This window comes from Emys orbicularis, chromosome 3 (genome assembly GCF_028017835.1).
Source record: "Emys orbicularis isolate rEmyOrb1 chromosome 3, rEmyOrb1.hap1, whole genome shotgun sequence".
NCBI lineage: Eukaryota > Metazoa > Chordata > Testudines > Emydidae > Emys > Emys orbicularis.
In genome coordinates, this window is record NC_088685.1 from 88,359,595 (window position 1) to 88,647,952 (window position 288,358).

The following is a 288,358-nucleotide window of genomic DNA, read 5'->3' on the forward strand; positions in this document are numbered from 1 at the left end:
GCTTATTAAATTAATACGTGAATATTCAGAATATGACTATACAACCTAAGATAAAATATTAAACAATAAAAATTGCATTTAGACCATCAAAATGTATTACTTGACTAAACATGGTTTCAACATTCTTATGCAGTAATAAGACTAACGTTGATCAATTTGTCTATGCATAAAACAATCTTTTCCTGTGACACTTACATGCCCAAATATAAATTATGACATCAAGAGAGCTATTCTAGAATAAATAGCTCTTCCGAACACAGAACTGTGAAATACTCTACATGTTCACCCATCCTTGACATTGAACTCCAGCTGTTTTGAATCATATTAGCTTTGTAGTTTGGACAATGATACCAACAAACAAATGGCCAAGTACACCCCCTATTAAAGGTGATGCCAAAATGGTATTTTTCCCTTCTTCTCTCCATGATTTAAACAAAAGAACAAATATCCAAAGGTAAAATGCTCTCTTTTAATTACTAAATTAAGAAAGTTAAACAGTTTTAAAATGTAAACTTGCAAATAAATCATAACAAAATGTAATTAAGACTTTAAAATTTGCAACTCAGTATTAAAAACTCAATAGAAATAGAAAGGAATTGTTTTTTGGTTAAATGTAAGTCATTCAAGGCTGGTACAAATAGACAGCTGAAAAAGTAATACTTTGTTCTGTGCATCTCCCATGAAATGTAAAGAAGTGCATAGTAATTCCACTGGAGAACTCGCAGACATATAGAAAGTAATTTCATTAGCAGTACAGGACATTTAACACACTTATTTTACAATGGGCAATGTTACACATAAAACAGAAAATCCTAGTTGCATGATAAACAGTTTAGTAGGTGGACATGACTAAAATGTTATGGTTTTAGGATCATTTGAATGGGGTTACAATGTTTATTAAATAAAAGTTTTTGAAACATTTCAGTATACATGTTTTGATACAAGAACTTGCAGTTTCGGTCTTCCAGTTCAAAAGGTGATGGTGTGGTTTTTCTTAATTTAAATATGTTCATTTTAATTTGAAGAACAAATCATAACACGCTTGTCAAAGATTGGAAACATTACTGTAAATATAGCACATGATTCCTGAAAGAGCAAAGTTACAACCATCTACAGGTACATAGTCATAAACAAAAAGTGCAATCCAATTGAAAAAATTCATGCTTGGCAAATGCCAAAAATTAGATCACTGGCTTTCAGAATCTCACCAGTGTTTACATGTTTGCAGTAAAATTATCATGTTCTGGGTACTACTGCATCAGCCTGGCTCATTCAATCTGAAATGAGTTTCCTCTGCAACAGAACCCATATACTGTATGTACAGGTATGTATATATATTATATATATATTATATATATATAAAAAAGCAAAAAACAAACACCTGTCCTGATTTTTTTTGTTAAAACATAAAAAAAAAATGTTTTAGACAAAGAGGCCACTTTTGGAAAATAATACTTTGAATTGAATTGGGAGGAGACTAGTTAAAATCACATAGGTTTCGCATTTTTTAAAAAGGAAAGCACAAGGATCAGTTATTGGCACTAAGTTACTATTTACACTGAACAGAGGTTTTGCAGTTTACATAACATCAATACAATGCAGTTTCTGAGTCTCTGATTAAGAAAAAACAAATGTTTTTCTCCTTGTCATAGAGGACATTCAGATTATTAGGACAAGTGGTCATGGACAAGTTCTGTAGAAGTTCTCAACTTCAGACTCATGTGCATTCTGGTGCTGGAAGATGCTGCACTTTGGCGAAGCCGGTCACTGAGTTGGAAACTAATGGGGGGCGGGGTGACACCTGATAATGACAGTCTGTGTAGACCAGGAATTTACAGGTTGTCACCAGGCTGGTACTGGGGTTCTGTTGCAGTAAAGTAGTCTTCAAGGAAACCCTGCAAATATTCAAAAGTTGGACGTTCTTCTGGGTCTTTTTTCCAGCAGTGGATCATAAGCTCATGCAGGGAGCTGGGACAGTCCTGAGGACATGGCATCCTATAACCACGTTCTACCTGTTCCAAGACTTCACGGTTATTCATACCTACAAAGAGGCAATGTGAAATGGTCTCTGTTAAAATACACAGACTTCTCCATGTATAATACATACACTTTTCTCAAGCTTTTTCAGTCCTTTTGTAAAACAAAAACAAAAACAAACCAACAGTTCCAGCTTTATAACTACTCCAGTATAAACTGGATCCATTTTCTTCCTAAGCAATGAACTCATCTAAACCACAGATCAGTAAAACGCTGCTCTCAGGAATACCCCTATATCCACTCCATTGACTTCAAATGAATTGTCATGAGTGTAACAAAGGGCAGACTGTGGTGATGTGTCAATAGATAGTTGTGCAATCGTCTGTGAAAAGGTTTGTTTAGAGTTATTACAGCCTTTTGGTATGCAGAGCTTTTTTTTCCTAATCAGAATCCTAAAAGTTTTTAAAAAATATGAAAATTGACTTTTATAAAGGCTCAATTTGAGCTTGCTGAATTTTAAAAAAGTATTTTTAGTACTTGCTGGGAATGATGTGGGCAGAATTCAAGAAGAATACCAACAACACTGCTTTTAGACTATCAGATATCACTGACAGCATCTCTAATATTTGTACAGAAGTTTATTGTTATTGGTGACCGATAGTCCCTTGTTCTGCATCTGACTTTGTTCATCCTGTGCTAGATATTAACTGCAGAATTTGCTTTGATAGAAAACTGTAACGGTTACATATGGGAGTGCAGTTTTAAGGGTATGGGTTAGTGCCAGTGTAGTTTCGAAAACACACCAATGTTCCTTCTATTACTTCCTATCCAAAAGAGAACAAGTTTGTTCTGATGGAAGAGATGGGTAAAATATAAAAAACAACCCTGCTCGCAAGGAGACCAACTCTCCCTGTAGAGAGACACCTCCTCCATGATCCCGCTCTCGGGCTACGAGATATACTCCCCACTATGTGTTCCACTGCCAGACATCTGCCTTCCTATTCTATGCCTTGGCTTTCCATCCCCCCCGGCCCCCCCAAACAACAGATCATTCAGTTGAATTTTTTTCACCCTAAGTAGCTAAAACATATTAGCAACCTTCACTTCAGCTTAACTAAATTCTTTGATTTTTTCTTGGTTTTTTAATAATTTAAAGGAAAAATTCCAGTACCTCTGCCATATGGAAGTATTTACCAGAAAATATATACATTAATTACACCTTAAATGGCAGCTTGGATTCCAGCTTGCTAGTACTGTAACAAGTTTTCTGCCAAGCTATACCTGCAGACTTAGTATCCTTAACCCTGTGGGTCCTGCTGAGAAACTCTGTAGGCATCTTAGACTCTAAACACACTAGGCCAGCCAGACCTTTGGCATATCTTAAAAGTCTGCCACATACCAAATGGCCCTACACATCCAGATGGGCCTCATTTGTCAACATTAACTTCCAAAATACATCCCACCAGTTTTTGAAAATGGCAAAAAACCCAGTGCTCTGCAAGCCCTTCACCAGAAACAAAAGGTGAAGTTTCTAGGTCTCACTGTTTTTGAGACACACCATCAGAGCAGTGAAAATCTGTCATGCAGGCAAAATGTCCGTAAGTATTTGTTTCATGCCACCAATGTACAATGTACATAATACACAAAAGCATAAAGGCAGCTTTTGCCCCAAAGAGATTACAATTGAAAAGACAGGCACATAAAAGGTGGTATGCCCTGGGAAATACAGAAGCTGGATGACAAGGTTTTGTGTTTTGAATTACAAACGCCTCTAATTTTTCAAACTCTCATCTTTGAATCAGCTGGGTCAAGTCACCTCACATGTTAGTGTAAAAATCTCTTCAGTGCTTCTTGTCCCTCACAGGCTAAATTATAATTCTTTCAACCTTGAATAAATAAAGTGCCACACATAGGTAAAAAATATTGTTTGTTTACATTCTAGAATTTTTATGTTGGCTGGGTCCCTTCACGTGCAAGGGAAGTACAACACAGATGGCAGCAGCCCCATCACCACTAACTTTCCTCCCAAATGTGAATTAATTAGCATTTTGTTATTCTGGGATATTTGTTCAGTATTTTTATCCAGTGTATTATTTCATGCAGGCCAGTACATGGTGAAACTTGATAGTAGACTGTATGCTGTAAGGAAAAGCCTAAGGAGAGAGTGAGGGAGGCGAAGGAGAAACAGTTCTCAACCTCTCTCTCTCTCTTTTTTTTTTTTTAAACACGTGGGAAAGATTAACAAATTCCATGTACTGTGCTAACTGGAAACATATTGACATTCTCCCTCCACCCCAGAAAATCCAGCTATAAAACAATGAATCTGGCTATTGCTTGTCATCCTAGTGTTATCCAGAAGAATTCTTCTCACAAAGTCAGACTCAATCAAGCTACCACTGGCATTCATTTCGGAAATTCATATCTCCGCCAATAGCTACAGAATCCATACTTATCCAATCAACTTTACTGTGTTTCAAATGAAATGAGCTATCAATTTAAAAGGGACAGTGCCAAGATAAAAAAAAATCATCTTTGAATCCATCTGTATTACTAGTCAGATATTTGATTTATTGGAATCACTTAAATCATTATGTTTATTTTGTACTTCTTATGCTGTTTGTTTACTTTCCTACAAACTTTTTAATAGGATAAGTGAATCTAGATAGGCCAGTTTCACTGTTTCTTCTACATTAGCACAAGGCTGTTGTATTTCCATTTCTAACAAAGCAGAATATTTAAATGGTTTGTAGAGTTCACTTCTCGTCTAAAAAAATCCAACCTTTTAATTTACTTAAACAAATACATACAGTCAGTTGTATTTGTAGTAGGTTTCTAAACCCTTTACAAGTTTTCGCTTACAAAACGTATGTCTGAGAAATAAACTGCTCAATAACATCCTATTTTAGGCAGCAGAAATTTCACTGTCCTGGATTTCAGCTGCATTCAAACTTTTTCTAGAACAAGCATTTGGGCCAGGGAAAACATTTGCACTTAAGTTCTAAAAGGCAATTTTTCTATTAGCTCCTGATTCCACCATAGGAGTGAGAAAACACATTGCTTTATTGGTGAAGGATGTTGCCATTTTAAGACCACACACCTCTTTCCTGTCTCAGGTTATTAGAGATTTGCATGTGAATCACTAAAGCTGCTGGGAAGCTATACAAATCTGCTGCCCAAAGCTATACAGATCAAAAACAGAGACGCTCTCTCACCTGGTTTACCTAGAAAAGCTCCGACAGAGTTTCTCACTCCCGATCACTTTTCTTTATTTTGGGGGAAAGGGACGGAGTGTCATAAATGGGATTTAAAAGCTCAGTTCTGGCCTGTAAAGAAGTCCCGCTAGCAAACAAAGGGCTTGTCTACACTGGCACTTGACAGCGCTGCAACTTTCTCGCTCAGGAGTGTGAACCCCCCCCCCCCCCCCCCAGCATTGGTAGCTACGCCCCTCGTGGAGGTGTTTTTTTGTTTTTTTAAGTGCTGGGAGAGAGCTCTCTGCCGCAACTACACAAGCCATGTTAAAGCGCTGCAGCAGCGCTTTAACGTTGCCAGTGAAGACGTTGCCAGTGAAGACGTGCCCAAACTGAGGAAGAGTGCTGCAGGCTGTCTTCCGAGGACTCCCTTGTCAGCCCTGGAGCAGAAGGCAGAATCGAGGGGGAGGGGCATGCATGCTACAGAGATTGTGGGCAGCACTCAGGGAACAGGTTTCTGTAATTTAGCCCCTTAGGGCTGTCTAAATTACAGCAGCAGCCTCTTTAGCCCTAAATCAGGAGGGTGCAGTGATGGCTTTATGCTAGTTTACTCCCCTACTCCTTTTCCCTGGGCTGAGTTTTGTGCTGCATCTTTTAAAGGCACAGCACATACTCGCACTCTAAATTAAACTGGGATATTTCAGGACACCCATGATTTGTCATATCTTTTCCACAGGTTAATTTAGGTTTCTCTTCCTATGTAGCTCTTACTATGCTGATCCAAAGGGTATCTCCCTTAAATAAAAGCTTTCCCAATTCTTGCAGTATACAGCCACGCTGCCTCCTCTGCATGAATTACTTCCCTGTCCCATACAGCCACCCTCTCCGCCTTCACATTCCTTCACTATACGTTTCTTCTGAGCTACCCATAGAAAGTGAGTTCTATGTATAGCTGTAACACAACCAACCCCACAGCTAATTTCTCACAATACCTTTTGCGTCTTTTAGACTGTGTCTCACTACTTGTTTAGCATCAATGCGCTTGGTACTGTACAATACACAAAGTAAAACTATCCCTACCTTGACAATTTTAGTCTAAGGCTATGTCTTCACTACCATGGGATAACTAACCCACATAAGCTCACTGCTGTAAAACCTTGTGGAAACAAGGCACTTGAGTTCTACTGTGTGGTACAGTAGGTGAGGTCAACCACAGATGTGAGGAAAAGTGCTGCCCTTACCTAGCTACCTAATGGTAAAGACTACGGTGCCTTGTCTCCACTAGGGTTTTACAGCAGGATAGCTAATACACGTTAGTAAAAAAGAACCTTTTTTGCAGTGAAGCCACAGCCGTGCCCTAAAATCATGAGGGTAGGAACAGTTTAATTTGGGTATTGTACAGTACCCACCTTATTATTGACTCTACATAAACAATAAGGATCCCTCTCTGCTTCATTCGAGGTGCTGCAGGTTTGTAGGCTGAACTGGGTGTTGAACTCCAGTGGTAGACATTGGTGAAGCCAGCTCCTGAGTCCCTTGCATCAATATTGCTTTTTCTCTAGGTGCTCAAAAAACAACCGAACTAGAGAAGCACATCCGGATTGTGTGTCTCTCATACCCTTGTTTACTATACCAAAAATATATACTGAAGTACCTCTGCAAGAGAAATGCAAATACCAGATCAAACAACTGTATGCTTCAAAGCCGATGTTCTTAGTCAAGGAATTGTGTATATTTATCTCTAAAACGTGATGCCACAGTCACTAAGTAGCATTTGTTAGCTAAAGATGAAGTACAGTAAATTGCATCATGATGTTGTAATCCTTCACATATCTTTTTCCCAAGTGTGTTATTAAAGGGTTTGAGCAATATGTTTAAATTGCATTTAACTCTGTACAACATAGAAATAAATTTGGCCAACAGCTAAGAAAAACTGACTATTCCCTCAAATGGCTTTGAAACCCTTACTTATGCTATGGGTCAGATTTTAAGAAAATGTCCTCTAATAGGCAGAGACATCCGCATGTGCTGATAGCATTCAGCACAAAAACTGAGTAGCTATCAACTTTGGGTGTGTGAATGAGGGTGCAAATTTGGAGGCAATTTTGAAAGAGGCCCATCAAAAAGGCCAACTTTCAGTTTTACAGAAACAAAAGCAGTTGTCGTCTTTGGAAGATGAAACTCAGGCTGAGTCAGCAAAGTTGACAGGCGGACTGGATAGAAGTTCCAGCTCTGGCCCATCTCTGGGCCTCATTCTTCACTCTGTTACACCAGCATAAAAACCAGGGTAACTCCACAGCAGTCAGTGGAGCTGCACCAGAGTAAAACCAGTGTCAGAGTGAAGGATCAGGCTACTTTTATACTCACATGCCCAAGCTAATATACTGATCTAGCCACACCCCAAGGGGGACAACCACTGGAAAGGCCAAGAAAGAGGCAGCACCACACTTTCAAACCCTCAAGAGGGAAGAAAATGATCTGTTTTTTAAAATGGTTTATGTTATCATTTCCTATGTATTTTTTTCCTAAAGCAGGAATAATCCTCATGGCATTAGCCAATATTTCCAAGAACCACCTTGGACATTTTGAGCTAACAGCCAAATGACTGACTCTTCCTCATAGTGAACAGTATCTTATGACGCAAACAGTCCCACTGAAATCCATGGGAGAGTGCCTGTGGATATGTAATTGGTACTATTTGCCGTGAGACATGGTTGCACAATTGGGCCCTTAGCCTTTGTAAACAGAGCTTTGCTATTTTCCAAAGGCCACACTCCGATGGAATTCTGTACAGGGTTTGATGGCACTGTGGCAGATACTTCTCCAAGTAGAGCATGTACATATGCTGCCATTCCGTGCATGAACATACTAATAGCAATTTTAACACCAGAAGCAGGACAGGCAAGGCAGATGTGCTTGATCAGTGTAGTTGGAATGTGTGGCTGCACTGCCTGATAAGCAACATTTTAGACAATAATCCTGCTGTACAACAGCCAAAGAATTGTAGCCTCCTACTTCTCAACTGTGGTAAAGAGAAGATTAAGATCCAAGGGGAATCTGGGTAAAGCAAAAACAGTAAAACTAAAAATAAGTTGACATTCATTTTGGCTTTGGTTCTCTCATACCCCATGTAGTTTTTATCCCCCCCCCCCCATCATGTACTAATAGTGACTAATATTGTTGAAGTTGCTTACTTTAAGCCCCTGTCTTCTAAAGGGTTAAAGAGAGCACCAATAAATGAACTGAACATTGCAGCCCATCTGTTAAGAAATCACGCTACTGCTGGCAGGGACTGCTAGGGCTGGGCTATAAGGTTTAATTGTGAGCCTTGACATCCCTTTAATCTCTGCCTCCTTTTCATCAGTGTCTGAGGCTCACAGCTTCGCCTCCTTCGCACCCAAAATGGAGCACCGGGGTGCTTGATTTGCAGACTGAGGGAGAGAGAATGCCGTACTTCCCATTCATATCCACAATATTTCCCCTTCCTCTGTCTGTCTTCCCTTTTCTGCTCTATGTTGTGCCTCCCCCCTTTTACTCAAACAAAACAAGATGTTTTGCCAGGTATTCAATGGCATGGTATCTCTGCATGCAGACCTGTAGGTGCATGCCTGGCAAACAATCCACAGACATTCTATCATCTCTTGTAGCACATTTCAAGTGAGGGTGTTTTCTTTTTTCCAGCCCCCAAGACTATAAGCAGCAGTGTCTGTAGACTGTATCCTTCACTCTCTTCAGAAGCTAGTATTTGATATACGTCTCTGACTGCTTTGATAATTACGCAGAAATTGACTCTGCGGCATCACACAGACTGGTTTAGCATCCTTTCAATTATAACCTACCAGCAGTCTGTTATATCATACAAAACCCATGCAGTGATAAGCTTTACCAGTGCTTAACTATTTGGACAAGTCTTAAGGAAAAATACAAAGGGTCTAGACATTCTAGTTTTCTCATTTCACAGACTGTATTCACAATGTTAAGGAAAGAAGAGATTTATTCTCCAGGAAGTGCACTATTGTCACCATTCCCTTCCCCCAACATGAACACCTCTGTCCTTTAGAACAGGAGTGGGCAAACTATGGCCTGTGGGCTGAATCCGGCCCGTCAGGGCTTTGGATCCGGCCCGCAGGATTGCCACCCCTGTGATGATGCGGGCTCCACGCCGCTCCCGGAAGCGGCCGGCACCACATCCCTAGGGAAGTGGGGGGGAGGGGGAGGAGGACAGAGGGCTCCGGAGCTTCCTTTGGCCGGGAACGGGGAATCTTTGGCCGGGAACAGGGAACCACAGCCAATGGGAGCTTCGGGGGAGGTACCGCAGGCGAGGGCAGTGCGCGGAGCCCTCTGTCAACCCCAGGGGCCGCAGAGACGTGATGCCGGCCACTTCCGGGAACGGAGTGGCATGGGGCCAGGGCAGGCAGGGAGCCTGTCTTAGCCCCACTGCGCACTACTGCCACCCCGGAGCTGCTCTAGGTAAGTGGCGCCGGGCCGGAGAATGCACCCCAAACCCCTCCTGCATCCTGCACCCCAACCCCCTGCCCTGAGCCCCCTCCTGCAACCCGCACCCCTCCTGTGCCCCAACCTCGTGCCTTGAACCCCTTCCTGCACACCGCACCCCCTCCCACAGCCCTGCACTCCCTCCCGCACCCCAAACCCCAGCCACAGCCCTATGTTCATGGCCCTGCATGCAATTTCCCCACCCAGATGTGGCCCTCGGGCCAAAAAGTTTGCCCACCCCTGCTCTAGAAGCTGTTAGAGTGAAACTGTCCCTTCTGAAAACATGCACAAGCACGTCCATTCATCTCTAATGTAAGTGTCACTCCATGGCAGGGTTTCAAAAAGAAAGTAACAGGCCCTCACTTTCCCCTCCCTAGAGAATTTAACCCATTTGTCAACCTGCACTGGACTGATAGCTACATGTTACATGAATAATTTCTTTCACTTCCATCGTTTTTTATACCCAGGATTGAGATTTAGAAGTATTTTAAAAGAGATTTGGCAATGTCAGGTGTCAAAGCTAGTACAACTAGACTGATGTATAAATGGATAAATCCATTCTGTATCTTAACTACTAATGTTAAAAAAAAAATTGAATGCAAATGCTACTGTGACTTATTTGGGCTAAAATACAGTATTTTACATTGTCTTTATTATTTTGCTGGAAAAATGATCAATTTAATTGATATTAGTAAAAATAAATCAGAATGAAGATAGATTAGATTTACTGTCCGGACACCACCCTTATAATGGCATGGACACATTAGGGCCCCAAATTAGGAAAGTATTTAGGCATATGCACAACTTCAAGCATGTGAGTATAATCCCATCTGAATTCAGTGGAACTACTCACGTGTAAAGTTATGAAAGTACTTAAGAACCTTCCTGAATTGAGACCTAGATTAGTATTGTCGACTGCTTTTCTTACCTGGGTATGGCACTCTCCCTTTTGTTACAAGCTCTGTGAGTAATATTCCAAAAGACCATACGTCTGATTTTATTGTGAACCTTCCATACAATGCTGCTTCTGGCGCAGTCCATTTAATGGGGAACTTTGCACCTAACGAAAGAAACAAACAAGTTACGATCAAGATGTGGGCAGTACAGAAGTAACAAATGACGGTTTCATTCTGTGGGTGCTGCAACAGTCAAAGTACTGCATACAGACATTAGCAAATAACTCAGTGGAATATGGTCAAGGCTGTAATGTGTGATTCACGGGAAGTAGGGTGGGTAGAATTTGTGAAGGGAAGGGAAGCCTTAAGAGGGGCTTGTGGGATCATAGAATCATAGAAGATTAGGGTTGGAAGAGACCTCAGGAGGTCATCTAGTCCAACCCCCTCCTCAAAGCAGGACCAACCCCAACTAAATCATCCCAGCCAGGGCTTTATCAAGCCGGGCCTTAAAAACCTCTAAGGATGGAGATCCCACCACCTCCCTAGGTAACCAATTCCAGTGCTTCACCACCCTCCTAGTGAAATAGTGTTTCCTAATATCCAACCTAGACCTCTCCCACTGCAACTTGAGACCATTACTCCTTGTTCTGTCATCTGCCACCACTGAGAACAGCCGAGCTCAATCCTCTTTGGAACCCCCCTTCAGGTAGTTGAAGGCTGCTATCAAATCCCCCCCCCTCACTCTTCTCTTCTGCAGACTAAATAAGCCCAGATCCCTCAGCCTCTCCTCGTAAGTCATGTGCCCCAGCCCCCTGATCATTTTCACTGCCCTCCGCTGGACTCTCTCCAATTTGTCCACATCCTTTCTGTAGTGGGGGGCCCAAAACCGGATGCAATACTCCAGATGTGGCCTCACCAGTGCCGAATAGAGGGGAATAATCACTTCCCTTGGTCTGCTGGCAATGCTCCTACTAATGCAGCCCAATATGCTGTTAGCCTTCTTGGCAACAAGGGCACACTGCTGACTCATATCCAGCTTCTCATCCACTGTAATCCCCAGGTCCTTTTCTGCAGAACAGCTGCTTAGCCAGTCGGTCTCCAGCCTATAGCAGTGCATGGGATTCTTCAGTCCTAAGTGCAGGACTCTGCACTTGTCCTTGTTGAACCTCATCAGATTTCTTTTGGCCCAATCCTCCAATTTGTCTAGGTCACTCTGGACCCTATCCCTACCCTCCAGTGTATCTACCTCTCCCCCCAGCTTAGTGTCATCTGCGAACTTGCTGAGGTGCAATCCATGCCATCCTCCAGGTCATTAATAAAGATGTTGAACAAAACCGGCCCCAGGACCGACCCCTGGGGCACTCTGCTTGATACCGGCTACCAACTAGATATCGAGCCGTTGATCACTACCCGTTGAGCCCGATAATCTAGCCAGCTTTCTATCCACTTTATATTCCATTCATCCAATCCATACTTTTTTAACTTGCTGGCAATACTGTGGGAAACAGTATCAAAAGCTTTGCTAAAGTCAAGGTATATCACATCCACCACTTTCCCCATATCCACGGAGCCAGTTATCTCATCATAGAAGGCAATCAGGATGGTCAGGCATGACTTGCCCTTGGTGAATCCATATCGACTGTTCCTGATCACCTTCCTCTCCTCCCAGTGCTTCAAAATAGTTTCCTTGAGGACATGCTCCATGATTTTTCTAGGACTGAGGTGAGGCTGTCTCTCTCTCCCAGAGTCCCTGTTAGCATGTTTCTCTCAGAGAAACATTGTCAAAAATTTAAACTCAACATTGAGGTTTTATAAAAAAGAAATTTAAAAACCCAACAGAAACTTTTGTGCATGTTTTCTCCCAATAAAAATGTTTTCAATTAACATTTCCCTGCAGCATTCACAACCCAAACATTGCTACGCCATGCTAGTGCATGAGAATAGAAGTGAAATTTATTAGAAAAACACCTTTTTAGCCTCACTGTCCAAAGGGAGCAAAAATATAAACAAACAGTAAACCATATATTAAAAAAAATCTAATATGTTACTAGTAACATGCCAGGATTAAAAAAAAATACTGCAAATGAAGTTTCTTTGGATGTGATGTCAGGGCAGAATTTTGACCTGTGATTTATATCTTGACAGTGTCCTTTTACGTTTTCTGAACTGAAAAGTCTGTAGTGATGTGCAGTTCTAATGTGTTCATCCATCATCATAGCATGTAGGAGCCAATGGTGGCAGCAGGGTTGATTTTTCCCTTTATCAGTGAGTAAAATAATAGGTCTTTAAACATTGATTTATTTGCTTTTCCAATCATTAAAACATTTTTCTACAAAAATGGTAAAGTGTTACTTTAAAATAAATCTTGCAGTAATAATTAAGTGGCATTACCTTCTTCTGATTCCTAGTGGCAAACACCCTCAAATTGTGAAACATATTGAATTAGTGAGAATTGTTAGTGTTTGCTCATAGAAGTTGTTTATAATATATAAAATATAACAACAACAACAACAACATCATAATATATGGAGATATACCTATCTCATAGAACTGGAAGGGACCTTGAAAGGTCATCAAGTCCAGTCCCCTGCCTTCACTAGCAGGACCAATTTTTTTGCCCCAGATCCCTGAATGGCCCCCTCAAGGATTGACCTCACAACCCTGGGTTTAGCGGGCCAATGCGAAATCACAACTTTGACAAATGACTTCTAGGTAATTAATTTACTGCACTGCTTACAGTAATTTGCTTATACTGTTTTGCTATCTCATTCAGTGATCAGTGCCTTGAATTTTCTCCTGTTCTAAGCAATATGACTTGGGCTCAGAATACAAAGTAGACAAAGTAAATCTTGACTTCCCTTAATTGGTAAAATGCCAGACATTATTTAAATATATTGTAGGAATAATTTTAAACTCAAGAACTGAATTATTAACAAATTAATACATATTGTTGAAGCAAATGGAACACAGGTTGAGTTGCTTAGGTAAGTCTTGCCAAACTTAAAGACACAGGCCAACATTTTCAAATATGGGTGCCTAAAGTTAGGAACCCTTTTAGCTACCCGTATAAACATAGCCTGACTCCACAGTGCTGTGCGCCTGCAGCTTCCATTGACTTCAGTGGGACTTGCAGATGCTCAGCATGTCTGAAAGTCAGGCCGTTTCATACTTATGTGGGTAAACACAGATCTTGGAGCCTAATTTTAGGCATTCAGGTTTGAAAATTTTGGCCATGAGCACGTTCTCTTATGTTATTTCCTTAAGGGACTGGTCTGAGATTACAGAACTTCCAGTCAAAATTTGCAGCGAATCACCTTATCCTCTTCTAAATTATTCCTTAAACTCTCTCTTAGTGGTGGTGTCTACAAATCACTGCTGTGTGCAACAGATCGGAATGGCTGTCTGGACTCCTCATCCTCATCCTCGGCTGTAGGAGGCTGGCACCTACCTGGCTTCCCCAATTACTGGCAATGCTGAGGAGTGAGGACTACGAGCCTTGCACAGCTCCCTAGAGAAAGCGTGAAATGCGTATATATATGGTTTACATTTTGTATATGTTTGGATTGCTGCTCCAGATGGCCCTGAACTGCTTGAAGATCCACACGTCATGAAGGGCAGGGACTACATCCCATGGTGCTCACGTACATGCAGATGCCAAGGCAGAGGGTCACCACCCTCTGCTAAGTAGTCTTTAGGTCTGGAGGCCTGGACTTCGGGGTGTTATTTATTTCACATATTTAGTTTGTTGATTTTCCTTTTCCTGTTTCACTCTGTAGCTGAACAGTTTCCTGCTCTCGTGCGTCCTGCTAGGATCCAGAGATGGGAATTGTCTGGGTACAGCCCTGGAGGATGGACACCCCACCTGGCTCCTCCACGCAGCCCACTTCATCCTCCTCTTCCCCACCTAATACAGTGCTTCCCCAAGGGATGTACTGGTAGTGGGTGCTGGAGCACCATGGGCAGGTAAGAGGTGGGGAGGGGTTACCTTTCCTGTGTATCCTTTAAAATGTCCCCTCTCCTGACATCCGAGTCAGAGAAAGCCAAGTGTAGGGAAATGCTGTTGAGACAACAAATGGACTGTGCCAGGATAACCCCCCAATATCTGGGGGTGGGGTGAGGCTGGATGTCTGTCTGTAGTGGCTGCTGACTGAATACCTTTACTATTTTGTAAATAGGTGGAACATTTATTGTGTTAATAATAATAATAATACTTTTTTAATGTTGTGTATTTTGCTTTATTTTTTTTTGTACCATTTGATGCTGTCAGGGCTGGAGATGAAGACAACGGCTGAGTCCTACCTCGGGTGCTCTTGGGCCTGCAAGGAAGTGGGCAGATGAGTATCCTGACAGATGCTGTGCTCTGAGCTGCAGAGCCATCACTGAGTGGTGGGGCAGGAGCACTGTGGGATTGCACCGAGAGGCCCAACTATGCTGCTGCAGTTGCAATGCTTGCATTTCCTGTTCACACCAGCACTGCAGTAGTGTAGAGGGCCATGTTGCAGTGTACGACAATGTCTAGCCTGCAATCACAGTGATGGTGTGAAGTGTTTGCTGTACATCACCTTTGTAAGAAGCCGTAGGTGGATAATGTGTTTTTATAGGAGGCTAAGGGGTTGCAACATCAAAATGGTGTAGTGTAGACAAGGCTTCTGAGAGCAAAGGGGTGGTTGATCAGCAGTACTGGCAACCTTGAAGGGGATATGGCCAAGGCCTGGCCTCCCTTTTACAGTGAAAACCAGACATAACTGCCACTGCTAAATGCACTCCTCCCAATGCCTGCCTATGCCTCACATGGGTACAATGCCTCAAGACACTACAGTTCAGATGCCACCCCAGCACAGCTTTTGATCTACAAACTGTAACTGAGCCCACAGATTGCAATACATTATTTAAAGTCACAGGCAGGGCTAAGACAGTACATTAAACTAGCCACATCCAAGCTGTGAACAAACGTCAGATAAAATATATATTACTGACAAATGTGCTGAGTCGTCTCATGGGCCAGATCCTCATCTGGCATAATTTGGTTTATTTCCACTGGTGTGAATGGAACTATGCAGATTTATATCAGAGGGGGATCTGCCTCAGTGGTTTCTGCTGGAACTGTAAGTACTGTGTTTATTAAAAGCTAACAGATCTGTAACGTGACTGACAAACCAATCACTATCTAAATATATTAGGTCAGCACAGTCTGTCCTTACCCAGAAGTCAAGTCTGAATTGATTGCTTTTATCCCCACTTATCAAATAGTTTCTGAATTAATTCTGTGTGAGAGCAGCAATTCTTGTCTGGCTGTGCTGCTTACATTGTGGCCTTCAGACAAACAGCTAGTTCACTGGAGTCAGTGCAAGGAAATAAAGTCCATCAGACACATGGATTCTCAGGCCAGTGACTCTACTAAAGAAGGATATTAATAAGAATCACAGGCCTGCAGGGCCATCCCTAGCCATTGGGTGCCCTACGCCTCCCTCCCCCAGGGTCTGGGAGGCAGGAGCTGTGGGGAGCCACTTTTGGGGGCCCCACAGGCCCAGAGTGGCCCAGGGGATTAGTGGGGGGCCAGGAGCAGCCCGCTCCGCTTCCCTCGCCCTGGCCCCAGCTTCCCGCCGGAGTGGTCCTTTCCCCAACCCGAGCGACATGGCTGGGGCCGGGGCAAGGGAAGTGGAGCAGGCTGGGGCTGAGTCTCTCCACTTCCTGCCACCGGTGAGTGCGGGGGGCGATCCTTTCTCCGCACTCCCCGGCGGTGGGAAGTGGAGCGCCACGGCTGGGAGCTGGCGGAGTAGAGCAGGCTGGGGCCGGGTTGCTCCGCTTCCCGCCGCTGCCAGTGAGTGGAGGGTCACTGGGGGAAGAGGCGGAATGGGGGCGAGCTGGGGGCGGAGTAGGGGGGAAGGGTAAGAGGCAGGGTGGAGGGAGTTGTCTGCCCCCCCCCCCAAGGACAGCCCTGCCCCTTGCGGGGGGGGGGGGGGGAGGGGGCGGCCGAGGGATAGGGCTGGTCGCCGGGGCTGGTGCTGCCACGTATGCAGCATGCGGCTGCCTAGGGCACCATGAAATTTGGTGCAATTTGGTGCCCCAAATTTTCATGGTGCCCCAAATTTCATGGTGCCCTACGCAGCTGCGTATGCTTGGTATGCCTAAGGACGGCCCTGCAGGCCTGTTACTAAACTCCCTGGATTTCTGGGCAGGATGAGGGAGAACAGGGTGTCTCCAAACTAGACTGTGTCAGGATCAGAAGGACAGTAAGCCCAATTTAATTCTCCTTTTCCCCAAGCTGCTTTTTATGACAGGAGTATGGGGAGGAGCTGGGTGGAACTCCCAGAATGTATTTTCTCATGTTAAGGAAATCCCTCCAGGCTTTGTTTTGTATTTTTAAATTTAAAACCATAAGAAAAACAAACAAAATCCGACAATTGAAACTGTGTCCCCACTGTCCCAAAGCTGCTGCATCACTGCACCCTATGCTGAAACAAACTTGTTACTACATGTCACCAACAACAAGCACTGGGCTTGGCAGAGGACACTACCTTTCTTGAGAAAACAAGACTCTGAGAGTATACTTTTTTTTTTTTAAAGAAGCTAAAACGATAAACCCTGGAAACTATTAGGTCAACTATTAGAGAATTTAGTTCAATGTTAAGTAGCATTTGGGGCTGGAAAGGGAAAGCCACAGAGATAAAAAATGCTGAAGCAAGCACGTAACAGGAAACAAGTCAGTTTTGGTAGACGACTTTGAGTGACAAATGCTGTGTGGGAGGACTTGAGCCAAAAATGTACTATTAAATCTTGTTTGCTGAGACAAGTAATATGAAATTATGAGCCTGGTAAAACATTAAAAACGAGAACAAGGTCCTTACCCCATCTCACCTGGGGAAATGGGTCACGGGGGAACTCCAAGTTCTTAACAGAGCTCTGTCTCCCCTACTCTGAACCCCACAGCCTCTTGAACTGGTCACTCTCCTGTCAGTTGAGGACAATTGGATGGGGTTTCCTTTGAAACCCATCAGTGTTTTTTTCTCAAACACTCAGGGTTTGCTGTTGAGAAAAACGAGTCATTACTCCTTTCCTTCCATGCTACTACTGGCCCTGGAAATAGGAGATGAAGAACAGGAACCAAATCTTGGATATTCTGTACTGTGGTACAGTCAATTGCAAACAATGTAGTCTGGTTAGTTGGAGAACCAGGTGCCAGTTCTCTACAAAGGACTGACAGAGCACAAAGAAAACTCCCATTTCAAGAAAAATCAGATACACCAGAGTATTGAGACAAAAATGTATCGGAGAGTTCACAAACAGACATACACGAGCTACAAAAATAGCTCTAGGTGGTCTGGAAGGCATCAGAAAAATCCTTATTGTTTCATCAGTGTTGGAGTAGCATTACCACAAGTGCTGCCAATATATGCAATAGACACATGGACTGGAAAATAAATCCCATTTTACAAAGGACATTTTAAATTTGTTTCAGCTGCTCCTGCTTGTAATAGGAAACACTCCTTCCCAGCAGCTTTCCCAAGCAGTCATGCCATGTGCTGGCTAAGGCTCTACATCACTGATCTGGTTCAAAGTTCAATGGGAACAATGCCCTATGGGAAGTCTCGGGTAGGAAGTGATGTAAGGACTCTGACTCACTGGTCTGCAGGAGAGAAGGAGGCAGTAGGGAGACAATTAACTCTGAAGCTTGCCTTACAAGGCTGACACAAGCAGTGCCATTTAAGACAACTATGCAGAAAAATTAGACTGTGACCCGGAGGAAAGTGATACAATGGCAACTAGCAAAGAGGAGGCAATAGCCTTTCAAATGAGTGTCATTTTAATATACAATTTCTTTCCTTTGATTATTTACTTACGTACTAGAAAAAGCAAGATTTATTTTTTTGACAACAAAGCAAGACAAGAGAAGCCAAATGTTCACTAGAAGCCAAATGATCTTTTCCATATATTCAATGGCAGTACATAGTTTCTAGACACACCCTTTAAATCACACCGGGTGTGACCATCTGTTTCTTTCTTGATGATTGCTGAGAAATGGTGGATGCATGGACCTAACCGCTTGCTATTTACCTTTCATAAATCATGAGCAGTCAGGCCTCTCTGCTTAAATCCCAAATAAAAATAAACTTTCTGGTCAACAAAATGTTACCACCAGCTGAGAAAGGTTCATCTGGACCAAGAATCCCACATGCTAAACCACTGGGGCTTAGATCGTCCCCATCTGTTTCCTCTCAAAATATTTACATGGATCTAAAAGTAACATTTTTTGGGGAGAGGGCAAAGAAATACCCCCCACCCCGCAAAAAAAAACCCAAACAAAATTAGCTCCCAGAGAAAAGTGGAGAGGAGAGTGTGACCTAAGCTACTTTATTTTAAACGTTAATCTTCGGATTTCACATGGCCCAGCATTTCCTTTCTCCAAAAGGAACTGACAATCTGACCCCCCCCCCCCCGCTTTTCCACTTCTGTGTGTAAAAATCACCACAGAGGCAGTAGCCGTCAAGATAAACAGAGCAGTCCCCAGATACATGCCCTTAGAGGATTAGACTGATAGGTCATGGGAAACATGCAAAGGCAGCACAACTTCTTTGTGCTACTATGGCCCCCACCATATTAGTGCTCAAAACTGAGTTAAGAAGCCATGATTAAATTAAATTTAAATCAGATTCCAGGCAAAAGTGTTAGCTTATGAAGGGATTTTAAACCTGTTTCTAAATCCCTATGTTCATACTGGTTACTCAAATTGTATTAGAAACCAGGGTAATTGGAACTGAGCGAAACTGAGTCTATACCAGGCATGGCCAAATGGCGGCTCGCGAGCAGCTTGTGGCTCTTTGACAGGTCAACTGCGGCTCTCAGAGCTTGGGGCTTCACTCTGCAGGGGTGGGGGATTTGAACTGGTGCTTGCAGCTTCAGCTCCACTGGGGGAATGGGGTGGGGGTGGTGTGAAGGTTCAGGGTTTCACCCTGCAGCGGGGTGAGCTAGAGCTCACGGCTTCAGCTCCATGGGGGTGGGGCGCTGATGCTCAGGGCTTCGGCCCTGCAGGAGGAGGCGAGCCGGTGCTGGGGGTTTCAGCCCTGCATGTGGCACCTAGGCTCCGGCTTCAGCTGCACATGCTCATTATAACAGGAAATTGCATTACTGTATTGCTGTGCAGACCTCCAGTGCTGTGATCTCTCTGCATGCTGCACACTGCAGGCTGTGTTTACTGTTCATAAGTCGCATTTGAATAGTTTTAGATTTAAGTGTTAACCCTACGTTAATTTTGTGGAGAACAACGACATCTTCAAACTGTAAGAAATGCAAGTATGAAGAAGAAAACCGAATTTTCAGCCAGAATGGGAGGAAGATTTTGCATTCACTAGTTAAGTTGGCAAACCCCGTGCCTTATCTGCAATGCATCGCGCTCTCTCTACAAAGCAAGCAACTTGAAATGTCACTATGAAATGACTCACAATAACTTTTCATCTAAGTACCCTCCTGGATCAGAATTAAGGAAAAACAAGCTAACCATATTGAAATTACACCTCAACAGTCAACAGACACTACTTTCTGCATTCAGTAAGAAAGCTGACAACGACTGAAGCTAGTTTCGTTATGGCATGGAATATCGCTCTTGAGAAACGTCCGTATTGTGATGGAGAATTTGTTAAGAAAAATATCGCAGAAGTGGTTGCAATTTTAGATCCAAGTAATACAAAACCTCAACAACTAATACAGCAAATTCCAATTTCACGCCACACTACGGAGAGGTGGATATCTCCCAGATCAGTGCAGATGTTGCAAGCTACATGCAAAATGATCTAAAGAATTCTCTAGCATTCAGCCTAGTTGTCGATGAATCCACAGATATTCAAGATAAATCAAACTAGTGATATTTGTTTGCTATGTTTCCGCAGATGTAATTGTGCAAGAAGAAATGTTGGACTTAGTGGCACTAAAAGAAACAACCCGTGATGTTGACATAAAGAATGCACTTGACAAAGCATTGACAAATGCTGATGTACCACTGGATAAACTGGCCAGTGTTGCAACGGATGGAACAACTGCAATGGTGGGAAAAAAAGTAGGCCTTATTGGAATCTTGAAAACTGATCCCAAATTTCTGGAGTTTCTCCCTGTTCATTGCATCATCATTCATGAACATCTCACCGGCAGACACTTCAAGTACGAAAATGTTACGAAAATAGTCTTAGAAACTCAATTTCATCTGCTCAAATGGGAAGACTCATCAACAGTTCAAAAATTTCATTGAAGAACTGGATCTTGAAGACAAACCTAACAATGTCTCTTTCTACTGTATTGTGAGGTATCAACCAGCAATTTCTTAAATAGATTTGTGGAACTGTTGGAACCTATCAGTGCTTTCCTTGAAGAAAAGGAAAAGACCTATCCACAACTGAAAGATGAGCAATGGATGCAGGATCTGATGTTTTTCACTGATATTATGGACCATCTGCAAACTCTCAACTTGGCACTCCAAGGGAAGGATAAGATTATTTCTGACCTTACTCAGACAGGCTTCAGCTTCCAGAATAAGTTAAAGCTTCTGCAAAGAGACATAGTGTCAAGAGGCTTCAACCACTTTCCCCATCTCAAGAGTAGGTTAAACACATTTCCTGAAATCATAGAAGATCACAAACTTGAGGAATATAGAGGTAAATTACAAGGACTGCTTGATGATTTTCAGGTCAGGTTTGAAGACTTGCAGAAGCTGAGATCCTGCTTCGCCTTTCTTGTAAACCCATTCACGGTTGATGTGATCAATGACGGCTGTCCGATTCCCAAAACCATGATTACAGAAACATCTACTGTAGAAAAGGAACTACCGGAACGCCAGGAAGACCAGGCTCTAAAGCCGATGCATAAATCACAGTCTACAATTGAGTTCTGGAAGCAAGTTCCAGGAACTAAGTATCCTCCACTCAAGAATACTAGTGTGCGACTCATTTCAATTTTTGGCACAAGATACTGCCGTGAATCGCTGTACTCTGTGTGATGAAGTTCATAAAAATCGAAACATTGTGCAGTCCTTACAAATCAACATCTGACTGAGCGTCTCCGTACCATGTTGACAACATATCAACCAGATTTCCAAAGACTTAGGACCAGGATGGAGACCCACAAGGCCTCTAGCTCTAGCAGTAATTAGCCATGATACAGTAAGTAGGATGTTAATATTTTTTAAAATGCATGTGTAAAGGTTGTGCGTGTCTTGCGGCTCTCGAACTTCTGAAGATTATTGTATACGGCTCAGAGGGTCAGTAAGTTTGGCCACCCCTGGTATATACGGTTGCCAAGCTCAGCCAAAATTTACTTTAGAGCAGGATATAGAAGCATTAGCAAAACTAGGAAACCCTTTATACAAGATATATCTAGAAACCTTCAGCACAGTGCTACCTGGAGTGATCCTGGGACAGTGCAGTTCATGCATCTTCTCTTGCTCAGGGCTCTGCTCTAAGGCACAATCTATATACAAGTATGGCAAAGGAGAGGAAGCTGCGGCATCGAAAGGGTAGGCGACTTGCACACTATCACACAATAAGTTTGTGCTGGACACACAGAACACAGGCATGTATCCTAACCACAGTCCATTCTCTCTCCCCAACTTAAAACAGTTGCTTGTCTTCACCAGTCCAAACAATCTTTACTCTCGTTGAGTCCAAACTTTTCCCATCCTAACTTTCATCACTTTTTATTATCCTTTAAAAATTGAAGATTATCCACAACATAAATAAAACGAGGGCACGTGGGGCTTCCAGGGATTTCTAATATATGAAAAGAGCTAAGCTCTTCTAGGAGATGTAACCCAGAAAGGAAACAAGACATCCAAGGATTTCCTATGAATTCTAAGCTCAGAAAATGTTGTCCAGCAACGTTGCCTACTAAAACAAATAGTTAGTCATGTCAAAATATACACTGGGGGCTTTCCAAAGAGAGAAAAACGTGGTAGTGAAACAAAAAGGAGATCATACTTTTTTTCTACTGTGCATTTTTTCCCAAGCTATTTTATGGGCTGGATCCTACTGCCTTTACTCAAGCACACCTCTCACACTTCACATATGGGACAGGCTGGAGGGAGTGGACCCTGTATACTGGAATGTGCACTTACCGTTCAAATCAGCATTAGTTAACTCTCTGCATCGGTACTTATCACAGTTTCTTTAAGAGCTCAGACAGAAAAAAAAGAGGCTCTACCTGTAAGCTGATCTCTCATACCGCTCTCAAATAAGTGGAAAGACACAGTAAGCAACTGTTAGCACTAGTGTGAGTGTAGGCTGGTTAGGGTGCCACATTTCTGCAAACAAGTACAGCTGAAAGAAATTTATAGGGATCTGAATAGCATGATGGCTTTTGCCCTCACTGAAATATGCAGCACTCTGTGAAGTCTTTGGCTCATTTGGTGAACATTTCAGAGCCAGAAAGCAAAAGAAAACTCTTTGCTAAAACAGAGAGATTCCATACTAGAACAGGGACATTTGGTTAAGATAAAAGCTCTTAATGGGTTATGAAGTATTTAAACCTCCCTACTTTTTGATGACATATAATATGGTTTAACAAAAGGCCCAAGGGTTAATGGAGTTCAAATATCTGGAGTGGTATTTATTGACATATATTGGGCAAGTACTGCCATTGGACAGACCAAAACTTGCAAACTTGAACACACACTGAAAAATTAGGAATGACTAGTAAAGAATTACTGAGTACTGAGTGTGTGTGTGTGTGTGTGTGTGTGTGTGTGTGTGTGTGTGTGTGTGTGTGTGTGTGTGTGTGTGTGTGTCATGGCTCAGCATGAACATAGGATTTTTAAAAAGGTGCCTTTAAAGGAAGTGCAATAAGGGTTGCTATAAAAACTTACCATCTCAAAGGGTATTGTATATCAGTGGTTGCTCATGCCCAGCAATGTGTGGCAGTGGAGAATGGTTTTCATATTAAAAAAAACTCCTAAAAGTTCCCAAAGAAAATATTGTTCCCAGACACACAGCTGTATTAAAGAACGAGTACTTGATTAAAGTAACTTACTCCAATGGACTAAAATGGATTAAAAATCAAGAAAAATGAAGTCCAACACAGCAATATTTACCATGGTTAGTGCACACAGGAAGAAAAAATTATTTCATTAGAATATGTATATGAACGTATGCCGCAGCTTACACACATATATGTTGCTTAGTGCTGTAGGTTTTTTGTTGTTGTTCTTCAGCTTTCCTTGTGAAGATGGGGGACTGGGGGTGGGGAGGGGAGGAGTTCTCGGTCTGACAGGGCACATGGATGATATTGTTTTCAGTTGAGGGATGGCCAGAATTAGCTAGAGAAATCACAGTTAAGCAATTATTCATTCCTCCTCTCCTGGGCTTTATGTACTACCTCAGCAAAGCTCCCAGCCCTCTATCAGGATTAGGAATTAAAACATGGGTTAATATTTGTTTTATAGAAGGTCAAATCTTGAACTTGAAGCAACCTCTTGGTATTTTAGCATGTTTTTTTCTTCATCTGTTTCAAAAACCATATTCAAGGTTACATTTGCTACTGCTCCCACCTTGTCTCGCTGTGTATTCGTTGTCTTCAATCAATCTTGCTAATCCAAAGTCAGCAATCTTGCATATTAGGCCATTCCCCACCAGGATATTTGCAGATCGCAGGTCTCTGTGTATATAATTCATTCGCTCAATGTACGCCATCCCTCCAGCAACCTGTTAGAAGTACAGCTCTCAATAGGCGTGATTTAAAAATGAAGCCCTACACAGTTGCGGTACAAAACACACGCAACTAATTGCTTATAAATTAAGACATACCTGTGCTGCCATGTCCACTAAATTCGGTAACTTTAAGGCTCTTCCTTCTCCATCTTTTAAGAAGTCTAGCAAACTCCCTGCAAATGCAAAAGTTAACACTTTAAGAAAACAAGGTTATTAATGAGGAGGGAGGGATTCAGTTTAGTACACAGTATTTAATAGCAATATTTTTGGTTGAAATGACACTGTCAAGTTTCCAGAATTAAGGGAATATTTCAAAAACAGGGCAACTCCCACTTACAGATACATATTAATTGCAAATCAATTCTTGATAAGATGCTACTACTGCTTCACTATATTCTCCTATATATTTGTGGAACATTATGTAACTAGACCAAAAAAAAAAAAAAGGAAAAAAACCCCAGTTGTCATGGGTGGCAGGTATCAAAAGTCGGAGTAGGCTGAGCCTCCCCAAACAGCTCTGTGTGGCCCCGCCCATGCTCCACCCCCAGACTCCTTCCTGCTTCTCGCGGCGGTATGCTGCGGCTTTTCCCCCATGGCCCGGGCCCTGGGGGAAGACTCTGGGTGGCTGGAGTTGGTGCTAGTGCCGCCTGCTTGGCGCTCCAGGGTGGAGGCACTTGGGCGGTGTGTGTGTGTGTGTGTGTGTGTGTGTGTGTGTGTGTGTGTGAGAGAGAGAGAGAGAGAGAGAGCGTGTGCTGGTGGCCGGAGATGAGGTGGGGTGGTGGGCTCTGGTGGGGAAAGGGGGCAGGATGGGTGGGGCCTCGGGCAGAAGGGGCAGGCCAGGCGATAGCCTCCCTGAGCCCCCGGTTCACCCGTGCCAGTTGTTTTAAATTTTCCTTAATGTTACTGACAAAATACATATGTCTAACTTTTCATGTATGTGCTAAAATTCTTTGGAACAACATACCCACTGCTCTGTAAAGACCTGATATAGCTGAAAACATCCACACAATTCCAAGATAAGATGAATAGTAAGAGGCCAATATGGCTCTCTTAGGAGCTCTTTAGTGACCTGAAAATCAAAAAGGAGTCCCAGAGGCATGGACATGAGCATCCTGGAGATGAATACAATGGCTGCAAATATGGTGTCAACAGGAGAGCTACTGCTTTCTTGGCCATAGGATGCTGTTCCAGGAGAGAGGACTGTTGGGAAGCAATGGGGTCCACCTGAGAGCACCTGCGCACACTGACTCGGCAACAGAATGAGGAGGGCTTTACATCACGTTCAAAGGGGGCAAGTTGACAAAAGCCCCCAGAAAGGTTTTAAAAAAGGTGAGCATAACAGAGGGCTAAACATTGGGAGAGAAATTGAAACGTCAATAGGGGTCATCAGAGCAACCCTGAGAAATTGAAGAATTGGTCTGAAATCAAAAAGATGAAATTCAATAAAGACAAATGCAAAGTATTACACTTAAAAAGAAAAAAATATCAAATGCACAAATATAAAATGAGGAATAATTGGCTAGGCAGTAGTACTGCTGAAAAAGATCTGGGGTGTTTTGTGGATAACAAATTGAATGAGAGTCAACAACATCATGCAGTTGTGAAATAGGCTAATATCCTGAGGTGTATTAACAGGAGTGTCATATGTAAAACACAGCAGGTAATTGTCTCACTCTACTAGGCACTAGTGAGGCCTCACCTGGAGTACTGTCTCCTGATCTGGGCTTCACATTTTAAGAAAGTTGTGGACAAACTAGAGAATGTCCAGAGGAGAGCAAACATGATAAAAGGTTTAGACCTATGAAGAAAGGTTAAATTTTTTTGGCATGGTTAGTCTTGAGAAAAGAAGTCTGACAGGGGGACCTGATAACAGTTTTCAAACATGTTAAGGGCTGTTACAAACAGGACAGTGATCAGTTGTTCTCTGTGTCCACTGGAGATAAGACAAGAAGTAATCAGCTTAAATTTGCAGCAAGGGAGAGTTAGGTTAGATATTGGGGAAAACTTTCTAACTATGAGGATAGTTAAGTTCTGGAATAGGCTTCCAAGGGAGGTTGTGGAATCCTTGCAATTGAAGTTTTTTAAGAACAGGTTACACAAATACCTGTCAGGGATGCTCTGGGTATACTTGGCCCTGCCTCAGTGTGGGGGGGCCGTACTACATGACCTCTCAAGATCCCTTCCAACTTTACATTTCTATTCTAAGCCATCAATCCCTGGAAAGTCTCAGATCCTAGTTCAGCCTATTCCAAGGAAAAGGTCAGGCTGCAGCCTAAGAGGCCTACAAACCTAGCATTCACAGAGGCTAATTTTCCTTAGAAGATAGAAATCAACAGCACATCTTTTTAAAGTAATATATAATAAGACATTACATTTAAAAGACTGAATTATGCACTTGTTGAAGACAAAGTGGGGTTGAACAGAGGAATGACTAGAGGCAGTGGTTAAAGCAGATTGAAACAGGAGAGGGAGCTCACACCACACCTGCTAAATTGTCTGGGAGTGCTGCTTACTCAAGCTAGGGGAGAAAGTGGGAGTGTGACACAGAGGCCTATTGGTGCCAACTGGCAAAGGGATCACTGTTCTTTACAAGCTACTCCTTTCTCAGGCCTGATAAACTCACTACACCAAATACACTTTCATGGTGTTTATCTATAAAGGGTGGCATGTGAGGTCTCTACTGAGAGCTTGTAAATTATGGATCATGATTGAGTGATAATATGTATGGGTAATATTTATTGAATAATATAACTATACTGAAAATTATGCCCCTATGGTCTTGGAGTGAAAGTGAGTCATCAAAGAATCATATGTCTCAGTGATGGCCCATTCATGTCATCCCTCTCTGGCTGGCCAATAATGTAATGTATTGCTTGGTTTTCTACCTTTGCAACCAACACAGAAAAGTCAATGGAAAACCATCAAAGATAAACTATAAACATTGAAACCACTTGGCAGTGAAAAGGAATGATGAGACACCGAGGGGAATGAATACAGATAAAAAACTGATTCAGTGCATCACAGGGGAAGAAAGACACTCTGAATCCATTCACTGAGGAGATACTTTGATGAGCGGAGGTGCTTCATGAAAGACTGTTAGCCCCATGGAGCTAGGACCCAAATGCTGCAGAAGACTGAACTACAGAGTGAGAATCTACTTTATTAGTTATTTATTTTTCCTATTAATAAGTGTAGGCCCTAGTTCATGTTTTATGATTTTGTTTCATATGTAACCGGTTGTTTCCATCACTCACACTTGTGTCTATTTGAATCTCCATTCTCTCAAATAAATTGCCTTTTGTTTTACTATAATTGAACTCAAGTGCTGCATGTGACACAGAATGGTGGGCTAAGGCAAAACTGGTAAACTGGGGTACATTGTTCCATTGGGAACAGAAGTCCTGGGATCTCTGTGTGTATCCAGTGATTAGAGGCTGAATACCCCAGGGGGACACTTTGAAGGGATCCTGGGCAGGGGCAAAGGGCTGGTACAGCCCAGAGGAGAGTGCTTGTGTAGCTGACAGGCTGGTTGTGTTAGGGAGCTGACATCCAGCTGGCACAGGCAAGACTCCCTTGCACTGACGGGATGTGGCAACAAGGTGACTCTCAGCCCTGGGTGCCCCAAGAAGCATATCAGGGAGTTCCCTTTTGCTTTCAGCAGAGTAGGGAGAACCATGCCTCCCTGCTCCCTCACCTTAACCCTGAATAGGGATGGGAAACCGTCTTTGTTTAAAAGCATTTAAGTAAAGAAATTGATTTAACAAATATAGGGAGAGGACAGAAGATTAGGAGTTTCCCCCTGGTTAAATCTTCAACCAAAGCCCCGAACCAAAGGTCCAAAATGGTACAGTCAAAACTGATGGAAAGTCTGAGCCAAAACAGGCTTCATCTTTCAGAAACATTTCTAGAACAGAGAGTTTTCAAGAAAAGCACGTGCTTAGCACTGAGCCTTTAATCATAATAACCTGCCAGGAAAATAAAAATCAACTCCAAATAGATTAAAAGAAACCACTAAAAACTGTAAAAAGTATCCTCCATTGTACAATGCAACTCCCTTTAGAACTTGTTCCTTTATTTGGTTCATTTACTTTCCCAAAACAAACGCATCTTTTGGTCTTCCCCTCAGCACTGGTGCAACATTTGACTGACAAGCTAGCTAAAAGTTTTCCTTAGTTCATTTTACTAGATTGTTACCATAGTTAAGTAGCTAAAAGTGTATGTCCATATAATTTACAATGGAGCAGCCTGAAAATTAAGCTGTCTTCTGAGGGCAGTGTCCCCCCTACAAGGCTCAGCACTGCCACAGGAAAAAAAAAAAAAATCTCAGACTGACAACATGAACACCGACAAGAGATTCAATATGAACACTCTGGTGCCAGGTAGAGTTAGGATATCCTGAAGCAATATAAAGCATAGTTCAACGGTAGAACTTTTGAAACTCCTGTTATCAAGGAGGATAAGATGATATTTTAACTGGAACACTTATGCTGTACCTGCCTGTTTAATTTTTTTTCAAGCTGTGTGTGACTTGTACAGAAACCATATAAACATTTTCAATTCTTGGGGCCCAATTCAGACCTGGGGTAATAATCTGTGCCTACTTATGCCTAGGACTGAATTTGGCCCAACATTCTTTACACTGTGCACGCACACCCACCCACCCACGGGTGCTTGAACATACAAAAAGACTTGTTACTGATAAGGACCAAGGTCAGAAGCACTGTTTCACCTTTATTCATGTACTCGGTGACAATATAGATGGGCTCTTCAGACACCACAGCATAAAGCTGGACTAGCTTGTCATGCTTTAGCTTCTTCATGATCTGAGCTTCCTCTAGGAAGGATTCTGGGGACATTGTGCCAGGCTTCAGAGTCTTTATTGCCACTTTAGTATTTCCGTTCCATGTACCTACAACCAATCCATAGATATTTTGTTAAGTTAAACATCCTTCTGTCTGGATAAGAAAACTAACATCTAATTTAAGTGCAGAGTAATTTACAAGGACACCAATATTATTTTTATTTTTAAAACTGCTTTACTCATTTTTGCTCTTTGTTGTTTACATTTCTTCCTATCAATTTAGTCCTTGTTCGTTATGGCAAAGTATTATTTTTCATTACCAATACAGGGACTGATCTCCCCATCCTTACTCAGGCTCTGACATCAGTGCAAGTTTTGCTTGAGTAAGGAATTCAGGATTGAGCTCCTGATGTTGAAATTTACACTTATTTTCCTGCTCATATATGATAGTGTCAGTGATGTCAGTACAGCTTCAGGAATAGGGCTGGCTAGTTCATTACTGCTACATACATTGTCAGAAATAGATACCGACAGAAACTAGTCTGTTACACAGAATCCTTGTAATTACAGGAGTCAGCAAGGAAGGAAACAAAGGCAAATGCTTAATTTTTTTTAAACACAGAAATTAGTGGTGCAGGCTCTCCAGACTCGTTCTGCACTGAACACTGACTGTGAAAGTGGCACCATGGGGTTCCATGATCGTCTCTCAATAATTTCACATAAAATTTGATCCCTTTATAGAGTTGTTTTTGTGCCTTATTGAACACCACCAAATGACTTAGGTAGACAATTATACTGGGTGAAATTCACTCTGTGTGTGTGGGCAGCAAAAGACCTACATGCTATTTAAGTCCCACTTTAACCTTCAAAATAGGGCAAAAGTAGGACTGATGTGGTGCTGGTACTTTGTTAGGGGTGAATTTTACCCACAATCAGTAAGTAGCAGTGATCAGTCCGAGTAGTATGAATAACCCAAAGGCGAAAATGTTTGCACATAGTGTTTGCAGAATTATGACTAAATTAGTAAAAATCAAAGCCAGCTTATGTTCAATTTGAAAAAAAACAAAACGCGTGTGTGGGGGAAGACTGCTGAGTTTTTTAAATAAATTGTTCTCTCAGACTACTTGAGTAAACTCTTCTTATTAGTAATCCTGGCTCAGCAGAGTAGCACGTCTCAGTTACACCTTAGCTGCACTTGTAATGCAACCCAGATAAGGTAGTGAAATGCAAGCTGGAAAGAACACTGCTGGACTTAGATTTCAGGAAGAATGTTGCAGGGTTGGCAGAAAACGTTACCATCTGTAAAACGGAGTACATTTTATATGGAGTCATTGAGAAACAGACAGAACCACACAGTGCCATTTACAGAGTCACTTCGCGGAATAACAGCACATTTTAAAACGCCATGAACATGTACACTAAAGATGGAATCCTAGCCCCATGAAAGTCAATGGAAGTTTTGCCATTGATATCAATGAAGCCAGAATTTTATTCCAACTTCATGCAAAATTAATTGCATGTTATCTATTTACTCTTGACTTATTAAACTATCCCAAGACTCATTCTATCAACCTTTAGGATGTGCATGGTTTGTGATTCCATTGTAAAAATACTTTATCTTCTGTAAATTTCTCCATTTTTAAAAAATCAAAATAAAAAGGTTGTTTAAAAATCCCTAAAACCTTACTAAAATTTTCATTGAAATAGTTATAATTTTTTTTTTTTTTTACTATGATTCGGTATTTTTATCTGCTATTGAGACCACCACTAGCAGTAACTTCCATTACTGGAGATCTGCTTATGTACAGTATTTTGTCTATAGCTGGCTGGCTACTATTAAAATACATTATTAATAGCAAAACCTGAGTAATTTGTTTTAGTATTTAACCAGCTCTAATTTTATGCTGCTTCAGGGTCTATCATAGATTATTAACACACATTACTTCCTCGTTATTATAGACATATTATTTTTCTTAATTGTGCTTGCATTTCTGTCTGTCTGATAGCTGCATTGTTCAAAACTATGACTACAGTATATTTAAGTACACCTCTACCCCGATATAACGCTGTCCTCGGGAGCCAAAAAATCTTACCGCGTTATAGGTGAAACCACATTATATCGAACTTGCTTTGATCCGCCGGAGCGTGCAGCCCCGCCCCCCCCCGGAGTGCTGCTTTACCGTGTTATATCCAAATTCGTGTTATATCGGGTCGCGTTATATGGGGGTAGAGGTGTACTTGTATTTGGGACACTTTTTATTATATTTGCTGCTAGGGTGACCAGACAGCAAATGTGAAAAATCAGGACAGGGTGTGGGGGGTAATAGGAGCCTATTTAAGAAAAAGACCCAAAAATCGGGACTGTCCCTATAAAATCGGGACATCTGGTCACCCTATTTGCTGCTGAAGTTAATTCTAACTATTTAAATCTATGACATACAGAGCCATTCACTGAGAAGTAGCAGAAGTTTGCAGGAAAGTTTCCCCTTACAAATTTTCCTATTTATTTTCAGTCATAGATTGATGTAAGTTCCTATGGACATTAATGTAAAATACAGATGGTTTCCTTTGTATCATGTGTCATTAGTAATTTTGTTACCCAGAGCATTTAAACAAAGGATCAGATTCACTGGTCCACTCTGGCTGTTTTGCACCATTCCCACAATCAAAGCAGCTGCAAAGTCCCAGTTTAACCAACTAGTTGAGCTGGATTTACAGCTGCTTTGTGTCACTGCAGCAGTACAAAATAGCTAGCCCACACTGGTCCTACTGGCCCATGAGTCTTAGGTAATATCATTGCTAATGATGATGTCGTCTTAACATACTGGAAATCTTTTTTATTGATTTTGATAGGGCTGTGTAGAGTATAATTTAGTGCAGAAACTAACTCGCTACTTATAAAATAGCTGTGGTGCTGTATTTTGCTGCTGCTAAGATTTAAAAGTGTACAAATATTTTTTTAAATTATTAGTTTATAATCAATAAAAATTGAAGACCAGGTAGAAGGGATTAACTGGGCAAGTGGCAGGAGCAGGGGCATGGCCACTGAATTTACAACTTGCAAAAATCCCTTGGTTTCAAAGCAGCTGTGCAGGTCATGACTTTGTCCTCCCAATCCCCAGATTTCTTTACTCAGGGGTTATGAACTGCAAACTAAACTAGCGAAGTCAACGACTGGGAAAGCTATCTTGGCAAAATCAGCTATCCCCATATTCACGCTTATTTTTAAAACAGGGAAAGTGGCTGTTTTAGGGCCTGATCCTGTAAACACTTCCCTGTGTGAGGAACTTTACACATGTGTGTGTTTTCAGGGTCAGCTGCTTAATTAACAGTTGTGCTTTACACATTCAGTATTACTTCTATTTCATTATCTTAGTTATTTAGTCATATGAGTAAATTTAAAGCAATTAATAAAATTTAAAGTAATAAATCCCTTATACCAGTAAATGTGAAGGGAAAAAAGTGAACACAATGTTTGACATAGGGTGATCATAACAGTCAGTCTGATCACATCAACAGACATAAGGTAATACTTCAAACAATTTGATTGTTTTGCTTAAAAATATCTATTCAAAAGGTTTATTTCTTTTAAGATGGCCTTAAAAGATCCATCCAAAACAAAACATATTCTCTGCCTTACCACGCCACACTTCAGCGAAACACCCCTGACCAAGCTTCTGTTCCAGAAATAATGAATCACGTGCAACTTCCCATGCATCTTTAGCCAATCCGACGGTTTGTGGAGTATGATTCGAAGCAATCACAGTTAAGTTAAAACACAAACCATCAGCTTTCTCTATAGGAAAGGAAATTAATAAAAATACTTATAATCCAAAATTATGCATGCATTCAGAAAGATGGAAGGTGATTTGTCCTTCAGTGCCATGTTAAGTTTTTGCAAACACTCATATTTGAAACTGAAGGTAGGGAGTTTATGCCAGCTTGCTAAAAGACCCTTTTTATAATTAAGATTAGAACGTGAGCTTTGATGTATTAGTAAGGCTAGGGTAATTTGTCAAAACTGAAACCTTTCAAAATAACATATGATATCAGTTTTCTTTTGCCATAAATTACTTCAGATGTTTGAAACTAAAAATGTTCAAAGTCAAAGACATGTCTAAGACATTTTTCCAAATTAAAAAACAATTTTTTTTCTCTGGCTACTTAACATTTTGACTTCCACCTTCCACCTTGTAATTCCCAAACAGGAAGACTATTTTAAAATAATAGTTTCACTCCATACCCATCCATACTTCCCCAAACTGCCCATTTCCCAGTCTCTTGATCAACTGTAGGGATTCTCGTGGAATTTCCCAGACATCTTTGGTTTTGACAGATAGATCAGTAAGCCTTGGCATTCCTTTATGACAGGGGACTACTAAGCGGCAGCAAAGACCCGCAGCTCTCTCTGACGAAGCAGAAATGCAGCAAACAGCAAAGAGGAAAGAAAAAAGTTTGACACATGAAACAAAAATAGTAAGCATAAAAACAATGCTACTCACAACAGCTGTTAGTAGCATAACAAAGCATCTTTGAAGATTAGAAATTGAACACTGGAACATATTCACTTGAGACAGAACAGGAAATATTTTAGTACCTGCTTCTACACTCTTGAACTGAAGCTGATTGCCAATTGTTTTCTTACTTGAGGTAATGCCCTGGTATACTAACTCAGGATTTGTTCCCAATACTGCAATAATGCATGTTCATAATTAATTGGTGCAGTATAGATAAATATATTAATTTAAAAATACCGAATGGTAACCCATAAACTGGTTTATTTATACACTTCACGTGAAATTGAATTACAAAAAAATTAGTAAAGAGTGTTTCCGTTTTTCTGAAAACCATTGAATGACAAAAAATTGGCAGGCACTTTATGGCATTGTAGGTTTTTGTATTGCATTCAGCTCTGTGTGATGGCCACCATATTGGCATGCACAACAGGGAAAGAACTGTGAACCTCTAGACCTACAAGCACGAGCTAACAGACGTATTGGAGCATAAGTTTTTGTGGGTGAAGACCCACTTCGGAAGTGGGTCTTCACCCACGAAAGCTTATGCTCCAATACGTCTGTTAGTTTATACGGTGCCACAGGACTCTTTGTTGCTTTTTACAGATCCAGACTAACACGGCTACCCCTCTGATACTTAAGCATGAGCTGTTATAGCTTCAACTATAGTTCTGTAGACAGAGGCTGTAACAACCCATGTGCTCTGTAGATCAACCTACCCACTGGTAGGTAACATCTGCTCCTTTTTGGACAGATTAACACTACTCCTCATTGTAACCTCACTGAAAACTGACTAGCAGCAGACAGGATTGGAACAGGAATGACTCCAATTCATACAATTTTAGGCTCCCTATTCTATTATTAATAATCATTATGATTTTTATATATTGCTGTAAAGGCACATTGCACTTCCCAAAACAGATCGGACAAGAAGGATCCCTGCCCAGATTACATTTACACTTTAACACAGAGACAACAGAACAGGGCAAGGTAGCAGATCACTATTAAACTTAAATTTTCATTCACTTTTGCAACATTCCCTTCTAGGCAGATGAGAAGTTTGTGCACCAGAATGAAATGGGAGGGGTAGAGGCAAAACAAAGCTCTGCCTTCTCAGCTGAAACATCATGGGATAGCAGGAGCTCTCTTTAGGTAGCTGAAGTGGTTTTGCAGAAAACGAAAGGAGAAAGTTTGTACCTCTTTTAGCAAACCATCAAAGACTGCAAATCAGGGAACCTGAGCCAGCAAGTCAGCCTGTTCGTTTGGAAGCACCTCCACTGGGAAGGTTAGAATAATGGCTACTCAATAAGTGTTTCTTTAGATGTTTGGAAGCCTCTGCATGAGCTTGGGTGGCTGCAACAGGGAATTTAGGGATCTCATGGTCTTCTGCTCTCCTTTAATAGAGAGGAACCTGTCAGTGCCAGCATCAAAGACATATTTGCTGCTCCAAGGAAACGGACATCGAATGCCTAAGAATAGACCAGACCCACTTTTTCATGAATAGCCCGTCACTCCAAATGTTATGGCATGGGTGACTGGAATTCAAGTGCCCGGTTAGTGGAAAGTCCGGCTGACTTGAGGCCATCCTGAGTAAGAGCTGGTATTATCTTAGTACCTTTGATCCCTTAGGTTTATCCATGAAACTCAAGATATTGTACCAGGGATGAGAAGAAATGCCTTGGACCTAAGTATTTATCGTTGTTTAGTGTAAAATCACCTTGAGCATAAGTTATAACCACTCTCTCAGGTAGGCCCATCAGGAAGAAGGAAGAAGAGAAAGCAGGGCAGGGCAGGAATATGGCACACAGAAAACAGAGCACGGATATAACATACAGAAAAAAACCATGAAAGCTTTTCTTAAAACATGCACTGTTCAAAAATCTTTCATAAAATACATTTGAGTCACTTATTATGAAAAGCTAATACAAGAATTTTCTTAAAAATACATGCTTCTACTTTAAAATATGCCTATTGAAAGGTATGTTGACCTTTTACATAAATATTAGTCAGCATGTTCAGAGCTTAGGCCTTTAAGTAATAAGTATTGGATATACAATTTGAAGCTAATCATGGAAGATGAAACAATGCATCTTGCACTGCTGGCTAGAGGAAAAAGATACAATTTCATTAATTATTATGCAATGAAAAGATGTTGAAGGACAGATGAAATATAACCTCCCTCCCAAATGAAGTACTGCAGGAGTCGTCATCTTCATTTTTTTTTTTTGAATCAGCCATTAGTATTTTATATAAATAAAATATGGAGAGTGCTGTATATGTAACACTCAGTGGAAAAATATAGGCAATATAGTATACATAAATGTATACGGAAGTATGAGTACACATTTCAGGTAAATTATTTCTCTCTCTGTCTTTAATGACACTTTCAAGCAGTCAAAAATTAACATGGAGCACTCCTTGCTCCATACTTTGCAGTAACATGCTATACGTCAGCACTTGCTAATGCATAGTAAATTCAGGCACTAAAATGTGAGAATTAAATTCAGCAGCTCTGTTGGCTTACAAATGTAACTTTGGCAAAAACTTTTACCACAATAAAATATTACCTTTAATAAGCTCTGCATCAATCCCATGTAACATTTTTGGCCAAATCAACTCAGAGTGCTTTAAACTCGTTTCTTCAGTTGCTTGTTAGTACTAAGCAACAGAGGGTCCTGTGGCACCTTTAAGACTAACAGAAGTATTGGGAGCATAAGCTTTCGTGGGTAAGAACCTCACTTCTTCAGATGCGGCATCTGAAGAAGTGAGGTTCTTACCCACGAAAGCTTATGCTCCCAATACTTCTGTTAGTCTTAAAGGTGCCACAGGAACCTCTGTTGCTTTTTACAGATTCAGACTAACACGGCTACCCCTCTGATACTTGTTAGTACTAGTGACCAATTGGTACAAATTAATGTTGTCAATGTCAAAAGGTTGTGCAGGGTGTGGAATGATTACATGCTTTTTAATTAAAGTGCATGGTGCTGAAACAAGCCAATTAAGAGTAATTTAGAGAAGTATGCGGCTCACTTTTGTGCCTTGTGCCAGCTAGGGGGTGGCCCTTCACAATTATTGCCCATCCTGCCATGCCTGAGGGTCACATTTAATATTGGTGATCACAAACCTTAGGGGAAACAGATTCTTTCTGTATTAAAAGCATGGCACAGCCTGAGAGGGATAGATAATGAGATAGGAGAGCCTTTCACCTTGCTGAATTAAATCCAGTCTAGGAAGGTGGTGCCAGAAAGTTGTTACTATTTAACATCTGTCAGATGGCCTGTGTAAAATGAGTTTGTGGTCTCAATCCACTTTCCATTAAAAAGTGGTGACAACACAACGCATCACCACAACAATTAATTAGCAGAGGCATGTTGGTAGTTTTGCATGGGGGTCAAGGACTGAATGGGCATGAAGACTGTACTATTTTCCCACCCCAGCGTTCAGGCAGAGTGGCAGGGTTGTGTGGGGAAGGCTACACTACAGCTGTTCATGAGCTACCCTGCAGCTAAACAGAGGACTTGTGCCCTAAATACACACAAACATCTAGAGTATGATATTCAAAAGGACTCCATGTTGGCTCCACTCTGCTTCTAAGGGCCCATCTACCCAAACCATTAGTTTGCAGCAAGCTGGGGAATTAATCTACACCACACTAGCCTGCCAAGGACTAACTGTCCACCTGCACGCTGCTGACATGCATTAACAGCTCATCAGTTCCCTTTGATCTAGTCCTCTTAGAAATGGGACTAGATCAAAGTGCACTAACAAACTTGTTAATGTGCATCAGCCCTGGACAGACAGTTTGCAGCATGTGGGGTGGATTCACATCCCACTTTGCTATGAACTAAATGTTTGTGTAGACAAGCCCTCAGCCAGTGGGAATTTTAACACTGATTTCAATAAGAGAAGAGCTAGGCCAATGCTGAGTACTTCTGAAAAAAGTGCACCCTTATTAATTTTTTCTACAAAAAGAAAAGTATTTACCTTTAAAAAAACTGAATTGGCATTATGTGCAGTAGCAACACTGGTTAAAGCCAATCAGAAAATAAAGCAAAAGTGATGAAATGGGAAGCGGCTAAATTACAAAGGGAGTCAAAACGTCAGATCTGAATGACCCCGTGCTCTTATAGATTCTGAATCAAAATACTGATCTGAATTTTGCTGTTGACCACTAACTCAGTTATGGATATGAATTTTGTTGTTCAAGCTTATCTGTAGTCGAAACCCTGGTAATTACAAAATTCTTTTGTTCAGAGAACAAGATGTATCCAGTGCAAATAAGTGAGTTTAAAAAATGATTGAAATGCCATGTACCAAGCAGGAATTATTTGGATAATTGTATCACTAGGAAGTTCCCCATAGCCCTGTCCCATAGTCATGCAGTTCACAAAGTATGTAGCTTAGATGAGTGCACAAATGCGCTTTGGGGATTTTAGAAAGTAAAAATAACAGGAGAACAGATGAAATTTCACTGCCTATGTACCTTATGAATGGTGTGTAAAACTGCTTATAAATAATGGGAAAGGGATAATAAAGATGCACTGCAGTGAATGAGTCACTTAATAAAAAGACTCCTTAGGACATCTTACAGAGAGAGGCGAGGTCAACAGCAAACATTTTTGTTTTGCAACAGCTGAGAGAATCAGATATTTATCTGCAAAGTTACCTGAATAATGCTGAACTAGCTGCTGAAGAGTTTCAAACTGTGCCCTAGTTGTGATATAATATCCGCCACTGTCAAGTTTACGAATCTTATAATGTTTGACATGGTCTCCTTTCATATCATCCCAATCACGAATAGACAGGGAATAGGCACCTGTTCAAAGTCAGGAGAAAAAAAAAAAGTATAAGCAGTCGTTTTTAAGCAATTTAAAAAAAAAGTGTCAGTCACTTATTATTAGACAAAAAAGACACTGCACAGAAATAGCAAATATTGTACACCTCTACCCCTATATAACGCTGTCCTCAGGAGCCAAAAAATCTTACCGAGTTATAGGTGAAACCGCGTTATATCGAACTTGCTTTGATCTGCCAGAGCGTGTAGCCGGCCCCCCTGGAGCGCTGCTTTACCGCGTTCTATCCGAATTTGTGTTATATCGGGTCGCGTTATATCGGGGTAGAGGTGTACTTTAAATAAGAACTGGTGAGCCTAACAAATTTACAGTGAGTGCCATTAATATCTTAGGCCCAGATTATCATTTACACAAAGTCCCCTTTACACTGGTCTAGCAGAAATGAGGGGCCTTTGTGTAAATGAGAATTTATGTCTTAACATTTACTCGTTGAGGTTGTTAAATTTACTTTCCCAATTTTAAGTGTCAGGTTACACTGCAAATACTGTGGTTTAGGTAAATGGCAAAATATGGTAAATGTCGAGATTTTCATGGCACCTGCTGGAGAAAGTGCTTTTCATCCAGAAGAATCTCAAATTGCTTTTCAAACATTAACAACCAATTAATAAACTTTAAATGCAGCAATCACTTTGTCCACTACTGCAGTGCAGACATCTTGGAGAGAGAAAACATGGCAACATGAAGCAGGAACACAGACATGCAAGAATGATGCCCATTGAACATGTCTCTCCAAATCCACAGTAGGACTCTAGGCATTAGACAGAATGGAAAGCAGACATACAAATCTGTCCTCTCCCTTATCAGAGGTGACAACATATCCTACAGCATGAACCAGTTTTCTGACTAAAAGATTAGTGACTTCAGAACTGAAGGAGCTGAGATGATGCATCTTTATTGAAAGCTTAAAGGAGACTGTGTCCGCACAGAATGGATTCAAGCTCATGAGAACCTGCACTGTCATAAACTCTATTGTTCTGGTGCCATTTTCCCTCCTCATAAATGAAGAGGCAATCAGGAATACGCTGGTGGAAGTTGCCCTTTTTTATAGTTTCAGTCTGCCCAATACATGGGATGGGTCACTACAGCCTCCAGGCTTGATGAATAACAATACTGATTGGCTGTCCATTAGAACTAATTGTACCTTTTGGGACAACCTATAGATTAACTCCTTTCAGCAGTATCACTGGCAAAACGGTGCTTAAAAGCAGCAATGCAACCAGCTTTTCTGCTGGAAAGTATCTCCCCAGCTCCAACCTGGAGATAAGTGCAAGGAGGAGTCAGATATAGAATTTAAAAATTCCTTTGGTCATATTGGATTGCAACAGACTTCCTGTGAGCTGTTCACCACAGATTTGAGCTCCAGTTAGCAAGACCCTCATAGGGCACGTCTGCACTGCAAAGAAAAACTTGCGGTGCCGAGTCTCAGAGCCCAGATCAATTGGCTTAGGCTGAGGGGCTAAAAGTAGCAGTGTAGACATTCCTGCTCAGGCTGGAGCCTGGCCTCAGAGACTCTCACTATCACTGAGTTTTGAGAATGTCAACATTGCTATTTTTAGCTCTGCAGCCCGAGCTAATTGACTTGGGCTCTGGGACTTGGTACAGCAGGCTTTTCTTTGCAGTGTAGACACACCCCCAGCCTGCTGCAAGAGCTCTCAAACTCCTGTTATTCATCCTTTAGGATTAGGAAAAACACCACCCGGAAAACTGCCGATGTTTATATATATTTGTTTCTGTTTTGTAAGAGAAGGAGACATACTCAGGAGGAGAAAAAGATTTTTGTTAGCATGGAGCAAAAATTGCACATTTAGGAGCTTATTTTTCTGAAGAGTTTTCCCTATTGAGATAAATACATCTCTACAAGTTGAGTTCAGAGATTCTTTTTTAAAACAGTTTGGGGGCCAGGGGAATAAACCTGCTCTCAAGCTATGCTTTGTAATGACATTTTTACCTCAGAGTCCTACTCATGCAAGCTTTCCAGGCATAGTTCTTTACCTAGATATTAGGCTTTTGTAAGACTTGCACCACTGGCAACATCTGTATTCTCCTTAGTCACACTCACTATCTGATTAGTATTTTAGATTCTTTAGAAAAATGTAAACATAGTCTTAGGCTCCAGTCCTGCAATCGGATCTGTGTGTACAGCCCCTTGTGGAGTCCCACTGACCTCAGATCCAATGGAAGGACTGGAGAATCTTCCTGTATTTCATTGTTCAATAACCTACAGTGTACTTACTAACTGGGCAATAAGGCACAAATACACACATAGATGTATGGATAAATATTACATATACACAAGCATACAACATTTATGAACTTTAAAAAAAACCCCAAAACACATAAAACAAACAGCCTGGAGGAGGGGAGAATGATCATACAGACAAGTAGTGATGACATGTCTGGGGAGTCAGGCATTGAAAGGATGAGATGACAGGTTTGATTTATTTATTTTCAAAGTGGGGGGAGTGGGAAAGCTTGACCAAAGAGGGTTAAACTCACTGCTGAAGTCATCAAGCTTAATACTTTTAACGTGATCCTGGCTGATTCATAGATTTTAAGACCAGAAGAGACCATTATGATCATTTTGTCTGACCATTATAACACAGGCCATAGATTTTCAGTGATTCCTACATCAAGTCCATAACTTCTCGTTGAGATAGAGTGCATGAAAGTCTTGATTTAAAGACTCCAAGAGATGGAGAATCCACCACTCCATCCTCCAATATGTTTTATTCTTTGATCTGAATGGCAAGTTGGCTATATGTTCTCTTTCACCATCTTCCCTGAGATGCTCCATGGATGAGTCGGGAAATAGCAATGTTGACAATGGACATGAAATTAAATAAAACAACACAAAACCCCTCCATTTTCAACAGAAGCCTGTCCTGCTGCTGTAGAAAGCCTCAGCAAAGTCATGCAGCAAAGAAAATGACGTTGATGTTATAAGCACATCTCTGACGGTTTACCCCCATGTTAAGGTGTTTTTGTTTCTCCTAGAAAGCTCTAAGAGAAAAAACAGATTCAGCTAAAGGAAATAGTGTGGATGTTCTGAAAAACGATCACTCTGCAAACAAGGTCAAATAACTGTTGTTCAGAACTATACATAAATCTACTCCTGAAGGGTAGAAGCATGCTTATAACAGTCAAGTTTTCAAACTGTAGCCTAGGGTGTCATGCTCTCCATATTTTAATCAGGAGTCAGTGACATGGAACGTCTAGAAGCTATACGGCTATAGAGACTATGAAGACTGTGCCTTGACTCTGGTTGCTACACTACGGGCACTTGTATCTGGCTGCTACACTAAGGGCAAGCTGCAGGGTAATAGCATGGAAAGCTATCCTTTTGAAGCAACAGAATATCAACTCTGACATTCCATTTGGAATTAGGGGCTCTGAAGGAATGATTTGGCACTTGCACCTGAATTATTAAACAGGATGTATCATATAATGAGAGGTCAGCTTGAAAGATATAAATGGTGCTTCTCTTCTAAGTCCTGTCAACAATCTTAGCTGTACCCACTCATGATGCCAACTCTCCACACAATGCTCCTTCTTTTCACATGCTTCTGAAATACTTGAATTTAAAATTGTTAAAAAATTTCTGTGAAATTAAAATTCTAAGGAGATGAGGAAAGTATGGAGAAACACTACCCCCCCAAAACCCCTTACTTATATCCATATGAGAAGGTGAAATTTGAACATTTTAATTATACAGAAATAAATAATGGTTTTCACTGAATTGAGTTGTAGTGATTACTGCAGTCTGACTAGGTGATATCTTTCTATCTCGGTGTCATTCACAAGAGAATCTTGCTGACTTGTCATAACCATGAGCTACAATTTCTGTCTTACACTTACCATTAATATTCATAGAACTGGCCATCTTACCTTTGGTGGTTTCACTTTCACGGATAAGGAAGGTACCTCGTGGGTTTCCAAATGACAACAGCTGTCTCTCAGCATCTTTTCGGCCAAGTTTGCCAAAGTACCACCTTAAAAACATAAGAGGAGGTAAGAAAAATGCTAGATAGGATGCTCAGTAGGGTCACTCGACTTGCAAAGCTCCAAAATAGTAGATCCTTGAAGAAAATTACAGATCCCTCTATTCGGTCCACTGTGGTCCTCATACTTTAGGCTTTACCCTGGAACACAAGTGACAGGTAGTGCCATAGAAAGTCTGAAAGAAGTAGCCTCTCTGAGTTTGGAAGGGTGATCCACATCAAGCCTCTGGTAATTGCTGATATACAGTGCTTGCCAGAATTTAGACCATTGCATATAGTGGATAGAATGAATGAAAAAAAGGTTGAACACATTTTAAAATGTGCTGCCACTGGAAAGAGAGCTGCAATCAGACTAACTTCTGAGTCAACAGTATATTTTACATTTTGTTTTAAATTGCAGTATAACAGTTTATTGACCTGTGGCTTCTTGATTATACACCCATTTTATCAAAGGCCAATTTTTCCTCTTGCACCAGAGCTAAGAAAACTGAATAGAAAGACCAGATACAACCTAAGAGCGTACAAATTTTTTCATGATTCTGTAGGTACTTATGCTCTAAATGCCATTGTGCTAGATTAATTTCTTTTTTCTTAGCACCCAATAATTTAAATTTGTTTGAAATCAACCAACTCATTAAAATAAGGCAATTTCGCAATATAACTTTTGTGCTTGGTGTTTCAAATACTGATTGCTCTAACGGCACAACATGCTGATTATGAAATAAATATAGGTCTAAAATGAAGTTCATGGGTTCTTAGAGTGTCAGTCCACAGAGGCTATAGACCCAGCAAACCATGCTTTATTGCCTGCTGTAGACTCTGTGGGCCATCATCCCACATTAAAAATTATGGTTGATACAATCTGCCCTGTTTTATGTAAATTACTTGTTCCTGGGGCACTGGCAAGTTAGTTTGGGCAACTCTGGTCTGAAGCAAGAAACTGGTTAGAACAACAGAACAAGGTCTGCTTCATTTGCTGTGATTTCTTCCTTTTTGTTTTGACATTGAAAAATGGCTGAGTTTGTGCTCCCTTTGTTACTAATTACCTAATTATTTATCAGTGCAGCTGAAAACTGAAATAAAAATGATGTAAGTCTCTTGAAAATCACTACAATCAATCAACTCAAATTCTTAAATCTCCTTCAATTACAGTGTTAATATCTCTTTAAAATGAAAAGGAAACATACTCCTCTGCTTGGATGGAGTCGACTGGAGCCACATAATTACTGGGAATGTAACCAGTTTCTCCTGTTGTCAAGGAACGTGCCTCCCACCAGTCTCCTTCACTGAAGAAATAGAGGTGAGAAAGTCAGAGTGAAAAATACAGTTGCAAAGAAAATTATTTGACTGTTAAAGCATGAAGCTGTAGGTAATGCTAAGAATTAATAACAACTCACACTTTTATCATATAGGCATTTTGGAGAGAGAAAAATGTGGTACCATTCTAAGCCAAATTAAGACACTTACCCCTATGCACCTATTTACATTTTTTTTTAATTAGTGTTCAGAAGTATAGTTTTTCAAATTCAGCACAGTGGCATAAATGGCTGTTTATTTCCACTCCAATCACCCTCAGTAAGGGCTGAGTTTGACTTGGAGTGTGGAATAATTGGTGTGGGGCCAATTTTCAAATATAGGCTCTTGTGAGGGCCCTGAAACAAAATATCAGATCCAAACTTTTGGGAAAGTCTGAGTCGCGTCCATCTCTAACCTTAATAGGAACATCCACACCTTAAGTGGGATGCATCTGATGGATACTCAAGAATGTAACAAGGCCATTTACTTGCCTTGTTACCCAATCTGCAGCTTGGGATAGCCTCTGAAAATTGAGCTCTGTGTTGCTTCTCCTGGTCACCAACAAAGCTATTTTAAATTATAAATGAGTTGGCTACATTTTCAAATCATTGTGCAAGCCACTTCTCCCAAACCGTTCAAAAGAAAGAAAAACAGGGCCATCTCAGTGCAGTGACTGCCCCCTCCCACACAACTTCAGTTTATATCAATAATAGGCAGATGTATAGAATGAAGACAAGAGATGGCCCTTAGAAGAAAATCTGCTGTAATGAAATGCAATAGCTTTAGAAAATGTTTATTTCTCAGCTTTTTACAGGATGGGATGATTCATGGTTTAGTGGTCTGAACACAACATTGGGATCCAGATACTCCTGACTTCTAATTCCATCCCGAACAAAGGCTACCTCTACCCTGCGCCAGAGTGTGGACTACAGGGGATTGAATCGCAGAGCTCACCAAAGCACTGTAATTGTCCTGTGTGGACACCGCTGGTTCGATCTAAAAGGTACCTAGTTTGCATTAAAATGGCCCTCTTTCAAATAGGACAATGTTATCACAAAGTAGGTATCTTTTCGTTAGCATCAGCAATGTCCACTCAGGGCAGTTAGATCTCAACACTTTGGTGCACTCTACAATTCTCATTCCTGTAGTCCACACTCTGGCACAGTGTAGCCAAGCTAAAGATTTCTCTTTGTGGCTTTGGACAGTTTATAAACTCTGTCTCTATTTCCAAATTTGTAAAATGGAGATTTAATTAAATTATACAGAATCAACAACTGTGAACTAAAAACCTTAAAGCTTCCAATAAGCAAACAGGAACTACAGAAATCAAATATGGGCAATGCTGTTTTGAACAAGCATTTAAATTATATGAAGATGAACTATTTTAAAACTATTTCTCTGTGAACTAGTTTCTGAGAGAACTTGTAAAATGCTTCATAAGACAGCTCAGAAAACAGCTGAACTTAGTCAAACAGGAGATGTTCTTTTTCATCTTTTGAGCTATTAATTTGTAATCCTAAAAAAAAAAATCCATATTCTGTTATTCATTTTATGAGTGTGATTCCCGCCCCCCGTCTGTTTTCAGTAGGTTGCAGGCAATCTCATCCATAACACAATCTTTATTCTAGAAATTTTGGTTAACACTATCTAACTTGGGTACCTAAAATAATGCACCTAAATAGAAGTACCTGGTTTTCAGGAGTTGTTGAGCACACACAGATATCACTGACTTTACAGAAGCTGTGGATGTTCAGCAACTCTGAAAATTGGGCCACTTCTGTTTATGTGCCTAACTTTAGGCAGTCAAAGTTTGAAAATCTTGTCCTGTGTCTCCATATAAAATATTTTTGGGAGATGACAAAAAGCTTTTATTAATAAATACAATTAAAATCCTCTCTGAAATCGTTGTTTCTATTATTGCACAACAGAGATGTATTAGTTATTTTTTATTTCCAATGTATTATTGCATGTAAATTCCACTAGATGGAGGTATTTTATCGTATCCATAAATATTACATACTGTATGTCATAAAATGTTCCAAAAGAGAAAAACATAAATCTTTCTCAATGTGCTGGTGAGGAGGGGAATTAAATTACATTTTATCTCAACCTACATCAAATCCAACATTAATTTTAGGGATCCATGAAATAGCTCAGATAAAGTTTATTACTGATCTGAACTTTCACCCAGAAGATTAACCAAACCTGAACCTCTTTTAGATTGAGAAAGAAATCTGTTCAATTGAAAACAAAACCAACTCCTTTTTGTGCACCTGTGTGCTTCATGATTCCAAGCAGCAGCAGAAGAGCACAAAAGAGGCTTATCTTGCATTATATCCAGCCTGAACAGGAACATAACAAAAGTATGAATTCTCACAACAAAGCCTGTTCTTGTAAGATTTCCATCCTGATTTTCAACATTCCAGGAGTGCTGTTAGATATTGAAGGTTCTGAGCATGTAGGGCCTAATCCTGATGGTTACTGAGCACCCACAACTCCTAAGGCAGTCAACGGGTAGCTGATTTTCTCTCTAGAAAACCTTCCTCCACACAATATGTACCAACATCATAATGCATGCATTGCTACCATTCATGAGTGGGTGGAATCTGTTCTTTTACTCTGTACTACAATGACTCCAAATAATATAGCTTACTGTGAGCTCCCATTGACTTCATTAAGTGGAATGTTTAAGGAATTTATAATAGACTGATTTTTTTGTGAGTTTCAAGCCATGATATAGCTTGCGGCAAGGCTTCAAGGCTAGGATAGCACCAGGCAATGTGAAAAAAGGGGATAATATAAAATCTTTTGTCAGATTTTTTTTGCAATTGCTAATTTAGAAGTGGAGATGTTTTTAAACTGCTGCTCTCTTTACAAGTCTTAACTGAGGCTTCTGTACTTTCATCTACATCAAAGCTCTCCAGCTGCACAGTTTCATAAAATATTCCACAGAACTACCTGACTCTTTTCATTTTAATGGACACTGGGCCAAACTGAGCCCTGAAGTTATTCTATTAAAGTTGGAGTTACATCAGGGATGAATTTGCCCCGCTGTCATAAAACAGAACGGGATACTGCTTTTGTTCCTTACTGTATACTTTTGGATATTAATCCATTTTTATTTCATTATGACAGCAACATTGCCCACAACAGGTAAAGCTTTCTACAAGTTATTCCAATATAGGATTCACAGTAAACTGCCAGCACAGTAATCTTTTAGAAGCAGATTTTAACCCCCAAATGAGTATCTTTTCATGGACAATAGGTAAAATTCATTTTAAGAAATTGGCTTAAAGTGCAGTCCTACAAACATGACTGTAGAAATGGTGCATTATTACTCAACAGATCTGCTCCCTGTGCATATTCAGAGTTTTAGCATCTTACTGTAGTAACAAAAATGTTATTGCTTTTTACTCCCGTTGGCATACAGAGCTGGACTGTATTCCTTCTTGTGAATCAAGGTTTTTTTTTTTCCTTTCAAATTAAACTCTCATGTAAAATATTGAAGATAATGGAATTGCAGAGGTGTGAACATGGCCTAATTTGGCTTGCAGCACTTTTATTACTGGTGGTGATGCACAGAAGCTTGTGCTCTCAGTTCCAAGATTGAATTTGCTGTGAATTCTAAATTCCATTAGCTATGGAAATCACTGAAAGAGGCTCTCACCATGGAACCTCACGATGCCACTTGTCAAAGAAAAATTGCAGTTTTGGAAATTTCCCCCCATAATAAAGTCTGTAAAAAGCAGTGGAAGACAAGCACAAGACCTAAAAAGCATATTTCTTGAATATATGACATCTTTTCTTTTACTGATTATATAAGTTGATAAACAGAACTGTTGACATTATGTTATCTTTAATTATAAAATAGTAACTGACAAGCATGACACCCCGTTAAAACTCACGAGCTGTTAAGTATCTGAAATTTTTCTCCTTTCTGAAAACTTAAGTCATCTTCTGTTCTTGCTTCATAGTCATAAAGCGCCACAAAAAGAGTTACACCTGAAAAAGGAGAAGATATCTGAACACTTTCATTGTGATACCATGCAATTATGTGTGTGCAAAAGGGCTCAGTTTGGTTTGTTATTACTATAGGTAGTTAGGTTACCCCCACTGCTTACAACTAGTAACTACTATAAGTTAGTACACCTCTACCTCGATAGAACGCTGTCCTCGGGAGCCAAAAAATCTTACCGCGTTATAGGTGAAACCGTGTTATGTTGAACTTGCTTTGATCCACCAGAGTGCGCAGCCCCGCTCCCCCGGAGCACTGCTTTACCACATTATATCCAAATTCGTGTTATATCGGGTGGTGTTATATCGAGGTAGCGGTGTAGTTATATGGTTGAAATTATGGTTATTTTACTCAGTAACTTCAATGCTTAGTGCAGTTTATTTCAATGATTAAATGTCAGAGGTGAATTTTTCCAAAGTCTTTTCCCTAAGTCAATAGGCTCCTTTAGAGCTCAGAGACTACTCTGAAATTAGTTCTACTTTATACTACATAGATACATTTTTAAACAATGTGCTAAAATATACCATGAAATAAGCTTGTATCGGTACCTACCTGTTCCTCCTCTTGTACGCAAAGTCCCAGTATGAGAAGAGGAATTGACACCCCCAAAGACAGTCAGTCCCTGGCCTCCTGTTGCATGGAAGTTGTTGTAGTTTGGAATTGAAGTCACACCGAAACTAGGGTAGTGCTGTGGAGTGGGATCTGTGCCATAGCGATATCCTGAACTCTGAGTTAAACTGCCATCCCTCTCGTCTGTCAGTTTTGTTGCTTCTTTATCCTTGCATTGCACACAGCCCATTATCTAAAATCCTACAACAAAGAAAGAAGAAAAGAAAAGTGTTTTTACAGTGATGCTTGCTGGATCATAGGCACTACTAGGAACTAAGTTAGGCTGACCAGCTCGCCACTAGTGAGCAAAAGTTCAATTTTTGCCAATAAATGTAGATTTGTTTGAGGAAGCTCCTGGGGCACTCTTCTCTTAAATCCATATTTAGGCATCTAAAAAGTGGTTTAATTTTCAAAAGTGCTGAGCACCCAATAACTCCCGACTTCACATGGAGGTAACGCAATGCTGATGCCATTATGTGACAGACAGATATGACGAAGCAGGGTAAGAATGACAGAGGGGACATTAAGCCACCAAACCCTAGAGCTATGGAAGAGAGAACTGGCAACAGAAGAGGCTGAAAAACAAAGCTTTCTTGAGTTCAAATCTGTCCAGACTCCCTTAGTCCATATTATGGCAGCTAGCCCAAGCTGCAGCCCAGCTAGCCCTGACTACACTGCTATTTTTAACATACTAGCTTGAGCAGAGCCAGCGGGTCTGCCTGCTTGCACTGGGAAGTATGCTTCTAGCTGCAGTGTAGACATACCCAACAGAGTGGAGAGGGGGCTGCAGAGAACTGGTTATGATTCCCTGATTTAGGGCTGCTTATGGAGTGTTAATTGGCCTTATCAGACTTGAGAATCCCATCCGTATTTCAAACTAGTGTTATATTGTTCTTTGATACCCTGGAAATACTTCTTCTTTTAAAAAGATGTCCTTACACAGCTGTAAGTGCTACCAAGTCATTTCATTTATTTCTCTCTCAAACACTACTTTTGCAGACAGAACCATCATTATTCAAATATAAATCTCATTAAAAGCTTGACATTTCAGTGGGAAATTACATTTCCTTAATTGTTTGGAAATTCTCTCCACAATTTTCATTAAATGATAATAAAGTAGGTTTTATTGAAAAGATGCTCTTGTGGACACTCTATAAACATGCTGCCATTACTGCAACTTTGAACAGTGCAAAGTATTAAGAAACTGGAGAATCTCTCAAGACGTAAAAGTTACAGCAGAACAACATTTTTCATTTGAAAACATCTGTGGTCATGCAGAGTTTACTACTTTATAATAAGTGACATTTTCAGTGACATTTTTCATTTTTTAAAAATTTCCCCTTTGACAAAAAGGTTGTTGTCCTCCTTCCTTTCTCTCCCCTGTTTTCCTTTTCCCACTTTGGCATGGAGAAAGGTAGGAAGGCGGAGGAGAAGGAAAAAAGAGAAAGGGTTAACCCAAAAAACGTAAAAAAAAGTTTTTAACTGAAAAAAAAAAAAAAGTATTTTCTCCCAGCAAATTAAAAAAAAAAAAATCTATGAAGATAATGACTGTTTTTCTCCCAGCTTTACTAAATACACACAGATCGTAAGCTGGTATAAATTGAAATAGCTCTATTGAAGTTTGAGAGTTTGTGCATTGATTTATAGCAGCTGATGATCTAGCCCTACCTATTTGATTGGCATGTTTAGTTAGTCAAAGAGAGGAAGTTAAAATTACAAATGCCTTAAAAGTAAAATTATTCATGTGAATAATTCTGAAAGAGTGAATAAATTAGAAAATCATACCACCAATGAATACATGTACAGATCTTCAAGACAAATACTTTTGCATGTTAATCATAAACAAATATTAACAGAGGACCACTGAACTGTGAGTTCTTTCTCCTGTCCCACTCCAGTGGCTTTTTAGCCTATTTACCCCATTATCTTTTCTTGTTAGTGTGCAGCTTGTGAGTCAGAATTGGGTGCAGAATGAAAAAAGGTCTGATGGAGAGGGCTTTTTCTTTCATTTGTCCTTTTCAGCTCAGTTACAATGTCTAGACAGCTCAAGTATAAAGACTGCCTGATTGTAGTACCTTGTAAAGCGTGACAGAGGGTGTAACATACATGCATCTTTTCAAGCCAAGACTTTGAAAAGTTGTCCATTCCTGGCTCAAAGAAACGAACTAGGCAACAAATTATATCATGCATAGTTACATCTGGGAGAATGCACAAACACATTACTGGAAATGATTCAAGATTACTCCTGGGTTTTCACAGATAATAAATATCTCCATTCAACATCACTACTCTAGTTATATCAATGACTGGACTGCAAGAACTAATCTCCTTCGTTACCACAGAACAGACCCACCAAATGTCAGGATTTTCAGTTTTGTAAGGTTGGAAACATGTTCACTAACGAAAGACCAAACAAAATCTGGAATGTATTGACACCAAATTCTCATGAGATCAACATACCACATTGTTCATCCAACACGCTGTGCAACTTTTGGTAAATGAACAAGTTTCCATTAGGAAATGAAGTATTTCTCGCACATATAATTTACTGGGTCATGTGGCGATTTCATAATTTGTCATTGGTGTTGTTACAAAAGCAAATAAATGGCTTAATAATGGTGAACTTTTCAAATGCAAACAAGCTGCATATGTTTCTGGTTTGTTTCGAAATATACAATTTCATGAGCAATATAAAAAGTTGATATGTTTTATGAGACATTTTAGTGACAATTGAAAATATCTACTGTTGGACTTGCCTCTTTCTTGTCCATGTTAACTATCTAGTAACTCCATTGAAGGATACTTAGTGTTAGCCTAGCCAAAGAAATTGGTTTTTTTCAAGTGGCAGAAACATTCTTGTTGAATAAAAAACACAAAATGAATTCTGTCATTATTATTTATACTATTGTAGCACGTTAAACTTCATTATTTTTGATTAATATCTAATTAGTCTCAATCTTCTTTTATCTACTAAAATAACACTACTGCACTTTTTCTTGAAGATTATTGATTCTGAAAACTATTCTAGAGAGAAGCCAAGATTAAAGAACAACAAAAGCCACCTACCACTAGGGCAACATTAAAAATAAAATGATCTATTCACAAATTCTGGTTTTACTACGTGGGGTTTTGTTTCAATATTGAGCTCTTCCTCACAGCTCTTTCCCTGACACCCCTCAGATTATTTTTATGGAATGTGGTAAAGATGTAATAATTAAGATGCATTATAATTTTAGAACTTTAGCAAGCAAAGCATTTTCGGGGGGGGGGGGGAGAGGATTAATCACACACTTTGCTAGAACTATTTCATTTTTATTGAAAAAGAAAAATAGTTTAACAAATGGGCTAGAAACATTGAAAACGTTAATGATAACAAAAATACTTGTGTAAGTTCTTGTGCTTGCTTTCCTCCCACTCTCTGCAGCCATACTAATTGTTTCCTGTTAGAAGAGAAGAGCAGCCAAATGAGCTGAATCAGACTTAAGCTGTCTCCTTGCCATGCTACAAAGTTTTGACCAGAAGAGTCAAGAAGCAGGTCAGCGTTATACACAATTACATATCTCAGTTAATGTCTGCACAGCAGCCCCTGCTTCATGTACATTAAACTAAGGAATATATTTAGGCTTGGAAGCATTCGATTATTCGGTAAATGTCGATAAACACTGATTTCACTGTACCCATACAAACTGACTAAAAAATATTTCCAATCAATAATTGTTGAAATTTACAGATAGGCAAAGAAAAATGCTGCTTGAGAACTTAGAGTTTGACTGAGGCTAAAATTTTGACATATGATGACAGTGTGTTTTAACAGTTATAAAGCTTTAATTTTTTGAATCTCAGTGTCTACTGTCATTAAATAATTATCTCACCTAGATTTTTAAATTTTCACAGTTGCAGGAAAAAATGAATAAAAATTGAAAACATGCTTAAAATAAACATTGATATTATCAATTTAAATAATAATAATAATAATAAATAATAAAATAATAATGATAATAATTGAATTCTGCCAAGACTAAATATGTTTCATATGTAAGTAAAACACTATGGGATATTTGTTTATACCAGAAGTATTCTGACCACGTGGGGTTGAGGCATGAGGTTGAAGTGCTGCTTATCACACAGTACCTCCGATTTAGGAAAACATCCCTATTCAGGACATCACTTACGCATGTATTTAAGTCTCAATGAAGTCACTGAAACTGAAGTATATACCAAAAGTGAAGCACATGCATTCCACTATGGAAATGACTTGCCTCAGTGCTTATGTTCTGGGGCCTCATCATGGAGAGCTTCCACTATTTTAGTGGTGGTAGCAGTTATTACTATACCCTAACTGAATTTGATTCATTAGGAACACAGACTGAGATGTACATGTTAGGTTCCACAGTAGATGCAGAAGCCCCATTTCTTCAAGGGACAGCTAATAGCCAACTCCTTACTAGGAAGGGATGGGGCTTTAGGATGTGATCATACAGTTCAATACTGCAATGGTTTCATTGTTCCCTATTCAGTGGAGCTTTTCCTTTAGTTTCTGAAGTCCAAAGGAAAGGGAGCACCAGAGAAATTTCTGTAGTATCTTTCACTAAGGCACAAAGGGGTCTTAAAGAAGAAGTTTAATACTTCTTGTTTCTCAAACTACACCAAAGCTGACAAACCATAGCCTACTCTAGTTCTCGTACCTAAAAATCATCAGGAAGAAGTGGCTGGGACCAGGTCTGGAGTGGACATTTACCATGAATGTATTTCTTCAGGCTATTAAAATCTTTATGAAGAGTCTTACAGCCCTCTACTGCAATTCTAAATTCTGGAGACTATACCACAATCTGCTACTCTTAAAATAATGTTCTAGTTGCAAATGCAGCTTTCATTAGAACTGAAGAAGTACTAGATGAAGGAAGATAAGGAGCAGCTCATAGGTCTATTGATGCCATGCCCCTAGGGTGACCAGACAGCAAGTGTGACAAATCGGGACGGCGGTGTGTGTGTGTGTGGGGGGGGTAATAGGAGCCTATATAAGAAAAGACCCAAAAATTGGGACTGTCCCTATAAAATCGGGACATCTGGTCACCCTGCATGCCCCTTACACTCAAATCTATTGCCATGGTGACAGACCCCTACAGCTCAAAACTGAAGCTATTCACTGGGACAAAGACACTGAGATGCAGCAGGGACACATTCTTCCTCTCTCCTGTTTGGTTTTTTATTTTGGCAACTAGAGTTGACCACAAAATAAATTCCTTGGAGAATTTCTTTCAATGGAGAAGGTGAAGAGGCATGAGGGAGTAAATGATTAACATAACTGCTTATTTTAATTAACTTTTAGAGGCTGATTGGAAATTACGAACAGGGAAACTGGAGAAAGGGCTCTCGGGTTCTAGTGAAGGCCAACTACATAGGAAAAATGAAAATCTGGGCTTTTACTCAGTTTATATAAACGTCCTCATTAACCCAGCCAAAGGCAGCATACAAACACAGAAGTTTAAAAATTTTCCCTCGAGGATATCCTCTTGATATTTGCAGTTTTGCTGAAAGTATCCCAGAATGCATCATTCTGTGACATCAAAGATACCAAGTTGAATGAGTTATAGTAGACTTCTCATATACAGAAGGTCACATTCTGGGTTATTGTCCTTCCTGGTTTACTGACAAAGTAGGATTTTTGTCAAGAAGAATTAAGTAATTTTTAAAAAGTAACCTCAATCTTTTTGTGTGTGGCATACCACATTCAATCTGGTTCAAGGGGATAAACAAACATTGACATTTGCACTTCATTTAATTCATTCTGCCTTAATTCATCTTTTGGGCCCATTGCAGACTAAAAGTAATGGCCTCAATTTTTAAGAGCAATAAATGATTGTGTGCCTCAATTTTCGGGAATCCAGCTTGATGTGATTTTCAGAAAGTCCTGAGCATCAACTCTGACAATCTTTAAACAGCTGATTCAAGTTGGACACCAAACACAAGGTGTTCAAAGTTAGCCACTTTTGAAGATTCAGACCAATACTTGTAGTACATAAGAACGGCCATACTCGGTCAGACCAAAGGTCCATCTAGCCCAATATCCTGTCTTCTGACAGTGGCCAATGCCAGGTGCCCCAGAGACAATGAACAGAACAAGTAATCATCAAGTGATCCATCCTCTGCCGCCCATTCCCAGCTTCTGGCAAACAGAGATTATGGCCACAATCCCTGCCGATCCTAGCTAATGGCCATTGATGGACCTATCCTCCAGGAACTTATCTAGTTCTTTTTTGAACTGTGTTATAGCCTTGGCCTTCACAACATCCCTGGCAAGGAGTTCCACAGGTTGACAATGCATTGTGTGAAAAAATACTTCCTTTTGTTTGTTTTAAACCTGCTGCCTATTAATTTCATTTGGTGACCCCTAATTCTTGTGTTATGAGAAGGAGTAAATAACACTTCCTTATCTACTTTCTCCACACCAGTCATGATTTTATAGACCTCGATCATATCCCCCCTTAGGTGTCTTATCCAAGCTGAAAAGTCCCAGTCTTATTAATCTCTCTTTATACGGCAGCCGTTCCATACCCCTAATCATTGTTGTTGCCCTTTTCTGAACCTTTTCCAAGTTCAATATATCTTTTTTGAGATGGGGTGACCACATCTGCACGCGGTATTCAAGATGTAGATGTACCATGGATTTATATAGAGGCAATATGATATTTTCTGTCTTATTATCTAACCCTTTCTTAATGATTCCCAACATTCGCTTTTTTGACTATTGCTGCACATTAAGTGGATGTTTTCAGAGAACTACCCACAATGATTCCAAGATCTCTTTCTTGAGTGGTAGCAGCTAATTTAGACCTCATCATTTTGTATGTATAGTTGGGATTATGTTTTTCCATGTGCATTACTTTGCATTTATCTATACTGAATTTCATCTGCCATTTTGTTGCCCAGTCACCCAGTTTTGAGAGATCCTTTTGTAGCTCTTCACAGTCTGCCTGGGACTTAAATATCGTGAGAAGTTTTGTATCATCTGCAAATTTTGCCACCTCACTGTTTACACCTTTTTCCAGATCCTTTATGAATATGTTGAATAGGATGGGCCCAGTACAGACCCCTGGGGGACACCACTATTTACCTCTCTCCATTCTGAAAACTGACCATTTATTCCAACCCTTTGTTTACTATCTTTTAACCAGTTACCAATCCGTGAGAACCTTCCCTCTTATCCCATGACAGCTTCCTTTGCTTAAGAGCCTTTGGTGAGGGACCTTGTCAAAGGCTTTCTGAAAATCTAAAAACACTATGTCCACTGGATCCCCCTCGTCCACATGCTTGCTGATCCCCTCAAAGAATTCTAGTAGATTGGTAGTATCCTTAGCTTGCTCCACTCATTCAGTTTTCTTAGATTTACTCTGGTATTCACAGTAGTAACTTTTTTTTTTTAATCTTGAACGTTTTTTTTTTTTTTTAAAGTTCTAAACCAGCATAATATATGCAACATAATGGGTCAACTCTCACTACTTTTTTTTTTAATTCTCCAAAGTTTATTGAAGCCCACCTTCATTTTGGTTCTATCAGTGATTCTACAGTTTGCAGGAATTAGAGAATACATCATGAAGATGCCCTGCAAATATTAAAATTTAACACTTTTGAACACCATCTATTGTTTCTCAATCTTTTAGAAGGCGTTTTATTATCCATTTATTTTTATACCTGACAGGATCATTGGCAAGCGCCCAATCTTCTGTGATTTTTTTTAAAGTGTCTGTGACTTGATAATGAGATTTTTAAAGGATACATAGAAAATTAAACAGATATATTGATATTTCTGAGCAAAAGGCCATACATGCCATGGTCAAAACCTTACTGTGTAACAATGAAAAATCAGTGAAGGTGTTTAAACAACAGATTCATGAGAGAAACAGGAACAATAAAAGATCTAGCTGCATGAATTTGATTTTTAAAAGAGCTGTCCTTTAAAGCTCCATCCCCAGGATTTACTGAGTTGTATGAGCACAAAGTTTCAGCATTTTATAATTACCTACTTGCCCGAAGCAACTATGAGTCTCAGTAGCATGAATAAGCTGATAACAAGTGACAATTCACATCTATTGGAGGTACTGCTGGAAGATGTGTCCTAAATGAATTCCTACAGCTGCAGTATGCTGGCCCAAAGCAAAGGTCATTTGACGAGCTGAGTGCTCCTATTATTCTCAGTTGTCTATAAGGAACTCCTGAAAGTTTAATATGAAGGAATTTTCTAAAATGAAGCCAAGGAACATTTTAGGAGAATGAGAAGCTCCTACTACCCCCAACCAGCAGAACTGGTTTCTGAGCTTCAGGGTGCCAAATCCATTGTCATTCTTTGACACTTGAACGATGGCAAAAGTGGAAGCCCCCAGAGAAAACATGGTAAACTGTTGGTATATACATAATACAAGCTAATAATACTTAGTCAAGCAAGGCCATAGTCCTCTACAGGGCATATGATGCAAACTGCTTACCTTCTTCCTTTAATGGCATTTTCTCTGTCTCTCATGCCTGACTTTAGTTGTGCCATGTATTTCTGTCCCTGGTCAGCCAGCACTGGAGCCCAGAGATTGGAGAGGATGCATGTATATAAGATAGGTCATGGGACAAAATGCTACCTGACTGGCCCTCTCTGCCAGAGTGATCAATAGCAGAGATGTCCATGAATACAGATTGGTGGCAACTGAATCAAAGGAGGAACGATTTAGATGATGGTCTGAGAAATATATGTATCTTCCTAATGTTGTATTCAGTGGTGCACCTCTCAGATTCCTGTATTGTTTTAATGTAAGAATCTAAGGCTATATTCACTATCAGCAAGAGAGGAACAGGAAAGTCAGTGTTCCATCTGGACAGTAGTGGCAAAAACTGACTTCACTTGCTGTGCTTGTTTAAGGAACAGTTGTTGTGGTGGAACTGGCCTGTTGCCGAAGGGTTGGAGGTCACCTGGCAAATCCACAAGAAAACACATTAGCACAAAGCGTCTGTTTGAGCAGGCGTAATCAAAAACTCCCCAATGCAACAAATGAAAGAAGAGGAGGCTCACCCTCCAAAACTCCAACAAAAGACCACTTTGCCACTTTTTCTAGTTTCTATAGCGTTTCCTTGCCAGATGAGTTTGTGAATGTTATGGTCTCATCTTTTTTAGAAACAGTGAATTCTTTTTCATTCTCTATAGCATGCCAGTTTCAGTCAAAACTGCAGAGTCTTAAAGGAACAGTAACTGGAGTCAAACCTTGTAGATTGTTCTGGGTAGTTGTAGTTTTACTTGATTTATTAAAAGGAAGCACCATTGAAATCCACAGCTCAGAAGGTCTGTAAGTTAGACATGTTCTGCTGCATTGTTCAAAATCCAAGCTTATAAATTGTAATTTTTTTCTTAAAGAAAAGAGGATTTACGTATAGCTACCCTGGCAAAGAATGCCTTCAGTCTTTAAATGAGTGCACTACTTCAGTACGAGGCAGACTTAGTCTAGAGATGAGAATTTCTTTCCTTTATTCTAATGAGTTTTAAAGCCTTATTTAAGGGTTAACACCAATAACGAAGCAAAGTAAACACACTGCTTATTGTATGACATTTTAATTTAAATAATGAATAGAACTCTGGGTGAAATGTTGGTTTAGAGTGTGAAGACACATGTAACAAAAATATCCAAGTTACATTCTAACTATACCCAGCTGTCTGTGCCACTCAGTACGCTGGGCTTAAGAAGGTGGGTGGACAGTGTACAGGAACATTTTGAGCCACTGATTCTAAGGGCTTGTCTACACTTGAAATGCTACAGCAGCACAGCTGCACCGCTGTAACACTTTGGCATAGACTCTACCTATGCCGATGAGAGGGTTTTCCCATCAACATAGATAATCCACCTCCCTGAAAGGTGGTAGCTAGGTTGAGGGAAGAATTCTTCCATCAACCTAGCTCTGTCTATGCTGGGGTTAGGTTGGTTTAATTATGTCTTTCAGGGGTGTGGATTTTTCACACCTCTGTGGTAGGTAACTGGATTGACCTACCTTTTTAGTGTAGGCCAGGCCTAACTTTAATGTACATTTTAAAAATACTCCTCTTTCCCACTCAACATGCATAGTTGACCTGCAAAAGAACAACCATTAAAAAGGGCAGAATCATTTAATCTCAGAAATAAGTGAAATTGAGGTTCCTACTGATCATTCTCCCCCCCATCAGGAAACAGAAAGATGATTGGAGGTATTTGCCCCTTTGATTTTTTTTCTTTGCAGATTCACCCTGTTCTGAATTTTTCTCTGTTCTTATTTTTTAGAAACTTTTCGGGATTAATAAGAGTTTAATTCAATTCATGTGAACTAGTTTGTTTCTTTATGATTTACAAGAGGCAGACAGAAAGATTTTCTTCCCCTCAATGTTTTTTTCTGATTGCCTTTTTTACATGAGAAATTCAGGTGTCCCCTATCCTGTTTCTCATGGAAGGCTCTTTGATTGAAGCATTAATAGGATATGACATCAAGGAAACCATGCAAGCTGACACCTGACAGAGAGGAGGTGATTTATATTCAGATAATTTAAAACTCTTATTGTTTTTGTTCACACCTATTTGGCTCAAATGCCTGAATAGTTAGCATAAAAACTCTTTTGTTAGGGATTCAGCACCTATCCCCTTTCACCTTGAGATCGAGAGCTCAGTCTATGTATTTAGGTCCTTCAAGGGTAAGCCCTACAAAATATCATGTGAAGACCAGATATGACATTCTTTGGGGAAAAAACATCAGTACAGAGCTTTTAAGCTTTTTAATTATAAATACTCTCTCTTTCTCCTACCCACCCAATCATGAAGCAGCCAAAGAACATAGTAGACAGTGCAGATCACAGGAATGATGTGCTCTCTATGCCCAGTTGCATTCTGCACTAACTACAATTTCAAGATTGATTAAAGGTGCAGCCCTATGACCTCAAGGTAATAAAGGCCTGCATTAACCATAGCAAGGTCTGTATCTGAAAAAAAAGTTTACAGTACATACCAGTAACACACAGAAACTATGACTTTGTCTACACTGAAATGCAGAAACAGTTTAGTACTTCTCTAGCAATAATTATATTTAAAACTCAGCTATTACTCTTGTGGTTTCAAGTCTCCAAAAAACAGTTTTTGTGTCTTTATAGTAACAATTACATTTAAAGATTTGAGCCTGGCCTGGTGTTTTAACCATACCACCAAACTATTGTCAAACATTTAATTTGCAAAAGTTTTCAGGTAACATGGGTTAAACCCTGTTTCCTTGATCACTGGCTTAAGATGGATATGCATAGTTCATGGAGATGAGACACAGAGTTCAAGCCATTTTAATTGACATTTTCAGAACTGGAAAAACAGTGAAAAAAGAAGAGTTTAAGGCTTACAGTGAAAGACTACTGCCCGTCGATTCAAAGCGTGATCAGTGGTTGGATGTGGAAATGACAGATTGTATCTTATGCAGTGTAGTTGTAGCCATGCGGCGTCCAGGAAATTAGAGACAAGTCAGGTGAGGGGTAGTATCTTTTATGGGATTGGGACCAACTTCTGTTGGTGAGAGACAAGCTTTTGAGCCACACAGAGCTCCGTGTGGCTTGAAAGCTTCTCTCTCCCACCAACAGAAGTTGATCAAATAAAATATATTATCTCATCCACCTTGTCTCTCTAGCAGGGGCGGCTCTATGTATTTTGCCGCCCCAAGCACAGCAGTCAGGCAGCTTTCGGCGGCACGCCTGCGGGAGGTCCGCCGGTCCCGCGGCTTTGGCGTACCCGCTGCCGAATTGCCGCCGAAGCCGCGGGACTGGCGGACCTCCCGCAGGCATGCCGCCAAAGGCTCCCTGACTGCCGCCCCCACAGCGACCGGCAGGCCGCCCCCCACAGCTTGCCGCCCCAGGCACGCACTTGGTGCGCTGGTGCCTGGAGCCACCCCTGCTCTCTAGAATCTTAGTCTACACTGAACTTTTTCTTGAGATCTGCCTCCAGCCCACTATTACCTGCACAGTTCCACTAGGAGGACTGCAACAGTGGGAGTGCAAGTATACACGATCTGCTTGTGCTTCCAGTCCTGTCTCAGTTAGACTAGTGGTTCTCAATCCTCTTTTGGTGTGAGACCTGCAAAATGGCCAAGAAGTCATCCCACAAAAAATGATGTATTTCACCTGAACATTTTCAGCCATTTTGTGCAGGGGGAGGGTGTGTGCTACTAGGTGTGGGAGCCAGTGGATGGGGCTGCTTCTCCTTCACTTCTCTCCTGCACAGTGCTCAGCTCCAAAGGCTGGCAAGTACCACTAAGCCTGACCCACAACTCCTTGAAGCACCGATTCCCCTTCACTAGAGTTGAGAAAGAAGCTGTTCTGGGATTGGGTGATAGGCAGGAGGGGCACAGCAGGGACGGAGGCAGTAGCCACAGCAGCAGGAGGAAATAAGAAACTGCTTCCCCTTCCAGGTTTCTACTGAGCTCTAGTGACCCAGGGATTTTGACGCTTGGGTTTCCTGTGTTGTGACCCCCATTATCTGAGCAATACCAGCCTAAATCGGCACAGGATGCTGCAGCATGAAAGCTGACCATGCTTATTTAGTTTTCACTGTTGCTACTAGGAACCTGAGGGGCAGCATCGGAACTGACAAGAAATCAGATCCATTTAACTCTCCTGAAACTTCGGAAAGCATGAGCAGCAACAGGGGAAGGCTCACATAGGCACAAGTGCTGGTGGTGACAGAACAGTCCCCATGTTCACATCCTACGCACTATGGTAATAATGTTTGTACAAGGTAGGCCTTGTGAGGTATCATTTAAAAAACTCAATTTTCTGATTAACAATATCACGGCAAAATGCATGTGGCAGCATTATATGTCAAGTTATAAACATAAGCTGAGAACATGACTAAAAGTATGTTTTCCAGATAAGTGTGAAGTGACCAAACGGTTCCTCAGAGACAAAGGGTAAGCTCAGCCAGGTGTAACTAAGGCTGATGGACCATTACCTGCTAAGTGGCCATTTTGGGGCAGGAAAAGGGGCCAGGGGTTAAAAAAAAAAAAAGTCTACATTTTAGCAAAGAAAAAGGATGGAGTTCCCTTCTACACAGCGTGCTCGTCACCTTGCTCCCAGCTGGAAATGCTTCTCAAAGGGGGAGGACAGGACTACAAAAAGGAAGGGGCAGAAACCCCAAGACATCTCTTCCTGCCCATCCCATTGACTGCACCTGAAGAGACTCTCGAGGAGGGGTCCTGACCTGAGAGTTTGGTCAGTAATATGCTGCAGCATGTGGTAAGAAAACTTTGTTTTGAATCTAATATAGTTTGCTAAATTAGGCACCTGTACGCATTTTATCTTTATTTTTCTTGTAACCATTTCTGGCTTTTATGTCTCATTCCTTGTACTCACTTAAAAAAAATCTCTCTTAGTAGTGAAAAAACTTGTTTTATTGTTTTATCTAATCCAGTGTGTTTAAGTCGAAGTGTCTGGGTAACTCCATTTGGGGTACCAAGTTGTGTGCATATTATTCCCTTCAAGGAATAACCGACTTAATATATTTGTACTGTCCAGGACATACATTTCTGGGGAAAATCTGGGACTGGGACTGTGTTGGGGTCACCCTGTGGTAAATTTTAAGGCTGGTAAGAGCCAAAGTGTGGCTGGCTGGCTGCAGCATACACACAGACATAGCTGGGAGTGACTTACATGCTGGAGGCTGTTTCTGAGCAGTCCAGGTTGGAGGCTACAGCAGCAAAGCATTGTAAAGGGCACCCCAACAGGGGTGACACAGCTATTCAGTCTGGACTGAACCCTAGTATGTCACAGTGGTGGGGGAGGCAAGTGTATCCCCCTCCTCAGTTTATTATCCAGTCAGCATTCCCACCCCACATGACTGCAGGACTCCCACATTCTCATTTCTGGCTCTTAATCTCACAATCTTCCCTGTTGTTTAGGTGCTTGTGTTTCTGGGGGAGTGGAGAGTTCCATGAGGGAGGAGCATGACCCACCAATAAGAAGCAGGAAAAAGACCCCATCAGTCACCTCGCAGCAGCTGGTTGGCTCTGGGTTGAGGAGCATAGACAGAGGATATGGGCCATCAAATTGATCAGGTACTAGTTAGAGGGTGTGAAAAATGGATGCCCTGCTATCCCCACAAGCAAGATCTATGGTCAGCAGCCTGACCGGAAGCCCAGCACCTTCCTTTTCCAGATGGTTAGAAGGGGATTTTGTCTTTTCACTCATGCATTGCTCCTCCCTCCATTTTAGTCCTCAGTTTATTAGGTATTTGGTAAATTGTTTTAAAGCCCTGTGTGCGAGCCTTTGGGCAAATGTGGGAGAGGTTCATGGGGTTAGTTAGTTTCAGGAGCCCAAAATGAGTTTGTGTATTTCACGGATCAGTGGGAGCTGTGTGTTCCACACTGCGCTAATTAGAGGATGTGAGTGTTACAGCCCCCAACTACAGAGCCAGGCTCTTTAAATGGTAAAGATTTAGGCTTTTAGCTCTGGCAGTCCCCACTTCAATCCCTGATGTGTCAGCCAAGATAGTGTCTGCCACATTTGCAGGGATGGCAGTTAAACAACAACACGAAAACCTGAGGCAATGTGATCTGGAGTCATTTTAAGACCGTATACTGGGTCTCCTCCCTGACATAGGTTTGATATAAGTGCCTAGAAACTGCACTTTAGATGTCTGCACCCACAAGGTTACACCACTATCAAACTGATGAAAATATCTCTGAAGATCCAGATAACTGAATGGAATGGAGGATGGCTGCTTAGCCCAACCTGCGAGATTATCAAGCTTGGCCACAAAGAGCTCTCCAACTGTCCAAAGACGATCCTTGTTGGGGACTGTACGCTAATAAGATTGTAAAAAAACATTCTGCAAGGGACAAGTGGACAATAGGAAGGTGTGCTGTCCTCCCAGAGCCAAGACACAAGATCCGGCTGCAAGACTGGATAGGCTTCTGAAGCTGTCAAACAAGGCTTCACTGGTGATGATGTACATCAGTACTAATGACTGCTTCACAGGATTATAGGCTAGTTCAGGCAACTTGGAAGGCTCCTGAAGGAGAAGAATGTCCAAGTGATCTTCTCAAAGATCCTTTCTGCCCTGCAATGGACAACAGAAGATTCTGGAAGTGAACTGCTGGCTCGGTAAGTGGTGGAGGGTAGAGGGTTTTGATTCACTGGAATACTGGTCCACCTTCTATGGGGAGAGAGGTCTGTACAGTTTGGAAGGCCTCAGACTCAGTAGAATGGGAACCAATCTTCTAGGGGACAGGTACTAGATTAGTCAGGAGGCCATTAAAGTAAAAACCAAAAGGGGAGGGTGAAAAAAAGAGAACAAATGAGTGTTCATTTAGCACAAAATCAAGATGTCAAGCACAAAATGAATAAAAGCACCAAGGGATGTAACAAGAAGAAATTCTTTAATTGCCTGTACACTAATGCTAGGAGCCTGGGTAACAAACAAGAGAAATTGTAATAGCTCATTTATGAGCATAAATCCAGCCTAACTGGTTACTGAAACCTGGTGGGAAGACTCACTGATTATAATATATTTTGAAAAGAGAAAGTAGGCAAAAGGGGAGGAAAAGTGGCGCACTGTCAAAAATGGCAGAGGCAAGTTGGAAGCAAATGATCTTTTGCACTTGGAAAAAAGCCAGATGAATGTATTTAACATCACTCTGAGTTACCATTGGAACGGAAACAGCAGCTACTCAAATTAGACATTTTAAAATCAGCAGACCGGGATACTTTGCATCCAAGAGTTACAGGAGAGTTGGCTGAAGAGCTCTCTGGATTGTAAATGTTAATTTTCAGTAAGTGTTGGAACACTGGGGAAGTTCCAGAGGATTGGAAGAAAGCTAATGTGCCATTTTAAAAAAGGATCAGTGGGATACCTCAAGTAATTATAGGCCTGTCAGCCTGACTCCCATCCTCGGCAAAATAATGGGATGGGTAATATGGGACTCAGTTAATAAAGAATTAAAGAAGGGCAATATAATTTAGGGGAAAAATGGAAAATAGATCCTGTCAAACTAACTTGATTTTTTTTTTAAATGAAATTACAAGCTTGAAGGCATTTGACCTGGTGTTGCACGGCATTTTGATTAAAATATTAAATTACAAAATCAACATGGCACACATTAAATGGATTACAACAGGCTAACTGATAGGCCTCAAAATGTAACTGTAAACAAGGAATCATTATCAAGCAGGTGGCTTTCTGGTGGGGTCCTGCAGTGACTGGTTCTGGCTATATGCTATTTAACATTTTTATCAATGACCTAGAAGAAGATATAAAATTGTTACTTATAAAATTTGCGGATGACAAAGTTTGGGGAGCGATAAATAATGAAGAGGACAGGTAACTAATAGAGCAATCTGGATTGTTTGGTAAGCTAGAAACAATTCAAGAATTTGCATTTCAATATGGCCAAATATAAGGTCATACATCTAAGAACAAAGAATGCAGGCCATACTTACAGAATGGGGGATTATTTCCTGGGAAGTAGTAACTTTTTGGCATCACGTGGATAAATCATCTGAACATGAGTGACTGGATGTATAGACAGGGGAATATTACCTTTGTATTTGGCACTGGTGTGACTTCTGGAATACTGTGTCCAGTTCTGGTGTCAACAATTCAAGAAGGATGTTGATAAATTGGAGGGAATTCAGAAAAGAGCCATAACAGTGACTAAAGGATTGGAAAACATGATTGCCAATGAAAGTCTCACAGAGCTGAATCTGTTAAGGGGTGACTTGATCACAGGCTACAAAGTAACGACCTGGGGTTAATCAATCTAGTAGACTAAGCTATTGTAAGTTGAAGCTAGACAAATGCACACTTGAAATAAAAGGTGCACATTTTTAAACAGAAAGGGTAATTAACTGTTGGAACAATTTACTAAAGATCGTGGTGTATTTGCCATCACTAGAAATTTTAAAATTGAAATTGAATATTTTCCTAAAGATATGTTCTAGTTCAGCCACAACTATTGAACTTGAAGGAGCAAGAATTATTTCAGGGAAGTCCAGTGGCCTGTGTTATACAGGAAGTCAACTTAAGGGATCATAATGGTTCTTTGTGGCTTTAAAAATCTTGCACCACCAGAGTTAGTGTTCCACTAAAGCCCTCTCTTGGACAACTGTGAATACCTGTCATCTCTCCTGCTCACTGTGTATGAAAGCCCACTAAGGCAGTGGTTTTCAACCTGTTTTCATTTGTGGACCCCTACAAAATTTCGAATGGAGGTGCGGACCCCTTTGGAAATCTTAGGCAGTCATATATCACTTTTCTCTACACCCTGTAGAGGCAGTTAAGTGATGCCAAAAAAGCTCTCAGCTGTAAAGTCCCAGGGTTGAATTCTAGCAGGTGGGCTGTAAGTCTTAGGGTGGAATTCTCAGTGGAGGGCCCTTGGCTATTGAATTTGTTCCCTCATGCAGTCTGCCAATACTTAAATTTGGTGATTTTTAAGGACAAAGTACAAGCTCCTGTTCACTTTGTCTTTCTGAATTTGGGCTCACAGCCAGAGGGTCTTAATCCCATCAATGAGCAGGGGTGGTAAGGGCTGGGGGCAGGGACTGTTGATTGATCTGTGCCAATTGTTGACACCAGATCGTTTTAAATTTCTGGAATGAACCTACTTATCACAATTGATTGCTTCAATACAAAAATTCTGTAAATAAAACAAATGGAATAATCTAATTTACTTGAGCTAAAATTTGATTCACACGTTCTATTCCAGAGATTCAAAAAGCATTATTTCATATAAACATTTCATTATATTTAGTCAGTCTCAATTTGTCAGGTTCATTAAAAGGGGAGAATGTGTTTGACACTTTCAGTCACTTTGGTAAAAAGATGTCTGCTAAAATACAGCGTGTGTCAATTAATAAAAAATACCACTGTACTGTTGCAGAAACACCAAAGTAGTATCCCAATTAAACACAAAATTATTGTCATGGAAAGTTTCTGCTACAAAAAGTAAAACTCTGCACACTAGCTAAGCTACAGCAGTAAATGTGGTCACAGTTTTAGGAAGAATGGAAAAACTGTGTAAGCGTGATGACGGTAAACAATCTCTCCTATATCTTGAACAACTGTCAACAAGTTTCTTGAGACACAAATTGTGCCATTGGTGATTCTTTTTCAAAACTTTTGTTAAGCTTATGTCAGTTTCAGCAGACTGTAAAATGGATCAGATCACAGCCTCAGAACTACTGACAGAATTGTGCTGTATAACAATGGCACAGTGACTATGTTGTATTTAGGTGTGTGTCAAGAGGATGCTTTTCTGATTGTTGGATCCCAGCACTGTGCATTTTTATCTCAGTGATCTTTGTTCACCCAGGATCTCTCCCTTTTCCTGGGTGACTCCCACTCCCTCAGTATAGCTCAGGTGATTCAATGTCCTGTTATACTGGAGTATAATTCTGTGTTCTACAGGTTTGTTATTCATGTTAAATGATGTATTATTTGCACCTAGATACCACAGAATAGGTAGGATAGAAAAATTGAATTTACTGCAAGAGACCACGTGGTCCTGGTAAATTTCCTAATCATACATGCATGAGATCTGCACAGAAACACTATTTTAAAAGAGCTCTAAAATACCATAGAAATTATAAATTCCGTATAATAAAAAATAACCCCTGCCTTAAGATAATTCTTGAATCCCAGACACAGACAGAAAGGAAATTAAATGGAGCATGCAAGACTAACCTTTGTAATACAATCAGACTAGACTGAGAATAACTATGGAAGCTAATGCAATGAAGCCCAAAAGTTGCTATTCTGCAAATCTCAAGAGGCAACACTGACCTTAGGCTGGCTGCAGTTTCTGCCCCAATTCTAGTTTAGCATATTCCAGTCTGACCCTCAAGTGACAATGCTGCTGAAGACCATACTAAGATCCAAATACAAGCAATTGTTTTGACATAATTCTTTCCGATGCAAGCAGATCCAATCTGTTGATGTAACAGAAGGACTAAAAGGCTTTATCTACACCCAATTAAAAACATGTCTTAGCAGGGCTAGAACGACAATGTTAATTCAGTTGTTTAAGAAAGGGAGAACTAACACTATGTTGCATATCAGTACATAATCATAAAACCACATTCCCACACAAAACAAAAAGTATCTTATATATAAATAGTATTCGTTTTGTACCTTGGATTTATGAATCTCATGAACTACTATGAAAGTGGCCCTTTCCCCATATTATACTAGAAAGAGTTATTAATTATGACCCTCCGCCTGCCCTTCCAAAAATCCCTCTGTCCTTGTTAGGTTCAAGGGACTGCAAGAATGAGCCAAAGCCACTTTCATTAGTATGATCAGTATCAAACACTGTGTCAACACTGGTTTATATAAATGGGCTTTAAATACCTCTTAAGGCCATGTAGATAGTATGCCAACTCACAGCATGTCAGAGCAATGCAGGCAACTCTACTATTGTGATGGGATTACTGAATCTAAGATGTAAATCTTTACATATCTAACTGAAATATAGTAAATGAATAATTCAAGGAAGCTAATATGAAAAACATGATCCTTGCATTTATCTATTGTTTCATTTGCTCCAGCTTCAATTTCCATAAACAAACCAATGGCATATATATTCAGATGTGTGTATTATGGTGGGATATCGATAGCCCAACTCTGAACTTTGCTACTTCTGTAGTTATCTGCACAAATTCTCAAAGTTAAACTTGTGAAGTTATCTGTACCACTTCCACCTAGGGTTGCCAACTTTCTAATCGCATAAAACCAAACACCCTTACCCAACCCCTTCTCCAAGTCCCTCTCGCTCACTCCATTTCCTCCTCCATCTGTTGCTTGCTCTCCCCCCCCCCACTCACTCATTTCTACGGGGCTGGGTCAGGGGGACGGGGCTGGGTCAGGGGGTAGGGGTGCAGGAGGGGGTAAGGGCTCTGGTTGGGGGTGTGGGCTCCAGGCTGGGGCCAGAAAAGAGGAGTTTAGGGTGGGGGAGGGAGCTCCGGGCTGGGGGAGGGGGTTGGGGTATGGGCTCTGGGATGGGGCCAGGGATGAGGGGTTTGGAGTGCAGGAGGGAGCTCTAGACTGGGGGGGTGGGGGAAGTGGAACCGAGAGGTTCGGAGTGTGGGAGGGGGCTCCTGGCTGAGGCAGGGAGTTGGGGTGTAGGTTCTGGGGTGAGGCCAGAAATGAGGGGTTCAGGAGGGGGCTCTGGGCAGGGGCAGAAGTGCAGGGGGGTTGTGGGGGTGCAGGCTCTGGGAGGGAGTTTGGGTGAGGGAGGGGGCTCAGTGCTGGGGCAAGGGTTTGGGAGAGGGTGCAGGCTCCGAGTGGGAGTTTGGGTGTGGGAGGGGGCTCCAGGCTGGGGCTGGGGCATAGGAAAGGGTGAGGGCTCCAGGCGGTGATTACTTCGGGGGGCTCCCTGGAAGCTATCAGCATATCAGAATACACACACACACACAAAATCAAATCCAGCCATCTCTTGTTTCTTGAACTTCTCAAATTGCCTCCTTATAATAAAGGAAATTTCCAGTGCATCTTGTACACTTGTTCAAAATGTTATAATTGATTCAGAGACATGGTTAAAACATGATTTAGTTTAATCTATATTGTGAACCAGAACCAGGTTTTACCAATGTTAGGGGACAATGGAATTAACATGGGTCCCTCAACATGGTCAACTTTTCAGTACAGTCAGGAACAGCAATAGCATCTTTAGTGTAGACAGGACATAACTGTTATAACAATGGTTTATGGAACATTGTTATAGGCCAATCTTACTGAAAATGGGCCAAAATAAAGTATCCACCACCATAAAACTAACACAAGAAAAATAAAAGATGGCAGTTTATTTCAGGTAAATTTTTAGATGCTAAAATCCAAAAGCAAAGGAAGATAAAATCTCCGAACTAGAGCTGTGCAAGTATTACATTTCTATGAAGACACTTTTGTGTGAGATAGGTTTTTTTTTAGCATTCTTGTTCCTTGCCCCAACATTAATAGTTATGATAGCCACAGCTGATGTGTCATTAGGCTATTCATACACACTGTTATTTCATACCAGCACTAGCACTTGAGGTTTGAGGTGTATGGAAGTGTTTTTCACACGCTTTAAACTCTCCCAACTAAATATTAATCTGCTATGACTTTCAATTTGCAAGTGACACCTTAGTATCCATTGGATAGCAAAGATTACTGCAGCACTTTTACAACAGGAAATGTTATACTTACAGGAAATAATGCAGGAAAGAAAAGTGATCTAATTTCTATTCTATTCCGCGATTGTAACTTCCTTCTGTAATGTGTAGTGTTGAGAATTTTGTTCCAGAACACAGATATTGTTCCAGGCCAAGATTTTATACACTTAGCCTAAAAATCGTGTCTGCAGCTAAACAGTATACTAAACATCCTTTTGTGTCACATTCCCATTTGGGTAAGGAATTTGGATAAGTGACTAAAACTTCTCATATAAGGCATTACAATTTTGAGTGGTAGCTGTTGGTGTCAAATGGATAAACATTTAACAATGAACATATACTCTTAATTCACAGGTATTTGTTGTAATGTTCAAAGCAGAAATAATTTTAAAAGCCTTCTAGATGATCCTAGAATTCTAGATAGTAAGAAAAATTCAATCATTCTCCCAATTCCCAATGCTTTTATACAGGATTGGACCCACCTACTGTGTCTACAAAACTATCATTACTATAATGATTGTACTACTTTGTTTTTGTTTCTGTACAACCATTTTTTGTACAGGAAACCAGATGCATTTTTAAGTCAACTTTCCACTTAGGTTTTGTTTTTATTCTTAGCCCATTTTGTTATTGTGACAGACAATATTAGTAGATGATAAATGATAAATGGTAAGTGAGCACATGCAACGGCCTACGTCTCTCTCTCTCTCTCTCTCTCTCTCCTGTCTACAAGTTAATTGTCAAAGATGGTTTCCACTCTACTTCTGGGCAAAAATAAGCATATGCCAGGTTGCTTTAACTTGGAATTTTGAGCTACAAATGAATTTTGCAAGCTGATCAACCAATGTTTTAAGTCCTTGAAATATCACAACACACACAAAGATACAATATTTTGCAAAATGAGCTGGTGAAAGATTTTGTACAAAACTAAGTGAAAAATGTTTTAATCAACTGTTCAGCTGGAGGCATTACACAGACCTTTCAGGTACTCCTCATTTGAAATGTAAAATGAAACATTCACACTCTATTGGGGGGCTGACTGCAGCTTGCACCTGTCCACTGGTTCAGTGTACAGGCTCCTCCTTCAGAAGCGAAGTGGGTAGGATTATGGGAGAACCCTAGGGCACAGATTTCCCCTCTCCCATTAAGAAGAGGAATCACCCATCTAATTTCCTGAAATACTAAAACCATTTATACCATCACATAATAGCTCACCTTAATTTACACACCTGAAGTGCTTAAATGGCATTTTAAGATGCCTATAAACCAACACAGGATTTGACCCATTAAACATAGGAGGGGGGGAGAACCTTGCAATTTTAAGTATATCATGATGGCTTCTGTAAGTGAGATGAATTGGACAGAATGCAATTACAGGATGTGAATTAGTGCTTTTGGATATTTAAACTTCAATTCAACAAGCTGTTTAAACACACAGGTAACTTTAAGATTGCGAATAGTCCCAACTGCTTCACTAGCTTGCTGAATTGGGACTTTGGAGGAAAAAGGCAGAATGTGGCTTTGACTATGCTGCGAGAGTGCATCGCTTTCACAAAATCAGTTTCAAAATAGATTTAGTTAAACCAGTGCACATCCCTAATATAGCCACACTAAACCAGTCAAGTCCTTGCTTTTATTGATTTAGCTTGTGCTGTAAGTTACTAACTTAAGTTAAATTGATATAAACAATAATTCAAGTGCATCTACATTAGATGTTTGCACTGGTTTAAACAGATTGATTTAAAAACTGATTTAGTTAACACAGCACACTTTTCTAGTATAGACAAGGTCTGTGCTAATTTTTTTAGGAGCATCAAGTGCCTCATGATTCTGTTAAGTCTCCTACCACTGAGCTTTAAAAAAAAAAATCTTCCATCTAAAGGATGGAATGAGTTTCTGCCTTTTGTCAATACCTGTGTATGTCTTTACATTACAAAATTGTATGGTCTTCAGTGTAGTTTTCTTGAACCATGAAAAATGACACTATATTTTTCTTCATGGTTATTCTGCAGAGTACAGTTTAAAATGCCATCATGAGAAAAGTTAAACAGAACAGTTCCTGACTTTCCTCAGGTTCCCACTAGTACATTTTGTACTTTTGTGCTCTTGTTCTTGTGTAAGTTCAGCATTGCTTCTAACTATGCTACTGGTTTTTTAAAGTGATACATATTAGTTAATCTGTTTTCTCTGTAAAGTCTTTTTGAATTCTTTGAAGGGGACAGGAAGGATGTGGGCTCCTTTTCATATTCAAATCAGGCAAATTAGTCTTTGCTTAGTTCCTACAATGCACGGCTTATTTTACACTTAAACACGAGAAAGGTGGAGGAAAAACTACATTCTAGGTAGGCTAAATATCTCATTTGGCCTGCTCTCATAATCTTATTTCAGAAGGAGATAACTTGGGGAGAGTAATGTTATAATTCATTATGTAAAATATGATTAAATAGTTTGCATAAATGGAAAGCGTCCAAGTGGTTTTGGATATATTACACTTGATAAATGGTTTGAAGACTCCAAGCTGAATATGGAAACCATATTTACACCCGCTGAAATGAATCATCAACCTCCCACCCACTCCCTCCAACCACCATTTTATAAATACACCAGCATAACAGAAACATGGTAGGCACTTCACAGGCAAGTAGAACAGTTAAGTCCCTGCCCTTTCAGAATATAAACTCTGAGTAGACACTATGCAGCCAAGAGATAAGACACAACAAAAAGCAGGTGAGTGAGTAGTGAAATATAGCTAGTTTTGTTAACATTTGCTTCAAGGGAGGGCTAGGGTTTACATGTTTCATGGAAGAAGCATGTTTTAAGGAGGGAGCTAACCTCAGGACGAAATGCAGAGACAAAATTTCTCGATACTTTAAATGACTGTTTGTCAGAGGGTGGAGATGGATGGCAGGAGAGAGATCACTTGATCATTACCTGTTAGGTTCACTCCCTCTGGGACACCTGGCATTGGTCACTGTCGGTGGACAGGATACTGGGCTGGATGGACCTTTGGTCTGACCCAGTATGGCCGTGCTTATGTTCTTATGAGCTGGAGGAGGAAAGGGCATTTTTGCCAATATGTGAAAGTGTTGCCCTAAGCACAGTTAATCAGCTGGGGTTCTGTGGGTCGTCAGCCTTGCAACCACTGAAGAGACATGCATTTACTGGGAAACTTCACACTATTTTTTTTTCTTAGAAGGTTTCAAAGAAGAAGAAAAAACAATGTAAAATTCCAAAGCATGCAGCTTTCCCGTGGACTCCCCTGAATGTGTTGAAATCCTTCAAAGATGTTTCTCCTTATTCTGCTTTTCCTTTCCCCCCAATTCTGACCTCACAGCTTACAGAATGACTGCTTTCCTCTTTGCCTGCTTTCTCACTGTTGATGCCTCTGAGGCTCATGGCTGGAGCTGGGAGGCTGCTAAAGAGAAGAAAGCAGTCAGAGCACACAGCAGCACTCCAGCCACCTTCCTGTCCAAAGCGCACACACTTGTACTGGCTCCTTGTGCTCTGTTGCTACCTCTCTGTCCGCCAATGTCAATGGCATTTAATTTATTAAAATTCATTATTAGCCACATATACAAAGCCCCTTGCTCATTTGGATCATGGCAAACATCCAACACAAATTTCTACTAAAATTCTGGGGTTTGCAGTTTGCTGAAGCAAACAGTTAGCAAGACTCTGTCATTGTTGATGTCAGGGCAATGCCAGGGCTCCATTCCCTCACCGGCTCTACGCTTGAATTGGAGCTAGTGTTGCCCTCAGAGGCAATAGGGCCAGGCTTTCTGGCCAGAAAAGATGCGCTCCAAGCTTCAAAGTTTGGGGTTGTGTGATCTGGGCTGTACTGAAGCTATGGGAGAGAAGAGGCTGCTAGATTAGAGCAGGACATGGTAGGGGTGGCATCTTGAATGGTGATTTGCTCTTCAGTTGGTTGCTAGGTCATAATAGAACAACTGCCACTGAGTATCCTGCAGCATTTGAACCCACTTACAGGGGTGAATGAAGGGGCCTGAAAAGCCATGTTGTAGAGCTGTCTGGAAAGTTCCTGAATAATAAAATGCAGATGAAAACCTGCTGGCCTGACCTTATTTCTAGGGGCAACAACTGCTTTGTGATAATCAGCTTTCCTTTCTGTTTCTGGCATGAGCTTGGTGGCAGATCAGTTCTCCTCACTGAGGCAGCAGTGGGTTTGGAAGGGATGAGGGAAGATGGCAGCCTGTTTCTTCTATTGCAGGGGTGGACAAACTTACTGACCCTCCAAGCCCTGTACGACAATCTTCAGAAGTTCGAGAGCTGGGGCACGCCTGCTTGGGCTCCCATCCCCACTGGGCAGAAGCCCCTACCCCACCACCCCACTGCAAGACAGAGGTCTCGAGCTCCCCCCAGTCTGGTAGGCAGAAAATGGAAGGGTGGGCCTCCATGAGCCACACTTTAATGGTAAAAGAGCCACATGTGGCTCACCAGCCACAGTTTGACCAACCCTGCTCTATTACTGTGGATGTTTCCCTAGTTTTCATTGCAGTCTGCTAGAAAAAATGGTTTTGAAGGTGCCACAGAGTTCTAGGAGCCCTGAGTACTATGCAAGGAAGTGTACTTACTGCTAGATTTATTACTTCTGTCATTTGCTCTTTCAGATGATGCTGAAGGGAGGACGGGCTATAAATAAAAAAGAATCACCTTTTTCCCAACAGCAGATTAAACACTCAGGAGTTATCACAACACACTAATGTGCCAATAGTTCAAAGCAGTTTCCCTGTCCCTTTGTTGGATGATAAATTCTTCCTCGTGTTCTACTGCTCTTGTTCCATTGCTACACTCAGTCACCATCTGCCCATGACAGACAGTTGCTGCTGCTGTAAGCATTACTAGCCCATGGCAAGAGTAACTGTAAGAGAGGTGGTGACAGAGGAAAACTGACAACTAGCAGCAGGTAAGCAGTTTTGGTATTCTCAGATTATTTCTTTTATTTCTGGAACTGTATTCAGACACCATCCCATCTGTACCAGAATCCCAGAGTGAAATGCCTGAGCTGGAAGGACAATGAGGAGTCCTTGTGGCACCTTAGAGACTAACACATTTATTTGGGCATAAACTTTCATATAACCCACTTCATCAGATGAAAACTTATGCCCAAATAAATTTGTTAGTCTCTAAGGTGCCACAAGGACTCCTTGTTGTTTTTGCTGATACAGACTAACACGGCTACCGCTCTGAAACCTGAGCTGGAAGAATGACTGGTTACCGAACAGAAGGGAGAATAAGAGCAGAGTAGATCTGTACAACATGGAGCAAAACCACCCATTTACACAAATTACAAATAGTTGAAAAATACAACTTGAGAAGAAGCTAGCTGTGACATTTTGGGGATCACCCAGACCGGTAAGGGGCTCTGTCACTGCCGCCCTGTAATTTTGGGTGTCTTTATGCTGTGCAGCTTTGGTTCAGATCAATGACATCAGTACCATCCCGCAACCACAAGGTCTCACCCTGGCATCCACCAGCCTAGTTACTCCTTGCAGGGAGACACCAACAGTCCTGGGTCTCCCCAAATAAGTCCTCCCCGAGGTCTTAATTACCAGAAACTTGGGACCATTCCCCTCTGGTTTGTCACCCCTCTCCCCAAGTTATCAGCTTCACTTTGGTACACACACTCCCCACACAGTTTGCACAACAGAGAGCTGCTTGGGGTAAAAACAAACAAAGATTTATTTAACAGAAAAATCACAGATTCAAGGATAAAGCAGTAAGGAATAGCAGATCTACACGTTATACAGAAAACAAACAAAGATGCATTCTCAGGCTTTACACTTTCAAATTAGATCTACTCCCTTTTCTAATATAAGCTACCTATTGCCTCTGAACAGTTTCTCAGCGTACTGTATACCCATAGGGAGGGCCTGGCATTTCACAGACAGCACCTGCCAAGTGATTGTCACTCAGTTTCTGGATAGATTTCATTTCAAGTCATTTCCCTTTAATAGGGTTTGCAGGATTTCTCCCCTCCATAAGACTATGGTGATTCATGGTTATTCAAAGCAGAGAAAGTTCCTCCTAGACTTGATAGCCGGGATGTCTCAATGTCTTGACTAATTATAATGGCCCATCATTTGTCGTTTCTCGGGTTGTACGATCCTAGGTGCTTGGAGCTAGTCTCATCTGGCTAGGGAGGCAGCCCCTCTCTGCCCGACTGCCCACTGTCATATTGTGAGGTGGAGCTGAATGTTGCAGCACAAATTATGAGCACAGCTCTACACATACACAAATACATGAACTCATAACCTCAGTCTGTATACCTCTCTCATCAGGACCATCAAGCTCAGAACATTCCAATCTTTCATAAAATACCTTACTTGACATTTTTATACACAATACTACTATACAACCAGCTGATTCTACTGCTTATTCTTTGGGGTTCAGATCTCCTGTTCTCCCCTTGGGGTGTCTAGAATCTGAGTGTCATATTAGTGTGCTGAGAACTTGGCAATAAAACCTTAAATTAAAACCAACCCACACCCCAATGTTTGTAGACAAAAACCCTTTGATTGCCTCCACAGTGCTCCATCTTCCTTGCTAGTTTTGCTTGCATTTTAGAAATCAACAACCATTGAGCTTCTTCTCACTCCAAAGTGGAAAGTATACTCATAGTTCCTGAATGTTCTGGGCAATAAAAAATACAAAATCTACTGTTTTACATGCCAGGCTAAACCTCGAGGGGATTTTTCCCCCCAGGAATGGAAGAGAGTGGGGATTCAGGGGTGGGAGTGAAAAGATGGAATGGGGAGAACAGAGTAAGTGGAGATGGAATGGCTTTGGTGAAGACCAAGGGAAGCTGAAGCAGCAAGGTGTCAAAGTCATGTTGGGAATTTAGGGGGGGTAGAGGGGAGAACAGATACAAACTGCCAGCAGTTTGCACACTTATGAACTGCTGCTGTGCCAGTCAGCAGCTATGTGCTACTCGTTGTGTGTGAGGGGGTATGTGTATGGTAGAAGAGGTAAGCCTGCAAGGGGAGGGGCTGCTGAGGTAAACCAATAATGAGTGCAAATGCTAAGAAAGCTTTCTGCACATGGCACAGTATTGTCTAGTAGTTAGAACAGTGGACTGGGAGTCAGGAGACACTGGGTCCTATTCAGAACTCATCTACTGATTTGCTGGGTGATTTGCAATGTGACCACCCTGTCTCTGTGCCTCAGTTTACCCATTTACAAAATTGGGATACACACCCATCTCTGCACAAAACATTTGGTGAAAGGCACTGTATACTGAGGCTATGTCTTCACTGCCCAAAGGGTGGCTTTTTACAGTGAGATAACTAGGGTTTATAGAGGGATAGCTAATGCATATTAGAGGAGATAAGGCACAGGTAGTTCTTACTCTAATACAGCTGGACGAGGTCAACTCTAAACCCACCACCTGTGGTTGACCTCACCTAGCTATATCATGGTAAAAACTACCTGTGCCTCATCTCCTCTAGGAATTCACAGCGAGGTAACTAACCTGCAGTAGCCACGTCGCTGTAAAAATACATCTTTTTTGGTAGTGAAAACATTCACTGATAATGCTTTGCACTTTCAGGGTGAGTGGCCTATAAGTACATTTCCTTAAAAAGTAAAAAAAAAAAAAAATCAAAATTTCATGAGTGTGTTTTTTTAAATGGAAAAATAAGGATAATTTTGGAACAAAGCCATGCTACAGTAAAAAGTTACAATGTACAGTATCGGGTGTGCAAAAGAGAAGAGACAGTGAATGCAGCTTTTAGAAAGGCTGTAACTATCTTCAAATGAATAGCTTTCACTAAACCATTTGGATTATCAAAGCACTAACAAAACTTGGTATGACCTTTTGGCAATGCCAATGACATTTAATTTTAATTGATTGTTGCTGTGTGTATACAGCTAATCATACTAATTACCCACGGGTTTTTAAATGATCAGACTACTGATGGGAAACCAGAGTGTGTGTTCATGTATGCACATGTCTGCAGTGTTTCTACTGTGATCTCTGAAGAAAAGATCTCTAGACATGATTTGAGTGGAACATTTCTGTTCCTAACCATCACTCCAGGGGTACCAAGCAAGCTCAGTCAGCTTTCAAATTGGGATTTCAGGGAAATGGTGAAGGGTTAGTAATGTTTATATTATAGTGTGACATGTTGCACAGCAGAAAATCAATGCTGACCTTGCATGAAAGAGAGTAGTTACAAACCATGTACACATCTAAAATTTATTTGGAAAGATAGCCATGAAGATATGTCCAGATTTTTTGTGTGAAACCTTTTCAAGACAGATAGAGGAAGGAAAGGGATTAAAAACCCGAACATGTTATTGTACCCTATTTAAGGGTCAAAAAGTTTTTCACTACATGCATAAAAAGAGGTTGTAAAATAAACATGAATCAAAACATCAATGTGTCCAGTACAGTGTCACTAATTCAATTAACACTACAGATAGTTATATTACTCCTAGTGCATTTGTCAAATACAGACTTACTATCTTCAAAAATAAGAAATTTAGCTATGAATTGCAATGGAAATCAGACACAGAAGAGATTTAGGCCCAATCCTGAAAACACGTACACATGCTTAACTAAGTCCCACTGAGTTCAACTGCATATATATTTGCAGGACTGAGGTCCTACTGGATTATTTATTCCATTTCCCAGTGGGGCAACACAAGATTATTCCCCATTTACAATATGACTTTAAAAAGGTGAATTAACTGTCTACACTAATTGAAAAGAGATGTTTCAAATCACATTAGCTATCTAAAATAAAATCCCCTTTTCCCCCAGTCTACTCAGACCCACTGAGTTATGCAGGTTATCACTGAGAAGCAATATCCCAGACAATTTTAGAAGCCTCAAGATGCTACCTAATTTTTTTTTTCTACAAGTCATAATGTCAATTTTAAGAAGAGCTTTCTTGGAAGCTTCAGGCTAGAAGGAAAATGTTACATCCCATTAGGGGATATAATAGAATGCAGGTGAAGTGTTTTAAGGTTTGTAGTAATACAATTTATCACATACATTGTATGTCCACTTTTTTGATAATCATAGTAGACTATAACTACACTACGAGCTAGGGTGTGATTCATCTGCTTGTGTACGCATACTCACACTTGCTCTCCTTGAGCTAGCAGGCGTATAAACAGCAGAGTAGCCATGGTAGCATAGGCTCAGCCATGCTGAGTACATATCCACTGCAGGTTTGCACTCATCACTGCTCAGCTACACTTCCACTGCCAATACCAGTGCTACTATAGCTCCATTGCTACTTATAGTCGCGGTAGCTCAATGACAGCTAGCGTGGGTATGTGTACACAAGCAGGGGAATCACACCCCGAGCTTGTAGTTAGCCATAGCCTCAGATACATGTATACAGATATTCCTTCCCTGGGGACTGCACCTTGATGTGGTGGGAATACTTGTGTGTTCCAATGACCCTGAGAGCTATGCTGGTGGGACTGTAATACCTGATAGAGCCACCTGATCAAAGGGTAGAACTAGATGAAAAGCAGCCCACTGGTTCTCCAGGTTGGTGGCTGAGCGATAGGCCAATAACCTATCCTTGTAAAAAAGTTAAATCATAGAAACACAACAACATAGCCATATCATACTATTTGCTGGAAGACAGGGAGAGGGGAGCCTTGTTTGTGTACTAAGCAATATCTGATAGTGCAGGAAGGATTCAGATTAAGTTATTACATAATAAACATTCACTACTAGCAGCTACTGGAGCCAGCATACACGGACCACTTCCTCCTACAATCTGACAGGGGTATAATCTCTTATAATCCTGACGTATGCCATTTGAACAGGCCAGGAAATACAGATCAGTTTTATCAGTACTCCCATGTGTCACATCCTTATTCCTCCCCCCACAGAAAAGTACTAGTGTGCAAGAACATGTCTACCATCATTCATACTGACAATTCTGTGAAACTCTTGCATAAAAATAGCAGGAGGGGACTGGAAAACATGGGATTTCCACCAGTTTAAACTGTTATGCACTGATGAAGTCACACAGATTTAAATATACCATGATCTACAGCCGCCAGGCTCGGCTGTTCATATGTTACATCTTGAACTGCCACCTTAAAAGCCTTTGCAAAGGACATTTTTATCATGCTCCTTTGAAGAATTCTATAGTTTCCCAACAGTTCCTAAAATAATAAACATAAGATGTGTAACATCCACAAAATTTTTAAGAAAGAATTGTGATGACTTTAATATTTCCAGTTCATCATAGAAAAACAGCTGGTTAGGTCAGAAGTAATTTATTCTTGGGTAAAATACAGAATGCTACTCTGGAGACTACAGCACAATCTAGGTTCCAATAGCGGTGCCCATCACCATAATATTTGAGCACCTCCTCAATAACCAAAAAACCCACTAGCTTAGTTTGATAAGTGTCTAGTTTTTGACCCTACTTCCCTTGAGATTGGGAATAGATTTAATCCAACAGCATTGCAGCTAGTTACTGCAACACAGCATATGAATCAAGAAAAAATGTTCACGGCCATAGGCTAGTCTAGAATAGATAATCCTGGAACAAAACTCAATCACAAAATGATCAAACATAATGAAGAGGAGAAAACTATAAAAGAGAAAAGATAGTCAAAGCACACTCCAAGGGGACTGGTCCCAGACTCTCCAGAATTTTCTGGTTGGTTAGTCACATCAGCCTTACAAAGGCATATGAAGTTTGTTGCTGGCATACCAGTGTCACTGGGGAACTGTCCATTAAAGAACCTTAGAAAACTCTACTATTAAACATTTGCTATGGCGCTGGCATCTGCTGCATTCACACCACAAATTAAGAGATTGAGAAAGGATTTGATACAGACTACAAGATCTAAACAATTTGCAAGATAGAGTAGAAGAGCAGAAACAATTTCAAGGGGACCGTGAAGCCTTATCAGAAACTCCCAGGATTTATCCCTGACATATTGGGAAACTGACTATGCTGATAGGCAGCCCCAAAAGGGAAAAAATTAAATGAAAAATGAAAAAAATATAGGGAGTTGTGATGCTGGTCATATTGAAAGTGATACGGCACTCACTATTTATTAGGTAAAGAAGCTTTACACAGCAACCATCTCTAAAGCTTTTGTTGAAACAAGATAGTGGTCTGAGGTATGGAATGCTTGGAATGGCATCAGTCTGCCTCTGACAATGTTTTTCCATGTGAGAGTTAAGGGAGGAGATGGTGGTGAGAAATTATGAAGACCTTTTACTAGATTCTCTTTATTTATTAAATTAGAAGCAGAATTACACAGAAATATTATTTAATTTGAAAAAAATAGAAGTCACACACATACAATTTTAATGATGGCAACCATTGCTAGATTGCGTACCAAAGGAAAAATATACCTCTTATAATTTTACAGCCCCCGTAGATATTCAGTGAAGTGCCTAGCAACAAAAGGCAATTGGACACTTCTCCATAGAACCTAAGGCCCTGATCCAGCAAACATTTATGTGCAAGTAGTCTAGGACAATTCACATGAATACAAATAAGCATGTGTATAAGTGTTTGCAGGTTTGGGACCTAAATGATGGATTTATCTGACAAATGAGAACATAAAAATGTGCCAGAAAAGAAGATGGCAAGGAAGGACAAAAATAGGATTACAACGTTATTCTGTTTAAGTACACATGAGCACACAAAACAATATGGAATTGATGGCACACGTGTCCATCAGTACCATCTCTTGGCTTGAATATTACATCCTTTCCCCTCTGAGCTTGGTCTATTTTTCACCTTTTGAGATTGTAAGGTTGTTGGGCAGAAACTGTTTTTCTATGCATCAGTACCACACACAGAACACTTCAGCCACTACTGTAATGTAGCATAAATAATAATATAGTTTTTTGTTTCAAGCATGAGTCTATGCTAAACTTTCTGTTTTTGTTTAAGGATTGAGGTAGGTTTCTCTCTCATTTCAGATGAAAAGATTTCTGAAACTCTGGCTTAATATAGTATAGTCTGAAGAGGAAAAAAAAAGACTGAATCACAGTCTATCATTTACATCTGTGCATGCTTATCTCCCAACATCATCTAATGACATGCAGAACTGGTAGCTTGATCCAAACCAAACCTCTCTATATAATTAGAAGCTAGTTAGAGGGCAAAACTTAAGACAGTGATTAAAGCAAACCTTAAAAAAAGTAAATGTAAATCAATGTTTGGCATTTGTAAGGGTATTTAGCAGATACTAAAATGGGTTTAATTGAATTCTTAAAAGTAGAGTTATGATGTTGCATATTTCTCCCAGAGAAAAAGTAGTTTAGCTCATTTTTAAAGTATCACATTTTATCCACTCAACCATTGTTTCTGTGTTCTGATACAGTCAGCCAAACTAACTGCTTATAGCAAGCTATGACAGAGAACTATGAGAAGCAAACAGTATCTACCATCTGTCAGTCCACATGGAATAAATTCAGAGAGATCATTCTGCTTCAGTGACATAGCTTGTCAAGGCTGCTTCCCCACTTTGAACTTTAGGGTACAAATGTGGGGGCCTGCATGAAGACTTCTAAGCTTAACTACCAGCTTAGATCTGGTCCGCTGCCACCATCCCAAAGCTAATTCCCTTCCCTGGGTAGCCTCGAGAGACCTTCACCAATTCCCTGGTGAATACAGATCCAAACCCCTTGGATCGTAAAACAAGGAGAAATTAACCATCCCCCCTCTTTCCTTTCACCAACTCCTGGTGAATACAGATCCAACCCCCTTGGATGTAAAAACAAGGAAAAATCAATCAGGTTCTTAAAAAGAAGGCTTTTAATTAAAGAAAAAGGTAAAAATCATCTCTGTAAAATCAGGATGGAAAATAACTTTACAGGGTAATCAAACTTAAAGAGCTCAGAGGACCCCCCTCTAGTCTCAGGTTCAAAGTACAGCAAACAAAGATAAACACTCTAGTAAAAGGTACATTTACAAGTTGAGAAAACAAAGATAAAAACTAACACGCCTTGCCTGGCTGTTTACTTACAAGTTTGAAATATGAGAGACTTGTTTAGAAAGATGTGGAGAACCTGGATTGATGTCTGGTCCCTCTCAGTCCCAAGAGCGAACAACCCCCAAAACAAAGAGCACAAACAAAAGCCTTCCCCCCCCCCAAGATTTGAAAGTATCTTGTCCCCTTATTGGTCCTTTGGGTCAGGTGTCAGCCAGGTTACCCGAGCTTCTTAACCCTTTACAGGTAAAAGGATTTTGGAGTCTCTGGCCAGGAGGGATTTTATGGCACTGTACACAGGAGAGCTGTTACCCTTCCCTTTATAGTTATGACATAGCTGAATTGCAATTATTGGATCTTCTAGCAGCCCCTCTTATTGCAAGTAAAGTTTACGGATTTCAATATTTATTTGGGGGTGGGTTACATGAGAGGAAAGTGAAAAACAATGGGACTATGCATGATAGTAATCAGAATGCTTGTTAGAAAGAGAGTGCAGATTGTGTCCTAAGACTGCAGAACTAGGTGAAGGAAGGAAGGAAGGAAGAATGACTTTAATAAAATACTGCATAAAATAGCAAAACAGGACCGAGTAAGGCTTTGTCTATGCTGGGGATTTGCCCCCATTACAGCAATCGGTATAGCTGTACTGGTGCAACCTTGACTATAAACTTCATTTTACTGTAGTTTTGGTCTTGAGGTAGTCAGTGGGGTTATACTAAAAGACAGGAAATAAACTTCAAACTTGTGGTGAGATGCGAAAGGAACAAAAAGCACTTGACAGGCGTACTCCGTCCAAGGTGTAGGGCAGTCTGTCTGCTTCAGAGACATGTTATTTTCAATTGGCATTTTGGCCAGGTCCACCAGAAAGCTGGGTAACCAGGAACAGGCATGAAAGGAAGAGTGAACCAAACAGTAACAATATTTTACATTTCAGAATACATCCAAGATCTTTATGTATTATAAAGTAAGCAATTTTAGAAAATTGTTAGAGAGGCTTTTACAATTTTTTTCTGTCCCTCTCACTGTAAAACCTCATGAATGAAACAGAGTAACTGAAGCAAAACAGTAAAAGGTATAATAAAATGAGAAAACACAAGCACATAAATGTTTAAAGCCTCTAAAATTTTACTAAATGAAGTCTTCTCTACGTCAGCATGTTGTGAAACACCTTCTCTGGCTAGATACGAACGCTTTACTATTGGAAAAGCGGGATTCCCAATCCTCTAATGGTGCTTAAAGCTCTAAAAAACTGAGTTATTACACTATATACCACTCATTGTTTCTTTGGTTTAGTTATTTTTGGCATCAGTCCAGGATTGCATACAGTAAATTCAAGCCTTGGACTAGTATAATTTTAAAACCAGGCTCTTCCTTTACCCAGTCTGCCACATTTGGTGAGAAACAATGACATTTATACGGTCGGTTCTTTTTTATGTAAGTTTAGGTTTTTTTTGTTTTTGTTTTTAAAAAGGTGGCAGTGGGAAAACCTGGATAACAGATTACAAGGTTAGATGTCCACCTGCAAATGGGCAAAGGGCAGGTAAGAAGATCAGCAGGACAAGATAATACCATTTACTGTATGACTATCTAAATATTGCAGTTAATTCCAGGGCTTTCGTGATGATACATACACCATTCACCAATATAGACTAAACTTACTGAGTAAGGATTTGAAACCTTGATTAAATTCATTACTTATAATCTTAGACTCCACTTCAGGACATGGCATCAGAGTGATATTCCTTGCCTTACCGAGTTTGTATGGGACAACTCCTTCATAGTCCACAAATGTTAGGGTGGATTGATTTAAATCACCAAGCAAGAAACTTTGATTTAAATATTGATATTGTCTTTTGCAATTGTACTTTAATTATTTTCTTAAGGAAAGATTGATTCTCATTAGTGGGAGACCACTGACACTTGTTGATTTGAAACGAAATACAACCTTTACACTAAATTCGGTGTTTCTCATTGTTAACTAGGATATACTATATATATACATATTTATATTAAGCAATTATATAGTTTAACTTCTCTATATTCAGAGTCGTAATTTTTACATTTTTATATTAGAAAATAGTGAATGATGCATTTCCAATTTACTAGATTAATTTTTCACTTGTGATTTCTGCCAAATTCTATTTAGATGTAAATTCTAATTAAAATTTGCACAAAGACCGTATTTTTTTATTAAATAAAACTACCTTAAAAGTGCTAGAGACATGAGAAAAAGTTTATCAAAATATGTTTTGCATTTAAACCAAACTGATTTATTATCTATAGATAGTGAATTGAACTGATTGTTTTCAGTCACCATGTCCTTCAAAATTTTAGAACTAATAAACCTCATACCTAGTTTTTATTTATAGATTGGAAGTTGAAAAAACAGGAAAGCTCATTTTCAACTTCCAACTGGTTTCTTAACTTTGAATGAACTAGTCATTGCACTGAACAAGTTGAAGAAGATGAAATGAAGAAAATATGCTCTCTCTGCACCTGCAGAAGAGTCTACTGCTTTCAAAGGCTGGTTTAGCACTTCTATACAGGCAGATGACTTCCACCAGTTCAGTAGTTTGACCTTCTTTAAACCTTGGTAGCAAACATGTACTGCTTATTTTTTTTTTATTTAATTTAAAAGATTTTAATAGATTATAATAAATTTAGACCTTAACATAGGTTAAAAATTTCAAATTTTAAAAATTTAAATAGATGTAAAAATTAGTTTCTTTAAAAATAAACCTATTTGATTTAAACACCAAAATCTGATTATCTTAAACATCAGGATTATTTAAAAAAAAATTAAAATAATCAATTTTTATCCATCCTGATAAATGGTTGCTACTTGTTTAGTCACAAGGGTTGCTGCAGAATAATGCAGGATGCTCTAGGCAATATTCCCAGTCCCAGCTGGCCCAAGGAATGAGAGACCAGGCAGGAATCTCATCTTGCTGAAAGTGCAGCCCCATTTGGTTTTTTTTGTTATGTTTTTTAAATGGATACTATGACACAGCTTTTCAGACATACTGAAAATTCTCACTAACATATGATTTTCACAATCTTTTTCAGTCTCTGTTCCTGGTCATTCTGGATGCCTTCCCAGGTTTTCATTTATCTTTGAGCTCAGCAAACTGATTAATATAAACTTCATGTCCAAAAATACTCAGTCTTGGTCATCTGTAATGAGATCTCTCTCCCTTATCATCATCTTCTCCTGAATAAATTTTCACAATTCTCATTTCTCACGCCAAAGAAGAGATTACAAACAAACAGAAAAAAAAAAAGAAGAAGAGGAAAAAAGGAAGGATAGTAAGAAAGCTGAAGTAATATAATAGCGGTGTGTTTAGAATGTGGTACGGTGAAAAATATTTGTGCCCACAAATATTACCACGCCCTTCTTGCAGAGATATTATGGGACCAAACGCAAGGTCTGTGAATCCCAACATACATTTCACAAAAGGCACTACTAATCTCTTAAAATAAATCCCATAATTAAGTAAACTTTTTTTGGAAACCTTACATCACAAACTTCTGTGTCTTTCATCTGGTTTCATGGACCTCAACTATGCTGGACTGAAAAAAAAACCCGCTAAAAGATGCTGAGGCTGATTGTCTTTAAGTGGTCAAGAATTCATATGCTGTATTGAGTGGAATTAATACCGACATAAATTAGAGTAGTTCAGACAAAAACAAACACCTAAATTAAACTGATGCATTGCTGCAATACTATGAAGTGTGATGCTAAGTTGTCAGAAAGTGACCAATTTTTGGTCGCCTGTACAACATTAACTCTAACCTCATGTGTGGTCTTATTATATGATCACATCTCTTTTCTACAGAAGTATGCCTGATTCAGTACATTAGAGGGATGACGGTCAGTGAAGGGGAAGCTGTTTACAGGGCCAGCTCCAGGGTTTTTGCCACCCACGCAGCAAAACAAAAAAACAAACAAACAAAAAAAGGCTGCAATCGTGATCTGCGGCACTTTGGCGGCAGCTCTACCGCTGCTGCTTCATTCTTTGGCGGCAGGTCCTTCGAGAGGGAGTGAGGGACCCGCCGCTGAATTGCCTTCGAAGAGCCGGACTTGCCACCCCTCTCCATTGGCCGCCCCAAGCACCTGCTTGCTGAGCTGGTGCCTGGAGCCAGCCCTGGCTGTTTAATATTTCTTTTTAAGCTCAGTGTATAGCCTGTACCTCATTTATAGCATACCACCAAACCTCTAACGAATAAAGACTTCTGCCTCTATCCCCTTTTATAGCAGGCTGTTCTATGGCCTTCATCACCATAGCATATAAACACCTTTTTTATAGGCAGGGCTCGTAGCCCTGCCTACTAAGGTTGTGTGATATTTCCCATTATAAAATCCAGTTTTCAGTTGCTTATATTTGTGACAAACTTTAGCCACTTGGGCTGATATTTCCTATGCCGGGTCTCAGCCTCAGGCTGAATTTTGTTTTAAAAATTTTCAGCCAAAATAGTTAAGCTGTTTCTGCGAGCAGGGGCGGCTCCAGGCACCAGCGCAACAAGCGTGTGCCTGGGGCAGCAAGTCGCAGGGGGCGGCCTGCCAGTCGCTGTGAGGGCGGCAGGTAAGCGGCTTTAGGCAGCATGCCTGCGGGAGGTCCGCCAGTCCCGCGGCTTCAGCGGCAATTTGGCGACGGGGATGCCGATGGCGTGGCACTGGCGGACCTCCCGCAGCCATGCCACCGAATCCGCGTGACCAGCGGACTGCCCGCAGGCATGCCGCCAAAAGCTGCCTGCCTGCCGTGCTTGGGGCGGCAAAAAACAGAGCCGCCCCTGTCTGCGAGTGACGGTAGGGAAAGTAAGTTTTGCCCATGTTAAAGAATTCTGGCCTTCTTTTCTTTGAGAAGCCTTAGCACCTCCATGCTTTGGAGCAGGGACTGAAAATTTGGCAGACGGGTGACCTTTGTGTCAGGGAAGGGCCTTCTGCTGTCTCTGTGAAAATGCGCAAAAATTTGGCCAAGTTATAACTTTTCAGTTTCAATGTGCTCAGTAGTGGTTTGCTAGAGCTTTGATGCTAAATTTGCCAAAGATTTTGTCCACACTGGGCATGCTCCATCCTAGGGCTGAGGAGGACTTTCCCTGCAATTGCAGCACTGGGCTATGCCACTGTGGAACTGATAGCAAGGAGCCTATCTGTCCCGTGCTCTCAGTGCTTCCCCATGCCCCTCACTCTGTGTTGGCCCCAAATGCACATAGGACAAGGACTAGGCCTTGTGGGGACAGGGAAGGAGGAGGAGGGAAACTAGAACTGGGAACCAGTGGCATGAGGGGAGAAAAAGGAGACTGGAGGGGCAGGGAGACAGATACAAAAGGCAGCCAGGGTGCAGGGGAGAAGTAAATCTGGGTGCTCAAAGAGACTATGAAAAAGAATCATGGGTGGGATAATGAGATTAGATGAGAAGCCCAGGGAACTGCAGGGGGAGAGAGAGAGAGAGAGAGAGAGAGAGAGAGATACCAATCAGATGAGGAACACGGATCCTGGAAGGGTGAGACAGGGACTGGAGCTGGGATGAGAAGCCTGAAGAGCAAAGACCTGGACTAGTTTATATGAGAACGGGACTGGTATGCGGAGCCAGAGATGGTGAAGAGACAGCAACAGATTGGAGGGGATTGGGCCAAAGGGATCAAGATTTGGGAGGGGGGGGGGAGGTAAACAGGCAGAAAAGTCTGTGCCCTCAAGGGCACATTCCCCTCCTTCTCTCCCAATTTTCACAGTGAAGAAAGGTAAATGGCAAGAATCTGTACTGGGACCTGTGGTGTACAACATAATCTTAAATGATCTGGGAAAGGGGGTAATCAGTGAGGTGGCAAAGTTTGCAGACAATACAAAATTACTCAAGATAAGTCCAAGGCTAACTGTGAAGAGTTACAAAGGGATCTCACTACACTGGGTGACTGGACAACAAAATGGCAGATGAAATTTAAAATTGATAAATGCAAAATAATGCACATTGGAAAACATAATCCCAACTATAAATACAAACTGATGGAGTCTAAATTACTTGTTACCACTCAAAAAAGATCTTGGCGTCCTTGTGGATGGTTCTCTGAAAACATGCTCTCAATGTGCAGCTGCAGTCAAAAAAGCTAACCAAATGTTAGGAACCATTAGAAAAGGAAGAAATAATAAGACAGAAAATATAATGCCACTACATTAAATACATGGTACGCTCACACCTGGAATATTGAGTTCAATTCTGGTCGCCCTATCTCAAAAATTATATATTGGAATTGGAAAAGGTACAGAAAAGGGCAACAAAAATGATTAGGGGTATGGAACAGCTTCCATCTGAGGACAGATTAATAAGCCTGGGACTTTTCAGCATGGAAAAGAGATGATTAAGGGGATATGATGGGGGCTATAAAATCATGACTGGTGTGGGGAAAGTAAATAAGGAAGTGTTATTTACTCTCTCATAACACAAGAACTAGGGGCTACCAAATGAAATTAATAGGCAGCAGGTTTAAAACAAACAAAAGGAAGTATTTCTTTACACAACGCACAGTCAACCTGTGGAACTCTGCCAGATGATTTTGTGAAGGCCAAGACTATATAATAGGGTTCAAAAAAGAACTAGGTAAATTCATGGAGGATAGGTCCATTAATAGCTATTAGCCAGGATGGGCAGGGATGCAAAACCATGCTGTGAAGTGTCCCTAGCCTCTGTTTGCCAGAAACTGGGAATGGGCGACAGGGGATGGATCACTTGATAATTACTTCTTTTGTTCATTACCTCTGAAGCACCCAGCATTGGCCACTGTTGGAAAACAGGATACTGGGCTAGCTAGACCTTTGGTCTGACCCAGTATGGCTATTCTTATGGACTACTACTAATCTACTCCAGAGCAGTAGATCTAAAGGTTCCAAGCCTGCTGATGAACGATGTGAGTATCAATAAGATGGCAAAATTTGGGGTTTTTTGTTTCTGTTTAAAAAAAAAAAAAACATAGGAAGTTACTTTTACTTACACACAGACACACAGAAACACACACGTTAGAAAAAAGCTAAATTTAAAGTTGCTTATGCAAACTGTCCTTGTCCTCTTCTCCCATTAAAAGAACCAAATGGAAACACTTATACTACTAACAACTATGGGTGTGTGTGAGCTGTCTCTTTAAACTTGGACGCAGGGCAGATTTGGAGCTGGTTTCAAGTCAACACATTCAGCCAGGACAATTAATACAAAAGAGTATAGCAGGTAGTCTGGAGCTAAGAAAAACAAGGAAACAGCAACCTAAATGTCATTACTCAAGGGCAGTGATTACTCTAGAAAAGGACAGAGAAAAACAACAATGAATGAAAACCAGATTAAAACTAAAGAAATGGCATGCATAACATATCTAGCCTTACAACAACTCAGGTTGGTTTAGACCGCAAGAGACTTTCACACACAGATCTTCCTGGAGAGGTGAAAAAACCTTTAGCCTCCAGAAGGAGATAGCAAAGTGAAGGTTCCTGGAGCACAAATATGAAAAATTTCAGCCCCCAAATTAATTGCTTTCTAAAGTTAAAAGCCAGTAAAAATAGGGTTGAAAAGTACCAGGTCGGCCATAATTATAAAAATAGCTAATGATTAGTGTATTCTGGCAAGAATAACTTATTACAAAGCTTGTTGGGAAAACTGCAAAATATAGATGACAAGTCAAAAGTTAGAGGGTTATTTTTGCAGGAAAAGCATTGAAACAGCATCCATTCCCAGTTCTTTACAGGGGATATAAACTTGCTCTCTAATACCGAGCAAGATCTTCATATCTGAAGTACTGTCAAAACTAAGTCACAGCTCTTGGGACATTCACTGCAATTATTTGCAGCTATGAAAGCTATCCTATAAATCAAGTATCTTTACCTGTGAACATCCAGAGTATCACAGCTTTTCAGAAAGTAAAAAGACAACAAATATACACTATATGTTCGGTGTCTTTTTCAATAACTTGTTGAAAGCCAATCAGGCACTACACATACATTACACTAGACTTTTTTTTAATTAGAGCAAAGGAATTTGAGCTTCCTATATGGAAAACACATCTGAAGAGTGTGAAATAGGTGAAGACACACATTTTCCATACATCCGTTTCTAGCTATAGTACCTTAAACAGAAGAATATACTATGACACATTCAGGAAACGTTTGTTTCTTGGGCAAGACCAAGAAATTGCATTTTTTCTTATTGCTCAATTTTCTTTCATCCTGTGAGAGCTTCTGTACCAATCCCTGTGTGTGCTTATAGTTCCTTACGACCAGCATTTGGTCCACCCTCTTCTCATCTCCCCTTCACAAACGAGGCTTATTGTCCCACATGGCATGTCTACACTTGGAGTTGGAAAGCATATTTCCAGCTCAAGAAGACATACCCACGCTAGCTCTAATTGAGCTAGCATGATAAAAATATATTGTAGCCGTGGCTGTGCAAGTTGCAGAAGGGGCTAGCTAACCTGATTACATACCTGTCCAAGACACTAGGTATGTACTTGGGGCAGCTAGCTGCTTGTGCCACCACAGTTACGCTTCTATTTTTAGGGCACTAGCTCTGATCAAATCAGAAATTACACCTCCAGTGCAAAGTGTAGACATACCTGCAGGTCTGTTGTAATAATTAGACTTAAACTTTTACCCTAATTGTGAGCTCAACTGTAAAAAGTATGTGAAAGGTCATGAAGTGTCACAATAACCAATAATAATAAATGGTGATGGGAGAAGGTATGAAAGGAAGATAGAAATACTAAATTAGTATAAACAAAAAGGGCCTATTGACATGGTTTAAGGACTATGTTAAATCATTCTTGGTAAAAAAACAGAAGATGTTGAACTGGAAATTAATGAACCAGAATTAGCGTGTTGGATATTAGGCCTAATTGGTGGACAGAATAACGAGGGGACGACCTATGACTCATTTCCCCCCCTTTTTGGGTTCTTAAAGAGACTCTGGAAAAAAAAATATCTCAGCAGTGCTCAACGCATCGCAACTCATCTCGACCTCGGGCGGAAGGGGCAGGGGCTAGCCTCCCTGAATGGGGGGTGCACGCGCCAGTCATGCATCTCACCTTCCCTGACCCCAAGACCGAGGGAGCAGAGCAGACTGAAGGATTTTCTTCTTGAGAATGAAGCCTGATGGCCTTGCTCCTGTTTAAGAATTTTGTTTTCCACCTGCAAGTCCTGAAAGTCATCATATCATCATGACATCCCATCCTCAGCGGCAATTCCTGATTGCCAGCAACACAGAGACACGTAAAATCCGTTCCCTTTTGTATTACTTTCTGCCCCCCTTCTTTCCTCTTATCCCCCCCCCACCACACACACACACACACACACACACACACTCTCAGCTTTTCATTGAATCCTGCAATCAACTGCATTGCTTCAGCACAGTGAGAGGAGACGGCCACAGTCTTGCCCTGTCTAAGCAGAAAAGACGCAGCCAGATGATATCCCTGACTGGAATGTGAAACAGGGTCCAAGCAACAGGAGTTCTGGTCGGCCTGCCAGGCAACGCATCCATTCGTAACTGACCAGCCATTCAGTGTTCCAAAAACCATGATTGAAAGCTATGTCCCCCATCCTTGTTATATTTTCTCTCTTATACCTTGTGTGTGTGTCTATCTGCTAAAAACAGGAGCGTCTGAGTAAATTAACCCTTTTGTTTTCATCAAAATGGAAATAAGAGATTGATATTTTTCCTCTAAAAGGTCAGAGACTTTAATAGGTTTTGATTAAATTTGTTTTGCATAATCACTCAATTTCAGTTTCAGTATAAACTGGTTTTGATTTCTTGTGTTTGATCACGAAACTTTCAACTTCAGAATAAGCACTTTCGGGTCTTGGCAAAGAAACCAAGTAAACCATCAGCTCTGTAGAAATCTCCCCCCCTAAACGTTGTATCACTAAACTTTAACTCTTTTGACCCTTGAGGTCAATACAACAGACCTCAACTGAAACTTCAACAGCAGCACGATGTAATGTGATAACTCTTGATGGGTTGTTTGCAGTGACTGAACATCAGGTGCTCTATATCTGAAAGCATGAGTCTCTACTGCTTGAGCTAAAAAGACATGTCTTTTAAGCCAAGGGCTCCAGTGAACTCATAAACCTCTCTATGGTCCAGACAGCGGTGGACAGAGGCACACACTGTGTAAGCATGGATTACACTTGGAAAAATTAAGTGGGTAAGTACAAAAGGAAGATAACTAATTTTACGCAAGGATGTTGTGCTAATAGTTTAAAGGAGAGGTCTGGACTGGTATGAAAGAGACTTAAAACAGAAAATTAATATGCAAAAAGTATTTCCTTCTTCTGTACCAGTCCAGATAGTTGGGCCTTCCCATAGTAGTAAATCTACTTGGGAGGGACTAGCATCTGAGGACAGTTTGCAGCACTTTTCTGCTGAAGGCTGCACTAAAGGACACAGGTCAAACCTGTAAATGCCTGGCAGATATCTGTACTAACATCCAGGAAGCAGCTTTACAGAATTCTTATCAAAAGAGGCCACTATTCACCCTGCCCAGAAAGATACCATCAATCTGTTTGAATGGGTTTTAAATTCATCGGTGACATCCCTCCCAGCATTAAAGTACACTTCTCTAATCAACTCCTTAATCCATTATGAAATTTTTGATTTGGAGACCAGATGACCTTTTCTAGGACCTTGATGCAAGATGACTAACCTCTGAGCCTCTTAGCTCCGCTGCTATGTCAAGATAAATTCAGAGTGCTCTCTTGATGGCCAGCAATGTAGCCTACCCTTCTTGTAATTCAGTGAATTAGAGTGTAGGAGTGGGCAAGGTTATTTCTTTGTTCAAACAAAATGTAGAAACTGTTCATGGTCTAAATTCAGGCAGAGCCCCACAGACAAACCTATCTTGAGGGAAATATCATATATGGTCTCTTACAAGATACGACCTGAAGTTCCGTGACGTTTTTGCCTGAACAAGTGGCCACAAGAAACACTATAAGGTAAAATGATATGCATCCGAAGAAGTGGGTTGTAGCCCACGAAAGCTTATGCTCTAATAAATTTGTTAGTCTCTAAGGTGCCACAAGTACTCCTGTTATTTTTGAGGATACAGACTAACACGGCTGCTACTCTGAAAACTATAAGGTAAAGCAGATGGAATTTAAGTGAGGGGCTGTGAGAACAACAGAACCCCAGACTTCAGACAGTAGTAGCAACAGAATGGAACTGGCACGCACTCACATCCGGATGGGCTTGCAGAAATTCCAGGATGTCTACAACTGTAGACTGCTAGTCGTCTATTTTCATTCTCCTACACCTCTAAATAGGTCAGGGAAGTAGATTGTTTTCAAAAGTATAGCATACTAGACTTCGCTAGTGGACAGTCCCCTAAAATTTGAGACTCAGCTACTTAGCAGCCATGCCATAGAAGTCCAAAGTGAGCTGGGGCTGAGGCAAGTTGCCTAAGCAGATGCTCTGTGACCAGCAGTCTGATGGGTCTTTCCATGGACAGGTTTACTAGATCTGCGTACCACACTTCCTTGACCAATTTGAGGCAATAAGGAGGAGTTTTCCTGGGGATCTGGCAATCCCAAGGGCCAGGGAAAAAATAAATGAACTCCAAGTTGAAGCTCCAGTTGATTGCTAATATGCCTGTACTGTTTGATAAGGGGTTTTTAACCTTCTGTAAAAGCTCCTTGTCCTTTTGTTTGGACTCTGAGTTGAGCTAACAAGCTCATGACTGACCCCCATTTTCAAGGCATCTGTTCAAAACACCCTGGGATTGATTTCTCATTCTCCAGGCTTATCAGCACCCTGCACCGCCAGGCTAGAAAGGCCGTGCTCTCTCCATGACAACAGGGGACATACTTCAGCTATCTTGTTGCTCCTGGTGCCCCTTTTCTACAGGCCAATCATGCTCTTTGACTGGACTTAGACTGCTGCATTCTTGTTCTTTGAATGGAAATTTACCAGAGCAGTCCAACCACCTAAGTCTGCCGATGGACCATTTCTTTAAAGTCAAGGACCACTGCCCTTAGACTATGGCTTTGCCCAGATGTACTCCCTAGCTCTTGAGGCATGACATACATCAAACATTAGCATCTTCCAATCCAGGAAGCCCATGGGCACTCCTTGGCTTCTTATAGTTTAGCCAACACTTGACATAAAGCTGGACTTTTATTGGGATCACTAGCTGCTTGTGTTATCCCTCAATTCTGTCTTCCATTGTGGTAACAAACCACTGCAGAAGTCTCTTGGAGTAGTGAGCTCACGTTACTGCTCTGAGGCTCACTACTCTACATTCTGGGTTAGGCCTCTCCTAGAGGCAGCTGCAGGGCTGAGGCCTGGTCTACACTAGCCTGTTATTTCAGAATTAGCCGAGTTATTTAAAAAAAAAAAAATTCCGTCCACATGACCAAACGTTTTTTTTCGATGTAAAGGGCTCTTTAACTCGATTTCTGTATTCCACCTCGGCAAGTGGAGTAGTGCTTAAATCGAGATCGCAATCCCGGGTTAAAGGTATTGTGGACGCAATTCGACATTATTGGCCTCCGGGAGCTATCCCAGGATGCTCCCTTGTGACCACTCTGGTCAACACTCTCAACTCCAATGCACTAGCCAGGTGGGCAGGAAAAGCCCCGGGAACTTTTGGATTTCATTTCCTGTTTGGTCACCAGCAGCACAGGTGACCATCAGCACAGTCCACCATCACAGGCGACCATGCAGAGTCCACCATCACAGGAGATCACGCAGTCCTGGATTTACAGATGAGCTCCAGCATGGTCCGAACGGGAGGTACTGGATCTCATCGCGTGCTGGGTAGACGAGTCTGTTATGGCAGAACTACATTCCAAAAAAAGGAACGCAAATATCTATGCTAAAGTCTCCAGGGCCGTGACGGAAAGAGGCTACTCCAGGGACACAGAGCAGTGTTGTACAAAAATCAAGGAGCTCAGGCAAGCATACCAAAAAGCCAGGGAGGCAAACGGGCGCTCAGGGTCACAGCCCCATACATTCCGCTTTTACCATGAGCTCCATGCGATTACGGGGGGTGATGCCACCACTACCCCACCACTGTCCGTGGACACCTGCAAGGTGGGAGTTGCACAGAGCGAGGAGGAAGAGACATTGGAGGACAAAGAGGAGGAGGAGGACAGTGCACAGGCGGCAAGTGGGGAATCCGTTTTCCCCCCTAGCCAGGAACTAATCTTAACACTAGATCCAATAGCCTCCCCTCACTCCCAAGGTGGGCTCCTGTTCCATGACCCTGGAGAAGGTACTTCTGGTGAGTGAGAGCCTGATCGGAGCCACGCGGTGGGGGGTGGAGGAACCCAGCCGCGCTGGGTTGTTCGCGTTTAGAGTAAATGGCTCAGCTCATCCCTGCTCTGAGCCTGATCGGAGCCACGCGGTGGGGGGGCGAGGAGGGGGAGTTGTTGTGTGCAGTGATCATCCCAGAGAGCCCACAGGCCCTCCTTTTATATGGCAAACCCACCAGGCGTTGCTTGCTGTGGGAAAGGGGGCCCAGCAGTTTGAAAGCATTGAAATTAATGTAGAAGAAGCAGAACCCTGCATGCCCCTAGGGGCTGCCTGCAAGCTGAATTCTGTTGCCCGGCCGTGTGTGATGGCTTACTCATACCAAAGTGCCCCCTTTGTTCTCTGCAATGTATTTTTTAAAATACTACCCTCCCCTTTTCTCCTCCCGCAGGTGCAAATGTTTCAACGCAGTCCCCATCTACTCCATCCCAGAGGCTGGTCCAGATTAGAAGGCGGAAAAAACGAACACGGGATGACATGTTCGCCGAGCTCATGCAGTCCTCCCGCACTGATAGGGCCCAGCTGAATGCATGGAGGCAAACAATTGCGGAGTCCCGTAAAGCATTACAGGAACATGAAGAGAGGAGGGAGGCGCGCGATGAGAGCAGGCAGAATGCTATGGGCAAGCTCATGGGGGAGCAAACTGACATGCTCCGCTGTACGGTGGATCTAATGCGGGAAAGGCAGCAAGACCACAGACTTCCGCTGCAGCCCCTGTATAATCAAACTCCCTCTTCCCCAAGTTCCATAGCCTCCTCACCCAGATGCCCAAGAACACGAGGGGGGAGGCTACGGGGACCCACACACTCAACCCCAGAGGATCGCCCAAGCACCAAAAAGCTGGCATATGCGAACTTTTAATTTGGTTTCTGGACTTGTCCTTCCCTCCTCCACCCCCCTAACCCAACCCCCCCCCCCAGTCTACCTTCTAATTTCTCTCAATGCATTGTGCATCAAATAATAAAGAACAGTTTTTAAACAATTTTGACTTTATTTCCTTTCATATATATAGGGTGTGGGTAACTTCAAGAGAAACAAACAGAACTGTCACACCGTACACTGGCCAGTCATGAAACTGGCCTTCAAAACTTCTCTGATGCGCAACGCGCCCCGCTGCGCTCTTCTAGTTGCCCTGTTGTCTGACTGTGCGAAATTGGCAGCCAGGCGAGTTGCCTCAACCTCCCACCCTGCCATAAACGTCTCCCCCTTACTCTCACAGATATTGTGGAGCACACAACAAGCTGCAATTACAATTGGAATATTGGTTGTGCTGAGATCTAACCGAGTCAGTAAACTGCGCCAGCGCCCTTTCAAACATCCAAAAGCACATTCTACTACCATTCTGCACTTGCTCAGCCTATAATTGAACTGCTCCTTACTACTGTCCAGGGTGCCTGTGTACGGCTTCATGAGCCATGGCATTAAGGGGTAGGCTGGGTCCCCGAGGATAACTATAGGCATTTCAACATCCCCAATAGTAATTTTCTGGTCTGGGAAGTAAGTCCCTTCCTGCAGCTGTTCAAACAAACCAGAGTTCCTGAAGATGCACGCGTCATGCACCTTTCCCGGCCATCCCACGTTGATGTTGGTGAAATGTCCCTTGTGATCCACCAGTGCTTGCAGCACCATGGAAAAGTACCCCTTGCTGTTTATGTACTGGCCGCCACGGTGTGCCGAGCCAAGATGGGGATATGCGTTCCGTCTATCGCCCCGCCGCAGTTAGGGAATCCCAGCGCATTGAAGCCATCCACAGTGGTCTGCACATTTCCCAAAGTCACTACCCTTGATAGCAGCTGGTCAATGACTGCGCTGGCTACTTGAAGCACAGCAGCCCCTACGGTAGATTTGCCCACTCCAAACTGATTCCCGACTGACCGGTAGCTGTCGGGCGTTGCAAGCTTCCACAGTGCTATGGCCACTTGCTTCTCAACAGTGAGGGCTGCTCTCATTTTGGTGTCTTTGCGCTTCAGGGCAAGGGACAGCAAGTCACCAAGTTCCATGAAAGTGGCCCTACGCATACGAAAGTTTCGCAGCCACTGGGAATCATCCCAGACCTGCAACACTATGCGCTCCCACCAGTCTGTGCTTGTTTCCTGGGCCCAAAATCGGCGTTCCACGGCATGAACCTGGCCCAATGCCACCATGATCTCCCAATCGCCACATGCCGTGCATCTAGGAATGTCTGTGTCCATGTCCTCATCAGTATAGTAATCGCATTGTCGTCGCTTCCTCGCCCGGTTTTGCAGGTACTGAACATACTGCTGGATAATGCGCAAAGTATTTACAATTGACAAAACTGCAGCAGAGATCTGAGCGGGCTCCATGTTTGCCGCGCAATGGTGCCTGCAGGGCTAATCCTTGAAAAAGGGTGCGAAATGAGCTGTTCGGTTCAAGATGGCCGATAAAAGGCGGTAAATGGTTGTCTTCTGTAGCTTCCACGGGAGCCCAGGACAGCTTCCACTGCTTTCTCCAGATTATCTGTGTGCCTCTGTTCACGATGGGCAAGAAACAGCAGGGAATTGTTGCCTTCTGTAGCTTCCATGGGAGCCCAGGACTGACAACATGGAAAAAGCGGCGAGAACAGAGTTTGCGGTGGAAGCTGTGCGTCTCTGTTCACGATGGCCGAGAAACGGCGGGGAACTGTTGCCTTCTGTAGCTTCCACGGGAGCCCAGCACAGACAATCTGGAGAAAGCAGCGGAAGCTGTGCGGCTCTGTTCACGATGGCCGAGGACATTCGAAGTGGATTCAACATACCAGGAGACAGGCGGTGCACCGTGCTGCACCGTCTGCTGGCAGCACGGCGTCTGCCGTAGCTTTCACAGAGGGAAGAGCGAGTGATGGCACACACCCAGAAAAACCCGCGAGAATGTTTTTGCCCCATCATGCACTGGGAGCTTAACCCACAATTCCAATGGGCGGCAGAGACTGCGGGAACTGTGGGATAACTCCCACAGTGCACTGCTCCGACATTCGATGCTAGCCTCGGTAATGTGGATGCACTCCACCGAATTCACGCGCTTTAGTGGGGACACAACATCGAATGTATGAACTCGATTCTGGAAATTCGAATAAAATAACTTCGAATTCATTTTGTACTGTAGACGTACCCTGAGTCTACTGCTTTGCTGCAGAGCTTCTGAACTTGGGCTGGAGCGAGAGTATTGTAGAAAGACTACATAATGGGCCTGAGGCGAACAAGAAGACTGGGAGAAGAGAAAGCTTTCAGGGCTTTTCTCATGAGCATTTCATTCCCTGGGGGTTTGGGGCATTCAACTAGTGTTACTTCCTCCTACCCTCACAACACCCTGTCTTGTGGCTGATATATAGTTTGGCAGCTCATGGACCTGGGGTCCTTGCAAGCTGTCAGCCAAACTGCACTCCCACAAGACTGGCATGTGGGATCAAAAACCTGTAGGTAGTTGGTGCCTCACGTGGTGTTGCCGATAGGATGACTAGATTTTGAAAATGACCTGTCTTGTGAGCATGGGGAGGAGAGGGAGGGTGGGCACAGCACAAAAGGGGGTTAATCATCTCATTGTTACTTTGTGCTCTCCCGTTTGTCAGATCCACCTGTTGTCTCTTGTCTCATGAAAAAATTGTCAGCTCTTGTGGGATGGGATCGTCTTTTTACGATTTGTCTGTATAGTGCCTAGCTTCTTGGTACTATCGCAATACAAATAATACATAGATAACACTTAGTATTTATGTTTCATGGCAAACTGTTGGCTGTGGTGAGGGAGTTTCATGTGAAAGAGCTCTGAAAATTGGAGGTGGTAATGGTGACCATTCCTTCCTCTTCCAGCTCCTTATTTCTCTTCATCTTCCCTCCTTTCTAAATAGGATCTAGCACAAGTTACAGAAAAGGGAGGGAGAGAACAATTTAACTCTTCATTGGTCTTCTTGCTGTTTTCTCCCAGTCCCTTTATTTTCCACAGGTCACATTCCTTTTAAATTAATCTTTTTCAATCTCATCTTATCCATGTCCTACCATATTTTTGCCATTTATTCTCCTCTTCCATTGTTTTTATGCTTGTTTTCTTTTTCCCCTTTCTCACTTTATTCTGTCATTTTACATCCCTCTCCCATTTACTTTACCCTCTTCTTTCTTCCCTCACTTTCACGTGCATTTTCCTTTCATTCCTCTCGCACCCACCAATCACACCCACATCTGATGCCAAAACACATTAATTCCTGGAAGGTGGGTGGTTAGGCAGCTGGCTGAATAAAAGGATTAAATGTCCCTAACCACAAACAGGGAGGTGCACGTGGTAAATGGTGGCAATAAATGATTTACTCCAGGGCAGCACGAGCAGGTATAGATGAGAGGGAGGAAAGAGCCTCTAGGCTTTGGTGGGTGAAGTGCCTGGGGGAAGGCAGGAGGGAGCTGTTCAGCATGGAGGTTTCTGTGGAAGGGACAGCTGCTTGCCTAAGGCGGTGTGCGGTCCTAAAAGCCCTGTTCTGAGTACAGTTGAGAGCAAAGGTTATGTCCCTTGCACCGTGGAGAAGTGAATGGGGGTGCTAGTGGAGATGAAGCAGGTAACGCCAGATGGTGCTTCTGAATGATAAGCTAAACTATTGTTAGGCAATGCCACCTATGGCCTAAAGTCAGCAGTACCACTTAAGGTGCTCACAGGTCACATGCAGCTGATGGAAGAAACAGGAAAAACCCTGGTTTTAGTAAACCCAATTGAAACAGAGAGCCCTTCCTCCACCCAAAACAGCACATGATCACCCTAGCTGCCTACTCCCATCTCTCCTTTTTGTTTAGTCTAGCCAGCAAACATACTGATGCTCTACTTGCTGGGAGACAAACAAATGAGATATAGGAGCTGACAAGGCCATTATGTAATGGTGCCCCTGGCTGGGTCACCTGTGACTGACAACTGAACCTAGGACCTGAACTCAAAGAAATGCAACAGCTCTGTCTCCTTCTGCTGGGCGGGGAGCAACTGTCCCAACAGTTAACTCCCAGGAGTGACTGAGAGATTTCAGTCCAAAGAGTTCTCTGTGATTGAAAACACTGTTGCAAAGGCTTTTAACTACTCAATAACTCTACCTGAACTATAACTTTAGTTTTCTACACTATTACTGTGATGGATATTGCAACCCCATGCAATATCTTTGGGGATCATACTGTATTAAGTTACTGAATGGCTTATGTATCATTGTGGGCCAGACATCATATGCAACTCCAGGGAGGAAGGTTACCACAGTGTCTCTAGGAACCAAAAACAGTGGGGGTGATTAAGGTAAATCACTTAGGTTGTAAATACCTCCATAGAGGTACCAACTCCTGGGGAGGCTTACATATATTGGTTTAAACTGGGGTTTCCAGAGACTAGCAAAGACATAAAAAGGCTGGGTTTAAATGGACTCAGCCATTTTTCTGAACCAGCAAAATGGACAGGACCTTCTGTCCAAGGAGGGCCCCCAAATATTGCAGAAAGGTTGGAAAGACTTTGGCCTACTAGGTATCCATAAGACTGATTCCCGGTATGTTTAACATTTTTTTAAATCTTTGTTTTTATTATGTTTTTTTTGTAATGTTTTTACCTTAAAAATAAATGTGCTAGCTTAGAAAGAGATGTGTGGTAACATGCAGCTGCGAGCAATACACTGCTTTTTCTCTAACAGCTATGAACAAAGTGCAGGCGCTGGCAGTCAGGCTGGCTGGCGATATCACAGGGTAAGGCAAGGGTGTATGCAGGCTTAAAACCCCCCTCCCCCCGATCAAAAGGCAGTTGGACAAGGGTTCCCTGTTCAGAAACAGGGATGGCTGGAGAACTGACTGGGCACTCTGGCAGTGGACAACAGAGGTGCGTGACACAGGTGTTATCCTGAAACTGTGACAGTTACCATGCACTTTTTTGTGTGTGTGGACATTATGTCTTTATGATTCCCCTGCTTTAGGTTTTAGCTTAGAGGCTTTTAAGTACTCTATAACAGCTGCAGCACTAAGCAGAAGCCATTTAGCAATTAAACTGTCAAGGGCATTCCTTGCCTTAAGGCCCAGCATGTTTTTTTTTAAACGTATCTCATTATCCCCTGAAAGTCTCCATAACAATAAATAAATAAAAAGAATAGAATAGAATAGAATAGAATCAGCATTAATGACTGTATCTTTGTAAAGTTCGATTTTCCCCAAGCAAGATAAGTTTTCAAACTGGAAATGAAAAAGGTTCAAACAGTTTCCCTCCACAATCATCACTGTAAAACAAAAGCAATAAAGGCAGCACCACTTACCAGAATGTCCCCCCGCAACTAAAGTAAGTTGATATTCACCACATTTCTTCTAAAACAGGTCCTGCAAAGAAAGAGAGAGAGAGAAAGCTTAGTGACTGACTTATTTTCACAACTAAAGCAATGTGAATTATATTACAGTACTTTTTCCCACTTGTACCTTCCCCCCCTCCATTTTTAGGCAAGAGATAATTGGATTTGATCTTTCACAACTCATTTCTGAAATCCATCAGTTCATCACACAAAACATTAAAATGATTACAGAATCCCTTCAGACCTGCTCAGACAGATCACCGTTACTGACTACTGCTTATTCAAGTTTCAGCAATGTAAGGGCAATAATATGCAACAGGTAGCAGCAGCAATGAAAATCTGCCAAATATTTTAATCGCAAAGGTAAAGCAAAGGAATTGATACATTGGTTTTATAATACTGCAGTCTGTCCTAAACTTTTAGTAGATTTGAAATCCACATGTAAGAAAAGAAATATATGTCTAGAAAATCAATCTTTAGATTTTGTTTGTATGTACAATGGAGTGCAATTAGCAAAAGGTTAAAAAAACTAGACGGACATGTATCAAGACAGACTTCAGGGACAGTTTGAGAAGCATGGCGAGTAAACTGACAATCGCCACTATTTTGCCAAGACTGAGTAAATTTCAGATGACAGCTATTTTTTCTTCAGATGACAGCTATTTTTTCTTCTGGCTAAATCGTTTGAATGACTCTGAGTGTCCACTAGCAGCAATGTCAAAACAATTTTTTTGAAAAAAAAATCGCTGGAGGAGAGAGAAACTGCATTTTTGTTAGTATACAAATTTGGGGGAGAGAGCACAAGCACGGACTCAAAACTGAGGGGAGGGAAAGGACTCTGCCAACAGTACCTGATAGTTTAGTAAGTGGAAATAGACATGTATGTAACTACATGTCAAAAGTTAGTTTCAGGTTTTCCCCCCTACATCAACACAGTAATGATATAAAGCAGTTTTTAAAAATAACTTTTCAATGTCTTTGTATTAAGAGTGGGGCTAAATATGGAAAAGAGCGAGTTTTCTAGCTCCTTCATTAGGCAGAAAGGCTTCAGAAGTACAAGCACTGACTCCATGTGCATGCATTCTGATAACAGCTGCTTTGTTAGAAGAATTAGACTAAATACCCAAAACATATGGGAAAATGTTTCATCAGAACCAAAAGAGAAGGGAGAAAATATGCTGAGTTTGCAGCCCAAATAGAAAATTTTCTAAGAAATAGAGAGTACGGGTCCAGATTTTCCAGGATAGAGGTGGCTACGGAGTTAAAGCTGACTGAGTAATTTTACAACTTTGCACGAAAGATTTAAAGGCCTGAATTATTGATGCAACAGCATTGCAGAGGTTACACTGTTGATTATTACACCAGTAACCTTCCCAAAATCATGGCATGCACATGTGTAAGAGGGGAAGCAGAGATGATTTTCTGGGTTGGATTACCTTTTTCAGATCAGATTATATGATTATCTTTACACAGAAGTAGCTGAAGGAATCTATAGTATGGGAAAATCCTGATTAAAAAAATGAGCCTCCAAATCTAAAACTCTATCTCTAAATCACAGGGGCTGGACCTACAATGCTCTGGACCAGAATGGGAAGCAGGTCTACAATACCTTAAGTCTAACTGCTCAGAGTTTGATGTTGTACATAAAGATTTGGCATAAAGGACTCTATCAGGAAAACTGAAAATAAAAGTGGAAAATATTTCCTCTGAAGTATTAGGGTCACAAACACTTGTTATGGATCTTGAAAATAAGACAGGGGGGCAAGAGCCCATTTCTGTTAGTTTGGTGGTTGAGAGTAAAATGATCACCAAGTTTATAGCTGGGTGGAATTCCTGACGACACTAGAAAAGATTGCATTGAAATCATTTTCTGAGACTTGGTTAAGACACTTCTAATTCCAGTACAGTCCATTTCCCTCTTAGCTGCTAGGCATTTGGGTTGGGGAAAAAAAGCAATTAAAAAAATCGACTTCTACCGCAAAACAATTTGGGTAACGTAAGTACCGAGGCAGTTAAAGTTTTAAGAGGAGAAAGGCTTTTGGATGCTCTTGAATAGCGAGTGTCCCAAATTGGGATGTATGGTATAGTTATCTTTAAAGACACGTGAGAGAACAAGATGGTTATTTCAGTTCCTTGCTGACTTTACATTGTTGCCTCAAAATTATCAGTCAAAGTTTGTTTGAATTTCTTTACATCTATCTTGTATTTTGTCTGAATGAAGCAATTTTATACTTTGTTCTGCTAGAAGTTAAAGCAATCAAGCATTTTTAAAACCTCAGAAGGCAGAAATTGGGGCCTTACAACCAAAACCATGAACTTCTCCCTGCAGTAGTTTGGGCTTCTAAGTCTTTCAAGAATTGGCCTTCTTGTCCTAAAGAGAGATGGAGAAGAGATGGCCAAAACCCAGGACATCTCTCATATACCAATCCAGTGAACCAACAGTGGCCAGAAACAGAAGTGCAGGATTCCCCTTATTTGCTAATAGTCAAACAGTAAAGGAAACTAAAATATTACCTCCTATGGTTTGTTATAACGTGAATACTACAGAATTCTCACTATAGCCTTGGATACACTTGGCAGCTTGCACACTGCAGGAACTCGATACACTAAGCCCCCCCTCCCTCCTTCAGTGGAACTGGACAGCAGGGTGGGAAAACATTTGAGACACAGGCTTGATAGGTATTTTTGTTTGACCACAGGTAGGGAATCCTATTTAAGGACCATTTGGGCAGAGTATCTTGTTAAAGGTTCACGAAATGAGACATTTTAGCATGCCTCAAAAAGTTCAGGGATTTTGTCAAGTTTTGTTATTTTGGCCTCATTTTGGAAAGTAATGTAATATGCGGCCTGTCTGTCTCTTTATTTACAGAGGAAACCTGGTGTTTGGGGAGAAGAAACAAAAGAGATGTGTTTCCTATAAAGGGAAGCAACAGTTCTGGTTACACGGACTTTGGAACCAAATGACAGTGCTGTATAGGTGGTTGAACAGTGGCAGGCTGAGCGCACAAAAGGCTTCTCCAATGATAGAAGTAAAATTTCAAGTTTCTGTAATTTAAGCTTAGAACCTACTTAGAGGACCTGTTTGTAGTGTCTGTACAGATAGACACACACAGAGTTCATAATTCTTTATTCTACTTCAATACCACCAAAACAACAATCCTTTTAATTGAAGACAATCTGAAATAGGATTCTGATATTGTTAATAGTCTCCAATCACTGACAGGCACCTTTGAGAGGAACTAAACAGAGGCAGGGACAGAAAAAGGCAATAACTTGAATACAAGGTCTAAGCCATAGATATTTTGGTCTTCTTCCCCGAACAGTGCTATAAGTAGAGCTGGTCAGGAAATGTTGTTTGGTCCTATTACAAGTTTCCAAAAAAAAAAAAAAAAAAAAAAAAAATGGTTTTCATTAATTGTTTTTCAGAAGTTTTTGGGTTTGTTGAAAATAAAATTCAGCCCCTCTCCCCCCGACACTGAAATTTCAGTTTTGTGATTTTCAATGAAAACTGAAAAAAAAAATATAGAAAATAATGGACATTTCCCTTGGAAGTGTCTTCTTCTGTGTGACAAAAATAAAGGGTTTTTTTGTTTGAAAAAAAGGTTCAAATGACAACTTTTGATCAGCTCTAGCCACAAGGAGGCTAGCAAGGGTCAGTGCATACACAGGAAAAGCATAATGTCCAAAGGGGTACTATCACTACTTGTAGGTATGTAATATGGGGAACCCCAAAAAACTTTAGATCCATTCCCTTCGTCACATTGGGAGAAAAGACTAAGGAGGAGATAGGGCATTGTGAACGACAACACACTATTTGAAAGGTAGAGATCCTCTCTTTAATTCACTCATTTTGATTTTTAATGTATCTAAAAATGTACATATGTTAGTGTGCCTTAAAACAACCTTCTTTATATAAAATTTTAATTGGAATTATTCCTGACCCACGTCAGTCTCCTCAAAAAAGCAGCAATAAAAAACGTTAGCGCAATCCACACCATCACATTTTGTTTATTCCATCTATTTTTATTTATTTTTTGCCTTTAGGTGTCCCATAGCTTTTCCACCATTAAAGTAAAGTAGCAAAAGCTGGATACTAATATAAGAACATGAAAGTATAAAATATAAATAATGAAAGTTACATACACAACAACAATTTATTTAGCAATGGCATCCGATATAGCTTTTATACATCATTTATATTACCAAACAGTGGAAGCTATTGTATGGATGGAGCTTAGAGACATGTAGAAGTCTGGTATAAAAATCATTTTTGAAATTATAACATGTTTTGTAAAAGACAAAACCTTTTTATGGGTATAGCCACTGTGATGGTTACAGCCCACATTAGTGATATTTCCTGTTTCATGAGACCACCTTTACTTATCCACACTCAATGTTCAACTAGACCTCTGTCATAGAATCACAGAATATCAGAGTAGGAAGGGACCTCAGGAAGTCATCTGTCCAACCCCCCTGCTCAAAGCAGGACCAATCCCCAGACAGATTTTTACCCCAGTTCCTTAAATGGCCCCCTCAAGGATTAAAATCACAATCCTGGGTTTAGCAGGCCAATGCTCAAACCACTAAGCTATCCCCCCAGGGGGATAGTGTGTCATCAATACCAGACACAGAGTTAACTCCAGTATTAACAATGGAGGAAGACGGCTCACTGTCTGACATTAAAATCATGCATCTTTTTAGCACGTGGAAAGGCTCCCATCAACTATGAGCTTTGAATCAAGCCCAAAGACAGCAAGCTTAACTTTACTCAAATAAATAATAAACCAGAGAAATTAATGAAAGCACTCCAGACAAACTCTGAATGTTCCAACTGAAATATTTATTTTTGTTTTAATGAAAATCACCACCAGTTGTCGGTTAAGGTAGTGATGCCAATATGATTTCTGTCACTACTGATAATACAGAGACAAGTGGGTGAGGTAATGTCATTTATTGGACCACCTTCTGTTGAGAGACAAAAGCTTTCAAACCACACAGACCAAGGGAAGGTGGTCCAATAAAAGAGATCACCTCACCCATCTTGTGTCTCTAACATCCTGGGACCGACATGGCTACAATACACTGCATGCTACTGATAATGGTAGCTGGTTCTTATTAGTGAGAAAAGACTTTTGATGCAAAAACTTTAGAGAGATCCCTCTGGCTTATCTACTGGAGCGGAAGGATGACCTTGTTAACCACTGGACTGGGCCTCTGAGGTCTCGGTTCTGGGACAAGTTTCATGTGGGAAGTCACTTAATCCACCTATGCCTCAGCTCCCCATCTGTAAGAGGGGGATTTAGGAGGGCAGATTTACTCATGTTTGCTCAGATATTACAGTGAGGAGAGCCATAGAAAAGTCTCCAAATAAATATTGACAAAATACTGCCAGTTTCAATGGCTGGGTTGGATCCGGTTAATAAATAGGCATTATTTAGCCTGTCTGCCCAAAACAACCCAGTCAGAATCTCATATATTTTGGTTCTTATCCTGCTACTTCACATGATTACAATTAGGAGGAAAAAAGATGAAAACAGGTACAAGTTTAAAAGTTTCGCTAGCACTGAGAAACCTGGATAAGTATCTGCAGTTAGTGAAGGTTCTATTGTAAGATTTGGATCTACTGTATAAAGAAAGGTGGTGTTTACTACTGTGCTAAATACTGACCCTAGTGTATTATAGATTTTAGCATTATAGTTTAGATTTATTATACCTCTCCATAAACTTACATTCTCTATTTTAAATGAATATATGATCCAGAAAAACCCACTCATCTATTAAGTATTACCCTCTCTTCAATAGATTGTAATTGCAGGATGTTAGTACAAATTTTGCTCCACCTTTCCTAGTCACACTGGGGTCTCCGTGCTATGCTAGTGACATTGGTATCCCCTATGATTTGTACATTGGCCTTCACATGGCATGCCCAATTTTATTCAGAATTGAGTGATTTTCTGTTCATTGCTTTTCCAAAGCCCACCTACTTTATATTTTTAATCCTATTAAACAACAACAAAAGACACTTCTGAAAAAATACATAATTGAACACAGAAAACACACACAGGGAAATTATACCTAATTCATACAGAAACTGTACAGCTTAAATTCTGCCAACATAAAGCAATCTAGTACCATACAATGCCAAACTATACATAAAGGACTCTTGTCCTGTGAACATCTGAAAGGTTTCCAACAATAAAACCTTTTTATTTTATTTTTTTAAATCAAGGAAACGTTTAGGTTACACAGAGAAACAGAGGCATCCCTGTTAGCTTGAAGCCATTCTTTGATAAATGAAGGTTCCAGATGGCAGGCACATAATATGAAAAAGCCCAGTCATCAGGAGGAGGAATCCAGAGGCAGCAAACAGGGAGCTCCTAAGGGAATTGACTCCCCCATTCTTCCCCCGCTGTGACTGACAAAACCCTGGACATCACCAGCCAAATCCATTAAGACTACCCATTGACTTTTGATGACTCTCCTCTCAGTGGGGATGAAATCCAGAAAGAAAGAGGGCAGTGTCTATAAAGCGGGATAAGTAGGGTACCAGCTTCTTTCAGAAATCCAGTGGTTTTCATAGAATCATTTTGCATCAGCAAACTTCAAGGCATGAGCAAGGGCAACTGGTGCATACCATGCCCCAAAGAAAATGGAGAGACATGAATAGTATGTTTATCTCCAGCACCATCTCCATAGTATCTAAGCTCTGAATGAGCATTCTCATGGTGCAGGCTACATCTTGGAGAAACAGATCTCAAAGTCCCAATTGCAGTTGTAAGGATCCATCACTCTCGCAATAGCAGCAAGCGTTTATGTAGAAAAAAAACTTTAGGAAAATACTTAGGTATTTTTAGATGTGTTTAATTCAATGTTTTGTCATTTTAAAGAGTGTAAATCACTTTTTTGTTCTTTAATCTTCTGTCACATCTGATCTATTCCTTTATCGACCAGCATATGCTTCTTTATCACCTGGTGCTATATCCAGCATTCCCCTCTCCCTGGCCTGCCACTCCCCCTGCATATGCCTCCCTGTATGGAGCTCCTTTCTCCTCCCACACATGCTGCTTGGCTCTCTCCTCCCCTGGATGCTTCCCTCACACTGATGGCTCCAGCCCCATTGGCATTCCTGCTAGTGCTTCAACTGATGGCGCGCACATCTCCAGTTCACCTGGTTGTCCAGTCCCTGGCTCTTTTTACTTCTCCACCTACGTGGCAGGAGCTAAGCAGAATCCTTCTTGTGTTCACCTACTTTTACCGTCATCCATTCTCTTTGCAAGGGAGACCCTTGACATGGGCTGAAGCAGCTGGAAGCATGAAAAAACTGTGTCACTGCCCACTCTCTAGAGACCACTATTTGAGGACTGCTGATCAAGGTGATGTGTGGATACGTGGCAGAGAAGGCTGAAATATGTACAAACATAATGAAAAACAAAACAAAAATGAATAGATTGGAATGCCTCAGTGTGAATGAAATTGAAGATATTGTAGATTATACAGTACAGAGAAACTGCAATCACAGCCTGTTTCTAACTTCTGCTTTTTGAAGTATGATTAAAAAGGTCTCATACTCTTAAAATCCCCCTGCTATTCATTTTTCCTTGCTTTTTCTAAATGAAAACATATTTTAGCTGTCTTCTTTTTAAAATGATTGATAAGCAATGTAAAGCATACATGGCTCATGCCATCAGACATCTGGCGTGGCAATAAGTTTAGGCTATCTCAAGCAATCAAGGGGCTTAAACAGTCTTTAGAAAAAACTATTGGGGGGTTCAATAATATATGCATTTAGACTGGGATATCCTATAGTTTCCAGCTGTTTCTCCCCTTACTTAGTTGCATACTCATAAAAATTGTGTACTCCTCAAATAGTAGGAAAAAGATTTTTATTAACTATGGGAAGAGTGCTTATATTTTTACACCCAGGAAATAAGAGTATTATGCAAAACCAGCCAGCCAAATACTTTTTATGAATGGGGCCCACAGTTCTCAAAATAGATCAGAGTATAACTCTCATAGCTGTCTCTTTGGAATGTTGCTGGGATACTGTAGATGCTCACTGAAAAGGACAATACCCTACCACAGTCATCAGGGCATGAAAATAAAGGGCATTATACCAGTGGTGCATAACTGAGTTGAGCAGTGTTATAAGTATGGTCATTTATTATTGGTATTAAAAAAGCACCTAGGGCCCTCTTATTAACAGTGTGTGAGGCACTGTACAAACACAGAGCAAAAGATATTCCCTGCCCTGAACAAGTTATAGTCTAAGGCCTTGATCCGTCAACGAGTTCTGCATGCATGGGACCCTGGTATTCACGCAGAGCTCACTGCAGGATAAATCCCCAATTATGCATTGCTTCCTGCATCCTTCGGATAATTGTTGGGTGCCAGAATTACTAAGAATTTCCAGTAGTCAGGTATGTTCATAATCACTCCAATTTTTAATATTTAATTTATTACAATTTATATTTGAGCATTTATTTGGTAAAAAATTCTATCTTACCACAGTAGAATCTCAAAGCACTCTACAAAATATCAAATAATTTTCATAATGCCAAAGGGGAGGTAAGGCAACACGGTCAGTTCCATATGGTTAAACTAAAGCAAAGACGTTAAGGGGCTTGCCTGAAGTCAGAGTAAGTGTGTGTCAGAACTGGAAATAAAATCCAGGAGGCTTAGCTTCTAGTCGCATGCTCAAATACACTAAGCAATCTTGTCTTTCCCTGCTATAATCCTAACAATGCAAACGCTTACGTTTCACAGCATACAAACAGAGAAGTTAGACAGATACATCAGATGCATTGCAACCTTCCAACAATAGTAACACTATTTCTTAGAATTCAGAACACACATGAAACAGAAAGAAACAAAACAGGCTGCTCCCAAAGGCAGAGCGGCACAACTCACCCCACCTTACTTAAAGGTGGCTGTTTGGAAAACGGACACCAATCGCAGGCTTGGCTACAGGGACTCCCAACCCTGCAAGCAAACACAGGTAAGATCCCTGTTCTTAAAGCAACAGCTTGCAATGCCAACACAGTCCTCAATATACCACAAACTGTTTTTCAAAAATTCTTTTAACTAATTCATGCCTCCCATCATGGGTTTCATGATACTGTCCCCCTAGACTCTCTGTCCTGGGGGAAGTAGAACATTTCCCTTATTCAGTGGTGCCAACAACCATATGCAAGTTGCACACTGTTCGTACCATTGGCAGGGGCAGACCTAGGGAGGGCACCAGGTTCAGCTGCTCCTGGGCAAGCTCGCCCCATCAGGCATGCTCAGTGGCTGCAGCTATCTTATGTTGTATTGGGAGTGACACTGCATCTGTGTGGGCTGGACTGGAAGGTGGGGGATGTGCATGGCATAGACTCAGTTGGTGAGGCACTGGGTCCAGCGACACCACATGGATTGGCGGTGACCAACTACATCCCACGTTACCCACAAGAAGTGTTGGAAGTATGGTACTGTAATTCAAAAGTTACATGGACTGCAACAGAATAGGTATGACACATACTTTAAAAAAACAAAACAAAACAAAAACAAAAACTTTTCCCATGAAGTCTAAGGAAAAATTAAAAAAAAAAGAAGAAGATTATTCTTTTTCTATAAACAACCACCTACACATGCTCATGTTCCATGATGTGGCATATCAGGCACAGTAAGACTCTTGTGGAAATTTAATTTTGTAAAAATGCATAATTTGCAAATTCATTTCTCTGTTAAGGTGCATTCAGCAGAAGAATGTTAGTGTAACAAAAAATACAGCAACATGACTAGACCACATAAAAAACCAAATTGTATGCCAGAAACAAGTTAAAAATACGTCAGAGTTCATTTTTACTTAATTGAATTGTTATATCACAGTCTGCTTACGATCTGGCAATATGGGAAAAAGAGTGCTATTAAGCAGGTGGAACTGAACTTGTCAAGATCAAATGAAGATTATTGAACAAAGCACTTAAAAAAAATCACAAAAAGAAAGCATGACATTAATAGTGGCTTCACTGCAATCTGGAACTTGAGTTAGTTACTCTTTAAAGGGACACTAAAATCATTTTGTCTACATTTGTTTTACCTATTATTGTTTCAAGTACAGCCAAGGACTACTATAACTGAAAGATCAGAAAAATCATCTATGTTTCAGTTTTACTTTGTCCATTAGACCAGTGGCTCTCAACCAAGGACAGATGTTTTCCAGTGGGTACTCAGCATTTCTCAACCTGGGGGTTGTGATTCATTAGGGGTCACGGGATGGGTATAGAGGGGTTGCAAATGCAGGGCCAGTGTTACGGGGGTAAGCAGACCAGTTGCTTCTGGCCTCACGCAAAGGTAAGTTACATGCTTCAACCCCAGATAGCAGTAGCGGGCTTCAGCCTTGACACCCAACGCTCCGGCTTCAGACAAGGCTCGCAAGTGAAAAACAGCAAGACAAATCAGCCTCCTGAAAGGGGTACAGTAGTCTGGAAAGGTTGAGAACCACTGCATCAGACAGTAATTTGTGTATAGCAAGTATCCCTATTTGTCATACAGCAATAGAAGAGAGAAAACAGCTTTAAACTAGAAAAATGTTGTTGTAAAAACTACTGTATCTGGTGTGGTGTGGGGGAAGGACCAGAGGTAGATGTAGTTCTTTAAACTACTTTAAACTTAATTTAAAAAAAATTGTCTGGATTTTTAATTCACCATCATCTTTTAGAGGGAAAAAAAAACATTCACAGCTTTTTGAGAGTTTTCATTCCCAAACACAAACCAAAACCCCTATACAAATGCTTCCAAAATACTCAAACAAAATGAAGAAAACAGGAAATTAATTTTTCAGGACAACACACGAAGTACAAATGAAAAGATTTTGCAGTGACATAATGCTTCAGTACAGAATACATGAATGAGACTGTACATTTAGTTTTTCATTATATCAAAAAAATACAGCAGTTCTTCCCTTAAAGAGAGTCCCAGCATGAATTAGAATAATGCAGTCGTACATGTAATCCTAGGATTGTGCTATATTAGTGTAAACATCTGGATGTCAAAGACATCATTTTGCTGGCAACTGAACTACAGAATTCTATGGGTTAAAATGTCATACTATTTCCCTAATAATCTGCTCTAAAACAACAAACAACAACAACAGCAGCAGCAGCTCCTCCCTCACTTTTAGTCCATTACATTAAACAGTGAAAAAACAAAAAGTGGCATCATTAGCACATAAAAATAAGGTTTAAGGGCAGTACTTTACCCTCTAGTAACCCAGAGCAGAATTTGGCCTATTGTTTTCTGCACATTTCAGATGTGTCCTTGGTTTCCTGCTTAACATTCTTTTATTATTACTACATAACTGTATAAAGCAAGTCTTGTCTCTAAGGGCAATACGTTGCTCACATCCTCATAATGGATTTTTGACTCCGGAATTCTGCTCTCCCTATGTTCATATAATTCTTCTCACTGACGTCAATAGGAGATTCTGCTGTCTTGATATGTGCCAAAGTCAGTCAAAATCTATTAGAGTAATTAAGACCTTGTCTCAATTAGACAATATTTCATAAAATTTCCTATTGTTGCTACCACTGTTTCATCATGTAGCAGCGGGGACTGGCATGTTAGCCACCCTGTCATCTAGACCTGCTCTGAGCATGGTTAGACAGTAGTGATTAAAATGCTGATAGGTATTCGACACTAGCGCACCCATCACCATCTACGTAACTGCACCAGTGTAGAACAAAAGTGGAAAGTTTTAAAGCACAACTGGTGAAGATGAGAAAGCAATGTTTTGCCCTTAGTTTTGTCCCCTTTTCTACATGCTGTGAATTGCAACACTTTTTAAGTCACCTAACTTAAATAGTTTAAAAAAAAAAAAAAAACATTGTTATAAGGGCTAACTCCTTTTGTGTCCTCAGTTACTGAACTGACCCAGAACACTGGTAAGTTTCCGCTACTTTCAGTTTTGCAGGTTTAATCAAGTTTACAATGAAAGCCATTATTTTTGAAGCATGGCAAAAAACTCTATAATGTACTGTCAATGATTTACGGTGCAAGGCAAGGCAAAAACAACTGTGCAAAACGTTTATAAGTCCCCTTTGTATTGCTGAAAATATCTAGTTTGGACTTAAACAGGAAATGTCACATTTGATTTTGACCTAGAACCAAATATGCTCAGCTTCTGAATACAACACACACCATTCATACAGTGTACTGAACATGAATTCCAACTGCAGAATGTGGGATACCAGAAGCAGAAGACATTTGAGAAAGAACATTCAGAATAGAGAAAATGCATTATTTGCAGCAGTGAAGACTTTTTTTTAAATGGAGTCTGAAAGTCTACACACTGTAGAATGTGTCAGTAAAAATCGGTGGAAGTACACACTCACACGTGCACACAAAATCTATGAAGAAAACAGCATAAGCCACTCAAAGTCACATAATGAGGCAAGAATAATTCGTGTGTGAGAGAGAGAGAGAGAGAGAGAGAGAGAGAGAGAGAGAGAGAGAGAGAGAGAGAGAGAGAGAGAGAGAGAACATACATGTAAAATAAAAAGTTCCCCTAAAAATTCTCACGTGCTCTGGAAAATTCTACAGGACACTGAGTGAAATCTGCACTCAGTCATGTCATCAGCACAAACTGACTGGATCTTTTAAATTGTTGTTTTTAAAAAACAAAATACAATATCTGAAAGTTATTTCTTGAACACTTAGGGTCTGACCTAGCAGAAAGATTGTCTACAGCTTCCCGGGCTATACAAGTCCCTATAGGCTCCAGAAGCTGGCTCTGCAACAAGCCAGACTATACAGCAGAACAGCCCTTCACAGCAGGCTGAACTATAAAACAAAACCATACCTATATGCTAGAAAGCTATTAAACAGAAGAAAGAGCTCATTTACTGAGCTTTGTTTTCTGTGATCCCTGCATTCCCATTCATGACCTGTTCCACTTCCCCTCACCTGTATGGGTGTGCAGTTAACAATTCCTGTACTACTACTAGTAGGATGTGGTCCCCCAAAAAAGGAAAAACAAGATCAGGTTAGCCTATTTGACATCTACACAAAAAGCACTTGGTACGTGGGTGGATGAGTGTCGCTCCTATTACCACCAGTTTCTTGAGCCACCCACTTAACATTTGTTTGGAGTGGGGGGCCTGGTTAATCTCCATCCAAGAATACTGAAGGAACTAGCATATGAAATTGCAAGTCCAATAGCAAGGATTCTTAATTAATTGTAAATTTGGGGGTCATGCCCTATGAGTGGAGAATTGCTAATATAGTACTTATTTTTAAGAAGGGGGGGGGGGGGAAGTGATCCAGGAAACAATATGCTGGTTAGTTTGACCCCAATTATATGCAAGGTCTTGGAACAAATTTTGAAACAGAAAGTAGTTAAGGACATCCCAGGAAGTTTTTGGAAAGTGTAGGGGACAATTTCCTGGTGCAAGTGCTGGAGGAACCAACTAGGGGCAGAGCTTTTCTTGACCTGCTGCTCACAAACAGGGAAGAATTAGTAGGGGAAGCAAAAGTGGATGGGAACCATGAGATGGTCGAGTTCAGGATCCTGACACAAGGAAGAAAGGAGAGCAGCAGAATACGGACCCTGGACTTCAGAAAAGCAGACTTTGACTCCCTCAGGGAACAGATGGGCAGGATCCACTGGGAGAATAACATGAAGGGCAAAGGGGTCCAGGACAGCTGGCTGTATTTTAAAGAATCCTTATTGTGGTTGCAGGAACAAACCATCCTGATGTGTAGAAAGAATAGTAAATATGGCAGGCGACCAGCTTGGCTAAACAGTGAAATCCTTACGGACATTAAACGCAAAAAATAAGCTTACAAGAAGTGGAAGATTGGACAAATGGACAAGATTGGAGGAGTATAAAAATATTGCTCAGGCATGCAGGAGTGAAATCAGGAAGGCCAAATCACACTTGGAGTTGCAGCTAGCAAGAGATGTTAAGAGTAACAAGAAGGGTTTCTTCAGGTATGTTAGCAACAAGAAGAAAGTCAAGGAAAGTGTGGGCCCCTTACTGAATGAGGGATGCAACCTAGTGACCGAGGATGTGGAAAAAGCTAATGTACTCAATGATTTTTTTGCCTCTGTCTTCACGAACAAGGTCAGCTCCCAGACTGCTGCACTGGGCAGCACAGTATGGGGAGAAGGTGACCAGCCCTCTGTGGAGAAAGAAGTGGTTCGGGACTATTTAGAAAAACTGGACGTGCACAAGTCCATGGGGCCGGATGCGCTGCATCTGAGGGTGCTAAAGGAGTTGGCGGATGAGATTGCAGAGCCATTGGCCATTATTTTTGAAAACTCATGGCGACTGGGGGAGGTCCCGGATGACTGGAAAAAGGCTACTGTAGTGCCCATCTTTAAAAAAGGGAAGAAGGAGGATCTGGGGAACTACAGGCCAGTCAGCCTCACCTCAGTCCCTGGAAAAATCATGGAGCAGGTCCTCAAGGAATCAATTATGAAACACTTGGAGGAGAGGAAAGTGATCAGGAACAGTCAGCATGGATTCACCAAGGGGAAGTCGTGCCTGACTAACCTAATTGCCTTCTATGATGAGATAACTGGCTCTGTGGATGAGGGGAAAGCAGTGGATGTGTTATTCCTTGACTTTAGCAAAGCTTTTGATACGGTCTCCCATAGTATTCTTGCCGCCAAGTTAAAGAAGTATGGGCTGGATGAATGTACTGTAAGGTGGATAGAAAGCTGGCTAGATCGTCGGGCTCAACGGGTAGTAATCAATGGCTCCATGTCTAGTTGGCAGCCGGTTTCAAGCGGAGTGCCCCAAGGGTCGGTCCTGGGGCCGGTTTTGTTTAATATCTTTATTAATGATCTGGAGGATGGTGTGGACTGCACTCTCAGCAAGTTGCAGATGACACTAAACTGGGAGGCGTAGTAGATACACTGGAGGGTAGGGATCGGATACAGAGGGACCTAGACAAAATTAGAGGATTGGGCCAAAAAATACCTGATGAGGTTCAACAAGGACAAGTGCAGAGTCCTGCACTTAGGACGGAAGAATCCTATGCACTGCTACAGACTAGGGACCGAATGATGAGGTAGCAGTTCTGCAGAGAAGGACCTAGGGGTCACAGTGGACGAGAAGCTGGATATGAGTCAACAGTGTGCTCTTGTTGCTAAGAAGTCTAACGGCATTTTGGGCTGTATAAGTAGGGGCATTGCCAGCAGATCGAGGAACGTGATCGAGGGACGTGATCGTTCCCCTTTATTCGACATTGGTGAGGCCTCATCTGGAGTACTGTGTCCAGTTTTGGGCCCCACACTACAAGAAGGATGTGGAAAAATTGGAAAGAGTCCAGTGGAGGGCAACAAAAATGATTAGGGGTCTGGAGCACATGACTTATGAGGAGAGGCTGAGGGAACTGGGATTGTTTAGTCTCCAGAAGAGAAGAATGAGGGGGGATTTGATAGCTGCTTTCAACTACCTGAAGGGGGGTTCCAAAGAGGATGGAGCTCGGTTGTTCTCAGTGGTGGCAGATGACAGAACAAGGAGCAACGGTCTCAAGTTGCAGTGGGGGAGGTCTAGGTTGGATATTAGGAAACACTGTTTCACTAGGAGGGTGGTGAAGCACTGGAATGCGTTACATAGGGAGGTGGTGGAATCTCCTTCCTTGGAGGTTTTTAAGGCCCGGCTTGACAAAGCCCTGGCTGGGATGATTTAGTTGGGAATTGGTCCTGCTTTGAGCAGGGGGTTGGACTAGATGACCTCCTGAGGTCCCTTCCAACCCTGATATTCTATGATTCTATGACATAGAGATAAATGGTAATTGAGATAAAATACAACATGGTTTTACAAAAGGTAGATTGTGCCAGACCAACCTGAGCTCTTTCTTGGAGAAGATAAATGATTTTCTAGACTAGGGTGGCCAAACCACGGCTTGGGAGCCACATGCGACTCTTTTACAGTTAAAGTGCTGCTCTCTGGCCCCCCATACTCCTCTCATTCTTCACCTACTACACTGTTTGGGGAAGTTTGAGACTTATGCCCTATGGCAGGGTGGTTGCCTGAGGCCCAGCAGGTGAGCCCCCTGGGGCCGAAGCCCCAAGACTCCCTGACCCCACATGGCAGAAGCCCTGAGCCACTACCACACCGCAGGGCTGAAGCCCCAAGCCCCAGCAGGCACACCCCAGCTCTCCAACTTCTGAAGATTGTCGTATGCGTCTCAGAGGGTGAGCAAGTTTGGCCACCCCTGTTCTAGACAAAGGAAATGCAGTAGATCGAATCTACCTGGTTTTCAGTAAGGCATTTGATAGTTCCACATGGGAAATTATTAGTTAAATTGAAGAAGATGGGGATTAATATGGGAGCTGAAAAGTGGATAAGGAACTGGTTAAAGGGAAGACTATAGCTGGTCATACTGAAAGGTGAACTGTTAATCTGAGGTAGGTTACTAGAGGATTCCTCAGGTAACTGTCTCGGGACCAATCTCACTTAACGTTTTTGTTAACAACCTTGGCACAAAAAGTGGCAGTGTGCTAATCAAATTTGCTGATACAGGCGAGTCTCATCTTACGCTGGGGTTACGTTCTGCTGTCAGCGCGTAAAGCGAAAATCGCGTATAGTCAAAATTACATTGAGTGTAATGGCGGGCAGAATCTCCCGCACTACAGGTACAGTATTTAAATTGTTATTTTTCTCTTTTTTTGTTTTTGCCGACTGCGCAAAGCTGAATTCGCGCATGTTAAATGCGTGTAAGATGAGACTCGCCTATAACAAAGTTGGGAGGTATTGCCAGTATGGAGGAGGACCATACAAAAAGATCTGGACAGCCTTGAAAATTGGAGTAATAGAAATGGAATGAAATTTAATAGTGCAAAGTCATGCACTTAGGAAGTAACAATAAGAATTGTTGCTATAAGCTGGGGACATATCATATGGAAGCAACAGAGGAGGAGAAAGAGCAGGGCGTACTGGTTGATCACAGGATGACTGAGCCACCACTATGATGCGGCCATGAAAAAGGCTAAGCCAAGACTAGGGTGCATCAAATGAGGTATTTCTAGTAGAGACAGGGAAGTGTCATTATACCAGGCACTGCTGAGACCTCATCTGGAGTACTGTGTGCAATTCTGGTTTCCTGTGTTTAAGAAAAAGGAATTCAAACTGGAAGAGATGCAGAGAAGGGCTTCTAGGAGAATCAGAGGAACTGAAAACCCACCTTACAAGAGGAGACTCAAAGAGCTTTACTTTTGTTTAGCCTAATGAAACAAAGGCTGAGGGGAGATAGGATTGCTCTCTATAAATACATCAAAGGGATAAATACCAGGGAGGGAGAGGAGTTATTTAAGTTAAGCACCAATGTGTACACAAGAACAAATGGATATAAACTGGCCATCAACATGTTTAGGCTTGAAATTAGATGACGGTTTCTAACCATCAGAGGAATGAAGTTCTGGAGCAGCCTCCCAAAGGGAATAGTGGGGACTAAAACCTAACTGGCTTCAAGACAGACCTTGATACGTTTATGGAGAGAACGGTATGATGAGACTGCCTACAATGGCATGTAGCCCATCTGCGACTGCTAATAGCAAATATCCACAACATCCAGAGACAGGACACTAGATGGGGAGGGCTCTGAGTTATAACAAAGAATTCTTTCCCAGGTGTCTGGCTGGAGGGTCTTGCCCACATGCTCAGGGTCCAACTGATCACCATATTTGGGGTTGGAAAGGAATTTTCCCCCACGTCAGACTGGCAAGAGACCCTGGGTTTGTTTGGGTTTTTTTGCCCTCTGAATCACTTGAGGTTTAAACTAGAGTAAATGGTGGATTCTCTGTAACTTGAAGTCTTTAAACCATGATTTGAGGACTTCAGTAACTCAGCCAGAGGTTCTAGGGTTATTATAGGACTGGGTGGGTGAGTTTCTGTGGCCTACAATGGGCTGGAGGTCAGACTAGATGACCAAGATGGTCTCTTCTGGCCTTAAAGTTTATGAGTCTAGGAGGAGATCTCCTTTACCATCTGTATGAGCTCCAAAACATTTCAGTTAGCCAGAAAGTGCCTTTTTGCCCTGTTAAAAATTCTATATAGTTGACTGACTGGCAGAATGTGGATGGGAAATGCACTGAGCGTGCTCAGTACATCTCTCAAAATAAACACATGCATCAGGATTGTCCAATGCAGGAATATGTTTAAATGGAATCTAATTTCATTTCTGAAAAGAGAGAGTTTAAGGTGATTTCTTAGTGCCTGAACAGGCATTGTGCAGCTACTGGTGGTGAGGTGTATAGGGCTATGTCTGCACTGCAATGTAAGCCCAGAGTGAGTGGGACTGGAGTCAGCTGATCCAGGTTAGAGAACCCAGGACTTGAGCATCTACACTGATGATTAGCCCTACATTAAGCATCTTCTAACTTGGGCTCAAACCGGGGGCTCTGGTGTCCACACGGCAACGTTCAGACCTGAGGCAAACTAACCATATCACAGATTCCTTTGTGCCCTCCTGACATGTGGCGGTTCTAGCCCTTTGGTGCAATGTGGGAAAACCTGACTGCCCATTCTGCATGTTCTGGGAAGTTTGAACAGCACACCAACACAGCCTGCTGATCAACATGGAGGAGACCCCTTTTCAAGAGCTTCTCTTGCTTGCACTTTCACTCTTGTGTCAGGGATTGGGCAGAGCTTCTGCGAGGTGCTGGTGGACGTTTTGGTGGTGTTTTCTGACCCACCAAAGGCACCCGACAGAGCTTATGACAGAGGAGTACCACCACCCAGGCATGACAGACTTGCACTGGCTGATGCTTCTCAGTACCCTTGGTATAGCTGCCAACGCCCCCTACGTAGGCTGGTGCTTCCGGCGCAAGGCCACAAGAACAGGGTGGGGGGATCACAATGTCATGCAGATGTCAGATGACCAGCAGTGGGTCCAGAACTTTCACATGAAGACATCTACATTTCTGGAGCTTTGTGAGCAGCTTGACCCAACCCTCCAGCATAAAGACACATGCATGCAGCCACCATTGCTGGTCCAAAAGTGGGTTGCTATAGCTGTCTGGAAGCTGGCTACACCAAACTGCTATTGTCTGCTGCCAATCAGTTTGATGTAAGAAAGTCGACTGTGGATAAAGTGATGGTGGCGGAGGTTTCTGAGGCAATCAGGTGGGTGGTTTTCACAACATGGCAGGCATAAAAGGTATTCCTGAGATGACTGCTGGCTTGGACAGAGTAGGGTTTCCAAACTGCACTGGGGACACTGATGAGACTCAAGTGCCCACAGATTGCCCTCCTTTGTACTAATCCATTTTTATGCAGTGCATCACAGAGGTTGATTTCTGAATGTCAATGTAGGCTGCCTGGGAAAGTTCACAATGCCAGGGTTTTTCACCTATCAGGAGTCTACATTCATGGACAGTCTGGGATACTATTCCCACCAAATGTCACTGTCATAAAGTTACAGTTACTGTCGCCGCCAATATTCTGGGGGACCCCGCATAGTCCCTTTTGCCTTGGTTTATAAAACCACACCCTGACTTCAGAGGCTGGCAAAAAAAAGTTTAATTACACTCAGCTGGTGTAGAATGATTGTGAATGTGTTTTGGAAAACTGAAATCCTGTTGGAGGTGTTGACAGATCCATTTGGATTCCAGTGTGATTAATGCTTCCACATCACTGCGGCTTGCTGCGCTCTTTGTAATCTTTGTGAAGCCAGAGGTGAGCCATTTCCTCCTGAGGACCTATGACAGCGAGGGGCTACTGAATCGGTATGCTCAACTAGAAAGTGCCCGTACCACAGCTGGAGCTGGATGCACCCGAGCAAGAAAAATCAGGGATTTTTTGTGCTCTCACATTATGGACTTCCATAGTCCAATGGAAGAGGTGGAATAGTACCTTTATGAATGTGCTTGTGGGGGGGATGGGGCTTGATTGCCATGCAATCTGCTTGTGAGTGATCTGATTATTTATGAAATGGGGGTTGGGTGGGGGATGTTTCACATTATGAATTTATATAAGAAAGTGACTCAAATGTGGATTGCTGTACCCAACTGTATAGAGGAATAGTGTTCACATACTAATTCCCAATTGTTCCTGATCATGTGCTTAGCTTTATTTCAAATACAGATTGTATGATGAGATTCAGTGATAGCAACAAACTTTGCTGATGACATAAAAAGCTTTATTTATAAACATGTATTAAAACAGCACAACATTCACTCACTGCCAGGCAGACCTGCTGCCATTAACTCATCAAAACACCAGTACCTTTCCTAAGCAAAACAAAAAACAAAATGCATGAAGTGCAAGCTGTGAAACCATGTACACAACAGAAATTCCCTACCATTGCATGTCCCCCATTCTCCTTTCCCTTCTTCCCCCATTTTCCTTGCAGTTGGTGCTAGGGGCGAGAGGGGAAGACATCCACAAGAGAGGGAGTCAAGGTGGAGGACTGCATGGGACTAAGTGACCCTGCCCAGCCACTTATGAGGCATGGTTGCATGGGCCACCCAGACATGGAGTTTTCTAAGCTGTTTGTGGTCTGAGGTACATTGCAGGGGACTCAGGCTGTGCTGTGGGAGAGGGCGCAGGAGCCCGTACTCTTGCAGCCGTGATTGATATGAGTCGCTCCAACAGTTCTCTTTGTTGAGCTCTGTGTTTTTCCCTTAGCTGCCGTTCCTGTTCCAGGAACTGTGAAATAAGTGACTGCTCATGTGCTGAAACCCTGTCCTCAAGCTGTGCAGCCTGAGCCTTTCCTCTTGCCGTAAATCCCTCCACTTCTGGTACTGGACCTGCTTGTTGGCCCTGTCAAGAACTTCAACCATATCTTCATCATGGAAATGCTTTCTCTTGGAATGGTCCATGAAGGTACATTGGGCCAGGTTTGTACTGCACTGTGGAGATATTAGGGCCAGCAGAGGTTGAGAGGCCTGGAACAGGACAAGGCACACTGGGTTGTTGTCTCAAATAGCTCAGTGAAGGAGCACAGAAATAATTCTTGTGGAATTTCAAGGACATAAAATGTTACTTTACAAAACTGAATTTCAATATATTGTGACAGGGATGTTTCAGTCCACAGAAGCTGCCTGCACACAGCCTGGTTAGTCACAGTGAAAGAAGTGCAGAGATAATGGTAAATTAAAAACTCAAAGCTGTTTGTTTTCTAAAAATTGCAGAACTATTGGGGGTGGGGTGGGAGGGGGTGGCCAGTGGACTTACTACAAGCTCTTTTCCCATCATTTCCGGCCTTTCACACTTTGAAGGACATAACTGTTCTTGTGGTGCCTGATTGGCAAAGGGAGAGGTTATTCAGGGAAATTATGGGAAACCTGCAGTATATGCAGCTGAAGTATTCAAATGTATAGTGACTGAACAGCACATATATGAGTGGAGTGGGCTGGTCAGCTACCAACGTGAACCTGGAAAATATAGAATATCAGGGTTGGAAGGGACCTTAGGAGGTCATCTAGTCCAACCCCCTGCTCAAAGCAGGACCAATCCCCAGACAGATTTTTGCCCCAGATCCCTAAATGGGTCCCTCAAGGATTGAACTCACACCCCTAGGTTTAGCAGACTAATGCTCAAACCACTGAGCTATGCCCTTCCCTGAAATGTGACTACCTAGCTATCTGGAGTTCCTGCTTCAGTAATAGTTTGCAGCTATCAGCACCCAGCATTGAATCAGAATTAATGAAGGAATCAACAGGATGCTGTGTTAGCTTCTATATGGCTTAGCTGGTTATGGCTGCATGCAAACATGCAGAACTGAGTAGCCTTCCTCCTCTCCGCCCTCAACACATTTCTGGACAAAAATTCAAACCCCTGTTGTACTTGGGACAAATGATTTTTTTAATTTATGGACTGCATCTAACTGAAATGGACTAGATTTATAAATTGAACACATTTCTCTATCCCCTCTCCTTTCTGCCCCTGAATTCACTGTTTCCAACCAGCTTGATAGACGGTTGAGTGGTTACAGAGCAGCGACCTTAAAAGTAATGCCAATGTAAGGTTATTTTTAAAAAGTAGGAATGACCCTAGTAAAAATCTGTCTCTCTCCAATAACACCACACCTTAAAGGTGGTCTTTACGATTTGCATTTCCTGGCTGCCATTGTACTCCATGTGGTGGGGGGAATGGAGAGGAGGGACTCTAAGGCTCTGCCATTAGCGGATACATGCTGTTAGTCATCGCTTCTCATAACTTTTGCTTTGGTTCATAGAGTGGAAATCCCTCCTGTTACTGTAACAACAAAACTTTATAATGGTTCCAGAAACTTACTGGGCTCAGGGGTGGTTTCTGTGTCTGCTGCAGGCACCACAGCAGGCTGTTTCTAAGGAGGCCCATCAAACAGCTCCTCTAAGTATGGACCCAGAATGTGCTGCTGCTCCTCCTGTTCCAAAGCCTGCTCTGGGGCTGGTTTCATCAACAGAACGACTTCATGAGCCTTACTCGGCACCTGCTGCTGGCTCCTATGAGACCCCATGCTGGATTCTGGAGCCAGCAGAGCACCATCCCTGACCAGGTCATCATGTACCATGATTGGGTGCAGTGCCCAGCGCCCGGTCAAACTCCAAAAAAAATGGGCATGATGTTGGCAAATTGCATGAGGTGTGGTTCTGGTCCCTGTTTTTTCTGTACTTGCTCTTGAGCAGCTTAATTGCTCCCTGTGCTGGTCACCAGTCCAGTAAATATGAAAAGATGCCAGTTTCTTCGCTATTTGCTGGTATGTGCAGTCATTGCTGAAACTTTTGCTAAAATGCACAGTTTAAAAAAAGGCATATTCTGGTTAGTCTCCATTGCAAACACAGAAGGCTCTTTGGTGGGGTGTTTGCAACTTGGTGGTCAGAAGACAATGGAAGGGTTAATGCTGACTCTCTGAGCTGCTGCTGTACGCCAAGGGGAGGTTGCTTCTGTTTTCACTGGAGCTGACTGAAGATTCTTAGGAGAGAAGAAGTTGGCCCGTGGAACTGGGACTGGACTCCCAGGATCCCAGTCAAGAGGGGCTGTGTCTACACTGCAAAGCAATAGGGCTTGAACCCTGATCATGGCTTAACTCTTGCTCAGACCCTCCAGGGTCCTGGGGCACTGGGTCCAAGCCCTGGGCTAGCATGATTTGTGTGTAGATGAAAGGCGGGGGTTAGGCTTGAGCTTGATTCTGAGCCCAGACTTATTTTGCCGTGTAGACATACCCTAGGTGGATACGAGAGAGGTCATAGATGAAGGGGAAAGCAAAGAGGCGGCCTTGCATAGTAAGGGGAATTCAAAGCCAGGAATGTCAGTCAGCAGATCTTACATTGCCCCAGCAGCTACAGAGGCTTTTATCTCCTGGGTAAGAGCCTTTTGATTTTAGGATTCACAAGTGATCATTTATAAACCCAGTGAGTCTTTCGAGGTTTAAATAGCTACAGCTTCTGAGAAAGGCTAATTGGGCACATTTACAGAAAAAAGTGGCAAGATATACTACAATGCAATTTAATTTTTAAATCTCGGCTAACAGACCTCAGCAAATTGTGCCCTAGTGGACCAAAAAAAAAAAAAAATCCAACCAGTGTTGCTTTTACTATTAACAATGGAAAGAACTCTTTACAAAGATCAATTCTATGATTACAACAACAATTGGATAGTTTTAGTATATAGATTTCACCCTCAACTCTCCTTTGGGGGCAGAGGAGGGCAGGACGGGAGAAGTGCTGATGTCCAAACAGGCACGTACTAATCTGACAGGGACATACTAAGTATTTTGTAGGATTGGAACAAAACCCCTTTTGTAGGTTTCATTAGTGAAAGAATTTATGTTAACACAGTGAGTTATTTATAGCAACTTTCCATAGACATCAACTGTCCCTTGGTTCCTGTCCTTAGAAAGCTGCGTTTCATAATTTGAGAAATCCTCTTTTAATCTAGAAGAATGGGAAGGGATGGGGGGCTGCAATTCCATGATGCACACCCCACCACTTCCAGTTATACCAGATATAGGGTCTCACTGTACTATCAACACAACTGCACGATGTTTGAGCACAGATACAGAACAACACCATTCTTTTGCAGATTTAAATCGTGAGGAGTGAATTGCAGTTGTGTGTGTGTATATATATGTGTGTGTGTGTATACACACACACACACATATATCACAGCTGCTCATTTAGAACTTTCAGTGCTATTATGTTAATTCTAGTGACACATACTGGAATAACGAAAATTATCATGCCCCTCTCCGGCGCCCAAACCACACACACTAAGTTAAGGCTGTAGGTAACACTAAAACAAACATGCACTAGAGTAAAATCCATAAGCATTTAAAGTATGGAAACAAACTGTGATGGGAAAATAGATACGTATTCAAATGTCCTCAATGCCTCTCAAATAAATGCACATTCTGAAAACCACTTTAACTTTTCCCCCATATGCCTTTCCCAACTACAAAAAAAAAAAAAAAAAAAAAAAAAAAAAAACAGCCTCCCCCTTATATCTACTCACCTTGTACCATACACATTTTGAATGTAAAAAGTATAAATACTCTCACAAACCACTATCCACCCACTTCACAAATCATCTTCCACTTCACATGGCCACTGCTGGCAAAAGAAACACCAACATCTGACGAGTTACCCTAAATATACAAACTGAAATCCACCATTCCTCAGCCTGAACTCAAAACTATGATTAAGAAACTACACATACAGTAACGCATTTTTCTGTGTGTGTGTCAGAAACACCATCATTTCTCCATCCATAAGGGGGCAGAAGACCTAGTCCAGGGCCGCCCGGGGGGGGGCGGGGGCGCAAGTGGGGCAATTTGCCCCAGGCCCTGGGCCCCACAGGGGCCCCCCATAAGAATGTCAGAGGCTACCCCCGCCTCTGCCTTCCCCCATCCCCCGGCGCCTCAGTGCGCTGCGTCCAGGAGCGGCCCTGGACAGCGCTGCAGCGGCGTGGCTCGGGCGGGGCCTGAGGTCCTCTTGCTCGGAGCTGCGTGGTAAGGGGGCGGAGCTGCGAGCTCCGGCAGGCCGAGCGGCAGGAGCTCCTGGACGCGGCTCGCTGAGGCTCTGGGAGAGGGGAGAGGGGAGAGGCGGGGGTAAGCGGCATGGTAAGCCCCTCTGAGCCGGGCACCCCCCGACCCCATCCCCAGCCCTGACTGCCAGCTCCAAGCCCAGCCCCTCTGAGCCGGGCACTCCCCAACCCCATCCCCCCCCCCCACAGCCCTGACCCCCAGCTCTGAGCCCAGCCCCTCTGAGCCAGGCACCCCCTCCCATCTCCCCCCTGCAGCCCTGACCTCTAGCTCCGAGCCCAGCCCCTCTGAGCCGGACACCCCCCTGACCCCATCCCCCCCACAGCCCTGACCCCTAGCTCCGAGCCCAGCCCCTCTGAATCGGACACCCCCTGACCTCATCCCCCCCACAGTCCTGACCCCCAGCTCCGAGCCCAGCCCCTCTGAACCGGGCATCCCCCGACCCAGAGCCCAGCTCCCCACCCAGCCCTGGGAAACAGTAGCGCCACCCCCAGGCAGCGACAGCCCATTGGCACCAACCATCACCATCACCCAGTGACAGCCCATTGTGTAATTGCAAATGTATACATATCATTAAAGCATTTAATGTTTTTAAATAATGTATTTCGTGTATTTTCAAATTATTAAAAATTAATTTTTGAATGTATTTCACTGGTTATTTTTTTACATTTCCAAATACATGTTACTATAGTATTGCAACTTTTTTTTAATGGAAGGGGCCCCCAAAATTGCTTTGCCCCAGGCCCCCTGAATCCTCTGGGTGGCCCTGACCTAGTCTACCCGCCTCCACTCTAAGGATTAAAAATGCCATAACACCTTTTCTATTCACTCCTAAATGAGAGTCCAAGGTCCCATCTTCCAGATTCAGACTACTTTTTCATCTTTAACCAAAGACATGCTGAACAGAGGGGGCTAGCCCTCATGGCATCCCATTCATCAAATCAGGCTAGCACTTACAATAGTTAGTTATGAAGGAGACAAAGGAGCTGACTTGCTTGCAGAATGCATTATGTTCCGATTTTGCAGTCAAGAATTTAAAATATTACTCAAATTATAGTTATAGGTGTATCCTTGTGAAACGGGTGGTGGGAAGGTTATATGACAGAATCAAGGCTGTTTTTAGAATAATCTACATAATATTTTATGCATGTATAAACTGTAAGTTACAGCAAGCAACTTGCTAAATGCAGGCAGCCATCGACTCCCATGAAGTCAACTTGAATGTAAAATTATTTCCACAGGAGCGGAAGCACTCAGCATCCTACAGGACGGGGCCCTTAGATAAGCTATTTGGGGCAGCGATCTGGCACAGCTGTATTTTTTGTAAGCATTCAAAATAATTAATAATGGAAGAAGCCCAACATTCCTTGTGCATTCAGTTTCCCATTGGGGTCAAAAGGGAATTCTGAGCACACAAGAGCCTGAACCTGCAAGAAGCTGACTGAACTCAACTCCCACCTCACATCAATGAGAGGGGAGGGCACACCACAGGATGGGGCCCAACAAATAATAAGCTCCTATTTCGAGGCAGGGAACAATAAAATACTCTACAAAAAAAAGTTACTTTGCATAGAGAAAATGTTAATTAATTAGTAATAAAAGCCATTGTCAAAATGTATTGTCAGCTTATTTTACAATATGTGATTTTTTTTCTTGGTTCTCCATGTAGAGAAGCAATGGACACTGGTTGGTAATGAGCAAACCTATCCCACTTTTAAATACTACTAAAGAGTCAGCTTCTAGATTAAATTGAAACTAATCCTCCGCCCCCCCCCCCCGCCCCCCCAAATCCTAAATTTGGAGGGGGAGAGTGTTATTTGGAAATAACACTTCTATTATACTACTTTCTCCTCCTCTCCTTCCACTTCTCCCTTGACTTGACAGTTTTCCACCCACTGTCTATCCTAAGATTTTCTCTACAGTGTTTATTTTTTGCTATCCAAGCATGATGAATCACTCCCACAAGTCTGCCTACAAGATGAACAGCCAGGAAAGAGCTGAGTCAATTACAGGTGCACAACATTTCCTACAAAGGCAACGGTCTTGTTGAAAGTCAGGCCCATATTTATCAATATACAGGCATTATCATCAATATACAAGAAGTGAAAAAATAAAATACAATAAAGCTCCCCCCCAAAAAAACAACTGCCCACCACACACACTGCAAGAGAGAAGTTGCTGTCCTAATCACACCTTCTGTGCCTAAGGAGACAAGGTGGGCGAGATAATATCTTGTATTGGATCTACTTCTGTTGGAGAGAGAAATTTTCGAGCTTACACGGACCTCTTCTTTAGGTTTGGTAAACATACTCAGAGCATCTAGGCACCTCTGTGCCTAGGCATTTCTCCAAAACAAGAGCTGATCTTCCCCAACTGGAGTTCATGAGAATTCTGCCATTGTCTTCAGTACAAGCAAGGTTAGGTACATAAGACTTGATTCGGGGAGGTGCGAAGTGTGTGCAGTGCTCGCTGAAACCAATTAGTTTCAATACTAATGACCTGCTAGGCTCAAGCTCATAATAGGCAAGTGAAGAAACTATGCTTTATATGCATGCTATACCTCTAGGATGGAAAACTTTTTGGGGGGAGATGGAAGGCGGAAGAAGAGTCAGCTTGGTTTTGTTTCTTGTAAGACTACACTTAACCTCTCCCCCCTTTAAAAACAAAACAAAACCTGAAACTTTTCCTATGCATCTTAAAGTGCAGTTGCACTCCAAAAAGTTACTAAAATGGCACGGTGGGGTTCCATATTTACAGTTTCTTCTATTTCCACATCCAAAAAGATCAGCTTATAAAATGGATGCAATTACAAGAAATGGAATTGCAAAAAAAAAAAAAAAAAAAAAAATATCAATCAACTAAGGATTCAAGAGTTAAGCTGGTTATTTCTCTAATTCTACCTCATCACTGGTGGTAAAAAGATTCCCCAGGCCAAGCAGACCCTCACATCTGTGCTATTCCATTTTGTCCTCAGTGACATGTATGAATCTATGCCTTCTCTTGCAAATGCCTCAACAACTGAAATTTAGTTTGTTGATGTCGAAGAATGTAGAATCCATCATACTCTATTGTCTCTGCAATACTATGAATAAAAAGCACCACATTTTAGGACTTTGAACACGTAGCAAGTTTTCTGTTGAGTAGAGTGGTCATTTTTGCAATCATAATTCTAAGATCCACGCTAAGAATAGATTCCATAATTTCTCCAAAAATTTGCAGCTTGTCCTTCAGACCCTGAACTACATTGTCATAGAATGACAATCAACCATGCAATAAATTCTAGCATAGTTAGACCGTCTATCCTTCCAATGTCTCAATCATATTTCTTGGTGGTAAAAGTCTACTTAAGTGTACCAACAATGTCTACATTACATTCACTACGTTTGTGGTGGATTCTCCCTCGCTTGAAGTCTTTCAGTCAACACTGGATGTCTTCTTAAAAGAATACGCTAGCTCAAAACAGAAGTTCTAGGCTTCATGCAGGAATCACTGGTGAAAATCTGCATTACTGGTCTATGTAATGCAGGAGGGCAGACAACATAAATATAATGGTATTTTCTGGCCTTAAAGTCTCTGTGGCAATGTGAAATCTGAACCTACATTAAAATCTAATATAAATCACACTGAAAAACTGAAGAAAGCTTTAAAAGATATACCCCATATTTTAATCTATAGTTATCAGAGGACATTATTAAATATAAATCAACTAATTACCACTTTACACTTCAGAGACAGAGTTATTCTCAAGTCAACCTGTTGTCCAAGACAATTTTAGTATTTGATGTTTAATTTTATAACGAAAATTAGATTGATATGAGTAAATTTGTTTAGAATGTGTAAATTACTACATTTGATATTTACTTTTTAAAGAGAACTTAAAATTCATAATATACTGAGTCCCTTATAATACATTTTTTCCTTTTATTTATAATATTTGATGCTCTCAAAATTGCCTAAAAAGGTTCCTCTTTTATATATCTTAAAATGAAATTAAAAAAATAATTTCTCCTCACCCACTATTTCCAAAAGGCTAGAGGAGAACCATTTGAGGCACTTTATTTATTTACTCTAATTGCGAAGTATCAGATACTACATAGAACAATAGGCACTGGAAGCTTGTATGTGGGCGTGCACTGGGTTTATGCAACAGTCATAGAAGATTCAATAAAAATACCTAAAGTAGAACAGTTCAAATGATACTTTAATAATCCCTATTACAAATCAAGAGGTGGGGATCGGACAAATCTTTTAGATTCATGAATATCAATACAGCCATTGTGATTCTCACACTTTTCACAGTTGACTCAGATAAAACCAAAATACAATGGCAATTGTAACAAATACCATGCAAACTTCAACGCGTGTTTACACAGTAAAAATATTGTGATTCCTGTACTCCCAAGAGAATGTTAATCAGAAAGAGTGCATAAGATTAGGACAAATCCGCTCCAATGCAACATCCTCTCTTCTTCACTGGGTCAGATACTTTGTGTACTTGACAGGGAGCAGGACCTAATGTATATATTTAGACCACAGACCAATGGGACTCTTTGGTCCCAAACATACGAGTCCCTGGCTATGTGTGTTGAGAAGTCTCCCCTCCACGTTCATACGTGACCTTCTCATCCCTCAGCATGGCACGCTTGTATCTATATCGCCGTTGGCTCCCAATTAATACCTGTGTTCGGACATTCCTCTGGGATGTGTTTGGGGGAATCAGAGCAATTAATGCTACTTGAAACTGTTCCCTGTTTTTTACATTTTGCCTATGTTTTGGCAGGGGAGGGTGAAGGAAGAGAGAGAGAGAAAAGAGATCATGTTGTGCAGATCAGCTCTTCCTTGGCTCCTTACCCATCCTGCCTTCCAGCCCTTCCACTTCTCCCAGATGGCTCACGATGAGATATGCATGGTTTTTTTGAAGTTGGATTCTGCTATGGAGTGGAGCATGCCCCTCATACGCCCACTAGGTTTTTCTTTATTGATGCAATTTTGTTCCTGCCCATGCTGCACAGAAGGCTACAATGACCTGGGTTATTTATTCTGTAGTTTAATGTTGATCTGTAGTAAGCATTCTGAAAGCAGATTCCCAAAAGTATATTACCCAAAGGTAAATAGCACTGGCTTTGTGTTTCATGACAGCTTCCCCTTAACACTCCCCTAAAAATTACAAAAATTAACAGCTATCAGTGCCAATTCTTCACTTTTATTTTTCAAAACTAATGCTATTCTTGGTCCAGAGTGAAGCAAAAAAGGAAGCTATTTCTTTTTAAAAAGCACGCTAAATTCAAACCAGCTCAACCAATATGTAACATGGGAGAGAGGGGAGAAACTGGACTGAATCATAGCAACTATTGGTTTCATAATGGTAATTGCTGACATTCTTAACAGGCATTTGTATAGCCAAAATAGAATTCCTGCAGGGTCTTTCTTCCCTCTTGGCTGAAGCATTTCCATGTACTCACCCACACTTTGGCACTGCAGTACTCAATACACTGTCAGTGAGTGCCCATTACAGATCATTTCTGTAATGCTTTTTTATTTTACAATATATTAATTGTGCCTGCTCTGCCGCCTGATTGTAAAATACATTGGCAAACAACTGTACCTCAATGAATAAAAAGTTTGTTTAACCAAAGAGTAGTTGGAGTTGCTTGACACTGGGGATGAATATACCAATACACCAGCTGATGTATCTTGCAAAGCTGGCTGTACTACGCCTTCTGCACTTACTTGTATGTGCAAAACATAATCATCTACTACTCCTGAAGCCTGCAATTTATCCAAGCAAGATTTTCTCGTTAACTCAAAATAAGTCCTTTTAGATTGTAGTGGATTTAACTTGTCTACCTGTCCCTCAGTTTAAATAAATCAAAGCATTTTCACAGCTCAATCTCCAGAAGGTGTTTATGGGAGTAAAAGGGGGGGGAGGGGGCTATATTCTGCATAAACATTCAAAAATATAAACTCTTGCTAGTATTTATTTCATATGAAACTGTAGACTGATGTAAAAGCCCACATATAGCATTAAATGTAAAATTATTACTAATGCTGTTTGCCATTTGTACTGAAACCTGTGTGAAATCTGATGAACAACTTTAATCTCAAGGATTAAATTTCTGCAAAATGTCAGACTACTGAAGCCATTTTAAACCAAATCTTCTGTGCTATTAATGTCTTCGACTCTGCAACACTGATTCTATGCTTTTAAATATGTATATGATAAATATAGCAATCAGTTGTGCACATTTCCCCCTCTCCTATAGATTTTTATGTCATTTGTATTTTAGTGCTTGTGAATTTAAGCCTGCTGTGCCAGCAAATTCAAAAAGTTTCTGCCAGAGTCCTAATGCATTTTGCATCCAGAAATCAGAGTTATTGGTGTGAATGGTTACAAGGAGCAGACTCTTCAGTAGGGCAAGAACTGATGCTTTATACTGAAAGACCAAAACTACTAAAAACCTCAAGATATACCAATGTAGAAGCACTGCAGAAGCAAGAGGCCCAATTCTGCTTTCTACAGATGTTAATGGCAAAACTTCCTAATGATTTTTATGAGTCAGGCTCAGCCTCAGGAAGTGAATAAACCACCCCAGGCTCACAGATTTTTCTCCAGCCCCCCACCTTTTCATAACAGCAAAATTAATTACAAGCACCACATTTAGAAATCATAACCACTTTATTTCAAGAACACTGTACATACAAAAAAAAAAAAAAAGATTTTCAAAGGCACAGTTAAATGCCTAAACTGTCCTCTAACTCCCATCTGTGCCTTTGAAAATCTCCTAAATAAACGGGAACATTTGAATAGACAAGAGACCCAACTTATATTCAAACTAATTTTAGATTTTCAAGAAGCTCTATTTTACAAATCAAGTTGTTTTCGGTTTCTAAGCCAAAGGTAAATTACAGAACCATGAAGTGCAACAGGAACTAAAAAGGTAGCTCAGTCGATGACATCAGTTGTAGCTCAATGCTTCATTCCAGTACAAAAGCTTTATATAGGAATTTAAACTACATAGTTAGCCATAGGGTAACCATTTCTTATTAGCAGGCAAAGGATATTGTTCTTCAATGGAGATATCTCCTGTGAAAGGCTGAAGAGGACAGGATTAGAATTCAAAACAACCCTGACAAATTAGAGAACTGGTCTGAAATCAACAAGATGAAATTCAATGAAGAAAGCAAAGAGTACTGCATTTAGGAAGGGGGAAAAATGCACAACTACAAAATGGGAAATATCTGGCTAGGCTGTAGTACTGCTGAAAAGAATCTCGGGGTTATAGTGGATCACAAATGGAATGAGAGTCAATGTGATGCAGTAGTGAAAAAGGCAAATAGTCTGCGGTGTATTAACAGAAGTGCTGTACGTGAGGCACAGGAGGTAGTTGTCCTGCTCTGCTCGGCGTGGGCAAGGCCTCAGCTAGTGATCTGTAGCTTGGGAACTACACTTCAGGAAAGATGAGGATAAATCGTAGGGAGCCCAGAGGAGAGGAACAAAACTGATGAAAGGTTAAGAAAACCTGACCTATGAGGAAGGTTAAAAAACTGGGTATGCTTAGTTTTGAGAAAAGATGACTGGGGGTGTAGGGGAGACCTGATAACAGCCTTCAAGTATGTTAATAACTTATATAAAGAGGATGGTATTCAATTGTTCTCTATGTCCACTGAAGGTAGGACAAGCAGTAATGGATTTAATCTGCAGCAAGGGAGACTTAGGTTAGATATTAGGAAAAAATTTCTAACTATAAGGGTAGTTAGGTTCTAGAGTAAACTTCAAGGGAGGTTGTGGGATCCCTGTCATTTCTAGGGTACTATGCAATGTAGCTTAGATTGAGTCATGGTTTGCATGGTTTTCCCTGGTCATTTAAAGGAACACCAGAGATGCTGAATAAAGAAAGAGTGGTGTAGAAACAAAAATCTCTCAACTCAAAATATTTTGCTCATGTAGAATATTTATCCCCATAGTAATAGTAGGTAGTTTTTGCTATGCAGACTGGCCTAATCTGTATTGTAAACTCCCTTAACCCCTCCCCTCCCCACCCCCTTTTTATAAATTTGCTTCCTCCAAAGCATATTCCCCCTGGTTGAGAAAAAAATAGGATACTCCTCTCTAGGCCTATTTCTTTTAAGGAGTTCTCTCAAAAAACCCTGCAGGTTAAGAATATGTATGCTTTATTTTTGCCCTTGGTCACAGAGGTCAGGTTTACATGTGCTCTTCTTCAGTAGTATATAATCTGAACAGAAATAAACTGTTCAAATACAAAGAGGCCCATACTCCTTATGCAGACTAAACTCCCAGACTCAGTGGGAGTACAGAACTAGACCCAACATGTCTTCATGCAATTGAATCCCATTAGGGCACCAGAAGCGGGGACAAAAACAAGTCTATAGGACTTTGGATACCATATGGCAGGATTGCACTCCACACACTTTTATGTAAGCTTTTTCATGGTCAGGTTGGAGTGGTTGATATTCCAAATCTACTCAGACTATAGAAAAAACCATACAGAATGATGCACCACTGTGTTACACCAGTTTTCTTCCAACATTGGTCCACTAAAGTCAGTGGAATAACACGGCTATATTGGTGAATTAGGGTCTCCCGTGGCTTGTCTAGTTCTGCAGCTGCATTGCTATAGTGCTTCAGTGTAGACACTGCCTGCACCGACGGGAAGGGTTCTCCCATCGGCATAGGCAACCCACCTCCCCGAGAGGCGGTAGCTAGGTCGATGGAAGAATTCTTCCATTGACCGAGTGCTCTCTACACAGGGACTAAGGTCAGTTTAAATACACTGCTCAGGAGGTGTGGATTTTTTGTCACATCCCTAAGTGAAGTAGCTGAGTTGACCTAATTTTCTAGTATAGACCAGCCCTCTTTGTAGAACTAGGCCACCACTGTCAGCTGACAAGGAAGTTCAGAACAATGAAATCAGAGACATGATCAGTTCTTGGTACACATGTACACAGAATGTAACACAAAAACATTAACCCAGCCTCACAGCCCTGGGTTCAAAGAACAGCTGACTTTCAAGTGCTTTCTCTCCCTTCTTGTTTCTGGAGCAGTCATATTCTATTGAGCAGGCAATTTCCTGGAGTACAAGCATGAGCCCGAGTTGTTGCAAACTCCTGGCTTGCCAGGAGCAGGGTAGGTCCTCTACCCTGCCACACACAACTTTTAGTTTTTCTAAAAGCATCTGTGATAACATGCTTTAATAAATAAAAAATAATAAAAAAGGTGAGCCAATATACATGAAAGACAGCATAATGGCAAAGGTAGGCCTATGTGCTCAACCACTGCACAGAGCAGAGTAATGCAATTCCATAGGAGCAGCAAGGGAAAAGGGAAGCATTTAAATATGCTCCTCTCTGTGAAGATGCTGTCTGACCCTTGGACTGTGCAGAAATGCATCATTTCAGGTATGCTTTTCACTCCAGACTATGGTAGACCCAGGGGCAACTTGAAAGAATTAATGTGACTCAGGTAGTGTTGTTAACTCCCAACTCCCCTCTGCAGACCTGCAGAGCACCAGCAAGAGCTAGTGACCGTAGACATCAGTAGTTTCCATCTTACTGCCTTGGGTGGGACCATTTGGCTAGAGGGGAGCCTGTAAGCAACCCAGATACAGGCTGTCCAACAATATTGGTTAGAGCCAGAACCCAGGAGTCAGAGCCAGAGCCAGAAGTTATTAATCAGAACCAAACAGGTCAAAGCCAAAGCTCAGCACTGGAATCAGAAAGCACAAGTCAGAGCCCAGGATCAGGGCTGGAGTCAGAAGCTGGGCAAGGGAGCAGGGTGGGAGCAAGGCAGGGAACAAGGCAGGCACAGGAACGACTGCAGCATTGAGCAGCAAGTGACCAGCTGCTGCTGGGCTTAGAGCATGCCTGCTGGTTCCCTCCAGTCAAATCAGGTGGGTCTGCCAATTGGGCAGTTCTGCTGTAGTTCATCTGTGTTCATTAATCTGCCTAGAAACTGAGCTAGCTCGTCCCAGGCTCAGCTGCAGGCCCTCATTCCTGACAGTCCATCTGTGGAGCTGGCCTGCATCCATGGTGTTGAGGACCGAGATTTCTGGCCTCTGATGAACTTTTGGACCTCACCACTTATTCCCTCGTCCTTCCATTAGTCCTGTGGACCAAAGTGTGTGGGAGGGAAGTTAAAGGAGTAGCAAGAACTGTCTTGGTCTTTGCTTTAATTTTTGCATTGTTTCCATCCATATGCTTCTGCATAGAAAGGAGAATGGCCTTTGTATTTTTCTGGATTGCTTGCAGATTGTAAAGATTAGCACCAAATCAGTAGTAGTATTAAAAAAATATTTAACTATTCTTATTCTAGACTACCCTCTGTCCTGAAGATAAATTATTTTTTATGAAAGTTTGTTTCAAAATAAAAGCTAAAAAATATGGTCCTTATTAGGATCAGAAAATCTTCAAAAAATAGAAATGGTTGACAAAGGAAGACATCAAATATGCACCCCACATTTACTAAATTTAATCTGCATTCAAAGTACAATCAAAGCACCTAAATACAACTGAATAATGATTAGATTTATGCATAAATCTAAATACTGAAGATTGCATATTTTGTAATCTGACTGTCATGGATAACCATGCAATACTCAGGTTGCAAAACATTGATGTCCATCCACTTTCCTCTTCCCCTACAAGTTAACTTGTGGGTGGAAGCAAGCTAGAAGCCATGATGATCCCTGAGTGCTTGGGAATGGGAGACAAGGATGACTCATCACTGGCAAGGTCAGCATACATGGCTCTGTTTTAAATCTCTGTAGGAACTCTGAGGATTCCCCAGGACACCCCACAGAACATTGTACCGGTCTGCAGTCTCACCACCTCAGCTTGTGACTTTGTCATATTTCAAACCAAGCAGAATCAGATCTGGTTGCTTCTTGAGAATGTGAGTTCCATTGCCGGTGCTGCAAGGAGTGATGCTGGCAATTCACTAAGTAACACTTCTCTGAGTCAGATGCAAGCCAGTACCTCAGCACAGTGCCGGAGGCAGGGACACAGTAGCTAGTAACAGCGCCAATCTCACCTTTCATAAAAGAACAAACAAACCTAACCTTTTCCAATGCTAAAATAAATGGTAAAATGGTTGATAGGAAAGAAAGTTTGGGTTTTTAGGAAAAATGAGACATGGGTGATTTAGTCCATCCCCCTCCCACTCCATTACAGCCACCCAGAAGTGACCTTTGAGGTTTGAAATCTGCAGCTGTGCATCTTCCCAATATTTGTCTCCTCAGATAGAGGGGCCACCCAGCCTGCAATCAATGGTACTAGGGCCTCTCTCTGTAAGGCAGAAAATAACCTGCAGTTCAGGAGAATGAATACAAATCCCTGTGGTGAAGGAAGTCCGAGAGCCTCCTATTTCCAAGGCTTTAAGAGCTCTCCTCTGAAATAATTTTCGAACACTGGCACCTGTGCAGAGGTTCCACCCCAAGTCGCTGAGTGCCGCTTCTCCTGTGGTAGAGGAGGAAGGTGTCAGCCTGAATAGCAGCCTGTCTCTTTCCCCACCTCATTTTGAAAGGAGTCAATTAAGTGGCTAAACAATCACCAAGATATCCACCCCCAAAATTTTAAGGCTAATTCTGGATGAAAGTGGGGGCATTGTGCTGCAACAGGTGTGGTTTTTCACATAAGTTGTTCAAAGTGAAGTAGTCAGCACTTTGTGGCTATTTAAAGATTTCATAACAATTTTCAAGAATAATTGTGTTTGCTCTAATGTCCTGGGGAAATTGTTCTTGCACAGTTCAGCACCGGCTTGTCTAACATTTCCTCTGTGGCTTCACCAAATGGAGAAGTTATTCATAGCCTGCCCTCCTAATAAAGTCCCAGGCTTGTGCAACACCATAGAAGTTTACATTTCAGAGGCATGGGAGTGATCCCCACACACCACCCACACCATCTACAAAGCACTTTGGGATCCTTTTGGATGAAAGGGATTACATAAATAAGGCTGAGAGGGTTAGACAGAACGGCACTAAGACTGGATATGGCCTCTCGAGATCCATTCCAGCCCTACATTTCTAACGAGCCCATCCTCAGCACAGAGGCCGGACTAAGTATACCTAAATCCTCCCTGACAGGTGTTTAACTTATTCTTAAAACCTCCAAGGATGGGAATTCTACAACCTGCCTTGGTAACTTATTCCAGTACTTAACTATCCTTATCGTTAGAAAACTTTTCCTGATAGCTAACCTAAAACTCCCATGCTGACGATTAAGCCCATTGCTTCTTATCCTACCTTCACTGGACATGGAGAACAATTAATCATGGTCTTCTTTGTAACAGTTAACATATTCGAAGTTATTTCTCAAGACTAAACATACCCACTTTTTAAAAAAACCTTTCCTCAAACGATTTTGAAAAACCCGCTTTATCATTTTTGTTGCTCCCCCGGTCTCTCTACAATTTCCAAAATTGGACACAAAACTCCAGCTGAGGCCTCACCAGTGCCAAGTAGAGGGGAACAATTACTTCTCAGGTATTATATAGGGCACTTCTGTTAAATACATCCTAGAATATTAGCCTTTTTTTGCATCTACATCATATTGTTGGTTCATATTCAATTTGTGAGCCATTATAATCCCCAGATACTTTCTCACAGTACTACTGCCTAGACGGTTATTCTCATTTGATTTTTCCTTCCTAAGTGCAGTACTTTGCACTTGTCTTTTTTTTATTTCATCTTGATTTCAAACCAAATTTTCCAAATTGTCAAGGTTGTTTTGAATTCTAATCCTGTCCTCCAAAGTGCTTGCAACCCCTCTCTGCTTGGGGTCTGCCAATTTTATAGGCACTCTCTCCACTCTATTATCCAAGTCATTAATTAAAATGTTGATTAGTACCAGACCCAGGACAGACTCTTGTGGGGCCCCACTAACTACATCCTCCCAGTTTACAGTGAACCACTGATAACTACTGAGAGACGTAGACATCTAAATATCTGGAGGGAAAACCGAAGATTTTCAAAAGTGACCAGTGATTCTGGGTGCCCAATTTGACATGCCAAGGGACATGATTTCCAGATGGTGGATATTCAACACTTTCTGAAAATCAAGCTCCTTTAAGGAGTCTCATTTTGGGCACCCAAAATCAGAGTTACTCCAAATCACTTGTTACTTTTGAAAATGTTAGCAGGAGTCTCAGGGAAAGCTGTTAGAGTAGAAGGTGGTCAGAGAGGGGGAGCAAAATCTGGGGCCAACATGAAACCCAGATGAGAGGACTCATGGACACCTATAATATGGATAAGAATCAGTATGACTTAAAGAGCAAAGTAGAATATTTTCCCTGTGTATGATGAGTAAGCCTGTCTGGCTTATTAGACATATCTAAGAATAGAATTGTTCTCTCTGACACCTTAGCACTCCTGGTTACGCAGCTTTCTTGCTGTGCTGGATCAAGAGATTGCTGCATCATGCCACTAAAGGTATCCCTATAGAGAGGGGAAAGTATTGCTGGGTATTCAAGTGTCAGGTTCATTCTACATGGCTTTCACTTAACAAAACTGGCATGATCCTCTCTAGATAAAAGATTCTATTTCACCCATTGTTTAAACTGTTGTAACCTTTCTGCCAGGTGGTTAGCAGTTGCAAAAGGAATAGGTTCAATATATCTAGACCCCTCTCAATAGTTAATTACGCCAGCTGAACTTCCCCCCAGTAACCTGGGAAAACTAAACTCAGCCTCCCTGGGAGCTTGTAACAGGCGGAGCTTCCCCACACACAAGTTCTCTGAAACTGTACAAACAAAGGAATCTTTATTAGAGGAAAGGAAACAGTCAAACCTGGAAAAACACAGCAACAGAATATGAATATATATATATTTTATACATGTACCCCCCCCCCCCAAAAAAAAACCCTTCCCAGTAACTTGGCAGTAGTCCATCACTGGCCACGCTCTTCCCCACCCCCGAAAAGGGAGAACGTCCCACAAATAACAGTCCCTTGACAGAACCACCTCACTCACTCCCCTGCACCAAACCTCATTCATGGATTGGAGCAATGAACAGTGATAGTCCCAGTATCTCTGCAGGTCGGTCTCTAGTCCCAGGGGAACTACTTGCCCAGTCCTGCCTGGAAACACCACCACCTAACCTAGGTTTGTGAGTCAATTTTATTAAGCCACTGGCCAGGCAGGGCCTCACCAGCGTCCACTCAGCTCTTGCTACCATATTGCCATAGAAGGAGAAACAGGAGCACTTAGGACCTTTGAGCAGTGTCCTAGCCCTATTTGGAAGTGAGCTCTTTGCCACAAGGTAGAAAAAGTGCTTTATCCTCTCAGAGGTCTTACCCCCCAAAATGCAACTTCATGTATAGTGACAGTGATCTCAAATGTCACTAAAGGACTTGTGGATAGGTAGCCTATGCAGATGAGGTTCTCTATGGCAACACTCTTCCCTTTCCCCCTCAATAGAGGGAGTACAGAGCTCTTTCCCCTCTACAGTTTCTGGCCATACATACACACGGAGAAAAGAGGTAATTCTCACAGGAAAGAAGAAAGCCACAATTGGAAAGTCACAAGATTACTCTAGAAATAATTCTAAAGAGATGCAGATTCCTGCTTTAATACTGTTTTTGTTACAATGGATGGGGAAAAACTGAGGCTATGTCTACATTACTGCAGTAAGTCGACCTACACTATGCAACCTTGATGTACCTTAGGTCGAACTACCGTGGGGTCTATACAGCAGGGGGGGAGGGGGGAAATCGACGGGCTTACCTTACTTTTCTCATCGGGGGTAGAGTACAGGGTCAACTGGAGAGCGATCTGCTGTCGATTTGGCTGGTCTTCACTAGACCCGCTAAATTGACCAGCGATGGATCGATCTCAGAGCATCAATCCCGGCTGTCGTGTAGATGTAGCCAGAGAGAGGGAAAGTTTAGTGAAAGGTGCCAGAATGAGAGCTGTGGGGACAGATGTCCTCCATTTACACACAAAAAATACAGCACAGGCAAGGGCAGCAGAAGGGCATCCACTTTGAATTAACATATACCTGGAGGGAGCATATGTAGCAGTGAATGGATAGTTTAAGCCTTCTGTACAAGATGAAACAGCACCACTTCAGCAATCAGCTGGGAGTAGGGTGATCACATGTCCCAGTTTTATAGAGACTGTCCTGATAGGTGCCTGTATAAGAGACAGCCCCAAATATTGCCCCCATACTCTCTCCTGATTTTTCACACTTGCTATCTGGTCACCCTCGTTGGGAGCAATTGGTTTAGTGGAATTGATGCCAACTACAGTTTAGCTGTAAGTGCAGACAAGGGCAAATCATGGTCAGCATCAGTTCTGCTAAGCCAATTGCTGAAACAGCATCATTTCCAGCACTGACAAGACCTCAGGTTCTATGCTGATTTAATCTTCAACTTCTGTTAAAACTGCCAACAAGAATGGTAATCAATGCCAACTGTGGGTGTGTTTCTGTGACATCTGTCCACCAGAAGCTGGACTGAAGCTGAAAGCTCAGGTAACGGTCTGAACAGTCCAGGAAATAGCACCCGCAATCTTCAGTAGTACATAAAAAAACTTCACACGATAATAGTAGGTAGATTTAAATGGAATTATCTTGAATTTTTTCTGTTAACATTTTTTATACGCCTACCTTATAACGGTCGAAAGAAGAATCCACAGAGTTTTCATATCAAAGATATATTACTTTGAAAATAAACTAATTGAAGGTCAAGTGATAGATACCATCAGTTTTACACTTAAATTTTCTTTACTGAGTTTCCATTTACAGATAAACTTGGTAATGCCTTACAGAATAAACATGTTGGAAACCCTTCTCATGTGTAATGAAGGAAGACTAAAGGTAAACAATAAGAACAGGTCCATTTCGCCCAGTATCCCGTCTTCCGACAGATGACAATGCCAGGTGCCCCAGAGGGAATGAACAGAACAGACAATCGCCAAGTGATCCATCCCCTGCCGCCCAATCCCAGCCTCTGGCAAGCAGAGGCTAGGGACACCATTTCTGCCCATCTTGGCTAACAGCCATTGATGGACCTCTCTTTCATGAATGTATCCAGTTGTTTTTTTTAAACTAGATTAAAAAAATAGTTGCAATTAATTGCAGTTTTAATCGCATAGTTAATAGAATAGTAATTTAGATTTAATATAAATATTTTTGGATGTTTTTCTACATTTTCAAATATACTGATTTAAATTACAACATAAAACAAAATGTACAGTGGTCACTTTATTTTATGATTTTTGATTACAAATATTTGCACTATAAAAAAAAAGATATAGTATTTTTCAATTCACCTCATACAAGTCCACTCAGTCCTACTTTTTTGTTCAGCCAATTGCTAAGACAAAGAAGTGTGTTTACATTTACAGAAGATAATGCTGCCCGCTTCTTATTTACTATGACACTTGAAAGTGAGAACAGGCATTCGTATTGCACTGTTGTAGCCGGCATTGCAAAGTAGTTACGTGCCAGATATGCTAAACATTTGTATGCTCCTTCATGCTTTGGTTTGTGGGCTCTAAAGTTTTACATTATTTTGTTTCTAAGTGCAGTTATGTAAAAAAATAATAATTCTACATTTGTAAATTGCACTTTCGTGATAAAGAGATTGCACTACAGTGCCTGTATGTCCTGCAAGTCACACAGCAAATGATTCAGGATTAGAAACCAAGATCCTCCTGGCTCTCACATCTTTAATTATGAAATCATACAGTTTCAGGTGGAGTTGCTTGTTCACCTTTCAGGGGAACCATTAAAAAAAGCCAATCACGAAGGAAGAAGGAGACTAGGGAGATGTAGTTTCAGAATCCCTGGATTCCTTAAAAATAGAAATGGGTGATATAAACTCATCTCTATTTTGGCCCAATTGGGGCATGAATAAATTCAGTTTGGCCTAGGTAATAAAGCACTTATCCGGTCCTCTCAGCAGTGAGTTGTATCCAGTTAAAGAGATCCCCATGAGAGCCCTGTGTTTCAATTTCATCTTTAATTTTGAGGACCACTGTGCTGGTTGGTCTTGAGATGGATGTGGGAAGTTCTTCTGTGTGAAGAATTAAGCCTCAATAGGAGATGACTAAGACCACCTCATAAAAGGACTGATAACAGAAATCTTACTGTATTTTCAGGATTTTTGTTTGTTTTCCTAAGCAACCATCAGATATATAGCATCCTCAAAATCAGTGAGTTCCAAGTGTCAGATGCAGAAATGTTCAAAGGCATTTGCTCATTTCTCAGTGACAACGTAAACTTTTTACTTCACCCCCAAAAGCTACATTTAAGACTGCATTTAGTTTAACAATGTCTAAAGGTATTTGGAAAGAGGGTACTGAAACAGTTTAGGCTACTCTAACATGCTGTGTTAATAGAACAATGTCCGATTTTAAATTCTAAAACACTATATTTTAAATTAAATATTCTCACCAAGGATCACATCTAGCATAATTAATGTTTCCTGAATTCTCAAACTGTGAAGTGAATACAGCATTGTTGAAATTTCAAGCCAATTTAGGTACTATTCATCTCAGTTACATCTATTTACTCAACTCTCATATTTTAAGCCATCCCAGTACCCAAACTGCAGCAGACCAGATTGAATCATGCATCCCAGATATCCAGTGCCTTTAATTAATGTTCTATGAAGTCACTATTAACCAGGAAATGCTAAACAGGATTTTGGTTATGAGAACTGTTTTGTGCACAGAAAGTCTAATCCTTTTTCTTTAATCCTAGAATTTCACAGTATTTTACCCTATCACTTCTGCTATGGGACATTCACACAGCACTGGAGCATAGCACTAGACAGTGTGTGGAAGAACACCCTACCCTCCTATGGATCAGCATCCCTACACTCCTCCATTACATTCCCTGAAAACTTGTTTTCATTATGTTGAACAGATCCAAGAGTAAACAAACACTAAAGAAGCCAATTACATATTTTAGCATGTGCTATATTACAGCACTTCCATACAGAATTCCACCAATTAGCAATATGGATCATAGACTGCCTTGTCCGACTCAGAACTTTATAATTACACTATTCAGAACAACTGATTTAATAAGATCTTATCTTTATTCACACAGTTGTGATAAGGTGATGTATTTACACAGCCAGGTGATTTTACAGTTAATTATAAAAACAGATTTCTCTTGAGTCACCTACGTTATACAATGTTTTGTGAAGTGAGAGTACCAAAGATAATGAACTTCAATTTTTGTGGGTTACTTGAAGTCTGCTTACTGGAAAACAGATGAACCTGTAATTTGCCAAATTTCCTGAACATTTACTGGAATGGTAAGGGATTAAGAAAATATGGCTTTAGCTGATAGAAAGCTGTTGAGTTAAAAATGAAAACAAATTAAGCAATTAACTTTGACCAAGTGGGAATAAACAGTTTAAAAGTTTTGTAAGATAAGCCTTAACAAAATTGGTTTGAATTAGAGATACACACACACACACTCTTCACGAAGCTGCTGTGGGGTTCAATCCTGCATCTTATTTTAGCAAATTCCCATTGCCTTTTGGTTTTGACTATAGGATTGGGCCTTAATATAAAAACAGACAATAAGTTGGGCCAACTATATCCTATGAAAACTTTTACTTCTCCTTCAGAACAAACATATCAGACATCAGTAGACTCAGTGGTGAGCTGGAGCTGGTTCGCTCCGGTTCGCACGAACCAGTTGTTAAATTTTGAAGCGGTTTTAGAACCGCTTGTTAACTGGCTTCCCTGCGAGGGAAGCTTTGATGGCCGCCGGGGGGCGCTGCGCTGAGGGAGCCATGTGGGCTGCCTCCTGGCCCTGTTGCTGCTGCTGCTCCTCGGACCTCTGGCCCTGGGGCTCCTGCTGCTGCCTGGTGGGTCCCCGGCTGCTCTGCTGGGCTTGGCCTGCGTCCTGCTGCTCCGAGCTGCTGTCCCTGTGTGAGTACCCACCATGCTGCCCACAGCCACCTCCTGCCCGCAGCCAGCCCCTGCCCGCAGCCAGCCCCACGTCCACTGGTGCCCTGCAGTTCCCAGGGCAGTAACCATGCACACCTGCTTCAATGAGGGGGGCAGGGAGCCGCTGGGACTCACACATGTGCACACCCTACAGTGACCAGACAGCAAGTGTGAAAAATCGGGACAGGAGGTGGGGGGTAACAGGAGCCTATATAAGAAAAAGACCCAAAAATCTAGACTGTCCCTATAAAATCGGGACATCTGGTCACCCTAGCACACCCCCAGGGAGTGGCGGGGACCCACACATGTGAAACAGAGCTCATTTCTAGTTCAGGCCCATCTTTTTAAAAAAAACTTTAGATAGGGTTAGCATACATCCGTATTTTCCTGGAGATGTCAGGCTTTTTGGTTCTTAAATCGCCGTCCGGGCGGCCTCCCGGGAAAATACAGACGTATGGTAACCCTATTGGTACAAAAAATACATACTGTGGCACATCCCTTACATCAGAACTTTTTATAGGGAACCGGTTGTTAAGATTTTAGCAGCTCATCACTGAATAGACTCCGTAAAAAAGTAAAGTGCAATAAGATTCTAGATACAAAAAAATTATTTGTGACCCTGTTCTAGAGTTTCCTAAGCTGCAGACTGATTTTTTTTCCCCTTGATAATTTCCACAGGAAAGGAACTGCCCATCTGCAGCTGAACTCTCAAAAAGCAGACCCAAAGACTTCATTTCAAATCTATTCTTCAGCAGCCTGTGAGGTCACTGCATATGTAGGTGCAAACAATATAGACAAAAAGAGCAGTTAACTGTCAAAGTACAAATTCCCAAATTAAACCAGATTGAAAATAGCCACGTGTGCTTTCTATACATGCTGCTTTTAAAGAATTGCCAAGGAAAAGTATTATGACACCATACTGCTTTGAGAAAGTTCTGCTCTAAAGGCCTGATCCAAAACCCAATGAAGTCAAATTGAAATCTTTCTATTCATTTCAATAAGCTTTAGGTCAAGCCCCAAAATTTCTATAGTTCTAAAGACTTAAAACAGAATGGCAAAGAATCCAGATTAGGCTCTTCACTAAAACTGGTGGTTTATTAGGCTGTCTTGCATTCTGCAATTCTTAAAATTAGCAGTCATGGCTTTATGCTTCAGAATCTGAACTATCATAGAAGTTTCTAGCCAAATGTGAACTGTGTGTCACTGATACAGTCTTCCTTAATCCTCAGGGTGTTCCTCTGCTTGACATAAAGATGTATACATGTTCTTTCACCTCTAAACACAATCACATACATTCAGGAATGTACCTACTTCTATCACACACGGTTTAGCTTCAGTATGCAGAGCTCGCTGCAGACACCAGGGACTCCTTCCATTCCTCCCACAAGTTCCCTGTGTGCCATCCCATCCCTCTCTATTTCAGGAGCTACCTGCAACTCCTGCATGCCAGGGTCTCTGTCTCATGTGTGCATGCACCTATTCTCTTCCCTCCCTGCTCCCACCCAAATCAGTATTCTGTTTGGGAGATGCACCATTCAGAGTGTCAACATGTTGAGAGACTAGAGAGAGAGATGAGATAGGGGTATCGAGTAGGAGTAGAAAGGTTATTTTACCTTTATATTTGGCACTGGGGTGACTTGCTGGAATACTACATTCAGTTCTGGGGTGTACAATTCAAGAAGGATGTTGATAAATTGGAGAGGGTTCCAAGAAGAGCCACAAATTAGGTCTATAGCTGCTACATTTTTAAAAGAGATAGTATTGGAGAAGAACCTTGGCTACTCTGAGTTAAACTCTTAATTTGAGTTACATTACAAGGGCTTATAATGTTACAAGTTTTTACTCTCTGGGGCATTAATGTAAGTACATGCTCACAATACTCCATCAAGATTCATACTAACTTCTTAGCACTAACTCTTTTGAAAATGGCAACAGAGATAACTGAGCCACTGCACCACAAACCTTGAAGCATAAAAAAGGTCCTAAAGTATTTTTAACAGCATGCATCAGCGCTAGACTTAGGATGTTAAATGACACAACTTTTATTTCTCCTAGGGTCTACAAGCTGCCATTTTATTTTAGTCTTAAACATAGGTAAAACAAAGCAGAAGTCAATGGTTTGTCTTTGAGTAGGTTTTTCTGCAATTTTCAGCAGTTGTTCATTTATAGGAAGTATCCTAAAAGGTAATTTCTCAGTTGAAAGCAACAGAAAGAGGATGAAACTTCATTTATTAAAATTGATAGAAAAGAAGTCTCAAAATTAAATTCCTTAAAATTCCTCTTAATCTCACCTATCAAATTAGTTAAATTTAAAAAAACAAAATTATATACACTCATTAACTACGTAGAGTTCAGTTAAATTTCATTATACAATCATTCAACATTTCTTTTCATTTAAAAAAATATTTGTCATCTCAGACACATGCAATAGGTAGATGCCTTTAAAAACTAAACCCAAAAGACACAAAAACACAAATCACACTGAAACCATTTAAAACCTCACTTCTGGAACAAATAAGGGACTAAACATCCAGTGTACAACAGGAAGCAGTTTCAAAACACATGGCTTAATTAATACAAGAATTACAATTTAAAACATTTTTCATATAAACAATATGTCATTTCCACTGCAATTACCTAAAAAGAGGAAGCAATTCAAATATATCTACTAAAGACCAGTTTATGTGACAGTCTTTGGTTTTGGAAAAATTCTGAATGTTTATGTTGCATAAATTAGGGCCAATTCTGCAGTCACACTGACTAGGGAAATCTCATTAAGTAACTGGAGATTTGCATGTAGGTGGCCTGCAAGGATCAGGCCTTTATTAGTGAAATCCTGGAAAATAAAGATTACATGCCAAAATTATTTTGAATAGAAAATTGATGGTCAAATTCAATTATGAAAAATCCTCCTGGATTTTGTGTTGTGAAATCTCTTCAAGCCCCCAAAAGATTTTTCAAAGCTTTCGCTGACTAGTGCAGATGCCAACAGAATTTTTATTTGAATGTAGCCTTAAACACCAGGCATAGCTACTGTTAGTGGTACTGAAAAGAGCACTTCAATATATTTAATAAAAATTATGGATTCATTTAAGAAAAATCAAAATTATAGCTGCTTGCTTGTGGCTGACATCATACCCATGTCAATGTGCCTAGTATGCATGACTCTGATAATTTTTCTTAGCTTTATTTGTAAATTCCAGTTGATAGTGACAAGGCAGTATGCTTCAGAACTGCTAAAGCACTTCTAGGTTATTCTTAACGAAGACTCCACCTTGCACTTTTTAAACACTACTCAACACGTGCTGTAGATGTGCTTCTTACCATCTTTTATTATGCACACTGAGGTACAAGTTATGATCTTGAGATGCAACTCCATAATGACATGGGTTAAAGAGTTACAGAGTGAAAACATATACTGATTTATTATGGAGCAACAGAGGGTCCTGTGGCACCTTTAAGACTAACAGAAGTATTGGAGCATAAGCTTTCATGGGTGAATGCCCACTTCATCAGACGCCTGATGAAGTGGGCATTCACTCACGAAAGCTTATGCTCCAATACTTCTGTTAGTCTTAAAGGTGCCACAGGACCCTCTGTTGCTTTTTACAGATTCAGATTAACACGGCTACCCCTCTGATACTTATTATGGAGCAGTTATTTTGAGTGTGTGCTAGAATGTAAGGCTCATCTTGCTTCTCAGGAAAGATTTATACTGGAATAACCATGAGAAAGGACAAGTGAGAGAGCTAATTATCAGATAGTCAAGATTGCCCAGATCACCGCAGCAACAAGAAGAAAATTACAAGTGCTTGAAAATCCTGAGGAATCTCTTAACACACATTCGCTGCTTAGGAATTCATGATTCTTAACACAACCAAGCTAGACAGCACTGTTTTGCTAGCTTTCTTCCACACAATTACACTTCACTACACAGTTTGTATGTTATATAGGAAACACAAGTCTTCCCTTCCAACAAATCATGAAACAGAACACACAGCCTAGTCAACAACATGTCTTGTTAATTTTGGTTGATTGGCAGCTCTAGCGAAAGATTTAACCTCTGCTTAGCCACAGAACAGTCTTGCTCACCCATTGCCCCAATCAAGGTGCCTTCACTTTTACTTGGCGATACTACTTATAGGCCTCAGAAGGTAGTTCACTCTCCATGCCCATTCCATCCTGGGTGGACAATAAAGGTGATAGTTGTTATGGGCTACATGTCTAGCACCAATCTGACAGATCAACTAACTTCAGTTAGCTTTCAGTCACTAACAACCTTAATACTAGAGCTTCATGGAGGATGGAAGTTCTGTCGCACAAAGGATTCCAAGAATTGAAAGTGTGGCTCCGTTCCAAAACCAAACATTTCAAAATTCTCTGTGAAGGAAAATTCCTAAACAAAATTGTTTTGGGGTTGACTGAAACACTGTTTCAACAAACTAAAATGTTTCATTTTGTTTTCATTTTTTATTTTGTACTGCAAGCTAACATAATACAAAATAAGGAAACACCAAACAAATGTTTATGCAAAATGAAATATCAAAGCCTGTTTCAACACTGGGGAAAAGTGTTCTGACAATTATCTCCCAATACAGAATTCTGGTAAAATGACTCAATTTCAGTGAAAAAAATATATGTCAGAAGTAATTAAATTTACAGCTAGATCTGTATGTTGTATCTGGATATTTTCTGTTCCACCTCAATGAATGAAGCTGGTTAAATTAAGAAGAACTCCAGTGTGTTTTTAGAAGAGGCAGAACTCTTCAGTGTAGGAGGAGCTGCCCTCAATAATGTCAAGATGGACAGTACAGAATACTAGCAGTTTCACAGACTTCATGCTAGCAAGACCAAAAGCTAATGGTGCCCAGTGAATGCCGCTTCACTTAATATTAAGGCTGTCATGCAATTAATCGCACTGTTAAACAACAGAATACCATTTATTTAAATATTTTTGGATATTTTCTACATTTTCAAATATATGTATTGCAATTACAACACAGAATACAAAGTGTACAGTGCTCACTTTATATTTATTTAGGATTACAAATATTTGCACTATAAAAAACACAAGGAATAGTATTTTTCAATTCACCTAATAAAGGTACTGTAGTGCAATCTCTATCATAAAAGTTGAACTTACAAATGTAGAATTATATACAAAAAAAATACATTAAAAAATAAAACAAATGTAAAACCTTTGAGCCTACAAGTCCACTAAGTCCTACTACTTGTTCAGCGAATCGCTCAGACAAACAAGTTTGTTTATATTTGCAGGAGATAATGCTGCCCTGCTTCTTGTTTACATCACCTAAAAGTGAGAAATAGGCATTCACATGGCACCGTTATAGCCGGCGTCACAAGATATTTACGTGGTAGATGCACTGAAGATTCATATGGCCCTTCATGCTTCAACCACCACTCCAGAGGCCGTGCATCCATGCTGATGACTGGTTCTGCTTGATAATGATCCAAAGCTGTGCGGACCAATGCATGTTCATTTTCATCATGTGAGTCAGAGGCCACCAGCAGAAGATTGATTTTCTTTTCTGGTGGTTCAAGGTTCTGTAGTTTCTGCATCAGAGTGTTGCTCTTTTAAGACTTCTGGAAGCTTGCTCCACACCTCGTCCCTCTCAGATTTTTGAAGGCACTTCAGATTTTTAAACCTTGGGTCCAGTGCTGTAGCTATCTTTAGAAATCTCACACTGGAACCTTCTTTGCATTTTGTCAAATCTGCAGTGATAGTGTTCTGAAAATGAACATGTGCTGGGTCATCATCCGAGACTGCTATAACATGAAATATATGGCAAAATGCAGGTAAAACAGAGCAGGAGACATACAATTCTCCCCCAAGGAGTTCAGTCACAAATGTAATTAACACATTATTTTTTTAATGAGCGTCATCAGCAAAGAAGCATTTCATCTGGAACGGTGGCTGAAGCATGAAGGGGCATACAAATGTTTAGCATCTCTGGCATGTAAATACCTTGCAATGCCGGCTACAAAAGTGCCATGTGAACGCCTTTTATCACTTTCAAGTGACACTGTAAATAAGAAGTGCTCCGGGGGGGGGGGGGGGGAGGCTGCGCACTCTGGCGGATCAAAGCAAGTTCGATATAACGCGGTTTCACCTCTAACGCGGTAAGATTTTTTTGGCTCCCGAGGACAGCGTTATATCGGGATAGAGGTGTACTTCAACAAAGTAATCAAAATTGATAGGAGAGGGGAAGAGAGGGGAGCAGAGAATTCCTGCATAGGTTATTTAGACCTCATATACATTTATCTAAGCATTGGAAGTCAGGTTAGAAAGCAAAACAATGTACAATCACAGTACTGTCTAGTATGATTATGGATTCTGGAGCTGGTGAGATACATACATAGCACAAGTACAGTTTTGTCATTTTATCAAACAGCTCTCAAACTGCTAAAAATATTTTAACTCCATCCATAAAAATTACAGAGTACAGTTATGTTTGCCCTGTAATTATTTTTAAAGCTAAATAAGCTTCTCTCTGAAGCAGAAAAGTCTTTTTGAAGTTTTGACCACACAGTCTTTATTTATAGGACCATAGGAATTAAAACCTATTCTACCCAGAGCAAGATCATTTTTGGAAGCACTTGGCTTGCTTCTCAATTGTGTATCCATTTAGCAGGCAGTTGTTTATGAAATCCACACAATACTGGAAGGCAATACTGAGAACTAGTAATGAACAGAGAATACTTGGAGTGTTTCCATTTATAAGCAAATGCCTTGGTCTAACTTACTGATCCTGTGATTGGTCTGATACAGGTCATTTCCTCTCCACACCACATCATATTTTAGAAGCATTATGAATCAGACAACAGTATCAGAGAAGATGTCTCTACTCTGTTTTGAATATATTTGTATCTTAAACCTCTTACAGCATTACAGAGGTCTACTACCCCAAATCCCATCTCTGCAGATCAGACTGTTTAATTGTACTTTCAGTTACACTTCTGGAATCACAATGAATTCATGGAGCTCCACAGGTGCACAAAAACTAAGGAAACAAAAGATAAGAACTCAGGTCCAGATAATGCTTTCCTATGGAAAAACCTGCAAGGAGGGGACAGGGTTAAGATAAAAATTGGTAGCCACAGAACCACAGAAGTGGCCCCAGTGGAGGAAGCAGGGGCTGTATCCAATAGCTTGTGAATATCTCAAAGTCTTACAGGGTTCTACGTTAACTATATCAGGTCCAGCAAGGATCTATAGACACCTCAACAAAGACGTCCGCTCAATGGACAGCTATGGTCAAAAGTTAATAAGTTGTTAGGATACATGGGCAATAGGATGATGAATAACACTATTGTAATGTTTTGGATAAAAATCAATCACGTGGACTCCTCTAGAATACTGTGTTTAGTACTGATCACCTCATCTCAAAACAGATATTACAGATTTAGAGGAGCTCCAGAAAAGGGAGATGAGAATGGTCAAGAGCCTGGAAAAACACTCATATGAAAAGACTGAAAAAATTTTAAAAAATTAAATTAAAAATTAAAAAGTAGATGAATAGGAGACATGATAAAAATATATACAATGGTGGTTTAGGGAAGATTGGGGGGGGGGGGGGGGAAACAGACAGACACTCCTGAACTATTTCATAACACAAGAACAAGAGGACATTCAATGAAATTTTAGAAGAGGCAAATTCATATCTGAGGAGAAAAATACTCTCTCATACAACATGTAATTAGGCTGGAACTACTGCTACAGGAAGTAGCTGAGACCAAGAATTTATAGATTCAAAGAGAGACTGGATATTTGTATGGACAATAAGAGTATCCAGAGTTAGCATAATTAATATTCCTTCCAGCGTTCTGTTAGCACTAAACCCTGTGCTTCAGGGTTTAAAAGCCAGTCTCTAACTATTAAAGATCACAGTGAGATCTATGGGTGGCGGGGAAGGCAGGTTATCCCACATCTGCCAACTGTGCGGTTCTTACATCTTCCTCTGAAGCAACTGGGGTCAGTCATTGTTGCAGTCAGGATTCAAGATTAGATGGACCTTGGGTTGATCTGTATGGCAATTCTTGTGTTCCTATATCTTGATGTTCACTTACTCATTAAAACCCAGGGGGCATGTTGACAGGAGAGTGGCTCTCCTCTGGCTTGGTCCATTCCCCTCCACATAGCCATATTCCCCCCATCACCAAGCCCCCCACCCAGGCTTATTCTCCACCCCTGTAAAGAAAAACGGACTGAAGTTCAAAATAATAGTGCTTCTACTGGACTGAGGGACACTGCTGCATTACTTCAACTGCCTACCCCAAACTGATGATGTACCAAGAGAACAGGTTTTCTGCTCCAATCAAGCCCTCCAAAGAAAATTAGGGATGACATGACCCCAAGTGAGAGCTAAGGTACACATTTTGTTGAGTAAAAAGTTCTCAGCAAGAATGACAGCATGTCTCAAATAGTCTGCACAGTGCAAAGTGCTCTAGCAACACTCTATAGCTCAGCTAAAGAAAAAAAATCTATAGCTAAAAAACACATTAATCCGCTTGAGTTCAGTACCTTAGATTCAATTAAAAAACAAAAACAAAAAAAAACCACAACAAGGAGTCTTGTGGCACCTTAAAGACTAACAGATTTATTTGGACATAAGCTTTCGTGGGTAAAAACCCACTTCTTCAGATGCATGGAGTGAAAATTACAGATGCAGGCATTATTATACTGACACCTGAAGAGAAGGGAGTTACCTTACAAGTGGAGAACCAGTGTTGACAGTGCCAATTCAAACAGGGTGGATGTGGTCCACTCCCAATAATTGATGAGGAGGTGTCAATACCAGGAGAGGGAAAGTTACTTTTGTAGTGAGCCAGCCAGTCCCAGGGAGTCTTTAAGGTGCCACCGGACTCCTCGTTGTTTTTGTGGATGCAGTCTAACACGGCTACCTCCTGATAAAAAAAAATTGTTTAAATGTCTAAAACCAAACTACTAGCACAGTAACAGTAGTCTCACCTGCAGGATATTTATCATTTGTTTTGCTGTGCTTTTATAGTTTGAACATTCATTCCAGCCACCAAGTCTACAAAGACTGCAGTGCAGTGTCTCAGCTTCACTGATTTTCTGCATCATCCTCATACGTACAAAACACAAAATCACAACCCCCCTTTATACATATGCAATATGGTGGAAATTTCAGTTTCAAGAGTCAGACAACCGAAGTAGGGTATAGTTCCTAGAGAAACTAACACAGCCCTCTTGTATATATTTATGTTTTCTATTGCTTTTAGCTTTTCACAGCCTTGATACACACAACATGTGAACAATGTGACCAAATTACAGTGCATATTGAGAAACTCTGTATTACAGTAGCCAAAAATCCCTGGTTGGCAAATTTAAAAATCTTAGCCATCCACCAACTTCCCTTTCAGATGGCACCAGAGACCTCCATGCTTTTTGCAGGACTGGTAGTACCATATTCAGGCTACCCAACATTTCCCATTTTATAACTTTGCCAAACTTTAACGATCTGGGTTAAAATTCTTCATTTGAGTGACGGCCCCAGACTAAATTTTTTGGAAAACCGTAGCCAAAAATAGTTCAGCTTCTGAGAATGAGGCTAGGGAAAAATATGATGTTTTGCTCATGTTGAAAAAGATCACAAGACCTTTTCTTTGAAAAAGCTTTGGTGCCCCCATGCTTTGGAGCAGGGACTTGAAATTCGATGGCAGGTGGCAGGAGGAGGTTGCCTTTGTGTCAGGAATGTGCCTGGCATTGCCAAATTTTTGAGTCCTTGATCTTGCAAACTTAATGTTACTTTAGTGCAGTTTATGTGTTTACTCTCTTATAAGTCCAGTAAAACCCAATAGTGAATGCTCTTATAGTGAAACTCCATTTCAAAGGCAACCAAACCTCTTACCCTGACCATTGTTTCTCAGTACCTTTCCACTTCAGTTTTAAGGGAATGGATGGGGTGAAAGCAAGGGATAGAATTAGGAATCCTGGGGTTATATTTCCACTTCAGCCACTGATCATAAAGGGAGGTACTGCAACCACATCTTCCTGCATCCCTAAATTGGGTATACTATCTACATCACAGAAGCACTGTAAAGCTTAATAAATGTTCTTGGAAGGCTTTGAGATTCTGAAATGAAGTGTGAACACTGAAATATTTGTAAGTATTTGTGCAGAAGTTTAAATACTATACAATGTCTACCACACTTTAGCAGATTTTCATCCACACATTTTGGCTTTAATTCATTAAGGATTCAAACTATTTGCACAAAATATATTATGCAATGTTCCGCAGCATCTTTGTTTCCATTTGAAAAGGCATATTCTCACCTTAGTGCACAAGAGAATTAATCAGTAAGCTTCATTTGCCATTAATAGAAACAGTAGCTGTAAAATCCTTAATGAGATTAAGTATTTATAGCATATATATGCTCTTGAGGACTTGTTTTATTCAGTAGACATTTTATGCTTTTAGTGAATCAGATTCAATATTCCAGAATTTTTAGTCACATGCAAAAATATTTGCATATTTCTCCTCAGTTTTATCTTAAATACATTTAACAATCGTTAACTAGTGTAAGCACTTTTCCAGGAGTCTACAGTTCAATGACTGAAGTAGTTCTATCATGTTTCAGTTAGAAAGGAAAATGATTGCAGCACAGCCAACATTTAAAAGTTGTACATGTAAATTTTTAAATCATGGTCACCTGAACAAATATGAAACCCCCCCACAAACCAAGTCCCTGCCCAGTTTGGCAGATGGTAATTTTTACAGTTAGAGCCAAATGCTGCCTGCACCGGCCTTCCATTTAAGTCAGAGCTAGACTTATGCATTAAGGCCAGAATCTGACACCTACTCTCTCAGGTAGGAAGATCATCATTTTTTCTGCATCGCCATAGCAAAGTTTAAATCACAGTAGCAATAAAATATTCTATCCAGAGGTAGCCATAGTTCAAAATTTTGAATGGGGCATTAACTCACTAGTTATTCATAATGCAAGTTAATTAAGTGCATTTTTGAAATTTCCCTTCTGTCTTCTGCCATTGTTTCAGAGCTACTCCTGAAGAGCACTATAGAATCTCGGCCCTGGAGCAGCTGCCCCTCGCATGGATCCTTCATCTGGAAGAGCTAGGAAGTTAAATTAAAACCTGAGAGGTGGACAGAATTAGAGTGAAGGAAGATTTTTTAAACTCTAATTGTACTCATTTTTCTGGATGGGCTTGTGTCGCAGTGCTTCTATGGCAGATCCATCCCTGCCTCCAACCATCTCTCTGATCTATTCTATCACTTCTCCCTTCATCCCTTTCCCATCTCCTGAAATAGCAGAATGCCCCCCTCTTTCCTAAAAACAAATGTTTTTGCCTAAAGTTAGTTTATTTTCCAATGGGATTAACTTAAATTTTAGTATGAAGATATTTAGGAAAAAAATCATTATCTGCCACTCTATAATGGTTAAATTAAGCAAAAGTTTAATGATATTTCACTGTGAGCATTTCATTTAAGGTACATGTATACCATTGGACAGCGATGCTGCTGTGTTAAATGCACGTTTTATTACATTCAATAAATAGCCAGGGCACCTCTTCTACACTTGTGGTTCAGAAAAGCAGGGCTTGCCCTTTTACCCTGTCAACCAACAATTTTGCCCTTTTGTGGGCTATTGACAATTTGAGGGTATAGAAAGAGATCAATTTTCTACAACTAGACAAACTTTCTTTGTAACGGCAGTTTTCCCTCCATCTTAGACTGAAATGCAAGCATCAGCTCTGAACACCGTGGTAAATGAATTTACATATTGATTTGTGAAAATACAACAAATGTCAAATTGCTAAGCTGCTTTAGGTAATAGGAAGTTAGAGATGCAAGGGATCCATTTTAAATGCAAATTTAAAAACATTTCATATTAGCTATTAAATACTTGCAGAAGTTTCAACTTTTCTATAGTTGTGCATAACTCTGGCATTGTTTCAATTCAGGTTTTTATCTCTGGAAGCTGCCATCTTGCAGAACACAGAGGAAAGTGGACTGTTTTTATTTGCTCCCCATGCACAGTTCTGACCCCTCCAACATCCCATCAGGTCACATTCCATATGCCTAACAGATGCCACTCCTCCCCAATTCAGGTTGCAATATTGTTCCTGCTATCTGAACATGAATCCCAGAGGACTTCTGTCCTGAATTCGGTGAAGGCGTTCCCTCTTCACCCCACAGCAGCACCCCCTCCCCATTGTCTCATTCTCCTACCCACACCCTACAACCTTACTTTCCTCTATATCTACATACCAATGAAGTAGTGCAATTGCCAACTTCCATTTCATCTCCCATTGATTGAGTTACACTGCTAAGTCCCCTAACCCCTTTAATCAAACACCTTTTGAAAATGTATCCCCCTAAAGTGGGTAGGAAGAGAGCTGGAACTATTTCAAGCATGATTTTCATATTGCTGTAATATGATTCTGCATGTCGATAGCACTAAAACCCTGGATCCCAAAGCATTTTACATACATCCGTTCTCTAAACACTCCTGGAAGACAGACAAGGACACTGTCATTACTTAATTAATGAAAGGTAGAAAGGTGGAACACAACAATTATTTTTAACACAGGAAGAGAAGGTAGAACACAGCAACTCAACATAGGAAGTGAAGAACACTCTGTACAGCTGAAGATGCAGGATATACTTAGTGGAACTGGAACCTAACCAGGATCCCAGGTTAATGCCAATATTCTTCACACACGAGAAAAGGGAACGTCTAGTTCACTTAATGAAAGTTTAATACTTACAAGTGCAGCACCTTCATCTTTTTAACAAGATACTTTCCATTTACCCATTACTTAGGAGTTCAATCCATGTCCACCTCTTCTCTTCTCCCTTTTAGCTCAGTCTTGTCTCATTCCATTTCTCTCATCCCTCACTCTTCCTCCTCTGTCCTCATTCAATCTCTCTCCCTTCCAATTTCATTGCTTTTATCTCAGTCTGGTCTCACCTCTTGTGCTGCCATATAAAGCAGTTTATTACTGTATTTAATTATAATATTGTCAACCAACTTTTAATTCAATGAAGTTACTAGGTCCCATGCTTTTGTAAAAGCCTTCTTGGCTTCACACCACTTGTTCTTTCCCATTCTAGATTGCTGCATCTTTTGCTTGTTTCAAGCATGTGTTGCTCCCTGCTTCCCCTTTCTTTCACAGCCCTGCCATCTGTCCCACCCTTTATGTTTTCTGTCTCACCATCCTTCTCCCAAAAGCTCACCCTCAATCTCTATTAGTTTTTAAAAATCTCAACCCCGAACCGCCTTCTCTCCCTCACCCACCCAAGTCAGCCCATGAGGTTCTCCCCCGTGTGCTCCAGTTCAGAGAGCTCCTGGGCAGCTCTGCTGCCCAGCTCCCTCTCAGTCTGGAAGATGCTACAGAAGGCTACATGGCCTAAAGAAATAAGTGATTTCTAGAGTCTAGATGGTCTCGCTTGTTTCTTCTTCAGGGGATGTTGTGAGTGAAGGCCAAAAGTACAGAAAAGAAATTAGCATTTAGAAAACAATTAGCTAAGTTCACGGAAGATAGGTCCATCAATGGCTATTAGCCAAGATGGTCAGGGATGCAACCCCATGCTCTAGGCGTCCCTAAACTTCTGACTGCTAGAAGTTGGGACTGGATGACTGGGGATGGATAGTTTCCCTGTACGGTTCATTCCCTCTGAAGCATCTGGCACTGGCCACTGTTGGAAGATAGGATACAGAGCTAGATGAATCACTGGTCCAACCCAGTATGGCCGTTCTTATGTTCTGTAGGGCCCGAATTCTCTGGTGTGTAGAGTAGTATCCTGGTGTCTTTCATGTCACTGGGTTGCCCAGAACACAGGTACAGTGAAACATTCATTCAAACCAGTTTAACAGAAACAGAGAATAGAAGGCTCAGAATATTGGTAAGGGACTATAATCACTTTCACCTTTAGATTGCTGATCTAGCTATGGAGTAAGTTAGTAACAAATAGATAGGCTCTGTGACAGGATATATTGACCCTTTGAAAATGAACTAGGCCAAAAGCACCCCTCAATTCCTAACTGGTTCTTGAAGTCAATCCAGTACTGGTGTTTGCATTTCAGCAGTTTTGCAGGACCAGCAGGGGTTAAATTTGTGGGTTTTCTTGGCAGGTGGTCCTTAGTATACTGTCTATTAAGCCAACTGGAACCATATTCCTTTGAAGGCGTCTGCAAGCTCTGAAAGGAACCAGTCATCCCACAGTGAGGATTTTAGTCCAGGCAGCTGGAAGGGGCGAGTCCTTCCAAGCTCTGGACTTCCCCCCACCCCAATTAAGACAAAAATATATATTAAAAAGTAACATAAGCAGCTGAGTGAGGGCTCAAGGTAGGGAGGACCATATTTTATATATACACATTTAAAGTTTTAAGAGCCTAAGATTAGAGGCACCACCCAGGAAGTTGGGAAGACTTTAGCAATCAGAGTGTTGTTGTCTTGATTACAGAAGGAGAAACCTGGGCCCTCTGTTACAGGCCTAAAGCCACCATGTTCGGATTTGTCAAACATTATGGGCTATTACTTGAAGCCCATTTCTTCTAGTAACCAAAAGAATTGGTGATCCCAGTCACATTCCTAGTGTAAAGTTGTCTGTCACGACACAGGATATTCTTGTTTATAGTGTCAGAACTGCTGTGGTTCTTAACAGTAACTCCAGTTCATGGTTCAGGGAATGCTACATTTGCTTAAGAATAAATTAGGATGCTGTGAACTGTAGCAAAAACTCAATCAAAATACAGAGATTCCTAGCTATAGATTATTCTCTAATTCCTGAAGAAAAGTTGTGAGTAGAGCTGACTGGATGATGATGATGATTCCATTTCACTGCAATTTTTAAGGTTTCAAAATTTGTTTTTGTTCCACATTAGACCAAAAATAAAACCTTTGGAACATTTTTGTGAAAATGGAATTGTGACAGGGAAGTAGAGGTATATGAGCATGGGTATATCACATTCTACTGGTTGTTGGTTGGGGTTAGATGTGGATGAAATTTTTCGATTGAAACGTTTTTGGCAAGAAATGTAGATTTGGTGATCAAAACATTTTGCAAATGTGTGTCAGTTTCACTGAATTATTTCAGTCAAATTCCCAAACCCCATGTTTCATTTCAACATTTTTCAATTTTTTTATTCAAAATGACTTTCACAATTTCCTTTTAGTTTTCTAAAAATAGCATTAAGTGTTATAAAATGCTCAAAATCAAAACAAAAATGTTTTGTTTTGGGTTGAACAAATTCTCGTTCAACCCAAAATAATTTCTTTTCTTTTCTAAATTGCCAATGAACTGAAAAATCCATTACTCAGCCAGCTCTAGTTAAGGTACTGGACTGCGATATGAGAGAGGTCCCTCCAGCCTTCCCTACAAAAGTTTCATGGAAACAGACATGTCCCAACAAAAAAGCATATTTTGGTGAAAGGGTTCTGACCAGCTCTCCAAGTGTTAGGCAAAATTTCAAATTTGTACATCTGTCTTTTCAGTGTGTTTTGGGCAGTATATTACATGACTCCAGCATCAACACCTTGGCAATCTTGCTTAAGAGCATCTTTCTGAGATCTTGATGCAAGCATATTATTTAATTAAAAAAATGTATGAAGAATAGCTCTAATCTCTCCTTCACATGCTCTTTTAGCAGACAATAAGTCTGTCCAAAATGCATCACAAAATGATTACAGCATCCCCCAGCACTGCTACAATGAAATAAAGTAATCAGCAGTTAACCAGTATATTAAAACCTTCATAAAATAAATGCAAAGATAAAACATGCAGCCTTTTGGGCCCTTTCTGTATTTTGGGTGATGTTTTCTCTAGCTGCAAAGAGCAGAGGTTTCATGCAAATAATAGAAGTTTCATGCAATGTCAATATCTGCACTAGCCAAATGATAAATGTTAAGAAAAAAGGAAATGGCAGAAAGTAGATTATAATATCTACATTATAATGGTCACACAGAGTGACAATGGAAAAGACTGATGTTCTGTAGTGTCTGCAGGAAATCAGTCATAGGATGTGCCCATTTGAACCTAGGGTATTAACTTCAATTCTACTTACATGCTGAAGTCAGCATTCAGACATTTTACAGTTACAGCCATGAAAAACAGGGCACTTTCTAAATGCCGCTATTGATAGTATTTTGAAAGATAGTTTAAATTAAACCTCCAAACTAATTATTCCTAGACTTAATTAACATAATGCAAACAGTACCAGCACTAGGCATAAGTGGACTAAGCAATTGCTTAGGCCGCAAGCAGCTCTATTCCCTTTTTAAGTATGTGTTGTGTGGGGAGGCCCCCAAAATATTCCTACTTAGGGCCCGCAATGGGCTAACACCAACTCCTATGCAAAAACCTTTAAAATATATATATATTGAAATTGTATTTCTTCAGGGTCTGGTTCATTTTGCTCCAATAAGCAAATGGACTACAAAATCCTTAGTGGTTGATACAAAGGCAATTGGATGTATCCAACAACTCAATAGCTACATCAAGAGGCTTTATCCTAACCTTTTCTCCAAGCACAATGTAAACTTTGTTAGCCACAGATCTTCAAAATGTCATCAATAGCAGCCTGGATACATGAAGCCCAGACACAGAGTTTGCTTTTATTAGCCTGAAAATGCTAATTGGCAAAGGGCATGTTTTTCTTCTTACACGGCATAAGGTGTTTTAATCAAACCTCCAGAGATTTCTGACCCAGAAGCTTTTATATGAAACATAAGCAAGTTCTGCAGGCACAATATTATTTTACAGCTTTAAAAATTAATATTTGTATTACAGTAAAACAGTTAAACAAAGCCAACCACAACCCAAGACCACCCCCCACAAATTTTAGGGACACAAACGTTACTTTTCCTCACAGTAATTAAACTAAGGCCTTTCAGTAATTAAACTAAGGCCCAGCAGCATGAGAAGTCTGACGTTTAATTTAAAAAGCACTTGGACACTGGAAAATGTGGTTGGAGAAAATAATGGCAACAGGCAGCTTAAGTTAGTTGCATTTTCCTTTTCTTTTTTTTTTTTTTTTTTTTTTTAAAAAGCAGGAGTGTAATAGATTGCAGTATTTCCAGCTATTGTGTGAATGCATCTGCACTGTATCTACTTTCTTTAAATTCTACTGGGATAAATGGCAAAAAGCTAAGTATGTTAAATGTGATTAAAATACAAAAGAGACGCTTTACTATCATATCACTTATCAAATAAAGACATATTTAATATCTTTTCCACACAGTCTCTTTGTATCCCAAAATCTTGTTCATTTAACGGCACAAGAGCATTTCACAAAACTTTTATTAACTCTGTGATGAGAAACCCAGATATATTTATCTTTTCCCTTTGGACTCTTGTTCTGAGCCACAAAGAAGTCTAACAAATTAGCTGATTTTTTGTTTGTTCTTTTATACATATAGACAGACCCAATTCTGTTTCCAAGGAGCACTGCCACTGATTTTAATGGAAGCTGGATTGGATGCTGAATTCCCAATGAAAATTTCACTGAGAATATGTTCAGCTAACTATCAATGAGACAATCAGGAAAAAAAATAGTGATCATGTAATTAAAGAAGGTATCATAATACATACGCACAAGGCAATCTTAATTCTGACATTTCCTAATTTGAGTGCTTGACTTTGTTGTTTTTTCCCTATAAGCGACAAGTGTAAATCTGTATATTAATCATTAAAATAATCAGATTAGCATAGCCATTATGTGGGAGTATTTGTCCGTCTTCCCACTTCCCTTTTTGTTAGCCATAGACACATCAAGATAATTTTTAAATATAATCAGTGGAACGGCTGGGATTTGGGATTTATTTTTTTTAAATGGAAGAGTTCTTCAGTAGTTTGATCTTTTGTAGGTATACATGGTACATATTAAGAGGGGGGAAACCCCAACCCAAAACAAATTAAAAGCTATATAGTTGAAAGTACTTTTACCTTTTCAGACCCTTAATAAACATGCAAAAGGTCTCACTAAAAGAAATACCCATTCTAATCAATTCTGATGTCACAGAAACCCTGTTTTAGGTTCAGCTGACTTTTTCACAGCTACAGCTACATCCTGCCTCTTCAGGAGTGCAGAGAAGAAAAGTCTGCAAACACCCACAGAAAGAACAGCACCAAATTTCCATTCTGAATAGATTAAACCAATTGCCCACAAATGGTTTTCTTGTTACACAGAGGCTGGTTTGTCATGTTTGCCACAATTACTGCATGCAACTGCAAATGTTTAGGTTTTACACCTGCCCACTTCCATCAGAAGTTAGCGCTAAGACCTCTGCTTCTCTTTGTCTAGTGAACTACTTCATATGCTAAGCAATATAAAACCTCACTTCTAAATTTTCCCTCTCCTTTTTTGCACTATTTTAATGTAATTATTCTATTACACACACTCACAAAACCAGTGTTAAAAGAACATTAAGTTTGCAAAGTTAAGTGCTCAGAAGTTAAGAAGTGCCAGAATTAAGGTTGCCTGTGCCACCTTGGTTTGGCCCCCTTGCATATTGCATTATGACACAGACTTTAACTGCATGATCACATACTATTTCTACCCACACACACGAGCCCTGCCTCGTTCAGTGCACAGAAGTCAATGATCTGGGGATAAATCAGGGTTCTGTAGTGAAAGACTTGCCTGCAAGCCCCCTGCTTTGCCAGTTGCAAAAGTTGGAAAGTGTGTAGTGAAAGAGGCAGGGGACTGCAGCAAGAGAAAGGAAGGTCTCCTAGTTGAGGCAGCTGAATGCTGTCCTGGGGAATTGGAATCTACCCGTCTCTGCCACAGAGATCCTATGCAATTATGGGCATGTCACTTAAAATCAAACTTTTCACGGGTGGGCATCAATTGTGAGTTCCTCATATTCTGGGTGCCTCACTTGAGCCCCCCTGTTTGATTTGGAGCAGTGCTGAGCACTCGCAGCTGCAACTGAAGTCAACAGGAGCTGTGTATTGAACATAAACTGCTATACAATGCTAAATAGACTGAAACATCAATTCTTAGGGGCATCAAATTGGGCACCCAAAACTAGTGGAGCCTTTCAACCTTAATTTCTGTGTCTCAGTTCTCCAACTGTAAAATGGGGATAGTACCACCCCCTCACCTCACAGTGGTGTTGTGAACATGAATTCATTAACGTTTGTGAAGCAAATACTGTAGTGATGAGCACCATAAAAAATATCTATGAAGAAATTAATAGTTCTGTCTTCAGAGCTGGGTTTGAATAGTGTGCAGTAAATAAGATTGGGGCAACACTTTGAACAAGAAGGGAAAAAAATATTGAATAGCTGTTCACTAACTAAGCACCATCCATCCTGTGCACTGAACGAGGCAGGTGTCCTGTGGAAAAAATTGAATGTGATCATGTAATTTAAAGTCGTATCATAATGCATACACACAATAGGGCTGAATAAAGGATGCATGGGCAACCTTAACTCTTGCATTTCCTAAGTTCTGCTTTACTTTGCAACCTTAATAATATTCTTTTAACAAGTTTTTTTTTCTTTCTGTTATTTATTAGGTTTTCTAAGACAGCAAACTGAAAAAAATCAGGAGCTCCAACATGTAGCATCACAGAGATACCTGCATGGTTAATCAGCTGGCTTCATTCCCACCCCAGCCAGCATCCAATCCTAGTCTCTTTCCCAACCCCAGGCTACTTGTCCAAACTCTCCCTGCCACCACCACCAGGTTCAGGTCTTGTCCCCTCTGTTTCCCTCCTTACTGCCTGGACCCAGCAGGGGATCTATTGAGAGAACAAGAGATACAGACTTCCTGCTCTCAATACTAGTGCCAGCAGCAGCCAAGCCTGCAGCAGCAATTGCAGAGAAAGTCCTCGGCCCCAGGCTGGAGTTTACTTAGTATGGGCAAAATCTTCAGGAAATTAGTTATGAAGCTCTAGCAAGTCTCACTGAGCATGTGTGAACCACAATTTTTCAAAGGCATATAACTCAGCCAAATTTGGGCAGATTTTCACAAGGACAGCAAACGGCACATCCCTGACACAAAGGCCACCCCCTGCCAAATATCAAGTCCCTGCTTTAAAGACTTTGGGGGAGGGGGCAATCTAGGAGCTGTTCAAAGAAAAGATCATCAGGATTGAACATGGACAAAAATGTATTTTTCCTCTAGCTTTGTTCTTGGAAACAGCTGAACCATATTGGCTGTATTCCAAGACCAAAAATAAAATAGAAACGCCTTGGGAAGACATGCAGCATAGACAATTTCAGCTCAAATAGTCAAGTCTGGCAAAATTATAAAACTGAAAAATGAGTCTTATAATAGCTACCTTAATAAAAGGCAGTGCTATCAGCCCCATGTACAATAATCATACCACAGAAATTTAGGAAAGACCTTTTAGGTCATTTAATCCATCTCCCTTCTCCGCCCCCCACCCAATGCTGAATTATTCTTGTAATTCAGTTTTATCAGTGGTTGGTGCAGTCAAGTTTTAAGGGTTCTAAGTGGCAGTGCTTCAATTTTTCTAATATTCAGCCTAGATTTTCCTTATTAGTTCTAGTTTGAGTATTTTCACGCAGCCCATGAAGCAAGACTATAAAACTGATCCCAAAATGTATGGCCAAGCCACTAGAAAGGCAATGTATACTGGTTCTACTTGTGTATATGCATAATTATAGTTAACATTCAGATGCCTGGGTAGTAGATGACTGAGTTCCATCACACTGTGAGCTTTATCTACAGCAAAGGGGGGGGGGGGGAGGGGGCAGAACAACTGGTGTAAGTGTGACTCATCCATTACATGTATTTCTTATTAAAATAGGAATGAAAAAACTTTAGATCGGCCATAATACATGATTTTGTGCTAGTCTAGGCTGCTATTCTCAGAAGAGCAAGATTTATCAATATCTATCCCTGCACCTACCCTCTCCTATTTCAACATTCCTACATGTTTTGTGGTTGCAGACCTGGTCTGAGTAAACACTGCTAGCGTTTACAGTTTCTATATCCAGTACTGCCATAGCAAATATCTATTTAAATTAAACTGAGATACTCGGTAGAGATATAGGCATGCCAGTCCCCAGAATGCTCCTCCTGCCCAGAGCTATTTCTGAATGCTGCTGATGTCCACATTTGAAGAGTAGACAGAAAGTCTTAAAACACAATAAAAATCTCTCCCAATGCTATATCAGCACTACTATTTTTTCTTCAGCAGAAGAAGCAAAGAACCATTATAGAAGTAATGGTATTCCTGAACACAGAGCCTCAGTGAAGAGAAAGGTAATGTCTACATTAGGAGTGCTCTATTAATATAAGAATATTGGTATACTAAACTGCTAAATGGCTGGTAATGTGACTGCAGTTTTATATTAGCAAAGCTATGCTTATTTCCACCACCCCCGCCACCAGCTGCGCATGAAACAAGCTACATAGATAAAAGTGCAATTTTGTGGGTATAACGGCATCTACACTAGAGGCTTTTGATGGCACAACTACGTGCATCAGAGATCACGCCTCTTCACACTCCTGCCAGACATAGCTATGCTGACAGAAGACTGTAGCATAGACCAACTTGCTCAAGCAGGTCTTGCTCTAAAGCAAGAGACTTACAGCAATGAATGACAGAGCTGCCCACTTTTATGAAGTGGTTGCAACTAATTGATCCGCTTTACAGGGATACTAGCAACCAATACCAATAGACAGTAAAGACCTAAATTTAAACTGATATAGCTACATTGGTGGAAACGCTTGTGGGGTCACTTCTTTGTCTATAAGAGAGGCTTTTTTTAAGGTTAGTTTAAGTTAACTGGGAACAGGTTTAAACTAAACCAAATTTAGCAGCTCAACCTGAAATATGAATATTCACACAGGGGTTTGCACTGGTTTAACTATGTCAGTTTATAAACGAATTTATGTTAAACTGTTACAACTTTCCCATGTAGACAAGGCCCAAGTGAGACAAAAATGTGCTGATTTTTAGCCCACAAAACATAACACTTTAGTGAAAGGAAGTGAAGAAACCAGACTACCTCAAGAAAATTGTGAGGTAACAAGCAATTCATTCGCTCCAAAGACAATAATATATGTTTTTAAAATGCTGGGTTCCCCCACCCATTGATTAAATTTCAGCAATAGATGGGGAATTTCTTTTTTTGGTTTTCCTTCTCTCCCAAGGGGATTATTTTAGTTGGCAGGCATCAAAGCGTACCCAGTGTGCAAACCAAATCTGAAGAGAGGTGCCACTGCAGCTAAAAATACAGAGCAAACATGAAAGTTTCACCAAATGTGATACTTACGGTTTAAGGACCCAATCCAAGAGTCCTTATCCAGCAAAACTAATGGAAGTTTTGCTAAATTAAAATATGCAGGTGGAAATCCCAGCAGAGGCTAGAATTAAAGCTTCTGCCCTCCTTGTCTTTCCCTGCAAGGTACAGAATGCCTTTAACTGCCCACTGAAGTCAAATAGGCATCAAGAGTGCCCAGCACCTCAAAAAGACCAGATAATTTCCTAGGCATTTCCTAAATACAACAGTGAAAAATTGCAATTGAAACTTATTTAGAAAATTAATATCCAACCTCTAGGAAGTGAAGGATAAAAGTTGAGACCCAACACCATCCTGAAACATTCTGAATATTAACAATGTGACTTAAAGCTGTTCAGGTCTATAACTCCAAATACTACGGGGCCCAATTCTGCTTACATTTAAGTTATCTATAGCAAAAATCCTGTTTTCAGGCACAAAAGTACTGCAGCTGGCTGGTGGAACAAAAAACTGTTAGATTGCTGGATATGCCCAGAAGGCAAACTGCCCAGCACTTCTTTTTGTATCTTTCACTGGTTACTGATAGCGAGGGGGGAGGGGGAGGAGGAGAAGTAACAGAACCCTGTTCATTATTATTATTATTTTAAAGAGGGCAATTTCCCCCATCTGCACACTCACGGAGAGACATAAAAGCAGCAAAGAACATACAAATAAGCCCAGTGACAGAGGGACCCTCCACTGACACTGTTTCCTTGTGCATTGACTAGGCATAGTTTTTGCAATAACAAGCCCGTACGTTGGGGGTGGAGGGAGGCTTTTTCTTAGAGAGACCTTGAATCCTACTTTTTGTCGGAAATATTTTTTTAATCTACTACAAATTGAGTCATTTGTCGTATCTAACATATCCGATTCAGCAAAATTATAGACAATGCACATTCCTGACCATTTCAGTTATGTACATTTTGAAGCTTGTGTGTGCACTTAAACAGTCCAGGCCAGACATTTTGGACGATTTTAAACATTTTGGACAATTTTTTTGGGGGGGGGGGTGTTCAGTGCAGGACTGTACATATTTTTAGTCACTGGGAAAGCAAGAGCAACCTTCTGGGCCCATGGAGAAAAGTCACACCCACGTCCTTTTAAATAATGCATTTGGGTTCACCCCACCTGCTCTTGCTTGACATGCAGCAATGCCCCTGACCTTATCCACTCTTCATAAGCTACTTGCTTGCCAGAGAGTAACAGCTATTTACAGAGAAAGCACTATATTGGCCATGAACATCTGCCAACATTAACAACAACATTTGTAGGATCAGCCTCCATTACACCAGTTTATGCATGTGCATTTTCAGAGCAGTATGGTATAAGCCAAGCACGCAGGACTCATTAGCAACAAAATGACTCTAGCAACTAGTTCTCCACACAATATATTGAAAATGTACATTATATGCTGAACATATCTAAACCTCAAACTGGAAAAACTTCACTTTAATAACATTTGAATGCCTTGGAGCCTTTACTGGAAGGTGTTAAAGAAAATTACATTGCTCAGTAAGGGAAAAAAAAAAAAAGTTGAGCTTTTCGCTGGCAGTTTCTATATGGGCAGCAGACGCTGAAGGCCAAAAGGCCTGACTTTAAATAAATGCCATCTTCAATATTTCAAACTCCAAGTGTTCATAGTCATGAGTCAGGCCCCACAAAAAATCATGACATTTTAAGAAACTTTTTTTTTTTAAATCTTCTGATGTTGTAGCATTTGGGGTTTATGTGTTGAAACTTCTCTCTACAATCATTACAGCTAGAAACTTTTAAGTAAAATGAAAGCTGATATTCAGAGCTAGTAACACACGTTAAAAATAATACAAAAAAACACAAAAAAACCCACAAAAACCCACCATCACCAAGTTCATGATAATTGCAAGTTGCCAATACCACCTCTTTCACTACCAGCAAGTACCCAAAGCTGAGTATTTGACGAGTTCTAAGATATCATGCCTCTAAAATATCTCTCCCTCCCCCCACCCCCACTATCATCATGAACAGAGCATCAATAGCAGTTTTCAAGTGCACCAATCTAACCTAAGATCCTTTTTTCCCCCTGAGATATTTGGGAAGGAGATGATGAGAAGCATATCTAAACTACTAAGAGAACCCAAAATGATTTTAATATAGTCTTTCCAAAGCAACATTACCTTTTCCATTTCAAATAAAGATGCGTGTGTTACGTGGAGATAAATATAGAGCTTGTTTTTGTACGACTGAAACTATCTCATTCGAGTATCTAATTTCCAATATTAGCAAAAAACAGAGGCAAGTTATAACTTTACACCAAAGCACTGGTTCCCAAACTTGTTCCGCCGCTTGTTTAGGGAAAGCCCTTGGCGGGCCGGGCCGGTTTGTTTACCTGCTGCGTCCGCAGGTTTGGCCAATTGCGACTCCCAGTGGCCGCGGTTCGCTGCTCCAGGCCAATGGGAGGTGCTGGAAGCGGCGCAGGCCGAGGGAAGTACAGGCCTGGCCCGCCAGGGCTTTCCCTGCACAAGCGGCGGAACAAGTTTGGGAACCACCGCACCAAAGCTAGTCAGGTCAAGATTTCCTTTGTCTTATAGGCTAGGTTATTACTATCTTCCTTGTCAGCTCCAAAGCTTGGAGACTTGAACTGGATCTTTCAGAGGAAGCATTCCTACATTCCCAGCATGGCCATCTATCAGAATTTTATCACAAACCTCGTGATATCTGTATTTTTGAGCCCCCCCATCCCACTTTTAGACGCTTGCTATTACATGAGAATCTCAGCCCTCATAGTTGCAAAGAAAAACCTGAAAATGTGACCAGGGTGCACCCTAAAGGCTCAGAAGCCAGAAGGCAAATAAGAGAACAACTGCACAACACCAAGAAAAGCCACTTATCCTTTTTGTCAGTCTCATAATTTTTGAACACTTGGGGTTGGCAATACTGGATCCCAATCCATACAACTTTACAAGAGAAAGTGTTTGCAGGAGCAGTGCCTCAGACACTGAAATGAAGTGCTACTACCGCAGAAAAAGGTATGCAGATATAGAGCTGGGTGAAATTATTTGGCCAAAACATTTTTTCAGCAAAGTCACAGATTCGGCAACATTGAAATGTTTCATTAATTTGTTTCAGTTTTACTGAATTTTTAGTGTTGAAAAAGTCACCTTTCATTTTGATATTTTCCCAATGAAATGCTTCTATTTTTCAGTTCAAAATGACTTTTCATTTTAAAGTTTCCTTCAATTTTATTAAAAGTTTTCAAAAATGTTAAAAAAATCATTTTTAAAGTTGGTTTTAATTTCATTTCTGAGAATTGCCAGCAAATAAAAATCCATTATTCAGAAAGCTCTGTTCATATCTCCCTACCATCCTTTCCAGTTTTCCTCCTTTCAGTTTGCCAAAATTTTTTATCCTGCATTCTTTTTAGTTTGTATACTCTTCAGGGAAAGTCAGGTTTTGTAACTTGTCTAACATTTAGCTTGTGGCAAAACAGTGTATTTATCAGAATATATAAAACAAACAGTAATTCTAAATATCCTCCCTATCCTCTTTTCCACACTCTTTCAGCTCATTGACAAACTGTGACTAAGAAACAGTTTTGTATGAAGTTTTTGTGGCAGCTAAGTCAAAGCTTGCATAAGGTGATGGCCCCTTCATGTATCAAACCTATCCCAAACATTTATGTGATCTGAAGCATTACCCACATACACAGTACACTAAGGCAATTAATAAACTGACTCCCTAAATCAAGATAAGATATCTGACAGAAAATGACTTCCCTGCTCTGGAAGGCCTACATGCTCTTAAAATACAGGCAGACCCATACAGGAGCAGAGCTTAGAAAGAAACCATGACAATTATTTGGCCCTCTTTAAAGGCTCTTTGGGAGTTTTGCCCCAGTAACAAGTTCAAGATAGGGCCCTTTGGTCATACTAAATGGCTGAAATTCCAGGTGTTTCCCCACACAGTACAGATGTTGATTTAGCAATAGCCTTTAACTGTGCTATGGCCTACCACACATCAATACTTCCAAATGACCTGAATGAGCTATTTGATTACATTAATCCCCTTATTAAAGGCCCTCTTCTTAACTTTTCTGAGGTCCCTTCATTTTATCCTACAGCAACAATTGTACATTGTAAACATATAATTCTCTACTACTGTGTAAAAATAAAATAAAAATCCAACTTTTTATTTTAATCATCATGAATATAAGTACTTCTACAGTATTATGACCAAGGCTATTTCAAACACTTCTGCCAATTCAAGTACACCTCTACCTCAATATAACGCTGTCCTCGGGAGCCAAAAAATCTTACCGCGTTATAGGTGAAACTGCGTTATATCGAACTTGCTTTGATCCACCAGAGTGCGCAGCCCCGCCCCCCCGGAGCACTCCTTTACCGCGTTATATCAGAATTTGCATTATGTCGGGGTAGAGGTGTACATAGAAGTTCTTTATATTAAAAGATCAGTTGACTAGAGAAAGGCGAGGTGGGCGGGCAAGAGGGATACAAGGACGGAGACAGATTTGCTGTGGGTAGGAGTTGACAGGACTCCTAGAATAGCTCAATCAGGACCACTATGAACCTGTCAAAGATAATAAGAGGGGGATGCGAAAGGAAAGCAGTGGCAGCAATAACCAGAAAGGAACAGGGACTCAGAGGAAGTCCCCTGGTGGGACAGAAGGTAAGGGAGCTAGAGAGGATATTGATTTCCCCCTTTTCCCTCCCCCAAACCAAAGCCAAGCCAAACATTCCCTTCCCTACAGCTGCATCCTTTCATGCCTGCCTGGGTGTTTTGGGAGAGAAAGAGGTTCTCTCAATACTGAATAGAAATAGGGAGCAAAGGAGCAAGCAGGCTTTGGGTCCATGACATACAGCACTGGCTCAGCGCAGCTTTCTCCAAATCATTTTTTATAGGACACATGAGGAGTAAAGAGGAAGTAGGCATAAAATACCAACCTAGTCTCCTTGTAGGGATCACTCTCTATCCAAGACTCTCTGCAACAGCAGGTTCTGTAGCCTCTCATAACTGACCCAGATTAGAAGGATGGTAGTCATCCTCTGACTGGTATTCACTCAGTATGTCAGGAAACCAAATTTCTATGGCACTTAGGAAATACTGCCACTGAGTAAGGGTTGTATCTTAAATACATTTTTTTTCTGCACTGAATATTTGGGATGATATGTACTTACGTTAGTCAGATAATATAACATATGCTACTAAAGTTTTGAAACCCTTAAAAACCCTCTGATCGATTAGAATCTCAATATATTACTGTACTATCATTCACAATTTGGGACACTGGAACTGCACGCTTGTTAGATGTGAGGATTCAAACTGTTACTGAATGTGACATTTAAAGTGACTTACTAAGTATCCTATTCAATAACTATCACAGGGACATAAACAGAACACGCACACAATGCCTCTTTTAGTGGATAATGTATTTTCTTAATTATTTTACTAAAAACAATCACCGTGGTACTAAGTTGTTGCCTCAGTTTATATTACTGCATGCTGCAAGAAAACTGCTTAGTGCAAAATGCCAAGGTTGTGTGCAGCACAATATAAAAAACCCAAATGTTTTTGGGTGCAAAGTTACTCATTTTAAACAAACAAACACTGGCATGCTATCCGCCCCTTTAAATATCAAGGAGTTTTAAAATGCAATAAGAAAAAACTACAAAGTACACGGTGGGATAAGATCCTCAGCTGGAGTCAATTGTTTGAGCTTCAGCAGCTTCAGTGGAGCTATGACAACTTGTACTGTACCATTGGAGGATGTATCTCAAAATGCCTGTTTAATTTACTAAATTAAAATTTGAGAAGAAAACTGTACGTTCCAGGAAGAACTCCATAATAGGCCTCTGATAAAAACCAACACCCTTCTCAGTTCTAGAAACTGACCTCAGTTATACTAACATAGTTAAAGAAAAATCACTACATGAACAGTTAAAAGAAAATCTAATGTAAAATGCATTATTGTAGGTGACATTTTCTTTTAAAGTGACACTTCAATACTTTTTCACTAGAATGCTCTACAAATCACTTTCTATGTGATATTACCATTTCAGTAATCCTAAACTCTAACTTAAATCTGTTATGTGGTTTGACTGCCATTTCCTCTGCACATTTCCTCAGTCAAAACAAGTATTGTATATTAATAAACTGATGGCACTATAAGAAGTTTTTACTGTCACAAGTTTGGGATGGCCAGATTACTCACATACATGGTGGAACCATTAGCAAGTCTTCCTAAGCAAGTAGAAATAGGAACTCACCCTGCATTGTCACATAGGTTTTGATAAGAACATGGAACAAAATAAGCCTCTCTCTGCTTTTTCATCTTTGGAGTACACCAGCAACTATTTTTCAATTATGTCATTGTACAACATTAAATCAATTTACATAATGATTTGAAATTTATACAATTTGTCAAATACAAGAGCACATATATGGCCTACATAAATTTACCCTGCAGACAGACATGACAATTCCTTTGAGTTGCATTACTATATGTAGTATGTCAAAAAGTATTCTCCCTCTCATTGTAACATGATTTGAAAGAAGGATGCAATAGTGTCTAGAAATAAAGTCTTATAACTGCAGTGCAGATTCTTACCATGTTATGGTCTTCTGATCACAAGACTGGGCAGTTGTTAAAGGTGCAACTCCCTATCAGCATTACAGTAATCCCTCCTCCTGGAGGACAGATACATTGAAGTAACTATATGTATTTTTTATGCCTAATACTAGACTTTAAAACAAGTTTTACTATCAAGTAGTGAGTGTCGTCTAAATTTTAACATATTTTGTTATAGTGCACAATAAGCATTCATTTAACCGTCAATCTTTTTTAGGTCACTTCGCTCGTGCAATAAAGTAAGTTTATTCTTTATATATTACCTCCCCTTCCAGGAGTCAGATGTTGGACCACAGTAAAAAGACAAAACTCACCATTACTTTTGATAAATGCAGGATTAGGCCTAAAGTTTTGGCTAAAGACCACATTTTTGCTAAGAAACCAATTAATAAACAAAACAAAAACCCCACCAAATAGTTCTACTGAACTATATTAGCCATAAGAGGATTAAATCTAACTTTAGTAAGATGTAGTTTACATGACACATCATTAAACAGTTCACCACAAAGACATAATTTGGCTGGCTTGTTTGACAAATTCTTATGCATGGAAAAAATATATCCCTACAGTGATTTAAATGAGTGCTCAATGAGATCATCATGAATATTATATTCAAGGGCCTTACACCATCCACTATTCAATTAATCATGTGATAGTAAGTATAAAAATTACAAGACGAACTCTAAACAGCAGTTCTCACCATCAAAACTAAAAACTGGGTTGAGGGAGAAATCAAATACAGCCTTTAATATTCTGCCTACTAACACATAAATCAAGTCACTTAACTCTTGAAAAAGTTTTGTTTTGTAAAGTTTTGGAAACAATAAAAACATTAAACACATCTTTAAATATCATTACATCAACCAGACCGACACCAGAGGGCCTAAAAATAATAACTTAAAAAGCAAACCCAATCCCCCCACAACCATCTTCTATTTCTACTTCTTAGAGGAGAGCCACTGGAGCTGCTCTCAAACTCACACAGAAATAAATTCTCTTATAAACTGGATGCTTTTAATATTCAATACACAGTGACTTAACAGAGATGATGAGGCACACAGTTTTCCTTACATTTTCTTTAGTCCGTAATTTCTTTTGTTCATTTTGGCATCCCTGCTTGGATGTTAGGACTAGACATTCTGCTCCAGTTTTCAGCATGCCAGTAATGCTGGCTTAAGTGAGCAAGGCTGGCAACTCTAGTGCTTGTCCTCTAGTTCCCCTCATTCATAAAAGGTAGAAGGAAAAGAGATTCTTTTTTCATAAGATTGTTCTCCTGAGGGCTTTTTTCTCAGTCAGCCTTTTCATTTAGTTATCTTTACCACCAAGAAAACCCCTAACTCTGGGAGTTTGAAATCAAAGTTAAGCACTAGCATAAAAAAAATCTGAAATTTCTCTTAAGTGTTGATAGAGTCGTTATGATCCAATATTATATAATGTAACCACATTATGTGCATTATTAATCTAACACATGCCATTTACTCTACATGTGTTGCATCCAGAGTATAGTACGTAGCAGTAAGGATGAGTGCGCTTGTTTGGATCCAAACTTGACCTTTTTTTTTTTTTTTTTTTACATGAGAGATTTAAAGTACAAAGAGAATGTTGTCTCACAGCTCTGCTTCCGGAGTTCATCCAGGCCCTAGAAGTACCACAAGAAAGGAAATTCCCAATGATTTCTGACCTGAATATCTTGCAAGCAGTACCGGGTTTACAATGGTGCCAGGGCCACACACAGAAGAGGTCCATACCCAGTACTGGGGCAGCCCAGGCTGGGAGCTCTGTTTGGCCAGGCTGCTGAGTGCACCTGGTACTGGGGCAGCCGCCGTCTGCGCCCCCCAGAGGCTTCGGCTGGACTTTGTGGCTGGCAGCTGGATGCGGAGCCATCGTTGCCCGTGGAGGGGAAGCAAGGTGCCCACTGAGCCCCTCTCCCTGCCTGGAATGACTCTGCGAGGCTCTGGAGGCTGAGGGCTGTGGGTCAGCCCCTTGGCTGCGCTCCTTTCTTTGCGAGATGGGTGTCCCTCTGGGTGAGGTGCAGGGAGGACAGCAGGCGCCCGGGAGAGGGGGACTCAGCAGCCTGGCACGAGCTGGGGGCACTGGCCCTCCAAGTTCACTCCAAACACGGGCGGGACTTGAACATCCAACTTTCTCGGTGCCCAGGCCTGGTAAGGGGAAAGTGATTACTCACTAGGCACCTCGTGCTATGGTTGGAAGGGTGCCATCACTCAGCAAGGCACGGGGCCATGTGCCTGCTGGGCACCCATGCACAGTCCGCCTCCCCAGGGTATGGGTGACCTAAGCAAGTTGGTTGGAAGTCCCAGAGACTGTCTGATCTGTTCTGCTCCCCTTCCCCCGGCTTCCCAAACATGCAGCCCCAAGCTCCCTGACTCCTGAAAGGAATATTCAGCAAGGGGGACTCAAGGGGATGGGGAATGCTCCTTGTCAGAGAGAGAGAGAGAGAGAGAGATCTGTTTTGATTTGTGCCCTGACATGATCTGTGACCTTTTAAGGAGCAGCTGCATGAGCCTTGGCTTATTTATGGGGAATGAGAAGAGTATGATTGCTCCTGTAAACGTTTTTAATGCAGATGGGTATGATGGAGTTATTATATTCCAACCAGGCATGGAGAGGAGTGTGTTTCCTTTTTCCTCTCTCAGCATCTCTCAAAGTTTGCCTGAAGCTCCAGGATGAAGATCATGATTTACAACTTTGCTCCTCAGGCACAAGATGATTTTCTACTCGTAGGGTAAAGCTTGTCTGTGTGGGAGACAGAGCTGTCTCAGGGGCTGGTCCAAGATTGTGGCACGAAACTCTCACAGGAGCTAAGGACCATCACAAACCTCACCACCTTCAGCTGCAAGTGCAAGGGCCTTGTTAGCAGTTTTTACCCACTGTGTTTTATTTTGTATTTTTTCTTTTACAATTTATTTTATTTTTGCCCGAGGGCTACCATTGATGGTACCCTAGTGGCAGCCACCTCCATCTGCAACTGAAACTTGTAAATATTGTAAATAAACCTGTGCAGCTATGTCAAAGACAACTTCTGTGTCAATCTCCTGTCTTTTACAATCGTTTCCCTTGGGGGCCCACAAATATGTTTGGCGCCAGGCCCACAAAAGGTTAATCTGGCACTGCTTGCAAGCAACTCTATTACTTAGATTTCCAAACTAAAAATATTCATAGGGGATTTGGATGAACTGTGGGGTTTAGGAATTCAAGCCGACCCATTGGAGGGTCTCTCAGCACTAGTTACTCTACATCATTAATGCTAGAATGTAGTTAAACTGATGGACACAAATAGTACCTTCACACTAAGGATCTCAAAACATTTGTAAAATAAGTTAATTTACCTTTTTTTGTAAAGTAGAAAAGATGGAGGCACAGAATTTAAGATGACTGAGCATTGGCCTGCTAAACCCAGGGTTGAGAGTTCAATCCTTGAGGGGGGTATTTAGGGAACTGGGGTAAAAATCTGTCTGGGGATTGGTCCTGCTTTGAGGAGGGGGTTGGACTAGATGACCTCCTGAGGTCCCTTCCAACCCTAATAATATTCTATGAATAGCTGAGTGAGGAACGAAGCAGCCATGTCTCCTAAACACCCTCTCTCTCTCATTCTAACAAGCAGATAGCAATATATCCCCATCCACTGCAAAAGTAAAAATATAAGACAGAGAACCTGTTTTAGCATGTTAACAGATTAGAGAGTGAGAGAGATTCCAAGAGGGCCCATCTACAAGATGGGCTAAAAACCAGGTAAAATGCCATTAACCTCACCAATTAAAAAAAAGAGAGAGAGACACACACACACACACATTATTTGCAGAAGAGTATAACTTGCCTACTAGAAAGGTAGAGGCCTTTATTCCGAATCTTACACTTACCCATGTAGATGTGGTTATATCAAACCCATTGCTTCTTAGTGAGGTATGTATAAAGAAAAACCCAGCCATAGTTACAAAGTTTCTCACTCTGCACAATAATGGAGTTAATAGCTCCCATCATACCTGCTGTAATCCTCACAGACAAAGTCAATGAGTTACAGTAGCAATGGTGTCAGCCCGATGACAAAACATTATATCTCACCTTCCTGTCTTATGCTAAGTTGTAAAATAATGACCAGCTGAGGACAACTTATGGGGAATTAATTAGTATAAAGCAAAGTCTAGGGAGAATTAATGTGAATCAAAACTGAACATGTAAAATACTGACAACCTTTACTCCATGCTTAACGCTGTCCCAGGAGTCATAGGATGTTGGCTGATAAGTTCTCAGTATCAGCCTTCACTAATATACTTGTGAAAAAATGTTTCCAAAGCAGGAACTACCTTGACAAATGAAGACCTGACAAACGCATACAACACAAAAATGAGTAAGAATGCAAGCATGTCAGAAATATTCAACACATTTTGAACAGTGCTAATTTATTTATTTATTTTATACTAGAGAAAAATTTAAAGTGCTGTAGAATAGCGGAAGCTGCTAGGACTCTCCTTGGGTTTTAAAAAAAGTCTCTTGGCATTTATACTGTACTCCTCACAACAGTATCAAAGGACTCAGCGTCAATGTTATCAAATTTACCATTAACCCCAATTTTTGCTATCTTGACAGTATGATCTTTTTTATAAAATGCCAAGATGTGCTATGAACAGTGCAGAAACATCAGGTGGCATACTTCATCTTTTTGCAAACTGATATCTTGGAGATCTTTTAAAGAGTAAATATTAAAATACTAAGTTATTTTTGTACAAATAACGGACCACTTAATTAAAAGAAAGGCTTAACATGTCACAAAATTTACTAGTTGATGCACATCTACTCATCTTCTCTTTACTATGATAGTGATTAAAAACATAGACTAATGATATTTTATTCACTCCAATAGTCCAACCACTACATTCACCTTGGGCTAGTGGATTTGCAGAATTTTGCAAGCCTGATTTAGAGCACTCTCTTTAGTGCTATATCTTCACCAACCAACACCAGAAAAGGTGGGTTTGGGGAACTAAAATATTTTATGTTGCGATTTGATTCCTCAAGCTACCCTGTTGCTGAAGTTCAGGTAATATTTATTCAGATTTCATAAATGGAAAAAAAAATCAAAGCATTTATAAACTGGGTGATTATCTGGAAAACATCAGCCTGAATTGCAAATGCATGCTCATACAATATAAAGGTTTGTAACCATGAATTTGGAATAGCACAAGTGGTATAGCTCTAAGTGAATTCTGCAATTTATGGGAACCTGTTTGTGACAAGACTTTTATCACCCCATATACTCTGTAAACATTACACAGAAATATTTGAGAAATTTTCTTTTTCTAAAATGGCATGTAAGCCATAAGCTGCATTTCACATCTTAGTTCGTATTCCTGACAGTTAAGGGGCAAGATCATTGTTGGCATAATTGGACTCAACTTCATTGAATGTGGCCCAAAAACCTATGCTTGAACAACAAAAGTTACATTCTTTGAAGTCTCCACCATTCTAAAATAGAAGAGATACAGTGAAAGGCCCATTTGTCTTTATATTCTAAATCAGTGGTTTTCAACCTGTGGTCATCAGACCCATGGGGGGGGGGGGGTCTGGAGACTAATGTCTAAAGGGACTGCGAAAGGTGACTATGAAAATAAAGTTTCAGATCCCAGAAAAGGCATTCCATTTTCCGGACTGATCAAAAGTATGTGACTATCCCCACATCCAGGTTTTGACCAGCAAGTGTTGCTGTTACCATAGAAGCCCACAGTTTAGTACCCTTTCTCACGCTGCGTCAAATGCCATGCCGATCACTTGCAACATTTATATTTGACTTCTATTCAGTCAGTTTTCAGTCTAAGACTTCTATGGTAGCTGTCTGCAGACCACAGGCTGAATTTCCATATGAAGTCCGCACCTCCATTCAGAATGTTTTAAGGGTCCGCAAATGAAAAAAGGTTGAAAACTACTCTTCTAAATAGTAATCCAGCTAACAGATGCTTAAAAGTTGCTGATTTGAGTTTGCACATAAATGGAAGCTTTGACAAAATACATTATGTATCTATACAAAAATGGATGCTTAAATCTCTCAAATAAGGACTTAGGAAGGGTCTCTGCCATGAAACTGGATTCCCCCCCCCTTTCCTTTTTTAAAATATAATTAAGGGTCTTTCTGTGATGCATCTACATTCTTCAGACATCACCTCTGCATGAGCCTTCCTTTTCTCTGTTGCTGCTTTTCAGCTCCTTGATCTCTTCACCTCTTCATCCAGGTATCTCCTTGGCCTCTGACGCTTCTCCTACCTTTTTTAGGCTCTCACCTACTTCTATGCACATCATGCTGTTACTGTCAGTTCAGCTTCAGAACAATTTTCAGTCACTTCATTACAAGTGACATAATGTAGTCATTTAGCAAAATATTTTTAAAAGGGCTTCTTAAGGCTTTAGAACTGACACTTCGTGAGTCATCTGAAGCATAAGCCCTGTGATTCAAGATTAACATAATCTTGTTTTCACAATGAGGGCTCTAGGTTTTAACTAGTGCCCTATCTTTTAGCACTAAGCTACAGAGTTTCCTTTACGCTGTCCTACAAAGTTCTTTACAGTTTTTTAGGATAGCATTGGAAAGTGCAAACTGCAATTAGCTGATGTGAAGCACTCTCCCCTGGCAGCACAGCTCACTGGACATTCACCTGTTTCAGAGATAAGCATGCCACAGAGGAGCAACTTCCCAACCCCACTTTTTCCAGCTCCTTACAACTACTGCATGCCTACAGCATGGAATGGACATGGATTTATGTGGGCTCAAGAGAAGAGGGAGCACATTATGTTGGCTCTTCTCCTCCCTTTCTGCTACTTTGAGGGATTTTTCATCCTCCCTTCTATTTGCTTGCCTCCAGCCCTCACAACTACAATACATAGTTTATTTTATTGCCTTGGGTCTCAGCATAAAGCATTGTATTTACAATCCTTGGAGCTGCTCTTTGATTAAAGATATTTTTGTGTAATTCATTTGCTTACCCACAAAAACTCTACAAAGTTATTTGTGTAGCAGAAGAATGTTTTTAGATAGAAGGCTTTGCTGGAGTTAATGTCATCCTCTCAGTTTAAAAAAAGTTTTACGCTAAATAAAGATCTTGGGTCCAACTCTGTGCTACTCCTTTAGTAGTCTCACTCCCTGTGCTAGGCTTCCACAGTTGTGATAAGCAGGGTGTTTAAGTTAGAGTTCCATCAATATCGAGTGATATAGGTTCCTGGCCTCCCAGTTCTGAAACTCACTTCCTCTCTTGTTCTGAAGTTGCCCAAACAGGTTATTTTTGTGAGCCTCATTTTTATGGGGCATTTTTTGGGGGTGGGGGACATACACCACGTTGATTAAGGCATGGAATTCAGGGGGGCAAAGCTGGTTGGAAAAATTTCAGACCCATTTTCCAATGGAAAGTGGAATTCCATTTAAATTGAAACTCGTCACAAGATTAGTTTCAATTTTGCAGAAGTTTCATTTTGGAACAAAAAAATCTAAATGTTCTGACAACATCAAAACATCTTGTTTCGGCATTTTTGGAATAAAACATTTTCCCCCCCCGAAACTTAACAAAAAATTTGAAACCAAAAGTTAAATTATACATTATAAAATAAAAGAGTGCAAGCTGAAACAAAAGGTCTCTCAACTGCCCTGAAACAAAAAAAGCTTAGCAATTTTCCTTTGTGCAGAATTTTGAGGGTTTTGTTCTGATTCGAGATGAAGCTAAATTTCAAAACCCTTTGCAAAATGAATTGTCATCCTTCAGCCAGTGCTTGATAGGAGATGGGGTACTTTTCCTTTGCTGCAAGGCCTACTTAGTTTTGATGTATATGGTCAAAGTTGTTATTAGTTTTGTGTTTATGGCCCCACTCCTGAAGAGACACGATTACCTTTACAAATAAGTATTCCCACTAACTTTAATGAGACTGCTTGCATGAGTAAAATTAAGCACATACACAAGTGTATAAGAATCTGGTCTTCCATTTGATGTGGTCAGTGTCAATGGCACCTAAGTCCATATCCTCAAGAGGTATTTATATGCCTAACTCCACTTGAAACCAACAGCAGTTAGAAGCCTACAGAGCTCTGAAGATCTGGACTATACAGTCTAAGATAGATGCTTTTTTGGACAGTTGCTTATAAATGTAAAGTAAAATAACAGCCTTTTTCATAAGTGCGGAGAACTTTTAGTGCCTGCTGACTTCAGTTAGCATTGCAAGTGCTCAGCATCTCTGAAAAATCATGTACTGAATAAATTGCTGACTTGCAACATATAGATCCAAATCCTGCAAACCCTTATTCACCGAACTAGACCTTAATTGCCAGATCTCAATGAGACTACTGATTACTCTTGAAGAAAGATCATAGTAAGAGTACACAGTGTTAAATGCAGAACTGTGATAAGCTCACACGTACAATGCTTTGAACATGTAATAATATTTTATGCAGAACTAATACTTTCTAACAACTGAAAATATAACACTCATGTGAGGTAGACAACGTTAAATCATCATGGAGGGACCACGTAGTTTTAACTTTGTCTAACTGAATTTTTATTAGACCATAAATCCAGTGCAAATCATATCATAACTGTGTTCATTTTAATCAAGCCCATAGAGCCACTGGCCCCAAAGGTCCTTTTCATGCTATGCTCCACGTTACTCAGATGCTTCATGCAATGTAATTATTGAACAACTACAACTATATTAAGACAATTGATTTTACAACACTCTTTGTATTTTACTCTGAATTTTTATATTAACTGGTTTTAATTTTTAAAAATCTAATATCAGTGTTAACAGAAGTTAAAAATAACCTTTACTTGTAGTTTTCCATTGTACCCATAGTATCTTCTCTGACAGCTCTGCCTAGTATTTTGTTTCATCTCTACATGCAGGTGTCCTTTATTGCCTAATAAGGACAGTATTCAACCAATCTGAAAACTATTTCCCATTAAGTTATATTAAAGTTTATAATTAAGTAATATCCCCATGCCATTACACACTTTATCAAAAGATAATATAGCATGACTTCAGTTGTGTGTCCAGAGCTGAGGGTGTATAATAGTGTCAAAGTTAATTACCTCGCAAAACACACCCCGATGAAGGAAAACATTACTATTGCACAAACATGGTATTGAAATGAGTTCACAAATTGATACTTTTAAAGATATTTTAGCATGAGTGCTTAATTTTAGCATTGGTGCTCACAGAAAAAACCCACAAGAACAATCTGAATATTCCAGTGAGCTTCTCACATGAGTTTACAGAACAACAGGAATGAAATAAGCTTAGCCCACATAATAACTGAAAAGGCAGCTATTAAGCCACATTACTTTTAATGAAGAAAAAAAACTGGTCACAAACGTAACAAAATGTATTAAAAGTGATTCCGTTTTTTCAAGATGAACCTCGGCAAGACACGTTTTAAAAAATATTCCGATGTAAATATCATACATAATTGACATCCATTAGGTTCAACTAATCTTTTTTCTTAGAATATGCATTAAGCATTAAAGGTTTGAGTGAATTCTCTGTTATTCCAAGATCTTCTGCACTTCTGGCTTGGATGATTTCAACTGGTGGGCAAGGGTGGGGGAACAAGAAAACCACTTTTGGTTAACTTTTAAAAAAATCACCATTGTTACAAAAACAACTAAAAAGGTTATAACTGAAATATTAAAAAGACATTTCCTCCCTATATATTCCCCCACTTAGTTTGCTTTGTTTATTTAACAGAACTTTATATACAGTTTTCTCTGTGTGAGTCTATCGCAGCAGATGAGTGAAAACCCATTTTAAAAAAAATTGGAAAATGTGATTGTAAAACCACAAAACTCAGCATGTGAGTGTAGTGCTGGAAACTACTTTCAATTCATTATTGAAATGGTCTTTATTTCAAGTTAACATGTCCCTTTAATTTGCTGTTCTTTATCTATGGGAACTAGACAAAACCCTAACAAACCCACTTCCTCTACAAACATATAAGCAAAAGATCTTCACCTGCAATTGTTCAGAGCATTGGCAAGGGAGTACCAGTTAAAAGATATTTAGAAAACTGGTAAGTATGACAGCCGTTTGGGTGGTTAGAGGAAGGATGTGGGAGGTAAGGAGGCTGCATACAGGCAGGAAAGCGACAAGGTCTCAAACCATTTTCAATACTCTGTGTTTCTTACAAACCTGCTCTGTTATTAATCATTCTAAGAAACAGAATGTATCAAAATGATGAAAAACTGCAGCGTGTTCCCTTGCACTTGACCAAAATCTTCTCCTTAAGCATCAGCCCCATCTCTCTCTCCCTCCCCAGTCACTACTGAATGGATCAGGCTATTATGTTCTCATTTTAGAATTAAAGAAATCCACATGGAACAGCAGCAAGGCAAGTTATTGAGGCAGTAGAAACCAGATTTCACATTATTAAAGAAACTTTGACTACATATATACTGTAGCTCTGCAGATGCAGCAAAATGTTGGCACCCGTGGTGTGGCATTTGGTATCTTTCACTAATCTAAATGTGGCTGGAAAGGAATTGAGAGCAAATCAGCGGCCTCATCTGGGGAGAGAGAAGCCCCAGGGAACAGAGAAAGAAACAAGAAGCAAACCTCCTTTCAAATCCTACCACCCTTGGGCATTTTGTGCCTCTCTTCACTGAAAGGGCCCTTTGTCACACACAAATCCTATAAAATCTAAGAGGGATAGAGGGTAGTTTTATTTGTTATTCCCCCGCCCCCTTTTTCTCTCCCCTAAATTGCAGCAAATAAAGCCCTGTGATGAATCTCAGTTACCTCACTTTCTAGCTCAGTAACTAATAAAGCCTCAGCCTGTAGTTCAAGAGTTAAAATGGGGGTGGGGATAGCAATGGGACAAAACCAAAAACATGCAAATGGTCCAAAGCAGGAGAATGGCAGCATGGGTCAGAGCCCAGCTACACATGAACATCAATTATTAAATGATTACATCATAGTTAGTATTTAGCTCCTCTAGAGCGCTTCAGATCCACACAACATTAAACAGAAACGTGAATTGATCAAGCCGCACAGCACCACGGGCTCCCCCCAGCAAGCCTGTTATATTCTGCCAGAACTGGCTTACCCTCGCCCATCATCCTCACCATCAGCAGGGTCACAACAACCCACCCCCAGGGCCAACCCCGCAGCACCCGCAAGATCACCAACAATAAAGCTTCGGTTTTTCTTGGGGGGCGGACACTACTACTGGAGGGGGAGCCAAAAACAAACGTTTAAGGAAAAATACATAAAACTGATGCAATGCTTCTGCATCCGCAACCTCTCCCCCTCCCCTCCTGGCACCGCTCCCCTTGGCGGGGCTCCAGCTGCACGCCCAGGCCAAGGGGCTCGGGGTGGAGGGCACCTGCAGCAGCGTTGCCCCGACCTCTCCCGAGAAAGCCTCCCACACACCCACCGACACCCACACAAAGGAAACAACACAGCAGCGGCCGGCGGCGCAGCATCCCCCGCCCCGGGCCGCAGCCGGGGCCCCGGGGGCTTCGCTCCCTTACCTGAAGCTCAGCGCAGGGCTGGCGCGGCGAAGCCACGCTCACAGCATCCCCCTCGCGGCGGGGGGCCCTCCCCAGGTGACTCCTCCCAGCCCGCCCGCCCGCCAACGCCGGCTCTTCCAGGGACCACACGGGCGCAGCAAGGAGCGGGGCGAGCTCCGGCGGCTCCGTGCCCAAGCAGCGAAGACCCCGGGAGCCGAGGCAGCGGCGCGCGGGCTGCAGCCGGGGGAGGGAGACGGGCGCGCAGGGGCGTCGCTCCGACTCGCCGCGTCCTCCCCTCCCGAGCGACAGCGGCGGAGCCCGGCTCCGGCTCGCTCCCCCGCCTGACAGATGGCGCAACCGCAGCCGCGCCCCCGGCCAATTCGCGCTGCTTCGCCGGAGCCGGGTCCCCCCCGCCCCCGCCGCGGGGGCGGCCCGAGACTGGCAGCCCCAGCCGGCCTATGGCGAGGCGCAGCGGCTGGGGGGGCTGCCGCAGTTATTGGCAGGCGGCGGCAGAGGAGGAGCTGGGGTGCGATGGATTAGGTTGGGCGTCCCCGGCTTGCAGCGGGTGGGTGTCTAGGTGGGGCTGGTGCCTTGGAAGAGCTGTAGTATCAGACACAGCACCCTTCGTTTGCCGGTCGCTCTCCCCTCTGCTCTGCTGTGCTTTGCAATCCCAGCAATTATCCCTTTTAGTAACACACTGGCGCCGAGGCTAGGGGCACCGGGGCGATCTCCATTCTGACTAGTGAAGGGGGCAGGTAGCAAAGTTCAGAGAAGGTTGGAGCAGTGGGGCTGAAAGTAGCGGTGCTGCTGCCGCACCCCCTGGCTTGAAGTAGTAATAATAAACACCAAATGTATGGTTTCCCTCATCAGCACCTCCACTATCAAAATTGTGCCAGCCACCCTGGGTTGGAGGCTTTAAACCATCCTCTTCTCCCCAGGAAAAAATGCAGGAGCTCGGAACTGGGGGTTTGGATAGGCCCATTGCCGCTTTAATGGCCTTCTTCAAATCAAAGCTGGATTCTGGACCCCCACATATGGGGGCGGGGGAGCAAGTAGGAGGGTGTTGGTTAGGGCCCATCCATATTCTAATATTTTGCAATGTGAGGTCACAGTGTTGCCGGCTCTTGATATTTTATTGCTCGCTTGAAATATTTGGTGTTTTTCTCAAAGCACAAGCCCCTGGTGTCCTGTGATTTTATGAGACTGTCAGTTCCCATTTATTTTTAAAACAAGTCTCTTGCCTCATGGTGGCAGAGGTAAATATTAAATAAATGTATCCTAAAATTCAGAAACAAGAATGAAAAGAAAAATAACGTTCTATTCAAACAAACAAACAAACAAACAATTTAGGACATTTGATGGCTTGGGATTGGCAATATATAAGCAAATACCACCAGTAAAATGTACTGTTCTCACCAGTACTGTGGTTATAACCATTTTCATGTATTGTAATTATTATTAATGGCAAATATTTAGCACTTATATAATGCCTTTCATCCAAGGATCACAAAGCACTTTATAGAGATTGATATTACTAGGTCATGAACTCTTCCGGACAGAATTTGTGTCTACTTTTATGTCTATAGAGCATGTAGCACAGGGCCCCCTTCCCCACCCTGCTCTTGACTTGGGCTTCCAGGAAGTACAGTAGTGTAAATAAACACACAAAAACTTTGTTTTGGTTGAATAAGGACACACTTCATCAACCATGGAAATAACAAATGAAGGGAAAAGTCTCCTGTGTTCCTTGCCACTCCCACATTGCCTCCTACACTGTCACCAACACTCCAACATTCCGTACGGCTTTCACTTCCACCTCCAACACCTATTGAAAAGTAATATGTATCCCAACTTCAAACTCGCATTATAAAGCAAAACTTTAACAGTAACCTCAGATGCTCTTGTTTCAACAGATGAGTACATCTGACTGTCACACATTCCTTATATTTTAGAGGTTATTCTCCCTTAACATTGCTGAGCTCTCCATTAAGATTCTCTGGGTGAGGGGTGAAATACAGAAGTGGGGGGAAAAGAAAACAAGAGATAAGATCTGCAGGAATAATTTATTTTAAATTTGTATTATATTTAATAAGACTGCACCCTCTAAATGTTTCCTCTCGGGTTTCTGATATTTAACCCAGTGAAGCATTTGATCTTGTTGATTTATGATGTCAAAAGAATTTATTGATGGAATTATAGTCTTAATATGTTCAATTTAGGGCTTATTTCCTATCAGGCTGCCCACAGCAGTGTGATTACAAGAATACGTCAGCTTCCTGGATTTCTGTAGAGATGTTTTTTGTCTGTTCATTTTAATTCAGGACCTTGGTGTGCACATATAGTGATTTTGTATGTGGAGCTCCTTTTGAAACCAATGGGAGTCCGTGAGCACAAAGTGTGGGCTATGTTGGGCCACAGTTGGGCAAAAAATTTTGAACAAAACCATTTTTTTGCCAAAAAATGCAGATTCGGATCAACCAAAACATTTCACAAATTCATGTGGACTCAAACTGATTTTTTTTCAGAACTGCCAGTGAACTGAAAAATCATTTATTTGCACAACTTTATACGGGGCCTACAATGTTGTTGCTTAAGTTATAATTTGAATACAGAAGCATGAACAAACAAACAAAGATTGTCAGGATTTTAAGTAACAGTTCAAATTCCTTCCCGGTCTCAGTTAAACCAGTACTTAATATGACTTTTCTATATTTAGGCCTGGTCTATACTTAAAAGTTTTAAGAGCATAGCTATGAGCTACGAGCATAGTAATGCATATGAAAAAAAGAATCACACCCCAGTCGATATAGGTAGGCTGGCAAATACTCTAGCGTAGATGCAATTATACTGGCAAAAAAGTCCTTTTGCCAGTAGAGCTTCTGTTGCTCGAGGATCTTTTATACTTTTAAAAAACTCTGTCTGCATACACTCCATTTCTGCTAAGAGAGTTTGGTGGTATAGTTATTCCAGCAAACCCTTTTTTGTGTAGACACAGCCTTAGTTGCAAGCAACAGTCGTAAACATAAAATAAATTTACTTTTACCGAGTTTATAAACATTAACAAGTTGAACTAATATAGAAGAGAAACAAATACAATGAAAAACAGGTAAACAATAGATGCAATCTTAATCTTAAACTCTAAGGGCTCCATTGTGGCTCTAAATCAGTGTTAGTGGTAGGGAGAAGTGTGGAGATGCACTGTCTCAGAAATATTGGGTGAAATCCTGGTTCTGTTGAAGTCAATGGCAAAATTCCCATTGATTTCCAGGAGGCCAAGATTTCATTCATTGTACATGAGGCAGGCACAGTGCTTCAGGGGCGTGTGCAAGGGGGGATCAAGCAGGGGTTAGGGGGGCACAGAACTCGTCTGGCCCCGGGCTGGGGCGGGAGATGACAGCTCCTTCAGCCCTGGGACTGTGGGGAGAGATCCAGGTCCTCCGGCTGCTAGGGGAGAGTGAGATCCACCGGCTGGGGGGGGGGGGGGGGGGGGAAGGGAAGGAAAGGAAAGGAGAGCCTGCTCCACAGGCCAGGGGTTTGCAGCAGGGAGACTCAGCTCCTCCTGCTGCCCAGAGAGAGTGAGCTCCTCTAGGGGTGGGGGTGGGGAAGAGCCAGCTCTCCCAGCTGTGGGAGTGGGGGGACAGCCAGCTCCTCTAGCCGCAGAGGGCACAGAAAATGCCCCTCCAAAAGCAGCCACATTTTTATTCCTATGCATGCCCCTGCTTTGAAAATTTGCAATGGGTGCTTTTCTTACCAGTAGCAGTCTCGCTTTGCTGTGCTAGAGCAATGTGGAAGAAGAATAGAACTATGCCCCTGCAAGCTTTGGGGATTCCAGTGAAGCTAGAAATCCCAGGAGCTTGATCTCAGGCAATGCAATGGCAGGGTTTATGCCTGGCCCCTACAAAGTCGTTCAAGGTGAAGCCTTCTTGTGTCCTGTCCCCTAAACCTCCTCCCTTGTGCACTCAGGCAGGGCCCTGCACAATCTTAACTCTCCAAAAGTTAATAGATCTTGGAGGCTACAGCAATTAATCAATAGGCCAAATGCCCTCTTCCCCGCGTGGTGTGGAGTGGAGCAAAACACATACTATTTTTTATTTTAATTTGTATTTTAAAAAAGAAGAATGCCTGTCCCAGGCTTTAGGTGCTTATGCTTTGAATTAAAAATACGATTGCATAAAGAAAATAAAACAAAACCAGCAGCTCTTCATCCTAAACCAGAAACCAACCAACCAGTCAATGAAAACAGACCCAAACAATACCACATCAGCCACAAGCCTGGGTAAATAGATTTGCTTGGCTATGTGCCCCTGAAAGTTAAATGATTTGGGCTAGTACAGCCAAAATGGATGTGGGGGGCATGAGGGGGAGGGTAGTTCCAAAGTTGAAGGCCAGCCAACTGCCTCATTCTAGCATCCTGAGGAGTTGCTGTGGTAATTCTTTATGGCAACTCCAGACTATCCTAGGGCTATAGAAACCAGCACTATCCCAGTGAGTTGCCTCCCTGCTGAAGTGCCACTACTGGAGAGGGAAGATTTGGTGGTGAGTTGCTTCTTGAAATGGTCTAGCTGTCAGAAGCAGGTAGCTGGCCTAATATACACACTCTATTGGTGTTAGCCCCTGGCCTCCACCACTATTGTGAGCTGACATCAAGACATCTACCTTTAGGAGTCATTGGGGAGATCTGACAGGAGTCCTCCAACTTTAGGGTTACCATATTTCAACAATCAAAAAAGAGGATGGGAGGAGCCCTGCCCTAGCCCCGCCCCATCCTGCCCTAGCCCCGCCTCTGCCCCTTCCACTCCCTCCCACTTCCCACTCCCCTCAGAACCCCCAACCCTCCCCCCCACTCCTTGTCCCCTGACTGCCCCCTCCTGAGACCTTCCCCCCATCCTAACTGACCCCCTAGGACTCTACCCCCTACCTGTCCCCTGACTGCCCCAACCCTTATCCACACCCCCACCCCCAGACAGACACAAGGGACTCCCATGCCCCATCCAACCACTCCCCACCCCCTGACAGCCCCCCCCCCCCCCCCAGAACTCCCGACCCATCTAAACCCCTCTGCTCCCTGTCCCCTGACTATCCCCTCCTGGGACCCCTGCTCCTAACTGCCCTCCAGAACCCCACCCCCTATTTATGTACAGGCGTGACTACCTGCCCTTTCCTGGTTATTATACGCGGCCAGTCCGCATCCACATCCAGTAATTAAAAAATAATAATAATAAACTAATAATTTAAATTGGAATTTCATCCATTAATAAGTATTTATTATATAATTAAAACCATTCTATTGAAGGACAGATATTAAATAACACTAAATAAATTAATGTTCAAAACAATATTAAAAATTTGAAAATTTAGAGCATGGAAACCAAAATAGCTAAAATTTAGTTTTGGCAAGATACACGGAATGGAAACTCCGGGATCTTTACCTGTCACTGAATATAGCCATCATACCAATAGTGGAATATAAAACAAGTCTACATATACTCTCCTTAAAATTTTTATTTCTGTCCATTCCCAATAATTGTAACAAATCATTATTACCTTCACTCCACTTGCCACGCGCCCCAAGCACAAAACCAAAGAAGTGAATATTTTTACCTCCCGTTAAGTTTTTAATTTCTTCCTCTAACTCAAGATAATAAGCCACCTTCTCACTGTGGGCTTGTTCCAAACTTCCGGCATTATCCTCCCATCGCACTGTAACATCAACCACCACTGCTGTATCTCCTTTTATAAATATAATATCCGGCTTTCTTAACTCACCCTTACTATTTCTCAAATGGGGCTCTATCATTGCCTTCCACCCTAATTTACCAACCTTATCTACAACTGCAGACACTACTCTATTATGCCTTTTTATCCTAGCATTCTTAGTCTTATAACATTGTCCTGAGATATGGGGAACAGTCTCCCGCACTTTACCGCACCATCTACAAAGAGCATTCACACCTCCTCTTCCTCTTGCTAATGTCTCCCTAGTAGGATAAATATTTGCCCTAAGCTGCAATGCTGCGATATATGCTGACGATTTAACTTTACTAGAGTTTCTAAAAATCGAATTACTAATTAAATCATTTAAAAAATATTTTATCCCTATTCCCTGACATCTCAGTTCCGACCATCTTAAAAATTCCTCTTCCCTCCATTTCTTGGGATGAGATGTTACTGCACTAAATGACAATATTTTATCCACAAGATTTTCTCCTGCATATAGATAAGATAGGTCCATCCAATCATCTCTCGAGACAATATGTCTCCTCCATTTACGAATTAACATATTTGGGATTTGCACACTAAACTTAGTGAGAGCTAAACCACCATCCCTACCTCTAGAATAAAATATCCCATCTGTGGTACACTGAGGTAAATGTAAAATCTCTTTAACTATTTTTCTAACTAACACATCAAGATCGTCTAAAAGATTAAAAGGGGGTTCTATTAAAAGAAGATTATAAAATAGCTTCGGTAAAATATATGTCTGTAAAATTAATATTTTTTGGGCCGGTTTTAATGGGGCCTTAATTAAATTCTCACTCCAATCTTTCAATTTTTCTTTAAGTACCGGTCCCCCTACACCTATCCAGGGATCTATTCTAGCTCCTAAATATTTTTCAAAATCCCCTGGTTGAACATATTCAATCTCCTCTGACCCTATCTGCCAATTATCCTTAGGATTAACTACATAGGTTTTATGTTTAGTTAAAATATGAAAGCCTTTCGTTTTCTTCACATTAACAGAGAGATTAGTATTTTTACAAAACTCCTCTAAGATACCCAAATTTTTAATCATTCCTTTATATGAGCAAAAGCCAATGACGTGACACCATTACCCTTAACATAAAAACCACTTCCTTCTACTTCTAATCTAGTTAAAAGGGGATCCATAGCAATATTAAACAAAATTGGGGACAACGGGTCACCCTGCTTGACCCCCCTCCTAATTAAAATAGACTCAGTAACTTCATCACCCACCCATACCCTAGTTGTGCAATTATCATAAAGGTCCCTAATAATATCTATAAAATGTTCATCTATACCAAATCTTCTCAACCCGGCTATTATATGTCCGTGTCCCACAGAATCAAAAGCTTTAGCCAGATCTACGAACACTATTGCAATTTCATTCCCATTTCGTTTAGCCCCTTTAATCAAATTATCTAATATAGCAATATTTTCCTCACACCCAGGGGCGGATATAAACCCTTTTTGTCTACTACATATCTTAACTGTTTCCACCAGTCTTTTTGCTAATATTTTGGTATAGATTCTAATCCAAACTGACCCAATTGTCAATGGTCTCCAAGATGTTAACTTCTTCATTTCCTCCTCATCTTGTGTCTTTGGTATTAAAATCGTTCTATTTTTCTTAAATTCATCTGGTACCTGTCTATTTAGAAACCATATATTAAAAATTTTTGTAAGTATTAAGGAGTCTAAATTAAAAATATCCCACAAATTGCTCACTTTTACTTTATCTGGGCCAGGAGCACTATCTTTTCTTATTTCTCTTAAAGCTATTCTAATCTCATCCACAGAGATCGGACTCATTAATATATCATTATCCGCATTCTCTGTGGATGATGGCCACCCTATCATATTACCATGTCCAATTGTTCCCAAAATATTCACATAGTATTCCTCAATTTCTTTCATAGGGATAGCACACTTAGCCTTATCTGGCTCTCCCATTATAATGCGAGTCAATCTTCTTCTATCCTTATCAAATAATTGTTGATAAAATTTATACTTAGCTTTCTTTGTAGCATATCTCCTAATTGCATTAAATTGCTTCCTTCTCCCCTCCTTTCTCATCTTCCCTTTTCCTTTATTCCTCAACTCTATTTGACTTTCATTTCTAGGGTCCTTTCCCTCTACTAATGAATAACATAATTTTTCCAACATTGCCCATCCGAGAGCTTTTGTTAAATCCTCCTTTAATAATCCTTCAATTTCCCCTAAACTATTTATTATTTCTCTTCCCTCCCTACTTTGTTTTCCCCGTTTACATATTTTCTCCACTAAATCCACTTCTGGATGTCCTTTTAGTGGGAAAATCCTCTCTCTTGGGGGCGGAATTTCTAATATATTTACTCTAATGTCCTCTACCTCAGTCACTTCCTCCCTATCTCCTGTTACCACTAACTTCTTCTTTGCTAATTCTCGTCTTTTATCTGATATTTGTTTATTCGTTTTGGTCCTCATCTCGCTCTCAATACATTTATTTATATTCCTTTTCCCAATATATTTCCTTTCCAACTGTATAAGCTGCGCAACCTCATCTTTGGTCCATATACGAGATCTAGTCGATCCCTCTTTGATCTTACTTTTAGCAGCCATATCTTCTTTTCTTTGCTCATTCCTCACAGCAGGGTGTCTATGTCTACAGTGTTGGCTCAATCCAGATCTAGTATGAAAACCAAGCCCACAGACCGAGCACGTATGGCTCTTCATTGGGGTATCCGCCTTCTTGGGTATGCACTTGGGGTAGTGGCAAGCTATATTATGATATTGAGAAGATTTTCCACATTTACTACATACAACTCGTATGGCTTTACTTTTATGAACCACATTAATGTGTTTGGCCCATTTACCAAATGTTGGTAATATCTGGGGACATATTGGACAATTAAAACTATCAACGGGATACTCTAAATAAAAAACCCCATCCTTCCACGAACTACTTTCTAATATATTTATATTACTACCAGTACTGTTAAGATCCTTATTACGATCCCTATTAAAATCAGTACTTGGTCTAAAACTATTTAATAAATTGGTATTTAATAAATATAAATTACTTTTTTCCATAGCTAAAAGATTTACCCTTCTCAGGGGGAAACTAACCCTTTCCAGGGGGAAACTAACCCGTACCTGGGGGAAACTTACCCTTTCCAGGGGGAAACTAACCCGTGCCTGGGGGAGACTACCCTTACCAGGGGGAATCTAACCCTTACCAGGGGGAGTCAACCCGTACCTGGGGGAGGCTACCCTTACCAGGGGGGCATCCATGTGGCACCATATGGGGCTGCCCAACCCCGTCCCACACCCCACTGAATGTGGGATGTGGGTTCGTCCTCCGCAATCCGCCTGGCTATCCAAGCCAGTTACCGACTCTCACCACGAGGAGGTAGCGGTTGGACTTGCAATCCAGAGGCTTTCCTCAAAGAGGGGTCCCAAACAGCATAATGTCGAGCTCTAACGGGCGTGTGAGAAAAGGCTCAGATCTTGGTAGGGGTTGCCCCTATTGACCGGGCTCACGCCCACCCCCACCTCATCGATAACCCATTCTCTCACTACCCTCAGGCAATGTTTCCGTCCAAGCCCGACAGCTGAGAGGGTCCAGAGACGCATGGAGAGCCAATTTATTTATTTATTAAGCCTCCCTGTTCCTTGTCCCCTAACTGCCCCCTCCTGAGGACCCCCAACCCCCAGACGGCCCCCCCCGAACTCCCGACCCATCCAACCCTGCTCCCTGTCTCTTGACTGTCCCCTCCAGAACCTCCCTGCCCCTTCTCCGACCCCCTGGCCCCCTTACCGTGCCGCTCAGAACAGAGTGCTGTGGAGCGGCGCGCTGGGCAGCAGGGGAGGGGGAGCAGGAGCAGGGGGAGGAGCTTCAGACTGCCGGAGGCCCGAGGCGAACGGCCGGCCGGCGATCTGCGAATGCAGGGAGGGGGAGGGAGGGAGAGAGAGGAGGGGAGTGATCTCAAGTTGCAGGGGAGAGGAGGGGGAAGCGGAGGAGGGGCTCTGGCTGCCAGAGCCCCGTGTGAGTGGCACGATCCGGCCGGCTGCCCTGTCAGCCGCGCGCGCTCTGCATGGGGGGGAAGTCCGGACATTTACAAATTCCCCCTGGACGCTATTTTTAACTCAAAAAAAGCCGGACATGTCCGGCAGAATCCGGACGAATGGTAACCCTATCCAACTTTTATTTATTTCAAAAAGTACAGCTACATAACTTGCACAGCACCTCTCATTTCTGCCTACATGGTTACTTGCACCAAAAACAACAAAATATTCAGGTTGCTTCCAGTCCCAAGAGACCAATCACTTATCCTAAATCAATTGGTACCCTAGATCTTACACCAAAGAAAATGCCTGTAATCAATCCTGTAATAAACTATCTAACTAGGAAAAAGAAATTAGAGTTATTTACAAGCTAAAGCAAGCAAACGTACACACAAATGAGTTGTCACCTATGATTCCCAAAAATGACAGAGAGATGGTAATCTGTCAATTCAAAACGTCTTTTAGGATGGACTCTGGAGTAACCCCTGGGGGTTGCTGTGAGAGTTCAAACAGCAAAGAGATGAAAAGTTTTCTTGTGACCCTGTTTTATTTTTACATTTGGCCCTCCAGTCCATGAGATGAGCTTCCTTGCATGTAGCATTTCCAAGGTGTATATGTTTGGTTTCCAGGTGTGAGTTTGTCAGTTCTTAGCTAACGCAGCTGTGGCTACATCTGGTACTTGGTTTACCAGCATCACATCCTGTGTCCTTTATCTTTCTTATACCTATTTCTGCCTTTACACTGTAAGAGCTATACTGTGAGACAAGGGCTTCTATCCATTCTGGTTTTAGTTTTGTATATTTTATCAGCTGTAGACTCACATATGGTTTTCCTGGAGGTAGTCTGCAATCCTCTGCAAAGGTTTTTGGGGAGGGCTGCCTTATTTCTTCTGCCACAGTAGGAGACTTTGACATGCCACTCAGCAATTACTTCAGCAGGCACCATTGCAGCACACAGGCTAGCAGCATACAGACCACATGGTGTAGATATGTGGGCAGAGTTGGCATCATGGATTGGTTCCTGAGTTAGAGTTGTTATGGTGCGTTGTGTGGTTGCTGGTGAGAATATGCTTAAGGTTGGCGGGTTGTCTGTGGGCGAGGACTGGCCTGCCTCCCAAGGTCTGTGAAAGCGAGGGATCATTGTCCAGAATGGGTTGTAGATCACTGATGATGCGTTGGAGAGGTTTAAGCTGAGGACTGTAGGTGATGGCCAGTGGAGTTCTGTTGGTTTGTTTCTTGGGCTTGTCTTGCAGCAGGAGGCTTCTGGGTACACGTCTGTCTCTGTTGATTTGTTTCCTTATTTCCTTGTGTGGGTATTGTAGTTTTGAGAATGCTTGGTGAAGATCTTGTAGGTGTTGGTCTCTGTCTGAGGGGTTGGAGCAAATGAGGTTGTACCTCAGTGCTTGGCTGTTGACGATGGATCGTGTGGTGTGTCCGGGATGGAAGTTGGAGGCATGAAGGTAGGCATAGCAGTCGGTGGGTTTTCGGTATAGGGTGGTGTTAACGTGACCGTCACTTATTTGTACTGTGGTGTCTAGGAAGTGGACCTCCTGTGTAGATTGGTCCAGGCTGAGGTTGATGGTGGGGTGGAAGCTGTTGAAATCGTGCTGGAATTCTTCCAGAGTCTCCTTCCCATGGGTCCAGATGATGAAGATGTCGTCAATGTAGCGTAGGTAGAGAAGGGGCGTGAGTGGACGAGAGCTGAGGAAGCGTTGTTCCAGGTCAGTCATAAAAATGTTTGCATATTGTGGGGCCATACGGGTGCCCATAGCGGTGCCACTGGTCTGGAGGTATATATTGTCACCAAATTTGAAATAATTGTGTGTGAGGATAAAGTCACAGAGCTCAGCAACCAGTTGTGCTGTGTCATCATCAGGGATACTGTTCCTGACAGCTTGTATTCCATCTGTGTGGGATGTTTGTGTAGAGAGCCTCCACATCCATGGTGGCTAGGATGGTGTTTTCTGGAAGATCACCAATGTATTGTAGTTTTCTCAGGAAATCAGTGGTGTCATGGAGGTAGCTGGGAATGCTGGTGGCGTAGGGTCTGAGTAGAGAGTCCACATATCCGGGTAGTCCTTCAGTGAGAGTGCCAATTCCAGAGATGATGGGGCGTCCAGGATTTACAGGTTTGTGGATCTTGGGTAGTAGATAGAATAACCCCGGTCAGGGCTCTAAGGGTGTGTTGATTTGTTCCTGTGTTAGTGTAGGGAGTGCCCTGAGTAGATGGTGCAGTTTCTTAGTATATTCCTCAGTGGGATCTGAGGAAAGTGGCCTGTAGAATTTGGTATTGGAGAGTTGCCTGGCAGCCTCCTTTTGGTAGTCAGACCTGTTCATGATGACAATAGCATCTTTTACACCTGCATTCTGCCATGTATTTCATATTATAGCAGTCTCGGATGATGACACAGCACATTAATTTTAAGAACACTTTCATGCAGATTTGACAAAACGCAAAGAAGGTACCAATATGAGATTTCTAAAGATAGTACAGCACTCGACCCAAGGTTTAAAAATCTGAAGTGCCTTCCAGAATCTGAGAGGGATGAGGTGTGGAGCATGCTTTCAGAAGGCTTAAAAGAGCAACTCTCTGATGCGAAAACTACAGAACCCGAACCACCCAAAAAGAAAATCAACCTTCTGCTGGTGGCATAAGATATGAAAGAACACGTGTCGGTCTTCAGTGCTTTGGATCGTTATCGAGCAGAACCCATCATCAGCATATTTAAATACATGGTATTCTATTATTGTTTAACAATGCGATTAATCGTGCGGTTAATCGTAATTAATTTTTTAAATCACTTGACAGCCCTAATTTTTTGGTGCAGAATTTCCCCAGGAGTAACTCTCAATAGTACCTCTGTGTATTGTTTCTTTTGCAGCTGCAAATGTGGCCTTGAGGGAACACTTCATTTTTAATACCTATTGTCTTTTTTTTACCCTTAAGTTTATAAAATAAATCTAAATCCACATTTAGACATGTGACTTCCCATCCATAACTTATTTTCCTATGACTAAAAGTTTTGATGTCATTTAGCTTTTCCTTGACTTTCACTTCTGCATCCACATTGTAATTTCAATGATATCTGTAGTTCTAACATCGTGTTCTATAATTTGCCTATCAGATTCCCAACAATCTTCATATATTTGTGTGGTACTTTCATCATTACAATTCCCATTAACTTTGGCCCAGAAAGTTAGGTCCAGTAATTTCATTCATAGTGTAACTCTCATTTAACTAGAAGCTATCTGTAGCATGTGTAGAGGTGTCAAGGTTCCTTCCCCACTTTGAACTATAGGGTACAGATGTGGGGACCTGCATGAGAACCTCTAAGCTTAACTACCAGCTTAGATCTGGTTTTGCTGCCACCACCCAAATTATTTATGAGTCATTTGGGAAACTCTGTCTACCTCTCCCCCCCCCCCAGAATATTTCCCTCCCAAGTACTATAACCCTTCCCTGGGTAGCCTTGAGAGACTTTTTCACCAATTTCCTGGTAAACACTGATCCAAACTCTTGGATCTTAAAACAAGGAAAAATCAATCAGGTTCTTAAAAAGAAGGCTTTTAATTAAAGAAAGAAAGGTAAAAATAATCTCTGTAAAATCAGGATGGAAAATAACTTTACAGGGTAATCAGATTCAAAGAGCCCAGAGGAACCCCCTCTAGCCTTAGGTTCAAAGTTACAGCAAACAGAGATAAACCCTCTAGCAAAAGGAACATTTACAAGTTGAGAAAACAAAGATAAACCTAACACGCCTTGCCTGGCTGTTACTTACAAGTTTGAAATATGAGAGACTTGTTCAGAAAGATTTGGAGAGTATGGATTGATGTCTGGTCCCTCTTAGTCCCAAGAGCGAACAACCCCCAAAACAAAGAGCACAAACAAAAGCCTTCCCCCTACCAAGATTTGAAAGTATCTTGTACCCTTATTGGTCCTTTGGGTCAGGTGTCAGCCAGGTTACCTGGGCTTCTTAACCCTTTACAGGTAAAAGGATTTTGGTGTCTCTGGCCAGGAGGGATTTTATAGTATTGTACACAGGAGGGCTGTTACCCTTCCCTTTATAGTTATGACAAGAGGTGTAATAAATACACCGTATGCAATTTGTAGTTCCTGGGTTTGCATTAAATCTAATTTTGTAAGTTCTGATTTTGATGCTGATCCAAAAGCTTGGCAACCATAGTCAATAGCCAGTCTGATTAAGGCTCTTTACACCATCAGTTTTCTTATCTGCCCCCAATTAGTCCCAGCAAGACTTTTAAGCAGGTTAATCCTTTCTGTACATTTATCTTTAACATAGTCTATATGATGTTTCCAAAGTAATTTAGTATAAAATATTACAACCTTTTAACTATTTCTGTTTTTTCTCCATACAGATACAGTTTACATTCCTTTGTAATTTTCTTTTTTGTAAAGAGCAGCCCTTTGGTTTTGACAATGGAGAACTTGAAACCCCCACGTGTTTCCCCAATCAGAGGTCTGTCGTAATGTTTTAATGATTCTTTTTTCTGCCACCTCAGTATTTCTGTTCCTACCTCACAGCGCACTATCATGTGTGAACAGAATGACACCTACTTGTTTGGGAGATCATTTATCATAAGATTAAATAAGGTCGGGCTTATAACACATCCTTGGGGGTGTACCATTTTTAATATTATAGATAGTCAATATAACTTTCCAAACTTTGACCTGCCTGGTCCTTTTACTCAAAAAATCTGTAATCCACCCATACATTCTTCCCCTTATCCCTAGTGCACCTACTTGGTACAACAAGCCCTCTCTCCATAGCATGCTATATGCCAGGGGTAGCCAACCTGAGCCTGAGAAGGAGCCAGAATGTATCAATAAACATTGCCAAAGAGCCATAGTAATATGTCAGCAGCCCCCCATCCGCTACCCCGCTCCAGCCCCCAGTGCCTACCACCCGCTGCAATTAGCTGTTTTGCAGTGCACAGGAGGCTCTGGTGGGGAGGGGGGAGGAGTGAGGGCAATGCAGGCTCGGGGGAAGGGACAGAGGCCTTGGGGGAAGGGGTGGAGTGGTGGCAGGACCCGGGGCAGAGCAGGGGGTTGAGCAGTGAGCACCCCACAGCACATTGGAAAGTTAGCATCTGCACAGGCACCAACTTTTTTCGGCGCCAGTGGGTGCTCGCACCCCCGGCCCCGCCCCCACCCCGCACTCCACTCCTGCCCCAAAGTCTCCGCCCCAACTCCGCCCCTCCCTGCCCCTATTGGATCCCCCCCCAAATCCCTGCCCCAGCCCCGCCTCCTCCCCCAAATGCACCACATCTCCCCTCCTCCCCCTTCCCTCCCAGGCTTGGCGTGCGAAACAGCTGTTTCGCGGTGCCAAGCGCTGGGAGGAAGGGGGGAGAAGCAGGACGCAGCGGCATGCTCAGGGGAGGAGGCGGAGCAGAGGTGGAGGTGAGCTGGGGCGGGGGGAGTGGGGAGCTGCCAGTGGGTGCAGAGCACCCACCAATTTTTCCCCGTGGGTGCTCCAGCCCCGGAGCACCCATGGAGTCGGTGCCTATGAGCATCTGTAGCTCCAGTCTCGGAGTCAGAACTATGCAAGGAGCCACATATGCATGCGGCTCTGAAGCCACAGGTTGGCCACCCCTGCTATATGCCATTTCAATATCTAGAAGGACAGCTATCTTGAAACTTTTGTTCCTCATATTTTTGGATTTCAGTTTCTAATTTAACAATGTGATCAATGATGCATCTTCCTCTTCTAAAACCACTCTGCACCTTATCTCACAGACTCATTGTCTTTAAGATCAGAAGGGACCATCATGATCATCTAAGTTTGACCTCCTGCACATTGCAGGCCACAGAACCTCACTCACCCACTCCTGTAATAGACCCCTAACCTCTGGCTGAGTTACTGAAGTCCTCAGATCTTGATTTAAAGACTTCAAGTTACAGAAAATCCACCATTTACACTTGTTTAAACCAGCAAGGTTTGTTTGCTTGTTTAAACCCTTACCCCATGCTGGAGAGGAAGGCGAAACCCCCCCAAAGTCTCTGCCAATCTGACCCAGGGAAAAATTCCTTCCCAACCCCAAGTATGGTGATCAGTTAGACCCTGAGCACATGGGCAAGACCCACCAGCCAGATACCTGGGAAAGAATTCTCTGTAGTAACTCAGAGCCCTCAGATGCAGGTTTCTCAATCCCATCATTTCATGGGCATCCTACTAGGTTTCAAACTGCTTTTCAACTGCCCTGGTAACCTATGAGCCAGACATGTCTGTCAGAAAGCATGGATTCTGCACTGCTCTTCAATATGGTGCTGTGCATTACATAGGGCTATAAGAGGAACTCAGTGAGGGGCTATTTGGCCAAGGGAGGCCTTGAAGGAGTATTTTAACAGTGAGCCACAGTAATGTGTGTTGGTGTAGTGTGATGAGCCTGGCATTGTTTGTTTGCACTGTGCTATGAACCTTGTAATGATTGCTGTGTGTGTGTGTGTCTGACTATAACAATGCACATGTGCCTATTGCTATTGTCTGTGATGTTAGCAACAGTCACCATGTGATGGTGAATAATAAAGATAATTTCAGTTTCCACAAGTAGGTTTTTATTCCATACCCATGCAAACATACCTATATAATGCTGAGGTAAACTTCATACATGCAAGGGAAAGTATCTTTAAAGGGGAGGGAAGAGGGAATTCACAAGCACATACACTGATGGGGCTCTCGCAACTGTGTGCCTGTGAGATTGCCATTGTGTTTAATCCACAGGGTGAAGTGCCTTGGGTACTGCTGTGACCCTGGAAGATACATGAAATGTGGGGGGTAGAGGGGAGGAAGAGTGTAGGGAGAGGTCCTGGAATGGTGTTTCTTTTCTAATTAAGCTTTGTATGATTGGAGAAGATTTCAGCCAGAATTAAAACAAACCTCAAATATTTGAATTTGTTTCACATGGAGATTATTTACATCTTTATCTATTGATTTGTTGTAGAGTGTTGTAACTCACATGCAACACACTGTAGTATGAGATGTATAGAGAACTCCCTTGTATTTCTCTCCCACTACCTCCTCACAGTGATTTCTCCTTATATCATGACTTGTGCCCCTTTGCAAAGAGGAAAGGATTTGATCCCTTTGCTTATGATTTCTCTGCAGCTACTAGTACCTATAAGTTCTGTTGGAAATACATTTAGTAGTATAGTACCATTCCAATACAGAATTGAGGCAATACATTCAAAAGAGCATATCAGAGCAAAAATAACTACAGGTGCAGTGGAAAGACAGATTTTAGAAATTGGAGGCACTGGTCCAGTTTTTTTCTGAAACCTGATTGCTTTTGAGACCTCAAACCACCCCGCCCCCTCGTGCTTCCTTTGACAGAGGTGAGAGGACGTCCAACAGATACCACTGTGCCTCTGTGATGGTAGAGATCCAAGTCATATTGTCCAGATTACAAAAGCTCATTCCAATTTTGAATATGTGTAATGTAATGGAAACACATGACCTGTCCACATGACACTGACTCACTTTTAATAATGCTGTACATGCTGCAAGTTGTTTAACATAACATGTTTACTAAAGTAAAGATGTCTTAAAAACTGGATTTTGTTTTAACACAGAAACCTTCCTCAAGAGAAGTAAATCTATTTTCTTTAATGAATAATCTACAGTAGGCATACAAAAATTGTGCTAATTTCCTGCTCTCCATCAGTAATTTAACCCTGTGCAGTTTACATCTATATGCAAAAGTGAATGCCAGTGGTATCTGTTTTCACTTGTCCAGGGAAAGTTTTAATTCTGTTTCTTTTCATTCTTCCTTAAAAACATGCCCTCTTTTTCTACAGCCTGAGGCTAAATATTCTCACCCCCATCCTGAATGCTCCCCCCAGCAGCTCCCCCATATACCACCACCTTGGCCCCAGCCCCCACCTTCCCCCACAGCTCCCACCCTGAATGCTCCCCCCACCAGCTCCCCATACATATACCACCACCCTGACCCCAACCCCCTGCTTGTAGAAATGGCACCAGGGTGACTATTTGCCTCCCGTGCCTTCTATATGCCTGATTTTTACAAGCTCTTTGATTTTTGCAAGCCCTTTTCCTCCATGCCCTGAGCATTCTGGCAGTAGATATCAAAATTCCTACAGCTGAAGCAGAGCTGTGCCTACACAGCCTACTCTCCCCACAGACTCAGGAGATCCATCACCTCCCATGTACTCCCGGTGGGAGTGCGTTCGCTGCGTGGAGCTGGCATGCTCAACTGGGCAGTTGCTATGTGAGCTCGCCACACTGAGCAAACAGAAAGAGCAAGTTCAAAACTTCCTGGGATTTTAAAAGGGGAGGGGTGTTTACCTATGTACCTGGCTGCAAGGCAGCGGAGTTTAAAACGGTGAGCAGAGTGGTCACGGTGTGCATTATGAGACACGTCCTGGAGGCCAGTTAAGTTCATGTAAGCAACACAGTGTCTACACTGCCACTACATTGACCTAATTACGTTGACTTAAGCGCTACACTTCTCGCAGAGGTAGAGTAATTAAGTCAACATAGCAGGCGAATTATGTCAGTGGGAGGGACATTGTAGTGTAGATATTGACATGATTAGGTCGATGTAAGCTGTTTTACATTGACCTAATTCTATAGTGTAGACCAGGTCCAAGCCTTACTAACACTTTATCTTCTATGCTTTTTGTTATCTCATCATTGGTCAGTTCTAATGACACACCACATATTACCCCCTTTGTTCAGTCAAATACTTTGGTAGATGGCAACTTATTTTAACTTTCCCTAGTGTTTTAGTTTTTAGCAGTTTAGCAGTCTGTTCTTTGTTTTTACATTCAACTAAAAAGATCCCCATCTTGCAACCTCCTGGCTCGTCCTATATCCCCTATGCTTTTTGTGATCCAGTCAGCTACTTTCACAGGGTTAACATCACCTAATCTTATTTCTTTGGCTAGGGAATGTTACAGTTATAACATTTTGATTTATTTCCTTCTGCAGCTTTGCTTTTTTGCCAATATCATAATCATCATCATCATCATCATCAGATTCTGCTTCTTTTTTCCCTACTTTGTATCCAGTCTCCCTCTCTAATAGATTCTTCTTCAGTTTCCAGAGTGACTTCATTTGGGGTCAGAAAAGCTTCCATCTCCCTCAATCCACCCCCAGTCCTTTCAGCCAGCCTCCAGCCCTCAGTTTAGCAGGAGTTGATTTTTGCTGGGAATGTTAAGTGCATTCTGCTGACTCACTGAATCAGGTGGATGATTACCCCAGCTGGATTCAAGGGTAGTAGGAATGGCTCCCTAGAGAGAAGAACTAGGGTATGGGTGGAGCATTTTGGATGGAGAACCCCCTAGGAGCAGCCTAGCCAAGGGGAAAAAGTGTTTGAATTGATCTTTCTTATCTTAGTGTAAAATTTCTGTGTTCCTGTAACTAAACCCCTGGAAGGTGTTAGGTATAAAAAAAATGTTGGTGTTGTTCAATATGTTCAATTAGGTATTTTAATAATGTATTTTTGAAGTAATGTTAAGTAAATCAATGGCTTCAATAGAATTTAATATGGAGTATATGAACTATGACCCTGGGACTCCAACTTAGTAAGCAAACTTGTTTACAACTTAGACAATGGAGTCTTCTGGCTCAAACCGGACTGAACCAGCTTTTCCCGCCTTAGAGATTATATAAGATCTTGCTCAGAGCCTGCACAGGGCTGTCCATTCCAGTGGCAGGGCATGTACGGTCGGGTCTTCCCAACACTCCAGAGCTAGAGAGAAGAGTACCTTCTATCCCGCAGCGAGGTTGAGGAAGGAGAGGTCTGTCATCACTATCCCCGCCACAGTGAACCGAATCCACTTTACTTATGGAGGGTTCTGCTTTCCTGGTGTCCATCATCCCAGAGGGTCTCCCTGCCTGCGACGAAATCCAACAATCGTCGGAACTCCCCAGTAGTCCTCCTCGAAGGCTCTAAATCAGCCAGAGAGTAGAAGGTCCTGGGCTTTGCACCTGTATGCTGTGTCCACTGCGCCTAAATCGTAGGAAAGGTTTCTGTATTGGGGTTTCATTTATTGTTTTTCTGAATGCCAAGGGAGGTTTTGTGGGTCTGAGCTTCAAGCTCCTAAAACCAGTCACTGAATCACTGTATGGTTAAGTTTGTGTTTCTTCCCCCCCCCCCATTTCCCCCAGTTTTCTGTACCTTCACCCTTAATACACTTACCTTTGTTTGCACCATATTACCTTGTCGTTTCTTCATTTTTATTACATCACACAGGGAGGGAGGGACACCCTTATTGTAAGCTAAATCCACCGGAGACAGACACGGAAGGGAGCCAAGTCAGCTCTTCTGAGAAAAGGGGCTTTCCTTTTCTATCTTTCCCCCTACCATTTCTCGAGTATTTTCTCTCTGAAGCATTACCTTACTCCCCTTGAGGTAACAAAGGGTGGGGGAAGGGGAGTAAGTTTGGACAGTACATAGTGCATAGACTGTTTGAGAGCAAGTTGGGAGAAATACACACTCACCAATACATATGTAAAACAAAAGAAAAATATTTCCTCTGCTGTTGTTGTTGTGAAGATTTTGGGTTTCCAGTATAAATCCTCATCGTTCTGATTTCAAAGTATATTTAGTTATGGTCATGCATGCTAATATTTATATTATAATTGTATTGAACACTAAAGAAGACACAAAATGAGATAGCTCTTTCTCCAAAGATCAAAGGCCTCAGTCCTGCAAGCACTTACTCGTATGCTTAACTATAAGCACTTTGGTGTGAATGGGACTATTTGTGTTAAATATGTGTTTAAGTGTTTGTAAGAGTGGGCCTAAAACATAGACACAGAGAACACAGGCTGCCCTGGGAAATCCAGGAATCCATTTTTTCTTTTTTTAAATCCACCATTTAAAAAAAAGTATAAATCTAGACCTAATATGAAAAGTTGTAATATAGCCTAAAAGTTCACACTAAAGTAAGAATATTTTTTCAAATTATCTTGCTATATTTACTCACAAACATTTTTAATGACTTTCACTGAGAGCCATTTTTTATGTTTTTACTGACAGTAAATTTAATGATGGCTGGCAACCCGTGGGACAAGAATACTGGAAATGGGAGCAGACTTGTAATTCAGCCAAAGAATATATTCATTCTTCATTTGGGACAGTAACATTCCCTGTAACAAAGCCGCAAGAAACTCTCAACATATTATATTGTGAATATTTGTAGAAATTAAACAATTATTATGAAACCATTAATGTTGCCCCTTCTAACACCAGTATCCCACTGCTGACACAATAGATGAGTACTTTGCTAAACTGCACAAAATGGCTGACTCATGCAATTGTCCAGTCTTAAAAGATTAACTAATTTGTGATAGATTAGGGACAAAATATGCAGGGAGCTTGAATGGGAATGCGTAGAGATCCCACGCTTACTCTACCAAGAGCTATAGACATAAAAAACTAGTGAACAAGCTCACATCCAAATGCAGAGCATCAGTGGAACAAACACAGAGATAATTCGCCAACCAGTACTGGAAAATGTGAAAATACAAGGAAAAACATACCAACATTTGTGCAAAAGCAAAATGCACAAATACAAAGCAGAGTAGACAAACAAAATGCAAAGGATGACCTAATGATACTGTAGTGAAAAACATGATAATGGAAAATGCTCTGCATATTTGGTCAAATGCAATAATTGTGGCAAGAGAAAACATTATGCCAAAACTTGCAGAAAAGAAAAGCAAAGTAAAAAAAAAAGCACCATATCAAGGAAGGAAGTAGTGATTCAGAAGATGCTGGAATGTAAGGGTATAATTGGAACTTTGTAGGTGAAATCTATCATGACCCACTTATGCCCCAGAAGAAGGTAATTGGTAGATATTTTTTTTCTGCATATCTGTCATTCATTGCCTTTATAGTAATTATAATACACAAGGCCATGCTTTTCATTCAAATAAAAGTTAGAATTAAGAAACCTGAGTGTCTCAGACTTGAGGGAGTATGGTAAGCCTCACCCAACAGTACTATAGAATATGCAATCATAAATCCAAGCATGAAAGACTATGTAACTAAAGTATCAGCGTAGACATGGCTACATAGGGTATGGTACATGTGTGGCTCTACAGTGTGGACTGTGGTGGCAGGCTTAGCTAATGCATGGACACGTGTGTGAGCCAGGACGTGGGTGCTCACCCAATGTACATGTAACCTTAACAGTAGATCACAGAAGGAACAGAGGCAGACAAATGACTGATAAATATTGGAACTGACTCTCAAAACACCACATCCGTAGAAGAACCAAGTGCAAGGCAGTCTCCTGTCATCACAAGGAAGACCCACACTTGCTCCAAAATTAAACCACTTGCAAGGTGGTGCCTTTGGGCATGGGCAATACTGAGGTACGAAAGAACGACCCTCACAAACCCAGAGGATGGTATCATAGTTGCCTAGCAAGTTAACAGCTAATACATTAAAAAAGAGTTGGAGTTGTTAAATTATATATGTGATAATATAAACTTTTAGGGGTATAATAAAATGTTAAGTACACCTCTACCCTGATATAACGCGACCCGATATAACACGAATTCGGATATAACGTGGTATATATCCGGAAGGGCGGGGCTGCGTGCTCCGGCGGATCAAAGCAAGTTTGATATAACGCGGTTTCACCTATAACGCGGTAAGATTTTTTGGCTCCCGAGGACAGCGTTATATCAGGGTAGAGGTGTATGTAAATAGGTTATGGTAGCAAAATTAAACTTGGATATCTCAAATAAATGACAAAAGAGATGTTACAATAAATAGCTTTCCATTGGGGAAGTTATAGCATAGTAAGACATAAGGTCATGTCTAGTGGCTTAGAGAACTCTGCTTGCTGGAAGTGCTTGATGAACATGGACAGCATACGTGGAGGAAGGAATAAAGTCTTGGCTCTCTCCTTTGATGCTCACACACAAAAAAGAGATGTGATGTCTTGTAAGTACTTGAGGGCTAGTCAGAAGGAAAGGGGAAATCATCAGGATGGTCAAAAGGCTCCAGTCAGGGGTGTAAAAGGAGACATTGAAGTTAGAGTTTCATAAAGTGTAAGGCCAGAAGGGATCACCAGTACATATTATTTGACCTCTGGTACACCTCTACCCCAATATAACGCGACCCGATATAACACGAATTCAGATATAACGCGGTAAAGCAGCGCTGGGGGGGGGAGGGGAGGGCTGTGCACTCCGGTGGATCAAAGCAAGTTCGATATAATGCAGTTTCACCTATAACACAGTAAGATTTTTTGGCTCCCGAGGACAGCGTTATATCGGGGTAGAGGCGTATATCACTGGCCACTAATTTTCATCCCAAAACCCTATATAAAACTTTAGTTAGAACAAAGCATTTCAGCCCTAGGAGGCTACATTGTGTGCCACAGGCAGAGAATGGCAGAGACCAAAATGCCAAGTCAATGGGAATCTTTCCATTGATTTAATTGAAGGCTGAATTGGATGCACATAGCCTGAAAAAGGAAATATCACATTGGATATTAGGAAATAAATTGTTGCAATGAGTGCAATTAATTCCACACAGGCAGGGAGCAGAATTTTGTTTGTCTGTGTACTGTTAGAGTGCTCTGGGATCCTTTGGAATGAGATATTATTATCTTATTACTACTTCATTATTTAGGATTGGATTTATTTAAAGAGAGAGAGAGAGAGAGAGAGAGAGAGAGAGTATTCAAACTCCTTCCTCAGGAGTAGCAGGAGTTTAAGGCAAGAAAATCATTGACACTTCAAACAACAACAGTAGAGCTGGCATTCTTTAATGAATTATTTGGTGACCTAATATGACAGTACCCAAGAGATTCACACTTTGAAGATTTTTGTTGTTTAAATTTAAAGAAAGGAAATTGAGGTTGGTGACTGAGTTTGAATCTTGAGCCAGGAGGCCCCCCTTAATTGTATCTTCAGGGTATATTGCTTTGTTTTGCTTTGAAGTTTGTGAAACTTACTTTGACAATCGTTGATATGGGGGCATTTTAAGCAAATGCTACTAAAACATTTTGGACAGTGAAATATGATTTGCAGTAATTAGTGGTTCAACACCTCAGATATTTAAAGTCTAAGGGCCAGATCCTCTGCCTCACTATGGCATCTTTGCACTGCTCTGGTGGTGTCATGAAGCCAGATTAACTGACTCCCTTGGAATTCCCCCAAGATAGGGAGACTCCTTGGGTGGTTCAGACCTGGTGTAACCTTTCTAATAATGTACCCCATGATTATAAAGGGACACTGTCAAGTATGGTAAGCCTAAAATTTTACCTATGTCACCCCATCAGTGTGACATACTATAAGAGTGACTATAAGTGTGACTACTACATTCATTTACACTGTCCTCCTGAACCCATAACTGCTAGCTTTTCTCCCCAAAATGTGCATTTCCAAAGAACAGAGCTGACAAATATAGCTGGGAAACACTAGATAAATAATTCCAGGGTGCTCGTTCTCTCTGCAGTCTCATGCATTTATATGAATGTACTGTTTTCCCCCTACCGGGCCTTGTCTGTTCTGTTCTTGTGAGCAGTTACTGCTTACACTTTCATAGCACTATGCATCTTCTAAGTGCTACAAAACATGAACTAATCAACCTTCATGAAATGCCTGTGAAATATGTAAGGTAGCCGATTTAAACATACAATAACATACGTAATTCTAAGTGTGCAGCTAATGGGATTCTTGTACATTTCTATTTACTGTGTATTCACAAAAATGGAAAAGACTTACACAACAGGATGAAGTGATGGCCAAGGTAGACTAAGGAAAATGCTAGGTGCTTCTAGTCCAAAACAGAGCTCATATCATATCAATAAGCCTAAAAATTTATCTGCCTTGACGATATCCCTTTCAAGATGCTAACTGCTGCAACCCTTATTTATTATATGTTTGGGTTTTAACTGTAATAGAAAATCCCATAATTTACATTTTTAAAAGATTCCTGAGATAGAAAATAAATCATAACAATAATAAGAAGTGAGACTTGTAAATGTTATGGATGCTCCTGTCTGGAAAAACTAACTAGCTTCTAATTCTAAACTGCAGGCTGTAAGAATAAAAGAAAATGAACATCAGTTTTGAAAGAGTAATTTTCTCTAGTGCTCTCTTAAGCACAGTTTTCAAAATGTCTTAATAGGACATCCCAATCCTTCACTGGACACTCAAATGGGCACTTACACACATAAATGTCTGTTTTCCATGCCTAAGTGCCAAAGTAAGGCACACCTGATACAGTAACTCCTCACTTAACGTTGTAGTTATGTTCCTGAAAAATGCGACTTTAAGTGAAACAATGTTAAGCGAATCCAATTTCCCCATAAGAATTGATGTAAATAGGGGGGGTTAGGTTCCAGGGAAATTTTTTTCACCAGACAAAAGACTATATTTTATATATATATATATATATATAAATACACACACACACAGTGTAAGTTTTAAACAAACAATTTAATACTGTACACAGCAATGATGATTGTGAAGCTTGGTTGAGGTGGTGAAGTCAGAGGGTGGAAGAGGGTGGGATATTTCCCACTCGGCTGAGCCCTCAAGGGTTAACACATTGTTGTTAATGTAGCCTCACACTCTACAAGGCAGCACGAATGGAGGGAGGGGAGACAGCATGGCAGACGGAGATAGAGACACACACCCTGTGTGTGTGAGAGAGAGAGATGCGCATTTCCCCTTTAAGTACGCTTACCCCACTCTAAGTACATTGTCTTTTTAAGTAGATCAGCAAGTTGAGACAGCAGCTGCTGCCAGCAAGCTCCCTCCGTCCTGAGCCCTGTCCTGTCCCCCACCCTGCTCTATGGAGAAGGGGTAAGCATGGGGCAGGAGCAGGGGAGAGGGGGATACCCTGACATTAGTCCCCCTCTCTCCCCCTCCCCCCCCTGCACAGCAAGTAGGAGGCTCTCGGGAGTAGCTCCAAGGCAGAGGGCAGGAGCAGTACATGGCAGTGGGGGGAGGGACAGCTGAATTGCTGGCAACTGATAGCCTGCTGGGTGGCTGCCGCACAGGGAACTTAGGGGAGCAGGGAGCTGATAAGGGGGCTGCCGGTCCACCCTGGTTCCAAGCCCCCACTAGGGTGACCAGACAACAAATGTGAAAAATGGGGACTGGGAGTGGGGGGGTAATAGGAGCCTATATAAGAAAAAGACCCCAAAATCGGGACTGTCCCTATAAAATCGGGACATCTGGTCACCCTAGTCCCCACCAGCTAGCTCCAACAGGCTGCTCTTCTTGCAAGCAGTGAACAAAGCAGGCGGCTGCCAAACAACGTTATAAGAGAGCATTGCACAACTTTAAACGAGCATGTTCTCTAATTGATCAGCAACGTAACAAAGAAACATCGTTAACCAGGACGGCTTTAAGTGAGGAGTTACTGTACACTCCCTTTGGAAGTAAATGGGCATGTCATTCCATTGACTAATGGGAGCTGGATTGAATCCCAACTGCAGGCTTTGGACAGTCTATTAATGAACCACTGTTTGAAAACAGGTTTATGTATAATTCTCAGACTTACTGGGCCATATTCTCATATACACAAAGGACCCGTTAACTTGCCACTGTGTTGTAAAGGGGCCTTAGTGTAAATAAGAATCATACTTTTAATAAATGTTATGCTTTGTTTAACTGCGTGTTGGTTCACTTTCCTAGCAATGAACGGAAGGTATTTTTTTTATTCTTGAATGGGCCACAAATTCATACCTCAAGTAATGGAATGGTGTGTAAAAATCTGGTGTCACCATCAAAGTGCAACTACTTGTGAGTTTTACCCTGAAGGTTCAGAAATATCTTAAGTCCCACAGACACATGGAAGGGAGGGAGAAAGTCTAGTATATATGTTATGTGTTTTAAAAAACACTACTATTTCTCAGCGCAGCAGATGTCTGTAACACAGACAAGGGATTGATCAGTGTCTGAATGGTTTTACTAAACATGTTTAAAACTGAAACCAAAGAACTGGTGACTAACCCTACTGACCTAGTGGATAGGGGTGAAGCAGTAGATGTGATAATCTTGATTTTAGTAGGTGTGGGTGTACCATGGATTTATATAGTGGCATTATGGTATTTTCTGTCTTATTATTTATCCCTTTCCTAATGGTTCCTAACTTTCTGTTAGCTTTTTTGACTGCAGCTGCTCATTGAATGGATGTTTTCAGAAAAACTATCCACAATGACTCCAAGATCTCTTTCTTGAGTGGTAACAGCTAATTTAGACCCCATCAGTTTGTATGTATAGATGGGATTATGTTTTCCAATGTGCATTACTTCGCATTTATTAACATGGAATTTCATCTGCTGTTTGTTGCGCAGTCACCCAGTTTTGTGAGATCCCTTTGTAACTCTTTGTGGTCAGCTTTGAACTTAATTATCGTGAGTAATTTTGTATCAGATGCAAACATTGCCACCTCACTGTTTACCCCTTTTCCCAGATCATTTATGAATATGTGAACAGTACAGGCCCCAGTACAGATCCTTGGGATACCCTGCTATTTGCCTCTTTTCTTACATTTCTATGATTCTATGAACAATAACAAAGAAAGAGGGAACATAGTGGCAATGACAGCATCTGCCAGTGCCCTGTAGAGAAACAACCCCGCCTCTCCCTGAAAATTTAAGCAGTTTCAGACAGACCAGGGATTAGTGCTCTGGAACAGTCATTAATTGCACAAACTCCGTAATGGCTGCAATACCTGCTCAACCCCACCTTCCAGTCAGTCATAAGATTGTTAAAAAAGTTTAAGTACTCCTGATAAGAGAGGTGTCTAAAGAAGTATGAATAGTATAGACAAAAACATTGCACAAAGACTGCATAACAACTTGGCTGTCACCCTCGACAGCAGAAACCCAACCCCAAGGTGATAACCCAATGGAGGTACCCTGTTATAATTGTCTTCAATGTGTGCATTGTCACAGGAATGAATGGCTAATGACCTTCAGCTAATGGGCACAAAACCCTCACAAAGTTGTGTAGCCCCACAAGTATGTACCAAATATTCCCTCCTGTGTATTTCCAGCAGCTTTATAAGAGGTGAATGTGTCCTTCGGTACAGGTAGATGTCATCCTCTGCCTCCCTGCTGTGCCAAGATGTGTGCACATATGGCATCCCTGATTTCCCTTGTCTTCTGGGAACCAGGAGCAGTGTAAACATGCTCTGCCTGCCTGTACAGAGTTTATAAACCACATATCCTGAGTTCATTCAGGTGAAAAAACTCGCCTTTACCCTCACAATTGCTATGCAGTGTGCTGCAGGAGACAGTTCTACAAATGGTGTTAGCCACACTGGCATCCAGACAGATAGGCAGGCAGTGCCAGCAAGCTTTCAGACTATAAACTGCACACTCCATGACCATTCTGCAGCTTCTTAGCTTGTAATTGAATTCTCTTTTTCCACAGTCATTGATGTCTCGGTACCAAAGGCAGGAGTGGGTATTTGGGGTCCTGCAAAATAACAGTTGGCAGAGACACACTGTACAGAACCATATTATTTATGGGGACTAAAGTTCCTTCTTCCCCTTCAAGTACAAGCCTGATCTCCTCAGCACCCTGGCATCATGAACTTTTCCAGCATGCCTTGCAGAATGATTGAATAGTAACCTTTTCAATTCACATACTCAGTTGTCCCTTGTGATGGGTAAAGTATTGGGATACGAGTGCCATCAATAGCCCCAGCACAGTTTGAAAACTCCATCCTCTGAAATCCATCTATTATTTCTGGAACTTTTCTTATGGCATCCACCCCTGGATAGATCACAGTGTTAATTGCCTTACAAACCTGCATAACCCTGATAGTGGACTTTCCAACCTCAAAATGGTTGCAACAGATCTATGGCTGCCTGGTAGAAGCCAGGTTCCAGAAGGCAATAGTAACCAACTTCTGAACCAGTATGGCTTCCCTGAATTGAATGTTCTGGTGCTGGAGGGTTGGTGAAAGCTTGTACCACAGCTCAAAGCAAGTCTGTTTCTTCATTTGGAAGTTCTGAAGCTACTGCTAGTCACCCCAGATTTGCAAAACAATGAGATCCCACCACATTGTGCTTGTTCTTCTGCACCAGAAGTGATGGTCAACCAAAGGGTATACCATGACAATAGCGGCATTCACCATGTCTTTACAGTGTGAGCTGAATGAATTGTCATTGAACCTCCAGGTCAGCTGTCTTTGACACATCAGAAAATGCTGCCCAAATTCCATCCAGCATCTCACCAAGTGCCTTCCCCACCCCATAACTATTTGTACCACAACAAGGAGTAGGTGTGGAACCAGATCACTATCCAATTGCTCCATGTCTTCTACCTAGTTTGGCAGTGAATAATAGAGAGGGGTAATGTGATCAGGAACTGCCACCAGCAAATGTGTGAAGGCAGGGGTCAGTACCAACAAAACACAGCAAAGCAGTTCCTAGAGTGGCTCCCTGTGATGCAAAGAACCCTGGGATACTGCCCTGAAATGGTAGCATTACCGTTGTGTACCTACAGCAGCAGTGTGGATGTGGGTATATGCATGTACGCAGTGTTATACCCATGTCCTGCACAGCATATGTGGATTTTAGGAATAGATATGTGGAGCATGAACACGATCCAGTACCTGAGTATATGTGCAAGTGTAGACATAGCCTCAGTATATAGCTTAGGGAGGTTTGGTAATTCTTTCATTTGACATTATATGGATTCATTATGTACTTTTAAGTTCCAGTCAAAACCAAGACCTCAAAAGCAAGGCTTGGATGAAATGGCCAAGTTTTTCTTGGTTTCATGTTGAAGCCATATGAAACAGCTATGTTGCACATGTTTATGATGAAGCTGTAAATTCCTCCCCAAATCCCATGGAGATTGAGGTTAGCTCAAAAGGCCTAAATTTGTTGAAAATTCACAAACCTGTTGAATTGATCAGAACTGGGTTTGGGGCTTGTAGCAATATCCAATTCCAGCTGAGTTTCTTAAGAAGTTATGTTTCTGAATTAAAAGTTTTCATGATATTATTTACCATGGATTTAGTGGCTTTGGATGATAAATAACAGCAGTGAACACTTCACTAATCTATTTCCGTATTGGGCCAGATTTTCAAACCCTCAGAAACTCAGGCCTGCATGAAGATTTGTGTGAGCAACTGTATCTCTAATATGCCTGGGAAGCTAGTGTGATTAAGTGCACGTAACCATCTGAGTTCCCATTTGTATACACAGTCAGCCAACTTGCACACACAATCATGATAAAAATACATATTTGACACTTAAGTCTACACATGTATTCTCTTAATGATTTTGGAGCTTAGATCATTTGAATTTGACATTCACTTGTAAAGCATTTCAGTTCACTGAAATTAAAAGCTGCAGATATTTTTTTCTTTTGTATGGGCTCCTCCACTTGCTTCTGAGTAGAACTGTGAAGTGACTTTGCTCACTTTAGGGATGATTCCAAGAACCAGGCATCTGCCGTTTGCAGTACTTGGTAGGACCCATAAGTAGCATCATAAGAGGGGGCTGATTCTGCTCTCACACCAAATGTACTACAACCTAACCCTACTGAATTCAGTGGAACTACTACTGATATACACTAGTAGAGTAACCAATAACAGAATTTGGCCCTATAAATTCAGAAGGAGACAGGCAGAAGAGTCTCTAGAAATATGTCATCTATTTTCTTTGCTATTTCAGACCTCAGTTTTCTTATCCATTTAAATTCTTCTTTGAGTCTCAACATTTCATCTATAAAATATTTTCATATTAAATTTTTTTAATTCTGCTTACTGCTGTTTTCTAAGTGGCGCATCTGATATAGTATTTGGCTTTTTCCCCCTGTCTTCACATTTGTATGTTTCTTATTTTCTTTTCCCTCTGGTTCCTCCTTCTTCCCTCATTTAATCTGGAATTTTATAAACAAGGCCCTCATTGCTTGGAAACTCAGGGCCAATTTCTAGACCAGGGATGTGATAGCAACAGCATGCAGAATGGAAAATTTCACAATTCTATGGCTTCAGAATCCCTAAGTGGCAATGGGATTCAATTCTCCAATGCATTTCGATTACAGAAGACAGATGCTTTATGCCATGAAAGCTGCTGCCAGATAGAAAGCCGAAGAAGGTCCAGCCCTGGATTCTTTTATATCCTTTTGCTTACCACTGTGGCTTTTCCAACTAAAGGGATTTGAAAACTCTGTATGCTAACAACCCCACCCAAAATAGAACTAGCACTGCTGACATGAAAAGTTCGAAATCTGTTCATGATTTAGCACTGGGGAAGGCACTGGAAAATGATGGATGCGGTGTTGAATTTCATTGAACTAATATTCAAGAAGATACAGTAGGTTTATTTAATGGTATTGGAGGAATGTACTAAAGGAGAAGAAATTAACTGGAATTATGACAAGTGCCCTTGTTACTGTTATTCCTGCGAAAAAGAGACTTCTGGTGAAAATCATCATTCTTCCACAGAAGAAACAAATACTCTGAAATCCTCAAGAGTAGCATGGGGAGTGATATGTCGAGACCAAATAATCTAACACATGACCACATCTCTGCTCAGCACTTTCTTTATCTTCAAACGTTTACAGCCAATTAATTTTGTTCTTTTTTATGTATATTGTCTGTGAGCTTTGTTCAGTTTACTAGCGCTGTCTTTTTAGCTTTGAATTACTTTCCAAAAGATGCAGGTTATTTTATAGCACATTCTTAATTCCCACTCTCTAAACTTCTGAACAATTTATGCACATCCTTTGATCATGCCCTATTCCAAATGCACTATTGTGACAGACTACAGAATCTATTAAGTTTTCATAGAGATATCTCAGAGTAACCTTTTTCCTTTTACACGTCCTATCAAGCTTATTAACCCTGCCAGTAAAATGGTCATTAGTAGCAGCATTGTGTAGAAAACAAATAGTGCTTCAGACTTAGGTATCACTCCTTCTACACCACCACTGTCCTCTAAGGCTAAAACTAAAATATTTAATCAAATCATCTACAACCTTTTACTCAGCACATTTATCAACATATGAACCAAACTCCAAATATTTCTTAACATTGAAGAGGTTCTCTAGCTGAGAGGGAGCTCACTATTATGATTGATAAAATGGCCTCCCCCAGTAAACAATTTCTCATAGGATATACCTTCCATGGCAAGATGACTCAATTCTGTACCCTTTCCCATTGCATTCCTTCTTTGTTTCTTACTTTTCCTGTGTCTTCTTTTTGATAGACCTATTTTCATCCATAGTACCCGACATTTCCCCCTCCCAACCATATAATAATGAGGCAAGGCCTACTGGAGTCCATTGGGTCTATCTGTACTACTCCAGCCTTGTATGTCAGGTAGGTTCCACCAAGCTGGGACAGGTGCATTCAAATATAAGCCACTTACAACTTAGATATAAAGCTTCTTCCTCTAAGAGAGTGTAGTGAAGCAGAGTGGCTCCCTCTGGACTGGAGAGTGAGGGACCATTACACTCTTCTTGGTGGGCGGAGCCAAACCCACCCCATCCCTCTTGCTGGAAGTACCAGGCGGGTAGGAAGTATAAAGGGAAGGCTCTGCAGCTCAGTTGGGCGGGAGCCAGTGGAGGAGACGGACACCTCTGCCCTGCTGTGGCACCTGGGAGCTGAATCTGTGCTTTGCCGCATCCTGCCCCCAGAGGAGATGGACCCAGACAAGGAGTTGCCGGGACTATCGTCGGCCATATACCCAGAGGAGCCTGAGGACCAGTGGATACCAGAGGTACCAAACCCCGGAGAGGTAGGAAGTAGCCCAGGGGCAGCCAACGACTGTCTGGCTACAGGTCTGACTGTTTCCAGGTCCGTGTGTTGCAGCTGGATCCCTGCCAACCCAGTGGCAGACCACTCTGCCACTGTTAGGGCCCTGGGCTGGGACGCGGTGGAGTTGGGCGGGCCTGCGTCCCCCTGCCACCCCACCCCTAGGGTGGCCGATTCCCCCCCCCAGGCCTTGAATGTCCATGCCAGCACTCTAGACTACCTGCTGGGTGCTCAACCCCTATGGGAGCCCCTAGACTGTGTGGGCACTCACCCTGAGCTGAACCCCGAGACTGGGTATGTTTGCTGGCTGCCTGAGCCCCAAGCTTAGGTAAAGCCTGCTCCCTGCTCTGCCCCGTCCCAAGAGCTAGAGCTATTGACTGGGTATGTTTGCTGTCTGCCTTGGCCCGGAGGCTTAGGCTACAGCCTGCTACAAGCCTGGCCCCGCCCCAGGGGCTAGGGACCCAGATTGTTAATTGATGTCAGCCCCAGCTGAGGTGCTGCAGGCTAAGGACTATGTTGGGCATTGCCCCACCAAAGGGTGGGGACAGGAGTCCCAGACTATTGTTGTGTGTTTGCTTGTTAGACGGGCCCAGAACCATAGACTGCGTACAGCTTGGCCCCGCCAGTGCGGCCCGAGTCCGAAGACTACCACCTCTTACAACGAGGCAGAGCAGCCTCCCTCCCCATTGGAGAGCGAGGGACCACTACAGAGAGTACTCCGAAAAATTTATCTTATTTATGATTATCATATCTATTACAATAGTAGCTAGGAACCTGAACCAAAGGAGCAGAGACCCATTTGTTAGACACTGAACAGACAGTACCTGTCAACAAAACTAGGTGTCAGGCAATGATGTCTGTAATAATTTTTGTGTGTGTTCTTCGTGTCCAGTATGTTGTACTACAATAAATATATAAATTAAGGGAGCAACTTTAATATTTCCAGAAAAAATGCTATCAACTAGCCTATTTAAGGCTTAGGTCTGAGAGATGTTGGCGAAAGTAGAGATGCTACAGGAAATAAATCCATTTGACAAATCTTTGAGACTGAAATTGCAAAATGGGTGTACATCCAAGAGAGATGTGACAGAAGTGCTGTTCTTTTAGGAAACCAGAAACAGCAACAGCAACAAAAACCTGGGCTGTGGGAGCTGTTCTAATCCTGGAGCTACTGACAGAACACCAGCATTCCTCCACTACACAGGTCAGAGAAGCAAACACAGATCCTCTCACCGGAGCAGGAACGAGGCTGTTTGTCCAGAAAATATGTACGAGACAGGCTACCTGTCTGAAAGAGATTTTTTAATTTTCACGTTTTTAATTAAGGGCCATGCCTTAAAGCAAGTTTTCATTTAATACATAAACTTCATTTACTTTTGTCCCTGCCCAAAGTAAACAGCATGACCACCAGTCATGCTTGATAAAATAATTCTTGCATCTAATACTGTGGCACTAACTTTCTAGTAGTTCCACATGTTTAGTAAATGAGGGGAAAATAGGAAACTAGATGGTCTATACAAGTTTACCATGAAAACATCTGGATCTGAGGTCTTTCCAGCAGGCAAGTTTCTAATGACCTCAAATGTTTCCTTCAAAGAAAATAGCTTATTTAGGGCCTTTGTGTTCCTAAGAGATCTGCAGGAAGTTCAGATAGGAAAGAAACCTCAATTTATTTTTAGTCATGGACAAAGCTTCCTTCAAAATACTACACATCTCAGTCTAACAATCTGAACTGCTTTTTGGTGCTACGGATTTTCAAAGTACCCTGTGCCTGCCTGTATTTTAACAGGAGTATCAGCAGATCTAAAATAACTATATTTCAATACTCTAACCAAGAAAATCCAAGTTTTCTTATTTCATTGGTAATCTCTCTGGCAGGGATTTCTGCCAGGCAGGAACAGAATATCTTGTGCTATTCTGCTTTAGGCGTGCCTTTTTATCCGTTTCTGGGGGCAGTACATAGGTAAACTGTTGAGTTCCCAAACGTACTAAGATGGAGAAATCTCCCTTAGAAGGATTGGTTTTTCTAAAAGAAGCTCTGTTTGTGTGGTCAGTTGCTGGACAAAATGCAGAGTAAAACGCCTTTGAACCCCTTCCTTTTCTGAATGTGCTCATGCCCAGGGCCCAAGAGACTAATGAAGACAGGAACAAGGTCTGACTGGGAAGTCATTCCAATGTCAACATCCGCTATCTGGGGGCCTTTATTTCAGAGAAAAGATCTACTCATGAATGTTTATTATGTGGACTGGGTTAAAAGGCGTAGACCTGCTTTATGGTTGAAGAAATCCAAAGATGTCCCACAAACTAAATGCATACAGATATCAACAATCCCCAGAAGGCCACAGTAGTTAGTGCATTTAGAGACAATCCCTACACCAACCCCTGTGGGCATAAACAACCCCAGACATGGTGAAACCAATGCAGTTTTGATGCACAGTGTAGGTATGTAAGGATTTAGGGATCCTACACACAGGTGCATATCCCCTTCCTGCTCCATTGGGATTCCTTAGGAATGGTTGTTTTCAGGGACTATAAGGCAGGACAGGGTGTTCAGCCTCCAGAGGAGAAGGGCTAAATGGATCCACAGTTATGGAGACCCATCAGCTATTATCCCCTTGGGACAAAGGTGGCATGTAGATTTTTTTCAGTCCTGTGGAAGGAGTAATAGTCACAAAATGACAGGTTTCAGAGTAGCAGCCGTGTTAGTCTGTATCCGCAAAAAGAACAGGAGTACTTGTGGCACCTTAGAGACAAACAAATTTATTTGAGCATAAGCTTTCATGGGCTACAGCCCACTTCATCAGATCCGATTAAGTGGGCCATAGCCCACAAAAGCTTATGCACAAATAAATTTGTTTGTCTCTAAGGTGCCACAAGTACTCCTGTTCTTTTAGTCACAAAATGGTTTCACTGTTGCTCCATGGGCTGCAGGGTTGGTGAGGGAGGAAAGATTCCTTCTCCCAGCCATTGAGCATCTGCTTGGGTTGTGAACTGGGGTGAGAATAGAAAGCATTAAAAATAAATAGTACCTGTTTTGTCACTGGTGGGAGGAGGGAATTTAATATAGACAAAGGCACAACCTCAGCCCTCGTAACAAGGGGTTAACTGCAGCTTCCCTTTCCTCTCCCCTGAACAACTGTACAAGTAGGAAAGGCTAGAGAAGAGGATTGCTGGAAAGAAAGAAGGGAGAGAATCCCTGGGGGGAAGACAGGGCTCTTTATGATGGCCTGAGTCTCAGGATGTGGACATTTCTGTTTGTAACTCTTTTTGCTTGCATTACCTGGTTTTGATTTGTGCTTAGAGAGATTGTCTCCTACAGAACACATTACTGCCTGATTCTGTGTTTTGCTTCAGCTCATTCATCCCATCACCTAAATGCTCACAGTTACAGTGATTACATATACAAATTGGGTGTTTGCAAGTGTAAATGACCATTTGTGAATATAACTGCCATTTCCACGGGCAGAATGGCACAGGGAGCCTGTACCAGCAATTGGATGTAAGTGAATTCTGCAACCTCCCTTAGTACAACACAATAGGCACCATATACCCTACCAATAGGTACAGAGAAAACGATCTCAGTGATCTTGCTGAGGTGGAATGAAATAGACATGACACTCCCTAATCACTTATACATATATGGAATTTTGCAGTCAATAGCCTGACAACTGACTCATCAGTGATCAAAGATATTTTTTATATCAGACCGTCTCAGTCCTTCAAACCCTCTGTGTTTTGTATAACTCTAGGAACCCTTAGACAGATGCAAACTTGTATACTTTGGTCACATCAGGTGTAGAGATGGAAATAACCTTGAAAAAAGCCATCATGGGAGGAATGGTGGGGGATCATTGTAGTAGGGGATGGCCAGCAAAGAGATGATAGATGGTGTATGGCAGATCACTGGGAGGTCAGCTGCTGAGTGCTTCAAGTTAGCAAAGAATCTTGAAAGCTTCTGAAAATTCTGCTATGATGTCATCAATATTCAGACATGAGTAAGTGGATTTACTTAGGAACTCCTTTCTAGAAAAGCAGCTTTTGGATATTAGACACATTTCTCTGTTTCTGAAAGGGCTTGGCCTTTACTACCAAAATAGGCTCCATGTTCACTTCAAGCATTTTGGACAATTTTGCAAGAAGACGTGGAGAGCAGAAAGTCATCTGCTTTTTTATCAGAGGGGTAGCCGTGTTAGTCTGAATCTGTAAAAAGCAACAGAGGGTCCTGTGGCACCTTTAAGACTAACAGAAGTATTGGGAGCATAAGCTTTCGTGGGTAAGAACCTCACTTCTTCAGATGAAGAAGTGAGGTTCTTTACCCACGAAAGCTTATGCTCCCAATACTTCTGTTAGTCTTAAAGGTGCCACAGGACCCTCTGTTGCTATCTGCTTTTTTATCCTTTCAAATCTTCCTTGATCAATAGATCATAACATTTCTTTGATAATTTACCTAAATGCTGCCCTGCCTGACACATTTTACCTTAACACCATGAATGGGAAACAATAAAAAAAAAATTAATCAACAATGTGACTCCATTGACTTCAATGGAACAACACCATGGAGGAATTTGACCTAATGGAGATTGTTAGTAAGACATGTAGCCTGCTTGCCATATCTGGGTCTTTGTTTTCTCCTCTCTATATTCCTCCTTCACTTCTGTTTTAATCTGTTACATTCTGTGCAAGTGTTTCTCCCACAGTCATGCACAGTTATTTTTTAAGTGGCTGTGGATAGCAGTTGTCCCTGAGTGGATACCAGGGGTGATGGAAGCTCTCTAAAAGTGGGGGGGCCACCAGCGCTCAAACTGTGGCCCCGCCCCCCTTGTCGTCCCTTCGCACTGTGGCCTCACCTCCACATCACCCCTTTCCCCAAGACCCCACCCCCACGCTGCCTCTTCTCCCTGAGCTCCCCTGCCCTCACACCGCCTCTTCCCCCCGTGGCCCTGCCCTTCAAACCGCCCCTTCCCCGTGGCTCCTCCTCCACTTTGCCACTTCCCCCCGAGGCCTCAGCCCCGTGCTGCCCCATCTCCCAAGACCTCCTGCCTTCACACTGCCCCTTTCCCTGAGGCCCCACTCGCGCACTTCCTTTCCCCCCCCAAGACCCCACCCTCCACTCACTCCTCTCGGCTCTTTCTTCCTGTCGCTCGCGCTTACGGCTGGTAAAAAGTGGGAAGACATAGACTCCCACTTTTAAAGTGATGGGGCCATGGCCCCCTGGCTCCCCCTGTTCCAGCGCCCCTGGTGGGGACCCTCCTCTTTCCTCTATTGTAATGTTTCTGAGACAAACAGCATATTGTTTTGCTGCTGTCCTTTTGATCTGAAGGGGGAAATAAAAATCACTCCACAAATGACATTTCTCTCAGGTCTGGCAGTTTGGCAATTGTGTGCATTGGGCACATTCCAGCCTCTTCCAAAAATCTTTGTGCCTGCAATGGGTGGCCAAATGTTAAATCAGGTTTAATCATGAGTGTAAGTCCCATGTGTCTTACCTGGACTCACTAACCCAAACTAAGCAAAATCTGGCTTGGCGTAAGAGGGAGCAACTGCCTTGGAAATCTCAAGGTCAAATTCACTGGTGAACATAAACAGGGCTGTAAAGTTATAAGACAGGTGTAATTTGGTCAGAAAAGCATGAGAAAAACAAAGTAGTATAACGTACACTGATTTAGTGTTAGGTGTGGGCTCATTGTTGAGCCCTGCTATGACCCCTTTGCATCACTCAATCAGCACAAAATCGACAGAGGGGATTCCCCCAGGGTGTGCATGTGGGTGCATAACCAGCCCTATGCTATACCTGCCCAGCCCCTAGTGTAAAAAACATGTCTGGATCTCACTGTTCTCTGGCATCCCCTGGCTGCTAGATGGACCCTTGGGTGCCATTGCAGCTGAGGGTGTAGTTTAGACTGGGTGCAGCAGAGGGTTGGTTGTACAGGATGGTTAAAGATAAAACAGCTTCTACACACTGTTTTAACTTATGCCCACACCATCCTCAAAGCTCACAATCTCCAAGCCAACCCTGGCAGAAGGGGGCACAACTCCCATTGACATCACTGAAATTGCTCTGACTCTCACCAGCTCTCAGTTTGGTTCATCTTGTGTGTTCACTGAATGCTAGATCAGTGCATGTTAAACTACTATCCTATGGAGTATCATTTACCTAGGTTCCCATACAACCTACACCCAACAATAAGTCACACCACCCATTTATATCACTGATGAATTTGCGCATCCCACGAAAACCACAGCCGCGGCTTAGCCCAGGGCCACTATGGTCCATAAGCAACAGGTCTGTCATGTGAGCCAAAGGGGGGGTTCCCATGATGGGATCAGTAAGAGCAATGCTAAATTTGTTTCAGCTAGAAGGGTCAATCTGCAAGGATCTGTCCATATTTATCGCTTATTGCAAAAGATGGTCCTAAACCTGGTTGTTATATTCAGTCCCTCATCTTCATCTCTTTTTTCCTTGATACTACTATTGTACTCAGAGAAGGAATTGTCCCTTGTAAATATTTTGTGTGTTGTTCTTCAGTCCTCAAGCCTAGTGCCTGTGACTTTACTCGTGGTTTTATTTTCTGCCACAACAGCTCACTCTTTTGTGTAGTTGTAGCTCTCAGGGGTATGCAAGCATGATCACAATAGCTTGGAGCTCCAGCTCAGCTCTGAGAAATTTCACATCCTAGTCTGTACTAGCAAAATCAGCTAAAACATGGATTCAATAAGTTGAACCGTCTGGCAGAATATGTTACAATCAAAGCTGGGAGGTTCTAAAGGCTCACACTGCTTTTGTATGTGTTTTAAGGTAGAATTGTGTACTTTTGCAAGTGAAGGCTGCAAATAGTGTGGACTGGATACAAGCAAAGCATAGAAAAGGGCTGTAAACAAACCTCTCTAACAACTTGTCAGTACACTTAAATAACCCCTGTTTCAGTATTGAATCATGCCCTACCTCCCACTCCACCATCTACCAGCACCCCCAAACAGAAAAAGCTAAAATATATGGACATTTTTAAGGTGGACTATTAGGGAATCTTTTAGGGACCAGATTAGGGCCACCAAATTAATCTTCATAGCATAATAATCAGCCATGCCCCTCGAACATTGACTGCTGTGTTTCTGTTTCCAACTGGTCGGTTTCTTCCCCAACCTGTCACCCACTGAAGAAATATAATTTTTAGATAGGTCATAGTTTTTCTACTGATAGACTGTGATGTTCATCACATTTACCAGGACCTCCACAGGAGAGAGGTAAGAGTAATATCGGTACCACTATCAGAGTAAAGTGTGATAATAAATATCTCTGCCATAATGGTGGAAGGGTAAAAAAAGGGGCAAGGAAAGGTTGGAAGCTTTGCAGAAAGAGGCCTTCCTCTGATGTCATCTGGGGTGGTGTTGCTGGCAATGGCTACCTAAGGTTAGGGAATTAGGGTTGTGGAGTTTGTGACCTAAAAATATCAGGAACAGTTCTGGTTTCTAGGAATGATAACAGGCTTCTCCTTTGAATAAATCAAGATGGTATTGCAGCTGGTGTGTTTACATAGCAGTTTACCTCCTGGACCATCGCCATCAGGGGTAATGATGGGTGAATCTCAGCAGGTGTGGAGGTTTGAGTTGGATAAGCACTATAAATTGCATATAGACACCTTGAACCTTATCCAAGCCCCCTGAGTCCAGAGTACTGGGCTGGGAATTCCATGAGAACAAGCTCTGAAACATAAAATATCAAAGATATATACAATCATAGAAGATAGAGGTGGAGAAGTCCTAGAAAGAGCACAGGATTATTCACAAAGTAATGTTTCTCACATGTCTAAGTGTTTGCAACAGTAGGCCAATAAGAACAGCAACTATGTTTCTTTATTTCTAATCTGTCAGTGATTCCTCTTCACATTGGAGCCAAAAATACCACTAAAACAAAGACATCTGTTTTATGTTAGATGTCATCTCTAAGGGAAGTTCTAGGTATGAAGATGTAGTTGAATCAGCCCTGTCACCACTTCTGCTTTCAAACCAGATGGAATCAGGAAATGCAGACGTGCCCTGAAAACAAGCAGGTAAATTCCCCCTTCCTTTCCTGCCAACTCCCAGCTTTTGAGAACAGTATAGATAAATCCTGGCTCAGAGTCCCATTTTCCTATTTGGATACAACATCCAATTCTGCATTTATAATAGCTGCCTCAATACTCATTTTACATGACATATCCTGATCTGACTGTTCAAATGCTAATTAGTCTCCCTCTGTGTCTTTGCAGAAATGGAAGGGTGGGGAGAATAGTTGAGTGGCATCCTAGAGTGAGCCTCTGCACTGCTAGCATGTTCAGCAACAATTTTATTTTGTTTGAAAATGTTCTAAAAATTCATTGGTTACCAGAGAAATAAAGGGATTTGATTTGGGATGTTGGAGTCCAGAAGTGGAAGTGGTCTAGAGATAATACTTAGTCTTCCCAGGAGTGCAGGGGACTGGACTAGATGATCTCTCGAGGTCCCTTCCAGTCCTATGACTCTATGATTAATGCTGGCTATACTATAGATTACAAAGTGTAGCTCAGGAAGCGATATTCCGCTCTACAGTATGTTGCAAGCTCACCTAGTGGTATAGAGTGCTATTTAGATGAGTCAATTGCCAGATAGATATAATGTGACCCTTAATTTTATACTTTGTGTGTACATAATACAGTGATAGGCCTGTCAGAAATGCAGATGGATCTTAAATTTGCAAAATCTCCAGAGGAAGGGCCATTTCTTCATTTACTTGAACACCACAAAGCACGATGAGAGCCAAAACCATCAATCCAATTGGGGGCCCTGGACTCTACAGCGATAGAAATATAAAAATAATTAGATGATAAAAACAGTATTTTAATTTAACATGCATTTTTACAGCAGTGATGGGAAATGGGTCAGGATTGATGCAAGCTTTTTTAACACTGTGGGGGTGATGAGGACATGACTACAAGCCAAAGGACTCCTTGCTGATGTGATCTTGCCAAATGAGAATGAGGTGAATTTGGATGGAAACTACCAAAAAGACTCCATTTACACGTCACTGTTCCTATAGCAGAGCTGCCGTAGTGTTATGTAAGTGCTCGTGAAATTAGGTATAGGTGAGTCACAAGGGTGTGATGTTTTGCAAATCTCTTATTGTATATTGGCTTTGCGCAACTAGTTTGAGTTTGTGACGCTTTTTTCTCCGTAAATTTAAGAGTTGCTTTCAATTTAGAAAAATTATATTTGAAACACACATTTCCTGGCCTATGTTATCGGCAACACCTTTGATGATTAAATCTGAGATATTTTAAAACTCAAATTTATTTTTCTCTGCTTATGCTCTATGCTTTGCTCTCAGCGTGGACAGTGAAAGTCAGTATCACTTTTTTATGGAGAGTTTCTTTGTAAGGGTCTTCAGGCTACAATATTTGTGTTGCAAACATTACACAGTAATGGAATTAAAAAAACTAACAAAACCTTTGAAACATTTCGATTATTCTTCAGTTTAGCAAAATGTGGGGCCAAATATGAGTTAACAGTTGCATTTTAAATACATTTTTATGGGAGATTCAGTTATTTGAAATCATGTTTTTCTACCTAAGGGACGCACTTCGTCCTGGCCATATCCTGAAGTACCACAAATTTGCTCTAAAGCAGAAACTGAGGATTCCCCCAGCAGGAGGAATCCGGTGCTGGCATAAATCTGGTGTAGCTGGCTTCATGTCAGCCATTCTAGCCCCCTCTGGAGCAGGGCGTATGCCAGGGCTGATTGGGGACGGGCAGGGCCAAGGCATGTGCTTCACTGATCCCTGGATTCAGGCAGGTGGGGCTAACGTGCAATATGCACCTCTGATCCCTGTCTGGCAGAATACCTTCCCTAGGGGACCATGCTAGCCAGTACCAGTTAGAGCAGCGCTAGGACTGCTCTACCTTCTGCTATGAGCTATTCTGGCTTAGAACCGCCTTTGTCTCCTCCACCCCAGTTGCAGCCGGTATATTACGTAGGATTATGCCTTAGGTATTATAGCTAGAACATCTGTAAAAGACTAGGCTGCTGTAAGGGGTGTCATATCCACAGCATACTGTACATGAGAAATTTATATTTATACTAGAATTTCTTTCCCTGTCCTGCTCCTCTTTTCATGGCTTCTCTGCCAGCAGATGCAGCATTATTCGCTGTCAATTTTTCTCTCTTTTCCCCCCTCTGCACATCCACAACCTTTCTTACATGGAATGTGGCCCTGGCAGGGGGTCCGAGGAGGGGCCACTTAATTTCATGGCAAAGTCACCTAGCAGCAAGAGTCCAACCAGGGGCCCTGAAATCAGACAAAAATGAATGTTGCCCATCCCTGCTTAAAATGTTTCTAAGTCATATGAAACAAATAATGAAGTGGAGTTGTTTCTATGTATTTTAAGCGGGGCTTAGTAACTGTGCTGCTAATAAAGTCTCTTACCTTAACTGATTCATAAAAGACAATATGTCAGTTTATTGTACAATTTAAAATCCAGGCTTTTCATTGAAGATACTAGAAAAATATTACTGAATTGATAACTTGCCTGACACACACCAGCTTGTCTGAAAAGTTTAAGTGAGGCTTCAATCCCTTCAAATTAATCTTATCCACTCTGCTGTTCTCTCAAGATGCACCAATAATATTATTATTAACAGCTGACTCAGGTTTCCACTTCAGGTTTCATTTGATATTTCAACAGCAGGATTTCACACTCTTGATCACAGAATGACCCTCAACCATTTAAATGGTATTGCAGTGCTCTCTGAGACCTGATTTTATTCAAATTTACAGAAGTACTCTTAGATGATTTCTTGGCATACATTTACTTCTGAGCCTTGTAGTACTTAAGCATAAAGTACCAAAGACCTTTATCTAGTAGCACATCCTCTGTTCAGCCTTGTAGTTTGGCCTTGCATCCTATCTCTCAGTGTAGCCTTGGTTTTCATTGCTTTACAGATATGAAACAAGATCTATCTTCTGAGGTCATTATAGAGTATGTATGATTTAAGCCTTGCCAGACTGCATCCAATATCATGCATTATATCAAAATCTGGATGTCATGTCACTACATGAAATTGAATGCATATAAAACAGAGGACTTATTGTTTAAATTCATCAGGGTAGGTGACTGTAGGATGCTGTTTCCCTCCTGTTAATCCTTTTTGACCATGTGGCTCAGCTTTCATCTTTGAGCATGAGAAACCTGAGGTCTAGATTTTCTTGTATATTGGATAGGTATTTACAGGTGTGCAGAGTGCAGAATGTTAGCATTCAGATTTGATAGCATTTTTCACCCACTGTACACAAGTGTAAGTGACTGCACAAGGTGCAGGGTAATGGAGAATGAGTTACATCGTTCAACGGCCACTTTGGAGCTCTGTTAACAACCTTTTTGTCAATTCAGAAATGTTGCAAGGCTTTTCATTTCTTCACACAATCATAATATGTAATCATTATTTCTGGCTGTCCTCTGACCTCTAACCGGTACATTGAATTTCCAACAAAACCATCCTTCACAGCAGCACTTCATTCTTTGATTTTTAATTACTACAGTGACTTTTAGTAAAATAGCACATCAACTTACAGATCCTTTCATGCACCTACAAATCCAACAATGGCAGTTTTCCGGACTACCTCTGCAACTTTGTTATGTTCACAGACATTTTCTTATGCCACTACATAGCAATATTTATGTCACGTTCATAGTTTTGAACAACTTATTTCAGGTCTTGAATAGCTGGCAGCTTTGATCTGCATCAGGGGCATTAGCTCCTTGTTAGGTTTGGAAAGCTGGTTCTCATTCTGTTTTTAAAAATTGATTTTGATTTGATAGGGCCAAACTGGTTTAGTTAAAGTAAGAGCTGCTCTGAACCATCATTCTTCACACAATATGATTAGATCCTTGTCGGAGATTCACATAAACTAAAGGTCTGTGAGTGACACCCAAACTCCTGCCTTTTAGCTACAGTGGAGGCCGATGTGGGGGCAGAATGAGGTCAGCTGGTTTCAGCAGTGTAACTGAGCATGCTCAGTCTGTATGAGTATGCTCAGTACAAGCCAAGCAGCAAATCTGGGGGGGGAGGAAGCACCTGACCCCTCACATGCCCCACCATGCATCACCTCTGGGAGGCTTCATTCTAGGGGTCCACTCTGCTCCCCTTCAGGGTTCAGCACAGTGGCTTGTTCCTTCCATCTACGGTCCTATTGGCAGAGGGCAGCCTGGCAGTTCTCTCCTTAATCAAATTGGGGTCCACGGTTCTTTCCACTGGGCTTGCTGATCTAACAGTTTATGAATTTAAAAAGCACTCTGGGATTTCCCTACAACTGATGCACCAGGGTGTATGACTGGAATGAATGAGAGCCCACCCTCCTTTTCTAGGGATGCAACAGTCCTTGGCTAGTTAACCCCAAAGGAGGGCAGGTGAGGGGAGCCATGGAAGGGAGGGTGTGGGTGTGACGTTATAAGTGTAATATAATATCTCATTGAAAGATGACAGGGCCAGAAAGAGTTAATTAACTCAGACTGACCTGACCCATGGGTGAACCTTAAGGACTGGTTAGGAAGATATGTAAATGAATAGAGCTTTGAAATGCAAGTCTGCATTGTTAGAGATCTCAAGGGTAGATGTTTGCTCAGGTCTTGTGATGTAAGCAAACAAGTCTTGTCTATTGCTATAACTTTAATTCAAAGATCAAAAAAGGAATATTAACATTTATGATGACACTTGAGTGAAATAGTATTATTGTCTATATCTCTCTTTGAAGGTTGTGGTAACCTGTATCTGAACTGTTTAATGGATAGATAACCCTGTGCTAATTGCCAGGATGTTTGAGAGAAGGAGAATTAAACCTATTGTTTTCTCAGGCCGAAAGGCTGCTGGAAATGTATAAGAACCCTGGGACATGATCCTACTTCATCTCAGATCTGCTTTGGGTTTCAAGAGGGGAAACCTTAAGCCACAAGGATTGAGATCCCCAGTCACTGACTGGAGTCACCCTGAATATGGACAATGGACTATATCCTATGGACTATTTCTAAGAGGACTTTTGGCAACTACAAGCTCACCTCTGCTATGTATCTGAACCTCAAGAATTGAATTCAAGTCTGTATGTATATTGATCTTTTAACCAACACTCTCTCTCATTTCTTTTTTAATAAATGTTAGTTTAGTTAATAAGAATTGGCTATAGCGTGTATTTTGGGTAAGATCTAAGTTATCATTGAACCTGGGTATGTGGCTGATCCTTTGGGATTGGAAGAACCTTTTCTTTTATATGATGAAGTAAGATTTTCAGTAATCATCATCATATCTGACAGGTGTGTCTGGACGGAGGCCTGAGGCTGGGTACTTTAAGGGAACTGCGTTGTTTGGACTTCTGAGTAACCAGTGAGGTACTACAGGAGCTGTTTTGTGCTGGCTTGGTAAATCTAATTATTGGAATATCCACCAGCGTTTGGGGTTTGTCTGCCCCGTTTTGTTTGCAGTTCACCCTGATTGAGTGACCTCAGCTGGCTCCCACGGGCAGCACCGTCACAGTGGGGTTATAGTGTGTGGGGGTGGGAATCCTGTCCTGGGGTTGAAATTGGGGGAAAGGGATGGGAAGGAGCAAAGGGAACAGCTTCTAAAAGTTTAAAATCATTTGGACAAATGTCTGAATTTTTGGGTGCTTATCCATGCACTTTCAAAATCTTTCGAGGTTTGCCCGTTGCTCTGATGTGTCCGGGGTAATGCAAAATGCCCATTTTAAATATAGGTGGACACCTGTGGGCTTACTATAAAATCAGTTTCAGCAAGGTAGCTAGGAAGATGTTCTAGTTATAGATTGGCATGACAGCTTTCTACAGTACTGCTAAGTGACAATGTGATACCGTAGTGCAAGGTATTAAATTGTTTGGTGCATTCTCGAAGGGAGTCCCACGTTCTGTCTTACAAAAATACCATTTGTATATCTTTACTTTACTGCTCAGAATAAGATCTACTATGCAGCTATGTGATGGCACCAACTTCCGCAACCGATTTAACTTATTTTCTAAAAACATTTAAAAGGACCTTATGCTTGGCTCAGATTTCATTCTCAGCAATTAATCTCTAAAGCTCTTGCATCTACAAACAACAACCAAAAATGAATTAGGAAGTTAGGATTTTGGAGAACATGGTTAGGATTGATTATAGAGAAAAAATCACTTCCTTTGCCTTTATACAAATCTTGTCCCCCACTTGATATAGATTTTTTTCATAGGGGAAGGGAGCCTAGAAAAGGAAGATTTCATTCTCACATTCACCTCAATCCATCTTTGGGTTTTATGTCTTCATCTTATTTTCCTGGAAACTTCCTTCCTTTTCAACCCTCTCTTCACAGTTTGCCTGTTTCTCATCTCAGGTTTGCTGCTAGCTGCCCTTTCATTCTTGCCTTGGCCCTCTGTTAAAGGTTCTTTTGAAGAAACCCTTTCTGTTATCCTTTCATACTTTCCCCCGTCCTTCTGCTCCTCTGGTTCACCTTTTATGTTTGCCTTGTGTGTCCCAGTTTTCTGCATTTCAAGGTTTCTGTTGTGAGGAGAGGGGTGGAGGAGGAGAACATGGAATTCAGCAGTATACAATGTTAGTTCTTGTCAGTGGCTAAACTGGGCGCAGAATGAACATTTCAATGAGGTGAATGGAGGAGCTGCTGTGCAGGGGAGGAGCCAGCCAGCAGGGCCTCTTCCCATTTGTACTGCCTGAGGGCAGGCAGAAGGGAAGGCAAAGGGAAGAAGAAAGGGGAGCAGGGAAGCCTGTATTCTATCATTCATCAGTTGTTTATCCAGGTAAAGAAACTGGATATTTGCTACCCTAAGCCAGCCAACTGGCCTGGTTCCTGGTTTGACTGAATTAACACAGGGCTTTGTTTTTTGTTTTGTTTTTAAAAACCTTCTAATCCTAGAGTCTTAGCCATTTCTATTAGGAAACTCATTTGGCAGGTTTTGCTCTAGCAATGAATTGTCCCATTGCAAAGAGAAAGAGACTCTTCTGCAGTAGGGATCCCTGGGCCTGCAGCTGTGTTATGGAATCCTTGGATAAATGTGTTTCTCAGTGGGGATTGTTAGGGTTCCTGTATATAAGTGTAAAAGAACCCAAACAAACCAGAACCTCCCAAACTACATAAGTTAAACTAGAACCTGAGTTTAAAGGAATGGTGTTTGGAGAGAGTTAATTAGCCCAGAGATCTTTTTTTTTTATTGACAAAATAGAGCAATAGGGCTAAATTCTGCTCCAAGTCATGCATGTGTAAATCCAGAGTAACTCCATTGAAGCTGAAATTGGAATTACTATGGATTTACACAGGTATTACTCAAAGCAGACTCTGGCTCCTATCTGGTACATGTACCAGATAACCCCCAGATTGTATATGAGGGGGAGGCTAAAATCTCTCTTTTTTTTTTGCACCACCACTGCCTGGCCTGGTAGAGAACAATAACATTAGCCAAGTGGTAACACACATTAGATATCAAAGAGAGGCTGAGAGCCAAAGCTCTGAGTGCACTGTTTGCTGGACTTCGCATGGCAGTCATTAGCCTGTGACAAGGCAGAGCCTGTCTGTCCTCCAGACTGGAGGTAGAAAGTATGAGAGCAACCATAGGAATAGGAACATTGGACAGAGGATGAAATGAGTCCTCTAAAATTGCCCTCCTCAAGCCCTTTTAAACATTGCTCCTAGAGACATGGTCCTAGCTTGTCACTCTGACCATTTCACCCCTGTTTGTGTCCCCCAACTGACAACACATTACCGGCTGACAATGAATAGGCAGGTGGTGGGCTGAAACCACTGCTTACTCTGCAAAACAGTCCTCCCACTCTACCCACACCCCATTTGGCTGTTTCATTCACTGTTCACATCTTGTCATATACCAAGACTGTGAGCTCCTGCAGACAGGGACCTCCTTTTGTTACTTGTTGGTACAGCGCTTAGAGTAATGAGGCCCAGTTCCTTGATTGGGGCCTCAGGTGCTACAGTATTATTACTATTATTTATTTGTATTAAAGCTAATCATGAGAGGCTAGTGAAAGTGAACCCCTCCAGTAACTTTGCTGTGCTCCATTAATACAGTGCTGTTTCTGGGAATGCATCACAATCTAATGGTTTGCACTGCAAATCTTCTGGTGATTTATTTCCCACTGAGAAAGTCAGAGGGTCTGTCACAGGGTAAGTCATGGGACCTTCAGGGCTTTTGTTTTTCTTATGATAGCCTTCCCTCACTCCCAGTTGCCACATGCAAGATGCTGCAGGGTCTAAGCTCCCCAGACTGTTCAGACATAGCTATCAGGTAGATATTTAGGTTCCTGGAAAGCATTATACGAATTCACGCTATTGTCACCAAGCTCTGTATAGACAGATCTGTTTCCATAGTAACTAATGTATTTCAACAAGTAGGGAAAAATCATAGAAGAACTTAAAAGGCGAAAGAAAAAAAAAGCCTGACTTAAAAATAAGCAGTGTAAATAAAATACACGATGGTGTGGGATGCTCTAGAGGTTTTATTGTACTTATTTTGAAGACCTGTGATATTCGGGAATTGCCTCATGCCTCATGAGAAATCAGTCATCCCGAAGTCTTGGCAATGAAAACTAAAACTGTATCCCACACCATTTAAATATATAAATTTGTTATATATTTACTCACATGTGCATGCATACATTAATGCAAGAACAATGAGTGTTTGGTGTGCATTTTATAATAGACTTGTCATAAAAAAAGTTTTATGAACCAGCCTATGTGAGTGAAAAAACTTGCATTCTTCCTGCATTCTATCTCTGTTTGCAAAGTGCAGCAGGAACAATGTTAAAATGTCACAAATGTAACAGAACTTGGACAGGGCCGCTCTAGGATCTTCTAGTTTGCCTAAATCTGTCACAAGTGCCACCATCAGTGGTTATAAGAAGTTTGCTGCTGCTAGCTTACCTGTTCTTGGATAGGCATTTTATAAAATCACTACCATTAATCCCTCTAGGTTTGAACTAGAGAGAGCACTGAATCAAAGGGATCAGATAAACTAGACAGGGGTCCAGATTCTCTCCCTCCCTCCCCCGCCTTGCACAGTTCAGAGAACAGGTAAGGTGTTCAGAGGTGCATGATTAATGAATTTATGACATGATTCCACAATTTTTCACCCATCACCTCCACATGCTTTCTATAGGCATAGTCCATAGAACACTGTGTTGAGAGAACATTAAGGTTGCACAGTTCAGTGCTCAGAAACCAGAAATTTCCAGTGATAAGGACACATATGTAACTTTGCATCTGCAGGTTTGCACCAGCAGTTACAATGTGTGTAGAAGTCTGAATACTTGCATCACTAATTACCTGACTGTAGAGCCAAATCATATAATTAGAGATGAAAACACTTAGATTTGCACCCACAATTCATTTTATAGATGCAAAAATCAGGGCATACATTTTGAAGGTGAAGGTTGCACCCATAAACAGGGTGGACAGCCTTTAGCGTGTCCAAATATATATATATATACCCGAGGAGCATAACAACTACAATTCATATTATGTCTGGTAAACAAAGAAATGATCAGGAAATTTGTTGTAGACTGCACAACCAGAATGAGGAATATGACAAATAAGACCAAAAAAAAAAAAAAATCAAAGCAGAGACCAGTACATGGGCATATATGCAGAGGTTAAACACTGACTGTATTGAGCCCAGTTAGATTAAGATATTCATCCACACCCAGATCCATATTCTTTGCCTTGTATGAGATTAAATAAATAATAATGAGACATACAATGTACATGCTCATCCATTTCCAACCCCAATACCCAAGCGGGTCAGAATGATAAAATGACCCAACACTATTACAATCAGCACGATCCTTTTCCTTAAGGAATAACATTTATAACAGGAAATCATAATAATTTTAATGGAAGCAAAAACTAAATAGGCAGAAAACTCCCCAAGACTGGGGTTCAGTGCTGCCACCTTCCCAAAGGAATCTCCCCATTCTTTCTCCCCAGCAGCCACTCTTTGCCTGGGCAAGGGGAAGAGGGACAGCTGAAGTGGAGTTAATCTCTTGTTCGGCATGGACTGAGAGCCTTTGCATGCTTTCAAAGGAAGCCTGACAAATAAAAGGAAAACAAAGAACAAGATGGCAACACCCCTAATGGGTATATAACAGGGGTTCTCAAACTGGAGGTTGGGACTCCTCAGGGGGTCACGAGGTTATTACATGGGGGGTCGCGAGCTGTCAGCCTCCACCCCAAACCCCAGTTTGCATCCAGCATTTATAATGGTGTTAAATATATTAAAAAGTGTTTTTAATTTATAATGGGGGGGGGGGGTCACACTCAGAAGCTTGCTATTTGAAAGGGGTCACCAGTACAAAAGTTTGGGAACCACTGCTATATGAGATATAAAATTCTTGAGACGTCCGGCTGTCACTGGTTTCTGGTAGCAACAATAATATGCAGATTCAAATCAGCATGAAGCGTGCAACAGCATGCTACTTCTCAGCAACTCAGAGGCTAATGCATTATGCCCTCAATAAAGAAATTGCACAGACACAAGTGAATATGGAAAATATGATTCATACAGTCTCCAGAGCAAGGGTTCCTCCACTCTTTATTCCTGAAAACTGCAGATCATTATGTGTAACCACATTACTACTAAAACAGCTGACAGGCTAATGCTGTAAATTGTGGTGCAGTGTATAGGAGCTAACTATTAGGCTTCATCTCATTCTAATCTCTCCATATTTTTCTGAACAATGCTGACAGAGTCCTGTGCATGTTAATTCTCAGATGACACAGAGCTAGAGTTTTAACAGATTTATTCTTAAAGTGAAATGCAGCAGTTCTCCCTTTTGTGGACGGGACTCAGATGCCGTACTGCAGCTCCCCCTGCTGCCTGCATGCTTCTCAGTAGCTACAGGAAAGTCTGTGATTCTCTTTATCCCAGACAGGCCAGCCTGCCATTTTTTACACTACTGTCAATGGGAAACCAAAACACGCTGCTATTCGTTGATTAAACATAAGTTTCTGTACCTTGTCAAGAGGAGGTACTGTAGATCAGATGTGTAAGGGAAACTGTAAACTGCACTACTGGTAAGACATAATTACTGTAGCTTTTGTCAAGGTGTTATGTTAAGAATTAAGACTTCCTATGTTAATTTGTGGTTAAGCATGAAGTCATAGAAAGAACAACATAAATGTAGGGTTGGCGAGGACCACAAGAGATTATCTAGTCCAGCTCCCTGTGCTGATGCAGGATCAAGTAAACCTAGACCCTCCCTGACAGGTTTTTGTTAAAATCCTCCAATGACTGGGATTCCACAATCTCCCCTGGAAGCCTATTCCAGAGTTTAACTACCCTTACAGTTAGAAAGTTTTCCCTAATATCTAACCTAAATCTCCCTTGTTGAAGATTAAGCCCATTACTTCTTGTACTACTTCAACGGACAGGGAGGACAATTGATCACCATCGTCTTTATAACAGTTGTTAACTAAACTTTGATCATTTTTGTTGCTCTCCTCTGGACTCTCCAATTTGTCCACATCTTTCTTAAAGCATGGTGCCCAGAATTGGACACAGTGCTCCAGCTGAGGCCGCACCAGTGCTGAGTAGAGCAGGAAAGTTGTCTCCCATGCCTTACATATGGCACTCCTGTTAATACACCCCAGAATGACATTAGCCTTTTTTGCAACTGTATCACATTGTTGATTCATATTCAATTTGTGATCCATTATAACCCCAGAGCCTTTTCAGCAGTACTACTGCCTAGCCAGTTATTCCCCATTTTGTAGTGCATTTGATTTTTAATTCCTAAGTGTAGTTCTTTGCACTTATCTTTTTTGAATGTTATCTTGTTGATTTCAGACCAATTCTCCAATTTGTCAAGGTCATTTTGAATTCTAATCCTGTCCTCCAGAGTACTTGCAACCCCTCCCAGCTTTATGTCATCTGCAAATTTTATAAGCATACTCTTCACTCCATTATTCAAGTCATTAATTAAAATATTGACTAGCACCAGACCCAGGACTGACCTCTATGGGACCCTACTAGATATGCTCTCCCAATTTGACTGCAAACTGTTGATAACTACTCTTGGAGTACATTATTCAACCAGTTATGCACTCACCTTTTAGTAATTTCATCTAGACCATATTTCCGTAGTTTGCTTATCAGAATGATAGTATTACTTCTTAATTTGCTTCCTACGTATAACTGAAAGAATGACTGACTTTATTGAAGATATAACGTTCCTGTCCAAAACATCATCAGAATGATTTATAACTCAATCATAACTTTGTAATGTCAATAACTTAGTGTTGTACATACAAGCTATACTGACCCACCAGTAGTTTTGATTCTGTTATCAATACTCACATGAGTTCAAAGTCTACTGCACAAATGCTCAGTAACTTTTGAGCTACTCTTCTTGAGTTAGAGTCAGAGTGTTAGTGAACACAGGAAAGCTAGACACGAGCTCTTGTTCTAGCAACTGGGGAGTTATGCCAGAAGGAGGGAGCTTGGGGGTCGGGGAAGGTTAAATAGTATAAAGCCCCTTAATAGTCAATTCATGGCTCCGTTTTGTTGTCATAGAGGGTCAGGAACCATCATGAAAGCAAATATTCTTGTTTTTATTTTCCACTCACTCTCATGCTAATTTTTAGTGAGAAACTCAGAGTGTGAGGGAAAGTTCAGAAGAAAATCTCTTTGTATTACTTGGTGCTGTAAGACATTTGTAGCTCCGCCTCAGGACTCAGAGAAGCACTTAAATATTGTGGAGGAAGGTTTAAAGTATTGTACTCGATATTTAGGATACTGGGATTCCATTTCCAGCTCTGCCATGGACTTCTTGTGTGATGTTGGGCAAGTCACTTAAAGCTGGATTTTCAGAAGTGATGAGCACCAGAAGCTCCATTGATTTAAATGTGAATGGGAGTTAAATCCTAGCAATGGGTACTAGGCTGGGCTTTCTAAGTGCCTTCCTGAGCTGAGGGTAATCTGAGGAGACTGCCTAATTACAGCAGATGAAGTCAGGTGCAGCTAAGCCATAAAATGGGGCTGGCTCTTTTCAAGCCACTTAGGAAAAATGTAGGATGAGTTGTTCAGTAGAAACCAGAAAAGGGAGCTCTGTAGACATATGCGATTTATCTTAGCTCAACTGTCTAGTTTTGATGTTAAATCCATGAAGAGATTCATATTTTAACACCACCTACCCAAACTTAACATTGCAACCCAATAAAGTTTGCAAACATATATTCAAAGGTCAAAGTAGCAGGGTATTGGGGGAAAAAACTTCAGTAAGAAAAGAGGTTTTATCATCTAGTAACTAGTTATTGTTATTTTGACCTTTCACTGTGTATTTGTGAGTTTTATTCTGAGGCAATGCTATGTTTAGCTTGGGCACTACAAGTCAGTAGTGAGTGATGATGGAATATGGCACAGGGGAACTGGCTAAATTCCTCAGCTGTTCATTTCCAGACTTTCTGATGTCTGGAGAGGATGGGATTGTGTTTAAATGATTCCAGAGATCTGAGTTTAATTGCCACAGACTTACTGTGTGACTTAAGGCAAATAACTAACCTTTCATTGATTCAGTTCCCCATCTGTAAAATGGGGACATCAGTACTTCCTTTCCCCTCCATGTGTCTATCTTGTGTATTTTCATTGTAACTCTTTGGGGCCGGAACCACCTCTTACTATGTGTTTGGAGAGTGCCTAGCGCACTGGGACCATGCTTGTATTGCGGGTTCTAGGTGTTACTGCAATACAAATAATTCAGAAAAGGTGTTTTTTTTTTAAAGATGTGAAATTTTGTATACAAAGTGTAATACTGGGTATGAGGGTCAGGTGATCTCCACTGAAAGGCACCTTCAACCTTACATGTATTTTAATTGAATGAAGATTTTTGTTTATTAATTTCCCGGGTTTTTTATATGAACACCAAACATTTACACTGGTTGGCCTATGAAGTCTGCAGAAGTGGCGCTCTGCTTTGACAGATAGGATGAGGCTCAATAAAGCAGGCAACATAAGGCAGAGGTGAGGTTGTGTCGGGGGTGGCTTGAGGGCATGTCAGGGTGGAGCTAAACGCTATTAGCTTATGCCAGCTGCAGAGTTTAGAGTAGATCCCCTGATGCTCTAGTGTCCGCCAGAGCTGAGCAGCTGGGGATCAGGGACAAGCTGTCAGCTCCCTGTGGTTGCTGTTTAAAGTGGAAAGCCAAGGCTTGGAACTTTAGACAACTAAGTAACAATGCCAAGCACATCCATAAATTGATGCAATAGACTGTCAGCATGGAGTCAGTTTGGGCATAATAATGAATTGTGAAATAGTACACTCCCCTGTTTTACACTCTCCATCTTACTCATGCATTGGGGAATTACTGACACCATTCACCTCTTACTGTCGTCATAAATCCTACGCCCTTTATGCCAGAGTCTTAGTTTATAGACAGGGGGGACACCATCACATATGGGAAATGTGATAATTCACATAGCTGCCAAAAGCCTTAGACAGAATCAAATCTGTTCCAAAAAGGCCAACAGTTAATGGCAGATGCTCTCTTAAATTCCTTCTTTTAAAACCAAGCACATTTTTTTAAATGTACTTTTTCATTTATTTTTTCATCAAGATTATACAAACCATAAGAAAGGTATGAGTATTGCACACTGATTAAATAGCAATCCTGAACTCAGCTATTACAGATCACTTGCCATGTTCAGAACACTTTACAAACAGTAACTAATAATTCTCACCACAGCCCTCGGAGGCGGGTAAGCATTACAATCCCCTTTTGCAGATGTCAAAACTGAGACAGCAAGGTTAGTGCTTCTGTTTTTCCATACACAAAAAGCAACCATGTAATTACAATCAAAATAACTTTATTTTAGAGTAAGGGGGGGGGGAACCAAAACAAACCAGAAATAAAGTCTCCATGAGAGAGCACAGTTTGAGTCTCCTTTCTAACATGGTGCATCGACTCTGCCTCATAAAATGGCCGCTGTCCCTACAGATAGCAGACTCCTTACAAACGTGAAGGCACAGTGCAGAGAAAATACACTTTCACAGTTACATATTCACATACACCACAGTAACTCATTCCAAAGTGGTTGGAACTCCTGGAGTATTAATCCTAGCTCCAACACTGACCTCTTTGGAGCAAGTTACTGTGCTAGATACTATTCTGGTGGCATTGAGGGGATTTAAAGTGGGAGGAAATGCCCCCTTGAGAAAGTTCCCTGTGCAAAGGTTCTCCCCAGGGTATGCAGAGCTAGCATAACTTATAAGGGCTCTATACGAGCCCTGTTCCCAGCCTTCAGTGTGAGGAAGTGATAGGGACATGATTGGACTGTACAGCATAACAGCTGTTCCCTGTGTCTCAGGGACTGTAGGGAGCCCGGGGGATGCTCTAACTTACACCATGGCTGAGCAGGCCCCCAAACAGCCTCAGAAAATGGAGAGCAAAAGAGTGGCTTAAAGCTTTCTACCCCAAGTGCAGGAACAGAGTAATTGAGAATTAGTCCCATAGCGTCCATAACGTATTTCTATACTGGCACCTGATATCAAAGTAACACTGGCAAAAAAGGAGGGTGGCATATAGGCTGGTGCTGGGTCCTCTGCTTACAAAAGCTTATATGGTAAACCTCCCACAACCCCAGAACACTTAATTGCTCAACAGTGAGCATCTTCTCTTTTCAGCAGAGTGATCACCAGGTAAACCTTAATACTGGTACAAACATTACTTCATTTAACATCCCCAAATCAATTGCATATCTCCATCCCAACGCCAAGTAACATTTGGCCAAATGCTGTGTTGAAACTTTTAATGTACAGCTGAGACCCTACTCCCTCAGCTTTACATCACTTCAAAACAACCCTAACCTTTATTAAATACAAATACCAATTACGCAGTGAGCAAATTTGGGGAAAATCCCAAAGGACACATAGATTCCAAGGCCAGATGGGACCTCTGTGATCATTTAGTCTGATCTCCTGTAAAACACAGGCCTTAGAACAGTGGTGGGCAACCTGCAGCCCGCGGGCCGCACGCGGCCTGTCAGGGTAATCCACTGGTGGGCCGCGAGACAGTTTGTTTACATTTCCACGGCTGCCCTGCAGCTTCCAGTGGCTGTGGTTCACTGTTCCCGGCCAATGGGAGCTGCGGGAAGCGGCAGCCCACCACTGCCTTAGAACTTCCCCAAAATAATTACTAGAGCATCTCTTTTAGAAAAACATCCAATCTTCATTTAAAAATGGTCAGTGATGGAGAATCCATCACAGCCCTTGGTGAGTTGTTCCATTGGCTAATTGCTGTTAAAAATTTACACCTATTTCTAGTCTGAATATGTCTAACTTCAACTTCCAACCATTGGATCGTGTTATACTTTCCTCTGCTAGATTGAAATCCCTTTATTAAATGTTAAGGAAGCACAGTAATTCTTCATGGGTCTTGGAAGAAACAGTTGTGGGCAGGGTAAACTCAACAAGTCAACATACATCATTGTCTTCTTGATGAACATGTTTAACTCCCACTAACGTACATGGGAGAGATGTACACAGCAAGAGGACTACATGGAATTTAAAAATAACATGGTCAACTAGGAAATAAACCTTTCTGTCTTTTAACCTTATTTGACTCTTTCAATATGCTCCTTAGTGGAATGAGTCACTATGTTCTAGAAAAGAAAATGATGGTATCACACTCCCTCATCTGCTTGTGTTTGCTAAGGAAATCTGCTCCGCAATTAACTGCTCCCAGATGTATATCCCCCAACTATTATATTATTCTGGATGGCATCTTAAAAAACAAGGTCTTGTCTACTTTGCATAACGCTCATGAGCCAGTATTTCAGTGAATGGCTGGATGGCACACACATGCAAAATATGGACTCAAATCTCAGAATCCCTAGGACTCAGCCATAGAGAGTAGGAATAGGGAAACATACTAAAGAAGGTTTGTGCACACAACTTTAGAGCTATGGAGAAAGTGCTAGGGATGTGTGTACATGCTCAGTTTAGAGCTAAGCACAGGTGTACACCTACCAAATATAGGAGTGTGGCTGAGTTCAGGAATGCCCAGTAATGGTTCATTAACACACATCATCAGCAAGGTACACCTCATCTTAGTGGTGTCTCCATTTATTCTCTATTATATACAGTTCCTTCAGTGTGAATAGTGCTTTACAAAAATATAAGACACCCCTTCCCAGAAGAATTTACAGTCTAGAGGGATCCTCTGGCTAGAAATCCTAAGGCCATAGTGACTTTGCTCATGGTTATTATTAGTTATTGGTACTGCAGTAGCACCTAAAAGCCCCATTTAGGGATTAGGGCCCCAGTGCTAGGTGCTGTACAAACATTACAAAACGTGGTCTGTGCCCCACAGAGCTTACAATCTAAGTATGAGACAAGAGACCACAGGTGGATACAGACAGACAGATGAGGGGAAGCACATGGTAACAATGAGATTGCTATGAACGGGGATAACCAGTGGCCAGGGCCGGCTCCAGGCACCAGCGCAGCAAGGGGAAAGGGGCGGCACGTCCGGCTCTTCGGTGGCAATTCGGCGGCGGGTCCCTCAGTCCCTCTCAGAGGGAAGGACCTGCCGCTGAATAGCCGCCGAAGAATGAAGCGGCGGTGGTAGAGCTGCCGCCGAAGTGCCGCTGCTTTTTTTTTTTTTCCGCTGCTTGGGGCGGCAAAAATGCTGGAGTCGGCCCTGCCAGTGGTCCCAGCACAGCAGCCGCCTGATGGCTGCTCAGTGTTTTGTGGCAGAGGAATGTTGTAAGGAAGGATTTGAAGGAGTTCAATGAGGGAGCTTTGCAGAGGTTTCCGAGGAGCTCTTTCCAAGAATAAGAGATGAGAGCACAAAGGTGCTTGTTGGAAAAAATCTACACAATTATTGTTAACATACTAGCCATGGTATAATATGAAATGGTCTTGTCTGTGTAAAGTGCCTGTTCGTCATGGTCTGTGCCCCCTTGTTACTTTGTGCAACATCTGTGCAAGTATTAGCTGTCACGCTTCATTTCAGGGTCTCCTGTATCTCAGCGGCACTGCAGGTACGTATTACATGACATACTTGGGAGAAAAGGAGCTACTTATATGTAAATTATCATTAGACTGGAAATATACTGCAATCACTTCTGCAGCTTGACATCTCCCATGGGCAGAACAGAGTGAGGAAAGTGGGAGAAGTCCATCAAAATGAAATTCAGTTTGGAAACAGTCCAAAGGAGCACTTCTGAGGGAATATCATCTCTTAACATTCTCCAGTGCGAGGGAAAAGCCTGGGAAGCAGTCAGACTGAAAAAGACCTCGGAGCGATAACAGACATGGGATAAACTAGACATAAAATTGTAACATGAAATAGCTGCAAAAATTCCAGTGAATTTTTCAGCTGCATACATAAGGACTAAGAGATCATGAGGGTACAGAGGGATGGGGAAAGGTGTGATGAAATAATTTAAAATCTTTTAATGGTATTGACACTGGAGACGTAGAAGAATTCTTCAGGGTGGTACATATGGGAGTGGGGGAGGGAAACTATAGAGGAGTAATGGGATTACATTAACCCAGCGGTTCTTGAACTGTGGGTCAGGACCCCAAAGTGGGTCGTGACTCCATTTTAATGGGGTCACCAGGGCTGGTTTAGAATTGCTGGGGTCTGGGGCTCAAGCCCAAGCCCCACTGCCTGGGGCTGAAGCCCGAGGGTTTCAGCCCTGGGTGGCAGGGCTCAGGTTACAAGCCCTTTCCCTGGGGCTGAAGCCTTGGGGCTTCGGCTTTGCCCCCCTCCCCCGGGGGCGGTGGGACTCAGGCTTTGGCTTTGGCCCCTTCATCCAATGCAGCGGAGCTCAGGCAGGTTCAGGATTCAGTTCCTTCTCCTGGGGCCAGGTAGTAATTTTTGTTGTCAGAAGGGGGTCGTGGTGCAATGAAGTTTGAGAACCCCTGCAGTAACCAATGAATAATTTAAGCTGAATATCCTGGAAAATCTTCCTGGCAATGACAGCATTTAGGCTGTGGGATAGTCTGTGAAGCGGTGGCATTTCCATCACTTGAGACATTAAGTCTATTCTGGACAAAACACTAGAAAATATACTGGAAGAAATAGGCCCTGCTTGGTATAGAGATGAGCCAGATAACATGATGGGTCTTTCCACGTCCAACTTCTAGGATTCCAAGATGTGTACTCTGATGGTAGAGCAGCCTAATGGCAAAACATTTGCCATTTCAGTTTCCTTCCTTCTGTGCCATTTGACCCATTGAAAGAACAAAACTGTGAAAATGCAGAGAAAAGAATAAAATGATGACACGTAGCAAGGATGTGAAAAGGAGATGGAAAGGAGACGTAGCGGACAAAATACATTGTTGATAACTCTGTTAAGAATCCCTGGGCAGGATGTGTCACACTAAGATATGCAAAAACATCAGAAATCATGAAGCTACAAAGGAAACAAAACAGGAAACATGTCATGAATCATCAGAAAGTGGGCTCTGGACTGCTTACACTGCTGAGTAAAATAAGTAAAATAAATAATCTACTCAGAGGGGAAAATTACGTGTAAATAACATTATAATATTGTGACACAAACTTACACAAGACAGGAGACTGGAAAGTCAAATTGACACTTTGTTCCTGCCTCATCATGACATTGTGGGAAGGAAGAGGTACAGCAGCATAGTATATGTACAAGTGCAGGATGCCTCACTAAATATACAGGCACGGAGTCTAACTAACAAATACATTAAAAAAAGAAAAGAAAAGAAGAAGAAGTCAGAGAGGCCTAGGAAACCACTGGGCAAGTTGAATGAGAAGCAGCTTCTATTCAGGACAGCTGTGACATTATCTGTGCAGGGCTCTGGTACATCAGCTTCCTGATTGCAACCTCCCTCACAAGTTATTCATTGCTCTGTAACTTTGATTGCAAACTTGATAATAAAAGAAAATACATAGCTGCAGACTTTTCACTGTGCTCTGCAGTTTGGGGCCCTAGAGCACTGTTATTTTAAGATTAGTTTTCCTACCCAGGTTGACTGTTGTGTCTTCATTCTGGGCTGGAAAATCTGAAACACCAATTGTTTGAAGAGGACACTGTACAACAGGTGTGGGCAAACTATGGCCCAAGGGCCGCATCTGGCCTTTCAGATGTTTTAATCCGGCCCTTGAGCTCCCGCTGGGGAACAGGGTCTGGGGCTTGCCCTGCTCTGGCGCTCCAGCCAGGGAGCAGAAGCGGGAGCAGGACCTTGCCCCGCTCTGCGTGTGCCGTGGTTCTGCGTGGCTCCCGGAAACAGCAGCATGTTCTCCCTCCAGCTCCTACATGTAGGGATAGCCAGGGCACTCTGCACGCTGCTCCTGCCCCAAGCGCCACCGCTGCAGCTCCCATTGGCTGGGAACCAAGGCTGCAGGGACAGGGCAGCGCGCAGAGCCGCCTGGCCGCGCCTCCACATAGGAGCTGGAGAGGGGACATACCGCTGCTTCCAGGAGCTGCTTGAGGTAAGCGCCGCCTGGAGTCTGCACCTCTGACCCCCCCCTCCCCGCACCTCAACCCCCTGCCCCAGCCCTGATTCCCCTCCCGCTCTCTGAACCCCTCGGTCCCAGCCCGGAGCAACCTCCCGCACCCCCAACCCCTCATACCCAGCCCCATCCCAGAGCCCACACCCCCAGTCGGAGCCCTCACCCCCCTCCCTGCACCCCAACCCACTGCCCCAGCCTGGAGCCCCCTCCTGCTCCCTGAACTCCTCATTTCTGGCGCCACCCCAGAGCCTACACCCCCAGCCGGAGCCCCGACCCCTTCCTGCACCCCAACCCCCAATTTGTGAGCATTCATGGCCCACCATACAATTTCGATACCCAGATGTGCCCTTTGGGCCAAAAACTTTGCCCACCCCTGCCGTACAACCTCTAGTGGCATACCAGTAATTGAACTTTGGTTAATAAGGAACTTTGATTAATTGGTGCTCAGTAAGTCAGGGTTATAGTAGATTGGGTGAGCACATTACATAGTGAGATTCACCAGTTTTGGATACATTTGATGCAATTAACATTTAAACTGCTCTTTTGTCTTTTAACTTTACTTCTTCATGCATACTACACTCACAGAGAAAGGACTGACGTCCTTTAACTACCCTTGATTTGCAGCAGAACTCCTCTGGAGTTGCATATGGGCTGAAGGTAGTATTTGGCTCTAAATTCTGGCAGTTAATCAATAGGGGCTGGGTTGTGTCTATCATTATGGAGGCAACCAGCTTACTCACTGCTTACCCCCCCGCCCCAAAAAGAGAATGAAAATATTACAAATCTGAGCAATATACTGACAACAAAAAAACTGTTCAGTCATTTTCAGACCAGTTCATAGAATATCAGGGTTGGAAGGGACCTCAGAAGGTCATTTAGTCCAGCCCCCTACTCAAAGCAGGACCAATCCCCAGACAGATTTTTGCCCCAGATCCCTAAATGGGCCCTGTGACGGGTTGGATCACAGAAACCCCCTTGGGAGCTGCCACCTAATGTGCAAAGACTACCCCTGCTCCTGTTTTCCCTGCCAGCTCAGGACTCCAGCACCCTGTCTTGCTGAATTAGACACTCCAGTCTGCTCCAACACCGACCCAGGGTCTGAATCACTTGCCCCAAAGCTGCAAGTTTACCTGAAAACAGCGTACAGTAGTGTGCTTGTCTTTAGCACTCAGATGCCCAACTCCCAATGGGGTCTAAACCCAGATAAATCCATTTTACCCTGCATAAAGCTTATGCAGAGTAAACTCATAAATTGTTCGCCCTCTATAACACTGATAGAGAGATATGCACAGTTGTTTGCTCCCCCAGGTATTAATACATACTCTGAGTAAATTACTAAATAAAAAGTGATTTTATTAAATACAGACAGTAGGATTTAAGTGGTTCCAAGTAGTAACAGACAGAACAAAGTAAGTCACCAAGCAAAATAAAATAAAATGCGCAAATCTATGTCTAATCAAACTAAATACAGATGATTTCCTCACCAGTTCCAGAGCACTCCCTTTTACAGGCTAATCTCCTTTTAGCCTGGGTCCAGCAATCACTCACACCCCCTGTAGTTACTGTCCTTTGTTTCAGTCTCTTCAAGTATCCTCGGGGGGCGGGGGGGTGGAGAGGCTCCTTCTTTAGCCAGCTGAAGACAAAATGGAGGGGTCTCCCCCAGGTTTAAATAGACTCTCTCTTGTGGGTGGAGACCCCCCTCCTCCCTCCTATGCAAAGTCCAGCTCCAAGATGGAGTTCTGGAGTCACCTGGGCAAGTCACATGTCCCTGCATGACTCAGTCTTTACAGGCTGAAGCCATTGTCCACATGGTATCTTGCATGTCTCCAGGAAGACTTCTTATGTGGATTGGAGCATTCCAAGATGCATTGTTCCCCAAGTGTTTCCTGATCAGGTACTTAACCAGGCGAATTCCTTCCTACAGAAGCTGACCAAATGCCTCCCAAAGCTTACTTAGAAACCAAGCAAGCATACAGCCCATATTCTTAACCTCAAGTAGAAAATGATATATATATGTACAAATAGGATGAATAGATATAGTAGACCATAACCTTTACGGAGATATGTTACCTGGCACAGGCAGCACAAAACATATTCCAGTTATGTCATACATACATTTATAAGCACCCCCTCCCCATAAAGCCTTATGGGGTACACTGTCACAGGCCCCTCAAGGATTAAACTCACAACCCTGGGTTTAGCTCACAACCCTGGGTTTAGCAGGCCAATGCTCAAACCACTGAGCTATCCCTCCCCCCGATAGAAGTAGAGAAATAATTTTAAAAACTTCCTCCCCACCAGCTCTCCGAGCATCTTAAGAACACTTGATTTTCTGCTGCACAGATGGTGTTGATGGGAAGGCTTTGGCTTCCTCAACCATGGGATGCTATTCCAGGAAGGTGATGGGGAGAGATGGAGACCTGAACAGGAAGGGGAAAGAGCATTTTGGACACTGACTCGCCAACCTAGTGAGGAGGGTTTTAAACTAGGTTCAAAGGAGGCAGGTGACAAAACCCCACACATAGGTATCAAAAAGGGTGACCTTAACAGAGGGCTAAATGTTGTGGGGTGAGAATGGAAAATTACAATAGGGTGGTTGGAACAACAAGAGGGAAAAAAGTGGGGAAATCTGCTCAGCATCTTAGATGTACATACGCAAATGCAAGGAGCGTGGAGAATAAACAAGAAGAACTGGAAGTCTTAGTACACGAGCTCAGTTATGACTTAACTGGCATCATAGAGACTTGGTGGGATAAATTTCATGACTGGAATATTGTTATAGAGGAGTATAGCTTGTTCAGGAAGGACGGGGGAAAAAGGGAGGAGGTATTGCATTGTACATCAAGAATGTATACCCTTGTTCTGCAGTCCAGAAAGAGGTAAGAGGGAGGACATCTGAAAGTCTGTGGCTTACATCATGGTAGGGATATACTAGAGACAACCAAATCAGGAGAAGAAAGTGGATGAAGCATTTCTGTGACAAATAACGGAAATATCCAAAACACAAGATCTGGCGGACTTTAACTATCCAGATATCTGTTGGAAAAATAATATAGCTAAACACACAATGTCCAATAAGTTCTAGGAATGTGTTGGAGACAACTTATTGTTTCAGAAGGTGGAGGAAGTAATCAGTATGGCAGCCATTTTAGACTTGATTCTGACTAACATGGAGGAATTGGTTGTGAATCTGAAAGTTGAAGGCAATTTGGGTAAAAGATCATGAAATGATAGATTTAAGGAAGGAGTGAGAGCAGCAGAATATGAACAATGGACTTCAAAAAAGCAGACTTCAACAAATTCAGAACTGGTAGGCAAGAGCTCATGTGTAGCCCAATCTATGAATCGTCTATTAATTATATTGATTACTTAAGAATTCCCAGTTATCACTCTGAGGTTTGACAGTTTCTTGTCTCAAGATCAAGCTCAGTATTATAAAAATTATTCTTTAGTTGGGAACCCCAATGAGCACAGTTGCAACACTCACACTTTCGGAACCCTTCTGTATTTGTAATAGTTTATTAATACATTTAGCAAAGTTACAAACACTCTAACCCAGCAAGATAAATGGAGAGAATACAGAATGTACATCTGCACATCCGTATACTCACACCATCCCTTGCAGAACAACCTGAAATGTTAACCATTGTCTTCCTCATTACCATCATCAGTGGCCATTATCCTGGCATCTCCCAAGGGCTTCATCTCTCTCTTCTCCCGCACACAGACTGGGATACAACTTTTATAATATGTTACACTGTCTAATGCCACTATGTCTAATGCATATTCAGTAGGGGTTTCTCCCCTCTTCCTTATTTGTATTTCATCACCCTACTAATGTTGGGGTGCTCTTTTCCTATAGGTTAGTATATTAATGATCTCAACTTATTATCATATACATCAGTTTATTGCCATGACACTCTTGTGGTCAGACATCTGCAGATGTTCCCATCCTAAAATATCCAAAAGCTGGTGTTAGCTCAGGATCCTTTGATTGGCTGGTGTCATTATGGACAAAATTCCCCCTCAAATACTCTACTTTCGGTTCCCCAAAACTTAGGGGTGACCATTAGACCATTTATCTGTGCCAAAGTTCATTGACCTCAAGCCTTATGCTAACTGCTGAAGCCAATGTCTTACGGGACACAGGCCTGTAGATTCCTTGCATTACAGTAACTCCTCACTTAAGGTTGCAGTTATGTTCCTGAAAAATGCAACTTTAAGTGAAACAATGTTAAAGGAATCCAATTTTCCCATAAGATTTAATGTAAATGCGTCGGGTTAGGTTCCAAGGAAATTTTTTTTGAGCAGACAAAAGGCATTATATACTGTACAGTACTGTACTGTACTGTGGTTGGGAAGTGCCCCTGGCTTACCTCACACAGGCACAGCCCGCTGCAGGCAAGGACGCTAGGAAGCACTTTCGCAGCAGCAGCAGCAGCAGTTCCCCGGAGAAGAACAGGTGCCGACTTTGCCGGGGCTGCTCCAGGCCCACCTCGTCCCCTCCCCATTCCACTCCAGGCCCATCTCTTCCCATCCCCACTCCACCTCCTCTCTGGAGCACGCCACATCCCCGCTCCTCCCCCCCCCCCGAAAGTCCTAAGCGCCGCTTAGGACGCGGCGCTTCCCCGCTCCTCCCACTCCTCCCAGAAAGTCCATGTCTCCACTGCTCCCCCTCCCTCCCGGAAAGTCCTAAGTGGGGAAGCGCTGGGAGGGTGGGGGAGGAGGCGGAGAAGCAGCAGCGTAGCTAGTGGAGTGCAGGGGAAGCAGCCGCTTCCCCCGCCTTTCCAAAAGCGGCTGGAGGAGTGAGGGGGGGCTCAGGCTGGGGGCCCGCAGCGTGGCCGGCAGCCATGGGGGGCGGCGGGCGCAGCCGGAGGAGCGAGGGGGGGGCACGGTGCTGGCACGGCAGGGCCGGAGGAGCCATGGGGGGGAGGGGCGGTGCGGCCGGAGGAGGAGCCAAGCGGGGGCGCGGAGTGGCCGGAGGAGGAGCCAAGGGGGGCGTGGCCAGAGGAGGAGCCAAGAGGGGGCGCCTTTTTAATGTTTGCTCCCCCTCCTCTTAGAAGCTGGCTACGCCACTGCGGAGAAGAGGAACTTGTGCAATGCTCCCTTGTAAAGTCTCCACTCCTCCCCTTCCCAGAAAGTCCTAAGCGGGGAAGCGCTGGGAGGGAGGGGGAGGAGGCAGAGAAGAGGAACTTGTGCAATGTTTCCTTGTAAAGTCGCTGCTCTTCCACAGACTCTTACAAGCAGTGAACAGAGCAGGCAGCCAGATGACGTTATAAGGGAGCATTGCACAACTTTAAACGAGCATGTTCCCTAATTGAGCAGCGATGTAACTTTGAAACAACGTTAAGCAGGAGGACGTTAAGTGAGGAGTTACTGTACTATTGAATAAAATAAAATGCTAAAGCTAGCTCTATGGGATACACATGAGAAGAAAATCTAAGGGAAAAAGGAGTTCAGGAGAGCTGGCAGTTTCTCAGAGACAATATTAAAGGTACAACAGCAAACTATATGGATACAAAGGAAAGATTGGCATCTTACCATTCATCCTATGTGGCTCCATCAGGAGCTCTTTAATGACCTAAAAATGAAAAAGAAATCCTACAAATAGTGGAACATGGACAAATTGCTACGGATGAATAAAAAAATAGTGCAAACATGTAGGGACAGAATTTGAAAGGTTAAGGCACAAAATGAGGTACACTAACAAGGGACAAAAAAGGCAATAAGAAGAGATTCTTTAAATACACTAGAGCAAGAGAAAGATGAAAGCAAGTGTAGGCCCATTACTTAGTGAGGAAGGAGAGCTAATAACACATGACCTCAAGAAGGCTGAGGTGTTTAATGCCTATTTTGCTTTAGTCTTCACTAAAAAGGTTAATGGTGACCAGATACTTAACATAATTAATATTAACAACAAGGGGACACAAGCCAGAATAGGGAAAGAACAACCTAAAGAAAATGTGTGGTGTCCCTATCATTGGAGGTTTATAAGAGCAGGTTAGACAAACACCTGCTAGCACTGGCCTAGGTATACTTGGTCCTCCCTCTGCATGGGGGGGCTGGACTAGCTGCCCTCAAGTTCCCTTCCAGTCCTACATTTCTATGATTCTGTACCCGATTATCCCCTTTTCAAATGTATGTTACATGTAATTAAGTAAATTTAATTTTAATTCATGGTTCAAAATGAGGTATGTAACACAGCCTGCCTTGCCTTTTAGCATGTGTTTTTATTATAATTGTGACCTCTAGTGTACAGATCTTAGGTGTATGTTTGACATTCGATGCTTACCAATATAGGGCATTTTTTACCTTATGGGAAGGCTGAGGCTATTCATAGTGGCCGTTTTGTTTATTTTGGACTTTATTGAAAGAAAAGAAAAGAGAGTTTCCTGGCACCTTGACAATCAGTAATACAACAGTAACACCAGGGAATGCCAGAACCACATCCTGAACCTGGAATAGCCCAAACCCCATGTTGCAAACAATTGTATTTTTTACTTTGATTTGGTTCTGTGAGGAAATTAATAGCTAATATGGCAGCCAATCAGCATTATTATTTTATTTTTGACACTGGATCTGGATTACATATAAATCAATAGATCTGTGTTAGAAAACCAAACCTCAGCTGCATTTCAGAGGAGGGTGAAGTGTCTTGTGTCTAGTATGTAAAGTGTATTAGGATTCCTTGGAATGAAAGGAGCTAATTAAATGTGTTACCATGTACTGGGTGAATGCATTTCCACCACAGGAATTCTCCTGCAGGAAGAAACTAATGATCCATTTCTAGTTCAGTACCCTGTCTCTGACAATGACCAATGCTGGATGTTTCACAAGAAGCTGGTTTCCTTCATGCATAGGAGGCACTCAGATATTAGGGCATTGGCAGTGACAGTGATCCATTTAATGAAGACAAGAATCCATATAGCTGTAAATTGTACTTGACCTGCAGGGTATTTCCTTCCCACCAGAGTGAATTCCATTGAATCACACTGAGCTCCTGCAACAAAACAAACCACCACAACAAAATACCCCTTCCCGCAGAACGGATTGAATTTTCCAATTTCAGGACTGTAGGTGACCAAAGATCCTGAATTAGCTGTAAATAAATCTGTAGCAGGTTTAGAAAACTAGATAACTCCTCAAAGATTTTTTTAAAATATTGAAGCATAACCTGCCTTGATTATATTTTTGTCAGTCCACGTCAATAGGTATTTCAGTTCAGTAGCTACTGTTTTTTAAACATAATCAATGAAAGCCTATAAAAAGGAATGCTAATATATGCAGTCAGAAGTTGAAGTGGTGGCCAACAAGTTTATACATGATTGTAAATATGCAAACCTCACCTATAAATTGGTTTCTGGATAGTGAATTAATGAGAATTCCTGGAGGAGGAGACCAGGATGGCTGGGTGTGTGAAGAAGACACAATTCAATATAATCTGCTTCTTGCTGGAAATGTCTAGTCTTAACGTTGCTGAACTGTTCCAAAAATAGATGAGCTTCATCATTAGCCTTCTGAGCAATCAAATAGGAGAGGCATCATTACCCAAATGATATCTCTTAAAAAGGGACTTTCACACTGGGTAAACTTAAAAAAGAACATTTAAACAGAAAGCAATTTTCACTGCCAGTAATTTTCTGTATTCCCCTAACACTCATTGAAATAAAAGCCTTCCTCCCTCGCTAGCCCAATTCTCTCTTTTCTTAATCCAAATGTGAAATCGTAAGACTCAGTGTTTATGACAATAGTTTGTTACCGTGGAGACAGTTATATCGTCATACATTTAGCCTTATGATATTGCCTCTCTGGCTGCAAAAACAAACAGGGAAAGAAAATGTGATAGGAATGAGACCTCATTTAACCAGAAATGTCTATTTTAAATCCTTTTGATTACTACATTTGCAGCTTTTAATAACAGGATCTTTAATACAGACTGTGTACCTAATTACATGCTACTTTGTTCTGCCATTTCAATTGCTTTGAATATAACCTTTGAATGTAAGATCTCTTTTTACTGTGGAATGTTTTGGACTCCCTGCATCCTAACATAATACTGTGACAGTTTCTACAATTTCAGGCCATTGTCCTTCAGTGCAGTGTTATTGGGTTCTCTGGTTCGTTTTATAGCTGAAATCTTCAACAACAACAACAAAAAAAGATTTATTGTTGTGCAGATGTGAGAGTGAATCCTTTTGGGATTCTAGGACATCTCCTGCAGTTATGTGAAACATGCTGTATATACAGTCCTCTGATTATCTTTGGGATAGCTGAAGACTCTTTTGTGCAGTGAGATTGCTACACATTTGAAATACGTACATATACTGGTGGATCTGTTGCCCCTGCCTGCAGTATGCTCTATCTCTCAAGGTTATACACACACACGGATTTGTAACACAGAAGGTGCAGATAGTTATAGAGACTAAACAGCAAAAGGCTTGAAGAAAAACAACAAAACAAAACACCGCCCCCTCCCCACCCAACAAACCTAACTGTTGCTGGTCCCCAGAAGATACAAAACCATAAGTAATTAATTAATTTGTTAGTCTCTAAGGTGCCACAAGTACTCCTGTTATTTATAAGTAATTAAGAGTGGCATGTGCAGGCATCTACATATCTTCACCCTGAGTTCTGTGCCTCTGATCATTGAGCCTGTGGGGCTTCCATTGCCACCAGCTCAGTTTCCAAGGGTTCAATCCTTCATGCCCACTGTACACACAAATGGCACATTAACTTCCATGGGATTTCTACGTGGTGAAGCATTTTCTGCCTGCGGAGAGTGAGGGGGAGCAGGAGGCAGATTTAGGGCTTGCAGGAAATGGGGTGCAGTAGGATGTTGGTGGTAGGAGGGAGGCTGAGGACAGTGATGCAGGTGGGAGATGGGGGGGATAGCATGGCAGCTCCCCCAGCCTGAGGGTAGGGGTTGGTTAGGAAAGTCCCCTTCAAGCAGCCAGGGGAAGGCAGCGTTGCCAACTTTCATAAACTCAGTTGTGGGATTTTGCTGCCTGCAGGAGGAGCTGTTGTGATAACGTGAGCAGCTTCTCCATTCCTGCTTTTTTCAGGGCTGGGCACATGGACAGACCTCTGTGTGAGAGCCTTGGGGCTGAGGACACAGACCTGCCCTGCCCTGCCACTTAGCCCTGCCCTGTGTGTATGGCCCTAGCACTGAGAGAGGGTCCTGGACAGTGGCAGATTACTGCCTGGGCCCACAGGGCCCATGCCCAGGGGCCCCGGCCATTTTGGGCCCCCAGAAAAATCTCCCTCCACTGTGGCCCCAGGGCTGGAGGAGCTCTCGCTCTCTGCCACAGCCCGGGGGTCATGGCCGGGGGCACAGAACTTCTCTGGTCTCAGGGCCGCAGTGGGTGGGGGCAGAAAGGAGCGAGTGGGGGTTGAGGCCACAGGGAAAGAGGCAGAATGGGGCAGGGGCATGGGCAAAACATGGGTGGGGCTGCAGGAGAAGGGGCAGATGGGGTGGGGTCATGGATGGGGCCACAGACAGAAGGGGTAGAATGGGGGTGGGGCAGCCCCTCCTTGCTTCAGCCCAGGGCCCCAGGATACCTTAATCTGCCTCTGGTCCTGGGGCAGTGGAAGGCAGGGTATGGGAGAGGCAGGGAAGTGGTGCTGCTGAGTCCCAGGCAGAGAAATCCCGGGGGCAGCTGGAGGCAGATAACTGTTGCTGCTGGCTCAAGACAATGATAGGAAATGGAGGCAGTTCTCACATCTTAGGGGTGAGGAAAGGGTAAGTAAGTCACCATCTGAGCATCCAGGGAGATGCATGTATTTTTGTGAGCATTAAAGGTTGACTTTTTAATCTGAAATTATCACACACATGGGCAGAGGAAGCAAGGGGAGTTAAAAAGTCAAGACAGACTAAAAATCATAATTTGATTTTAAAAAAACCTTACTATTTTTCAGAGTCTCACACCTGGTTTTTGATCTCTTGAGGCTGGCAATACTTGGACTGATTATCCCACATATCATCACTGCTAAATGGGTGTTTCAGTCTAGCATCAAATAACTCCAGTGATGGCAATTCCACAACTTCACTTGGCAGTTTTTGCTGCTCTTGAAAATTTGTCCCATCATTTCACCCATATTTTCTCCTTTACAGCCTTAGTTTACTACTTCTCATTCCATCCTTGATGACTAGCTAGAATAATAATCCGGGTAATATTTGTAATATCCTTTTATAGATTCAGTATGTATATCTCCCATGGGACTTCTTTTACACCCAGACTCAACTTTCTCAGTTTTATTAATCTTGCCTCACAGGACTTATTTTCCAAACATTTTATTATTTTTCTTGCTCTCCTCTTAACTTCCTCCATTTTTCTGTATTTTTTGAATTATTCATGGTGCCCCAAAATGAATTGAGATTAAGGTCTAACCAGGGCAGCCTAACATAGAAAAAAACCCTGCTTGTTTTACATTTTACTAATATTCCTATTCATAAAACCCTTATAGCACCTGTCCCTGTGTGTGACAGTGCTACACTGATGACTCCGATTCCGGTTATCATCCACTATAGTTCTATGCCAGGTTATGGTATTGAAGCAATATCCCTGCATTCTATATTCATGCATTTGATTTTTCCTTTAGCTAGGACTCATTTCACATCTTTTTTTTTAAAATCTCATTTTATTGACTGCACCTCATTTCTGCAATTTATCAACATCACATTGTATTTTAAGCCTGGCCTTTAAAGCATCTTGTGATCACTCAGTTTTCTTTCATCTCCAAACTGTATTAGTACACCCTGAACTCCAGGAATTAAAGTACTCACAGAGAGAGGACCTGTAGCTCCTTCTACGTTCCCTCTGGGCCTTGCTTATCACCTCCACTCAACTTGACAATGAACCATTAAGAGTTGCTGTCGCTATTTGATATTTCAGTCAAATGTCTCTTTCAAGATATACTATAGCCGCTGAATTTTCTTCAGTTGCAATACTATCCCACTGTATCTCTCCAAGTTTTATCTAAACATTCTACAACAATTTAAAGATAGCACAAAGTGGGCCCTACATGGCAATATTCTCACAGCCTCCCTTCTCTCTGGCATGTTATGTAGGGGCGGCTTGTTCATTGTGTTAAGGGCTTTTATTTGTTGCTTTTTCCCTGCCTTGCCAAAGAAAGAATGAAGGGCTCAATCCTGTTGGTTGCTGAGCACAGTGGAGAAGTGCAAATCCACAGTAAAGGACAGCCCTTACTCCAAATAAAGTGAGGATAGAAGTGGAAATGGGCAGCATGAGAGTTTAAGGAGCAGGTTGAAAATAGTGTGTGTGTTTGTGGGAGGGGGACAAGGGGAAGAAACCATTAGAAAATGGAATTGGGGAGTAGGAACCTACTTTTAAATTTCATCCTTGGCCCTGTAAATCCTCACTCTGGGCCTGGCCCAAAAGTCCCAAAGCCCCAACTGCTTTCTGGGGAAACATTTGAGGACAGAGTAACAAGTTCATTCTTTGTTTCTTTTTAAAGATATTCAGAGAAACTCTTATTTCTTCAGCTGCAAACAGAAGATACTTGCCACCCTGGAAGAAGCTCAGATGTCTGGCTAATCCTTGTGCCCTGTATGGTTTTCTGTGCCTACTGAAGCCAGATAGCAAAGGCAGAACCCCAAATATGGATGGCTGTAGCCCTCTGCTGCATAAAAAGAAATAAACATTGATGTATATAGACACAATATTTGATGATGTGTTATTTGGTGGGACAGACACAAAGAGATGCTACTAACATTCTTGGAAACTTTCTGTCACCAAATGTGTTTTTAGATAGGATAAGAACTGTTGACTGTAAAAAGAAATTAAAAAGAAAGTCTGCTTATCAGTAAGCAGCATGAGCCTGGGGAGATGGTTTGGCAGGAGTTATTAGTATTACACTTCTAGTTGATACTATAGTGATCGGTGAGGAATAAATGCAGAAACAGAGTTTGTGCAAATATGCACCTAATGGTGCTTTGCTTCATGACTTGTGAGTTTGCCAGTTATCCTTAACACCTGAAAACAGCTTGCTTGTTCCACTTCATGAGGGTTGTTCTTTTTGCATATGCAACAATTAACTAAATAGAAAGGAATTCAGACTGCCGAGTTATTTTCCTAATAACAAATCTTAGCCATGTATAGTTATTTATTTCTCTGTGTTTCTATTACAAGCCTCTGAATAAGTAATCTAAGCAAATGGGCTTTTTTTCCAGCTCATGAAATTTAAGTTGCATTAAGTATCTCTGCCACAGACTCCCGGCTTTTCCTTTCTATAGTCTTCCTTGAGGAGTATAAAGCAAGAAGGATTATGGAAGCCTATAAGGTTGATTCAGATGAAAGAACATCAGAGAAAAGGGGGGGGGGGGGAGAGAAGTCTTCATATTAGTGTATCTAATCAGCCATCTGCCAGTGAGCAAGAGAGTTCAGGTAGGTGGTTGTCTCAACAAAATAAAAAGGCAGTTTGTTTGTAGCATCCAAGAAATTTTTAATTTGGTGGAAAGGTTGGTAGACATCTTCACTTGCCAGAAACCATCGCTAAGCTATTAGACAAGATTTGCTAGTCTCAAATGCTGCATATTTTTTTCTCTCTCATATCTTGAAGCTAACAAAAGGGCCTGGAGTCGGAGACCTCACATCTCTTGAGAATGGTTTTAGTGCTGTAGGAAAATACTTAACTCTCTGTAAACTGGAGATATTAACAGATTTCACACAAACTGTTGATCTTATCAAATAGCATATTAAGACAACTCATGTCCTGAGGCTGGGTAACGTGTCCCCTTTGAGTCTATATCCTGACAGTCATCGTTAGAATGAAATACAGTGAAAGGATGAACTTTTCATAAAAGGTGGCAATGTCAAAGATGTTTAGTAAGGAGGCTAATTGAGGCAGTACATTTGCATAGTTTACCAAATTATCAGACCCTCTCTGAACACTTCAACTGGAAAGCATCAGCTTCAGAATACTCCCACCAACTGCAAATAAGACATATGACAAAGTATCAGTTTTTCTGTTTTATATACACCTTTTGGGTCACTGGAACCCAAAACCTGCATTCCGAACTAGCACTCCTTCGTCTTTCTCTCCTTATTAGGACCTCACATAACAAAATCTCATTACTTTAAAATGAATTTATCTGCAGGGCAGGGGCGTGGCCACACAGAAAATGAGTGTTACTGGTTATGGGGAATTGGCTGCTGCCCTCTCCCCTATGCAGAGTGGAAGAGCAGAGCATTGCCTGTTGTGATTTCCCCAATTGGGAGTCAGTAGAGGAGAGGAGTTGGTGGCCACTGTAGGTAGCTTCAGAAGTTGCTTTGGTTGTTCAAAAGGGAATAGTCCTCCCGCAGAGGGCTCCAAGGAGTAGCCATTGCACTACAGATGTTCACAGCAATTCATTGCAAGTTGGAGCCTTGAATTTAAAAGAAACATATAAGAAAAACAAAAATGATACTGATTTTTTTACATTAATCTTAAATTTTATAATACTGATTAGAAGGCTGGTCATCCTGGTCCTTTATTAATAGGGACTAGCACGAATGGTTAAGTTCCTGATGCTATGGACGTTGAGAGCTTGTTGGCAAAGGCTGCAGCTGTTGTTTGTAAAACAGCACTTACTGATCTCAGCAGGCAGACTACAGCTGAAACTGACAAGCAAACATTATCATGCTCAGCTTTGGGCTGCTATTTCCATGGAAACAGAAGACTTCATTCTCCTCCTCCTTACATTGTCAGAAGTCATGAGTAACTCATGAGATACTCAATGGAGATACACCAAAGATTCTTATATCTCACCCACCACTGCAGTATCTGAGCCCTTCCCTGGTATCTGAGGACCTGAGATGAGATTGGCAACAACAAAGGAAGCGGACGTTTTAAAAGAACTTCTTGAAACATTATCACATTAGCTATAATGAGGGTAGGTGTTTAAAGCTTTGGGACTAGATCCTCTGTTATGTTGTTATAGCTTCATCAGTGAAAAGGGTCTGAAGAGCTGGTTGCTAAGGAATACCATTGGTGTCAAGGAATTCCTTGGGTAACGTAAAGGTGGCATAACAGCTCTACACTCTTATGTCTTTCCTTTACAACCCCCACTGTAGGTGACCCCCACACGTCCCAGGGGTGCCACTGTTTTCAAACTGTTATCAGCTACTAGAATGCCCATTTGGAACTATAAACAGCTTAGTGTAAATTAGACCTACCCAAACTTAGGCAGGGGGCCATACTAGTTTTTGGCCAGTCCCAGAATCAGGGAAATGGAAATATGACTCTAAGCTGAGTTGCTAAGAACTGCTGGCTACCAAATGAGCAGTGAAAGTGCAGTTTTGCAAACAGCACCATCAGTCTTCAGGAACAAACAGTTTAATGCAATTACTGTCATTCTGAAGTTGTGGCAGCACCAAAGGGTGTAATCCAGTATATATTTATATATTGCTGGAGTAGGGATAAACAATTACAAAGTGTTTATAGGGTTTACTGAAAGATTATATTTAAAAAAAAATTATCCAGTAATAAATGGAAGCACTATTTTATAAGGGATTTTGGGGGGAGGTCATGGGCGGGGGCGGGGGCAGGGAGGGGGGAGGAAGGGGAGATGATGAAATCTTCCATAGTCAAGTTACTTGTGTGACAAGATTATGGTTAGTTGTAATGATAAAAACTCATTTTCCAGATAAACATTACATAATGTTTCCAAACAAAGAATAGCACATGACAGGGTGTGCCATGTATGCCGAGAAATGCAGGCAGCTGGCATAACCACGCCACTTGAAGTATGATGTTGCTTTCATTTAAAAATTTGACATTATTAAATTATATATGTAAAGGTTCATTTATTTTCACAAAGATCTTGACAATATTTTAATATAAATCTTTTAAATATAGATCTTGAAGTCTGTAATATATAAACAAAATTCAAGTTTTTATTTGCTACTGGATAATCTAGTTTTGTATAATCTCTCAGAGAACTCTAGAAAGACCTTTAATTATGTATCCCAACTTCAGACATATATAAATATTCAGTGTATATCCCTTCTGGAGCTGCTACAGTTACATTAACAAAGATTGCATTCCCTCTGGATTTACACATATCTCTACAGACTGGTGATAGATGTATGGAAGAAAAATTCTACTATTTAGATCCAAAATATGTATGATTACCCACCCTATGGGCAGGTGGCGTATGTGTGCATTTGGTGCAAGGAACTCCTGGCCCTCAGGGACCGTGTATGGGCTTTGGAGACCAGAGTGGCTGAACTGGAGGAGCTAAGGGAGACAGAGAGATACATAGATGAGACTTTCCGGGACACAGTAGAACGGTCTCACCCCTGGTCTGACAGCCTCTGTGCTGTTGAGGAGGATGAAAGTCCCAGGGAAGGAGAGCATCAATTGGAGCAGAGGGAAACAATCCCATAGTTGGGACCCTCCTTCCAGATGATGTTCTGGTATCCTCTCACACTGAGGATACCTCTCTGGGGGAGGGAACTCCAGCTATTAGGAAGAGACAGGTATTAGTAATGGGTGATTTGATAATTAGAAACATAGATAGCTGGGTTTGTGATGACCAGGAGAACCGCATGGTGACTTGCCTGCCTGGTGAGAAGGTTGTGGATCTCTTGAGACATCTAGATAGACTTCTGTGTAGTGCTGGGGAGGAGTCAGTGGTCATGGTACATGTAGGTACCAATGACATAGGGAAGGATAGGAGAGAGGTCCTGGAGGCCAACTTTAGGCTGCTAGGTAAGAGACTGAAATCCAGGGCCTCCATGGTAGCATTCTCTGAGATGCTCCCAGTTCCACGCAGAGGGCCAGTTAGACAGGCAGAACTGCAGAGTCTCAATGCGTGGATGAGATGATGATGTAGGGAGGAGGGATTTAGATTTATTAGGAACTGGGGAAACTTTTGGGAAAGAGGGAGCCTATACAGGAAGGATGGGCTTCACCTAAACCAAAATGGAACCAGATTGCTGGTACTTAACATTAAAAAGGTCGTAGAACAGTTTTTAAACTAAGGGCTGGGGGAAAGCTGACAGGTGCAGAGGAGCACATGGTTCGGACATCCCTTGGGAATGGAGAATCTCTATGTCCTAGTGAGGACAAGAGGATGGAAAATTATAAAATACCGGCAGGGTCTGATCAGAAACAGTCAAATAAAAAAGAGTCTCATTCAATTACATCGGGTAACGGCAGACAGCTAAAAGGAGACAAGTTTTTTAAGTGCTTATATACCAATGCTAGAAGTCTAAATAATAAAGTGGGTGAACTAGACTGCCTCGTATTAAATGAGGATATTGATATAATGGGCATCACAGAAACTTGGTGGAATGAGGATAATCAATGGGCTACAGTAATACCAGGGTACAAAATATATCAGAACAGGTTGTGCTGGTGGGGGAGTGGCATTATATGCGAAAGAAAGCGTAGAATCAAATGAAGAAAAAATCGTAAATGAATCAAACTGTACCATAGAATCTCTATGGATAGAAATTCCATGCTCTAATAATAAGAATATAGTGGTAGAGATATATTACCGACCACATGACCGGGATGGTGATAGTGACTGTGAAATGTTCAGGGAGATTAGAGAGGCTATTAAAATAAAAAACTCAATAATAATAATGGGGGATTTTAATTATCCCCATATTGACTGGGTACATGTCACCTCAGGACAGGATACAGAGATAAAGTTTCTTGACACCTTTAATGACTGCTTCTTGGAGCAGCTGGTCCTGGAACCCACCAGAGGAGAGGCAATTCTTGATTTAGTCCTAAGTGGAGCACAGGATCTGGTCCAAGAGGTGAATATAGCTGGACCGCTTGGTAATAGTGACCATAATATAATTAAATTTAATATCCCCGTGGCAGGAAAAACACCATAGTGACCCAGCACTGTAGCATTTAATTTCAGAAAGGGGAACTACACAAAAATGAGGAGGTTAGTTCAACAGAAATTAAAGGTTACGGTGCCAAAAGTGAAATCTCTGCAAGATGCGTGGAAACTTTTTAAAGACACCATAATAGAGGCTCAACTTAAATGTATATCTCAAATTAAAAAACATAGTAAGAGAACCAAAAAAGAGCCACCGTGGCTAAACAACAAAGTAAAAGAAGCAGTGAGAGGCAAAAAGGCATCCTTTAAAAAGTGAAAGTTAAATCCTAGTGAGGAAAATAGAAAGGAGCATAAACATTGGCAAATGATGTGTAAAAATACAACTAGGAAGGCCAAAAAAGAATTTGAGGAACAGTTAGCCAAAGACTCAAAAACTAATAGCAAATTGTTTTTTAAGTACATCAGAAGCGGGAAGCCTGCTAAACAACCAGTGGGGCCACTGAACAATTGCGGTGCTAAAGGAGCACTCAAGGACGATAAGGCCATTGCAGAGAAACTAATTGAATTCTTTGCATCGGTCTTCACGGCTGAAGATGTGAGGGAGATTCCCAAATCTGAGCCATTCTTTTTAGATGACAGATCTGAGGAACTGTCCCAGATTGAGGTATCATTAGAGGAGGTTTTGGAACAAATTGATAAATTAAACAGCAATAAGTCACCAGGACCAGATGGTATTCACCCAAGAGTTCTGAAGGAACTCAAATGTGAAATTGCAGAATACTAACTGTAGTCTGTAACCTATCATTTAAATCAGCCTCTGTACCAAATGACTGGAGGATAGCTAATGTGATGCCAATTTTTAAAAAGGGCTCCAGAGGTGATCCCAGCAATTACAGGCCCATAAGCCTGACTTTAGTACCAGGAAAATTGGTTGAAACTATTATAAAGAACAATATTGTCAGACATATAGATGAACATAATTTGTTGAGGAAGAATCAACATGGTTTTAGGAAAGGGAAATCATGCCTCACCAATCTACCAGAATTCTTTCAGGGGGTCAACAAGCAGGTGGACCAAGGGGATCCAGTGGATATAGTGTACTTAGATTTTCAGAAATCCTTTGACAAGGTCCCTCACCAAAGGCTCTTACACAAAGTAAACTGCCATGGGATAAGAGGGAAGGTCCTCTCATGGATTGGTAACTGGTTAAAAGATAGGAAACAAAGGGTAAGTATAAATGGTCAGTTTTCAGAATGGAGAGAGGTAAATAGTGGTTTCCCCCAGGGGTCTGTTCTGGGACCAATCCTATTCAACATATTAATAAATAATCTAGAAAAAGGGGTAAATAGTGAGGTGCCAAAATTTGCAGACGATACAAAATTACTAAAGATAGTTAAGACTCAGGCAGACAGCAAAGAGCTACAAAAGGATCTCTCAAAACTGGGTGACTGGGAAACAAACAGCAGATGAAATTCCATGTTGATAAATGCGAAGTAATGCACGTTGGAAAACATAATCCCAACTATACATATAAAATGATGGGGTCTAAATTAGCTGTTACCACTCAAGAAAGAGATCTTGGAGTCATTGTGGATAGTTCTCTGAAAACATCCACTCAATGTGCACCAACAGTCAAAAAAGCGAACAGAATGCTGGGAATAATTACAAAAGGGATAGATAATAGGACAGAAAATATCATGTTGCCTCTATATAAATCCATGGTACGCCCACATCTTGAATACTGTGTGCAGATGTGGTCGCCCCATCTCAAAAAAGATATATTAGAATTGGAAAAGGTTCAGAAAAGGGCAACAAAAATGATTAGGGGTATGGAACGGCTTCCATATGAGGAGAGATTAATAAGACTGGGACTTTTCATCTTGGAAAAGAGACGGCTAAGGGGAGATATGACTGAGGTCTATAAAATCATGACTGGTGTAGAGAAAGTAGATAAGGAAGTGTCGTTTACTACTTCTCATAACACAAGAACTAGGGGTCACCAAATGAAATTAATAGGCAGCAGGTTTAAAACAAATAAAAGGAAGTATTTCTTCACACAACGCACAGTCAACCTGTAAACTCCTTGCCTAGGATGATCAGCAGGGCCGGCTCCAGGCACCAGCAAAGGAAGCAGGTGCTTAGGGCGGCCAATGGAAAGGGGCGGCATGTCCGGGTCTTCAGTGGCAATTCGGCGGTGGGTCCCTCAGTCCCTCTTGGAGCGAAGGACCCGCCGCTGAATTGCCGCTGAAGAATGAAGCAGCACGGTAGAGCTGCCACCGAAGTGCTGCCGATCGCAGCTTTATTTTTATTTTTATTTTTTTTCCGCTTCGCTGCTTGGGGTGGCAAAAAAGATGGAGCCGACCGTGGTGACCAGATGTCTCGATTTTATAGGGACAGTCCCAATTTTTGGGTCCCTTTCTTATATAGGCTCCTATTACCACCCACCCCCATCCCGATTTTTCACATTTGCTGTCTGGTCACCCTATCCTTGCCAGAGGATGTTGTGAAGGCCAAGACCATAACAGGGTTCAAAAAAGAATTAGATAAATTCATGGAGGATAGGTCCATCAATGGCTATTAGCCAGGATGGGCAGGAATGGTGTCCCCATCCTCTGTTTGCCAGAAGCTGGGAATGAGCGACAGGGGATGGATCACTTGATTACCTGTTCTGTTCATTCCCTCTGGGGCACCTGGCACTGGCCACTGTCGGAAGACAGGGTACTGGGCTAGATGGACCTTTGGTCTGACCCAGTAGGGCCACTCTTATGTTCTTAAATAGCCACCATTGCTGCTTTAACCAGGTATATACTGATCTTTCTGTTCATAAGATATTTATACACCCAAGTAGCACAATCTTACTGGATCATTGTGATTTGGCTGCTGTAAGGGAAGCTGTTGCTTCTTTCTACAGTGGAAAGAAGATCTTCAATTCATAATAAAAAACCACATTCCTTCACTTCTGAAACATCATTTAGCACACGTGAGTCTTACACAACACTGAGGGTTGGCTGAATACATTGTCAACAATAGGTTTTTTTCTAAACTGACAATGAAAGAAATGCTTTTCTTGTAATGCATGATATGTAGAGTAGGGGGCTGCCTGAATCATGGACATTAGAGACAACACAGACATAGTAGGTCATTTAGTCCATTATCCCATCAGTGCTGGATGGTTCTTTACAGTATATGCTCTCTTGTTTTGTCTAGCCTAGTTTTAAAAGATTCAAAACACTGGGGCTCACAAGTGCTCTGCTTAAACTGACCACTACTAAAATACATGCCTACAACTGTGATTACAGTTGCTATGGGGTCTTATATTGAGTATTCTTCTCTCGGTGTATGTATGCATGGTGCATGCAATAAGAGGTGTGACTACAGAACATTTGGACATACCTGAGCTAGCTTTGATCTAGTGATCTTGAATAACAATAACAGTGAAGCTGCGGAAGCACAGGCTGGATATGAATTCAAACAGCTATCCCATGCTCCCATGGCTTCAGTGCTATTGTTATTGGAGCTCGCTAGATCAAAGCTAGCTCAGGTATGTCTACATGTGTTGCAGTCACACCTCTGACTGCAGCATAGACTTATGCAATGTGTGCCACTACGATAGCTTGGACTGTAGGCTTTCCTTTTCTTTGCTTCAATGACACATTCCTTGTCGTCACTGTGCACATGAAAAATGGCTGCCCATTGATCAAAAACGGCATGTGGAATGTCGCTAACAAAGAAAAAAGTGTAGAGTTTCCAAGCTAAAAGAGATGTGTTAGTATTACATTGAAAGCTACAGTATTGCCTAGCTGAAGTCAAGGGAATTGTAGGCATGGGTGTTTGGAGCCCCAGCAGATCCACTCAGCTTCCAGTAGATCTGATCTATATGTGAAGGGGAGATGTTCTACACAATTAGTTATTTATATTTAATATTGAAATTTATGCACCTCCCCTTTTTAACTGCTTTCATGTTAATGCCCATCCACCAGTGCCAGGAAATACTAGAGGGAGACAGGGCTATATTTTACCTTCCAATCCTATGGACTTCACATTTCAGGGGGGTTGCATGGTTGTAAAGGAATGCAGAATTCTGCTCACTACATTAAAATAAACTGCGGTAGCCTCAGTAAATAGATGCAGAGTCTAATCCTGTAGAGGCTTAAGCATGTGATTATGGGCATAAAGTTAAATATTCTGACTGAAGTCAATGTGCCTTCTTACATGGAGTAAAGATGCTCAGGTACCCACGTTTCTGCAGGATCAGTCCCTAGATAATTATCTTCAATTGCTTATTTTTCAGAATCAAGTTCTTACTTTTCCAGGGCATTGTTTCACTAGCGGCAACCCTGAGCTAATGTATAACGGGTCACACTTTATATTTTTAGTTTATAAAGGATTAATAGATGTTTTAGTAAATGGCTAATCAATTGTTATGTATTTTTATAGAATCCAGCAGGCCAATAGGTTGCTGCGACCATCAATTATAACCATCTATAATGCCGCATCTTGTTGTACTTCTAACCATCAACAACCCATACTCCTCATGTCTGTAACATGCCAATAACATCTATTAATCATTTATTAACCCTTTAATAAACTCTTTATAGGTAGACTCAATATAAAGTGTGACTGTATATTCTTAGTAAGGCTAGCTCTCTCTCCAGATATTGCTGTTCATCATTAACATCTAGTTGCAGCATATCGTAGACATGTGTCATGAAAACTCCCTGTTCTCTGCTTACATGGACAATGACAAGAGAACTAACAGTTGAAACAGTTGGATTTTCTGATAATCTGAACTGAATTCCCACAGGAAGAAATAAGATCTCTCAATTTGAAATGACTTTCATGTGTGCAGTGCATCCCTGGGCCCCCATTGACTCTGGTTTCAGTGACAGGTGACAGTTGACAGTCACGGGTGTTTGGGAAGGTGTTTGATACTGTAAGATTATAACAATGCCAGTGTGCATTTATTACCGGGGCTCTGAATAATGAGCACTCACTGAACGAATATGAGTTATATAGCACTGTTTGGTTATTTCATCTTGCCATCTTCATCTTCTTTATGAGAGAGAAGTGGATCCATGTTTCCCACATGCCAGCCACGGGCTGGTAAGGAGCAGCTGCTGCTTCTTAACAACAATATTCATTTCTGGATCAATTTCAGCATATTTTCATATAATGCACGTGCTATATTCTTCACTTCTTCTTGTGATGGAGTCTTACAGGTAGCTTTGTCATTTTTCAGTTTCGCGTAAAAATCTCTGACCAGCGAGCCTGTCAGTGTACAATCAAGTGAATTTATACTAAGAAATGCCAAAAAATCTGAGAACCTTTTTGGCTGATGATCTGCTAGGTGTGGATTTAGAGGCATACAATACCCTGCAGTCTCCAGGGCTGTGATTATCTCTCGGCATTACTAGTGTTAAAGTTAAAATAATGGCGTCAGCTGTGGCTATAGAAAGCTGCAGATACTTTGGTAGACCCCTGCCTGGCAGGTTGCTGCAAGACAACTCACTAGTGCATTCGGGAGTTGAGGACCTCTAAAAATACAAGGCAATGGGGAGATGGGGAAAGTAAGCTTCAGTTTCTCTAGATCAGTTTTGTTTGTAGTTTAATGGGGTTTGAGCCTACAAAATCTGGGATTTACATAACTTTCTATTTGGGAGTCAGAAAATATATGTTCATGTTGGCATGCTGGAGGTGCAAAATTTTGCTTTTTGGCTCACCAGAAGTAGTTACTGGGGAAACAAACAAACACACATCACCAAGACATTTTGTGGAATCCTGTGTTTTGTCACGTAAAACTTGCCATACACAAATTGGGATTTTTCCACAGCTCTAACTAAAAAAATATTAGCAAATAAATTATTCAGTTAATTTTGTTTGATAAATAGTATTTGAGCAGTTCTACTAAGTAAGATGGAGGGCAGTTAAATAAATTGGAAGGAATTTAACTTGCAAAAGATGGAAAGATTTTTGAAGGATGGCACAGGAATTCACTACAGGGGTAGGTGCCAAAAATATATATAACGGCACTCTGGGAGGTGAAAGAGAGACACAGAATTTCACTCAAGCTGTAATCACACATGAGACATAGACAGCAGTGCAGAGAGAGAGAGAGAGAAAGAGAGAGGTTTAGCCTTGGGGAAACAGTGTGTGCTACTGTGAAGAAAAATATCTTGCAGCTTTTTACTTATTTAATTTCAACAGGAATACAAGCAAAACAATTATAATTATTTCTACTGGATTAATGAGTGGATTTACTAATGGACTTCACCTGTATACCCACTGGTGAGTGGAAGTGGAATCTGGCATTTCAGGATCAATTCCTGAAGTGTATATTTGATCTTAGCCAATAAATCCTACCAGCTGCTCCACATGGGTGGATCCCTATACTAGTGCCATTAACCACTATTTGCTTTAATGGGCTACACATTGATATAAATGTTGACAAACACAGAGCAGCTTGCAGAATTAAGGCCTTAGATAATACAATGGCATTATGATGGATGTGCTTTGCCTTGGTAACAGGGGCTGCACCTGTGTGAAAAGCCTAACAATGATAAAAGCAAGACCACCATAACTTTCAAATACAAGAATGCATCTGTTAGGTTGCTCAAAATGGCTGTTCATAAATACTGTAATATTTTGGTGTAAGGTATCTGACTGACCTCTCATTTCTGAGGATTACTAAAGATTCTTCTTTTTTAGCCTGCATCATTACCATTCACAGTCAGCATTAACTCTTCACTGCCTGGCATTTCTCACTGAGGCAAATCCCAACCAACTGGGCTATGTATTTTTATTATTACTTAAACCAGATTAATAGAACAAACACATGCTATTTCCATTTGAAACATTTCACAAAACTTTCTATATTGCATTTTTTGAGTAGAAGTCTCTTCTCATTTTCCCTATTATAGCTGCTCCATTTTTTCTATGCACATTTTGTTTCCATTTCAGTTTGTCCTGTTGTACAATTTATTAATGAGCTAAAGTGCTTTGCAAATGCGGGCAGCAATTTAGTATTTGCTCCACTCTCCATCTCTTCCAAAGTATTATCCTGAATGTTTCCTCTCCAGATTATTAGATGGTATTGAAAATGGGAGTCAAATTTTTCTAATTGGGTGCCACATAATGTCACATTGCCATATATCAAGCTGCGTATTTCTTAATGCTGTCTCAGGGGTCAAAACCTAAAGAGCTCAGTCTGCAGGCAGCCAGCTAATGCCGAGAGATTAGGGGGATATATTTTGTTAGAAGTTTTCTTAAAGAGCAAATCTAGCTACTTTGGTGCTTACAAAACTGTCCTCCTCCCAGCACAGTCATAGACTTTATATGACAGTTCCACAGTGTTGTCAAGTGTCAAAATATTATCCTGAATCTTGTGATATTTGGTATTTTTCTTAAAGCCTCAACTTCTGGAATCAGGTGATTACATGAATATCTTTTTCAGATTAGAAACAAAGTACGTTTCTAGCCCTCATGGCTGCAGAGAAAAGCCTGAAAACATGAGCCCAGTGCACCCTAAAGTCTCAGAAACCAGAAGAAAGAAAAAGAACCTACATTTCTGATTTTTAAAATCTCATGATTTAAGACAATCTCGTGATATTTTGAGGCCTGACTCATGATTTTTGAACACTTTGGATTGGCAATATTGATTCAAATGAATGGAAATTATGTCATTTCTTCACTCTGTTACTATGGGACAGGTTCTTTACAGGTGATTTACTATGAAGTTCCTTAGCCACATGGGAGATTGATTCATGACCTCATGCAGCATTCTCATAGCTACTCCACCCAAATCCCTAACAGAACCCAATGGCTATTGTGGTCTTTTTGCAGAGAAGAACGGGTGGCTTGCTATCCTCCTCTGGTGTCTTTAGTGGATGCACCATTCTCCCATCTGGTGTATTTGTGGGGCCACCAGGCAAAGCTATTGCCACCCTAAAACAACATAGTTTGCATTTTTATGCTGCCTTTAATGTGAATTTCTCAATGTGCTCTGCAAACACAGGCATTGCCAAACTGGATGAGACCTGTTGTCTATTTAAGTCCAAATGTCAGTAGAAGGAACAAGAAACCTTATTATGGAGTAACCCACTACAGGGGATGGTTGTTCCTTACCCCTTTCAGTTAGCTTGGTTTCCATCTCTCCAAGGTATTCATATGGTTCCCCAATTACCACAGGATCTGAGCATCTCACAATCTTTAATGTGTTTATGCCTCACAACACACCTGGGAGGAAGGGAATTGCTATTATCCCCATTTTACAGATGGGGAACTAAGACACAGAAAGACTAAGTGACATGACCAAGGTCACATAAGAAGTCTGTGGTGGAATAGGGATTTTAAACAGGTCTTCCAAGTGCCTTAATCACTGGACCATCCTTCATCTCTTTAGGATTATGTTCTGAATCATGAGGATTTGTATTCCTTGTAATTTTTTATCTGATCTAATTGTGGATGATTCTATAAGTGTTCACACTTCTTCTAAATCCTGCTCAGCTCTTGGCCTTAGTGATATTCTGGGCAATAAATTCTACATGTTAATTGTTCATTATGTAAAAAGAGAATTTCTGTCTAACAGTTTTAAATCTATCTCCTTTCAGTTTCTTTAGCTGTCCCATAATTCTTGTATTAGGATAAGAGTGAATAGGAACGCCCAATTTACCTCCCCCCATACCAATAGTTATTTTTAAATATCTTTATTATCATATCCTTCTTATGCATCTTCAATCGCTCTAAACTAAACAGGCTCAGCATTTCAATCTCTTCTCCCACAGTACTCTTTCTATGCCTCTAATAATTTTCATCCTCCATCTCTGAACCAGTTCTATTTCTGTGGTATCATTTTCCAACATGGGGACCAAAATGGAACAGATTGTTCAGGGCAAGGATGCACTATCAATTTGCATAATAGCCTATTTTCAATCCCACTCCTTATGTAGGTCCTTATGCAAGGTGCCTAAATCCTGTTTTTGAAGCTACACTGCAATTCACAAAACTCCTGCTCTCACACACACACACACACACATGCTGGCTTTGTGGACTCCATTTTAAGACTCCCCTCTCCCCATTTATCATATAGGAGCCTAGGCACCTAAGTCAGGCTTTGTGGATCATGGTGTTGTCCTAGGTGCCTAAAAGTTAGGCATTGCAATGCTTAGTGGTGGATCCTTACAGAGCCAGACCTGACAGTTTTCACAAGTCCTTTTCAAAAGCTTTTTGAAAGCCTACCTGACAGAGTGGCTTACCTTGTTAAATCAATAGTAGTGGGAATTTCTCTTCTATCTTCCTAAAAGGTGCTAATGGGAGGGCTACCATGCAACATGCATGCAACAAACACAGCTGTTTGCCATGGCTAGTTATTTGTTTGTGCTTAGAGGTCCCCGAGAGAAGAACTCATGAAAGGAAAGGAGTTCCATTCTGCCCTCCCCACCCCAAGAACCTGGGTGGGCTCCATTTTAATGCAACAGTCCACAGCGCACACAGAAGCCAGACCTCTTTCTCTTCTTCCCTATTTGAGAACCTGGAAAATAAATGGTAGCAACTTTACCTCCCTGCTGTGATTCTGAAGCACTCAACTGCTCCTTGACAAGTGCTGCTATTAGACCTAACCCAGCCCAGCTGGAGCCAATTTAGAGACACTCTAAGGTGGTAATCAGCAGCTCCCTGGAACTGAGGCAATAAGGCAACAAGCCTGCTCTATAAGCCCCACGGAAGAAGCAGCCTGTAGTGTGCCTTGTGGTTCACTTCTGCATAGAGCTCCTGGGAAGTGCTTAGGCAGAACCAAGGTTCCAGCTTATCTGGAGGTGCAGAGGTTATGATCTGGGGTGGCACCTGTGGAGACCCTGTAGAAGCCCTTTGCTAGTTTACTAGTTTTTTTCTGATAAATGCTTTGTGGCTTTGACACCTTAAATGAAGTTTGTCTGAGTCAGCTGTGGCAAGCCTTCTCCAAGAAATCAGCTTGTTGATTTACTCACAATTACTGAGGTGTCCCAGAAAAAAGCCACAAGGCCCTTTCAGGTCCTTGTGAGAAAAGAAAGTCTTTCTTTGAAGAGAAAACACAGCAGTTCTAAAGTGTTATGGTGTGTGTTGCATTACATTTTAGGATACAGCTGACTGTGCTTTCCCATGGGGGAACAAGGAGTCCCTCAACAAAATTAGCAGCTGCTGAGTTCTGAATAAAAGGGACTACATCACACAAGATAGTCCTGTGGATTTCACTGCCACAGGAGTCACCTCCTCAAATAGAAAAACCCCAAATCTATTCTTTCTAAAAAGGGCTAGATAACGGAGTATAAACAGTAAGAGAGAGAGAAATTGTTGAGCTTACACAGAACTCTTCTCTCACCAACTACACAGGCAACGGCTGCGCTTTGTGGTGGGGGAGCCTAATGCCTGCCTGAGGCTTGCAGATGGGGGGGGGAAGCAATGCCACCCCTTGTCCCCTAAACTATGCCCATATTAAAAAATGGGGGGGCATGGCCCCCTGCCCCTTTGATTCTGGCACCATTGCACATGGGCCTACTTTTTCAAGTGACTAGTGATTTTGGGCACTCAACTTGATTTTCAGAGGGTGGGTGCGAAACACTTGCTTTAAATCAAACCCTTGGAAAGGAGTCTCCATTGGACACCTAAAATCACCAGTCACATTTGAAAATGCAGGCCATGAGCTTTAGGAAAAAGGCTAAGAAATTCATCAGTCCTCAGGCTAACCAAATCTCCCCTCATATTACCACTGTAGAGAGAGACATGCTAATGTGAACATTCTATAAGAGTGAAATTCACCTCAGGGAAGAAGGTTAGTGTAAGGCCTATGAATCAGTTGGCTCTCAGATGTATTTTCACAGCTTTCATGGAAGTGAGTGTGTATCTGGGGACAGGATTTGGCCCAAGTCAGGTCTCTAAAATCTGAACCCAGTTGTCTTCAATAACCTCTCTATTCAATACAATGACAAACTTTATAATTCAATGCAAATCTTGCCCATCTGGTCCAAATCCTGTTCAGCCAGGGGTTCAAGAGACAATGGCAGGTGTGTTCTTGGCACAACGAATCCAGCCAGCACAGAGCAGGATCCCACAAGGCTGACTAGCCAATATACTCTATGGTGCTCTTTGTTAATCATTGCATTCAGTGCACACTGCTGGTGGCAAAGTTCTGCAGCTGTCACTATATGGTACATGCTCAGTACCTTTATTGCACAAGCTGCTCCTTAGGCAGAGGCCTATCTTTTAGTGTAGTCTTGCCTTGGATTACACACACACACGTACGTGAGAAGTCAGAGCTTGCACATTTGAGAACATGGAAAAATGAGATTTTCCTGCCTCTTGATTATCTTATCGAGAATCCAGCAAGAGTCAAGCTCAGGAATAAGGTTCTCTGGGACATTTTGAAACAAGACTATTAAAGACTATTGTTGTGGAGGAAACTATTTTGGGATTCATAGATTCATAGACTCTAGGACTGGAAGGGACCTCGAGAGGTCATCGAGTCCAGTCCCCTGCTCTCATGGCAGGACCAAATACTGTCTAGACCATCCCAGATAGACATTTATCTAACCTACTCTTAAATATCTCCAGAGATGGAGATTCCACAACCTCCCTAGGCAATTTATTCCAGTGTTTAACCACCCTGACAGTTAGGAACTTTTTCCTAATGTCCAACCTAGACCTCCCTTGCTGCAGTTTAAACCCATTGCTTCTTGTTCTATCCTTAGAGGCTAAGATGAACAAGTTTTTTTATGACACCCTTTTAGATACCTGAAAACTGCTATCATGTCCCCTCTCAGTCTTCTCTTTTCCAAACTAAACAAACCCAATTCTTTCAGCCTTCTTTCATAGGTCATGTTCTCTAGACCTTTAATCATTCTTGTTGCTCTTCTCTGGACCCCCTCCAATTTCTCCACATCTTTCTTGAAATGCGGTGCCCAGAACTGGACACAATACTCCAGCTGAGGCCTAACCAGCGCAGAGTAGAGCAGAAGAATGACTTCTCGTGGCTTGCTCACAACACACCTGTTAATGCATTCCAGAATCACTCTTTTTGCAACAGCATCACTCTGTTGACTCATATTTAGCTTGTGGTCCACTATAACCCCTAGATCCCTTTCTGCCATACTCCTTCCTAGACAGTCTCTTTCCATTCTGTATGCGTGAAACTGATTGTTCCTTCCTAAGTGGAGCACTTTGCATTTGTCTTTATTAAACTTCATCCTGTTTACCTCAGACCACTTCTCCAATTTGTCCAGATCATTTTGAATTATGACCCCGTCCTCCAAAGCAGTTGCAATCCCTCCCAGTTTGGTATCATCTGCAAACTTAATAAGCGTACTTTCTATACCAATATCTAAGTCGTTGATGAAGATATTGAACCGAGCCAGTCCCAAAACAGACCCCTGCGGAATCCCACTCGTTATACCTTTCCAGCAGGATTGGGAACCATTAATAACTACTCTCTGAATACGGTTATCCAGCCAGTTATGCACCCACCTTATAGTAGCCCCATCTAAGTTGTATTTGCCTAGTTTATCAATAAGAATATCATGCGAGACCGTATCAAATGCCTTACTAAATTCTAGGTATACCACATCCACCGCTTCTCCCCTAGCCACAAGACTCGTTATCCTATCAAAGAAAGCCATCAGATTAGTTTGACATGATTTGTTCTTTACAAATCCATGCTGGCTATTCCCTATCACTTTACCACCTTCCAAGCGTTTGCAGATGATTTCCTTAATTATTTGCTCCATTATCTTCCCTGGCACAGAAGTTAAACTAACTGGTCTGTAGTTTCCTGGGTTGTTTTTATTTCCCTTTTTGTAGATGGGCACTATGTTTGCCCTTTTCCAGTCTTCTGGAATCTCTCCTGTCTCCCATGATTTCCCAAAGATAATAGCTAGAGGCTCTGATACCTCCTCTGTTAGCTCCTTGAGTATTCTAGGATGCATTTCATCAGGCCCTGGTGACTTGCAGGCATCTAACTTTTCTAAGAGATTTTTAACTTGTTCTTTTTTTATTTTCTCTTCTAAACCTACCCCCTTCCCATTAGCATTCACTATGTTAGGCATTCCTTCAGACTTCTCGGTGAAGACCGAAACAAAGAAGTCATTAAGCATCTCTGCCATTTCCAAGTTTCCTGTTACTGTTTCTCCCTCCTCACTGAGCAGTGTGCCTACCCTGTCTTTGGTCTTCCTCTTGCTTCTAATGTATTGATAAAAAGTCTTCTTGTTTCCCTTTATTCCCGTAGCTAGTTTGAGCTCATTTTGTGCCTTTGCCTTTCTAATCTTGCCCCTGCATTCCTGTGCTGTTTGCCTATATTCATCCTTTGTAATTTGTCTTAGTTTCCATTGGAAAAGTCTTTCAAGTGTAAACTAGATATGTGATTCTGGCATTTCTGAGACAGCACAGAATACACATGGCTTTATCTGCAGCAGCTTCCATTAGCTCCCTGGGGTTTTTCACAGAGGAAATTTTTCTACGTTTTCTCACAGAAATGAGAGTTGTAACAGGAAACTGAACAAGCGCCCCACTGTGAATTTGTTATCTTCATTTCTAACATTCCAGGTTTATTAGAGTATTTGAGGGGCTATTTTTCAGTTCTCTTTAACTGTAAATCACCTTGAAGAGAACTAAATATTTGTTTCCTTCTGTTCAGAGCAGACTGAATAAGTGCATTCAGAGTAATTTGGGGTTAGAACATAGGTGCTGGAACTGGGGGTGCTACTGCACCCCCTGGTTTGAAGTGGTTTCCATTATATCCAGGGTTTACAGTTTGGTTCAATGGCTCTCAGCACCACCACTGTACAAATTGTTCCAGCACCCCAGGTTAGAATCTGACAGTTCAATAGTTCTACATATTTCTGGGGCTAAAGCTGCCCCCCCATACACTTAGCATCCACTCTTTCTGACAAGCGTCTGTATTGTTTTCTTTTACTCAATTGTTTTGGGGAGTGGCTTCTTCTCTCCACAAGCTGAGTAGATCCATGATTTCTTGCTGGCTCCAGGCAGGAGTGTGTCTAGTAGCTCTGTGTGTATAGAGCCAGTCTGGTTAGTTGGAACAAACAAAGGTGGGCTGCTAGGATGTCCACCTTGGTGAGCACATCAGGAAAAGACATTTAAAAATACACAGGGACTTGAATGGGGTTGGGGGGGAGGGGAAGGCTTCTAGTCTCTGTGACCCTTGGGCAGTGGAGATCAAAACTGTGACTGAAGTGGCCACTGCTGCAGGGAGAGGGGAACAGTAGGGAAAAGTGCTGGAGCTCTGTGAGGGTCAACACATGTAATGAAATGTCTACACTCACACTGCCTCACCCTAAGTAGGTTGACTGTCGCTCAGGTAGGCGGTGTTATGATGTCGCTGAGTGCTTACATTGGTGGGAGACAAAGTGTTGGTGTAGACACATGCACAACTAAGTTGATGCAAATCTACTTATATCAACAGAACTTTGTAGTGTAGACCAGGTTTTAGTGGCATCTCACTCATTTGAGCCCCTCTGCTCTGGCTCCGTGCCCAGCTACTGCTGCTCTCTCATAAGTTCCACACAGACTTGCACCCAGCTGTAATATCCAGCAGTCACACCCTGTTCTGCACTAGTTGCAGAGAGAAACCCCCCACAGTTCCTGGGGGTTTCTCTCTGCAACTAGTTTCCCAGCAGTTCTTGACTAGTCTCTTTTGGGAAGCATCAGGGCATGGCTAGCCATTTCCTGGATCATGGTCCTTCCTTCTGCCTGGCCAAGAGGAAGGGGCTGTGCAGTGGGAAGGGGGTTGATGGGGATCATCGTGTCACCTTATGAAGTTCACAACAATACATAGCCAAATTCCTGCCTCGGATATGTGAGCATGGACTCTTCTTGCCAGCAGGAGGAATTGCACTTGTGTGTCTGAAGGAAAAATTTGGCCCAGATCAAGACTCAAACTCAAGTTTTTAAGGATGAAGGAGTAGTGCATTGATCCACTGTGTTATCTAGCCTCCAGTGTTCTGCTCCTCCTGGAAAAGAGAGGAGGGAAGTAGCTCTAAGACTTTTCAGAATTACACCACTAAGCTGGGGGGTATTGTGAAAATTATGCAGTACCACAGCAAGCTGCAATAGTGGGCTGCTCATGCCTAGAGAAGGTTTATGTACAATAAAATGCATGTCAGGGGATCTTTTCCTAATGCTCTTAAATGCTCAATATTCAGTGGAGCTATCCCAGGTTAAATGCTTTTGGATGAACCATATGTTAATTTAACAAAGTTTTTGAGGTAAATGTCAAGTTAGCTGATACTTACTCAAACTCCATAGTTATTTTAAAATAAACACTTGATTAAAGGACAAACAGCTTGTCAGATTCCCTTTTCCTTTTGCTAAACGATAGTTTCCAGGAGTAACCTTAGAATTTTTTAAACGCCAATAGATGGCAGGACTGTGCCTAATACAAGATAAAGACTTTCTAAAACATGCATTCAAGGGGATCTGCAAAGGAGATTTTAAAAATTGGGCTTGTTCTCTTTTGTATAAAGAAAGCCTCAAAGGCTTTTCTTTCTTTAAATTTTTTTTTTCTTTCCTGCTTGCTTCTGTAACCCTTCTGCTAGGTGGAGCTGGCAGCAACAAGGGCCGGGTTCAATATCTAGGGGTTCCTCTTAACAATACAAAACAGAACCAGCCTGAGCCCCCCCACAGTAAACAGGGAAAATTTAACACCACCCCTGGTTGCCTCGAGGAGGCAATACTTCCCCACTTGCAAGTGCTGAGTCTGTGTATAGCAAAGAAAACTTTTGTTAAAAGGGAAGAGGAACCCAGCATTAATTTTGGGAAAATACCACAGTCATGATTCAAAAACATACGACCATGAGCAGGGCCGGCTCCAGGCACCAGCCGACCAAGCACGTGCTTGGGGCGGCACCCTGGGGCGGGGCGGCGCTCGGGCTTTTATTTATTTATTGGTTCATCGGGGCAGCGCTGGAGGGTTTTTTTTGTTTTGTTTCCGCAGCGCGGCGCTCGGGGGGGGCGGACCTTCGGGTGGCACGGCGCTCGGAGGGGGGCGGGGCTTCGGGCGGCATGGTGCTCGGGGAGGTGGGGGCTTGGCGTGGCGCTGGGGGGGCAGGGACTGGCGCGGTGCTCGGAGGGGAGGCAGGGGCTGGTGCGGCACGGCGCTCAGAGGGGGCGGGGGCTTGGAGCGGTGCTGGGGGGGCGGGGGGTGGCGCGGCACGGTGTTCGGAGGGGAGCGGGGGCTTGGCGCTCGGAGGGGGGGCGGGGACTGGCGCGGCACGGCACTCGGAGAGGGGCGGGTGCTTGGCGCGGCGCTGAGGGGGCGGGAGCTGGCGTGGCGCTCGGAGGAGGGGGCGGGGGCTTGGTGCGACGATGGGGGGGCGGGGGCTGGCGTGGCACTTGGAGGGGAGTGGGGTTTGGTGCTCGGAGGGGGGGCGGGGGCTGGCGCGGCACGGCGCTCGGAGAGGGGGCAGGGGCTTGGCGCGGCACTGGGGGTGTGGGGGCTGGCGTGGCACAGCGCTCGGAGGGGGGCGGGGGCTTGGCGCGGCACTTGGAGGGGGGGCGGGGGCTTCGGGCGGCGCGGCGCTTGGAAGAGGCGGGGCTTCGGGAGGGCTTCGGGCGGCATGGCACTCGGGGGGGGCGGGGATTTCGGCAGTGCTGGGGGGGTTTGGCTGCGCGGCGCTCATGGGGGGGGGTACGGCGGCGCGGCACTCGTGGGGGGGGGGGGTACGGCAGCGCTCTTCTTTTTTGCCTGGGGCAGCAAAAAAGTTAGAGCCAGCCCTGACCACCCACCCCAGGTTATGTGAGGCAGTGTCCTTTGCCACAGTTTCTCACCTTGTGTGAGGAAGTCTGACAGACAAATGTTCCTTTAACACGCCACTCCTCCACTGCAACTGGCTAACAGGTGCCTCCATTCACTCTGTGTCACTGCCTGCTGCCACCATCGTGGCAGTTCTGCCATTGAGTGTTCCACTGCCCTATTGCTTCTGCTGCCACCTGCCTCTACTGCACCCTCTGAGATGCCACATCATGAGGTCCCACCACTTCACCCAGCTCTCCATGATCTCAGCAGGTAACGGGGAACCTCAGTGTTTGTGCAGGCTGTGCAGTCTCTCACTGAAATGCTGTCCCACACCTGGTCAAAGGCTTAGCACCTAGACCTGGATATCAGTGATTTCAGTTCTAGTAATCAGTTGAGTCTAATTAGCTGTCTTTAAACAGTGGAGAGGGGAAGGGTCAAATGGTCTCTAGGACTCCTTAGATATAGCCCACACCACTAGGAAGCATTATCTTTGAAAACTCTTGGTGATCGTGGGAGGTCTCGGACAATTGGAAAAAGGCAAATATAGTGCCCATCTTTAAAAAAGGGAAGAAGGGGAATCAAGGGAACTACAGACCGGTCAGCCTCACCTCAGTCCCCAGAAAAATGAAGCAGGTTCTCAAGGAATCCATTCTGAAGCACTTGGAGGAGAGGAAGGTGATCAGGAACAGTCAACATGGATTCACCAAGGGCAAGTCATGCCTGACCAACCTGATTGCCTTCTATGATGAGATAACTGGCTCTGTGGATATGGGGAAAGTGGTGGACATGATATACCTTGACTTTAGCAAAGCTTTTGATATGGTCTCCTATAGTATTCTTGCCAGCAAGTTAAAGAATTATGAATTGGATAAATGGACTATAAGGTGAATAGAAAGCTGGCTAGATCATCAGGTAGTGATCAACGGCTCGAGATCTAGTTGGCAGCCGGTATTAAGCGGCGTGCCCCAGGGGTCGGTCCTGGTGCCAGTTTTGTTCAACATCTTCATTAATGATCTGGATGATGGGATGGATTTCACCTCAGCAAGTTTGCAGATGACACTAAGATGGGTGGAGAGGTAGATATGCTGGAGGGTAGGGATAGGGTCCAGATTGACCTAGACAAATTGGAAGATTGGGCAAAAAGAAATCTGATGAGGTTCAACAAGGACAAGTGCAGAGTCCTGCACTTAGGATGGAAGAATCCCATGCACTGCTACAGGCTGGGGACCAACTGGCTAAGCGACAGTTCTGCAGAAAAGAACCTGGGGATTACAGTGGATGAGAAGCTGGATATAAATCAACAATATGCCCTGGGATTATTTAGTCTGCAGAAGAGAAGAGTGAGGGGGGATTTGATAGTAGCCTTCAACTACTTGAAGGTGGGGTTCCAAAGAGGATGGAGCTCGGCTGTTCTCAGTGGTGGCAGATGATAGAACAAGGAGTAATGGTCTCAAGTTGCAGTGGGGGAGGTCTAGATTGGATATTAGGAAACACTATTTCACTAGGAGGGTGAAGCACTGGAATGGGTTACCTAGGTAGGTGGTGGAATCTCCATCCTTAGAGGTTTTTAAGGCCCGGCTTGACAAAGCCCTGGCTGGGATGATTTAGTTGGGGTTGGTCCTGCTTTGAACAGGGGGTTGGACTAGATGACCTCCTGAGGTCTCTTCCAACCCTCATCTTCTATGATTCTATGTAGCAACACCAGTCACTCCAACCGGGATTTGGCATCCCTACACCCAGCTTAGTGAGTAAGGTTCAGTTGAGGGGTATGTCATGCTGTCTGGAATGGCTGACAACTGAGAGTGCCTACCTCAGGGCAGACTGTCAGAACAGGGCAGACACCCCAAACTCATGGTGTGTTCTATAATATTTCACCAACCCAGTGACAAATGTGAACTCCTGGATCACTGTAACAGTCTCACCATGGAGTCACAGATGCTCCAATCTATCTTGTCACCCAAGCAAACTGGACTTTGTGATAAAAGGTGACTGTAACAGGACATGACTTACCACTGCAGCACCTCCTGCTGGCCATCCTGGGAATTAGCTCTCAGCCCTTCCAGTCCACCTTCAGCTGGTGGTATCACACCTGCCGTCACTGTTGTGTCTCCACTCTTTGGACCACATTACTCCCCAGACTGCAGTGTCCTCTTCTGGGCACAGCCTTCCAGCCGTGCCCCATTCCACTTTCTCCCCCCCCTTCTGGGGGGGCCCAGCGGCCAACTGCAGTCCAAGGTCCAGCCCCTCACCTTAGGGGTAAATTGCAGTCTGGATACCAGCCACTCTCCTCACTGGCAAGTGGGGTGCCGAGGTTCAGGGGACCCAGGCCCACCCACTACTCTGGGTCCCGACCCAGGGACCCTATAGCCAGCAGCCACCTACTGCCCTCCTCCAACCTGCTGCCTATTTTCCTTGGGCCACTTCCCCCATAGCCCTAGCACCTTCTCAGCCCTTGTAGCAAGGCCCCACCTGGCAGTGGTCAGCCAGTAGCTCACCCTCACACTCTGCTGCCCCTGCCCAGCACTACTCTATCTATGGCACTTCTTCAGGCAGCCAGTCCTCCTCCCTTGCCTTCCAGGGAGAGACTCCCCTCTGCTCTGCTGAACAGCCCTTTATAGATGGCCCTCGCCGGCCCTGATTGGCTGCTCCAGCAAGCCTTCCCCCTATTGGTGGGCTCAATAAGCCCTTTCCTGATTAGAGGGTTCTGTGCAGTCTCCCTGGTGCTGCTTTCAACCCAGTCTTCTCCCTGTGTGGGGCAGCCGCCCCACCACAGTGACAAAAACCACACCACATCAGATTGCTCCCAGTCCCAAGAGACCAGTCACCCCAGATCAATTGGTACTCTAGATCTTCCACCAAAGACAACGCTGGTAGCCAATTCTATAGTACACTAACTAAAGGTTTATTGGGTAAGAAAAGGAAATGAGTTATTGAGAGGTTAAAGGAGGTAAAATATATGCACAGGTGAGTCACAGTTTGTAATTCCAAATGGTGGCTGTGATGTAATAAACTGCCTGTCTCCCAAAAGTCTTTTCAGGGTACCCAGATTGCCTCAGGGGATCTTGGCTTTGCATCTGGTACCTTCCCTGTAAGAGTCCAATCAGTACAGAGACGGAGGACCTTTCCTTGAATCCATATTTATAGCTTCTTGTGGCAGAAAACAAGCTGACAGTGTCATTAGTCATGTGGGCTTTTCCTTTGATGACAGAGAGTTAGGAATGCATTTTGAGTCTTTGACCTCTGATCATCACACACAATGCCCATTTTTTTTTTTAATTAGCACTTTTCTGTTAAAGTTCTTCATTTGCATTCCACAAGGCTTCTTTCTCGTTTGATGGGTTATTTACTTATAGGGGTATATACAATGAAAATGTTTGCTATTACATTTTAATGGGATACAGATAAGTGAAAACAATGCAAGTAACATCTCACTAATTTTCATAAAGTTTAAACACCAGATACACTCTTATACATTTAACAATCACTTTGATCTATATACTAATACACAAGTGAATTGGCCTGGGGCTCTGACATAAGCTGGCACCTTGTCTGTCAGCATCACATGGCCAGTTACATTATATTCACTTATTATCATGTTTTTATAAAACCATATAGACTGCACAACATCACACCCAGTAACGAGCGAGTGCCGAGAGAATGCGGAATTGGTCAGCACTATGCTTGGCTGATGTGGCAATTCATGGTGTCGGATGCCATCAGGTGGTCAAGGGACATCTACATAGAACACATCACCAGTAATCAACAGTACCAGGAGGGATGAGCTGGAGTGCTGATGAGAAGTGCAGTCAGAAAAGTAACTGAAATACTTTCCTCATGGATTGCATTTTCTAAATGGACAACCAACCTAATTCTCAATTACTGAGGGACAATCTTCACTCAGTGATATATTTTGCTTTTCACAACCAAATCTCTGTACAACTTTTTATGAATGATGTACCCGAATACTTGGATGCTAATATATCTAAACTGTATTCTTAAATTTATTCACCTAAATTTGGGTTATTGCTGATTATGTACTATATGCAGGGCCGGCTCCAGGCACCAGCATAGGAAGCAGGTGCTTGGGGTGGCGAATTCAAAGGTATCAGGGCAGCACGTCCGGGGCTTCAGCGGCAATTCGGCAGCGGGTCCCTCATTCCCTCTCTTCCTCTTTGAGCTGCCGCCGAATTGCCGCCGAAGAGGAAGAGAGGAAGGACCCGCCACCGAACTGCCACCGAAGAAGCAGCGCGATTGAGCTGCCGCCGTGTTGGAGCAGACGGAAGTGTCTGGCTCGGCAAGACAGGGTGCTGGAGTCCTGAGCTGGCAGGGAAAATAGGAACAGGGGTAGTCTTTGCACATCGGGTGGCAGCTCCCAAGGGGGTTTCTGTGATCCAACCCGTCACACTGGGGTCCCATGTGCCGAAGGCTCCGACAATCAGCGCGTGTGTCTGAACCTGGTAACTCCTAGCTCTCAAGGTTTCGGCCAGAGGGGCATATTTCTCCACCTTTCGAGCTTGAAGGACACTGTGATGTCCACCATGATGATCTTCTTCCGGTCCTCGTTGGTGATGATGATGTCCGGTTGCAGTTGGCTGTTGGTTCCGGGGATGGTGGAGTTCACAGCAACCTTCTCTATGGGTGGCGGGATGGCTCTGACCTGGCGATCTTGGATGGTGTTGTGTTGCAGCTGCCAGGCTCTGGAATGGGGCTTGCAGCTACACAGGACGTGGGGTAGTGTCTCGTTGGCATAGCCGCACTTCCTACATCGCTTGTCCCAATTCCTGTGGCGGATGGCTCCGTTCAGTGGAATGCAGTTGAGCCGGGCCCTGTGGATAAACCTCCAGTCGGCAAATCAGGTGAAGCTGTCCCTGGGGAGGAAGTGGTTGCTGGCATCCCACTTGCACGTCACCTCGAACGCCTTGCCCTGGTCTGGCTTCCACTTCAGGTTTTCCACATACTGGCAGCGGATGTCATCCTTCAGGGTACTCTCCAGCATGGTTCTAGCTTTCGGAGTGAGGATTGTATGGTGATTTGTAACCCAAAATCAGCCCAAATTGACCATTTTGGCAAAGCAGTTCCCTCTGCTAAATTCCTAGGCTGAGTAGGTGTGTTTATGCAAATAGCCCTGTTCCTGAAGTTCCCACCCATCTAGCTCATCACTAGATGTTGGGGGGCTATGGGGGGGGGGGGGAGGGGAGCTCATTCAGACCTTGCTGACATCCTCCCCCAGCTAAGAATTTGTCATCCCGGCAAATCACACTCCATATTATATCAAGTCCACTAGATCTCCCAAAGTGTCTGAAGAAGCCAACTATGCATGCTACCAGCCTGTGAGCTAAATGTATTGGTTCTTCACTAACTATAGTGGTCTTCATAGGGTACAAACAAGAAAACAGACAAAATTTGGTAGTTTTGGCTAAGTTTCACTTGGAAGTGTTCAGAGAGACCACACAAACACAGAGATTCTTATGAAGTGAAATGATGGCCACACAATTTTCCATCAGATACAACAAGAAGTTTTCCTTTTAATAGCTCTTCAATTTTTAGAATCATAAGGGCTCATCCTTTGAAACTGGCAGCAGAGTGCAGTTTTCTCCAATAGGGCAGGGGTAGGGAGGGTGGTCTCAAGCTGTAGGAAAATGGATTGGGATTGGCTCAACACAGCAGTCCTTTCCCAGCTCCTCTGCCCAGCACAGTACACTTGCCCTTCTCCCTATGATAACATTCCCTTGCCACCAGAGGTGAAAGTAAGCTGATCCAGTCTGGTATGGCGTACTGGTAAGAGCTGGTACACAGCCAACCATACTGGCAGGCCTGCTGATGAGGGGGGCCAAAAGGACCAGCTTCCCCGGGGCCTGGCAATTCAAAAGGGCCCGGGGCTCCTGGCAGCGGCCAGAGCACCAGGCCCTTTAAATCACTGCCAGAGCCCCAAGACCCCCAGCTGCTGCCACCGCTACCATGGGGCTCCGGCAGTGATTTAAAGGGCTCGGGGCTCCTGGATGCCGCTACTGCTACTGCGCCAGTGGCTGGAGCCCTGGGCCCTTCAAATTGCCTCTGGAGCCCCTGGGCTCCCGGCCGCTACCACAACCCCGGGGCTCCGGTCACTGCTGCGATAGTAGTGGTGGCGGCCGGGAGCCCCAGGCCCTTTAAATTGCTGCCGGAGCCCCCGGGTAGCAATAGCAGTGTCTGGGCGCCCTGGGATAGTGCTAGTGGCGGCAGTGACCGGAAGCCCCGGGCCCTTTACATCGCCGTCAGAGTCCTGGGCGGCATGGGCTGGGCAGCGCTGAATGGCTGGCTGAGGGAGTCTGGCCCCAACCCCACACCTTCCGCCAGAGGCCCTGACCCTTCTGGGGGCCCAGAGCCGCCTCCCCACCTTGCTCAGGACCCCAGTCACCCTGCGAACCAGTAAGTCCCTTAAGTAACTTTCACCTCTGCTTGCCACAAGCCCAAGGAAACAGCCTAGCCTGCGTATCAAGGGTTAATGAGCCTCCTCATTTAAAAAAACAAAAAACATTGAAATTTCCCCTATATGTTGAAGAGTTGAGGTTTTCTTTCAAAGTTACATGGTGCCAAAATAATCTGAAGATAGAATATTTAGGGTGGGTACTTTTTTAAAGACATGAAAAGATACCAGAACTGATGGTTTATTTCTGAGTTGGAAAAAAATACAACCCTTTTTCTATTTCCTCCCTGCCTACGGAAGGTTTGGTTCAAGAATTGGCTGTAGTCTTGTTTTAATTTCCAGCAGGTATGTTTTTAGCTGGCGCACAAACTAAACGTGTAAATAGCATGGGGGTTTTGGAAGCTGCATTGCTATTTCCTTTTATAATTAATAATGGAAACCTTTTGAGATTTATATGAGCCTCGGTAGAAGCTTCACATGTCTCCTAAAATGCATGATTAGCTGCCATACTAAAACATTCCTCTCAACTGAGAGCAGTTTACTGTACACTCCTAAAGCCTCACTAACTCATGGCTACATGAGAAAGCTGGTTGAGTCAGTGACTGGCTAGTTCATACAAAAAAGTCTTTTCAGGGTTCACAGTGTGATGAGGAAAGCTGCTCCACAGCTTTAGTTACTCCAAATTTACTCTGCACACAGTGCCATTAAAAAAGAATAAGCAGAAACATGGTGATGTGTGCAGAATTAACCGGAACAAGTACACTCTAGGTCATCTTACTGATGTAACCCTTTTCTTCCAAGCCTATTGGTCCCCTAGGTTTTTTTTATTATTATTATTCTTAGTTTTGCTTCCTCTCTTCCTGGGATGCATTTGCAGTGCTGTGCTTCTCAGAAGGTACAGTACAAAATCTGCCCCAGACAACTAGGATGAGGCACAGTGTAATTACAGCAGGCGCATATAAAATTATTAGTGATCAGCCAATGCTAAAATCAAAAGCTAAGCTTGTTTCATATAATAGGGCACAAAATGAACCTACATGGCAAAGCTAAAGTGCATCACAGCTGCATTTTTTAAGACTATCTTTTGCATTCTGTTCT

The 288,358-nt window shown here is 41.9% G+C and overlaps 1 protein-coding gene across 1 annotated transcript; it reads right to left on the bottom strand.

Moving 5' to 3' along the window:
* Window positions 1-1,832: 1,832 nt before the first annotated feature.
* FYN (FYN proto-oncogene, Src family tyrosine kinase) lies at window positions 1,833-186,325 on the bottom strand. The gene is made up of 13 exons (XM_065401551.1): window positions 186,286-186,325; window positions 101,974-102,034; window positions 48,270-48,527; window positions 47,608-47,704; window positions 43,594-43,692; window positions 42,294-42,397; window positions 38,222-38,371; window positions 32,682-32,837; window positions 28,970-29,149; window positions 24,337-24,413; window positions 24,081-24,234; window positions 10,588-10,719; window positions 1,833-2,041 (listed from the first exon to the last, which is right to left on the bottom strand). The coding sequence occupies exons 3-13, from the start codon at window positions 48,514-48,516 to the stop codon at window positions 1,833-1,835; spliced, it is 1,605 nt and encodes a 534-aa protein (XP_065257623.1). The 5' UTR covers window positions 48,517-48,527; window positions 101,974-102,034; window positions 186,286-186,325.
* Window positions 186,326-288,358: the final 102,033 nt, after the last annotated feature.

Coding starts and splice junctions, on each gene's coding strand:
- FYN (XM_065401551.1), bottom strand. CDS start 48,516: ATGGGCTGTGTGCAATGCAAGGATAAAGAAGCAACAAAACTGACAGAC. Junction 43,693..47,607: donor TTTCAGATACTTAACAGCTC/GTGAGTTTTAAC, acceptor CTATTTCTTCAG/TGAAGGAGACTGGTGGGAGG. Junction 38,372..42,293: donor TGAAAGTGAAACCACCAAAG/GTAAGATGGCCA, acceptor GACTTTGAACAG/GTGCCTATTCCCTGTCTATT.